At 42.0% G+C, this 288,358-nt stretch overlaps 1 protein-coding gene and 1 non-coding gene across 6 annotated transcripts; one reads left to right on the top strand and one right to left on the bottom strand.

The window, feature by feature from the left end:
* The first annotated feature begins 60,879 nt into the window (after positions 1-60,879).
* On the top strand, positions 60,880-284,753 carry ARPP21 (cAMP regulated phosphoprotein 21). Of its 5 annotated transcripts, none has more exons than XM_035129799.2 (21): positions 60,880-61,073; positions 176,634-176,809; positions 178,581-178,741; positions 179,459-179,500; positions 179,971-180,054; positions 183,590-183,740; positions 186,882-186,960; positions 189,229-189,288; positions 190,226-190,366; positions 205,818-205,926; positions 208,187-208,288; positions 217,168-217,205; positions 218,948-219,001; positions 222,831-223,060; positions 232,964-233,194; positions 234,201-234,364; positions 236,215-236,319; positions 239,330-239,587; positions 250,894-251,020; positions 281,761-281,912; positions 283,989-284,753. In XM_035129799.2, exons 3-21 carry the CDS (start codon positions 178,619-178,621, stop codon positions 284,247-284,249), a joined length of 2,511 nt encoding a protein of 836 aa, XP_034985690.2. In that variant the 5' UTR covers positions 60,880-61,073; positions 176,634-176,809; positions 178,581-178,618; the 3' UTR covers positions 284,250-284,753. The 5 variants fall into 5 exon arrangements, with proteins under 5 accessions (XP_034985690.2, XP_034985685.2, XP_034985692.2 ...); XM_035129794.2 differs by having other exon boundaries at positions 222,831-223,063; XM_035129798.2 differs by lacking the exon at positions 60,880-61,073 and adding an exon at positions 124,631-124,765 and having other exon boundaries at positions 222,831-223,063.
* LOC118092411 (small nucleolar RNA SNORA33) lies at positions 136,695-136,827 on the bottom strand. Its single transcript, XR_004693523.1, has one exon. It is a non-coding gene; the product is annotated as a small nucleolar RNA SNORA33 (small nucleolar RNA).
* Positions 284,754-288,358: the final 3,605 nt, after the last annotated feature.

The raw sequence follows: 288,358 nt of genomic DNA, 5'->3' as shown, positions 1-288,358 counted from the left end.
TGGGGAAGATGGGAATTGTAGTCCAAAACATCTGGAGGGCCGCAAGTTTGACATGCCTGATCTAGATCAAGGAAAGTAATAGTACCACTGTATTCCGCTCTGGTCAGACCTCACCTGGAGTACTGTGTCCAGTTCTGGGCACCACAGTTCAAGAAGGATACTGACAAACTGGAACGTGTCCAGAGGAGGGCAACCAAAATGGTCAAAGGCCTGGAAACGATGCCTTATGAGGAACGGCTTAGGGAGCTGGGTATGTTTAGCCTGGAGAAGAGAAGGTTAAGGGGTGATATGATAGCCATGTTCAAATATATAAAAGGATGTAAGGATAGAGGAGGGAGAAAGGCTGTTTTCTGCTGCTCCTGAGAAGCGGACACGGAGCAATGGATTCAAACTACAAGAAAGAAGATTCCACCTAAACATTAGGAAGAACTTCCTGACAGTAAGAGCTGTTCGACAGTGGAATTTGCTGCCAAGGAGTGTGGTGGAGTCTCCTTCTTTGGAGGTCTTTAAGCGGAGGCTTGACAGGCATATGTCAGGAATGCTTTGATGGTGTTTCCTGCTTGGCAGGGGGTTGGACTGGATGGCCCTTGTGGTCTCTTCCAACTCTATGATTCTATGATTTTAACTGTTGTGATTTTTTTTAAAAAAAAACAATTACAATGTGTGTACAATTACAAATAAAATTATATGCAATCTTTCTTCAAATCTGTGTTCTTTTTCTTCTTCTTCTTTTTGCCCTTTTTCATTTGGTTGCAATTGGCTACCAGGAATGGAAGACCCACTTAACACACATTAACGTATTGCGCAATACCTACAACTTGCCACAGGCATAAACAGTTGAAAAATGTTGCACCTGCCAATTTATCCTTTTGTGCTATCCAGAGGTGTGTGTGTGTTTTTAGCAGGAACTCGGGGGAACTAAATTGCTTTAATTTTAAAAAAAATTAATAATTGTTTGCTTGAGCCAAAAATCCACCTATATCTGTAATCCACAAAGTTGAGGCCATTTCTAATCCAGATTGTTGCCTGCTTGAGTTTATTAATCACATCTTACATTTAGCCACTGCCCGGGGGGGGGGGGGAGGATGTGGCTCAGCAACTGGGCCTGCAACAAACAGACAAACAGACAAACAGACAAACAAACAAACAAACTTAGTGGTGAGTCCCCCCACCTTTCCCCCCAGAAAGTGCTATCTCAAACTGAAAGATAATGCCCCAAAAGGACATGGACTTCTTGATTCTTCACTGGCAGATGAGTAGACATTATTTATTGGGATGGATATTGTAGCTTCATTCCACTGGACGGGAGCTTGTCTCTAGAATTCCTGTACATATGGCTGAAACATATTTATTTTATACAGAGCACTGGCAGGGCCTGTTCCCACAATTTTCTTTCTCCCTCCGGCTTTACTTCTTCACCTTTTGTTCCTCCTTCAAGTTCCCCCACCTGCTATTGCTGGTATAACGCCTGTGCTCCAGCCATATTGTTACAAAATGGGGTTCCTTTCCTCCATTTGCTTCTCTTCTCTCATTTCCGCTTCCATCTTTTGTTTTTGCTGGCACGGACGGTTGTACAAAACAAATCCTGAAAGGCTACGAGTAAGTACCAACTAAATGAAATCACCAACTTCTGCCTCAATGAATGTTTACAACCTTACTTGGTGCTACTTTTCAGATAGTAGCTGTAGCTACACATTACTTTTCAATTTGATTTTAGTATAAATTAACTTATCGTCATGGAAGTGGATTTAAAAAGCTAATAGCCCTAAAAGAATTAAGAGTCCAAAGGAATGGTATCAGCGCCAAAGCACATTAATTGCCTTTTTTTTCACTTCGCGCTGGTGAACTATAGCCAAGATAATTGGCCTAATTGGAATAAATTGTTTCTTTAGCCAGGTATCCTCTTTCGCTTTAGCCTGATTATTCCAAGGCTTCATCTTAGTCAGATAAAAAACAAATGAAACCGCTCTCTCACTCAATCTGGGCTTTTAATATTTTACTTGTATGGCTGAGGTTGGGCCAAGTAAGTGCTGCTACACTGGGGAGGCAGAAATCCAGGCATTCAGTTGCTTAAAAATTGGGCAGGTGCCAGACAATAGGGCCTAACCCTAGGAAAACCTCAAGCATATTCACTACATTTGAACCAAAAATCCAAATGCCATCTTTCAATATCACATTCAGGTCACCAAACACAGGACTTCATTGAGCTGGTATATCCAGTGTTTCCTTTTCCTTTTCGGGGGTTCACAGGGGTACGCATACCCCTAAACATTTTGTGAATCTAAATTTAGTTTCTTCATTAGCATGGTGAATCATCAGTTCCGATGTCGGCCTCATTATCCTTTCCCAGTGTTTTCTGAGCCTCAGATGGAAGCGAGCGTTTAATGTGTGAAGCAGTGTGGAATGTGAATGTGTGGTGTTTTACTGATGAAAGTCTGGCCTCATCGAGGGGAAGTATTTCAATATGGGTAGGAAGGTGTTAGCAGGGGAGTAGGAAGGGAGGGGCGATGGGGGCGCTTCGCCCTGAGCAGTGCGATCCTGAGAACATCACGCCCCCAGAACGCACACCACGCCCCTATGGGCGGTGCGCCACGCCCCCAGAATGCGCACCAGCCCCTCCCCCGTCTGCTCTCCACCCCCGGTCCCGGAGCATGAAGCTCCGCCAGTGGGTGTTAGTGCACACAACCTCATGCCAATGTGGAAGTTGTCGGAATTGGGGGATGAAAAGCCAGCTGACTCGGCCCCAGCTGGAGCGTCTCCCCTCTCAGTCTTGCCGCTGTGGAGATCTATCAGTCATCCTCCCCGACGTGCGTCTGTGACTCAAGCTGCAGAGCAGGCTTCATCACACATTACTTAGCAGTGTAAACTGCACAACAGATGAGGCTTGAGGCGTGGACACAATACTAAGCTACACATTATACATAAATCAGGACAAAGAAAACAGGGCTTCTCTCTTTGCCGTCTTCTGGGAGAGAGAAAAACAAAAACAAGACAGAGCGGAAGTTCCACTCACGCCGGCAATCTGTGCTGGAATGTAAACAGACATGTGACATATAACAATCCACACATCTTCAGCAAAGGGTGGAATAGAATTCTTAACATAAGTTACTGTGAGCTGTCAGCTGTGTAATATGAGGTAATGCATGTTCTTTGTATTTTTGTCCATTTACTGTATTTATTTTCCCCGATCTGAACTATAAAATGGTGATTTTCTTGAGTCAAAATGAGAGTACTCCTAAACTTTTTTTTTTAAAGCACTGGGTATCTCAAACCAGTCACCCATACATAGCACAAAGTTAATTAAATTTGCCCTTCATCCGAAGATCCCAGGGCATTTTATAATATAAAAACCACAAAAATGCATACCATATTAAGAACAAAACAATAACAGTAACTCTCCCAATGGAAACACAGAGTGCCTAACAATCCAGTATTGCATGCATGGCAACACACTACAGTAAAATATCACTAACACTACATCATAACAAGATATGAAGCAGAATAAAGCATCAACAGTAGAAATAACGAAAAATTACAGAATCACCCACAAATACTGATTACATCCCAAAGGCCTGGGCAGATAGAAATAGGTTTTACCTGGTACCTAAATGTGGCTGATGTAAAGGACAGTCAAATTTTATTTTGGAGGCATTTCCAGAATTGGGAAACCACCACTGAGAATGCTGTGTCCTGCATCGCTACCCGCCCTGCAGAATCTAAAGGCAGGGCAACAAGCAGAGCATCCCTAGTGGACCTTGACAGTCATGTAGGACAGTCTTGGGGAAGTTGATTTATCCTGTGCCAAGATCATATATAGATTTATGTACTGCTTGATTTTTTTAAAAGAAATCTAAGCAATTTGAATAAATTGGTATGAAACGTTCATTACAATAGCAGTTGTAAAGGATTAGCCCTAGTATGGAAGATTTATGACACCCTGAATTAGAAAGAGTTAATCCATCTCCAACTTAACGGACAGCGCATATTTTGGAGGCAGGGCGGTTCCCGGTTCAAAAAGAGGAGGGGCTAGCCATTTGGAGAGGGAGAGGGGAGTGTGGGGACAAAGGAGGGAAGGAGAAGGGTGTGAAGTAGTGAGGTTAGTGGTGGTTTAGGTTAGGCTTAGGTTAACTTGGAGTTAAAGTTTGACAAAGTTGGTGTACAACTGTAACTAAGTTTGTAACCTTATGAATCGTTAAGAAGAAAAAGAAAAACTATGTTCTCAAGAAAATATAATTCATCTTTGTTGTGCCAAGGAGAATCGTCTCAGTTGTTCCAGCAGAGGTGGAGACTCAGAAGAGGGCAAAACTTACCTCAGGGAAAACGGGGATAGTTTGTGTCCTAGAGTCACACAAAAGGGGCAATAGGGTGAAAACCTAGACTGCCACAAATTTGCCAAGGTGAAAAGGCAAACTGATACAGTGGGGATCCTAGCTGAGGGGGGGTGGCACCCTTTACTGTAGGCAAGAGGTTGTTCATTTAAGCAGCCCTGAGTTTTTATGAGATCAGGCCAAGAAAGCTGGAATTAGACTCTCATTACTAAGAAGCCCAGAAGTAGTGAGGGGTTTATTTTAAGGCGAAAGGAGTTGAGTGGGGGATTGCTCCACCCCCTGGACCCCTTCGTCTCGTAATTTATTGACAGCATTGGAGTTTCGTTGCAGCAACAAAGACGGTTTTTAAAAACAGTTTTGGTTCGTTTTTCAAAATACAAATAAAACGAAAACATTTTTTTATAAAAAAGTGCACATAATCAATCGGCAGGGAGTTCCAGAGGACAGGCCCCAACTAATTAGGTAGGTTTCAATTAAAGTGCAACCTGAACAAATGCTTGTGTGCACATACTCAACTTTGTTACATTCTTTGCAGCTTTGGTTCAATTAAGGTGGTTTCTCTCTCTCTCTCTCTCTCTCTCTCGCTCAGACAATTTCACAGCCTCTTTTGCAGACATCACTTTGTTTTCAGCATTCTGTCCACCCCTTTGGCTTAATCTCCACAGAATTCATCCTCTGTTACTCTTGTGAAGAGGGCCCTCTCAGTCCTTCCTCTCCAGAGTCTCAGCATCAAGAACTGTCTTATTCTCTTTGTCAGAAGTTGCAGTCAGGCAAGTTTTACTTATCCGCTCGTCTGTGGAATGTTTTAAGATTCTTTCAAGAGTTGGGATGCCAATAGGGGGAAAGGCAAGCTGGGGGAATGGAAGCTGACCCGTACCTCAGCAGGGAGGACTGAGGAGAAGCCTGAAAGAGATCCCCTTTGGGAAAGATGCCTATGCTTCTCTCTTTTCTCATAAGCTCATTTGCAAGATCTTATTTTGCCACCTATAAAGTGGAGCTGGAAAAAGCATCCAACCCATTCTTGGACGGGGTTAGGCAGCAGAAATACTGATGTGATAAACATTTTAGTTAGGGTGATGCAGAAATGTGTCTCCTAAAAACTAACAAGGTTTTAGCTGACTGTAATCCATTTATTATCACCGGTAATGTGTGTGCTTATGTAGTTTATGTTACGTACTGAAATTATAAAGGCTTGTATGCATTACTATGTGTTTAAATTTGATTGGTTAGTAACTGAATTCTAGAATTCTAGAGAGTTCTCTAGCAGTTCTCATGCGATTGGCTCATGTTGGTCACAAGGGAGGTATCTAGTGAAAGAGAGACTCCATTTTATGTGAAGCGAGATGACTGTTTTAGAAACCACTGTGAACACTGCTAAGTTGAATAGAGTGCCAGAGTGCATCTTCTCTGCTTAAAAGAAAGAGAGCAAAGCTGTAGCAGAAGGTAAAAGTGTAAATGTCTCATGGCCTAATTGAGATACAGAAGGCTGAGTGCTGAGCTCTGGAAAGGGAGGGAAATACAGTTGTTTGGAAGTCAGAAGAAGAGACTCAGTCTAAGCCAATGCTTGGAGAAGCATGTGACTGTAAATATTATGTTTTAATTCATCCATAACTATAGGTTCTTAACCTGAGGTGCACTTTTGCAAATGGGGCCTCCCGCTGCCACCGTGCCGCCACCGTGCCACCGCCGTGCGATTTCCGTTCTCATCCTGGGGCAAAGTTCTCAACCCGAGGTACTACTTCCGGATTAGCGGAGTTTGTAACCCAAAGCGTTTGTAACCCGAGGTACCACTGAATATGATTTGAGCTTCTTAGCTGTGATTTCGCTACTCTTAATTCAACAGTTTACTCAGAGGAACTGTGGCTGAGGAGGTGCTGTGACATGGGAAACATCCTCAGGACCAGATCGAGAGCCTAGTGGGCCACATTTGGCCCTCAAGCCTGAGATTCCTCACCCCTGTGCGGGTCCATTGGCTTCTGAATTTGGGATGGAGTGTGCCGTATTGTCTTTGCCTTAGGGACCAAAATGTCTTTGACGTGGTCCTGTAGAGAGGCCCCCTGTGGCCTCAGCAGTACAAAGATACTCCTGTCACCCCACACTGTGCTATCAGCTGCTGGGAAGACAGACTATATCATCCGGTTACCCAGGAAACCCAAAGATTCTCTTGCTTTCCTTGGCATAGTCTGTGAACTTTGTACATATTCATAGCCCACACAAAAGACTCAAGGAAAGGGGGCATTTTAGCATCCTATGACTAAAGCTGTAAAATGAGGGAAAATTCCATGGTTTGCTTGTTTTTTACTGCCTGCCTAGAACTGCAGAAACAGACAAAATGTCAAGGTTGTACTAGCAAGTCATTATATATGTTTGGTGGGCTGTAATAGCGTGGTGGGTTAGAAATGCAGACTTTCATTTGTGAGCAAACCAGCCCTAAGGATGGCCACCCAGGTATGCTTCAAGTATGAAAGTCTAAATGTAATAAAATCTTCCGGTGTTTTCCTAACCATGTCTGTTCAGGGGTTAAGTCCTACTGCAGGCATCCCCAAACTGCGGCCCTCCAGATGTTTTGGCCTACAACTCCCATGATCCCTATCTAACAGGACCAGTGGTCGGGGAAGATGGGACCTGCAGTCCAAAACATCTGGAGGGCTGAAGTTTGGGGATGCCTGTTGTAACGAAATAACCCTAGGATGATATATTTGGTCACAGCCTGGATGTATAAGGGTTAATGCATCTCCTACCCTGAGTTACATCACATGCTTGTGGGGGCGGGGCTACGAACATTCTAGGAGGAGAAAACGGCAGTTAGTGACAGTGGAGAGTTGGGGAGAGAGAGGGAGATGAAGCAGGAGAGTATGAGCGTGGGTGAGGGTGGAATAGGTTTATAGAGTAGTGTTAGGTGAGGAATTAGTGAGGTTTGAAGTTGTGTACATTAAGAATAGTCTCATATTCCCCTCAGAGCTTAAACAGATACCGGGCTACGTTTTGGGCTGGAAGAGCACTTTCATTTTACCTTTAAACTCCAAGCGTTGTGAGGGGGTTTATAAGTAGAATAACTGGGATAGTGGGAGGTGAACTTTACCTCAGGACATCCCCATTAAAGCCTTGCACAATCTGAGAAGTAGGTTGTACAATAAAGACGGAAAGTAGAGGACTTTCATCACACCTGTCCTACTGGATTAAATGAGTCTTACTTCTAGGTAAGTAGGGGTAGAATTGCAGTCTTACATTCTCCTTTTAAACATCTGTTCCTGTGTGTGACATCATCTTCCTTCCACGTGGCAGCACCCATCACCCCAACGGCTCTATCTGCCCCCCCCCTCGCAAACCCCAATTGGTCAAGCGGTTTGGGAGAAGAGTGGATGCCCACCAAAATGGACCTTTTACATTTATATATATATATAGATATTTAAACTTAATGGTTGCATTCAAGGTTCATGTGTACAAACATGTGGTTTCATTGGAACTGTTCTTGTTAAACATATATACACCATCAAATGCTACAAATGGAATAGAGCAGAATGATCTGAGTTTCAAAATGTCTGCTAGAAGCTCACAATGGGGCTTTGTTATCTGTCCCTGATTGGAAGAAGTTATTATTAATACTTTAATTCAGATGAGCTATGTCTAAAGAGGGCCTGGTTTTTATATCTTTTGATTCATTAAAATGATAAGGCTCTATGCTGAACAATTGTCTTGTAATTATTGCAGTTTTGAAGCACAGCTTTGGGTTGCTACTTGTAAAAGGGTATCAGCAAATCAGACTTGATGAGCTATTTCTGAGGAAGGTTTTTTTTCTGATAATTTGACGTGTTTGTAGATTTTGTGAAAGTTGCGTGTGGAGCAGACAAAGATATTACGCTTGTGACAGATGTGAATTAGGGCTCAGTTGATTGGATAGATCCAGCCATTGTTTTATGAAGATGTTTGTTTTGGAATAGTTTTCTTACAGCCATAATTTGCCTAAAGCACAACTGTTGTTTTTCATCAAGACATCAGCTACTTTCCTTCCATCTCACTTAGTTTTCTAGTCTTTTCTGTTTCTAAGGTACTGCTTATACATATATGTGCATGTGCATCCTATATAGAAGTCACATGCACACAACAAGCCCCCCCCCCAATGTCACATGGAACTCAGTGCCTCTGGTTTCTGGGAATCACAAGTGGGGAGAGCGCTCTTGTGCTCAGATGCTTTTTGCAGGCTTCCTACAGGCATCTCCTTGTCCACTGTAAGACCCAGATGTTGGACAACATGGGCCTTTGGTTGAATTGAGCAGGGTGCTTCCTATGTTTCCTGGGCCTAACAGAGATCCAAATCACAGGAGACTGGAAGGCTCAGCCCTGTCCCCGCATACTTTGGGGGTCTGAGCTGTCCTCAGCCCCATAGAGTTGGCACAAATGCCAGCAAATGGTGTTCAGAGGCATCCCGAGTACTTTTGGATACCTGGGGCAGGCATGAATAGCTTCAGTGCCACACAGTAATATGAGCCAAGGTTGCTTGCAAAAATGCACAGGTTGAGCAAAACTGCATTTAAAAATGTATATATTGTATATATGTACAAATTTTCATGGTGTTTTTTAATTGCACATTGATATGGAAATGGGATGAACTTTATTTCAGATTAGAAAAAAGAGACGTGGAAACACACTAAAATTGACAGTGTTGTTCATCCCCGAATGAATGGAGGGGGGGGGCATAGCTCAGTGGTTTCTTTCATCCAGGTGGAGCTGGAAAAGACTCCTTGTATGAAACCCTGAAGAATCAGGCAGTGTAAACAATACTGTGTTAAGCGAACCTTTGGTCTGGCTTAGTATATGGCAGATTCCTATGTTCCTTTCTTCCTTAAATGCCTTAAAGTCATAGAATCTTAGAGTTGTAAGGGACCCCAAGAGTCATCTAGTCCAGCCCGCTGCAATGCAGGAATCTCAGCGAAAGCATCCATGACAGATGACCATCCAACCTCTGCTTGGTTGGATGAGATGGCACCAGATAGATGAAGAAGGAACTGGCACTGTGAGAAAGCAAAGGGGAAATTGTTTAAAGCAAGAAGGAGAGAGGGGATTTGGAAGGGATTTGGAAGGAAGGCAGGAAGGCAGGGAGGGAGGGAGGGAGGGAGGGAGGGGGGCATCTCTGGGTGCTACTGTCTCTTATGTCTTTTCGCTAATAAATTAAAAATATAAACCCCTACCCTCACTGCCTAAGGTGTCCCCAAGATGCATTGGAATGTATCCCACCACCCTTTTCTCTCTTCACCCATTCACCTCCCCAAAACATGACACAAACATTTGTCTGAGAACATTCAGCTCAGCCCTCATTTGTATTAATGAATTCTTTTCCCCATTTGCCATGTCTACAGCGCTCTTCAGCCACGCACACATCTCCTCTCTTCCTGTCTTTGGTCACTCCTAAATCACAGTGTTTGAACTTTACTCCTAATCTGCATCCTCCAAATTAGAATACCGGTAGTCTTCTCAAAGGACATGAAAAAGCATCTCTGAGCTTTGCTTGTGCTATTTTGGGTGTGCACCTGCAGGTTGGAACAACAACAACAACAACAACAACAACAACAACAACTTATTTATACCCCGCCCATCTGGCTGAGTTTCCCCAGCCACTCTGGGCGGCTCCCAATCAAGTGTTAAAACAATATAGCATTAAATATTAAAAACTTCCCTAAACAGGGCTGCCTTCAGATGCCTTTTAAAAATAGGATAGCTGCTTATTTCCTTGACATCTGATGGGAGGGCGATCCACAGGGCGGGCGCCACTACCGAGAAGGCCCTCTGTCTGGTTCCCTGTAACCTCACCTTCTCGCAATGAGGGAACCACCAGAAGGCCCTCGGCGCTGGATCTCAGTGTCCGGGCTGAGCGATGGGGGTGGAGACGCTCCTTCAGGAACACAAAAAGACACTCCCAATTGAAATCAAATGCATATTTTAAACAATGTAACTTGTGTGTTGGGATTGTAGATGTACAAAATCTCACCACTGCAATCCCAGAAGATCCATAGGATTGGGATTCTAACTTTTCACCATCTGTACTAATGGTTCTACAAGTGCTTCTTGTAGAAATACCACTGTTATTTGTAACATGTGCCATGAGACTGCTCCATATTTATGCTATATTACCAGTAGCAATGCTAGGGACCCAGGTGGCACTGTGGGTTAAATCACTGAGCCTAGGGCTTGCTGATCAGAAGGTCGGCGGTTCAAATCCCTGTGACGGGGTGAGCTCCCATTGTTTGGTCCCAGCTCCTGCCAACCTAGCAGTTCGAAAGCATGTCAAAATGCAAGTAGATAAATAGGAACTGCTACAGCGGGAAGGTAAACGGCGTTTCCATGTGCTGCTCTGGTTCACCAGAAGCGGCTTTGTCATGCTGGCCACATGACCTGGAAGCTATACGCCGGCTCCCTCGGCCAATAATGTGAGATGAGCGCCGCAACCCCAGAGTCGGTCACAACTGGACCTAATGGTCAGGGGTCCCTTTACCCTTTTACCAGTAGCATTGCTACATACAAAATGTAGTGAGAGAAATAAAGCTGTAATCCTATTCAAACTTTGTTTGGAGAGCATTCTACTGAACTCAGTGAGATTTGCTTTGAAGTAAACATGAGTAGCATCAAGTTGCACACCACTTTTGAAGATGGTGCTGCTAAGAGTGCACCAGTACTAGGTAAAGGTGAAAGTAAAGGACCCCTGGACGGTTAACTCCAGTCAAAGGCGACTATGGGGTTGCTGCGCTCATTTTTCTTTCAGGCCAAGGAAGCTGGCGTTTGTCCACAGACTGCTTTCCGGGTCATGTGGCCAGCAGGACTAAACCGCTTCACAACAGAACACCGTGAGAGAAACCAGAGTGCACAGAAATTCCGTTTACCTTCCCACCACAGTGGTACCCATTTATCTACTTGCACTGGCATGCTTTTGAACTGCTAGGTTGGCAGGAACTGGGAAAGAGCAACGGGAACTCACCCCATCGCGGGGATTCGAACTGCTGACCTTCCGATCAGCAAGCCCAAGAAGCTCAGTGGTTTAGACTACAGTTAAACACATAATGACTATATCTCTAGACAATAATAGTGCTAATGATTACCAAGACCATGGTCCTAACATATCGATCAGGAAATGTCCCACTGGCTTCATTGGGATTTATGCATAACTAAACATGTTTCAGATTGTTTTACTTGTCTCCTGCAGTAATAGTAGCACAAGTATATTTTGATAGATATCTAGCAGGAAATGTCCCAATAAGTTCATCAGGGTTTATGTACAACTAAAAGTGTTTTGGATAGTTCTGCCCCTCTTCCGATTTGCCTTCCACAGTAATAGTAATGCAGGTTAATTTGGATAGATTTGAAAGAGAAATGAATGTAACTGATTTCTTCAAGATAATGATTTAAGATCCAAACCCTGCTTTTGTGGAAGTTTGGATCCTAGCCTTTGATCTGATATCATCAATTCTCTGCTTCAAAAAGTATGATGAATAAGGTGTGTATTTTAGGACACTACAACTCTGCATGCATAAACATAATGCGTCAAACACTGCGGGCATAACCCAACTAAAGTTAAGTAATTTGAAGTCACACTGATGTCAGTAGGAAAGACTTGATTCCCTCTTGTTCTTAATTGTTTCATTGCTAACTATGGGCCATTGAAAGATGTAACCTTGGCTGGATCATGTCGTATATATCATCCCCCTCCTCTTGCTGCCTCCTCCCACAAAAAATAATAATTGCTGTAATTTCAGTGAGCACAGGATCCAATAATTTCTTACACAGAGGGGTTCCTTGGATTAAGACGAGTTTGTTGTGTGCATTTTTAATTAAGTACCTTGAAAGCAGCCAGTCAGGCTACAATTTTCATAACCTTCAAAGCTGCCCTTTTTGTTTTTGTTAGAAAGAAGGAAATGGAATCTGAAGTTTTATTGTAACTGTATGTCACTGCCCAGTCCCTTCCCCCCCCACCTCTTCTGCATTGTTCATCCATTAACACATAGATAATGAGCTCATTGCATTGCTGCGGAATACACTTATCGCTAGGATTCATTATTCTGTCACCAGCGATGCTATTTTTAGGCCAGACTCCAGCTGGCAGGAGGGGAGAAAGTGAATAAAAAGGAAATTGCCTCAGGTGCTATTAGTGCTACCTAGCTGCATACAGTGTCTAATGTTCAACATGAAGTGCACCAGAGTGCATGACTCCAGAATTAATTTCTTTAGATCGAGAAACAATATTCCAGTTTGACTCGTTCTTGAAATAAATAAGTGCCACCTGGCTTCTGGGAAGCAATTTCCTACTAATGCATGACAAGGTGGAGGCAGGTGGAAGCTGGTGATGGTTGAAATGCTGAGCCAATCTATTCTCATCCTTGGGTGGGATGTAATGGTAGGTGACTTGGGCTGAAGCTGACATTGCCCTCATTGCTCCTCTCAACAATTTGTGTTGGGGAATGCCAGCTTCAACCTCCTTTCTTTGTTGTTTGTCTTCTCTAATGACCACTCTGCCATTTCAGGAAGGGGCGAGCAGATGAACTGCATTCCATTCTTGCTTTTTTTCCTAATCTGCTGTGTCCTGTGTGGTCTTCTGCCCCTGAATTCTGCTTTAGCTTCTAAAACTAATCCTGGAGCTGAAGTATGTACTGCAAGGTTGGGCATACCCATGAGGCAAGGTAAGACAACCGCCTTGGGTGGCAGGATCCACAGGCACAGTAGATCCAACCTCCTAGGTGCAGTGGCAGAGCTTCATGCTCCGCCACCAGGGGCGGAGAGCAGGTGCGCTGCCCCCAGTGATGTGGCGCACGTTCTGGGGGCGTGGCACACATTTTGGGGGCAGGGTGCGCCGTGCGCAATGATGGGGAGCACATTTTGGGGAGGGGCGTGCTGTGCGCAGTGACGTGGTGCCGTCTTGGGGCGGGACGCGCCACGTTTTGGGGTGGGGCGTGCGTTTTGGGGCAGGGCGCACCGTGCGCAGGAGCAGGGTGCGCCTTTGGGGGCGGGGCGGGCAGCAGCGATGGCGCCCCTGGGATCGCGTTGCTCGGGGCAATCCCCCCACCGCCCCTATCTTCCTACACCCCTGGGGCACTGCTTGGAGGCTGGATCTGCCTCCTCCTCACAAGCCACCCCCACCCCGTTCCTGATGCCACCGAATGCCACCGCAACAGCAGCATCTGTGCTGCTGGTCTCCTCCCACCCTTGTTCCTGATGTAGATCTTCACTCACCTCTTCTTTTCTGGTGGCTCAGGGGGCATTGGGCCAACCCTGATGTGCCTTTTGCTGTAGCTTCGAGGTCCCTTCTCACTCTATGATTCTATATCAAGCATGCCGTAGCAGTGATCTTTCTGCAATGGCAAAGAATTAGGCCAGGTGTGCTTGAGAGGGTCCTTCCAACTCTATGATTTTATGACTTGCATTACTTGGCTCAAAATTAAAGCATTGAAAAACTGGGGGTGGGGGGTGGGAGATTCCTAATTAAAAGCATACTGAAAATCTGCCGGCTTCCCTTTTGCTTATGACTAAATGGGGATGCTGGTGGCTACACTGGGGAGAGATTTCTGAGAAACTTTTTTGGGGAAAGGGTGGACTTCCTTAGTTTGGGATGGGGGGGGGGCTTCTAGTAGGCCCAAGCCATCGCAAGGCTCTCTATGTCCTCCCAGCTATGTATCTGGGTCCAGAATGATACTACATTGTATAGTGGGATCGTTTTCATGTACAGTGGTACCTCTACTTACGAATAACTCTACTTACGAATGGAGCTCCGTCCGCCATCTTGGATGCGGTTTAGATAGGATTTTTTCTACTTACGAATTTTTAGATAGGGTTGCTTCTACTTACGAATTTTTCTCCCAATGCATTCCTATGGGATTTGACTTACAATTTTTTTCGACTTACAAATGTGTGTTTGGAACGTATTAAATTCGTAAGTAGAGGTACCACTGTAGATTCCAGGAAATATGGGTAGGAGTCTGTGGAAAGATTTGATGGTTGTGAGGATTTGTGAATTCAGAAGCACCGACAGATATATTTACTTCATCCCAAACTAAGGTAAGCCAATTTGCTTGATACATTGAGAAATCCCACCCTCCTGCTAATATAAAGAAGTCTTTTCATTCCTTCCCACCATGAATTGCTAAAAAAAAACCCACAAAAACCTGAGCTGAAAATTCTAGCCCAGGTTTATTCCTAATGTAACAGTTCCACTTGGGAGACAGAACCAAGTTCTTCAGAACCTAGAGGCACATAAGGCAGCCATCTTGCTGAAGCCAGGCAGGTCCAGCCAGCACCCAGATCAGAAAACACATAGAAGCTCCATATCCACCACCTTCAGTTCCATGATGGAAGAAAGACAAGATATAAATGTAACAAAAGCTCCAAAGTCTGAGGAAGAAATTCCGTTGAAGAGCATTTTGGAAGCATCTTAGTTTTGAAGGGGGCTTTTGATGTGCATCAGGATGAGTTTATTCTTCAATATTCTGCTTCAAAAATGCCTTGAGGTGACATGCCACATAAGGGAGAACAAATATAGCAAAAATATTGGATTTCTAACTTCTTAAGCTGCCTCAGCAGATGTCGTGCTTACTCCCAAGAATAAAGACAGAGAAAATAGATGATCCGTTCTTTTTTTCTTTTCTTTTCTTTTTTATAGAGCTAGCTTATAACCCAGGCTGGTTTGATTCTGTATATCGGTAGATTGTGGCTGCAGTTCCACACACACTTCCCTGGGAATAAATCCTATTGAACTTGGCGAGGCTAAATTCTGAGTAGACATTGCATTTGGGTCTTACAATGAGTAGGGTTGCATTGTAAGTCCATTGGGGGAGAAGACGGTGGGAGCAAACCATCTGAATATCCAGCAGCTGTGAATACATCAAGGGATCAAGGTTTCAAATTCACATATGTCTCAGAGGCAGTCCGCTAATACTGTGAGCACTGTTTCATCAAGTGACAATTTGCATGTGCGAATGAGATCACACTTTAAAAAAAAAAAAACACCGCAGGAGAATTCACCTCAGTTTGCCTCACATGCAAACACTTTTCAATGGAGTCAAATCACACATTTAACAGTATGTCATCACGTTCAGATAATGGCCGGTTATTTCAAGTAGTACAAGGGTGGGGCATCCCAGGCCACTCCTCTCACTGGTTGCTCCCCTAGTGTTTTTGCCTGGCCTGGCCAAAAAAAGTTTCCTTGAATTGCGATGACACCTCTTGCTTGCCTGGGTCATAGAATCATAGAATTGTAGAGTTGGAAGAGACCCCAAGTTCATCTAGTCCAACTGCCTGCAACACAGGTAAAGCATCCATGACAGATGGCCACCCAACCTCTGCTTTAAAAACCTCCAAGGAAGGAGAGTCCAAAACCTCTTTAGGGAGACCATTCTGCTGTCAAACAGCACTTACTGTCAGAAAGTTATTTCTGATGTTCAGTCAGAATCTCCTTTCTTGTAACTTGAAGCCATTGGTTCGAGTCCTACCCTCCAGAGCAGGAGAAAACAAGCTTGCTCCTTCCTCTGTGTGACAGCCCTTGAGATACTTGAAGATGGCTATCATATCTCCTCTCAGTCTCCTCTTTTCCAAGGATGGAGGATGGACAGGTGTCTATTTGTTGGGGTGGGGGTGGGGAATATCGAAGCCTATACTCCCTGTGGCTGGATTGTAGGCTGTTGTACAGAGCTGAGAAGTTCCTCGCCCTGCCCACTTTTTGCCCCTGACATATAGCCTGGGAAGGTTGCCCAAAAAGAAAGGCAGGCCTTGGACTGAACAAGACCCCCCCCCACACACACTTCTGATGTAGTCATGTAAGCATCTCAGGGATGCATTTGTATCCAGGAATGTGATGTCCAACGCAGCACATCCATCGTTGCAATCACCGTTCTCCACAATGCTCCAGCAGAAATTTATATGAGCACAGTGATATGTTTTTGGGGTTTTGAGTGGAGATATAAATTCCTTACGACCAAATTCTCATAGAAAGAGGGGGAAACAGCAATGGAGAAACAGCTGCCAACTCTAAGGCCATCTATGATTTATAGGACAAGCAATGAAAGTGTCACATTTCCGCAAGTTTCCCCCTTGATGCTTAATCTAAGAGGCCACAATAGGTATGTAAATTGCACCTGCATTATTTGCTTATTGATTTCAATGCATGCGTTTTGATTAGGCTGCCAAGGTGACATTAAAATCCTATTTTGCCATGTGGAATATGATTTATTTTGGAAGCTGCGTAGACTGATTGATCAAAGAGCTCTCTAAGTAGCGTAGAAATAAAACTGTAGATAAAGCTCAGCTGAACTGCACAGAGAGAGTTGGACCATAAAGAAGGCTGATCGTCGAAGAATTGATGCTTTTGAATTATGGTGCTGGAGGAGACCCTTGAGAGTCCCATGGACTGGAGGAAGATCAAACCTATCCATTCTGAAGGAAATCAGCCCTGAGTGCTTACTGGAAGGACAGATCCTGAAGCTGAGGCTACAATACTTTGGCCACCTCATGAGAAGAGAAGACTCCCTGGAAAAGACCCTGATGTTGGGAAAGATTGAGGGCACTAGGAGAAGGGGACGACAGAGGATGAGATGGTTGGACAGTGTTCTTGAATCTACGAACATGAGTTTGACCAAACTGCGGGAGGCAGTGGAAGACAGGAGTGCCTGGCGTGCTCTGGTCCATGGGGTCACGAAGAGTCGGACACAACTAAACGACTAAACAACAACAACAAACTGCACAAAACAATTCTAAAACAAATGTGCTTAGAACAGTCATCATTAAAAGGATCCAGTTTCCAGCAGCAACAAAATTTGAAAGAAGTGGCATCACATTTTTTCAACATTTTGTTTCATTAATTTGATCACAAACTAGATTTTCTTCATTATGACTAAAGTACAGGAACCTACCTTTTGTAGAGGGATTCCCCGCCCTCCCAATATTTTATATAATTCAGACTTGGCAAGTGGGACCCAGTGTAAAATAAGAGGAGAAAAATGTGGGTACAAATCATTTCTGAAGCAAACATCATAGGGATGAACTCCTTTTGTGAATGGCTTTTAAAAAAGTAAGTTGATTTGAATTAAATAGCATTCAGTTCTTTGCCTCAGACCTCATTACTTCGAAGCCACTCTAAAAAAAACGAAGACTATAATAACCACCATTATGCCCTTAATTAAGCAGTGCAGGACAAAGAACGAAGAGGCTGTACAAACAAGGAACCTCTTTGTGTATGCTGATGTGAGAGATGGAATTGTTTGGAATGACATTCTGTGTAAGGAATATGAACAAACAAAGCTTCATCAATAATTTCAGCAGATAATTTTAATGAACCGAGCGGATGTGGCACGATCTGGCAGGGATTTGGAAATGGACAGGCCAAGAGTAACAAATGCTGACATTACTGAAACAAAATATACAGGATAACAAAGGCTGTGGTGTAATGAATCAGAACACAAAGTATCGTTCGACTCTCATTATCCCTGGAATCTTCCATATGGCTTTAAATAATAGATATTAAAATAAAATTGAACTAATCCTTTTGCATTCAGGTACTGCCAGCCTCATTATCCAACATTTAGAGGTGCGTTGGTTAGTTAAAATAAGAAAGAAACATGTTAAAATAAAGCATAGAAACTACAGCTGTGGAAGCATGTAGAGAAACCTTCTTACACAGCTGAATTTCTACATAAACACACACCACACACACAAACCTAGCTGCTTTGAGAATGGAGGAGGGACATTATGTGACCCTCAATATGTTTTTCAACTTCAGATCCCACCAGCCCCAGCCAATATAGCCACTGGTAAGAGATGATGGGGATATTTAGTATAACTTGCTTCAAACACAATTGGTGGCTACCGCAGTGGCACAGAACTAGGAAATGTGTTGGTTTTATGACAAACAAACTGAAAGTTCTATTAAATGTTATGGAAGAAGGAAGAAGGAAGAAGGAAGAAGGGGAAAGAGAAGGAGGAGGAGAAGGAGGAGGAGGAGGAGGAGGAGGAGGAGGAGGAGGAGGAGAAGAAGAAGAAGAAGAAGAAGAAGAAGAAGAAGAAGAAGAAGAAGAAGAAGAAGAAGAATTTTATTATTTATACCCCTACCGCGCCCATCTGGCTGCTAAGTACTAGCAATGTGGCTAGTTTGACACTCAACAAAGTCCACAACTAGCAAATGGAAAGTCTATGAATATGTTTTTCAAATCTTATAATTGCTATTTTATAAGAAGCTTATCAAACTTATGCTACATCTGGATGGTATTCAACACATACAAACAAACATAATTTTATTTGTATGCCACCTTTCCATAGTTCAAACCATGCCCAAGGCAGCTTACAACATGAAAAACAATAAATACTGTACATAATTACAAGCATAACCAAATAAATGAGATTCCAGCTAAACATCAGGGAGAACATTCTGGCTGTAAGAGCTCTTTGACAGTAGAACGGACAACCTCAGAAGCTGGTGGACTCTCCTTCACTGAAGATTTTAAAGCAGAGGTTGGATGGTCATCTGTCACAAATGCTTTCATTGAGATTCCTGCATAGCAGCAGGTTGGACTAGATGATCCTTGGGGGTTTCTTTCATTCGGCGGCCTCCACTTTTGTACCTGGAGTCAGTCAAGGTGCTGCCCTCTCAGGCCAGGTTAAAAAAAGCTCACAAGACAGGGAGCAGGTCTTCTAGGACTCACAACCAGCATGAGCCATGCATTTTGGTCCACCAAATGCCTGATAAGTCCCCTATTCTGGCAGCACCCTGTTTTGTAGTATTTAGAGAGATCTCCACTTAATGAAATTGGCTGCTGTGCAGTGAGAGGATCATCCTATTATGGCTTTACGTCACACGGAGGGAAGCTTCATACATTCACTTTTGCGCTTATTTTATCTCTGCGTGGTACTCGCCCGTTATTATTACATCTGAAGGCAGACTTGTATAGGGAAGTTTTTAATGTTCAATGTTTTATTATGCTGTTATATACATTGGAAGGTGCCCAGAGTGCCCAGATGGGTGGGGGGGGGGAAGAAGAAGAAGAAGAAGAAGAAGAAGAAGAAGAAGAAGAAGAAGAAGAAGAAGAAGAAGAAGAAGAAGAAGAAGAAGAGTGGAGTATCTAATGCCTTTTTAATTTTACCAATCCACTTATGTGACAATGCCGGTGATATAGCCATGCTTCTCCAATTTGTTGGAGAGAGAGAGAGAGAGAGAGAGTCTCAGTGGTCAGTCTAAGGGCATCCAGGCATTCATGGAAGGGGTTGTCAATTTCCTTTTCTGAATATAGCCCTTCATGCCACATTAAATCCTACTCTGTAACACACACAACCCCCCCCCCCAATCCTTCATGATAAGCTTGTGAGATATATAAGGAGCTGCAAAAAAGCAGAGCTCTGGAATCCAAGGTGCATGCATAGAACATGGTGTGTATCTATTTGTATCCTGAGCACAATTTCCTGCTTCTAACATGCACTGGGTGGGGACCATCCTGCAGTGTCCAAAGAAAGCAACTGAGTGCAGCTGCATTGACATTCCCCAAGTGCTTTCTGACTGTGATTTTTAGCCTTCCAAACATTTATCAGTTTTGTCATGCAGTCTTCTCTTGCATCGGAGAGTTTTCTGTACACTCCATAAAGTTATGCCAAGGTCTCCGTGACAGACAGCAGAATGAGTCTTTCCTTATGTGGACATCCTCAGAATTAGATGCACCAGAAGACATATGGCTTCCTCCTCTCTCCCTCTGCAACAGTGATTTTTTTAAAAAAGGCGATGAGGCAACATTGCATTGTGATTTCTGCTCCCTCTGCTGGGGGCAGCAGATAAAGCTGATAGGAGGAGGGGAGGGGGTGTAACTGCAATAATTGAGAAGGCTGGGATGAAATGTCTCAGAAAAGAATTTACTGACAAATCTTCGAAATTATTATTGGGGAGGGGGCTCTTTTTTCTGCCCGTGAATAAAATTGTTTGGCTGTTTATCCACTTATAATGATCATTTATTATTTAAATATTATTTGAAGGAAACAATTGGCTTCTTCCAGTTCTTTTCTCTTAGCCCATTTATCACGGTATGCTTCTCACAGGTAAGTTATCAAGTCCCAGCTGTTAAGTAAACTCTGGGTTCCTTGTGTTAAAACAGAATGTGTTAGATCAGGCATCCCTAAACTTCGGCCCTCCAGATGTTTTGGACTACAATTCCCATAATCTCTGACCACTGGTCCTGTTAGCTAGGGATCATGGGAGTTGTAGGCCAAAACATCTGGAGGGCCGCAGTTTGGGGGTGCCTGTGTTAGATTCTCCGTGAAGATCATACACCTGTATTTTCTGGGTATTCCAACACAGGCCTTGGCAGAGCAGCCCAACCCCAACCCCCAACCCCAATAAGCCATGGGGAAAGGAGTTTAGTTGGAGCAGATAGGTATCCCTGTGCCCAGCTTCTGTTAGCAGGGAAGCTCTGTCATTGGTGGGAGAGCTCCACCCATGAGTAACACCTCGTGGCATCTAATGGTAGGTGGAGGAAGCTGTAACTGGTAGTTTTGCCACTGGCGACAGCCAGAAGAAGCTGCCATAATTGGACATTTCAGGGGCAAGGGGGGGCTGGGCTGACACAGGATCCTCTGGGTCCTGAGCCGGTCCTGCTGCCATCATGTGACAACTGCAGGCGCAATGCAGTCTACTGTACTAGCCTGGGAGCTGCCACACCAAAGGGGACATTTTTCCTGCCTCCACCTTCCACCCTGGTCAGTGCAGTGGTAGGGCTGTGGAGGTGGCCCCACCTCTACCGCTCGATCAATCCCAACCGCTGCCAGCTGGGGGTTAGGATTGCTGCCTAAAACATGGATCAGGTTACTTAAAAGAAAGACATTTCTGAAAACAAATTTACTTCAAAATGGCAAATACTGACTTCCGGTCTACTGCCATTGCTGTCTGGTGAGAGAATCTCGAGCTCCGAGATTCTCTGGCGCTATGGGGGAGGGGGAGACTCGAGAGCGCCACAGACCCCCAAAAGAGCCCCAGATTGAGCGTGCTGGGGATGTGGGGACTCAGCTGCACCCTTTTTCGTCTCTTCTGCTCCCCGGTAAGCCCTATTAAGGGAGCCGAGAGCGAGCGGAGTGGAGACGTGGTGCCCTTGTGTGTCAAATCGCTACCCTCGCAGTGCAAAGCTCCATGCCGGCAGATTGTGGAGCGGTGGATTCTTCCAAATTTAAAGGATATGAAGACATTGGATACCGTGAGTAAAGAAAAAGGACTTTTAAAAAATTTTAATCGGAAAGAATTGGCCACGGGAGGAGATTTAAAAACGGAAGTCGATCTCCCCCATTGAGTGAACTGAGACGCAGTTAATTTGCCCGAAGCCGGAAAGATTGACAGGAAGCTTTCAATTTCCAAATATTGGACTGAGGCAGGGTAAAGGGGAGAAGGGTTGAACTCAGTAAAATCCCTGTAATTTTTTTTTATTTTGGACTGGGGAAAGTCCACCTGGAAGCTGGAGTCGGGTCCCTGGAGGGATCAGCGAGCCACCATTATGACATCACAATAGGAAGGATACAATCTCTGTTTTTGAAGTTTAGAAATACGAACTGCGCCATTTCCTGCGTCGTAATCTGTGCTGTTCCCATGAAATTTGAGATGAGCAAGATGCCAGTAGACATAATATCATCTTACTTCTCCAATTTTAAAGAGGAATTCCTGAAATTACTATGGGATTTAAGAAGCAAAGTACATCAGAATACAATACAGATTGGAAAAATAAACCAGAAGTGTGTGGAAATTGAAAAAGGACTAATTTCATCAGAGGGTATAGAGAAGAAAGATGAACATTCATCAGTCCTGGACATTGCAATTGAACCTAAAGAAGAAGAGGAAGGGGCATTGGACATTGGGCCCACAGTGAGAGAGGGGGGAAACAAGACCCATGCTTGACTCAAAGGGTTTTTAAAGAAGAACCAGCATGGAATAATGCCCTCCCAGTGAGAGAGGGAGAGCAGGATCCAGGCTGGGGTCAGAATATAAGGGGAATAAAAATTGTGAAAGGACTGAAAAGTGGAAATATAGATGGATGGTATCGTGAAACAGTTAGAGAATTGGGGAGACAGCAGGGGACGAAGAAGGAAGTATGGTGGATAGGCTGTGACAGAGTGGAAGTGGGGTGAGGAGCAATAATGGGTGTTATTTACTGATTGATTAAAATGGTCCGAAACTGGAATGACCTATGGAACTGGCTGAATCATCTGGGAGACCTCGAGTCCAGGGGAGGGGGGGGGCTGAATTAGATTTAAGTATCTAAATGTTAATAGGATAGATTATATTTGAATTTATGGAAAAAAATTGGGAATAAATTTTAGGCTAAGGAGGAAATAGAAGATAGATGGTTGGTAAAATATTTTTTGATTTGGATTAATTGTTGAATGATAGGTTAAGGATAGTTGATGTTTTTAGAATAGGAATAGTTGAGAGATAATGAAAAAAATGTGTTAAAATGATTTAAGATATAATATGAAAATTGCTTAAGTTGGATTTAAAAATGGACCCAGTTAGGGGGGAATTGAGGAAGTCTAAAATGTCAATTAAAAATGAAAGATTTGTTTTAATTGATATGTTTTTCTTCTTTATGTTTTATTGTTGTTTTTTGTCTTGTTGTTTTTGTGATTTTTTTTGTATTTTGTATTGTTTGAAAATAATAAATATTATTTGAAAAACAAAACAAAACAAAATGGCAAATACTGTGCACGCCGTAACAAGGTATGGTATGAGAGAACAGGACGCAGAGAAGAAGGGCAATACTGGTTGTTGCCATAAGCACAACTTTCTAAGAAGCTTTCTAAGAAGCTAAATTTCCAATGAAGGATCTTACTCAATGATCTCTCTGAGCTGTCCCACTGGAGGAAAGAGAAAGCCAGGAGAAGGTCTCCTGACACAAAGTCAGGGAGACTCCGAGATGGAAGAACTTGCACAATTTTAGTCTGTAATAATAATAATTATAATATATAAATTTATTGTTTATAGCCCGCCCATCTGGCTGGGTTTCCCCAGCCACTCTGGGCGGCTTCCAACAGAAAAATGAAATAAAATAATCTATTAAGCATTAAAAGCCTCCCTAAACAGGGCTGCCTTCATATGTCTTCTAAAAATCTGGTAGCTGTTTTTCTCTTTGACATCTGATGGGAGGGCGGGTGCCACCACCGAGAAGGCCCTCTGCCTGGTTCCCTGCAACTTGGCTTCTCGCAATGAGGGAACCGCCAGAAGGCCCTCGGTGCTGGACCTCAGTGTCCGGGCAGAACGATGGGGGTGGAGACGCTCCTTCAGGTATACTGGACCAAGGCCATTTAGGGCTTTAAAGGTCAGCACCAGCACTTTGGATTGTGCTCGGAAATGTACTGGGAGCCAATGTAGGTCTTTCAAGACCGGTGTTATGTGGTCTCGGCGGCCGCTCCCAGTCACCAATCTAGCTGCCGCATTCTGGATTAGTTGTAGTTTCCGGGTCACCTTCAAAGGTAGCCCCACGTAGAGTGCATTGCAGTAGTCCAAGAGCATGCACCACTCTGGCGAGACAGTCTGCAGGCAGGTAGGGAGCCTGTGTACCAGATGAAGCTGATAGACCGCTGCCCTGGACACAGAATTAACCTGTGGCTCTATGGACAACTGTGAGTTCAGAATGACACACCTGGTCCTTCAGGGGCACAGTTACCCCATTCAGGACCAGGGAGTCCTCCACACCTGCCCGCCTCCTGTCCCCCACAAACAGTACTTCTGTCTTGTCAGTTAGCCACCATCCATCCTCCATCCGCCTCCAGGCACTCACACAGGACCTTCACCGCCTTCACTTAAACTCATGTGCTTTGCTGGCAATAACTAACTTAAAAGGGCCCTTAATAATAGATTAGTTTGTAAGCTCAGTATTAGTTTCATTTTTATGTCTCTTCCCTGGTAATAATATTAATTTAATAATATTAAATTTAGGAACAATCCTTTCTTGTTTCTTGGTTATTCTTAAATAATGAACTGCCTCCATTACATGCCAGCATTTCCTAAAGCTCCAAAGATATTTCCACTATGTACCGTATTCATCATAACATGTTACTCAGTAATATTAATAATACTAGCTTAACCCATCTCTTAAGGTCTTTCTTTACTGATCTGGAGATAGGATTGAAGCAGACGAACCTAGCTACACTGGCAAATAGGGACCACGGGCTTCTCAGTGAAAGGTTAGCTATCTCAAATTTAATATGAGAGTGAGTATAACTAATATTTTTTTCTTTTTCAATATTTCTATGAGATCATAAGAACATACACATACACAATCATGAAGCAAAGATTAATACAGTACCGAGCTATTCATGCAGCAAGAGCTTAAAGGGTTCGTTTCAAACTAAGTGAAATGATGCAGTAGGCACTAGAACGTTGATTTCTAAACTCCATGGCATGTGGCTTCCTCCTTCTACCATGACAATCAAGTTTTTTTAATTTTCTGAGAAACTCCCCCCCCCCAGCCATCCTAAAACTGTTTGAGAATTCTTAGACCCCTCAAAGAATATTTGACAAATTCCCCCCCCCCCAATAAATAGGATGGAGAATTTTGGGGTGTCCGTTCCCCAGACACAACCCAAGAGTTCACATTTTCTAAACTGCAGCAACACTTCATATATTATGTCTACATGAGTGCCCGGCTCTGTTGTTTTCTTTAAAGCCTCTGGAAAATGCTCCACAATGTTTTGCTGCTTCAGAGCAAAGGCCTATCTGGTCTGACATCCTGTTTGACCAATCAGAAGACTCTGGTAAGTCCACAATTCAGACATGAAGGTAGCAGTCCCCTCCTGCTGTTGTTCCTGATTGACAGGCACACTGCTCTTATCCCCGAAGTAGCATGCAGCCATCATGACTAGTGGGTTTTTGTAGTGGCTATTGTTGTAAATGAATTTCTCTAATCCCCTTTAAAAGCCATCCAAGTAGATGGCTCTCCTCAGATCATAGCTGCCAAGTTCCGGCCTGAGAAATAAGGGACTGGACCGGAAGTAGCAGACCGGAAGTAGCGCTGCCGCCATTTTGGAACTGGGCGGAGCATGCTCAGAAGCTACTTTTGATGCTGCTCTGCCCTGTTCCAAAATGGCCGCCACACCAGAAGTTGCGCTGCAGCCATTTTGGAACTGGGCAAAGCAGCATCAAAAGTCGCTTCTGAGCATGCTCCGCCCAGTTCCAAAATGGCCGCCACGCCAGAATAAACCAGGAAAAAACAAAAAAAATCCGTTTTTTCGGCTGAGAACAGCTATGCCTCAGATCCTGGGACAGCAATTTTCATAGCACAACTGTCCTGAATCTCCTGCCATCATCTTCATTGGAAAGACCTCAATGAGTGTCTCTAATGGAAAACATTCCTTTCTCTGATCCCCTTTTTGTGTTACTGCACCTTTTGTGCTTCAGAGATCCATATGCTTTTTAGCCAAGTATTTCCTATGTTTTAGATTATGTAAATGGAACCAGCTTGCACAACAATGGGTTTTTAAAAAAAATCCTGATGAGAACAGGTTTGAAAACTTTGTTTTCTTTCGCTCTGAATATCAGACTGGGAGTGAAGAAGAAAAGCACAAACAAAGGGCATATTTTTTTATTAAAAGAAAGAAAGAAAAGAAGGGGGGGGACACAACTCAGATGTTAAGCCAGAGTGTGTGAAAAATCACTTAGAAACCCTTAGGCATCTTTCTTTGAAAACAAGACTGGGAGATTTGAGGGGCATTGGTGTAGCCCTTAGAGGGAATCCAGGATATTTCAGAGTGATTGAAGATCTAGATAAAGGAAACAGGACAGGCAAAACCAAAAACAAAAAAACCCATGCTAAACAGAAAAGCCACAGGCAGGGTTTTTTTTTTTTGCGTTTAGAGTTTCAAATACATCTGTAAAAACAAGGAGACTAAAAAGTTTTAAAATGCTTCGACATCTAATATACTTAGGCTACACAATCCTATAGCAATTTTGCTGGGAGTGAGTCCTACTGAATGCAGTGGAACATACTTTTGAGTAGACGTGTCTAGGATTGTCTGAATAAGCATTCAGCATCTAGATAATATTGTTAACTGTTTATGGGGGTGGGCTCTCTTCTGAGACTGTGTTTCTCTTCAAGTATTACATCAGAAAGTTTGGATATGATAGAGCTTAGCCTTTAAATGCAAACTGAACCAAATTGTTCCCCTAATGCCTACTGAGAGGTCAGTAGTAGTGCCTGCGAAAGCTACCAGTTTTTGTCCTAGCCATCTCCAAATTGGAATAGGACTTCTGAATGAAATCCTGGCATTCTGCTGCCAATCAGTGTAGTCAAAGCTGAGTCAGGTAGACCAGGGAACCGATTCGGCATAAGGCAGCTTCCTGTGTCCCTATTATTGTCCACATCCTTTCAACAACCCTTTAAAGTTGGCCAACATTTTCATTCCCATATTGCAGACAGGAGAACTAAGGCTGAATCATGTCTTGATTAGGATCATGTACTTCAGAGCTTTCCAAATTGTGTGTCGCAACACGTTAATGTGTTGGCTGCCGTGTGTAGGTGTGTCACACAAACACTCCCCACGCTCCTCCCAGGGCTGGAAAGGGGTTAGTTTAACCTCCTGTTTGCCAGTAAAACTGAATTACTGTGTCGCAAAATGACCCTTGTCCAGAAAGTGTCACCAACATTAAAAGCCCCTTTTTGAAAAAGTTTGGAAAGCTTTGATGTAGTTTACCAACTGCCGATGTAAAATATGAACAAGGGCATTCCTGATCATATTTCACACTAGGAAGGGTCTTACACAATTAAAAACAGAAGGAATATGTCTTCCCTCTCCCTTGCCCAGAGTTAAAGAGGGCAGCTTCTTAAATGTTACGCATTTAGGAACAAAATTCTAACACTGCAGTCCTATGCATGGTTCTTCACTGTGTGCAATAGGGCATATTCCCAGCAAAATCTGAAATTCGGAATTGCAGCCGAAGCATGCAGGGAAGTGTCCAATTGAGCACAGTGGGATTTAACTTTCAAAGAAACATATACTTAGTGTCAGGCTGGAAAGAGAGAGGGACAGGGGTGAAAAGCAGACAAGGAGGTGACTCTGATGTCTTTGGTGACAACCAAAGAGGGAATTCCTGCAAAAGCAGCTTTCCATACCATGGTATTGCATGTTGAGTCAAACAGTAATCATATATGCATGTGTGTGTGTGTGTGTGTGTGTGTGTGTGTGCGCGCACACACACACACAGTTTTCTTTTGTACATTTTTTAAAGCAGCCCAGCACTCTCTCACTTGCCCACAAAGGGGAGCCACTACTGCTTTCATGGTCGTGGATATTACAAAACAAGAACTGGGTGGGGGGAGGGATTGACTATAAAAAGACCTCAGAGATTTATGTTTTCAAATGGCTTGAATGTTAAAGCCTAGCTCGTAATTTTTACCTGGCAGGCTCATAATTTTGCAACTACAAAGCTGACAGTATCAATACAAGAGAGACTGGCCAGATTAACTGTCTTGATCTGCCTGGGCTGAGCAGCTGAATTTCACCTGGAACACAGACAACTTTGTTGTTGTTATTTTTTGTTTCTTGGTCTTTGCACTTTGGTGTACAGCTCCTAGACAAGGGAGGGAAAGATTGGCCCTCCCACCCCACCAGCAGAATAACAGCAATGTAACAGGTAGCTTGCCCTACCAGCCATTTCATTGATTAATGGCAATGGCAGATGACCAGCTCAGAGATCTGGACACCATTATTTCAGGAGATCTGAAGGAAATCCACCAGCCATGTCTGCCACTTTGAAGAAGGCAACATTTGGGGGGCAAGTAGCTACTGTGTGATGATATAGTCTCTCTCCAAATCTTAATTTCTCACCCCTTAATACAGTACCTACTGCAGCTCATTCACCTGTATGCAGGTGTAAAAGAAGGTTGTTCTTCCCCACTAAGATTTCATTAAGACATTACAATAAAAAACCTGATCTAAACAAAAGAAAAACGCAAGCAGAAAAAGCGAAATAGAAGAATGCAAAGTCCTCTCTCATAGGTAGATCTTAAGTTGTGTCACACAGAAAGAGGTGAGCCCTCCCAGCTCCCACACAGGAGCTTTGCTTTCTACTCCCAGCTTTCCCACCCTGGGAGATCTTCCTTGCCTCTCACACAGGGTCCTTCACCAACCATCCATCACCTTCATCTGCACGCAAACCCCTCATTAACCCTGAGCAGAGGACTACAAAATATACAAAAGAACAGAGCAAATCAGAAGCAAAAACAGGGCCAAAAAAAGGAAAAGAAAAGATAACAACGTTAAAGGAATAAGAAAATAATAAAGGAATTTTTAAAAGAAAGAGAAATAAGTAAGTAAAAAGGGGCTTCCAATAGTTTTTCAAAAATATTCAGATGTTCACTCCAGGGTGGCATCTAGCTGTTCCTCCCTCTGCTAGATGATTTTTCCAGTCTTCAAGTCCAGGCATCTCTCTGGGTTCTTTGAAGATTTCTCAGTTCCACGGCAGAAAAGCAGCCCTTCCGCAGCATTGGATATTAACCCCCATTGTCTCTGTACCTCAGAAATAATATGATAGGCAGTAGCCATCGTTAATCACCACCTAATAATCTCTGTTGATTGAGTCTTGACAGGAGATGTCTAAACAGCCATGACTCCTTCCCAGAAGTACTTCAGGTTTAGAAGAGGGTTATGAAGCAGGGTGTGTGTGTGGAGTAAACACAGCTGAAAGGGGTGGGTGGGAATGGGACTAAGAGGATAATGACAGTGAAGCTGAAAGGTAGAACCACAAGAAGTCAAGGAAACAGCAATGAAGGCTTCCCAGCTCCACATTATGAAGATCTAATGGTAGGATGGTAGCGAAATTATATACTGTGCCACTGCATCCAGATTACAAGTGGTTGACACCCCCATTTTTTAAAAAGGCATATCCCCATGTATATAGGAGAGAAAGCTTCAACATAGTCCTCTCTGTAACATATAATATAAAAAAGACATTTTTATATTTGCCACCAGAATCGGTACGGTCAAGAATTCTACCCCCTCTTTCTGAGCAGTGTTCAGAGCTTCTCTGAACAGGCAGAAATTAATAGGACACCAACCTGGAAACTTGGAACTATTGTCTCTTATAGTTCAGATAAGCAAATAAATAAATGGGAATACCAACTTTTAAACTGTGGTGTTAACTTCTGCTTACAGGCTAGCACAGATAACAGACTTCACAAAAGAGAACATCGCACCCATGCCTTGCCTTCGTAAAATTAATTTTTACACAGTTTGGGCCGGGAGTTGGGGTGGGGAGACTAATAAACAATACTTAGGACTGATGAGAGGTTACTTACTGTTGCATGCAAGTATGAGATGAAGAAAGCTGTCATATTGGTGCCTAATGTACTGAGTAATGGCCTTCTGTAACGAGTGCTTTTGCATTGTTCACATAATGACAGATGCAGGGAATTAATTTCTTTTAGCACGAAATGTTCACTGACGATAAGGCCTGAAATAAACGCTGGCATACAACTGTGGAATGCCCTGAAACTGCTCCTTGGTGACAAATGACTGCCAAGGAATCTGGACCCATCCACGCAAGTGACACCTATTGAATTTATTAGGCATCAGGTTATAGAGAGGGAAGAGCAACATTCCCTCCACACAAACCCCACTTTGTTGCAGGCCCGATATTTACTAGTTCGGAGTGGTGGCCTCACATACAAAATGCTGGCAACAAAAGAAAAATATTGAAAGGTCTAATGTTACTCTAGGATGCGGGTGGCACTGTAGTCTAAACCACAGAGCCTAGGGCTTGCCGATCAGAAGGTCGGCGGTTCGAATCCCTGCAATGGGGTGAGCTCCTGTTGTTCAGTCCCTGCTCCTGCCAACCTAGCAGTTCGAAAGCACAAAGTGCAAGTAGATAAATAGGTACCGCTCCGGCAGGAAGGTGAACGGCGTTTCTGTGTGCTGCTCTGGTTCGCCAGAAGCGGTTTTGTCATGCTGGCCACATGACCCAGAAGCTGTACGCCGGCTCCATCGGCCAGTAAAGCGAGATGAGCGCCGCAACCCCAGAGTTGTCCGTGCCTGGACTGAACGGTCAGGGGTCCCTTTACCTTTTTAATGTTATTCTATAGGACAAAACTGAGATACCTATGCATCAGACTTGCTAGTAGTTTTCTCTTTCTACATTTTGAGGTTATGGTGCAAAGGAGGAGGATGCATTAAGGGCTCGTTCATAAGTTGCCGAAGCAGTGCTGAAACTGTTTCTCTACAACTTCATTGCATACCGCTGCAGTTACATGTGGAGGCCTCATACCACATAGACTGAGCATAGCAATATCACAAATTGCCCCGCTCCTCCATGGCTACTAGCCACGAGGTCTAAGGGCTATGCACTGTCTCCACAGTCAGAGACAATAGTTCTTCTGAATACCAGTTTCTGGAAACCGTGGGAAGGGAGAGTGCTGTTGCATTCATGTCCTGTCTGTGGGTTTCCCACAGGAATCTGGTTGGCCACTGTGAGAAGAGGAAGCTGGAGCAGATGGGCCATTGGCCTGATCCAGCAGGAATTTTCGTGCAGGTGTGTGTGTGTGTGTGTGTGTGTGTGTGTGTGTGTGTGTGTAACACAGAAATGAACAGATTTAGGCATGAATACATATATATGTGACATGGACCAGAAGTGGACTGAAGACCACCACCCTAATGGACTGAAGACCACTAACCCAAATGCCTTTCAAATAGGTTTAGGCAAATTCATGAAGGATAAGTCTCTTGGTGGCTAGAAGCTATGATGGCTATATGTCCTGCCTCATTGGAGGCAGTAGGCCTCTGTTTACCCTTTGCTGGGAACTGGAAGTAGGAGAGTAGTGTTGCACTCATGTTCAGCTTGTGTGTGGAAGAGGAAGTAGCAGGGCCTCCTTCTCAAAATGGAGGCCTTCAAAGTCCATTACCCATGATGGAAACCAATGATACTTTCAGAAAATATAATGATATGGCCATGACAGGGCTTGCACATGTGTCTCTATCTTATTTAAGCCCACAAATGTGCTCTTGAATGTCAAAAGTGAGTCTGTGTGCGACTAAATTCTCTTTTATTTCTTTTACTTCAGTTCCCAAGATCCCCCAGTTCGTCTGCATAATATTATGATCCTTGTAGGTATATATTACAACCCCCCCCAACCATTGTATTGGCTTTTGACAATTTCGTCAGCATAATCCTACCTCTCCAATCACTTTTCTAAAAAGAAGAAGAAAGGACCGATTCAATAAGCTTTCATAACAATCCCATTGAATTCAGTTGACTTCTGGGGCAGAACCCCTCTGTGCTTGTCTGAACGAACATTAAGTGTAGACCAAAACCTGACTGTTGTGGATGACAGGAAAGCAGCCCCCCTGCACTGCATTCCTGCCACCATTTTTGTTTTGTTTAATTTGAGTATCCCTCCCTGCCCCCAGTGATCTAAATGAATTTGAATCAGCTCATTAGATTTCAGAGTGGTGTTGGACACAATGACTCATCTGTAAATTAATATTGTCTACCTTCAACTACGCTGCTATCTGAAGCACTTTAATCACAGGGAAGAATCACAATCCCAAGAAAGACTGTCTATATTCAAGTGAATTCTGCAACACTTCATTAAGTAATGGTATAATTTATGTGCCCTGTGTCAGCAAATGTTTTGTGGTCCAATTTAAAATGAACTGACCACCGAAGGGCAGAGGTGGAAGAAGGGCAGCTAAGCAAGTACTTCTGTGTGCATATGACAGCCATTTATACACAAATGGGGGAAAAAAAAGATGACGAGAAGACCTTGGCAGCTGTATAATAAATCGATATTTAGCTCCAAGCTAAGGGAAAGGGTATTTCTTAGCATCACTGAGCATCCTGAAAAATGAAATGGCTTCTTCCTCAACAACAGCAACTAACATTTAAATAGCACGCCTGAGTTTAATTGTCAGGAGTTAGAATAAAGGATTTGCTGGGTGCAGGAATAATTGCACATCATTATGAAGCTCTCAGTCATTCACGTTAGACTGGAATATTGCAAAGAGCACATGCTCTCTGTTAAATGCTGCATCGAGTCCAGGTTCTCTAGAGATGTTTTCTGTTTGCTTCCCCCTTCCTTTCAGAATGATCCACCAATCGTGTAAACCAGACCACAGGAATTCTAGTCTAATTCTTGGGCTGGATGGGAGAAAAGACTTCGGATTCTTCTACTACTTGGAAGAAAGTTGAGCTGGAATCAACTCAACTTGTACTTCTGTTTCACAGAGGGTTGTCTGAAAGAGTACAGGAGGCAGTGTGAGGCAGTCTGCCTCAGGTGGCAGATTTTGACGTGCCATTAAAGAACAGAAAATTTGTCAATTATTTAGGTTTGTATTTTTACCACTGTGAGGGGCTCCATTTGGATTTTCTGCCTCAAGCATTGAAACATTTCGGGCCGTCTCTGGTGTCAAGGTTCAGCCTAGAGATGTGTGTTGTGCCTTTTAAATCCCCAGTGAAGCAAGAGACAAGACGATAAAGTTCTGCATTGCAAACTTAGTTTCAAATACTTTTTTTAAAAAAAGAATTAACATCAAATTTTATCACAGATTATTAAGTTCCAACCACTCATTTTCTTTCTCCCTTTTTTTCTTTCACTACCCAAATGATAAGACACCAGGGATATTTCACAGTTCTACTTATTTCCAAGAAAATATGTTGAGAGTTGCAGAAAACGTTGGCTGAGATGCAGCCATCCTACTTTAAGGCATTTTTAGTGAGTCAAAGGTTACTTCCAACACCACATTTGCCAAAGTAAATTTGCTCCAGCTCCAGCTGATGCAAAAAACACACACACACTACTTTCTGCTATTCTATAAGTGTCTAAATTTGTGGGTCTAACATGGCTGTGTATAATATGGGTACAACTAAAGGAGAAAACTAAAAGAAGTTATTTGTGTCTGAAGACTACCCCAATCAAGTAGAAAAATGGGAGGTACTGTAGGTCCAGTTTTCAAAAACAGAAGGGGAAGTTGAATGAGAAGTGTAGAAATATACACTACACTGAAAACACCATTTTTGACCTGAACATGGTCATACATGGAAACGCCTTACCAGGAAATGGCTTCTTAAATGGTTCTAGTGATTTTTGCCACACCAATTCAAAAAGAGACAGTAACATGATAAGTTAACAGGTTTTGCTCCAATGTGCATCACATAATAGTTACTTTTTTGGATTGCTTTTGCCATTATTATTATTTTAAAAAATTACACCCTGCCCTCACTCTGTCTGAACTTAATTGCAATTAAGTCCAATTGAGAGCAATATTATTTATTTACTGAATTTATACCCTGCTCTTCCTTCCCCGATGAGCCGAGGGCAGCAAACAAATTCACAATTTAAAAACAAAGCAGAAACATTCTAAAAATGTATCAAAATATTCTTTTAAAAATTACCGTTTAAAAGCATCTAAAAGCAGTTACAGTTGAAAACAACAGAAAAACAATTACAATTAAAAACATAGTTCCAATCCATGATCTTGCTGTAGCTGGGAATAATATTCTTCAGCCACCAAATACAGAAAACAGGAATATTTTCAAATATATTTTGAAAGTTACTAGTGATGGAGGGAATGCATTCCACAAATGAGGAGCCACCACTAAAAAGGCCACAGAATAGGACATAAGTTATTAAAAATCAAAGCTCCAAGTAACTTACACAGCTGGAGTCATATATTTTGTGTAATTTTTTTGGATTAAATTCAGTGTTCTACAGAGGTCAAGATGCTCTACATGGGTCAGAGCATAATCTAATATCCAAGAACAATTGCACTGAAGTTGGTGATTTGCAAGAGGTTAAGACTTTGAAATGTGTGCAATGGGGGAATATTTGGGACTATTTTTTTATTATTTAATGCCATCCTGATTCTAGTTTAGCCACTGGCTATTTTTATATGTCACCAACCTTGCTGCTAAATGAGCTTCTTTTCTGTGCACTTTGGTTGACAGGCCTTGGTATTTCACACTGTAGATTTGAATAATCTTAGGTCTTCCTTAGGGGAAAGAAACTGTCACATTTTCTATATAATGAACCGTAGTTTTATGGCACAAGGCACTGCATGCAATATTAAGTTGCAAGAGAGAGAGAGAGAGAAGCCACCTGTTCTAGATTGCAATATGTCAGCCACAGGTTATGGCATCTCCTCTAATGAGCAACTGAGAGTTATATTTTGACATTTCTCGTTTTATTAAATAGTAGCTTTGTCTAATTTTTATACACCTTCAGCTGATTGCTATATTCTTCTATAGAGAAAAAAGGTTTTTCCCACCAAATTTAGGGTTTTGTATTAAGATTGGGCCATCAAGTGATTAAAGACCTTTTAGGTGATTAATAATCTTGGAACTAATTAGTAATCAATTTTAATTCAAAACATTTGCATATTAATATCTCAGTACAGATATTGAAACAATTGGAAAACAATGTACCATTCAATAAGTAAAAGCTACGAAAGAAAAGGCCTCATTTAATCATGGTCTCTTTCCTTTTATAGGATACTGTTAGGACCAGAATAACCATTTAAAAATGTGTGCTTATTTTCAGCCTCACCAACTATCATTTTCCCTCAGTGATTGATCAACTGAAGCAAGTTTATTGATAAGTAAGCCACACTGAGTACTTTCTTTGAATGAAGTCAGATTCAGGTAGGGAACAGAAGGGATTTTGATTCAGTTAATATTTAAAGGCAAACCTAACTAACTGAAACTCTCCAAGACAATATGCAAGCCAAAACCCAGCCAACCTTTGAATTTTGCACTTCTCTGAATTTTGCAATGCAGTTCTCCAGCTAAGTCATATGTACAAAACCACACACACATGAATGAAAATAGCACACAAAATGGTTTGCAAAATGGAAAATTGGTTTGCAAAAATGTGTGTGTATTAGTCAAAATTGCATACATAAATTTGTATGTTGTTGTTGTTTAGTTGTTTAGTCGTGTCTGACTCTTCGTGACCCCATGGACCAGAGCACGCCAGGCATACTCATGTTGGTAGCTTCAAGAACACTGTTCAACCATCTCTTCTTCTGCCATCCCCTTCTCCTTGTGCCCTCAATCTTTCCCAACATCAGGGTCATTTCCAGGGAGCCTTCTCTTCTCATGAGGTGGCCAAAGTATTGGAGCCTCAGCTTCACGATCTGTCTTTCCAGTGAGCACTCAGGGCTGATTTCCTTCAGAATGGATAGGTTTGATCTTCTTGCAGTCCATGGGACTCTCAAGAGTCTCCTCCAGCACCATAATTCAAAAGCATCAATTCTTCGGCGATCAGCCTTCTTGATGGTCCAGCTCTCACTTCCATACATCACTACTGGGAAAATCATAGCTTGAACTACATGGACCTTTGTCGGCAAGGTGATGTCTCTGCTTTTTAAGATGCTGTCTAGGTTTGTCATTGCTTTTCTCCCAAGAAGCAGGCGTCTTTTAATTTCGTGACTGCAGTGATCATGGAGCCCAAGAAAGTAAAATCTCTCACTGCCTCCATTTCTTCCCCTTCTACTTGCCAGGAGGTGATGGGACCAGTGGCCATGATCTTGGGGTTTTTTTGATGTTAAAAGAGGATTAGACAAATGAAAGATAATGCTACCAATGGATACGAGCTATAATGGCTGTGTTCTACCTACAATGTCAACAGTTGCATGAAGGCCGGCTGTGCCAGTCTTTGGGGGCAAAAGAGATGTGCATGTGTTTTAAACCTTGTTCCCATTCCCAAATAAAGTGAGGGTGGTGGGCCTATTTTGGTCTTTAACAAAAAAAAAGAGCATAGAGAGGGGACTGAAACCTGCTCCCACCTTACCTTGCTGTACTGCATAGTTGTAAGCAATTTTTTCTGTCTTGGCTCACTTCTGCTATCTGAGATTCAGTCTGGGCAATAGCTGTAAACAGCAGACTCACAAGCTAAGCCATGGGCTTAGTTTACCCATTGTCACGGAGGTGCTAACTAGATAAGAAAGGCCTCCATGAATGGTCCCCAGGCGCACGCTTTGCAGTGGCATGTGGTAGCACCATAGCGAAGCAATTCCTCCGTCACAGCTGCTGTGCATGAAAAGAGCTATAGGCTTTTAGGTTGCAATCCTATATACCCAGTTTCCTTGGAATAAGCTGACTGCAATGGCACTTGCTTTTGAGTAGATGCTACCCTTTAGTGGTGCAATTGCCTGTTTCTAAGATACTGGGACAACAACATAGCCTATATTATGATAGGCAGACATATGCTGCTAACAAACTCAGCTAATGCAAACCATTTCTAAGCATTCTTTCTGCTGCAATTTTGTCACTGGATATTACACATTAACAAGAAGTAAAGTTGCAGAACAGAGGTCATCCTTCAAAATAATTATTCAGATGCAAAGTGCTGACAACCCACCCCCCTTTTTACTAAGTAAATTTCTTAAAGAACTGCTTAGCTTCCTGATAAACATCAGCATGTACTTCAATTTATTTCCAAGACATTTCCTCAACATTTTCCCCTGGGGCTAAGATATTATTGTATTCTTTCCCCCCACCTCACAGATGGCCAGAGAAATTAAAAACAAAACAAAACATTAGATATGAGAAATGTTCAAGGGAAATTACAACAAATGTGTACGTCTCAGCAAGAGTTGTTTGGGGCTTGGGCTATAAAAGGACTAATGATTTTGTGAACTTTATTCTTCATTCTTAGTAAAGAGTTTAAAAGATGTGTATAATTCTCCTTGCTGCACTACATCAGAATAAACATATTGATCGAAGTTTCCAACCAACAATGACAACAAAACCCCCAAACACATTTATCTGATATATTTAACTTGCCTTTTTACAAAAGCAGTTCTTCAATCATATAATTTTCTCCTTTGGCAGATTTTCAAAGTTTTCATAATATAGATTGATCTGTAATTTCAGCCCCGACAGCTGTGGTTTGGTGTTAATTCTGTCTGCTCATGAAACCAATCTACATAATAGGAATCTGAAACAATACCTTCTTACTATTCTTTCCTCCCCACACTCACCCCAGGCTCATTTTCTGAATAACAAATGTTATGCCTTACATGAGTACTAGCCGCAAAAAGAGAATGATGGCTGTTGCTATGGGGCAAGCAGGATTGTAGGCATTCTGTCCCATCCATAGCTTTTATAACAGTTGGTCAACTATACATACATTCACCTAAGTTTGACATTATAAAATATACTTATTAGGGAGGAAGCCTTATTATAACTGGACTTGCTTCTGAATAAACAGAGGACTGTGCTTAGGGCCAGCTCTATCATTAGGCAGTGGGAGGTCACCTCCGGCAGCTGATTTTGGGTGTCATGTAAGGGCAGCAAATTGCCAGTTATTTAATTGATTATCATCATATTTTTGCTGCCAGGGAGAAATGCTTGTGGGATTTTATGCCTCACTTGCCAAAATAATTTGACTGGCTGTGAGTGTTATCTGCCTATCTTGACTTGGGAAGCAAAAGTTTGGTTCACCATGAATGCACAGTTGAAATAGACAGTACAGTGGTGCCTCGCAAGATGAATTTAATTCGTTCCGCAAGTCAATTCGTTTTGCGAAAAATTCGTCTTGCGAATTGCAGTTTCCCATAGGAATGCATTGAATTTTTTTTTTTGCCTATAGGAACGCATTAATTAAATTTCAATGCATTCCTATGGGAAACCGCAATTCGCAAGATGATTTTTTTGCAAAACGAATACGTCTTGCGAGTCACCATCAGATCGCAAGATGCATTCGTCTTGTGAAAAATTCGTCTTGCAGGGCATTCGTCTTGCGAGGTACCACTGTGGCTTCATGTGATACTTCTCGACTGGTTTGTTTCAGAGTACAGGTGGGACATCATATATTCAGATTCTCTTCTCTCCGTTAAAAGAAGTTTCACCACACATTTAAAAACGACAACAGCCCTGGCAGGTCAGTGAGAAGGTTCCTTTATTTGCTAATTTTGTCTGTGCAAGGAGTTCGTTTATTTTTTAAAAAATGTATACTGCAATTTCATTAAAAAGTATGAAGCTGTTTACAACAATTAAAATACGATCAGAGTAACACATAAATTAAAGCAGATCACCAGCTGATGGTTACAGGGCAAATTTCAATGTGCAAATTGAAAAAGTATGCTCAGCGCTACTGGTAATAACAATATTATAGAGAGGCGCTGGGAAAACTGGACTTTGACATTAGAAAAATGTCTGTAAAAAAGTCAGCTGCAAAAGAACTGTCTAGTTTGCTCAGTCATTCAACCACAACTCATTCAGTGTTGGCAAATCACAGTATGGCAGTAGAATGGAACAACAAGTGGCACATTTCCCTTGGCAGGGTCTAGATTATAGATTAGAGTTGGAGAGCCCATGGCCCTCTAGAATCGGGTGGGGAACCTCTGGCCTGGGGGCCAAACGTGGTTTTCTAGGTTTCTCCATCTGGCCCCCTCAGAACTGTCCTCAAGCCACATGACCTACTGACCCTGCAGAAGCAGGAGAGTGAGATGAGGAAGTCCAAAAGGCAGAGATGCGTCTGGCTGGTGAAGGGGCATGGATACCTCCCCTGCCTGCTGCGACAAGCTCCCCTTCGACCTCCCAGAACCAGGAGAGGCATGAAGCGGGTGGAAGAGGAATTAATGTCATGCAGACAGAGTCTCAGATTGCTTGGGGAAAACCTTGGAGAGGAGGGGACTTAGGCAACATAGCTAACAAGTCCCGATTAGAAAAATATGGAATCAGCAAGCGCCGGCACCAGAAGTCGCCTCTACGTATGTCCAGACATGCGTAGAAGCAACTTCCGGTGCCGGTGCTGCCCGATTTCCAGCGCCCAGACATGGGCAGTGCGTCACCGGAAGAAATCCGGGGGAATTACAGGATATTTCACCATTTGGGATGACAGCGGGAAACGGCTTTAAAAACGGGGGTTTCCCGGGGGAAACGGGAGACTTGGCAGCTATGTTAGGCAACTGTGGGGAGGTGGGGATCTTCAGTCTCAACAACTGCTTCATGGGGACAAGCCCTACCAAAGAAGAGTTATTGTTGTTGAATGGGACGTCCCTGTTTTCATCAGGGAAATGTTGGAGGGTATGCCCTTCACTTGCCTGGCCTGCCTCCTCTTCCTCCTCCTCCAGCTCTGAAGCTTCCCTTGTCTCTGATTCTTGCCTCCTGGCTGATACAGGTCCCCGCAGACCACTGCCCCCCCCCTCTGCTGAGTCAGACTCCAGCCCCTCTTGCTGTATCCTGCCAGTGCCTGACATTGGGTAGATGAGATGAGGCAGGCTCTTCTTATCGAATGCCTAGTTCTCCCTTTGCCCCATGGATTGCTGTTCTTCCAACATTGAATTCTAGATCTGAAGCAACAACAAAAAGGCACCCTGTCCTTTGATTCCAGTAACAGTCACGTACAATTTAATACAGGCATTTCTAAAAAAATGAACAAATAAAGAAATACAATATATAGATTCGTGTTCCTTCCTTCATAACCTAAGAGATGTATATTTTTAATTAAGATGATGGGCCTATGTCTATTACCCTTTCTCTCCCCACTCCAACCCCCCCCCCCAAAAAAACAATAAGCCTTGAATGTGAGCAACTGATTCTTGCTTTCCATTGTGTGGTTTTTATTAGCCTGCAATTTATGGCTCATCCATTTGCTTTGTTTATTCATGTAGTCTAGTTTGGTCTTGATAAAGATGCGCCACCTCCCTTTCAAGTGATTTTCAAGATATTATTTTAATTGCACTAAATAATTGAACTGTTTTGCATATACAAATAACAATTTATTATTTTGCTGCTGTGCAGAGTTTCTTCTCTCCCCACCCCCCTTCACATTTCCATCATAAGCAACATACAACAGAGATTTGATTAATCAGCAATAGTAACAGATGCTAAGAGTCAAGGCTCCATTAACGCTTTCTGAATCAAAGATGGGCTGTGCTACTAAATATTCATTAAATTTCAGATTCCTAGCATAGTTAAATATTGACGGCTGTTATTTTCCCCATGCCCCCTGCTGCTCTGTACCATCCAGCTTCAGACAGAAGCTGTGATGTGCTATACTCTCTTCCCACTGCCTTTCCATTTTTATGTATGCAGCCTCTTTGCCCTGATGAAGCTCTGCAGGTGTCCTTTAAAAGAAACAGGGTGCTTCTTTAACTGTCATGCGCAAGCCTATTGGCAAAGGTCTCTATTGTAAATAGAAATAAATCACTGCTCTAAGGCAGATGTGTTACATCACTAAACTAGGAAGACGATCACAAAATCAGAGGTGTGTGTGTGTGTGTGTGCTGTAGCTAAGTAGATGTGTGAGGACCACATCCTGCTGGCTTTCCCTCAGGCTTGTTTTTCCTTCATTCCTGCTTTCTCCCTCTAGATCCCTTTGGCAGACTTTGTCCCAGCTTCTCTAATTTCTGCACTATCATTCAGTTGTGTTTCTGGACAATAGGTTGGATTCGGACTAAGGCTGCAGTCCTAAGCACACTTAACCGGGAGTAAGCCCACCTGAACAGCGCGGAACTGAATTCGAAGTAGACATGCATAAAGGTAAAGGTAAAGGGGCCCCTGACAATTAAGTCCAGTCACGAACGACTCTGGGGTTGCGGCGCTCATCTTGCTTTAAAGGCCGTGGGAGCCGGCGTTTGTCCGCTTCCACAGACAGTTTTTTTCCAGGTCATGTGGCCAGCATGACTGCTTAAACCGCTTCTGGTGAAACCAGAGCAGCGCACGGAAACGCCATGTACCTTCCCGCCGGAGCGGTACCTATTTATCTACTTGCACTTTGATGTGCTTTCGAACTGCTAGGTGGGCAGGAGCTGGGACCGAGCAACGGGAGCTCACCGCGTCGCGGGGATATGAACCGCCGACCTTTTGATTGGCAAGCCCAAGCGGCACAGTGGTTTAACCCACAGCGCCACCCATTAGTCCCTTTGAGAAACCGATTGAAGCCAACAGGGATGGCTAGGTGCCGTGCTTTTTTTCTTTAAAAAGGTTAAGGGGTACTCTCATTTTGACTCAAGAAAACCACCATTTTATAGTTCAAATCGGGGGAAATAAATACAGTAAACGGACAAAAGTACAAAGAAGTTGCATTACCTCATATTGCACAGCTGACAGCTCACAGTAACTTCCACATTGGCATGAGGTTGTGTGCACTAACATCTTCTCAAAACTGACCAATCACCATGCTAGATTCCAACTCCTACTTCACAGATTAAACACTCGCTTCCATCTGAGACTCAGGAAACACCGTGAAAGGAAATGAGGCCACCATTGGGGGTAGCAATGGAACTGATGGTTCACCATGCTAGAGAAGTGTTATATATATATATATATATATATATATATATATATATATATATATATATATAGTTTATTCTCCCATTCACAAAATGTTTAGGAGTATGTGAATCTGTAACCTAACCCACTGGCTAGGTGAATCTGTAAATTTCAGTTTCTCATTTTTCCATTTTTAAGTTCAGTTCTTCACATTTTCACATAAGTTGGGAGGAGGATTTAAGTATTCATAAAAAATTCAACTGCATTTTAGTGCAAATTTCCTAATACACATTATTTTTTTTGCAAATCAATTTCCCCTAAAATAATATATGGAGAAAATGTTGGAGGGTATGGTAATATGTTCCTATTTTTATTGGAGAAATGTTGGAGGGTATGGAGTTATCCGTCCCCTGAGCTGTCTGAAGGCAATCCTGTATAGGGAAGTTATTTCAATGTTTAATGTTTTATTATGTTTTTATGTATGTTGGAAGCTGCCCAGAGTGGCTGGGGCAACCCAGGAAGCTGTGTGGGGAATAAATAGCAAAATTGTCATTATGGAATGGGGACATCCCTATTTTCATCAGAGAAATGTTGGAGGGTATGACATCAGGGAGTTGTAGTCCAACAAGACTTAGTGAGGAAGGGGCTCTCTCTGCACTCTTAGTACCAGATTCAGCACTTTGTTTGCACCTGTGTAGAATAGCAGGATCCATATAGCCCTGGCTGTATGCTGCTTTTGAGAGTCTATGTTTTGCTTACGGTAAAAGAATAGAATATATGTACTCTGAATTGGAGGCAGTAAGAGATTTTACTTTCTTGGGCTCCATAATCACTGCAGATGGTGACAGTAGTCAAGAAATTAAAAGATGCCTGCTTCTTGGGAGAAAAGCAATGACAAACCTAAACAGCATCTTAAAAAGCAGAGACATCACCTTGCCGGCAAAGGTCCATACAGTTCAAGCTATGGTTTTCCCAGTAGTGATGTATGGAAGTGAGAGCTGGACCATAAAGAAGGCTGATCATCGAAGAATTGATGCTTTTGAATTATGGTGCTGGAGGAGCCTCTTGAGAGTCCCATGGACTACAAAGAGATCAAACCTATCCATTCTGAAGGAAATCAGCCCTGAGTGCTCACTGGAAAGACAGGTCCTGAAGCTGAGGCTCCAATTCTTTGGCCACCTCATGAGAAGAAACGACTCCCTGGAAAAGACCCTGATGTTGGGAAAGATTGAGGGCACAAGGAGAAGGGGACGACAGAGGGCAAGATGGTTGAACAGTGTTCTCGAAGCTACGAACATGGGTTTGACCAAGCTGCGGGAGGCAGTGGGAGACAGGAGTGCCTGGCGTGCTCTGGTCCATGGGGTCACGAAGAGTCGGACATGACTAAACGACTAAACGACAACTCTGAATTTACTTTGTATTTATCCCGACTGTTGATTGTAGCCTCTGTTGCTCGGATAACGTTTTAGTTTTGTGCGATTCTGATTTGTCCATGAAGGCATTTTTGCTGGAAGGTGTAGAAGTGAGAATGTTGATATAAATCTGGGGAATGATGTACAACTGGTGTCTGAGGCAGAGGGGAAAGAATCGTATAGATTGCTTACAGAGTGCTTACTGCATAGTAAGGTGCTGGTAGAACAATATCAATCCTACACAGGCATCACATTTACCACATGGTGGTTGCCGACACAATAGACAAATGAGAGGCCAAGAATAACTACTAAAACCATTTCCCACTGAGACTTAAGAACACAGACTACAGGCATTATCTTGTCTTGGGAAAATGTTCTTCTTCCATCTGTGCCATTCCTTTAAAGCACCAAGGTCAACAGCATCCAGGCAGTGAGATCCACCATGCAGGGAAATTTAATTCGGCTTGTGAACTTGAAACTTTAGAAATAGTCGGTGACAAATAGGCAGGCTTGTGGGGATCTATTCATTTGTGGTGGGGTGGGAGAAGCAGCTAAAGATCAGCACTTAAGGCTAAAATGTCCAAATCACAATGTTCTGGAGGGCAGTCCTAATGGCTGGAACTTGCTTCTAATGAGCTGAGAACCAGACTGGTCGTATCCTCCTTTGTTTGATTGTGTTCACATTGGTTTCTTTCCTCAACATGTCTCAGAAGTTCCTACTGAAGGGGAACCTTAATATTTGCCACAGAATTTCCTTCTGGTGAAATGAAGTGGCAGGCTCAGCTCTTCCAGGAGGCTACCATTTTCATGTGAAAGATGCATAACATGAGCCTCGCCAGTCAGGGCTGAGATGAAGGCTTCAGTTCCGTGGGAGCCAGGGGGTATGTTACTGAGGTGCCCAGCCCCGCAGTCATTTTGAACAGCCTCTTGACTCCAGAAAACTCCTTGTTGCGTGCGGAAGGTGTTCAAATGAAAAGCTTGGGTGGTCAGAGGAAGAAAGATACCGCTGATATGTGCTTTCCTCGACATATATTAATCCACACTGAATTGGTTTTGCTGGTTATGCATAGCAAGGTGAGAATCCCCGAGTATGCCAACGCTTTTCTCTTTCTACCCAACCTCTAACTAGTTAAGTCATCCCAGACACTTCATGATTTGATCATCCTTGAGCCCTGAAAGAGGAAGCTGCATGCTTTGAAGGACTGCTACTATTAGTAGACACATTAGTTTGATTGCTGCTTCCCTGTTATGAGTGTGGTTTAGCTCGTGGCAGCCCAAGACTCTGAGCTGAAGACTCAGAACTAGCAACTACGTTGCCCAGGCAAAATTCTAATATGAACAAGAAATCCCATTGAAGCTGACCAGTAGCACCTGGGAATGCTTTTTACCAAGGAGATCCAGTAACCCTGGTGGCTCACTATACAGGGCTACTGTGCAGAGAGCCATTGATTCCTGAGTACTGTGTCCAGTTCTGGGCACCACAGTTCAAGAAGGATACTGACAAGCTGGAACGTGTCCAGAAGAGGGCAACCAAAATGGTCAAAGGCCTGGAAACGATGCCTTATGAGGAACGGCTTAGGGAGCTGGGCATGTTTAGCCTGGAGAAGAGAAGGTTAAGGGGTGATATGATAGCCATGTTCAAATATATAAAATGATGCCATATAGAGGAGGGAGAAAGGTTGTTTTCTGCTGCTCCAGAGAAGCGGACGCAGAGCAATGGATTCAAATTACAAGAAAGAAGATTCCACCTAAACATTAGGAAGAACTTCCTGACAGTAAGAGCTGTTCAGCAGTGGAATTTGCTACCAAGGAGTGTGGTGGAGTCTCCTTCTTTGGAGGTCTTTAAGCAGAGGCTTGACAGGCATATGTCAAGAATGCTTTGATGGGGTTTCCTGCTTGGCAGGGGGTTGGACTGGATGGCCCTTGTGGTCTCTTCCAACTCTATGATTCTATGACTATAGCCATGCCAGCTTCTGATAGTGTCCATGTGGTTGTGGGGCTAGTAAAATAAGGACTAGTAAAATCACCTCCTATGGGGCTACCATGTACCAATGACCACTTTAGGTCTCTGATTCAGTGATACAATTTAAAAATATAATTCCAAAATAGAAATTTTGGGATGATAAAAAAATGTAATAGGGAGAGAGGGGGGATTGTAATCACAGTTCTGCCTAGTGATTACATCTCACAAATACAAGATGTAATCCGTTCCTGGAGAAATTGATAGGAGCTTTATCACGGCCATCCAAAGAGGATTGGCCTTACAGGATGCTTACTGAGATAAAACTGACTTCACGTAGAGAGTGTACGTGTCCCTTAGAATCTCTTTTTGATGAAGGACTCTCCTTGTAGAAGGTCTAGGAAGTGGTTCTGTAGACTGTTAAGACCAGCTATTGTCAGCTGGGCTCAGTCGTTCAGTGTATAAGACCCAACTAAGCTGTGTATTACAAAATTGGTACCCCCTAGAGATTGTGCTTTATTGCCTCAGTGATCTTAAGGTTATTAGATGTTTAAGCCTTTAAATGGTTTTGAAGTGCAGCCCAGCAGTCCTTGAGAGGAGGCTTTGTCAAAGAAGCCAAACCTGAGAAAAAAGGAACAGTTCGAGACTGAAGATGTGGGTTTTAGGAATATGGTCTGTTAGCAGTTGTTTTCAGCAAGTGAATGACCTGATCTCCTTCTAAGGCTTCCCTGTTTATGGAGGGGCCTCTACAATGCAAACTACAAAGCAAACTGTTATGTGGGCCGACCCTACCATTGGACAGAGTTTGGGGTGTCAGGAAAAAAGAGCAAGCATATAGTTAATTATTTAATTGATTGTTATTCTGTTTTGGCTGTCAAGAAGGTGGGGTGCTTGTAGGATTCTCTGCCTTGGGTACCAAGATAACTTTACTGGCCTCGAGCACTACACAAATCTTGTATAGAGGGAGTCATTCATTGCACCACCTCAGGCACTAAAATGTTCGGCACCATTTCCATTCTTGCTGCTTTACTGGATCGGGCCCTTCTTCCCTCACAGTGGATAGACAAATTAGAACTAATGGTCCTGGGGGCAGGAGAGAAGAAAAAGGAAAAAGTTTGTTTGTTTGCTTGTTTGTTTGGTAAAGGGTGATGGGAATGGTAGCTCCTTGATGGAAAATTACAGTTCCCAGTATTCTTGGGTGAAAATGTGCTTTTAAATATATGGTGTGTAAGCACACAAAGTATGCATTGTGTGGAAGAACAGCATTTGGGCAGAAAGGAAACAATAGAAAGAAGAAAATGCCAATGAGTAAAAAGGTGTGTGTGTTGTTGTTTTAGTTTGCACTCTTTTGTTCCTCAGGACCACTCCGACGTAATAATGATGGAGAGAAATGAAACGGCTGTAAGCTCTCTTGAGCCTCTGTGCAGGGTGGGTGTGGGGGATACAAGAGAGAGAGTGAGAGAGCATTATCAGATCCTGCACAAGAAGTCACAGGACTCCACATTGCATGGGGAGCCTGTTCTTGTGCCCGCATGTGGGCATGCGAGAGGGGCAGGCCCAGCCACTAAGGTGCATGGCTGCTGATCTCGTCTTCTATGGCATTAGCTACCCCTCCCAGTTTGGTGTCATCTGCATATTGGATAAGCATCCCCTCAATTCCTTCATCAAATTCATTTATAAAGACGTTGAACAACAACGGGCCCAGGACAGAACCCTGCGGCACCCCACTTGTCACTTTTTTCCAGGATGATGAGGAACCATTAATGAGTACTCTTTGGGTCCAGTTAGTCAACCAGCTACAAATCCACCTAACAGTTGTTGTAGTTGCAGTTGTTATTTATTAACTTTGTATACCCCCCCCCTATACCCGCAGGTCTCAGTTACCTCGTCCAGCCCACATATTAACAGCTTCTCTGCAAGAATATTATGGGGGACTTTGTCAAAAGCTTTACTGAAATCCTGAAATCTCCTGATCCATTTGTTTGGGATGACTTGTTTTTGAAAAACCCAGGCTGGGTCTTAGTAATTACGGTATCCTTTCCACTCTGCCCCTTTTATAATGCCATATATCTTTGTGTGGGTACAATAATTCTCCCTCTCCCACTGCACTTAAAATATTCATTTATTGCTAAATCACACTTCCACAGAAAAGCAGCTGGCAAAACATATTTTTAAAATCATTGCCACCACCATAATCAGTGAACCTAAAAGCATCACTGCGGTGGCATCAAGACCTGCTATCTCTCCCACCCCATCTAATTCTCCACTGCCTCATGGGCTGCAGAGGAATATTGATCACTCTTGGTCTCTGAAATCCATGGGAATGGCACAGTTACTGGATGAATTTGTTTTCAACCCCAGAAGCTGAAATGGTTGACAGATGTTTGGAGGGTTTCTTGTCTCTGGACCAGTGCTTCATCTGTTCAGAGTCATTCAAAATACAAATACTAGGCTGGCATCCGTGATGTATTCTTGGAACTGGAATGCCAAGTGAGAAATATATTTAGAACGGCAAGTGCTGAGAAAAAAAAGTTTTCACGCAGCCTCTAAAAGAAGTTCATTTAAGCAGAGCTTTAAATCTAAATTTTGCGCAGCTCAATTAAATTGCACAAGATGAGAACATCGCATGAAGACCTTGAGCATGGGGCGAATTCCCCATGGTGGCCAGACAGCGATAAAATGGCCTGACAAATAAATAAGAGTCTCCACTTCTCCCCATGCTTTTTCCCCATTGTGAACTGATTAATTTCACTGCACTTAATGCTATACGGTGCTCCCCGCTCACTAAATTTGTATCCTAGTGTTGTGTGATGACACTGTGCTGTAGTATTAGCATGTCAGCTGCTGACAACCCATGCAAATGCTAATGCTGTCCACAAATGGGTCAGTGCAAATGCATTTCGATATGACAACATATGTTTACACAGGAAAATGCTTTGCCCCTCATTTAAATCAGGCATACAATAAAGCAGGAGCAAGGAACCTGTGGCCCTTCAGACCAGTGTTTCCCAAACTTGGGTCTCCAGCCGTTTTTGGACTACAACTCCCATCATCACTAGCTAGCAGGACCAGTGGTCAGGGATGATGGGAATTGTCAGGGGGACTCCCTACAGGGAGCCTCCCCCAGTCATCCTGACCAGCACTTTGCCCAGTGACAGCACAAGCAGCGATTCGGGAGGAGGGAATGAGGATTGGAGCGGTTTGGAGAGAGGGCTCAGTAAGGTGTCGGAGCCCTGGCAACGCTATGGAGGACAGGAAGGGCTAAGAGACGTGTCAGAGCCCTGGCACTGCTCTGGTCGAGGGTCAGCGGGTGAGGGACTCAGCAAGACGTCAGAGCCCAGGCGCCGCCCCAGCCAGCAAGAGGGGAAACCTCTCCTTTCAGCGCCCAAATTGAGGCGTGCGCCCACACGTAGGGCAAAGGAGTGGCGTTTTGGGATGCCCAGGCTTTTATGCTGGCTGAAAAGCAGGAGGCAGCCATTGCCGGGTTCTGAATCAGACTAGGCGGTCATGTTCTCTGTTACCTCTGCACTGTAAATACTATGCACAATAAAACACTTAAAGACAGTGCGGACTGGAGCATCTTTACTCAAGAGTAGCCGCAACAACCCCCTGACAGGAATTATAGTCCAAAAACAGCTGGAGGGCTGAGTTTGGGAAACACTGCTCCAGACGTTGCTGGATTCCAACTCCAATCAGCCAATAATGATAGCCAATAAAGGGGAATGACGGGACTTGTCTGGACTACAAGTCCCATCATCCCCAACCAATATATGGACAAGGGTCAAGAACCAAGCTTGGAAAGTTCATTTTTAAAAGTAATGAGTTCAAGTTCAACATGTCCAAAAAGGAACAAATCCCAGTTTATGTTTGTCCTGGTTACCAAATTAACTAGTTTGTCTCAAGTTCAGTTCAGAGTTCATCCATATGATCCTTGGCCATTTATTAATAATTATTAATACTATTATTATTATTATTATTATTATTATTTTGCTGCATTCAGTATGTTACAAGCTGCTGTGGCTGAAAGCATGAAATATACTTAAGAAGACTTAAAAAATAATAATAATCAAAACATCAAAGTGCTTTCTTTAAACACACAGCAATATAAATTTTAGCGTTTCCATTTCAGCAAATTAAACTACTATACTGAACACTCCAAACCTTGGTTGCCACCTTCCGTGTTCTTCAAGTTTCCTTTAACTTTACCGAAAGTCTGGAAGGAATTAAAGCGTTATTTATTTGTGCCATCCGCTTGTAGCCACAGCACTAAGGTTCATTAGATAGATTGAAGAGCTGACTCTTGACTTCAGAGGAAGGAAGCAACAATATTTTAAATTAAGCTGTCTACTGGGCTTGCATCCTTCTTGTTTGTATCTCTCCCATCTAAGCATAAATAACCAGGAAATAGAAGGCAGGTAGCATTATAAATTGTCAAACTACACATTTGCCTCATGTTCAGCATTTGTTCTCTTCTTCACATATCATCCATTTTAAATTAAACTTCCATCAGCCTGTAATCTTGCTTCTAGAAGATGCCCGACACTTTTAAACAACAACAGCACCACGCACACAGAAGTGTTTACAAGGATAGCTATAATTGAAATGTTCAGCACCTAAGGACCAGTGTTATTAGCGGAGGTTGCTATCAAGTTTACAAAGGAGGTTTTGGTTTGGTTTTTTGCTGCTTTTCAGAAAATACAAGAAATGTCATCTAATAAGGCCAAGAGGGACTGTGATACACTGCAGACTGACTGAAAGAGGTTTGTTTTTACTCATTATAAGGTTCAGACATAGTTTCTCATATGTGCACCTCATAATAATGCACAATAATGAGATAAACAAAGGTTTAAAATAACCTAGCTTTCTCATGACTAGCAACATTATTCTCCATAGGGCAGTGCTAGGTATATTCTAGGGTGCCCTTTCAGTTTACTAAGGTGGCAGTGCAAAGTAAATACGTGTGTGTTACAGAATACTTCCCAGAATCCTCCAGGATTGCTTGGTTAAAAGCCACAGGGATGAGATGAGATTATGATCTCACCTCCGAATGAAAAGAAATGCTTTTGATGAATAAAGGTAAAGGTAAAGGGGCCCCTGACCATCAGGTCCAGTCGTGTCCGACTCTGGGGTTGCGGCGCTCATCTTGCTCCATAGGCCGAGGGAGCCAGCGTTTGTCCGCAGACAGCTTCTGGGTCATGTGGCCAGCATGACAAAGCTGCTTCTGGCAAACCAGAGCAGCACACAGAAACGCCGTTTACCTTTCCGCTGGAGCGGTCCCTATTTATCTACTTGCACTTTGATGTGCTTTCGAACTGCTAGGTGGGCAGGAGCTGGGACCAAGCAACAGGAGCTCACCCCATTGCAGGGATTCGAACCGCCGACCTTCTGATCAGCAAGTTCTAGACTCTGTGGTTTAACCCACAGCGCCACCTGGGTCCCTTTACTCCATTTCCTCATTTCTAGATTTGTATTCTGGTGACAGGCAGATTCTCAGTTCTGAGGTCAAAGTCACAGGTTAAAACACAGCCTAATCCTGTTTGTTTACTCACAGTTAACCCCCCAATATGGTGACTGGGCATACTTCCCAGTAAGCAATCATAGGATTGTAACTAGTGACGTATTTATAAGTTAAAGAAGCTATAGCTTAGAGCCCCACTCTCTTGGTGGCCCCTCAAAAAAATTAAAGGGAAAAAACCTGGATGTACATTTCCAAAATATAAGATTAAAAACAAATAAATTAAAACCTACATACAGCAACAGTGTTTTGTGTTGTGTAGGCTCCTATGATGTAAGTAATGAGCCCCGCCTGCTAGCCAGCTCCCTAAAATATCACTGGTTTACTCATTTCAATATATAGAGTGCCTACATTCTGCATGGACTGGTTGCATGGCAACATAGCTTTAGATACATATTCGGTCCATAAATTACCATATAGCATATATTCAACACAAAAAACAGTGACAATTTGTTGTTGACAAAGGACAGCTGGACATATAAAGGGCGCCATTACCTTCAGTAGCTGAGGGCCTCATCAAACCTAAATCCGGCCCTGATTGTAACCCCAAAACACTCAAACATGCATAGGGACATTCCACACTCACCTTCCCAACCGACCCTCCTCGAACTCCCATTTTTAGCCCCACCACCACCACCGAACATTTTCTATCAGAATAAGAGCGAGTGCCACCACCATGCCAATGGGACATAGCACACACCCTCCACTGTCCTGAGAAAACCCCTGAATCCAGATTTTATTTAATCTTATTCTTTGGTAGATTTGCAGAAAGAAAAGCACACACCAATAAATAAATTTTAGAAGGGGGAAAGATCAGATGCAGACACGCAAAACATTTTTTAAAATCCAGACTCCTTCGCTCCGCTTGCTCTCTGCTTCGCCGGCTTCATCCTCGTCCTCAAGCTTGGCAAGGGAAATGGGGACATTCTGGGATCACATCAGAAGTCAGGATGGCTTTCATAATTCCTGGAATGTCCCTGTAAAATCAGGACACTTGGAGGGTATCAACACTTAGGCCACATCCACACATTTAAAGCACTATTTACCACTTTAACAGTCATGGCTCCCCCCAAGAGAACCCTGGGAACTGTAGTTTGTTATGGGCGTTGAAAATTGTTAGGGGACTCCTATTCCTTCCATATACAATTCCTAGAGTTCCCAGGGGAGAGGGATTGTTTGTCAAACCACTCTTCTTTCATTTATGTATAACTGTCCTATTTGTAACAAAATAAAAAAAAATCCTTCCAGCAGCACCTTAGAGACCAACTAAGTTTGTCATAGGTATGAGCTTTCATGTGCATGCACACTTCTTCAGATACACTGAAGCAGAAGTCCTCAGATGCTTATACAGTGGTACCTCTACTTACGAATAACTCTACTTACGAATGTTTCTACTTACGAATGGAGCTCCGTCTGCCATCTTGGATGTGGTTTAGATAGGATTTTTTCTACTTACGAATTTTTAGATAGGGTTGCTTCAACTTACGATTTTTTTCTCCCAATGCATTCCTATGGGATTCTACTTACAATTTTTTTCGACTTACGAATGTGCATTCGGAACGCGTTAAATTCGTAAGTAGAGGTACCACTGTATATAGTCAGATGGTGTGTGGGAGGTATTACTCAGAAGGGTGGAGGGAGTGGATAGTTGTCAATCACCCACTCCCTCCACCCTTCTGCGTAATACCTCCCCCCCCACCATCTGACTATATATAAGTGTCTGAGGACTTCTGCTTCAGTGTATCTGAAGAAGTGTGCATGCACACAAAAGCTCATACCTATGACAAACTTAGTTGGTCTCTAAGGTGCTGCTGGAAGGAATTTTTTTATTTTGTTTCGACTACATCAGACCAACATGGCTACCTACCTGTAACAGTCCTATTTGTGTTTGCATGATTTGCCATTGTCTGAATATTTTAGGCTGCAAACATTTACACACTTATTTGTAAGTAAGTCCGTTGAACTTAATGGGGCTTATTTCTGAATCAACTGCATAGAATTGCATTGTCTGTGCATTTTCATATTGCTTCATTTTGTTTTGAACACCATTTGAGAGCTTTGTAAGTGGAATGGCGGCAGAAAGAATGGAAACATACCAGGCTCAAGCTGAATCCCTCCTAGAAAATTCTGCTCGTCATCGAAGCTCCTTTGGCTTCAGACATTTCACATGAGGAGGAACATCTAAATTCACTTTGAACATTGCTTTAGACAAAATTAAGTGATTCAACCCCACATACAATTTTATCCCAGCTAACCTTTCTGATCTTTTGTAACTATTGCATTTTGGCAATTCAAGCCACAAAGCCATTTTACTCATTAATGCCATTATTTTGCCATTAACAATAAATGCCTTTTGTTTGAACCCAAATTGGGACTCAGTAGTTGTCCCTGAACCTGTAATGAATATGCAAGACATGTGGGGTTAAAGGCTACAACTTTATTAAATCATAAAGGGTCTGTCAGAGGATGCAACTATTCAGTGGCGGAGCTAGCCGCTCAGGCACCCGAAGCGGCGCACATGCTGTGCACCCAGGGGTGGGGCGATCCACCCAGGGGGGCAATCAGCACGGCAGCGTGATCCTCCCAGGGGCCAATCGCAGCGTGGTGGCATGATCCTCCCCAGCGGGGGTCCGATTGCGGTGCAGCGGCACAATCCTCCTGGCGGGGGGCCAATGATGGCACAACAGTGCGATCCACCCAGGGGGATTTTGTCACCCCCCTGGGAAGGCCCCATGGGGCAGACCGCCCCCTCCCACCCCCTTCCTACACCCCTGTAACAATTAACTGTGTGGACCAGCTGCCCTCCTGGCTTTTACCTGGGCAGCACCAGCCTAGCCAAGAGCGCTAGATCAGATGGTTAACTGAACAGTGCCCGTCCCCCCCCAGTTGCTTTAAATATCACCTAAGGGGGCATAGACCACACGGGTGGCACTGTGGGTTAAACCACAGAGCCTAGGGCTTGCCGATCAGAAGGTTGGTGGTTCGAATCCCCGCAACGGGGTGAGCTCCCGTTGTTCGGTCCCTGCTCCTGCCAACCTAGCAGTTCAAAAGTGCAAGTAGATAAATAGGTACCGCTACAGTGGGAAGGTAAACGCCATTTTCGTGCACTGCTCTGGTTTGCCAGAAGCAGCTTAGTCCATGACCTGGAAGCTGTACGCCGGCTCCCATGGCCAGTAAAGTGAGATGAGCACCGCAACCCCAGAGCCATCTGCGGCAGGACCTACATAGCTGCCAAGTCTCCCGTTTACCCCGGGAAACCCCCGTTTTTCCAGCTGCCCCCAGCCAAAAAAACGGATTTTATTCTGTTTATTCTGGCGCGGCAGCCATTTTGGAACTGGGCACAGCAGCATCAAAAGTCACTTCTGAGCATGCTCCACCCAGTTCCAAAATGGCCGCCGCGCTACTTCCGGTATGCTACTTTCGGTCCGGTCCCTTATTTTTCAGAGAGGACCTTGGCAGGTATGAGGACCTAATGGTCAGGGGTCCCTTTACCTTTACCTTTTAATAGGGCATAGAAGAGGTCCATTCCTCCTGCTGCCTGGCATTTGGAGGGAATCTGCTTCCTGTGCCCCAAGTTTGTCTCCTCCTCTTCCCTCTGCTCTAGTTTGTCAGTGATAGGGGTTGGTTGAGTTGAGCATGAGTTGACATCCTTGCAGGCTCACACCAATGTGCCCTGCTAAACACCTCCATGTTGCTGCTATTCACAATAGGCAACTCTGCTTTAGATCTGCAGTATGGACTAAATCAATCAATCAATCGATCAGGGAGCATGAGTCAGAAAAGATCCTACTATAAAGGGCAACTGGCTAATCCTACCATGCTGGCCATGAATGAGGAAATGTTCGGAATGGAGCCAGCTCACAAAAGCTGTTTGTGCATCCCCATGTTGACATCCCTTGTGAAGTTGAGGGAAGGTGTGTCTGTAATGGGATACACCCATTAGAATGAGCAGTAGCAGAATTTACTTGCTGATTCCCCAACATAACTGGAGAAACTAATGTTACAATTCAACTTTCCCACAACTTGCCAAGATTCTGTATAAAATATCTCAGGCGATTAAGCCTCTGAAGCCATTCACTCGTCCCATCCTGGCTGCCGGCAATCCACACTACGCCACTGAGGTGGTCTAACTTCTAGATATCCCAGTCCCAAGCCATTAACACCAGCACTTAGCTGCAACTGAACTAGAAACCAGTGTACTTGGTTGTACAAGGCAAGTCCTTTAAAAGAGGCCCTGTGGATACAGAGTACACATGTTGCACGGAGCCTCTTTTAAAAGACTCACCCTGTACAATTGAATACTAGTGAGATTTTCTCAAAATGTGCCCTTCCCTGTTGACAGTGTTGTGTCTGTACTTGAACCACTTGAAGTTTCACAATAAATCTCAAGGGATAGCCCCATGTAGTCAAACCTAGTTGTTACCAGAGTATGGATCACTGTAGCCAGGCTCTCTCGGTCTGCAGGCCTAAGGAAGTGAAAGGCTTAACTGAGGTAATCATGGCTCCCCACTATAAACCATAGGCTTTTGATACCTGTAGCGCATGTGAGTTCTGGTTGAAATAAGGTAATATTGTTGATAGTTTTTTTTTAACAGACAGCCCAATGTTTTGTACCTTTTGACAGAATATTGTTATTTATAATTATTTTAAGCTGCTCCAAACGGTGTATTACACTCAGGGCTTTTTTTCAGCCGGAACTCTCCAGAACTCAGTTCCGGTACCTCTCAGGTGGGTGCCATTGCCATTATAAGAGAGCAAGGGAGGAGTTTATGGTGAGTTCTGGCACCTCTTTTTCTAGAAAAATAGCACTGGTTACACTAAAGGAGTGAAATATGAATGCTCTAAAAAGCAAATAATGGGGGGGGGGGAATAAACATTCTTAACGTGTTACAGGCCCGATGCATGAGCAAATGATCCATTTAAGGGTAAAGGGGAAACTAAAGACTCCTCTAGGAAAACCCATAACTGCTTAAGCCACACAAGGGAAATTTGCATTTTGACACCCCTCATAATACTTTACAATCAGTGCAGGTGGCTATTCCCTGTGTCTAATAATCAACAACATTGTAATGATAAGGATATATCTGTAGCAGGGGCAACCTTCCCCATATAGCCAAACTGCCCCCACACAACAAAATTCACTTCAAATCTCACTTTGGGAGAAATTCCAGTTGTAACTTCGGGAGGGGGCGTAATCTAAAACTACCTTTTTCTAGATAGCTGCTTCTTTGCCTTTCAGTAAGCTGCCAGTGTTTTTGCTTCTACCATACTTACTTTTCTCTCTGTGTGTGTTTATGGATATTTAGCTTTAGCGTTGTAGGAAGAAAAAGGTTCCCGGGGGAACGCGTCTTTATTTCAGGCATGCTCAGATGTTCACACAGCAATTCTGGTTTTTTTGGGGGGGGAAATGCACGTAAAAGCACTCTTCGGGGTGATGTCAGTCTCGTTCCCAAGAGGTATCAGCCTGCGTGATGAGAAAGGCTAAAGGCTGAATGGGTACAGAGTCTAAATTTTGCATACCACACTTCTCACTTTTAAAGGCACTTGCGGGAAACAAGAGTGTGAAGACTTTGTGTGGCAGGAATGAACTTTGCTCAGCTGCCGCTTGTGAATTTATTTCTACTGTCACTAGCCAGAAGATTTGAGCTACAAGGAGCTTTGTTTTATGAGGACAACACTTGTGAATTTTATAAACATAGGCATGTGTGTTTGTGTGCACATGAGGTATGATGATGATGATAATGATAATGATGATGATGATGATAATAATAATAATAATAATAATAATAATAATAATAATAATAATATCATTTCCCCAGCTACTCTGGGCGGCTCCCAACAGCATATTAAAAACACCATAAAACATCTAACGTTAAAAACTTCCCTGAACAGGGCTGCCTTCAGATGTCTTCTAAAAGTTGTATAGTTCTTTATTTCCTTGACATCTGGTGGGAGGGCATTCCACAGGGAGGGCACCACTGCTGAGAAGACCCTCTGCCTGGTTCCCTGTAACTTCGCTTCTCGCAGTGAGGGAGCCTGCAGAAGACCCTCAGAGGACCTGGCTCTTATTATAACTTAAGGACTTAAAACAGGCATCCCCAAACTTCGGCCCTCCAGATGTTTTGGACTACAATTCCAATCATCCCTGACCACTGGTCCTGTTAGCTAGGGATCATGGAAGTTGTAGGCCAAAATATATGGAGGGCCGCAGTTTGGGGATGCCTGACTTAAAAGGTGGTGCTGTGGGTTAAACCACAGAGCCTAGGGCTTGCCGATCAGAAGGTTGGCAGTTCGAATCCCTGCGATGGGGTGAGCTCCCATTGCTCGGTCCCAGCTCCTGCCAACCTAGCAGTTCGAAAGCACGTCAAAGTGCAAGTAGATACATAGGTACCGCTCCAAGCGGGAAGGTAAATGGCGTTTCCATGCGCTGCTCTGGTTTGCCAGAAGCGGCTTTGTCATGCTGGCCACATGACCCAGAAGCTGTACGCTGGCTCCCTTAGCCAGTAAAGTGAGATGAGTGCAGCAACCCCAGAGTTGGTCACGACTGGACCTAATGGTCAGGGGTCCCTTTACCTTTAAGATAGGGGGATTCAAGAAGGATCCCCCTGTGCTGGAGAAGCTACCTTGTGCTGTGGCAAAATGTGGGGTTATTCACCTGGCTTTTAATGCTTCTGAGTTAAATCACCTGAAAATCCACATCAGGTCATTGGTGGTGGTGTTTTAAGCAGGAGGGCACACCTGTAAATTTTACATGAAGTGAAGAAGCAGGGCTTTTTTCAGCCAGAACTCACCAGGATTTCGTTCCGGCACCTCTCAGGTGGGTGCCATTGCCATTATAAGAAAACAGGTCCTGTGGAACCCAGGGAGACTAATACAGGTGAATTCAAGATATGCATAAAGAGAAAGGGACACATGTGCAAATGAATGTGTGATGGGAGGAAGGTTGGAGGACAAAGAAGTGCTAAAAGGGGAATGTTGTTTCATATGATGCTTTAGCTAACATAATACAGAATCAGGATGTACAATTCACATCCATATCTATTGGAGCTCTCTTACACACAATACTGTACAAACATATCCACGAAGAACCACAGAGGTAGCAGGGAAAATGAACTGAAAAGTATAGGGTGGATCCAGCAGGGGTCTCCTTCTGTTCCTGCTGGTGGAAATCTTGAGGGACTGGAAATGGTCATGCTGGCTGGGGTTGACAAGAGTTGGACTCCACCACTGTTTTAATAATAGAGCTGCCTTGTCAAGTCTTCCATCCAGATTCTGCCCTCGCTATGGCCTAATTAGCTGTAGGGATTTTTTAAATGAATGGAGGATTATGATGGGATATTATTTTATATTAATTTATCAGTATTAGCCCAGGAAGAGGTTGACTTGAGTTCATTAGACTGTGAACTTGGTACAGTGTGCCATGCCATTACACTTCTGCAGAGGTATGAAATATTATTTCCCACATCAACAGAAGCAAGAAATGACAAATCCTATGAGAGAGCCGGCGGTCAGAAGATGTGTAGCTCAGAATTGCTGGACTGTGAGATTTGGAAGTACAGGCTGCTGAAGCCAAATGTCTAGAAGTTTTCTAGTGCACAAGGTGATTTTGAGGTCCTGAACTTCAAAGAATGTGTGATACTGGCTAAGTAAGACTCCTCCAATTTTCAGGTCTTTGGTTTCTTTCACTCATGATAAATTGGCTCAGGATCTGATTGGGGACAGCATCTGTTCCTAAGGCCTATTTTATGATACTTGAGGTTCATAAACATGGGGAAGTTAGCTGGATTTGTTGCACTTTTTTTTAAAAAAAAGAAAGAATTCCATTTACTTTTATTTGTTGGCTTTACGTCGGGTGGCCACATGTTCTCCTTGGCAGGCAACAATCCACATTGGAAGAGCTGTGACAGGACAGTCCTCTGTTTGAAAGGACTCCTATATCTGAAGAGCTCTCCAAGTCCAGCTAAAGCCTTGAATCTGCCCATTCTTCTGCCGTTAGACTGTGCAGTTAGCACTTGGACAGCAGACTAAGCAGCAGTTGTGCAGGTCACCAGGTAACAGGCCCCGCAGCTACAGTGAGAGGTATTTCTGTTTAAATTACAGCGATTAATTCTAAATTTACAGCTACATGTGTTAGCCTGTGCAAACTATGCAAAACAGTGTCTTCTTTTGCCACCTTTTTGGGTGATGCATAAAGAGCTACAGTACCGTGTTTCTCCGAAAATAAGACACTGTCTTATATTTATTTTTCCTATAAAAAAAACCACACATGTCCAGCCTAGCCTCTTCCTTGGCACCCTCCAGAACTGCGCCTATCACTATGTCTTATTTTTGGGGTACGCCTTATATTGCACAACTGCTTAGAAATCCTGCTACGGCTTATTTTATGGGTATGTCTTATTTTAGGAGAAACAGGGTATCTTGGTTTTACGTGGCACCAGCAATCCAGCAACATCCAGTTTTGCCCAGCCCACAAGTAGTACTTAATTGATATTTTTTTTTGAATAATTTTTATTAGGTTTTACATGAAGAAAAAAGGAAAAAAAGAAAAAAATTAAAAAAGAAATACAAAAATGTAGAACAATATTATCACATCTTATTTCTTCAAACTTCTTCCCTTCCCCTTCTTCCGTCCTTATTAATAATTAACTCATAACATTTCCAAATCTTAACTAGACATCATATCTAGACGTCTTATCTCCTGCAGATACTATTTTATCAGCAAGGTCATGAGGAGACATCCTGAAGGGTCTGGTCAGACCAGCACAGGGTACAGGGGTGGGCATAGGAGGAGCTGCCTGGTGACTCCTGGAAGAGGCCTTGCGAGTTGGGATGGGGTGTGTCATGTCCTTGCGAAACAGAGAAGTCGCCCTGGGAGGAGATACAGATGAGAAACAAAATACCAGCGAGAGTCCCATTAGCATAGATCCTTGTAGCATCACCCACTTCACCCTTGGTTCCCGTCCCAGCCTTTCTTTCAATCCTGGCACCCCCTCCAGAGATGCCAAAGCCTGCCCATAGTCTATCCTCTCAGTCTGGTTTGGAGCCACTGTTGTTATCACCTAGGTCAGGGACCCACAAACACATAGCTCAGGTTCAGCCCACCAGAAGGAGTTCCCATTTGCTTTTGAAACTGAAGTTGTGCCTGTCCCATACCCATATAAAGGGACTCAAAGGGACTCAATGGGACATGTCACTTGTTGGATCAACAATGTATAGGTATAACATCTATTTGAACCCTATTTTGCCTGTGTAACATACTGATTTGACCATTACTTTTGGGGGCAGAATCCGTACTTCATATCAGAATCAGGCCTTTAGTATGGTGACACCTACCCACTGGAATTTGGTGCTTGCTAAAGACAACCTTCTAAATGGAGAGCTTTAATCTCACCTGATAGGGACCCAGGTGGCGCTGTGGGTTAAACTACTGAGCCTAGGGCTTGCTGACCACAAGGTCGGCGGTTCGAATCCCTGTGAAGGGGTGAGCTCCCGTTGCTTGGTCCCAGCTCCTGCCAACCTATCAGTTCGAAAGCACGTCAAAATGCAAGTAGATAAATAGGGACTGCTACAGCGGGAAGGTAAACGGCGTTTCCGTGCGCTGCTCTGGTTCGCTAGAAGTGGCTTTGTCATGCTGGCCACATGACCTGGAAGCTATACGCTGGCTCCCTCGGCCAATAATGTGAGATGAGCGCGCAACCCCAGAGTCGGTCACGACTGGACCTAATGGTCAGGGGTCCCTTTACCTTTACTAATCTCAACTGATGCATGTACTGGATTTAAAGTAAATTTATGTATGTGTTGTTATAGTAAGGTGTGTGTGTGTGTGTGTGTGTGTGTGTGTGTGTGTGTGTGTGTGTGTGTTATCTGGTTATTTTAAAGACTTGTTTTATACATGTAATATATTTATACATTTATACGTATATGTTTTTATTATATTTTAAATCACTCCATAATATATCAAGGGAAACAATTTGCAAATGAAGTAAGTTAATGTTGTTTCCTAGAGATCCTTTTCAAAAGCCTTTGCATACCTCTGGGTGGGTTGTGATTAGTGTGCAGAAGTTGTGGAGTGATGGGGGCAGGGGAGAAAAACTGCAGTTGAACTGGGAGGTATGGTTGAACTGGGAGGGTGCTCTCCGAAGACAGCTTAACTTTTGATTCCAATTTGAGCTAGCAGAGTTCACCCATTACTAATGTTGCCCATTTTAAATGACCATCTGTAGTTTAAGATAAAGCAGTATGGATGTAAACTTTTTTTTTTGTAAGTGCCTATCTTCATGCATCTATACAAACCTGCTTCTCTGTGCAGAGGCACTGACTTCCCCATTTTTCAAAACAGACATTTCATTGGTTAATATTAGCCGAACAGCTGATTGTCAAATGTGTACGAACGATAACAGGTGCTAGATCAACGCAGCGCCTGGAATCTGGCACGGCCTGATATTGCCGCTGGCACAGGCCTCCACTATTCTATCAAGACGTGCCTTTGCGACTTTCCTGTGGTGCCCTGCCCCTTACATATCTGTCTCGACTGCTGAAGGAACACATGCCATTCATGGTGCTTGCTAAAAGGCGGCCGGTGGGAGAAAGGAAGTCGTAACTCTTTCAAAGATTAGAAACAAGCAACATTTCTTGGTGGAACTCATGCTGTCTTCTCAAAGGGGTAAGGAGGCTCTTGTGAATGGTGGAATGGTGTTGAGGTCATACAAAGAAAGTTTCTGAAAGAGGGGTCGAAGGAGACATACTAAATGTCGGTTGTGCAATTATTTGAGTGCAGATTCCTTTTTAGCGGCACATGAAATTCAGTTCATTCTTTGAAAAGCCACACTGCCTTTTATACCTTTGCATTGAAATTGTGTATTATGCAGCCTCTCATGGTTTGTGAGTTATATGAGGTGTCTCGTTTTAGAATGCAAATTCCCCCTGCTATTCCAATGATGACCAAGTGTTGATCATACATTTAATAACGACGGGCTGTGATATACAAAGATATGAACTAAATGGAAGGGGAGCACCTGTCTTTTCAAGGGCAGATGGCTTGAAAGCTCTCAGTCCCTTAAAGCCTAAGACTTGAAAGCTCTTGGTGGTGAAAGTAAAAATCATACTGGAGGTAGGGGCATTTAGGTTAGATGAAAACTGGGAGAAATGTTGGCATCAGAAGGTGCCATGTGGTTTTCACTACGCAGATGCATTAGATAGATGAGATAGCTTCAGTGTGTTAACTGACACTGCATAGCTGTCATGGTATGATTGCTGCAGTACGCAGGCTTAGTTGATTCAATTTTTATATTTGTGATTGGTTTTTCAAGGCTGCTTTACATGGGAATGTATATTACTGGATTATGCAATCTAAGATGATTGCCTACTTAAACAGTGAACAATCTACCCTTGGTGATGGCAGATGTTGGATTCAGAATGAATCTCTTTAAATCAGATATATTGGGAGGGCATCTGGTATGCATCTTAGATTAAGACGGAGGTATGGTAGAGTCGGGAAGCTGATCTGCATGGAGGTATGGAACCAATATTGGATGGCGTTTCATGGCCCCCGAAAGTCCAGCTTAAGGGTTCTACTGCCCTCAGTGCTATCAGGGCTTCCCTAGCTGTACCCCCATCTAGAGAAAGTGGACCTAGCCACAATCATTCTTGACACCATTACATTCATGCTTGGCTACTGTAATGCACTCTATGTGGGGCTGCCTTTGAAGATAGCTTGGAAGCTTTGGCTTGTGAAGAATGCAGCTGCCTGGTTTCTTGTGGGTTCCAAGTTATTGGAGCAAATAACACAACGTATGTACCAGCTGCATAGGTTGCCAGCGCATTTGCAGGCCCAACTTAAGTTGCTGGTTGTTAGTTAATGGTGGTAGTAATAATCATACTTAAATCATTTGGGGGGGGATGGGGGGCAGTTGTATCAGCAAGTTTAAAAGACTTGAACGGTGTCCAAAAAAGTATCATGAACTTGCAAGAAAATGCATGAATAGGAGAGTTAGTGTAAAAAGACAGGTGGAAGGAGACTTGAGAAGATCCAGAAGCACAGGGGAGGAGCATAGCTGCCAAGTTTTCCCTTTTCTCGCGAGGAAACCTATTAAGCATAAGGGAATTTCCCTTTAAAAAAGGGATAACTTGGCAGCTATGGGGAGGAGATTTCTTTGTTCCAGGTAGTAATGGGCATCCAGGTGGGTCCTGAATGGCAGTTGGAAGCAGGGCTTGAAAGACCTTATCAAAATGAGAGTTTGTAACCTTGATGCACAGCCACACCATGAAACTAAATGCAGAGGGTGTGTAGACAGGGATCTCTTAAAATCTACCTGTCTCCTTTCATTTTTAAGCTAAATTATGGAGGTTACATAATCTTGAGTTTTTAGCCATTTGTTTTTGAGTTCCAGAAACTTAGATTACCTAAATTTTAAAACAATTCATAGACAGCCCATTTTTATCCGAGCCTTTAGCTCAGTTCTAAATTTAAATGGCTGATTACGTTAAGCCAGGCAGTGGGTCGTATTCCAGGTTTAGCTGTAACAGCTGAGTCATCTGATCTGACTAACTAGCCCTAGGATTAAGAGTGTGTCTCACCCCCTAGGCTCAATTATTGTCTGCAGCAGGGGGCAGAATAAGCACACTGTGCAGGAGCTATGGTTATCTATGTAGAGCAGGGTTTCCCAAACTTAGGTCTTCAGCTGTTGTTGGACTACAACTCCCATCATCCCTAGCTAGCAAGACCAGTGGTGAGGGATGATGGGAATTGTAGTCTAGAACAGCCAGAGAAGTTTGGGAAGCCCTAGTGGGAGCCATTGTGGTAGAGCATGGTAAGCTGAGAGCATCAGAGCTTGTTTGCTGGGAGAGTTTAACACGCAATGGAAAATCCATTTCATAAAAAGAGGATAGCACAGAATAATTAATTATTATGTTACTGTTCTTCATACCCCATTTTTCTCCCAAGCTGTTCAAGGTGGCACACGCACACATGGTTTATTTCCCTTATATATTTAGATCAACCCTCTAAAGTAAGTTATAGTTCTATGTTATAGTTCCTGAGCAGGGATTTAAACCTGAGCCAGCCCGGCCCTATCATTAGGAAATTTGAGGCAGCTGCCTCAGGTGGCAAATACTGCACAGCAGCAGCAACACTAGAAATTATAGTTAGGAGGTCCCTGGAAGCTAAATTCAGGTTGGTCAGTCAGTAGAAGACTACTGACACCTTGTTGCAGAGTGAAGTGTCCTGCTTCCGGTGACACCATGGTGAGTGGACGAATATATAAAGGCAGGAATAGTGAAGCAATATTTGTTTGCTATAGCAGGGAGGCAATGCCAGCTGCTCTAATATCATGCATATACCCATATGAGATTTGATATTGCTGTGACTAACCAGGAAGGACAGAGATCTTGTGGGGGAGGGGGAATGGATAGCTCAATGAAAACATCAACTTGGTGTGCAGTGGCAGTAAAAAAGGCAAAGTAAATGTTGGGAATTATTAGGAAATAAAACTGGCAGTATCCTTTTAGTGCTATTTCTCTTGTTCTATTGCTTTTGTGCCGGATTGTCAGTTTGCAGGGTTGGTTTGTTTTTTATTTAGCTCTGTTAAATGTGATTTATTTGAGCATGTTATAATTTGAGACTGTGGTTGGACATCTTACACACACCCTTTAAGGTGGAATGGCTGAATATAAATGTTTCAGATATATGAAATATGATGCAGTCACATTTTGGGATTCAATTCTGGTCCACTCACCACAGGATTGTTTCCTGGGAAAGACAGAAAAGAGCAACTGAAATGATGAGGGATGGTGGATGCCATGGGAAGCTCTTAGAGGACCCTCCCGCCAGGAAGCTGGATGAGACCATTGTGGTCTCTCTTAAACAAGACTGTAATATCACAGGGAACTCCTGACTCTACAAAGGCACAGCTAACTTTAGTGCCACCTGTATAATGATACTATCCACTTTGAGCATCTTAACTACAAGGGAAGGGTAATAAAGTGTTTGCATTTTTTTTTAGTTTGGAGGGGAAGATGATTAAGGAGTACACTATATCAGTTTATAAATTTATCGATAGTATGAAGAGCTTACGGAGGAGAAAGAGATTTCTCTCTCTCTCTCTCTGTGTCTCATTATATTAGTATTTCAGACCACTCATTAAAATTGATAGGCAGAAGGTTCAGAATAGACAAAAAGAAGCACTGTTTCACACAAAGCATCGCTAACTTTAGAAACTGCTGCTGTGGGATGAGGTTCTGTGCAAAAGCTTTGCTGGCTTCCTTTGAAAGGACAAGACCAATTTAGAATGGATTGGGCTTCCACCACGATGCTCAAATCCCTAAATATCTGCCAGTTCAAGATAGCAGAAATGGACAAATGGCCAGATGCAACATTTTTCAGCTTCTTGGGCCTGTGGAAAGTTGTAGGTACTAATGAATGAGTCTTTGAAACTGAACTTGAGGGCCATGAGTTCGGCGGGGCTCCAATCCTGGAGACAGTGGTGACGTACAAAAACAAGAACAAAGAGGAGCAAAAGAAGGCACAGATTTGCATAACTTTGCATATGTTAACTTTTGTGCCTAGATGCAGATATAGAATTAATGGCTAAGTTTTAAAGAGAAATGCCATAGTGTGGAAGGTGAGCTGTGTGTCTGCTCCATTGGCTGTCCAGATGCATAATAATAATAATGATAATAATAATAATAATTAATAATAATAATACATTACTTATATGCTGCACATCTAACTGGGCTGGCCCAGCCACTCTGAGCAGCTCCCAACAAAAATAGTAAAAATGCAATAAAACATCAACCATTAAAAACTTCTCTACACAGGGCTGCCTTTGGATGCCTTCAAAAGGCTGTATAGTTATTTATCTCCTTGACATCTGACTGGAGGGCATTCCACAGGATGGGTGCGACTACTGAAAAGGCCCTCTGCCTGGTTCCCTGTAGCTTGGCTTCTCGTAGCGAGGGAACTGCCAGAAAGCCCTTGGAGCTGGACCTCAGTGTCCGGGCTGAACGATGGGGGTGGAGACGTTCCTTCAGGTATTCTGGACCGAGGCCGTTCAGGGCTTTAAAGGTTAGCACTAACACTTTGATTTGTGCTTGGAAACATACTGGGAGCCAGTGTTGTTCTTTTATGCCAACCATAGACGGACAGGTTCAAGGTCCTGCTCTCTCTTCTTATGCGTCTTCATCTTCAAACAGAGAACTCCTGCAAAAAGAGGATTGTCCTCTGCAAAGTAGGACATGTGGCCATCCTAAGCACTAAAAAGGAACTGGACAGTCCTCGCGTGGATCAGGCATGCTGGTTCGAGCTCACTGTATAGTTTGCTGGGGAATTAACAGTTAATTAAAAACAGCAACTGATGTTTCATGTATGTGAAAGAGAAAGCAGAACTCCGTGAGTGCTTTGGGCTTAGCCCTAATTGTGGTGTACAAAGAATTGGATAATGTAGACAAACGTGAATATTTTGTTTAATTTTGCTTAATACGGAATTTCTGGCGCTCAGAGTTTTCAGGGGAGGAGGAATGTCACCTGTTTTATGTTCAGTGAATTGCTGATTTAGGTCCGAAGCCAGAGGGCATATCAAAACAAAGTTTACATTGCAAACTCTCGACAGCTCTCTTATTTGAGTCTAATGTTTGTTTTCACAGCATTTATTTATAGCTACAGTTTCAGAGAAAATTGATCTTTTAGCCATATAGTTTGTTGCCTTATATAGTACATTACACCCCTAACATGCCCTGCCATCCTCTTTTTTAAAATGTCCTCGGCATTTAGCTTGTAATTATTCTGCAGCCTTTCATGAGAAAAAGCAATTGCATTTCTAAGCAGTGCTGCTATTCTCCCTTTGCTTCTGTAAACACATTAGGTGGCCAGGATAATTCTAATTTGGTGATAAGCAAAGAAGGGAAATATTATTGCTGAATCCTTTGGTAATGCCAACTGCTGATTAACGCTGTGGGGGACTGTATCTTGATGCTACCATCTTGAACAATGTTGGGCAAAATAGGTGCCTGGGAGCCAAAGCAGGCCAACTTATATTAAAAGAAAGCCCAAATTTTGAGACTGGAATTGTTCAAACGAGAAAAATTGTGTACATTTGCTTCCTTTCATTGTTTTGTTTAAGCTGCCTCTTTTTTTTTTTGCACAACTTGTGATATCTTTTTGTGCCCCCCACCCTTTTATATGTGCGTGCGTGTGTGTTTGTATATGAGTGAGAGAAAAGATTTGGGTGCACTGGGTTGTATTAAATGTCTAGAGCAGGGGTCAGCAACCTTTTTCAGCAGGGGGCCAGTCCACTGTACCTCAAACCTTGTGGGGGGGGGCAGACTATATTTGGAAAAAATATAATGAACAAACTCCTATGCCCCACAAATAACCCAGATATGAATTTTAAATAAATGCACACATTCTACTTATGTAAAAACATGTCGATTCCCAGACCGTCCACGGGCCGGATTTAGAAGGTGATTGGGCCGGATCTGGCCCCCGGGCCTTATTTTGCCTTCCCATGGTCTAGGTTGGCAAGGGAGGCAGTGAAAGCCAGAAACCTGCACAGAAAAGTAATTGTTTGAATCCAAGACAGATTCAGATTCATCCACCTTTGGGAGCAGGTGGGAGGTCAGTTTTTAACCAATCCCATTCTGAACGTTGTGCAAAGGGTGCAGACTCTGAAAAGTTTATGGGAAAGCTCCCAAAGATGTCTAGGTCCTCTCTTGCTCCTGATGACGCTATTGGAGCCCCTGGGGCTTAAATGATGTGACTGTGACTGTTTTAAGACAATTTTAGAATGCTTTTTTTAAAAAAGGAAAGGAAGAAAGAAAATGGTTTGTTGTAGTTATGTTTACTATCCTTGGCTCCTTTCTCAAAGAATGGCAGGATAGAAATAATAATAATAATAAATGTCTTTTTAGCTGTGGTGTCTCACCTTTGAAATGCCCTCTCCAGAGAGCCTCACCTAGCACTTACTCTCACATCTTTTCAACAGAATATTTTCCTCAGGCTTTACCAAGCTGGCTGAATTGATTTTCTGCTGGCAAAATGTTATGCTCTTCTTCTGTTGATTTTATTTTCTGTGACATTATTGTTTTCTTGACTGTTAGTTGCCCCAGGAGTTTATTAAAAGGGAGGCCAGGTTATTATTAATAATAATAAAAACCATCATGGGGCAGTTGCACACTCAGCCTGCTATGTGGATGGAAGCAGGCTTTGATCTGTGCGTCTCCATTTCTGGATCGGGGAGCCTGTGGCATTCTTATTATATAATTAAAACTGCATACACTTATGCGAGAACTGAATTATCATTTACAGCTACCATATGGCATGAACTGTGAAGGGGAAATCATCCGGGATGTAAAACACATACATACACAGCTTTCGTGAGCCTTATTCAAACTCTTGTAGCTCCCCTCCTAATTCCTCAGTTCCAGCACTCAATGGCAACCTAGGGATGTGTGAAAGTGGATTTTAGCATTCAGTCAAACCATAAAATTCTATTTCTGTCTTCCGGTCCATTAGAATATGTAGCCTTAAAATGGTGCATAAGTTTCTGCAGTTCTGTGTTGTATTTCCAAGCTCATTATATCTCGAGTCTTTGGAGTCCAATGCATATAATGATCACATAATTGCGTAGAGCAGCTAATTCCAATATGGCTTGCAATTAAGGTTACCAACAGTGTGACATTATTTATCTGGACACCATGGGGGAAATAAAGAATGTGTTGGCATGCCAATAGAGGCTCATAAAGCTTATAATCAGAATACAGGGATGGTTCAACATTTAGGGGAATATGGATAGGAGAGATCAAGATACACACTTGCAGCAGCATAGTTTTAGGTTTAAAAAAAAGAGGGGGAAATTTTGCATTATCTGTGGCCCATGATAATGTTAGTATTGTAATGTCTCATTCTCACATTGCATAATGTTGTGGGTTGCCTTTAATTACTTAATTGATGTATGAATTTGGGAACTATTTAAATGTCTCCTCCCTCTCTCTCTGCTCTCCTCTGCTGAAGAAGATGGACGTGAGAGTCGTCTTGTTGTTTTGTTATTTGCTTTATAAATAAAACCTTTGCTGTTGCTATTCCAGACACAGTTGCTTCTGCTGCATTGTTCTGTAAAGGACTGAGTTTACTATCTGCAAACGGGCGTTTAATTCTCACAGATAATATGTGCAAAGTTTTGCTAAGATGTGAGGCTCCCTTGTAACTTTGCTGTCTGAAGCAGCATTTCTATATATTCTGTCACTCCTGTTTTGTACAATAAACCAAACTTTCTTTATTCCTCTGTGTGAGAATAAAGCTGAAGAGGCAACAGGGTTTAGTGAGCAGAAAGAGGCTGAGGCAGACAGCAGTGCAGAATCAGAGGCAAAAACGGAGGCTGGGGAGGAGGGGAGCCAAGAGGCAGCGATGAAGCAATCTGCTGAAGAAGCCAGGGAGTCTCCCCTTTCTGCTGCAACCAGCTCCCCTCTCCCCTGGTCTCCCAGAACATGGCAGAGAAATGAAGAAGGTGCAGCACTGAGATGAAAGGTGACAGAGCCTTAGGCTGCTGGGGAAGCAACTGGGCAAGGAGCCTTAGAGAGCAGTGGAAAGGTGGGGATCTTCAGTCATTGCAACTGCCTCATTGGGCCAAGACCTACTAGGAAAAGTTGCTGTTATCACTAGGTCAGCACTGTTTTGGTTTCTTTGACTAAAGAGTTGACTTCTCTCGACACTGGTGTTTTTTAACACCTCCTGACATTTTTGGAGCAGAGAGGTGAGAGCTAGCTTAAATATTAATTGCTTTCTCTTCTTCCTGCTTCTTAACTCTGAGTATCGCCCTTCTTCATAAAAACACCAGAGGCCTGTCTGGATCTGACCAAAGGCCTATCTAGTCTAGTGCATTATCCTGTTTCCCAAAGAGACCAACCAGATGCCTCCAGGAAGACCACATGCAGGACAGGAGCACAATGGTCCTATTGAACCCAAAGAAACTCATACACATAAACATGCTGCCTCTGATCCAAAGCAGCTTTTAAAGCAGAAGAAGATTCATTGGGCTACAGTGCGTTTGTGTGTTGGCTGCAATTTGTCCCTGAGAGCAGCATTTCAGCTTTAGCATTTCTCCTTGCTGTCAGAGCAATAACCGGCTGAAAGGCGCACAGTTGCTAGTGTTCTGACTTTGATGCAAATGAATAAGTAAAGTTTATGTGTCAATGACAAGGCGCAGCTTGTATGCTACATCAGCTTTGTAGTTAAGCAAGATGGGGTCTGGTAATAAAAGTGTCACCGAACAAATGCATGGGGGGGGGGAATCAATATTTTAGAAAATGGAAAACTATGATGAGGGTCTTTTTTATATACACATAGTCTTAGGAGGTATAAAGAACAGTCTTTGTTCATATTTGACTAGCAACTCACTTTTAGAACTTGGGAGGTGCCAAGGGGTGCAATCTTGATAGGCTCTCCAAGTTAAGCCAAACCAAAAGAGGGGGAGAAATGGTGTCTGATGTTTTGTTGTGTTTTTAAATTTTCTGTTGGGAGCCGCCTAGAGTGGCTGGGGAAACCCAGCCACATGGGTGGGGTATAAATAATAAATTCTTATTATTATAGCCACCATAATCAGAATCAGATGAAACCCTTGATAGGCATTATTGATGCAACTCAAGTAGCAACACGTGAGAGGACAACAGGGATGACTGTGTTGGCTCCACCCCACCACCACCCCAACACTGTTCTAGTTGTCCTCCCCAAGTTGAAGGGTGAATGTGTAGCACAGGGAGCCTCATGTGCTTTTTAGACCTTTTGGCCTTTCTGATAGAGCAGTGTCTTGGGTCTCCAGCTGTGTTCGGACTACAATTCCCACCATCCCTGACCACTGGTCTTGCTAGTTAGGGATGATTGGAGTTGTACTCCAAAAACAGCCATAGAGCCAAGTTTGGGAAACATAGCAATGAATCCACCATGAGTCTTTTTCTTCTTTGGTGATCACTCGTAGCCGAGTCAGATTGTCTTCCAATGATACAGTTTTAACAGTGAGTCTGTAAGTGACTGTGGAGGCCAATTCTGGATCCACACGTCCTTCCACAGTGGGGACGTAGGTTTCTGGGTGGGTGTTGATCACGGTGAGGCTTTGCCAAAAGTGCCTTCCTCTTAGCACGGTTCCCCCCTTCATCCTGAGCTCGACCGTCTTCAAAGCCCTTGACACCATCGGAAAAGGCTGTTCTCCCATTGGAGTGCTCACAGGCCAGTGTTTCCCAGTTGTCAGTGTTTGTACTACATTTTTAAAGATTTGCCTTGAGAGAGTCTTTAAACCTCTTTTGTTGACAACCAGCATTACACTTTCCATTTTTAAGTATAGAGTAGTTGCTTTGGAAGATGATAATCAGGCATCTGAACAACATGACCAGTCCAACAAAGTTGATGTTGAAGAATAATTTCTTCAACACTGGTGATCTTTGCTTCTTCCAGTATAGGAGACTGTCTGCTTCAAATGTTCACCCTTCAACTTGTGGATGGTGATGATTACTGTGCTGGCTCACTTATTCCCACTGCCTTCCCTTGCATGCTAAGCCACATTTTAAAGGATTCGAGAAGCTTTCAGTGTTAGCTTGATTGAGGCTAGTGACTGAGGGCCAGGTGTATAATTTTTCAGAGTGATGGATATACTAAATTAGATGAATGATCCACCAGACCTAACTGTCTACTGAGTTTCGCAGCAGCAATCTAGGATCAAATATATAGGTTTTCCCCCTTAAGATCCCATGAAGGAAGATGTCAGATATTGAACCTGGGTCCATATATTTGAAAGCACATATTTTGGCAAAAGGTGCCTTTCAATCTTGAGTTATGGCCTTGTGTCCCCACATTTACTTCAGGAGAACAACTGCTGGGCTGCATGACTGGAACTTTTCATTTCTTGATCATCAAAAGAAGGGTAAAGTGGTTTTACTTTATTTTTAAAAGAAAAAAAACTGCAGCTTTACTCAGAAAAAATCTTTGAAACTTAATGAATTATAGGCAAAGCCGACCTCTGCTGAACCCACCAGGAAATTCTGTGCTTGCTTCAATTGATTGTCAGCTACCGAACCCACAGGTGTATTCCAAAGGGAAATAGCAAGGCAAGTATCAATATAATAAACAACTAATCTTAGACACAAAGTTATTGGAGATAGAGAATGTCAGCTGTGCTAACAAAAGTGCTGCTTCTCAATAACAAAAAATAAACAAATGAATGATGTGGATCCAAAGCAGCCTAAACGAAAGCATTTTACTAGTTGCTAGATGTCTCAGAAAAAACATTCAGCAGGGAAAGCTATGGTGCATCTCATAAATGCCAACAGTTTCCATTTCACAAATCCATGTTCCACAGTGATATTGATGCTTAATAATATCAAAAATTAAATCCTTCACTGTATCACATTGCTAAACCATGTTCTATTATAGTTTGAACTTCTTAGGGGTCTGCATTGGATTCAGATGGATCTCAAATCCTGAGCCTGAGTGAGGTGCCTCAGAGATTTTGGGATTGTCAGAGGCAAAACGGGATCTATTTGAGAACCCTTGAAATGTTTCACAAAACCTTAGCAATCCATATGTAAAAAAAAATGTATTGTCTCTAAGCTCACCCACATAAGGCAGTGTTCACCAATATGATGCCCATGGCCATCAGTGTGGTTGCCAGTACATCCTAAGGGACCCACAAAACATCTCAGTAATATCCCTGCAAAAAATCCACAATGCATAGGAGACAGTTTGCTCTTGCTACTCACTTCATATTTGCTCTGGCCTGGCCTCTCCTTCATTGAACACCACCACCCCTTAAACACGACCGTGTTTTATTGCATAAACAGCGATATCAATCCCTGCACCCATTTGTCTGTAAGCTTTAGCCACTCAGAATGGGTTTCGAATCTCACACAGTTCTGTCAAAACAAAAAAGAGTTTTAGCCATCTAAGAAAATTCCCGATAATAGTGTATATGAAGACATGGAGCTGCATTTTTTCCAAAATAAAGTGCTGATTTGGACCTAAGCCAAATTGGACCGCTTTAAGAGTTATCAAACTGGTTCTGAATCAAATCTTTCATTTGGTGTACAGATATTAGTTTGTAATTTGTTGTTGTTGTTGATGATGATGATGATGATGTTGTTGTTGTTGTTTACTGCATTTTTATTCCTGAGGAGAGGCAGTTGGGGTTTTTCTGTCCCATATACCAAAATAACTCGAACCAGCTTTGGGTATGATGTGCCTTGACTCGGGGAGGACTGAGTCTATTTCTGCCTCAGGCAGAATGATGTCTTCTACGGGACCTCCTACCAAGTCTTGAAAGTCCTGAAAATTGCATTTAGTCCATGGATACATAACAGATGAGCTGATTAAGGGGGCCCAAGGTGCAACACATTTTTGTCTGCATCCCCTGGGGTCTTGAAATTCACTCAGTACTTCTGCAAATATAGAAAACAATGTTATGTAATGTATCTTCGAAACCCAAGCCAGGCATTCAAGATGAACGAGAATCAGGCAACTTGACTGCTGTCTTCATTTCTTTTGTGGATATACTGTAGCTGCTCAGCAGTTTTAATATAGGAATAATGTTTTTTCAGCTTCCCATCGGCCCAAAAAACAAGTCAAGTGGTGCCATGATCAAATCTCAGTGCTTGCCGTGAAAATAACCACCAAATGACAGAATTCTAAACTCGTGTTGCTGTTGTTTATGGCTTGCCATTCCTTCCACAGAGCCCAGTACAACAAAGGATAAACAACAACACTGCATCTAGTGCAGAACTAAAATGTTCATAGAGTGAGTAAAACCCTGTAGATTCCTGTTCAGGACAAACATTACCCCATTAGACTTTGGTAAACCGAAGTGTCTTTCGTGGATGACTGCCTGACAACAATGAAGGGGACAGATGCAACTCCAAGGGGACATTGCCCCAAAGTTGAGGCCACACTACAGAAAAGATTATTCTACAAGTCCCTTCATCAATCCTCAGAGCCCTTCCCACCACCCCATGGATCATAAGGATCAAAAATCGCTGGTTTTGGAGGAGGCACTGGAGATACTTGGGCCCTGAGCCATTTAGAGCTTTATAGACATTTACCAACACCTTGAACAGAGCCTGGTAGCTTACCAGCAGCCAATGCAGTCTGGTGTTGCATTCTCTCAGCTTCCTGTCCCAATGAATAACTTATCCTGTCTGTACTACCTGCAGCTTCTGAACCATTTTCAAGAGTAGCCTCCTGCAGATAGCATTGCAATGATCCAAACATGAGGTCACCACAGTATGAATTGCTGATGTCAGTCCACAAATGGCTGTAGCTGGCAAACCTATCAGAGTTGGCAGTCCTTCCCACTGATGTCAACTTCACATCTACTGATGGGAGAAGTGTACTCAAATTCTGAATTCCTCAAATTATTAACCTCTCATTCCATTCCAACGGCCTCTCGAGCAATGTCTAGGAAAGCAAATTTGGGCATGATGCAGCCAATGTTAAGCATTTGGAGAGAAGTCAATAGATCTGCTAAGAAGCAAACCCCACTGAGTTCAAGGGGACTTACTCTCAGGTGTCCCCTTACTTGGGTGATTGCAGCCTCTACAGATAAGCAACCACATACCTTCCTCAGCCATGAGTGTATCTCTATGTTTACAAGCATCTGGAGATCGATTAGTGACCTGGGCAGTTCAGCAGGCAGAGGTTCTATTTCAGCCACAGTGTTTCTGAGTTCCATGTGCTTCTGAGTTCATGCTAGCACATCATCCTGTAGTCACAGGTGCATACCTGGCAGGGAGAGGGCCAGGGCCAGCATGTGTGAACTGAAAAATCCTAAGCATTAAATTTTGTCACAACCATTTCAAAAGGAACAATGTTGTTGTTGTTGTTGTTTAGTCGTGTCCGACCCTTCGTGACCCCATGGACCATAGCACGCCAGGCACTCCTGTCTTGCACTGCCTCCCGCAGTTTGGTCAAACTCATGTTCGTAGCTTCGAGAACACTGTCCAACCATCTCGTCCTCTGTCGTCCCCTTCTCCTAGTGCCCTCAATCTTTCCCAACATCAGGGTCTTTTCCAAGGATTCTTCTCTTCTCATGAGGTGGCCAAAGTATTGGAGCCTCAGCTTCACGATCTGTCCTTCCAGTGAGCACTCAGGGCTGATTTCCTTAAGAATGGATAGGTTTGATCTTCTTGCAGTCCATGGGACTCTCAAGAGTCTCCTCCAGCACCATAATTCAAAAGCATCAATTCTTCGGCGATCAGCCTTCTTTATGGTAAAAGTTCCTTGGAGTTCCAGTTCCAGTTCCTTGGAGAAGGAACTGGCAAGCCACTCCAGTATCCCTGCCAAGAAAACTCCATGGACAAAGACAATAGGCATATAAAAGGAACAATGAGTAGGCTCCAAATCATGGCAACTAATAATTGTTCTCATTCCCCTTTCCACAACCCAATAAAGTAGCGTCCTGTTTCACTTTTCAACAATGTCCCAATTTTGCTTGTTCATACATTGTTCATACAACTTGCTAGAATGCTTCTTGTTTTCTAAATTCCCTCATATGCATAATTTCTCAGTCCACGCTGCTTGGTTGTTTGGCTAAAAATCAAGTGCGTTTTTCGGTACTGATTGCGGCTAATTAAAAAAAACCCCAACCTTTTATTGATTTGAAGTTGCAGGCTATCTGGACTGAATTCTGAAATGCTACTTTTATGAGGAGCAGGGATATGTATTACCGTAGAAGGCATGCAGTGGCATTTAAAATGTACACATTTCCCCCTCTGGGCATCAGTTTCTCTCTTTTTGCAAGTGCCACTGAAAATGCATAGAATCTTTCATTTGTTTTTTTTTTTTTTTAAATAATTATTTATTAAATTTTCCAAAATAAACACATTTAAAACATTATACAAAACAAACAAACAAACAAACAAACATTCATGAATCTTTCATTTGTACCATAATCTGTTAGGAGTTAGTTCCATAACATGCCTCCTTTATTTGTCACAGATTACTGCAAAAGCTCCTGTGCCTGAGGGCATTATAAAGCCCCTGTGGTCATTTGTTTCCTGCCAAGAGATACGGATGTTGATCTGTGATAAAATGCTGTTTTAGTTTTATCTCCCCATTGCATCAGCAGTGCTAATGTCACAAGCGGAGATGGAGGAGGTGATTGAAGAATTGAACTAGAAAATGTTACGGAAGGTATCCAACTTTCTGTGTGTAATGTGCTTGTTGCTCAGATAATTATTGAGATAATTTGGGAAATGCACAGAACAATTTCCTCAAGTCACTCAGAATGATCTATCAGGATTTGGGGATCAAGTCGACTTATCTTGATAAAGGTGTGCATTGCCCAGTCTGCTTAAGACAATATTTCAACGTTGAAGTGTGCATTATCCATCATTCCTTGTGGTGTGAGAGCAGGACTCCAAGCTCTGCAGTTGATGCCTGTCAAGGGCTGGCTGGACAAAGATGGTGTCTGGATCTGATGAGGGGGCACTGAGAGAAGGGAGGTTGGAGACTGGCTTGGAATAAGGGATCAGTAAACAAATCTACATAAAGTGGACCCTAATGTGCAGCAGGTCGTCCTTTGGTATCTAGAATGCATTGTTCGAACAACTGAAGACAGATATATTGAATTCTTCTGTTGGCAGTATTGTATTGATAATGAGTTGAACTACACAATAAGCTCTCTACATGGGAGACTGGCTGCTGAAGAATAGCTCACAGCATCCCTGTAAAGATCAGAATCTTACGTTGGCTGCATAGAGCTCAAAACCACGGTGAATGTGAATTCCGGATATAAATCTCTTGGCTTGTGCTGTTTGATGCAGTTGTCTGCCATCTCAAAAGTAACCACAAAGGAAATGTTTTTTATTTTATTTATTTATTTGACAGTTCATTGTATTACTCTTCTTTCACCGTTTCCAGAAGAAGACAATATAAGTCTTTAATATTGTGAGGATGTTTGGGCTTTTTTCAGATGGGAGATGTCAAAAGCAGATCCTACCTAAAATGAAAGGAACTCGCCTTGGCAAATGGGCTGAAATGGATGTGAGGCTGGGCAGGCTGAACGGCTTGATGGCTCTTCAATGCTTTTAATAGTATAACAAACCATGGGTAATTAAAGCTGCTGTGTCTATATTAAAAGTATGACTTCTCCTAAGCAGTTTTAGAGGGTTTCACCCTCTAAAAGCCACAGTTCAGTGGAATTTCATTCAGATCGCTCTGCTGCATTCTAAACAGATGCTTCAGAAAATATTTAATTAATGAAAACAATTAGCAAGTTACTGCACTTTGTTATTAAAATGGCACATACACCTAATTGTGAAGACTAACACATGGTGGATTCCAGTGCTATTTTTCTAGAAAAAGAGGTGCCAGAACTCACCACGAGCATCTCCCTCATTCTCTTAGAATGGCAATGGTGCCCACCTAAGAGACGCCGGAACTGAGTTCCGGTGAGTTTCGGCTGAAAAGAAAGCCCTGGTGGATTCTTAGATCGGACATTTAGCTCCGTCTTTCCGATGCCATTTAAAGTTTGCTCTGTCCAGCAGGGAAGCACTTTACCATTGTGATTGACTACTGCTGTGGTTCATCTCCTCCTCTCTGGGGCCCTTTAGAAGAGAATCAAAATTGGAAGAGGAATGGAAGGGAAGTGTAGATAGGTATTGGATCAACTGATCATTGGGGCTTGCAAGTCCCTTTTTGGTCCAGCTGAGTCTTTACTTGCCCCACACCTGATGTCATCTATGACATCAGAAGGAGAGCAGGTGGGCTTGTGACTTGGCAAAAATGGCCTCGCAGACCAAATGAAGAGGTCTGCAGGACTTAGTAGGCCTCCTGGCCAGATGTTCCCCACCACTGCTGTACCTCTTCTTAAAAAGGGGGGAAAGGGGAGGACAGAGAGCAATTTTGTCAGGAGCAAAGATCACCAGAGGAAAAGATAAGCACCCCCTCTTCATCCTGTCCCTCCTGCCAGGGTGAATTTAGGTTTCATGAGGCCCTAAGCTACTGAAGGTAATGGGGCCTTTTACATGTCCAGCTTTCCTTTGTCAACAACAAATTGTTGCTGTTTTTTGCTTTGATTATATGCTATATGGTGATTTATGGACCTCAGAGGTATCTAAATCCATTTGCACATGTTGCCATGCAATCAGTCCATGCAGAATGTAGGCACCCTATATATAGAAATGAGCAACCAGTGATATTTTAGGAAGCAGGCTAGCAGGTGGGGCCCATTACTTGCATCATAGGAACCTACACAACACAAAAGACTGTTGCTGTATGTAGGTTTTATTTTATTTTTATCTTATATTTTGGAAATGTACATCCAGTTGTTTTTTCTATTATTATTATTATTATTATTATTATTATTATTATTATTATTATTATTATAGTGGGGCCCTAAGCTATAGCTCGTTTAGCTTATACGTAAATCTGGCACTGCCTGCTGCACTCGTAGATGCAACTTCTGTCAGCTGCTTTTCATGTAAAAACAAAAAGCACCCAAGGAACCACTACACAAAACTCTGCCTAACATGTCATTTGGCCCTAACTCTGTTTCCTTGAAAATTCCTTCAGTAGCACCTTAAAGACCAACTAAGTTTTTATTTTGGTATGAGCTTTCGTGTGCATGCACACTTCTTCAGATACCCTCTGTTTCCTTGAACCAGTCTCTCCCTTGCTGTCTGTCTTCACCTATCAGGGTGGTAATGAACTCCTAGAGGGGAAAGGCAAATGTGACAGGTGAATATTTCCCCTGGCAAAAGTTGACAATTGGTTCCACAGTGGAGTGAAGCCCTGTCAAGGAATGAGGAAGGTTACTATATCACACCCTGGAAAAGCAGTCATTCACATCCTCTCTCATTCACTTTGTAACCCAGCTATCATTCCCTATTGATGCCAAAGATTATACCGGTAGATAAAAACAGGAATAAGCAGAAGGAAGTGGATGCAACTTCATGTGGGCCGAGCATTCATTTTAGCACAAGCCCTGAATTTGAGTCCATGGGAGATCATGTTAGCTCTTCTTGGCTCCATTTTTAAGTAGAATGTGCCCTGTCAAAAGTTTGCGAGTGCTTGCATGTTGAAAACATTGATATTTCAATTGAAAAGGAGGGTGGCTTTCTGAACAGGAGCCTCAAGATTCTGTCAGAAGGTATTTTCCTGAAAGCTAGTCATATATTTGCTAAATTGGGATGTAATTGTCTTTGCTTTAACAAAATATTGATCAAAAGCCACCTACTGATAAGTTCTTTAACAATCTCATATTTGACAGCATGAAAATTGCCAAGCAAGAGATCTTCTTGTCTTAAGATAATATCAGAGACCTCTTTGTTCTCTCGCACTATTACAAAGGAGCAGGGAGAGACTGCTGGAGCTGCCAAACAATTAAATTAACCTCGTATCCAAGTTCGATAGTGAAACAGAGGCCAAATCTGACACCCATGTCGCACAATGGAAGAATCCAGGTGAAGGAACTTATCTGCGACAAGAGGAGAGGGGCACTCCTATTCCTCTAGCAAATGGGCCAGGAAAAACCTGAACGTGCTTCTAGCCAAAACCTCCCTGCAGGTTTAAGAATGGTTTGCTGCTACAGAGGCCACACATCAAATGCCCTCTGAGACAAGGGTGGGAAACCCTTTTCAGCCCAAGGGCAGAGGCAAAAAGTGGGTGGAGCAAAGGCTATGACTCTTATATTTGTATAGTAGACTCCATTCGAGGCAAACTCTCCTGCACCTGTATCCACCACTGCAGCAAGCAAGATGAGGGGCAAATCATTTAAGGAGAGGGCAGAAGAGGGGCAGTCAAAGGGGGAGACCTGAGAAGAGGGGATGTGGTGTGTGGAGTGTCCCAAAACCAGACAGAGGAGCCTGGGGGCCATATTTGGCTCCTGGGTTTGAGGTTCCCAACTCCTGCTTAAAGAAAACAGTCATATTTGCAAGCCAGGAAAATCTTAAGTATCGGGTCTAGCGATACCTGATGCCTTGGCAAGGATTTTGCGGGACATAGAATCATAGAATCATAGAGTTGGAAAGAGACCACAAGGGCGATCCAGTCCAACCCCCTGCCAAGCAGGAAACACCATCAAAGCATTCTTGACATATGCCTGTCAAGCCTCTGCTTAAAGACCTCCAAAGAAGGAGACTCCACCACACTTCTTGGAAGCAGATTCCACTGTCGGACAGCTCTTACTGTCAGGAAGTTCTTCCTAATGTTTAGGTGGAATCTTCTTTCTTGTAGTTTGAATCCATTGCTCCGTGTCCGCTTCTCTGGAGCAGCAGAAAACAATCTTTCTCCCTCCTCTATATGGCATCTTTTAATATATTTGAACATGGCTATCATATCACCCCTTAACCTTCTCTTCTCTAGGCTAAACATACCCAGCTCCCTAAGCCGTTCCTCATAAGGCATTGTTTCCAGGCATTTGACCATTTTGGTTGCCCTCTTCTGGACACGTTCCAGCTTGTCATTATCCTTCTTGAATTGTGGTGCCCAGAACTGGACACAGTACTCCAGGTGAGGTCTGACCAGAGCAGAATACAGTGGTACTATTACTTCCCTTGATCCAGATGCTATACTCCTATTGATGCAGCCCAGAATTGCATTGGCTTTTTTAGCTGCTGACATGTTTCAAGGAAGAAGGCATCTGCAGGTTGTTTGTGGCATGAAATGTTATAATCCCAGTCTTTGGAGGAAAGTACCTACGCTTACGTGGAAAAATGGGAGCACTCACTAAAAATGGGGGAGGAAATGGAGTATGATTGGTACTCTAATGCGATTCAGCCTAATTCATACTTCCCCAAACAATATGGAAAACAAAATGAAGCTATTCTCACTTCTCTGAATTTTCTGGTGAGATTAGCCACCCCCCCCCAAAAAAAAGATGTTTGAAAATGTGTTTAGTAGAGGAAAGTATGCAACTCTAGCACTCGGTTATATGCAGAAGCCTCCTGTTTCATTGACTTGTAAACCAGTTGCACTTTTAAATGTTCAAAAAAAGTCTACTTATGGTACCTTCATTGGTGGGCAGTTTTGCAAAAATTGTGGTGCTCCAGCAAGGAGCCAGGGTTTGGTTGGCCTCTCCCAGGGAGCTGGTCAATCCGTGTTGATGGGGGTGGGGTGGGGTATAAATTGCAACCCTGACCTGGTGGTCAAGTGTCCCCCAGTACACTATGGTCATTCTCCTTTATCTGCTCCAACTCCTGAAATTCCATATTTCCTGCACCTTGACAGGGCTAAACAGCACTATAAGGTTCATATTCTAAGCTATTGGGAACCTTGAGCAGGAGAGCTCCTCTTAGAGGACAGGAATTTTGTTGGAGAGCCCACTTGTTCCTTTCCCCCACTCAGGTATCCCCTCACCAAACACATCATGCTTCCAGCCTCCCACTTAGTTTTAGAATGCCGCATGCTGGTTGGACTGATCTTATGATAATGAAAGGGTTCAGAGGGGATGCCAAATTCGTCATGACACATCCAGTCAGCCTCTGAGTCACTGTGAATTGAAACCAATCTCAACAAATATACCGTTCGTATTTTAGAATATATTTGGGCATGCTCGAAATAAGCACAATGAGAAAAGAGTCAGTGCTCAAACCTTGACTTTCTTTCGCTGTCCCCAAGTATATGCACCACTAAACTAAAACTGCATATTCAGTTCAAGCCCATAGATGTCTGCTCAGAAGTAAGCCCCTTGGAGTTCAATCAGACTTGTTCCCAGGTAAGGTTGCATACGACCAAAGATGTATCTCAGGGATGGGAAGCCTGTGGTCTTCCAGATGTTATTAAACTACAGCTCCCATAATCCTTTACCATTGGTTATGGTGGTTGGAGCTGATGGGAGTTGGGGTCAAATAAAAACTAGAGGAACACAATCGTGATCTATCTAGATTAGGAGTGGGCATACTTCAGGATTGCAAGACCTTCTTTGGTTTTTCCTAGAACCCTGAGGTCCTCTCACCAGTCCAAGAATTATGGAACTGGGGGCCTCTGAGCACATGCTGAGCCCATGAATTTGTGATCGGTGCCTGAACCAAGCTCGCATTTCCTTTCATGCCAATCCCTCATTTTATTCCTCTGGAGCCTTATTTTTCAGCAGCTTAATTTAGCTGTGAAGCTGTTTTATTACTGCTATTGTTAGACAATTAGGAGTCGGGAACTCTTTCCAATCCACAGCAAATCACCCAGAAATCTACCAATAGATCCCAGCCTACCTTCTGCCAACCCATGATCTGCACTAATGGTATATCTAGTTCTAACAGTGACCAGCCTTTTGCTTTTGTGAATCTTACATGCAGCTCCTAAATGCAAAACCCCTCCTCTGTTATTTTGTCCTCAGCAGCTGCTTGTTGTTGTTGTTTAGTCGTTTAGTCGTGTCCGACTCTTCGTGACCCCATGGACCATAGCACGCCAGGCACTCCTGTCTTGCACTGCCTCCCGCAGTTTGGTCAAACTCATGTTCGTAGCTTCGAGAACACTGTCCAACCATCTTGTCCTCTGTCGTCCCCTTCTCCTAGTGCCCTCAATCTTTCCCAACATAGGGGTCTTTTCCAAGGATTCTTCTCTTCTCATGAGGTGGCCAAAGTATTGGAGCCTCAGCTTCACGATCTGTCCTTCCAGGGAGCACTCAGGGCTGATTTCCTCAAGAATGGATAGGTTTGATCTTCTTGCAGTCCATGGGACTCTCAAGAGTCTCCTCCAGCACCATAATTCAAAAGCATCAATTCTTCGGCGGATCAGCCTTCTTGATGGTCCAGCTCTCACTTCCATACATCACTACTGGGAAAACCATAGCTTTAACTATACGGACCTTTGTCGGCAAGGTGATGTCTCTGCTTTTCAATATGCTGTCTAGGTTTGTCATTGCTTTTCTCCCAAGAAGCAGGCGTCTTTTAATTTCGTGACTGCTGTCACCATCTGCAGTGATCAAGGAGCCCAAGAAAGTAAAATCTCTCACTGCCTCCATTTCTTCCCCTTCTATTTGCCAGGAGGTGATGGGACCAGTGGCCATGATCTTGGTTTTTTTGATGTTGAGCTTCAGACCATATTTTGCGCTCTCCTCTTTCACCCTCATTAAAAGGTTCTTTAATTCCTCCTCGCTTTCTGCCATCAAGGTTGTGTCATCTGCATATCTGAGGTTGTTGATATTTCTTCCGGCAATCTTAATTCCGGCTTGGGATTCATCTAGTCCAGCCTTTCGCATGATGAATTCTGCATATAAGTTAAATAAGCAGGGAGACAATATACAACCTTGTCTGCTATTCAGAGGTATATTTTACTGAACATGGAGGTTCCACTTTGCTGCAATTTGTAAGAGCTGACCGATCTAGATTCCAAGAACTCCATTAATAGAATATTGAGAACAACAGACTGAGGAATGTTAAGACTATTCATTTCGAGGTAAATGTTTTCAAGGTGTTGATATGAAAAAGGAAGACGAGACAGAAAGAAATGAATGAAGTAACAGTTTTTTAGGGATAAACTTATGTGTGAACAGTATTGCTGGTTTTCAAGAAAGATCAGCCGGCATTGATAAACCTTGATACCTGGGAAGCCCTGATATGTGTGATTTGAGGCCAGCCAGATATTATCTCAGCATCACATGATTGTTGTGATGATGAAATGTGGGTGGGGTGGGGAGAACCTGATATGCTCTTGAGTCATTTGTGGGAAGAGCAGGATAAATATGTAATAAGGCTGGCAAGGGCTATTGTGGTCAGGAAAAAGACTAGACATGCAGGATTGAAGTCCAATAACTGGCTTGGAAAGGGAGCTAAAGGGAGGTGAAAAAGCAAGCTAGTTCAAGGACACACAGGAATCTGTCAGACTTCACTATGTTCTACTATTTTTGCCCATTTTGTTTCTTAACCGTTACCCTGAATTCCCTCTGGAGCACATAGAAGCTTTAGTTCAGGTATATCTACACTCGGGGGGGGGGGGGAAATCTTTATCTTTTCACCACATGCCTTTGAGCCATGGAGTACTGTGCAGTGACTATAGAAAAATACCCATACAAAATGATTTTCAAGAGTTTTATTTCCATTTAAACCAATTGCAGGTGTGAGTTTAGCTCATATAAAGGTCACACAGATGATTAGCATGGATAAGCAAGTACTCCCCCCCCCCCAGCAGTATTTCAGACGAAATTTCCCAATTCTGCACTCAGATTGTCTGCATAATCTGAAGTCTGGAGAGGGGACTGGCCTATACCCGTCAACTCCCAGATTGAAAAATACGGGATCAGCAGCGGCGTGGCACCGGAAGTCGCTTCTACGCATGTCCAGACATGCGTAGAAGCGACTTCCGGTGCCAGCGCTACCCGGTTTCCGGTGCCCAGACATGGGCAAAGCGGCACCCGAAATTGGTTCTGTGCATGTCCAGACATGCGCAGAAGGAGCCTCCCTGGCCAGCAGGAGCTGCTTTGAAAATCCAGGGGAATTACGGGATATTTTGCTATTCGGGATAACAGCGGGAAACAGCTTTAAAAACGGGAGACTTGGCAGCTATGGACTGGCCATGGTAGTTTTATTCATTTGCAGCATTTGTGTACCACTCTTCAGCTGAAAAATGCCCCCAGAGCAGCTTACATAAGATCAACAGAAGCAAAACAGTTCCTGCCTGCAGACCCAAAAGGAAAGGGGGAGGAGGAGGGAAGAGAAAAATAAGCAAACTCAGGCACAGTGTCTTAAAGTTACATTGTCCTTATAATGAAAAGCTGGAATGGAAATAGTTTAGAAGGAGAAAGAGTCAAAGGGAACTGGACTTAACTTTATTATTGTTGCAATTGTCATAGTTTTTGCAATTATTGGTAGTCTGTGCACCATGTCCACGCTTGGGTATAATCCATATATTTGCTCAAAATATCAGATTGCCCTCTCTTACATGTAAATTATTCTAAGTGTGTGAAGGGAAAGAAGGGGATAGACAAGTAGTAACAGGTTGCCTGTAACATGATTTTACTGTATTATTTAAATCAAGGAGAGTAGCCAGTAATCAATAGTCACTTAATTTCAATCTTTTATTGCATTAGGCATTGATCAGTTTTTTTTAAAAATCCCATCCTAATGCATCTTGTGATACTGCTTAAAGTTTTTTTGTAAAGCAGACACAACGCTTTGATTTTTCATAAATTTAATATTTAGTATCCGGGTTTTACAAAACATTAAACCTGATTTTATTTTACATATTTCGTATGTCTGATTAAAAAATAAATTAAATCAAAGATAGTAGTTAATAAGTTTAATCTCAATCACACATTTTCGTTGTCGTACATATTGATCAGTTCCTCTCACAAGCATTTCTTTGAGCCTTGCAGCAGGTTCCTCACCCTTGTAGTACATTTTCCTGTATCCTGTGTGACTCCATGCATGTTGTGAGCAACTACGGCCATTTTTGAGCTGCACACCTCATTTGCAAAGGATATAAATATTGCCAGTTGAAAACCCCAGTACAATTTTGTACCCACCAGGTTGGCTCTGGGATGTAAGAGCCAGAAAGTGATTCAAAGGGGTACTAGCTGGAATCCCAATATGCGTAGTGTCCCAGACTTGCCAGTCGGAGACATAAGTGAACATGACAAGGTTGCATATTTCATTAGAGCAGTAGTTCTGGCATCGAAAGGCTGATAAGCAATTGCAAACTCCCAGGACTTCAAAGAAACATGTATGCAGAAGCCCCTAAGATTATTGTTTTTATATTGTTGATTTTACTGTTATGTCACTTGGGGAGCATTTTTTTGTGGGGGGGGGGGTTAAGGAAACAACAGAAAAGAATTTTAAAAAGCTAAGCAGCTTCTGTCTGGAGTATCTGGTGGTGTTTGAAAGATTTTGCTTTGCAGACAAGCTCTTGTGGAGCTATTTTTAGCATCCGTTTTAATAATTGAGTTGTAGCAATTGTGTTCAGCAGTCAGAGGAACAGGCAGGAAAATAACATCTGAAAGAAACAGTGCAGAGGGCTAATAATTTAAATCAAAGCATATTATACTGCACCCCCTATTTTTCCCCTCTTTTTTTTGAAAGGTAGAATGCTGCTGCATGCTGAGCACCTGGGGGAAATGAAAAATGAACACGTTTACGGAGTGTGGTGCAGCAAAAATCCATCATGGGGTGCTTGGGTAAAAGAGTGGGAAAGGCTACACTGGGCTAATTCTGATCTGGCAGTGGTAATTTGATGGTTTCTGCTGTGATGACCTTGGTTTCTTCACTCAAGAAGCAGGTTTTGCAAGGAAACGCTCAGCCTGGTGGGAGGGTGGGAGGAAGGAAGAGACATGGAAAACGATCCTGTTGGCACTGGATTTAAAGCACAACCCCCTCCTCCATGGAAATTGCTGGCTCTCTGCTGGCCTCCTGCAGCAGAGAGGCTGTCACTGGTGGTGATGGGCTGGTGGAAAGGTGCTTCCAGCAGTTCTTCCTCCAAGGACGGCAGGACAAAAGTCCTGATAGAGGGGATCTGGGGCTGGCAAACCAGTTGATCCAAAGCCCCACAGATTCCTCAGCCAGCCAGACCAGCCCTCTTTAAAAATCAGAGTTATGGGACTCCACATGATAGCCATGCAAAAGATGGGCCACTGGATTTGCATTTTCTGAGTGTTCTTCAAATGACACTCCACATAGAGTACCCTACAGTAATCCACATGGAGCTGATCAAAGCATAAATCATGTGGCCAAATTATCTCTGCCCAGGAATAGCTCACTAGCTGGAACTGAGCAAAAGTGTTTGACATAAACATAGGAAGTTGTTTTGTGCTGAGACAGGCCATTGGTCCATTTTAGCCCAGTATTGTCCACCGACTCTTCAGGGTCTCAGCCTCTAACCTGAAGATGCCAGGGATTGAACCTGGAAGCATCTGCAAGCAGTGGCATAGCGTGGGAGGGGCCGTGGGGCGGTTGCCCCAGGCGCAAAATAGAGGCGCAAAATTTCAACACCCAGTGCTGCTTCTCAATACAGCTGCATGCTTCCCTCTCTGGGCTGTACTGAAAACAGCTTCTCCATGCGACCTGGGAAACGACTTCTCCAGACAACGGAACAACTTCTTATCTCCACAGCTGCGATCTGCTGGGTGATGCGGATGCCATTAGGCAGTTGAATGTGCATGCGTACTCCATCTGTTTCCCTCCCACTCACCTCCTGTTCCGCACAGCCCCAGGCACTGGCACCCCATGCTACGCCACTATTTGCGCGCACTGCAAATGCTCTACCTACCACTTAGTGACGACCCTCTTCCATTAATAATGCACATTGGGACAAAGTTGTTACTTCAGCCACACACTGATGGAGTCTGAACCAACTAGGAGATAGGTGAGCGAAAGCATGAATTTCATGTGCAGCAGCTGTGAAAATGGGAAATTCTATTACAGGGAGTATTAGGAAAGGGATTGAAAATAAAAAAGCCAGAATCATATTGCCTTCATATAAATCTGTGGTGTAACAGCATTCAAAATGCTTTGTAGAGCTCTATTCTCTCTGTTTCAGAAAGGTATAACTGGGAAAGGTGCAGAAAGGAGCATCCAGAATTGTCAAGATGTTGAAGAACCATCTCTTTGAGTCAAGGCTAAATTGCTAAACTTTTTAAGGATGTTTTGGGGTTTCTCCAATAATGGCAACTAAGAGTGACTATGATAGGGATCTATAGAATTAATACATGATACGGATGAGAGGTATTCCTCCTCGATCATAATACTAGAACAGGCTTCCTCAGGTCCTGCTAGCTAGAGATCATGGGAGTTGTAGTCCAAAAACATCTGGAGGGCCGAGGTTGAGTAAGCCTGTACTAGAACTCGGAATGGGTGACCTGATGAAACCAATTGTATTGAGATTCAAGACAGCTAATTGAATTTATGAAATTATCTGCCATCTGCTGTGGTGATGGCCATCAGCTTATCTGAGGCAAATTCATGGAAGATACAAGTTTTGCTTTCATGGTCTGAAGCACTAAATATTACTTGCTGGTGTTACAGGGCTTGTATTTCCTGCTGGTAGGTTTCCTGAAGACATCTAATTGGCCAATGTGTGAATCAGGTTGTTTGGCTAAATGGACCTTTGACACGGCTGCTCTTGTGAGGGGTGTGTTAGTCAGACCCAGTGAGATAGCACCTACCATTGTCTCTCAAGGGATACACAGCAGATATTACAGGCTTATTTCACCTTGCCTTGTTTTTTCTGCCTGTAAAATGGAGGCAAACTATTTCTGTGTTATCATTTCACAGAGAGCGTACTTAATTGAAAATAAATTAAGTGATGTTTATCACCGGCACTGAAAGTGTCGACAGGCTCTATTTTGGCAAAATGCTGTGACAAAAGTTAATGACGGTGAATATGCAGATGAAATGCATTATTAGCTTTATGAGGCAAATGGAAACTCTAAATGAAGTGTTTGATTTGATTGGTAAAGCAAGACAAATTGATAAACCTTACTCCATCATCTTGTCATAAGTCTCATTAACTTTTCTCAAAATATCCATTCTTTGAAGACTAAAGGAAGCTTTGGAGAAAGTGGAAGTTTCCACGTGGTGGAGCTTGGCCTTGAGCATCAATGATAAGATTGTACATTGAATAGCAATGGACAGATTGGGTTATTTCCATTCTGTTTACCTTTTGTTCCCTGCTCAGTCCATTCTGTCTCATTTCTGCATAAATGTGCGTATTTTCTTAAAAAGAAGTCCAAATCCCCCATATTTTTCCCTACTCACAACTCAACGTGGTGATTAGAGGGCTGCCTTTAACTTATTTTAATTGGAGAAGCTTGAAAACTAGAAAGGGTGCTGTTGCACCAACCATATCTCTTGGAAATGGACCAAAAATGTCCCTTGAACTCTGGCAGATAGGATGACATTCTCTTCCTCCCAGGTATTTTGTATTGGGGGGGGGGGAGTGGCTGCCCGGCCCCAGTTCCAAAATTTCAGGCCTTAATTGTTCTGCCCAACTTCTATGATTTTTTTTCAGACTTTACAGAAGCTTGCTTACTGTTTCTGCGGTAACAGAATTAGCAGTATTAACAGCAATGACAAATGCCAGAGTTGACAAGTACTGGAAGAGAAGTGGTCTGATCAGTCACGTGTATCTTGATAGTGGTGAATTTCACAGTTCTAAACAAAAATCCACAAAAGCACCACCAATTCCTATTTTTTGTATATTCCATATTTTATAATCTTACCTTAAATTCCTCATTGTGAAAAAGAATATGATCAGTATTATATCTTCTGAACATATCTGTTGTGTAACGTTTTCCCTATTGTAGAATAACATTTTTGCTAACTGAGTCATATCATATTTTACCCAGTGTCTCCAATTGTACTACATTAAAGTTTTAAAGGTATTCATAGTCCTGTTGAATTGGAAGCAATTTGGGTAACTCCTCCATTTTGTCCCTAATTGTATTTTAGGAATAACTACGGTAATCAACAACCCTAATTATGCCCATTTTATTTTAGAGAAATGGAGCTACAGGTGGGGTGTTTTTTCAGTTGGTGAAAATCTGCATTTGCATCCTACTTCTGATCACAAGGGAATATGTGCATGAACATGGAGAGATTCCAGCGTATGGTCTGAAGGCAGATGTTCTGCTCCCTTGCTGAGACTAAGAAAGTCAGGGTTTGGTTGGTGTGTTGCTCTTGTAATAGTAACTTTCAGAATCCAAGATGTCCATAAATATAAAGTGAAGTTTATTAACCATTTACAAAATGAAGAATATATTCAAGGAAGCCATAACTTCTCTCTTGCATTTCTGGAGAGAGTAAGGGGTGATGGAGTTCTGAGTTGCTCCATCTTTTTTCTTCTTCTTCCTCTCTCCCTGGTCTTTTGTATTTCCCCCCAGCTTCCATGTTGCTCAGTCCAGTCAATACCTGGATAGGCAACAGCCTTGTAAGGACATACACATCACCTTGGGTTCAATGGAAGGAACACAAGGAAGAAATAATGTAATAAAAGAATAATAGTGAACATTATTTAAGCTGATGACTCAGAGTATGTACCAGAAATTATTTCCATACATTACCTTGCTCATGAAAGGTTTCGGAATACAGGGAAGCCTTCACATGAAGAAGGCAAGACACCAAGGATTCCTTGAAGGGCCGGTTCCAGACTCTTGGCACAGTATCGGCAATGGAAGCCACCATGCTCCGAACGAGGACACAGTATAGCTGATCTTTTCTCCTGATCAAAAGCGACACCATCCCCCACTTCTCACTCCATGGGGAGGGCTGCGAAGGGTGGTACAACTCAGCTGCTGTTAATAATAATGTTAATAATAATAATAAATAATAATAATAATAATACCCTGTCCATCTCACAACTGGCTGGGTTTCCCCAGCCACTCTTCCAGCACATATAAGAACATAAAACGTCAAACATTAAAAAAATCCCAATACAGGGCTGCCTTCAGATGTCTTCTAAAAGTTGCGTAGTTCTTTATCTCGTTGACACCTGATGGGAGGGCATTCCACAGGGAGGGCACCACTGCCGGGAAGACCTTCTCCCTGGTTCCCTGTAACTTCACTTCTCACAGTGAGGGAACCACCAAAAGGCCCTCAGAGCTGGATCCCAGTGTCCAGGCTGAACGATGGGAGTGGAGATGCTCTTTCAGGTATACTGGGCTGAGGCTCCTTCCAAGCCCCTGGGGCCCTCAGCCAATGCCCCACCTGACTAGCTGCTAGTGCTGGGCTTGCTTCTCCACCTTAAGGCAGCTAATGCATGGATGACAAGGGCTGGGTCAGAAGTGCAGCCCCTCGGCCCCTCTCTCCTCCCTCTCCACACATGTGGGCTAGTATTGTCTGCCAGTCTCAATTGGCCAGCATTAAGCTCTCTTTCCACCATCTAATAGGCTAACCAATCAGACTCGGAGCAGAACCTTGCCATTTGTGACTTCCACCACCAGCTAAGGCAACCACAAAAGGAAGTGGAAGAGAGTTTGTAGCCTTTTACATAATTTAATGCCGCACTGTAAATTTGTAGCTCGTATCGCATCACATCAAGTCAGAACTCCTAATTAGAACCTTATTGCGCCATCTGGGAGCTTTGCAAATGACACAGGCTGTTAAAGACATGCTGAAAGGCCTATATTTAGCTAAAGCCTTATTTCTTCTGTTTGTGTAATTGGAGGCTCCCAGAAGTTTTCACTCCGAGGGCTGCCAGAGTCTTCCCAAAAATTACAGGCCCCCCACCTTACAACAGATTGCACAGCTCCAATGTACCTTGCATCTTAATCTGTAAATTGATTCCTATTATAGCTAATTCTTTTTCGACTTGAGGCCTCTTCAGTGTACAAGATACTCTTTGCTCTGTTTTCTCTGCATTATCATTTATTGAAAATCATTGCTTCATGTTGCTTTGCAGGGGAGAAATCCTCAGCCTTGTGTACATTAAGCAATTTCACCGTTACCATCGCTTTAACTGGAATACGTTGCTTCTGCTTTGTAGCTGGCATTATCCACAGCAACCCCCAGCAGTAATAATAAGTTTGAGGGGTAGGGGTGTGGGTGTGCATTTCAGAGTGACTGTGATTGCTGAAGGCTCCATCAGTTCCTTTTCCAGCTTGGTTTTTGAAATGTGGCACTTCCCTTTGAATAAATGCCAATGGCCCAAAGAGTGTTCAATGTTCAGAGCAGCTTCAAAATGTGCTTTCCCACATCTTCAAACTCTGTAGCCTTTCCTGAATGGAAAGATGCTCCAATCCCTTGATCATTTTAGGCTCATTACATAAAACAGCAGCTGCACATTTATCTCTTTCTTCCCAACATTTATGAAATTACCTGTTTTGTGATTAGGGCTGGGTGATATACGTATCAATACATATATCCAAAACCGGTTTGAAGTTCATATCGTGATATCAGTTTCATCATTTTTTACCAGACAATATATCACAAATCATAGTGTGTGTGTGTGTTTGTGTACGTGCTCATGCTACGCAAAAATCACATTGTGGGGAAAATCGTGAAGCACGCCAATGCCTCCACATAGCTCCATCCTTATTTCAGACATCACAATATATTGGTATATCACAATGCTAAGCTGGTGATATATCACTATGTTGAAAACCTGGGCTGGATCTACACAGATATAAAAAAACGCTATGCAAATGCTATGGGAAAAAAACACTATAAAATATATGCAATTTGTCATTAAGCTCTACATCACCATCTGGTGTCACATTTTTATAATACACTTAATAATGTTATAATTGCAGCTGTGTAGCTGAGTCCCAGGGACCACCTGGCCCTACTGTTTGCCTCTGCATAGTTCCATCCTTGTTTCAGACATCGTGATATATAGATAATTAGCTGGTGATATGTCATGGTATGGAAAACCAGATATCACCCAACCCTAGTTGTAATGTCACAATGTTCCATGTATTTCTGCTTTGGTGTTGTTTTTTAATTCATATTTAAAACCTGCTCAGCATTTAGCAATAGGATAATGATGCAAGGCATTAAAACCAAACACGATAAAACAAATAAAAAATATGTATAAAAAATACACTCTGTGTACACCCTATACCTTTAAAGCACATTTGAAGCGCATTTTCCACTCTCCAGATCTGTAGGACTACAACTCCCATCATCTCTGAACAATGGCCCTGCTGGCTGGGATTGGCAGGAGTTGAATTCAAAAACATCTGGGGGGCTATGGATTAACCCTCCCTGCCTTAGGCTGCAATCCTAAATATATATTTTCATTAGAGTCAGTCTCATCAATGGGGCTTACTTCATTGGAGTAGATATATATATAGGATTGCACTGTAACTAGCCCTTTTCTGTCCTGTTTCACATCTGCTATGTCCTTTTTAAAATGAGCTGAGCCAAATTGAACACAATATTCTAAAAACGTTCACACCAGACTTTTTAATAGAGGCATTATGATAGAGGTCTGGTCCTAATAAACCATGCATGAAGCCAGAACCGTTTTGGCCAATAGATGGTCACAAAGTAATGGCTATTCAGTTCTCAGAAATGTTTAAATGGATGTGAGCTGTAAAACATGATATGGAAAGGCTGTTGTGGGCTGCAATATTTTTGTTCATTCTGTTCTCTACATTATTTATTTGGATGCAGACTCCCTGCATTATTCATTGGTACTATGTACCTTATATTAAAGAGCGCCTGCATTAATTGGAATGGCAAGGTTATCATATTACCAGACATCTGGCTTTTGAATTCACTGCAAATGTATAGTGGCGAATGATGTTTTTTAAAAGAAAGCAAAAAGCAGCTCTCAGTTATGATACTGTTCAGCTGTTTAGTAAGGCAGACAGATGCAGAGTATTAATTAACACTTGAGTACATATCATGATTAAATAAGGGGAAAAGGGCAGAGGTAGCAAATCTTGGCGAAAATCCATACTAAATGTACACCTGTACATATACATTGTTGTTGTTGTTTAGTCGTTTAGTTGTGTCCGATTCTTCGTGACCCCATGGACCAGAGCACGCCAGGCATTCCTGTCTTCCACTGCCACCCGCAAACTCATGTTCGTAGCTTCGAGAACACTGTCCAACCATCTCGTCCTCTGTTGTCCCCTTATCCTAGTGCCCTCAATCTTTCCCAACATCAGGGTCTTTTCCAAGGATTCTTCTCTTCTCATGAGGTGGCCAAAGTATTGGAGCCTCAGCTTCACAATCTTCCAGTGAGCACTCAGGGCTGATTTCCTTAAGAATGGATAGGTTTGATCTTCTTGCAGTCCATGAGACTCTCAAGCATATGCAATTGTTATGCAAATTTGTCATCGTCCCCATTTTTTAAGGGACTTGCAGGGCAGTCAGAACTGAAAGCTCTCAGTTCTAGCAGTATGATCATGAACATTGCAGGAGCATTTAGATATGGAAAAAAAGAAAAAGAAAACACTCAGTAACTTCCCCTTCTATGGTTTGCTGTATCTCTGCAGTGTAGCACCATCACTAACCATGGTTTATGCCAGGCGTCCCCAAACTGCAGCCCTCCAGATGTTTTGGCCTACAACTCCCATGATCCCTAGCTAACAGGACCAGTGGTCAGGGATGATTGGAATTGTAGTCCAAAACATCTGGAGGGCCAAAGTTTGGGCATGCCTGGTTTATGCTAACCAAATTCTCTTGAACTGCAGAGGCTATGCTAGTCAAAACCAACTGAGACGGAGGAAGCAGTCACTACACAATGGATGAAGCAATCTATTTAAAGGGGGGGTGTTGTGTGAGAGTGAGAGACTACAGCATGCTACCCTGTTTCTCATATTTTAAGACATACCCATAAAATAAGCCATAGCAGGATTTTTAAGCATTCAAGGAATATAAGCCATACCCCGAAAATAAGACATAGTGATAGGCACAGCAGCAATGCTGGCCACGGCAGGAGGAGGAGGAAAAAAATAAGACATCCCTTGAAAATAAGCCATAGTGTGTGTTTTTGAGGAAAAAATAAATATAAGACATGTCTTATAATATGAGAAACACGGTACTGATTTCCTAGCTATGGTTAGAAGATGAGGTAAAGGCAGTAGTCTGCCTGCACTGCCCCCTTGTATTGAAAGGCATGGGTTTCATCATTAAAACACTAAATCCCAACTTCTCATTGCCCTGCTGACCATGTCCATTAACATATTATATTTTCCTCCCCATGTTTTGCCTATATTGGTGTTGTTCATTGATTGGTCAAGACATGTATACAGCAAACAGCCCGGAACAGAAAGTAATAATAAAAAATCACTAGTTTCCTCAATGGGAATAATCCATAGGTATGAACTTTGCCTAGCAGAACCATCCGATATATCAAAAAACAGATGATGTTTTTAATTAATTGACAAAAGGTGTGGGAAGAAAAAAGAATCAGCAAAGAATCATTCAAGTGGTTCATTTTAAACACCTGGACAAAGGCGGCTTTTCACTTGAAAGAAATAATATGCATAGGCTGTTTCAAAGAGACTTTTATGAGTCATAAAACCTAATGGTGGACATCTAAAATAATAGGAAAATATATTACTGGGTAGAAGTCCTGATATCATTACTAGTTAATTCATTTCTATGCATAGTATGAGTCAATGATTGAAGACAGATGTCATACTTCCAGCGTTTCACAATTAGCCTAATTATAGTTTGGTGTGGTTTTTTTAAAAAAATGTTATTAATTTTGGGAGCAGAGACTAACTATGTAATTCACTGTTTGCTTCACTAAGCACCAAGTTGCCCTTTTATTAGATACAAAACCAATATGTTGTGAGGAGGAGGTCTAAAGGGTGTTTGTGAAGAATTAATGCAGAATAGCGAGACTACAAATAAATAGCTCCTAATGTCTTTAAGTTTCGTAAGTAGCTGTCTGATCTACACTGAACTGGAACTGGGAACAGAAGGATCTGCCAGGTTTGGAACTCCGAGTTTCTCCATTTTCCAGTCTTAAATTCAGTTTTCTACTCTTTGCACCAATTTGTCGACTTTCTTTTCTTTTCTTTTTAATCATAGCTGTCAAGTTTTCCCTTTTCTGGTGAGGAAGCCTATTCAGCAAATGGGAACTTCCCTTTAAAAAAGGGAGAACTTGACAGCTATGTTTTTAATCCCCATTAAGGATGGAAACTAGTGGAGTGGGTCGGGGCGGGGTGAACAGGTGGAAAGGAAAGATCTAATTTGAAGAGAACTATGTTCCTGGGGTCTTAATCAAGAATGCTGAAAAATGTGTTTATGCCTTCATCAGCATCAGAATACGCCATTGGGGATATGAAAATTATCTTCTCTTGCTACCCCTTAGCAGCTTGCCATGATGAATTCAAATGTGGAGGGGCTTAACTCCATGCAACACTCCTAGTGGCCGCAGGAAAATCCTAGTGTTGGTTTGCTCAGCATTGCCAAGGCACATAGCTGTCAACCCTCCCCTTTTTTGCGGGAAACAACCCTTATTCCAAGCCACAGCTGTCAACTTTTCCTTTTTTTGCTGGAAATTCCCTTATTCCAGCGCCATTTCCCACTGCTATCCTGGATTGTTAGATATACCATAGACCAGGCATCCTCAAACTATGGCCCTCCAGATGTTTTGGCCTACAACTCCCATGATCCCTAGCTAAAAGGACCAGTGGTCAGGGATGATGGGAATTGTAGTCCAAAACATCTGGAGGGCCGAGGTTTGGGGATACCTGCCATAGACTGTCCCCGGGACAGGTGAGGCTCCTGATCCCTTATTTTCAAATCCGAAAGTTGGCAGCTATGCCAAGGCAACAGTCACTTCCATAGACACTGACTCTTCTGGGGGCCAAGGAAGTTTTGGCTAAGATTACCAGATTTTTTTTCAATGAGTCCAGGGATACTTTTCAATTTCAGTGGATTTTGTATGGGGACTGATTTGTAAATCTGGGGACTGTCCCCGGGAAGCGGGGACGTCTGGTAACCTTAGTTTTGGTCCCCCATTATTTTTTTTGAGGGGAACAATATTCTGTATTGAAAACTCTCTCTAGATAGATAGATAGATAGATAGATAGATAGATATAGATAGATAGATAGATAGATAGATAGATAGATAGATAGATAGATAGATGATAGATAGATAGATAGATAGATCACAGAGTAAAATAAGATGTGAAAAAGGGGAGGGAAGAAAAAAGTTAAAATTACCCTTATTCAATACAAATAAAGAACCTATAAACATTACAAGATTGTTATTGTTTTTAAGCAATATTTAACCTAATACAGTTTTTATAAATTCCAAATATCGTTAAATTTGTCCATGCCAAGTCTATGTTTATACACAATTTGTAATGTTTATACCTCCTTTGTAATGTTTTGTTTTGAAATGGGTAAGATAATTTAGTTTCCTCTTATGTCGCTTTGAAATTTATAGTTTACTTTCTTCTGTAATGTTTTTGTCTGGATTGTTTTATTTGATGTTTTAATGCAGGTTGCAAACTGCTGAGTTTCCCCCCCCCCCTTAAAAATATACAGCAATGTAGAAGTGAAATGAATAATAATACATGAAAATTTTTCAGCATTTTAGTTTAAAATTGTCTTAAATACATGTTTGTATGCAGTTTTGACTAATGTACAGTGGTGCCTCACTAGACGAATTTAATTTGTTCCACGGGTCAATTCTTATAACAAAAAATTCGTCTAGCGAATCCCATAGGAATGCATTGAATTTTTTATTTTATTTTTTTGCCCATAGGAACGCATTAATTGAATTTCAATGCATTCCTATGGGAAACCGCGATTCACTAGACGAATTTTTCGTAAAATGAATTCGTCTAGCAAGGCAACCTCCACTCGGAAAATCCTTTCGTGAAGCGAAAAATTAGTCTTACAGGGCGTTCGTCTAGCGAGGCACCACTGTATGCATTTTTGCAAGCAATTCATCTTGACACAATTTTGGATGCTATTTTCATGAATATACTTTCAGCCTAATGGCCCCCAAAGCAGTAAGTGACAAAAGAAAGGTACAGGAAAAGTACAAGAAAACCACCAGAACAATACAATAAGCAAAGCCATTCACAAAATACTCACCAATCACAAAATACCAACTATCAATTGTGAGCGGCATTCCAGCCTCCACTGCCAGATAACTTGCATTCCCTTAACTCCCTCAAGTCAATCTGATCAAGGCCACCATCACAACCCAAAGGAGCCACTCAAACATATCTTTTAGTGGCCTTTGGCTTCCCCACCCAAATTTGTTATTCTCTCCCCCCCCAAAAAAAATGTTTTTGATCATCTTTGTAGCCCTCATGTTTGGAAATATGTGTGCTTGTGTTAGCATGTTAGTTTGCTTGCTTGCTTGTTTTGAAATTAGACTTACTGGGCAATATCCAATAATGTTTGCCCTCTCACAACGGAATTCTGCTTGGACAACTGGACTTCCAGTCATAAACGTATGAAATAGTCTTGCTCATTGCCTCCATTCCACTTGAATCTGCACCCATTTGCATGCTTTGATGAGGAACATGATGACCTTTACCAGACTGGAAAAGGGAGTTAGATGCCCACACTTTAGATGAAGTAATTCGTTGTACTGGAGCATGGGTAGGCAAACTAAGGCCCGGGGGCCAGATCTGGCCCAGTCGCCTTCTAAATCCGGCCCATGGACGGTCTGGGAATCAGCGTGTTTTTACATGAGTAGAAAGTGTCCTTTTATTTAAAATGCATCTTTGGGTTATTTGTGGGGCATAGGAATTCGTTCATCCCCCCCAAAAAAATAGTCCGGCCCCCCACAAGGTCTGAGGGACGGTGGACCGACCCCCTGCTGAAAAGGTTTGGTGACCTCTGTACTGGAACATTTTTTGTGTGTGTGAGTGCTAGTTCACCTTATCTACATATATACATATGTACTATGCAGAGAGAATAATCATGTTAGCATATTATAAAATACACAGTTCATTGTGTAGTTATTTGATTACGCCTCCCAGATTTAAACTGTCATGTACCAATAATTAGTTTTCATAAGACAATTTAAAGCTTGCCTAGTTTTCTCAACAGCTCTTTCTCCCCCTAGAGACAGTCAACTGTGTTTATTAGTGTTCCCAGTCTATACACTGGGTTCCCTTTCCTTTAAGAGTTTTTCTTTATTTGCATGAAGGGTCAGGAAATTCAAATGCATTATTAAAAGCCCGCAAAACGAGGAGTGCAGCAGAAACAGTATGAGTAATTTACTGTATACTAGAAGCTTACAGCTAAGGAACAGGGCTGCTGCTTCAAATCAACATGCAAAATTCGGCTCTTGCCAAATCAAATAACTGTGAAGGCTCCCGCCCCCCACCTCCTGTTCTGCCGTGGCAGCAGCTGTTGGTAGTCCTTCCTGTGGCAAAAGAGAAAGTCCAGGCAATATTTGTGGAAAGTAATAGCTGATAAATTCACCTAGCACGGAGACCTGCTTTCCCTCTGTTTCCTTTATTGTCAAAAGTGGGTCTAGAAGTGTAGCCTCAGCTTCCACACCTGAAAAAAAATGCTAAGTCATTCCAATTAGGCTGGGATTTGCACCATTTTTTTTCATGTCACTCCTTCCCTATGGCATTTCGGCTTTTCTTGCCAAGCTCCTCACTTAGGGTTCTTTTACTTACACACGGTGGCATTGGCACATAGATTTGATTTGATACATAGTGCTCTGCTGTCATACGTTCACAGCATGATCCATGCTTGGTTGGGATCATCCATGTAACTAATTCAAGAAGGGGAAAAAATCAGCTTCCTATTGAGCAAAGCAGTTCCAACAGACACCAAACAGTGTGAGATGTGAAACACAGATAGCAGTCAAATACAACATTTCTAGAGTGTACATGAGAAGGGATGTTTGCTCCAGCCAGTAGAAAACTTCCTGTTTCCTCCTCCTGGGCTCGGACAAACTTCTTCTGCATGTAACTAGAGGTGGGTGTGACCTTACCTGTCCAGGTGACAAAAGGACCAGGCACAACGCCCTCCTCCTCTCTCTTTGACTCCATTCCTCACAGAAGCAACGGCTCTTCAGCTAGAGGGACTATCTCCTTATGGGATAGATTCCATATGTATATACTTCTGTAACTAAGTCTGCCTTCAGGGATCCATCTGTGAACTGAATGTGTGAGTATACTTCTTTTATACCTTTTACACAAGATTGTGTTGTGTCTATACTTTTTAAGGGGGAGTAAAGGGGATTATGGGATGTGAGTGGTGCTGTGGTCTAAACCACAAAACCTAGGGCTTGCCAATCAGAAGGTTGGCAGTTCGAAGTGCCACATTAAAGTGCAAGTAGATAAATAGGTACCGCTCTGGCAGGAAGATAAACGGCATTTCCGTGCGCTGCTCTGGTTCACCAGAAGCGGCTTAGTCATGCTGGCCACATGACCCAGAAGCTGTCTGCAGACAAACGCCGGCTCCCTCGGCCTATAGAGCGAGATGAACGCCGCAACCCCAGAGTCTCCCGCAACTGGACCTAACGGTCAGGGGTACCTTTACCTAAAGGGGATTACCAGGAATCCTATCTTGAGAAGCTTAAATGAGCTTGCAACAAGCTAACCACTGTGTATTTAAAAGGGCAATGTTATAACTTGCTAGCACAAGTTTGGAAAGATATTATGAAACAATATATCCTCTCCTGCCTCCTTGAACAAACAGACAGAAATGGGGGGGGGACATACTTTTTTTTTTTAAAGGAGGATGACTGGGGCTTTTTTTACATTTTAGGAATAACATTAAAAATGATGATATTTTTCCTTTTAGTTTATTCATGGTGCTATACAGGGGAATTTCTACTTACGCGGGGGTTCTGTTCCCAGCAGCTGCATGCATCAATCAAATGCACAAGTCCATTCTGGCCCATTCCGCCCCCACCCCACCCTTGCCACCCCCACTCTGTTCTCTCTCAGTGCCAAAAATCACACATGTGTCGGCAGTCATGTGCATGCTGATCACACATGTTTGGGGAGGTGCCTGTAGAGTTTTGTTATCCTCTCCCAGTTCATATTCCATTCTATCTTTCTTCATTTGTTTTCTTTTTCTGCATTGGAAGCAAGTATTTTTGACGTATAATGAGTTTGGCTACATATTGTTACAATATGGTGGTGGTGGTTTTTTTTAATGGAAATAAAAATGAGGATGAGGAATTCTACCCAGAACTTACCTTCCGCAAGAGAATATTCACCATCAGCAGAGAATATTCAGAGCAGCACCGATGGAAATTCTTTTAGCTTCATTTCCATGTGTTTCAGCTGAGTTGAACCATTTGCATTGGCCTTCCCTTCCGCTTTTGGCAGAATTTGATGGATTTACATCCTCACCTAAAACAGATTTGCATCTCCACTTAAAGCAACATGCAATGCAAATACGCAGATTCCTGCTCAAGTCCTGATAAGCAAGGGATTTCAAAGAAAAACGAAGAAGCTCTGATAGGGAATGAGAAATTCCTCGGTTGAGTTCTGCTGCTCCCAACTTTCACCTGAGTTTAAGGGAAGATGCATTCGGAGGTTCCAGATCAAATTAAACATGTCAGGGATTTTTTTGGGGGGGGGAGTAAAAGCGTTTCAGTGCTGGTGACCTTTCAGAACCTCTAAAATGAATTGCTGGCCCAACCTCTTTACAGACTGTGGCTCAAAACTGAATATAAGTTAATTTAAGGAAATTCGGGGAAGTTTCCTTTCTTTTCCTTTCCTCCTCCCTACAGCCACTTACACCCCCTTAAACAATTTAATTTGGGCATCAGGGTTTTCTTTGTGAGGGTAGAATTGCTCAAAATCAGGGTTGGATTCCAAGTTAAGTTAAAGAAGTTCACATAAGCCCCCATTGCCACACTCCATATGGTCTTGGAGAGGCGGGGCACAGCTGGTTGCTGTGGGGAGGGGGGAGAGGGGGATCTTGTTTTCCTTGAGTTTCCTTAAGTTACTTTGTCTTAGGATCCAGGATTCTACAGTAGGTAGAAAGGCAACAGGTGGAGCAGTTATGCAGTCATGGAAAGGACTGTCTGTGTTAAACTTCTGCAAAGCTTCCAACTCCTAGAGAGTCTATAAGGTAAAATGGGAGAGTTGATACTGGCAGTCTAGGTTGAAATGACCATCATATTATGTACAATAATTTCAGTCACCAGTTGCAATAGCAACAGGTTGGGTTTTTTTTTTCTTTTGCAATAGCTATCCACTGTGAACAATGCGCGGTTTTTATGAAAGCTTTATAATAAGCATTTGGTGAGCAATTAAAAACTGCCAGCCAAGCATTAAAGGACAGCTTTGAAACTGACAAGATCAAGTAAGTATAAAGGAGAGTGCAATCCCTAATTAAAAACAGACAGTGTAAAATTTGTATTTGCCCAGAACGGTACGAGAGAATCATTGTAATCTGTTATGGCTGATGCTACAATAAAGGTGACATTTCCTATCTTTACTTTCCCAGAGAATACTGAGTGTTGTAGAGTGCTCAAAGCACAAGGGCGCTATCTCAAATACGGCTATGATGGTAGTTCATTATTTTGGAATTGAGGGAGAATTGATCTAGGAGCAACGGCTCAGCCCAGAGTAAGTAGCTCAAAGCTAATGACATTTATGCTGTGCTTCAGAGTGCTCAAAGCCCTTGGCATTCACTATCTCAGTTGTCCTTACAAGAATGCTCTGATGTAGGCTAGAATTATCATCCTCACATTTGTTTGTTTGTTTGTTGAGTTAAAATTTATATTCCACACCTTCCTCCAAAGGAGCCCAGGGCAGCAGGGCAGTTTGAGAAGGGATGGACACGAGGCAGCGTGGTTGGCCTTATGCCACCTTGTGAATGCATTGTTGAAGCAAACATTCAGCTCAGGACCTCACCTCACATTATTGTCCATTGCACTTCCTGCATCCAGTCATGGCTGGTATGGTTGGTTCTGAATTTCTCAGAGGTTTGATCTTCAGTGCGAAAGGTGCCGTTTCAGAGCGCGAGCGGTTAAAGCGCCGTTTCCTTTCTGCGGCCTAAGCTTCCATTCATCTTTTCAAATCTGTACACAGCCTTGTCTGCTGCTATTTCAGCATGTCTCCTTTAAAGCAAATAAGGAGAGAGAAACCTGAAATGGCTTCTTCACAGTATGTGAAGGAATGCAGCCATACAGGGTCCATAGCTGTCAACTTTCGGATTTGAAAATAAGGGGTCAGGAGCCTTACCTGTCCACTTTCGGATTTGAAATAAGGGATCAGCAGCCTCACCTGTCCTGGGGACAGTCTACGGTATATCTAACAATCCAGGATAGCAGCGGGAAACAGCGCTGGAATAAGGGAATTTCCAGCAAAAAAAGGGAAAGTTGACAGCTGTGGCTTGGAATAAGAGAGTTTCCCGCAAAAAAAGGGACGGTTGGCAGCTATGACAGGGTCATCACCACAAGACCCTCAGTGGTCAGCGGCAGTAATGCTTCTGAATATCAGTTGCTGGAAATGGCAGGAAAAAGGCATCGGGTTGGGCACTGTGAGCACAGGATATTGAACTTGATGGACCTGATCCAGCATGTTCTTAAATTCTAAAGGAATCTGAAGGTGTTTTGAGAAAGAGGCAGATTGTGGAGAAACAGAAGCCTCTTTCTCAGGGAAGGAACGCTTTCTCAGGGCAAGAAATTGGGGGGTGGGTTTGGGCACAACACTAAGCCTCATCGCCACCCTGCCCGAATGGCCTGCCCTGCACTCTTGGCTTGGTGCAATGGAGCATGGGCCCAGCTCCTTCATTTCTGTTTAACACACTTTCCCAAAGGACTGCTATGGGGAGACAAGTGCTTGCCACCCATAAATGTCTTCCTAGCAAGATACTCAGAAGAAAAGGCCTTACATGATGCCAGGATTGTAGCATTTCCTTGCCCCGATGGCAGCCAATGGAGCAGAGTGGTGAGGACATGGTACTGGGATGACATCACCCACACTTTCCCCACTAAATTAGGGTTGCCAGACGTCCCCGTTTCCCAGGGACAGTCCCTGGATTTGCAAATTTGTCCCCGGACAAATTCTGTCCCCCGAATGTCCCTGGGAAACATGGCAGCGGTGATCTCAGCAGCCTGGAGCCAGGCTTCATCGAAAAAAGCCTCTCACCCAATGCCCCACAGGCTTGCCGGAGAAAGGCCGAAAGGGCAGTGTGGCCGGGGGGGGGCGGCAAGCAAGGGCAGAGTGGCTTGGCTGGTGGCAGAAGGGGCAGGGCAAGGTGGGCCGGGTTTCCACGGTGGAAGAAGAGGCAGCTGGCTTGAGCGATGGAGTGGCCGCGATGGCAGTGATCGGTAAAGCCGTTGGCCTGGTGGCCTTGGCCCACTGCCAGGTGAGCTGCCGCCCGTTTCCTTTTGGTTTTTGCCTCAGCGCGGCGCTCACCCGTGAAGGTGGAGGGAGACCAGGCCAAGCCGGGTAGGTCTCGCGCGGGACTAAAACTGCTGCGTATTTATATATGCGGCACATCTTTTTGAGCTCCCGATACATGTAAGGTGAGGAAATGCTGGATTTAATACATTGCATGGTGGGTTTTTTTTTAAAAAAAAAAAACAACCAACCAAAGCTCAGTTTTAAAGCAAACTTTGATCTGTGGTGTTGATTTTTTTCTTAATTTTTTTTCTCTTTTCAAAAAATTAATAAATCTATTATTTATTTATTTATTTTTACGTGTCCCCGGCTTTATTGAAAAAAATATATCTGGTAACCTTACACTAAATGTCACCAGACAACGAATGATGGAAGACATAGGTTTACAGCGCCCACCCTTCTCCCTTCTCCCTGTGTTGCTGTGTAGTTTCAACCTGACATTCCAGGCTTTCATTTGATGGGCTACATCAAATGGATTGGTTGTACACTATTATGGTAACTTCCAGGGCCGACCCTACTGTTTGGCAAAATGGGGTGACCACTTCAGGCAGCAAATGCTGGGGGGAGGGGAGTGATGACAGCCCTCTAGCTGTTCCTTCTAAGTCACGTCCTCCAAACCATTCCACTTTTAAGTGAAAAATATGTGTATTCCATACAGTCTCCTTGGCCCACCCCCCTAAACTTAACCATGCTATCTGAGATTCAGTAGATGGTGCTGTCTCACCACCATTGTTAAAGTAACATGGGAATCCTCTGTATGGGGAGGTTGCCATATGTCCTCTTTTCCCAGGACACGTCCTCTGTTTTGAAATGAGAGTCATCGTGGCGATCCATAGTTAAAAGCAGAAGTCGGCAAATGTGTCCTCTTTTTTTGCTCTTCAAAATATGGCAACAGAGAGGAGTCAGCATCTTGCCCTTTATCTCAGGCAGCAAAATATGTTGGATGAGCCCTGGTAGCTGACAGAAAGGTAAGTACAACAGCACACACAGATAACCCTTAACATCCACAGAGTTTCTGTGCTGAATCAAGAGTCACATCAGAACTTAACTCAGGCAAGGAGAACAGTATCTTCACTTCCTGGGGTAAAAGAGTTAATAAAATATAGGAATACATGCAGATTTGGGCTGAATGTTCTGCTGTACAGAGGATGAGCAATTATTAGTCCTAAACTATTAATTTGCAGCCTTTGGTTAGCTTGTTGTGCACCTGCATAATGTCTCAGCCAAAATGGATTTATCAAGCACCGTTCCATAACTGCAAAATGCTTGGGGTGTGGAAGAGGAAGAAGAAAGAGACCCTAAACAAACTGTTCTTTATGAAGAGGAGTTAACAATCATTGATCAAACAGTTCAAGCCAACTGTTGTAGCTTTGTTCTTTACAAGTTCACAAGAAAACTGAACAATCCTTATTTTTAATATTTCCCTTTGGTTCAATAGTTTTGCTCCTCAATTCCCCGCCCCCATTTGACATTCCAGGGTCACATTATTGAGACCTCACATGGGCTGGTTTGTTTTCTCAGCAGGTCCATTTTAATGACTTGTCATTCATCAGGAAATCCTTTCAAATAGCATGATTGATCCTAGCTTGCCTTGATTAAATTATTAATTTTTTTCCCTTACCCCAGAAGAGTTGGGTTAAGATGCTTTTGAAAGGATGGTATTTTCCTATCTTTATCTTACTTAGTTCAGCTAAGGACAGATTGGTAGTTTTGCTAAAGGTCAGGTATTGTTAGTCGGTTAGGAAGAAAAAATGTGTGGCCCTGTTACAAGAGTCAGGATATGTTACAAGCTGTAATGATCTACCCTGCATTGTTGTTGTTTGGTCGTTTAGTCGTGTCCGACTCTTCGTGACCCCATGGACCATAGCACGCCAGGCACTCCTGTCTTCCACTGCCTCCCGCAGTTTGGTCAAACTCACGTTCGTAGCTTCGAGAACACTGTCCAACCATCTCGTCCTCTGTTGTCCCCTTCTCCTAGTGCCCTCAATCTTTCCCAACATCAGGGTCTTTTCCAGGGAGTCTTCTCTTCTCATGAGGTGGCCAAAGTATTGGAGCCTCAGCTTCAGGCTCTGTCCTTCCAGTGAGCACTCAGGGCTGATTTCCTTCAGAATGGATAGGTTTGATCTTCTTGCAGTCCATGGGACTCTCAAGAGTCTCCTCCAGCACCATAATTCAAAAGCATCAATTCTTCGGCGATCAGCCTTCTTTATGGTCCAGCTCTCACTTCCATACATCACTACTGGGGAAACCATAGCTTTAACTATACGGACCTTTGTCGGCAAGGTGATGTCTCTGCTTTTCAATATGCTGTCTAGGTTTGTCATTGCTTTTCTCCCGAGCAGCAGGCGTCTTTTAATTTCGTGACTGCTGTCAGCATCTGCAGTGATCATGGAACCCAAGAAAGTAAAATCTCTCACTGCCTCCATTTCTTCCCCTTCTATTTGCCAGGAGGTGATGGGACCAGTGGCCATGATCTTGGTTTTTTTGATGTTGAGCTTCAGACCATATTTTGCGCTCTCCTCTTTCACCCTCATTAAAAGGTTCTTTAATTCCTCCTCACTTTCTGCCAACAAGGTTGTGTCATCTGCATATCTACCCTGCATACACACACCCAAAGATGGTAGATACAAGTCATTTCCAAGAGGAAAGTGAGGGTGGGTGATTGGAATCAGCCATCCAACAGTGACCAAAACTATGTATACTACCCTAGGTGCTGTATAAAATACTGGATGGGGATCTGGCTACAGGAAATAGACACGTTTGCAACTTTTTGCAAAGTGAGTCGGAGCCAAAGGAATCCATGTGTAACAACAACCACACACAAAACCAGGGCTGTTAATTTGCAATTTGCCTTTTTCAATGTGCAGACTACAACTGAGTATTAATTTTGAATCAACTGGATTTTTAAATGTTGTATTTATTGCATAAATTGGAATCTATTTATACAATATTTTGGACAATAAATTGGACAATATCTATACAATATATTGGAATTTATTGTATAAATTGGAATCTATCTCTGGAAAGGATTCTGACACACTTGACAAGATAAATCTAAGTCAGGCAGCCACTGTTGTGATGAAGGCTGAAGTAGGATCCCAGAGATATGGTACCTAGCAACAAGTCCTGTGAATTATTCCCAAAATGTGGCTTGCCAAAGTTGGGCAGATGCATCTTACTTAAGTACCTAAACATGCTTATTGAACCCAATGGTCTTGACTCAACTTTGGCTAACTTAGGGTACTGGTCTGCTTATTTTCTGTTTACTTTCAGGAATGAACATGCACTTTGGAACATCTTTTTGGAAACAGTACAACCAATATGAATTTGTCAAGGAAAATTAATTGATTATGAAACTTTGGAGAGTAGAACGAGGAACTGAACAGCACATGTCTTATGAGCCAGAAGTAGCTCACCATTCTTATAAGCATAAAGCTTGTTCACTCTTTGCACTGAATGCAGGCACAAGCTGTTGTCTACACAAATACAAGTGCTTGTGTGAAAGGGTGTATGTTTGTTGTGTTGTATATCTCAACTGTTGTGTACATACCTACATAAACTATACACTTGTTGAGTGCTACATGTGGACAATTGTACAAGAGTACAGCTCAACTCTTGTTGAACATAACAGCTGATCACCCCTTCTTATGCACAAAGTTTTATTTTCCTTTCCCCAATACCTACATGTGTGCAAATAATGTATTCATTTGTAAATCCCTCATTCTTCACTCTTTTCTTTCCACCCACTTCTTTTCTTTCTCGATCTCTTAAGCAGGCCAGCAGTAGCATCTGTTAGCATTAAGATATACTACAGCAGTTTCCTTAGTCTAAGGCCCTGTAGCGTATTTATTAGTAGCAAGGAGACAGGATTTTCCGTCTGCATGATCTATAATGCTCTTCTCTTAATTTAAGATGAAAGGACTATTTTTGGACACTACCAATGACTCAGAATATAGAAGAAGCAATTGTGTAACAGATGCATAACTGAAACCAAGCAATTGAAAACAGTAAGGCATCTTGTTTAGCTTGCCGAACACCTTGAGTAAAATGAGCAGAGCTTCTGTTCAGCTGGTAGAAGATTTCTCCATTAGCTCCTCTGAAATCAATTCAGATTGTGTACTTGCGCAACTTTTCTTTCGAAGGTAAGTGGTATGTATGACTTTTATCAGGAAAAGAGTTACTGCAATGTGATGTGTAGTCTGCATTATTTCCAGAGAGGAGAGTTTTTTCTTGGAATTGCATGAGCATGTGATGTTGTTGGCTTAATCTACAAAACCAAACAACACTAGCACCTCTGCCCTGAACGCCCAGTCATTGTGGCAGAGAAACCACATTGGCAAAAGGATTTGTATTACATGCCACTTTCTGGTTACAGTATACTGACATATTTACCAGCCCCTCCAGGTTGAGAATCCATTTGTCTGTGTATTGGGGACAATTTTATTGTGCATTTTCATTGAGGAGTGTGCCCTTTTGTACTTGTTAATTGATCTCCTAGTTTTATGTATTGGAAGAAGAAAGAAAGCTTTCATTGCTATTACAGCTATGAAGCCTACTAGCAATTTCAAAATGACACATCTGGCCAAGTTAGCCTGAAGGTCTAAAACCATTTATTTGGGATGAATCCCCTTTGAATACAATGTGGCTTATTTCTGAGTAGACATGATGCCACAGTTAGTCATTCGCCACAAAGCTACTGCGACTGGCTTGTATGTGTGCATATGCAAATCTGGTACATATGTTTTACCTCTTTGATGCACAGGTTCAGAATTTTCAGTTTGATAAACATCAAGCTTCCTAGAAAACCTGCTTGCTTGCAATATTTCACTGCATTGTTCTATTTTACGATAGTGCTGATTTCTACCCCCATTCCTTATTGTTTTATTCTTTTAACCATCTTGGAGTCTTAGAACAAAGGCAGGATATAAGGAGTTTTAAAGTAAACAAATAAAATAAAATAGTTGATAAATAAAATATATTTAGATTTTGATAGGGAACACATCAAAATTTGAATGCATGCAATAGATGTAATGGGTTTCAATCCTGATAGGAGATAAGCATTCTTGTTTGGATGTTCTGATGATCTCAGATCAGTTGTTCAGCCTGTTCTGGATGGAGTTGCAAATGTTTCGGCAATTTGGGAATTCTCCTGGACTCAATTCTACAGCCAGATGCTCAGTTAAAAGCATGTTTCATCAGCTCTATCTTACACCAATTGTGCCCTCCTCAAAAGAAATGAAACCTGGTCCCAGCAATTCATGCTTTTCCTACCTCCAGGGTAAATAGCTGCGATGTCCTTTATGTGTGGCTGGCCTTGAAGACAGTAATGCAGCTGCTGTTTGTCCCAGGATGTGGTTGATGGTAGTTATCCACTTGGATCATATTATACCCATGTTTAGTAAGTTTTCCTGGCTAGACTCCTGCCAGTCGAAATAAACATCTAAGAATAGATGTAATAGGGTTTCTTCCCTTTATCTATACAATCTCATGGGTTTCTGCAAAGAAATCATAATATTAATGCTAAGGTTTTTAGTCATCCTTTGAGGATTAAGAAGCTTTCTGCAGCAATTTTCTTTTCCCCCAGGTACTCTGCAAACAATCTATGTCCTTCGAAATGTGTTTGTAGGAAGGGAGTTATTGGTTTGTTTTTGTTTTCTTGGTTTTCTCATGTATTTTGGGTTCTCCTCATTTTGTATTTTTATGTTGTGAACCACCCTGTGATCATCAGAGTAAGGGTGGTATACTGAATGTCAGAAACGGCATTTGCCCATCACTGGCTGTGAGCCTAATACACAACACTCCCCCCCCCAAACTGGTTTCAGCAACCCCTTACAAAATAGGTCAGGTTTCCTGAGAACAGCTTTCCCCCTTACATTTTTCTTCTTACCCAGGTCACCCCATTATTCATTTTCTTCATTACATGTTGCCACAGATCTCAATTATTACTGAACGAAGGCACATTTGGGGACATACCTGAGAGGACAAATACTTTGTGCTAAAGAGCTCCCATAGCACAGCGTAAATAATGCAATCTAATGAAATGTTATTGAAGACCATGCAAGATGCGTAGTGAAGCTTGCAATTCTGCATGCACAGATCTGTGCTTCTAGATGCTCACAGAAGCAACTCTTCCCCCAAATGCAACTCTGGGGAGCCACCAGAGCTCCTGTAGCAAAACATCCCATGCCATGTTCAGTTTATTTTACAGTGTACCTCTACTTACGAATAACTCTACTTACGAATGTTTCTACATACGAACGGAGCTCTGTCCGCCATCTTGGATGCGGTTTAGATAGGATTTTTTTCTACTTACGAATTTTTAGATAGGGTTGCTTCTACTTATGAATTTTTTCTCCCAATGCATTCCTATGGGATTCGACTTACAATTTTTTTTTTACTTACGAATGTGTGTTCGGAACGCATTAAATTCGTAAGTAGTGGCACCACTGTACTCTGTGCTTGACGGCCGGTCTCTGTTGTGGGTAGGTGACTAGGTGCAGGAGCTGATGGGGGTTCTTCACCTTTAAGAGTTATATATAGTAAAAGGCAAGATTTATTGGGTCCTCCCTAAACAGAGGTCACGTGTTGCAGTGGGACCCAGCAATCAGGCCTGGTGTTGGGTTGGGATCATTGGAGCAGCCACAACGCCCTATTGGTGGTCCCTCGAACAAGGGAGCAATTGGGCTATCGGGATGCCAATCAAAGTAGTTAGAGGGACCACTACTTAACCATTGCACATGGCCCTGAGCTTCTCTTTCGGGTTTCATAGCACCGGAACACCCACCCACCTCTCCCTATATTTAGGGCTTGCACCTTGCTATGCCATCGTGTGTCGCCTGTCGTTGGGACAGGGGCACAGCAGGAATTTCCCCCACTTGGCTGATTGGCTGGTGCCATTTGGGTTTTGCCTGCCGCGCAGCAAATTGTCACAACTTGTAATGTTGCGGATAGGCTCTGGTTCTTGCAGGATGCGTAGTCATACCTATGCGTTGGGTATTCCTGTAAGAAGGAATCCAAGGACTCATGGTTCATCTTCCCCATGCGGGGTTGTTGTGCCCTGAGCCTGAGTTCAGGGCTCATCTGGGTGGAGGCGTGGCAGACACCGCTGCCTGCCTCTGTCCCAGGTGTTCACCTGAGGCTGCCTATGCAACCACTCATTTGATTTGTAATCAATAAAGTTGTGGCCTAAATTCTGCCACAAAAAAGCACCAAAATTTGAGTCCAGTGTGAATTTATTTCTGGGACAGGTTAAAGGGTCTCCACACACAAATATGATCTGAGGAGAAGCCAGAGTATGGAACCTTGGAACATATTTTCATGCTTGGTGGGAACGCAAAATTGTTTATATGTTTTGGACCAGGGCCTTCTATATCTCATCCAAAATGGTTAAAACAACCTCTCTCACCAAACCCAGCCTTAGCCCGGCTTTCACTAAACCCAAATTCCAACCCTACTATCCAGCAGAAAGATTTGATCCCCCCCCTTTCTACTGGTAGCCATATGTCTAATGATAGCATTTCACTGGAAATCCCAGGGGGAGCTACCTCTTGAGATCTGCTTGCATAAGAGTTGGGATATAGCTAACTGGGCTTAGAAGAGTTGCAAATTGGCTTATAAAGGAAAATACCTTGATGATACCTGGTCTCCCTCTTTTCATGCATAAGGGGTGGGGAATAAAGCTCTCCCACCAGCCCCACATCCCTGTCTGTGGAGAACCTATATGGACTGCTAATGTTTTTGTTGTTGTTTAGTCGTTTAGTCGTGTCCGACTCTTCGTGACCCCATGGACCAGAGCACACGAGGCACTCCTGTCTTCCACTCCCTCCTGCAGCTTTGTCAAACTCATGTTTGTAGCTTCGAGAACACTGTCCATCCATCTCATCCTCTGTCGTCCCCTTCTCCTTGTGCCCTCAATCTTTCCCAACATCAGGGTCTTTTCCAGGGAGTCTTCTCTTCTCATGAGGTGGCCAAAGTATTGGAGCCTCAGCTTCACGATCTGTCCTTCCAGTGAGCACTCAGGGCTGATTTCCTTCAGAATGGATAGGTTTAATCTTCTTGCAGTCCATGGGACTCTCAAGAGTCTCCTCCAGCACCATAATTCAAGAGCATCAATTCTTTGGCGATCAGCCTTCTTTAAGACCATGTAAAATGACACAATAAACTTAATGCTATGTTCTTTTCTCTGTGGAGAGACTGTATTGTATAAAATTATAAAATTTGGGGGGAAAGAGTTACGTAGAAGAGGGAGTTTCAGCAAGTGTAGTTGTGTGACAAGATTGAAATTTTCTCATTGGCCCAGTTATCAAAGGTGCATGAGCCAAGTCCACTTTTCCCAGTTATGATGTAAGCTTCATGCAAGTCCATGTAATTTCGAGTTTCAGGGCTTTTTGAAGAAGCTTTGCGCAGTGCAAATTTGAGATTTTAGGGTTTCCTGAAGTATCTTAATCTCTCTCCCTTCTATTCTCTTCTACTACTAATCAATATCTTTTATATGTGCTTCCATTTCCAGCTTTTTGACTGACTTGGAGGTATCTTAACCATTGCAGAGTGCTCAGTGCTTACGAGCTCCCTATTTTGGGGAGAAGTATATACGGTACTTCTGCAAATGTTCTGTTTCAAAGACTTTTATAGAAATCAATGTCTGCAAGACTTCAGCTTTCCTGGAAGCTGCAAACCTTGTAGCTGTTTTTGCAGTGCAATTGGAATCCCCCATCTCCATGTCCATGTCAGATTTTTCTAGTGATGCTGCGCCAAATTCTAGGGCTTATCGAGACATGGATTTTGACAACTTTAGTATTCATGCAGTAGGCTAGCTCTACCTGGGAAATTAGGGTGTTCTGCCAGCTCTGATATGTGCCACAGCATTGTAAATGTGATTGAGTTCCTAAGGCAGAGTAAAACATGGGACAGGTGGCATTCTCTAACATATAAATCTGTTTAACTGCCTAACCACAATGGCTTTGTTCTACCTCCACTGTTGAAGGCAGAAGGCTCCTGAATACCAGTTGTTGGAAACCACAGGAGGTGAGAGTGTTGTTGTGCACAAGAGGCGAGATTGTGGGTTGCATTCATCCCAGGGGCATCTGGTTGGCTACTGTGAGAACAGGATGCTGGACCAGAGGGACCAAGTGGCCTGAACCAGCAGGCTATTCTTATGCTCTTAATTGTTTTGCTACAATGCACAGCAAAAATACTTCCGGATCAGTTTTATACTTTTACTAGCTTGTTATTATGACTGTTGAGGTGAGCGCAAATGGGAGCCTTGTATAAGACAATGCCTGCCATATCCAAACTGACATGCAAAGGGTTTTTACATGGGTATAACCATGTCCCCAAGTGCCACCTTTGCTTTTCTCCCCATCCAAGTGAATGGCAGCCATTCTTAACTAAAAGGAAACCTGTCAGGCAAAATTAAACGTGTTAAGAATAGGCATTATTGCTTTGTGTGCTACTAATTTAGAGAAATTTCCATTTCTCCTGGGAAGCCATTTGATATATATTTGTTTTCAATTAAATTTGCATATATACTGCTTTAAAGAGATTTGGTATATCTCTGTGTTTGGTGGTTTTCCTGAGGAGAAACGTACCCACTTCTTCTTCTTCCTTTATTTAATTTATAACTATGCGAGGGGCTCAGATTGTGGGCACATTACGAAGAGGTATTAATGTAGGCTAAATCATCACGAGCTTCCGTGCGTCAGAAAGCTAAAATCCATCTGCCTTATATCTGGGGTAGTGGAGAGAGAGCGAGAGAAAGAGAATGTTATGAGTGAGATGCAAAACCTTATAATTAAAGAAGCATGTAAATAATAATGGAAGTCATTAGTGCTATGAATTGAAAGAATGTTACAGATGCAATTGGAACATTAAAATGAAAATCCATTATGACAAAACATTCATGATACAAGGGAGTGAAAATGTGTGACTTTTATTTTAATACATGTCAGTTCTCCCCATCTCTAAGGCACCACTAGTGAAAAGTAAAAAAAAAAAAATGAAATGAAATTTAAAAATGCCCTAAACAGCTTCATCTTACGTTTTTAATACTTTTTGTTGCATGCTCCTTGGGAATTTCATTGATACACTTGAAAGAGTTTTGCACTTGTGAACCTACGATGACTTGCGGATCCAGAAAGTTTAAGATTTATTGAATGGAAGAGCAGATATGAAAAGTTTGCAAACAGAAGAGATATTGTTTTATGGCTCTGTGATTCAGTGGCATAGTGCAACATGAGGCGAAGCAGTCTTAGCTTTATTAAATCTCCTGCCTCTTTTAGATGTGCCTCCTTGGATGCTTCCTTCTTCGTCTTTAAAAAAAAAAACAAGAAATAAAAAGGAAAGGGTGGCAGGAGAGGAAGAAAATGATTTAGCAATTATGGAGGAAATTATGTGATGCTAAAATTATACCGTGTTCAGATATTTGAATGGAGGGACTTGCGCCTTGAAAGGGCTGTAATTTTAGGGTGCGAAAAAAATGTAGATAACAAAACAAAGGGAAAATTTAAATGTGTCTAATGGATAAGGCAAAGTTGGGGGGGAGCAGCAGCTGGAGGAAATTTTGAGGCAATTAGGGATAAAGGAAATGCGTTGTTGTTGAGGGCACTGAGTGATAAATAAGGCTGTTTGGCAATCAGGTTTGAGGGCCCAATGGCAGTAGAAGCTAAATATCCTTCCTTCTGTGAACTGTGTTGTGCTTTTATGCCAGTGTCCTTTGGTGCTAAGCAGATCAAAACTCGAGATTAGCAACAGTTAACTCTCTACGGAAACTCCCTTATAACAGATGAGCATGAATATGAGTCTCATGCCAAATTTAATAAGCAAAAAAGTATGAACTGACGGACAGATACCAGTCAAGTCCATCTTTGTGTTGAACTCTTTGGAATGAAGGTAGCAGGAGAAGTCAGGCGTTCTGAATGTCCTCTATGGCTACAGAATGACTAGGACAACTTAATTTGCTTGTTAGAGAAATGGGGGAAATTCTGGGAAGAATGGAAAATATTATACAACCCTAGCAAAAGGGGGAATATCTGAAATAGTAATTATCTACGGCTGGTTGACCCATGCTTACACATCATCTGATCTCTGTATATTCAGTTTCTATATACTTGGTGTTAGGTAGCCAATGCTGTGATGTAACCAGGTTTGAAAAGTTTTGTGCTCAAAGCAATGAATCATAGAATCATAGAGCTGGAAGAGACCACAAGGGCCATCCAGTCCAACCCCCTGCCAAGCAGGAAACACCATCAAAGCATCCTTGACATATGCCTGTCAAGCCTCTGCTTAAAGACCTCCAAAGAAGGAGACTCCACCACACTCCTTGGTAGCAAATTCCACTGCTGAACAGCTCTTACTGTCAGGAAGTTCTTCCTAATGTTTAGGTGGAATCTTCTTTCTTGTAGTTTGAATCCATTGCTCCGTGTCCGCTTCTCAGGAGCAGCAGAAAACAGCCTTTCTCCCTCCTCTATCCTTACATCCTTTTATATATTTGAACATGGCTATCATATCACCCCTTAACCTTTTCTTCTCCAGGCTAAACATACCCAGCTCCCTAAGCCGTTCCTCATAAGGCATCGTTTCCCGGCCTTTGACCATTTGGGTTGCCCTCTTCTGGACAATGGAAGGGGATATCTGTGATGACCCTTTCACACATTCAATATATTGTGGTTAACAATATTAAGTGATGACTATGCAAGTGTGAAGTAACAGTCTGAACAAGATTTAAAGGGCTCAGGAAAGCAATTCAAGTCACAAGGCAGGCAGGATCACCTATGTACTGGCACGTCCATAAATCAACACATATAATCCAGGCCAGAATTTGTCAGCATTGCAAAGTACATTTTCTGTTGGGTGATCCCAGTAGAATAGTCAAATAGCTCTGTATGTTTCAAGTAACCAAAGCAAGCCAGATGCTCCAAAGCCCTAGGGACATCAGAGAGTCGAAACTAGTTAAATGATTTACTGTGTTTCAGTTATATAGTAACTTAAGTTTTTAAAAAGAGGAAAGAAAGGCCTATTTTTGCAGGCAGGAATTCAAAGGAAGCCCTTTATTTGGGTTCCAGGAAGAGCTGAGAGACAAATGCAGGATGCAATGGGTGGCATCTAGAAGAATCCAGATGAAGGTGAAAAGTGGAAAAATAAAGGTGAAATATAAACAGCACTTGGGGGCAAGCAAGAATAAAAGGCAACATATGTTCAAAATTGTTTATGGGCCATATCCCCAAATGTCCACAAACAGCTTCAGAACTAAAGAAGAGACAAGTTCAAAGCAAGAAATCTCCTCTTCTCAAGAAAATAAATAAAAGGCAAATGAACAAAACTCTATAGGAAGAACACGGAGCTCACCAAAAACAAAAATGAAGCAAAGAAATGGAAGAAGTGAGCTCTTCCATGGAGTACAGTCTCTCTTTTTATCTTCTTTGACACTCTAAAGTTTCTGAAATTTTATTGGTCCTTTTCTCTCACCCCACTAAAAATCTGGTCATGGGACAGACTTGTGCAGAAACAGTTTTGTGTTGTTTTAGGGACAGACAGGAAGAGTCATGAAAGTCGCCAGTGCTGCTAGCTGCATAGAGAAACAAACCTTGTACTTTCTTCACACAAGTGTATTGTCTAAACTCATCTAAGGCCTTGTCAGCCAGCAAGAAAAACGCTTCTGCCTCTCAAGAGAGGCATCCAGGAATATTTCCATCATGAGCCAAAGTCTCTTGACCAAAGTTTTCTTCCATTCCATTCTGGGGTGATCACCTTCACCATGCACACAGGTGTATCCCCCATCCCAATTTTGCTGATTAACACCTCTTATAGCACAACCTTAACTATTTGTACTGAACTCATAAGTAAGGCCCAGTGACTTCAACTGGCCTTAATTCCGGGTAATAAAGTTTTGATAATGCAGCCCTAGTTTCCCTGGAGAAAGAAGGTGGCTTTTGGTATGACGAAGCACAGAAGCATATTCACTGGGAAGGTTCATGTTCTCACCCTAAATCCTGACTATGCATGGAGAAGAAATTCAGAGGACCCACATTCCAAAGTGGAAGCACATAATCTCCCCAAGAGTGGGAGCACATCACCATGTCCCATCATCCCCTGGGGATTTGTGCAGGATCCTCACTTTCCAGCGAAGAAGAAGAAGAAGAAGAAGAAGAAGAAGAAGAAGAAGAAGAAGAAGAAGAAGAAGAAGAAGAAGAAGAAGAAGAAACACATCTTATACAATTATAAACATGAAAATTTTAAGGGTTTTTAAAGGATTGTTCCCTTAACATTTGTGCAGCAATGGAACAAACCAAACCCACTGAGGAACATTTATGAAAGGTTCACAAGCCATCTTAAGTCTGTTTCACCCAGTTACATATTTATATATCCCAGCTTCAGACAAGTTATGAAACTTTGATGTGGGGAAGCATCACAACCAGAGAAGGCTACAAAGCAAGCAAGCAAACACATACTTATCATGTCATAAATTGCAATGACATTTTAATGACATTTTCAAGTTGGCAAGTTGCTGAGCTGAGTCATGGAAAGGCGGTAATACTACAAGATCAGACCAGGAGTTTTTCCTCATCACACTTCTGCAGAATAGTATCACCTAAGATTATCACTGAGTTAAGGACAAATATTTGGGTCCAAATCCCCAAATCTGGTTTTTCAGCATCTGTATCAGTAACAATAACACAGGGAACTGTTAGCTGCAAACACTTTTCTTGCACAGTGCATAAATATCCCATTCTTATGGTGTCTTATAAATTGATGGTTTCAGAAAACCTAAGTACAGTTTTCATTCCAATACTTTACAGTTCTTTGGGCAGAATTCAACACCCTTTTGCAACAATAGTTAATAATACCTTGAGGAACAAACAAGAATGTTACTTCTCTAGGACCAGGGCAGAAAATAATATACTTGGTTTTCTTTCATATCAGTTCTCATTGAAGACTGATTTTATCCAGAGTTACAGTGATGACCACTATTTGAACTGCTTTGTGTTCTGCTAAGCAAACAAACAAACCAGAAGCCTTTTTGTTTCCTAGGACTAAGAGGGTAATGTTTAATATAATGCTCTAGATTAATTTTTTTATTATTGTTAAAGCCAATTATTGTTAGAGGTTCCTTGTAATCATATTGGTCTCTGGTGTGAAATACTATTGAGCAATGCTTTTTTCTTAAAAAAAAATGTTTAGTGGTACTCTCATTTTCCTATTCATATTGAAATACTGCCCCTCAATGAGGCCAAGCTTAGATTCACAAAATATTTAGGGGTATGCGTACCCCTGGGTACCCCCAGGAAAAAAAGCACTGCTATTGAGCCATTATACGGTAATTGTATGGTAGCAATGTTACATTTGTAAGCTTTTTTACCTAATAGTTTGTGTTTTAGCTAATATTATTTTTAATTAACATTTAGCTAATATCATTAACATTTAGCTAATATTATTAATAATTAACATTAAAGTATTTGTTTCTTAACTGCGTTGATCTTCCCTACAAAAATAATTCTACAAAAATTATTCAAAAAGTATGACACAGGTATTTTAAGTGCTCTCTTTTTATTGTTTTTTAAAGATGTGGCTAATGTAACAGACTTCAACTTCAAGAATTTATCTGTAGCTTGGATAAATGTTTTCTCTAGAAGTATGAATCATTCTCCCCCCCCCCCCCCCCCGCCCCCAATATGTGGCAAATGCTTCATGGGCAAGTGTCAAATCCATGATAATGTTTATTGGAAATGGGGAATAAAATGTTTTCTGGCAAATTACCTGTGGCTAATGTAGCATGTGAATATTCCTTGATAGACACCCACAAATAAATGCCTCCATAACAAGACCTTCTTCATGTGACATTTTGCTATGCATTCACAAGGTGCAGATCATCATCATCCTTGTGGGAAGTTGTAATGCCCACAGGAACTTACATCTAGCTATGGCGACACCCTCACGAATTTGGTTCTTTCAACATACATTTATCATTTGCAGGCATGGCAGATGTTACTGCAGTCTCTATTTTATTTTATTTTTTAAAAAAGAGAGGATTCCATACTGATAAATACCATCTCGCATCACCTGGCTAACAAATTTTATTTTCAATTTCCCAATCTCAAATTCAACAATAACAAAGTTGCAAACTGACACCAGTACTTCAATGGTTGTTTCTTCTTCTGTACTTTATTACAGCACAATCACATTTGTTGAAGGAGGGAAAATACCGCGCGCGCCCCCCTATGTAACACACTCGTGTTTTGCTTTCCTAAGCTTATCTGATTTTGTTCCAATGCAAAATTTATTGTCATTTCACCAAATAGGAAAGCAAAACTACAAATACAATAAACCATAGCTGTCAACCCTCCTTTTTTTTGCAGGAAACTCCCTTATTCCAAGCCACAGCTGTCAGCCTCCCCCCCCTTTTTTTTTGCTGGAAATTCCCTTATTCCAGCGCCGTTTCCCATGTTGCTATCCTGGATTGTTAGATATACCATAGACCAGGCATCCCCAAACTTCGGCCCTCCAGATGTTTTGGACTACAATTCCCATCTTCCCCGACGACTGGTCCTCTTAGCTAGGGATCATGGGAGTTGTAGGCCAAAACATCTGGAGGGCTGCAATTTGGGGGTGCCTGCCGTAGACTGTCCCCGGGACAAGTGAGGCTGCTGCTGATCCCTTATTTTCAAATCCGAAAGTTGACAGCTATGCAATAAACAGTCATTAACCCATTATGTATTTTATTAGAGAACTCTTTAACTGAACTTTAGAAGAAGAAGAAGAAACTTAAGAGAGAATCAGAGTCATCTTGCATAGCACACTTGGGGGCTGGATCTAAACACATCAAAAAAGTGTTTCAGGAAAATGCATTGTAAACCTGAAAGTGGGACATCACATTGGCGAAAGATGGAACTCCACAGCGCCATCTGGTGCCACAGCATTTTAACGCATATAAAACACTTTTTATTTACTAATGTAGCTGAGTCCTGGGTTGTTTTATTCATCTGTAAAGTGACATTTTGAAACTTTGAGAAATTATCTTTAAAATTATATAGACCATGTTAACTATATATGAAACTGAAAAATGAGACTGTAGGTTGTCGTTTTCATGGAATTACCACATATACTATATATATATATATATGGGGTCACGAAGAGTCGGACACGACTAAACGACTAAACAACAACAACATATATATATATATATGTGTGTGTGTGTGTGTGTGTGTGTGTGTGTTCAAAGAGCTTTGAATACATTATTTTGGTCAATTCTTACAATTGTAAAGTAATTTTTTATAATCCTTTAGAGAAGATAATTATTAATTGTCACTGTAATGTCGCTGTGCTATCGATGTTGCAAGACAGTGCTTTTACCTAAATCTAGCTAGTGAAATAATGGATGAGACAAGATTTTAATTATATTTTTTTAATTGCATTTTGGTCTTCAAGTTGACTACATAGCATTTGACAACATCAGTCCCTCATTAATGTTAGGCTTCTCTGCCTTGCATGTCATCCTCCTTTAGAATAGCTTTGTGTGTGTGTGCTTATGTATGCTTTGAAGCATAAAAATAGCCAGCAGAAAAAGAGTTATGCAGCTCCTTGCACTCACTACTGTTCTGCTAAAAATTGTAGGTACTGGATTCATTAAATGCATTTTTGTGTGATGTGTAGTTTGCCTCCAAATTTTCCTAGTGGTGATGTTTTATTATGATCCGACAGAGCAATAAAAAATAAGTTTGTAAGCTTTTTATTGATTAATTAAAAATTAGGGCAACAGAGTGCAATCAGTTTGGGCAATCAATCACTGAAAGTGTGAATGGCAATTAGATTTGCCCTGTGAAGTTATAATTGAAGCGGACCTTAATAAAAGACTCTTGGACTACAGAAGCATCCCTGATAGGTGCCCACCCAGACTCTGATTAAAGGCTTCTGACAAAGGAGAACCCACCACCACCTTTGGCAGTCTGTTCCACTGCTCCTTGTACTGTCAGGAAGATCATCTAGATGTTTAGTATACATTTTCTATACATATAATTTTGAACCAATTCATTCATCCTACCCTCGTGAGCAACAGAAAACAAATCTGCTCATTGACCTAAGTGACATCGCTTCAAATCTTTGAAGATGATCTTCATAATCCATGCGCACCCCCCTCCCCATCCAGTTCCTTCTGCCTTTTCTCATAGGACTTCGTATCCAAGTATCTCACCATATTCCAAGTTGTCAGCTGTGGTGCCCAGAACTGGACACATTACTCCAGGTAAGATCTGGCCAAAGCAGAATGGATTAGTACAGTACCATTACTTCTTGTTATAAGGGATACTATTATTCCTCTACACTGTTGATGCAGTCGAGAATTGCATTAGCCCTTTCAGCTACTGCAGGCACCCCCAAACTTCGGCCCTCCAGATGTTTTGGCCTACAATTCCCATCACCCCTGACCACTGGTCCTGTTAGCTAGGGATCATGGGAGTTGTAGGCCAAAACATCTGGAGGGCCGCAGTTTGGGGATGCCTGAGTTACTGTGTTGTAGTGCTGACTCATGTTTAGCTTGTAGTCTATTGAAACCCCTAGATCCTTTTCCACATCTACTGCTGTCAAAACTCATCTTGTATTTGTACATCTGATTCTTCCTACCTAAATACAGATCTTTAATTTATCTCTTTCAAATTCATGCAATTAGTTTTTGACCCAGTGCTGCATTCTGTCCAAACCACCTTGAACCTTGTTCCTATATTCCAAGACAGGGGTTCCCAAACTGTGGTCCATAGATCAGTAGGAGTTCATGAATTTCATTCAGGTGGTCCACAGTGTGTATGTGGATTTGCGTTCGAATATGAGAGATGGCATGTCCACCACATTAAATATTCACTGCTTCTTTTATTTATTATGTTGCCTTTTAAAGGTAAAGGGAAAGGGAAAGGGACCCCTGACCATTAGGTCCAGTCGCGGACGACTCTGGGGTTGCGGTGCTCATCTCGCTTTACTATTGCACTGCAATTTTAATTCTATAGAATACAATAAAATAGAAAAGAAATAAAATGAGCAATAAAAGTGCATTTTAAATCATTGCTACAATTGGCAAAAAAAATCTCTACATGGTCCAAGACTCACAGCAATTTTCAAGTGGTCTCTTGCGGGGGAAGTTTGGGAACCACTGTTCTAAGATATTGGATACCCCAATCCAGTTTGGTGTCCTCTGCACAGTCCATCTCAGTTCTGCTCTCTCACACCCAACCACCTTTTCCTGCTGCTGCTTCCCATAAGAACACAAAAGATCCAGTATGGAGAAAGAAATGTCAGTGGCATTATCAGGGCAAGAGTTTGAGTGCGGAGGTCCAGAATCCCATTCAGCAGAAGTTTTTATTATAATCATTTATTACTTTATATACCACTTATACACCAAAATGGCTTCTAAGTTGTTTGCAACAATAACATAAAACCATAATTAAACTACACAGTAACAACACACCCTCAACTAAAATATACAATAAAACAATTAAAAAGCATATGAATTACAACTGTTGAAAAACAGTTAAAACCATCAAATCACAAGTTCAATGGAATGCCGGTGGAATGCCAATACTGATGTGGCCTCTCTTATTTCAGCAGGGTGTCAGCAGTGAAAAAGGCCAGCTCCATGTTATCACAAGCATAATCAGGCTGTGGCAAAACTAACCAGGTTCCATTATTAGCCAATTGCCATGCCCTTACTGGACATGGAAGAAGACTACTTGTTTTGGATAACCTGGTCCAGAGTTATTTAGGGCTTTGCATGCAAGTAGCCAAACCTTTAAATTGTCTCGTGGTGAAGAAGAAGCCAGTGCAGATCCCTTAGGAAGGTGCACAAAATAAGCAATCATTTTAAAAGAAGTGAAAATATCGTCCAAAGGGCTCTCCGGTGATGCCATGAAGTCCATAGTCTAAAATTACTACTACTAGGGGGAGTAGGTAGCAGGTGAAGAATGATACCCTTAAACTGGGAAATTATGTTATTATGTGAATGTATTTTCCCACAGTGATGCTTGTAGCCTCAGGGACAGGAGGGGGTAGCAGGCTGAGGAGGGCTACTCACAACATTGTTTATGGCCACTTCTTTGCTGCCGTTTACCCACAGGAACAAGCCTCCTCAGGAGGTACATTAGTATAGGTCACTTTTGGTGTAGTTGGCTGAAAGCCTCCAATCACTTGAGGTGTATACCAATAGTTTGCTAATCCACACTCTGTTGGGGTCATTCTTGTACAAGACTGTTTGAAAGACAGGTGTTGACTTCCAAGAATCCCACAGGGAGATTCCAGGGATTTAGAAAAAGAAAAAAGAAAAACCTTCATAAAGGATGTAATTGCAACCTCCTACTGCATTTATGTAGTTTTATTTTCATTTGTGGGTCTGGATCTCCTGCAGTTTTTCTCAGCTTTGAAAAGCTGTGATCCTTCCCAAAACACACAATTGTAATATGCAAATGTGTACATGCGCATACACACACTTACATTTTACCTATTTATTTTTTAGCAAACTTAAGAGCTATCAGAAACATACATTTCCTTCTGATTCATCTGGGCAGAATAGGGTGAAAGCATTTCCTTACCTTAGTGTATGCAATATGCCTGTTTCCTCTTTCTCATTGATGTGATGGGTTTAATAACTGCAGCTAGTGGCATTAAACGTTTCTGCCTCCTTTCCGATTATTCTAGTGGGGTGTGTTGGTGTGACAAGGCACTCACTAAAACATGCCGTTTCCCAGCAGCTGGCTCTCTGGGACTGCTGGAAATGATCTATAGCAATTAGATCTGGGTCTGCAAAAGCTATAATTTTGTTACATATTAATATCCACCTAGCAAAAAAAGAGGTGAATGCCCTTCCTTGGCTGGGCAAAGAACGAGAGCTCTGGATTTATTCAGCTGGGCAAATAAGTGGTGCATCAGCAAGATGAGCGCCAATTATCACATTTTCATATCGTGTGTCAGGTTTGCGCCACAGCAACATGCTTAAAAGAAACAGGACTGAAGCCAGGTACTGAGACAATGGAGGGATGGAAGGACTGACGATGAGACTGCCAGTCGAAAACTTCAGAAATAAGGGAACACCGAGGAACTGCCCTATTTGTTGCCTCTTCAGGATCTGTGGATTTGGAATATTTCAAAACAAGGCATGCTCATTCCATCCTGCTCAGATTCTCTGCCTTCTATCTGTGTTGTTAAGGGCTCAGCCCTTCACACACAGAGAGATTCATGCAAACATGTGCAACCACCCACATCTTGCATCTCTAGGGTGGCCAGGTGGTTTTCGCCGCCCTCCCCAAGCCATCAGCAGCCCTGTGGGACTCTAGTGCTTGGATCTGTGGGCTGCTATGCAAGGGCTGCCAAAATAAAGAGCATCCGTTTTAAAACAGGGCACACAGAGAAATGTAAATTATTCCCCAAATGAATCTTTTTTTTCGGGGGGGGGGCGGACTTCATACAGCATCTCCCCCACAACCCTGCTTAAAACTTAACTGCTGAGGTAAAGCAAAACCCTGTAGTGGTGTTGTGGTCGTTTTTTAAAAAACCGCAATACATAACAACAACTCTAGATTTGAATTGTTGGGGGCATATTTGGGGGATGGAAAAAAAATTGCCAGAGATTAATGAAGCTTCCCCTTATTAGCGTTGTTCGTGTGCTTTTGTGTCTCACAGCTACAGGCTGAGGATGGGCGGGAGCGAGCGCTGGGGGGGACGGGGGGCGCATGGCGAATGGATGACACAACGTGCCGGCAAAAAAAAAAACCACACACACACACACACACACCCCACACACATTTATGAGGCAGCCAGGAGCCCGCCGTGCCGTAAGCGCGCCTCTGCTCGTGGAGTTAGGGAGCAGGAGGGGAGAGGCCAGCAGGCAGCCGCTGCCGCCCCGTGATAAAGGCGGCGGCAGAGTCAGCAGCTCTCCCGCTGCTGTTGCCGCTGCCGCCGCCGGCGGGGCTGTGCGAGCAGAATGAGCGGGAGCTGCGCGAGAGGCGCTAAGAGCCGAGCCGGCGAGGAGGGCGAGCGCCTGGCACGTTGTCTCCGGTGGGCCGCGTGGGCGGGGAGAGGCGAGGCTGAGGGGGAAGAAGAAGAAGAAGGGGAGGCAGCAGCAGCAGCAGCCAGTGCTAGTTGAACGGAGGGGACGACGGGGCGGCGGCAGCAGCAGCAGCAGGGCGGAGGAGGACGCAGAGCCCGCCAGCCGCCGAAGGGTTGGGCCACAGGCTGAGGCAGCAGCGCGCGAGGGGAGGGGTGGGAGACGGGCAGAAATAGAGGCGGCCGACACGGCGTGAGGAGGAAACCGACCGGAGGCGGCGGCAGCGGCAGAAGGGCAGGATTCGTGAGGGGAAGGAAAGGGAAGGCGGGCGGCTCAGTCTGAGGGGAAGGGGAACGGGGGCAGAGCGGGAGAAGGCGGGCTGCGCGGCGGGGCGTGAGGGAGCCCAGCGGCCGAGACAATAAAGGCGAAGTTCCGAGGGGAGGCGGAAGGGGCGCGGGGCGTGGAGGAGCCATGCAGCCGGGGAAGTGAGTGAGAGAGAGGCGAGAGAGCGAGGAAGAGGAGGAGGAAGAGGAAGGAGGAGGAGGAGGAGGAGGAGGAGGAGTAGACCATGCCTTCCAGGAAAGCAGGCGTTGCGCTGTAGCAGCGCCCTGCTCTGCAGAGCCCGAGCAGCCCCAAACTCCGCCAAGAAGCCGGAGCTCCCCGCAGCCGGTGTCGTGTCCATTGCAGGTAAACGCGAAGCGACCTTCCCCTCCCCGCTAACCCCCCTCCCCACCCGCCTACGCGTGGGCGTGTGCGCGTGTTTTCGTTGCCTTCGCATCCGCCTCTTGTCTTGCTTGTCCCGTCGCCGAAGCCTCTCGCGCGTCTGCGATCGATCAGCGCAGGGAAGCAGCAGGCAGGGTGGGTCTAGCGCGGCCAGATGGTTGTGTGGAGCGAGTCAGGGGCTGATGCGTGGCTTGTGTGCTTGCTTTCGGAGGGATCTGAGGTGGTAGCGAATGGTGGTTGGGCTGAGCATTTGCTCGCAGGGAGTTCTTCTGCCCAGGTCTACACGAGGTTCCGGAAGATGCCTTTTCCACTCAGTGGGCTTGTGGGTGGTGGGGTGTCAACATCAACCTTGTATCTGTTGTGTTTTGTTGTTTTTTTAAAAGGTGGGCTGGGTTTCCTAGGGAAAATAAATACAGGCAGGCGCTGAGAAAGTTTCCCCACTGAGCCACGATCCTCTCTGCCAAATATACATGCCACACAGACACGCGTCTCGCATGTTGTTATTAACGTGCTGCTTCATTTCTCCCTTTCCACTTGCGCAGTAAATAACAGATGGCGGATAATTTAGGAGTAAGGTTGGAAGGGGCTGGCAGAATTGCTAGTGATGGGGAAATGGTACAGGTTTGGGTAGGTGGCTTGAAATCTGTTGAAAGCATTGCTTGCCTGATAAGATTCAGAACGCGTTGGCAACATGGGAGCATTCTCAAAATGACAGTTCAAGATATCCCACCCTCACGCCAGAGATTAGATCCCAGATGATAGGACAATGGAGTTGGAGAAGCATGGTAATTTCAGCTGTCTTTTGCCATTATGATTATCTGAATACAGTATTTACTTAGCAGCAGTGGTTTCCAGATAGTGTGTAAAAGAAGGGGGGGGGGAGATAAAGCATAAAACTTTCTTAAAATTGTCAGAAAGACAGTAAAGCATCTTGTATTGTTTTCAGGTATTCCTAAGGCTTAGCTGCTGTGTTTTGATTTGGTAGAAAGTAGTAGCCTACATTTGGGTTAGCATCCATATGATGCCATGGAAGAAACAGCTTTGCAGCTTCTGTATCTCATTTAAGTACTGTATCTGAAATTAAAAGTGAGCTGTCTGAACTCTGCAGTGTTCATTGCTTGCAGTTACTTCATTGCTATTATGTTGCACTTTTATCTGAACATTTGTATCCTCCAGATGCTTTGTTTTCTTGGGGATAAACAAAGCATGGGTTCATTTCACTATTCTGTTGTACAACCAGGTTTATGTTGAGAACAACAACTTCTTCTTCTTCTTCTTCTTCTTCTTCTTCTTCTTCTTCTTCTTCTTCTTCTTCTTCTTCTTCTTCTTTGTGAAAAGTACCATTTCGTCCAGACCTCTGTGAGCCAGAAGCATTTTTCTGAACTGCACGCTTTCTCATTTTCTGCTGCTGTGTTTAAATCCATCAGTGTTACAACTGTCCATATTGTGTAAGGCAACAAGAGAAGAGACTTATATTGTTTTATGACTAACTGGATTGGCTTGTCTGATGTGCTGTACATTTTTTAAAAAAAAGAGTTTAAAATTATATGTTGCTTTAAGTATAAGAATGGTAAAATTTGTGTTTTGTGTTTGTTTTTTTTGCTTTTTTTATCTGCATTGCTTAAAAAATTAACTGAATACTGTTCTTCTGAAGAGAGTTCATCATGGATTGAGGCAAGCTGCAATGTGCAATTAAGGCTTGCAAATACGTAACTAATCTTACATTGACTTTGCTCTCAGTTTCCAACTGAGCCTGGTTACCTTGAGAACTGTAGCACTAGCGTCGTTAGAGCATGCTCCACTTGGGAGTTCGGGTGTGTTCTATTTGTAACACTACTTAATGAAGAAGCATCTCAGTCTGCTATAAAGAAGCATAATGGAAGAGGAGAGCAATGATTGGCTATGGCTACTGGGGGGAAAAAAGAAAAAGATTGCAAAGGTAAAAGCGGTCTGCGGGTTGTGGTGAATCATCATTCCCAATTCCATTTATGTTAATATGCTAGGCAGTATTAAGGCAGTATATATTTAACAAATATTTTCAGTGGTTGGGGAAAGTGTGTGGGATAACTTAAATGAAAGATATTTTGAAGTTGTAATGGAAAGTTGTTGCTCCATCTGGGTTATTTTATTTTGTACAAACATATATTAACACTGTTTATTTCCCCCAAATTTTGCTAACAAATATTTTCTGGAATAGCATGTTAAATAATTTTGTTAATAAAGGCAATTCTATATGTCTTAATTGCACTATCATGCACTATTGTGCTATCATGCTATGGTTGTGCAAGACTTTGAAGTTTATTCAATTTCTGTCGTTCATAATCATTGCTTCTGGTATTCGCAGAAGGTAACAGCGGCAAACCATTGGTGGTATTGATGGATTAAACAAAATGCAAATTGTAAATTTGCATGGAGGGTCAACATAATGACATGTGTGCACATTGCTAGAGTATCATTTCATAAATCTGATGCATGCATCTGAAGTATTTTCAGAAGTTCTGTCTGTTGTATAAATAGGCTAGTCTGTTTCATGTAAAAACGTTTTTGTTCTGTACCTAAAGTATTATAACTGTTTATTCTACATAATGTTTAACATTTCAGTACTGTGGACCAGTGAGCTAATGTGCATCTTAAGTTGTGTGAGTAAATCCTTGTTGACTAAATCTGGATTAAGTGACATAAATAAGCATTACCTGTCTAAGTCAAGTTTGGAAGTGTGATGGGTGCTTACTTGAAATAAAGTGTTAGCTAATTAAATGGGGCTTACTCCCTATTTGTGATAGTAACTCACTCTTCTGCAATATGAAGCGTGTGTGTGCTCACAAGACTATTAGTGTTTGTACATTACAGGGCAGTCCTAAACCTTGGGTATCTGCAGATACGATTCAGGTGAAAAGATATAAAACAGATAAGAAAATTGCATATGGAAGAGACATTGGGATTTGACTGGGTAATTCCAGAGTAGCCAAATGGGACAAATAATTACTTGTCTCAAATCACCAAATACATTGTTTTCAGATAACACATTAACACATTTCCATTTGCCCAGGCATAAGGATGTATCCATTTTTGGAGGACTGGCTAGTTTATACAGTATTTACTACAAATTGTGTAGAGAATGAGTTTTAGATCTTTTAAACTATTGTCGGTGATTGTCAAGGAGAAAGAAGCTACCATATGTTATTCTTACCCATCCCTTCCAAAATGGGCAATTACGCTAAAAGGAAGGAGACACGTCCTTGTGTTAACTGGGAACAATGAGAACAGCTTAGTTACAGAAGGGTGTCTGTCATTGTTCTAGAATGTGACCTGAACAGCCCAGGTTTGGAAATTTGCTATGGGCACCAATGTGCCAGAAAATGCCATAAAGTCTAGGAGCTATTAATGTGTGACAAGGTTATCTGACTTTGCAATAGGTTAGTTGTGTCATATTTTATGCACACCTAGGTCAACAGCAATGGACAAAAAAAATCTACTTAAACAATGTGAAATGTAATTTTGGCAGTTCTTTTCATTGGATCAAGAACTGAACTTTCTGGGAGTTTGCTAAATGAGTAGCAGTAAGTCTAGATAGGTAACACAATTTGATGCCCCCCCTTTCTTACTAATGCAAAGAGACCAACTAAGTTTGTCATAGGTATGAGCTTTCGTGTGCATGCACAATTCTTCAGACCAACACAGCTACCTACCTGTAATGCAAAGAATGAGAGGACAGAAGCAAAATAACTACATAATATTCAGACATATTTTTCATTGTTTTAGATTGGAACTATAGGTTTAAGAGGAATCCTGCTTAGACTTATTTTTCAGAGAAAGTGCACAATTCAAAAAATTTTTGCCTGACATTATGCCCAAAGAGTAGGTGATCTGGACTATAAATGGTTTCTGCACCATGTAAGAACAGATGAGTGGTCTTGCAGGATCAAATCAAAACCCTTCTAGTCCAATATTCTCTTTCTAATAGTGGCCAGCCAGATATTTCAGGAACCAAAGCAGGGTATGAAAGTGATAGCCATGTCCTTTAGTGTTCTTCCACATTTATGTGTGCAAAATTACACTGCTTCTGAACATGGAGATGCAATTTAACTATCATGGCTTATATAGATGATATTAGTGTGAAATATTGTAAGATGCAATGAGCTTGGAAATCTATGAGCCACTTCACTGAAAGCAGGAGATTAGTCAGTCTGTCTCCTTGGTGTTTGTACTTTTTTTTTAGTAGGCAAATACTAATTTTCATATTTTCATATAAAATATTAAATACAAAACTGTAAAGATGTGATATGGGAAATGCATGCTCTAGGAAGCTGAGATTGGCCAGTTCTTTACCATACAGCACAGCAAATGGTAAACCTCAGAACCAACAGATCTGTTCCACTGTTTATAATTACTTGGGCTCTGTCGATCCACATCTGTCTTGGGCCAAGTGATATTGTTTACACTGTTCATAGTGCAAGACATAGTGAAGTGAGAATAAGAGTGACATAATATAAGCAAGACTGCTTTCTGAAGGGATAACCAGAGCTTATTGGAGTGGGAACATTTCTAGCCAAATATGTTTTTTGAATGATAATTTTGATTACTTTTTAGGATAATATTCTGAATGATTAGAAAGAACTGCATTGCCAAAAATATTCTCTTACAAAGGATTGCATTCATGTAAAGCAGGTTTCTTTTTTGGGAGGAGGAATCACTAAAAGTTAACTACAGTGATTAGAATACTATGCACTTAATTTTTTTCCCGCTCTTGTTGATTAGTTGAGCATAGTGTTTCATGCAAAACATTCTGTGATAGAATCATTTCAACTGTCGTAGTCATCTAAAGAATGCGTACGAAATGATAACTGCAAAAGAAACCTTAATGTTTTAGAAGCATTTACATTATTTCCACATTAGACAATTTTTATTTCCCCTAAGCTACTAAGATGTCTTCAGTGTAGAATCATTGCCATGGTGTAAGTACAGTTTTCCAGTACTGTGCAAGAGATGCCTGAGTATTATGGTTTTGCATATGGATGGTTGAAATTGTATTTTGAGTATATCAGCACCCAATAGGATGTAAACACAAATATGGTCTCTTCCAATAAGACTTGATTTACATTGGATCACACCCTGGTTTTTATTATTTAAAAAACAATGGTCTCTTAAGAAAGCAAATAAAGCTATAAACAGTTTGTCCAAATGTGAGATATTCTATTTTAAATAGCTGACCTCGAGACAGTTAATTTGACACAATCCATAAGCAGTATTTAGTGGAGATATTGCATTAATATTTGGACTCATCTTTTCTCTCTCTTTTTTGGCATTTTGGCAATTCCCTCTTTAAATATAAACCCCATGTGAATCCAGATGAAAATAAGGCACCAGGAATCCTTCTTCTTTTTCTTTAGTTTATTCATAGTTCTTGATCGTGTATTCTTTAAAATCTGTGGATAAAGATTAGATTTTTTTCTTCTCATCAGTATAACTCAGTATATCTTGTGCTTCAAGCAAAATACACTTCTTTTCTCATATGATTTTCATATTTTGCTTGGAGCACAAGCGAATTATGCCAACACAATGAAGGACAATGCAGCTAAGCACTATACCAGAACTGCATTGACTAAGAATGTTCCCATCTTTGGCATGGTAAAAGGAATATGTTGTCAATGAATTGGACACAGTTACCTGCAGAGGAGCACATCCCTTCACTTCATCTCCTTTTTCAAAAATGAGTCACAGGTGTTTTTATTTTATTTTTAGAGAAGGCAATAGAAAAACTTTTGCCTTTTTGCTTGTTAACATGCTTCCACTTTAGCCTGTTGCCCACAAATCAGCTGCAGAAACATTATAACAATTTCATAAATATTGCATCTGCAGTAGAATGGAAAGTCTTATTAGGCCACTCTGCCTTTTTCTAAACTAAGGCTTTTGGACCTTGGGAGCCTAATGAGCAAACTTAAATGGCCATTTGGGAAAGCTTCCAAAACACGAAAAGATCATTTGGGAGGTTTTTTGTTTGTTTGTTTTTGTTTGGTCTCTGTCCCGATTCTCCTCATTGCAAAGAAATGAGTACAACAAAATTGTGCACAAGATGCATCTGGTGTTTGTGCCAAACATTAGCCCCCCAAAGCCAGATAACTTCTTCTAGTCTCAGCTAATATTGGAGGCATGACTACATAAGGAAAAATGTAACCTACAAAATGCCGTCATTTTAAAGAAAAGTTCTTAGGATCGTAGAAGGTGACCTTATATCAAGTCAGATCAGGAGACGGCAGGGACTGAATTTGGGACCCTTTTCATGCAAAACATATGACTTACTCTTGAGTTACAGCCTGTTCCTTTCCTAGAAAGGACCGATTACCATGCCTCTAGTGCAGGCACCCCTCAACTTGGCCCTCCAGATGTTTTGGGACTACAACTCCCATCATCCCTAGCTAACAAGACCAGTGATCAGGGATGATGGGAACTGTAGTTCCAAAATTCTAGAGAGCTGAGTTTGGGGATGCCTGCTCTAGTGCTTGGCCCTTTTTCGCTCCTCTTCAGTTTGCCTTCTTCTATTTCTGTTGATCTTCTACTTTTCTTTCCTTTTTTTCCTCTGGTTCCCAGGTGCTTTTATAACTGGATTGGGGTAACAAAGAGGTAGTACCCATATGCAGAACAGGTTTCCTTGCACCTGGCAACTTAATCAGAATCCTGGCTCTGTAGCGTGCACCCTGATTCCTTTGAGAGGTTCCAGCATGTGGTTCGGTATGCTGAGTCTATACTTCCTACCTAGTCTTATTGTACCTGCAATCTTTCTCATATGAAGATGTATTTGTCTTTAAAATATGTCTATGGATTGCTTCCAATTGTGTCCATCCACTAATGGAGAACTCTTTGATCCAGTGGAGAATTTGATGAGCTAAAAGGCTGGGTGTGTCATTTATGGAAATTCCATAATTCCCACCTACCACACTGTACTGAAGGGTCTCCCAATCCCCTTGAACATATTTGGGGTGGGCATAGGGAGCTGCAGAGGGAAGGGGGATTCAGGGAAAATAGCCCCCTTTCCATTAACTCTGCTGGATCAAAGAACCTTTAGAGGAATACAACTTTAATAAAATCCTTTAAATCTATTTCTCACCTAAAAAAAATATCTATCACTAGTCATAATTATTAATGTTTTGGAGTTAGCAAATGAAACTTTAGTTAAAGTTGACCTTTAACTTGGCTTCTAGCAAAACCTACATTAAATTTTCTCATAATCTAATTCTTAAATGAGTTCAGCAAAAAAATGGGCGGTGGAGAATGAGGTGCTTGTTTGGAGAAATCTACATTTTACCTGCCAGCAGGTGCTATGGCCTTTACACTTTTAAAAATAAGTGGTTGAGATCAGCTACCTCATTTAGACCACCTCAGTCTTAATGCCTTCTGATAATGGGTTGACCTGCAGATTGGACACATGTTGGATCAATCATTCTGAGGACTGAGGTGTCTGCAGCTCAGGAATGTAGCCAAAGGTGTAATTTCAATCACAAAAAGTTATTTGATCCATCAAAGGCTTCTGTGAATGAAAGGAGGGAGGCATTCCCCCTTTCCCATTCAGCCCCTCCCCCTGTTCTACTATACCAGAGGAACCCCCAACTTCCCAGGGCAGATTTTGGGAAAGGGCAAAGGGAAGGGAAATTGGTGAAAATCACCTCCCTTCTTCTGTGCACAGAATCCACTATTGGCTATAACCCTTAGTCATATGGTGACTGCCACTCAGATGCTACCACTCTATGGGAGGTGGGGGGAATTGAAATTTGAAATTTTCAGGATACATTTTTTATGAGGTTATCAGTCTGTTAGGTTTTAAGAGGAGTGATTTTTTTTTTGGCAATTTCCCCTGGAAGAAAAATATACTTGCCTCACTCATTGAAACATAATGTTTGATCCACTAGATGTAATATGTGTTTTTATGCAACATTTAAGGGAAACAATCGAAAGCCTGAAATTCAGGCAACTTCCCACTTAGGTGCTTTCTACTTAATGCATGACCAGAAATATGTGAAAGACCAGCTATTAAGAAATGCTGGGAGCCTGGTTTGTAGGAACAGAATGTCTCCCTTCTCTGCCCCAACTTCAGCCACTTGGGAAGGGGGAGCAGGTATGCCAATCTGCCTTGGCAGACATCTTCCTGTGGAGGCATGTTTCAGTGGAGGCTGGGAAGGGCTCTGATCAGCTGTGGAAGGAGACAGAACTAAAGGCGGCAGCGACGGAACAGGAGCCTGAACAGAAGGGTGTTGTCTTCTCACCGAGAACCAGCCATCCTACTCACCCTGATAGTGTGTGCATTTTATGACTAGGGACTAGTTCATGCTTAGTTGTTCATCGCTTCAAGTCTGCAGCATCAAGCAGTGAAATGCATGTGTGACCCAGTCTGCAATCCTGTTCTCACTTTCCTGGGAGCAAGTTCATGTAAACCAAGCATCCCCAAACTGCGGCCCTCCAGATGTTTTGGCCTGCAACTCCCATGATCCCTAGCTAACAGGACCAGTTGTTGGGGAAGATGGGAATTGTAGTCCAAAACATCTGGAGGGCCGAAGTTTGGGGATGCCTGATGTAAACCGATCATCAAATGCCACAGACAGATATTTCATTCATACATCGAACTTTAAACGTCTCGTTTCCACCAAATACAGCCTTCAATGTGTGGCATACAACAATAATAAAGTCATATTGTAAAACAATATAATACAGTCAGTTGATAACAATAAAATACAATTAAAAACATATTTTTTTGTTTTAAAAATGGAAACTGTTAAGAGCAACAAAGAGCTGGAATGCAACACACTCCAAGAACATACATAAACTTTCTTGAGAGCTTTTCCCATGAGGATATCAGAGAAATAATTGAAAATACTCTGTGTCGAGGAGAACTTCACTTCTGACACTAGACACACCTGAAAGAATTGTTCTCCAGAACACATCCCAAGGGGATATGTTATATGGGAGAACATTTTCCTATGATATTCTTGTCATGGGCTTTTTAATGTGGAATCCAGTATCTTGGACCTAGTAGGGAAAAACCATGAATACAATGCAGTGCTCTTTAGTTGACTTGGTATACTTGTTCAGCTTTAAACCCTCAATTTAGCACTGAAATGATGTGAAATAAAGCTATGTATGTATATATATGTGCATGTGCACCAGCAGGGGCACAATTAGGGAGGGGAGACATATTGGAGCACATGTGATTATTTGTGAGGCATGCCTATTTTTCTGGCCAATGTACTAATTGCTTAGTGACTTTCATTATAAATGATGAAACAGATATATTCAGTAGGTATGAACATTGACCCTTGTTGATAACATTGCTGTAGTTATAGGATATAAAGAAGTAAGTACAACAGTTCCCCCCCCCCTTTAATATTGATTGTCTCTAAAACTAGGACTTTTCTGCACTGCAGGAGGTGGGATTAAATGACCCTTGGAAACCCCCGACTACAATTATACAATCCCATGATTCTAGATTTTGCAGAGAATCTTACTACTCTTAAAAAACATTTTTTTCTCCTGGAATATGAAATGATACCCATGATTACAGGCAAGAGGAAGCATATAGAAGAGAATGGATTATGCAATGTTGTAACATGTTTATATGCACATTGGTTTACTGCAGCAACAGTTCCCAACAGGGATGGCTCCCAAAGAGAAATGAGACTGAAACCTTTTCTTCAGGGAGCTGGTTAGAAGAGAGGGCGAGCACAACTTATCAAGATGTGCTTATTTATGACTCACAAATAAAAAGTATTATATTTAATTCAACTTTATAATGCAATTTAATCAAAATATTGATGCTATGGCTGTAACCTATGCTGTTTGCATATCTTTGGCCCATAATGTCTGAACCATGACTAGCTCTGCTGAAGTAAAAATTGGAATCTAACAAATCTGCTAACTTCCAAAGCATCAGTTCTGAGCATAAACATCTTATGAACTCATTCTGACACAATGAATTTTAGATTTTCTAATTTCTAGTTCATTGGTCTGATTTTGTAATTTTTTTTGAAAATATCACTTCAAAATTACAAATCTGCATCTGATTATATAAATTCATTTCAGTTCTACAATCTATCCTGCAAAACAGGAGGGATAGTATGTTGCAGTCTTATATCTCTTTCAGTTTCAGATTTCTTGATATGTTTGTTATCTCCTGTTCATTTTAATGCAGAAATGAATGCAAACAACAAAAAACACATGGCACACTTGTTCATTTATTTCAGGATGAAAGGCAAATGCATTTACTTTTACATGGCCTTGATCTAACATATGTAATTTCCTGAACACAATCTGAATTTTCTTCAACAATTTCTAAGTGTTTTTTTCTTTTTTTTTAACTCTTAGTAGGATACAGCAAGATCATACAGAACTAGCCGTCTCTAATTACAATTCATATTGACAGATATTTTAATAGCCCGGGAGGAGTGCTGCAGAATGATTGACTTCCATTGACACAGGATTTTTAACAAGGGCGAATTGAAAATGAATGCTAACATTTAATTTCTGGTGTAGATTAATAGGAGATATTTTCTAATGCGAATTGTAACTTATAGCATCAGGGGTGCTTAAGTGCCTCCAAGATCTAAGAAAGTTCTTGCTATATTTGGAGCTATAGGAAATATGGACATGGAAGGATTTATGTTCAAATGAATATGTAGTGTAAGACAGGATAGGAAACAGGAAAGATACCCTCCTTCTTAACATAAGGAAGGAAGGAAGCATCAAAATTGTGAAAACTGAAACAAGATTCTTTGCATTTAGGTGATTTTGTATTTTTTGACATAATGAGCTGCCCCAGCCCCCTTAATAGCTAGGCTGTAACTTTAAATGTCCTCAGACATGGAGAATTAGAGACCTATATTAAATTTATCTTCTCTGTATATGTGTCCGAAATTATATGTAGATCATATGGGTGACTTCTGGCTTAGAGGCATTGCCAAATATTAGTGATAAAGGCATGTGGGAATCAGCAGGGTGTATGAAGAAGCATACAGGTGGATCAATTTGCCACACTGTGGCAAGCAGGTGTTCAGAATTAGTAGGATAGGCTAAGAGGGTTCAAGCAGAAGCAGGTGTGCAAGGGGTGAGAGTAGAGATCTTGTAGGAGAAACAAAGGTGGTACAAGAAAGTACGGTAGTTTTCTACCAAAGCTGAAAGAAGATAAACTGCTGGTAGAGACGATGCAGCTGCAAATAGAAAAGGTGAGTGAAAAGGCAAGGCTAAATTGCAGCAATTTGGAGGCATGATGTTTCCCACATACATGGAGCAAGCATTCAGACATAAAACCAAGTCACAAACTGTGGTTTGTTTAGGCATGCAACTCAGAGCACTCCTGCCTTCCTCTTCCTTCAGTCAAACAGGGAAACAAGGTGCAGAGCAGCTAGCTTAGCATTATATCTGAACCAGCACTCGTAGTCTGTTTCTCCCAGACAAACCATGGTCAGTAAATCAAAAACAAAACTTGGATTCAGACTGTGGTTTGGAAAGAAACAAATGGGCTGTCAATTAAGATGTAACACTAAGCCAGCCATTCCTAGGTTTGTTTCTGTGCTTGGCTAAAGGAAATGTGAAGTTTGAGAGCTTGAACATCATCCCCTAGCATCCAGCTTGTGCACAGTATCATTAAGCAAACCAAACATTTTGGCTTAGCATGACATTTGATCACTGCCAAACCTCAAGCTGGCATGAGGTTTGTCTAGAACTTGGGTCAAAAGATGGAGATACAGAAAGCCTACTGGAGAAAGGCCATCAGTGTGGGTCTGCAGGAGAAATGCCTGCTTTAAAGCTGCAAAAGATATTCTCCTTTCCCTTCACTTCTAGGAGGACCATCCAGCACAAAGGCACATAGTTAATAGCTGGTCTTGACCCTTAAAAACCAACAAACCCAAAATGTAGATGTTTATTGGGACCTCAATGACTACCTAGTCTTCAAGGCTCGTACCCTGGTTTTATTATTGCCAGCAATAGTTTACATTTCTGCAGAACACTTGAAAGTTATGCGGATTTTATCCAGCTGGCAGTGGTCTTGACCCATTAACAGGACATTTCCCCAGCATTCCTGTTTCTGCCACCAATACATTAATCTTATCATTATCCTTCTGCCCCTCTCCCCATTTTAAAATGTTTGTTATTGTAGAATCCAAGAAGTCCTTGTCAGATAAGGCTCCCACTCCTACATAGGGATCCAACTCCTACATAAGAACCCTTAAGGGAAGCTGATATTAAAATTCCATTGTGCGCGCGCATTTTCAGATGCACCTGAATTTCCCGTTTGTGTGCCCTATTGTAAGAGGAAGTGAAGTAAAACAACTCTAAAGCCATTTCCCCCTCCAGTGTCTCATTACTAGGTGGCAGCTAGATCATGGCCGATATGCAAAGTGTGCAGAACTCCAATAGTTTTTTGTAAAGCAAAGTTCTATTTCAAAAGCTTACGAAGTCTGAATGATGGATCTACTAACATGTACAGTTCAGTGAGAAAAGGAGGACATAATCTAAAGCTAAGGATGTGTTGTTAAGTGCCATAGACATGTGGTGTTTAATAAGCTGAAGTCAATTTGAAGCAGGATTTTAAAAATGTGTCAACTCATGCAGTCAATAGAATATTAAAGAGAGTGTCTGGCCACTTAATTGACATAATGATCTTGACAAGTGTTAACTGCAGCACTCCTTGTCAGCTTACTGAGTCTGTTAACTTGCTGCAAAGGCTTGTGTGCCTTACCATCCATTTGTTTGTTCTTAAATAAAATATAATAGCTGTCTGCAGGAGCCATTATTCATAAAGTTCTTGCCTGTCTCTTATTCTGTATGATTTAGAATACTCTAGAAGTGGCAGAATGCAACAACAGTTTGTATGTGGGAATGATAAAGGGCTTTCTGCTGGAATTAGTTCAAGAAACCACCATGTACTGGCACTCCTTGTACAAGGTATAAATATATTTCATTTTACTTAAAGAAGGATGGGTGGGGTTAAAGGAAAGTATTTTCAAATAAAAATGCTCCCCAGGGCTTTTAGAAATTTTATGATTAAGAATGCCCCGCTCTGTGGGAAGTCTGTCTTTAGAGGGGACAATACTAGTGACGAGAAAGGTTATCCATGAATGCCTGCAAGAAGACAGACCTTGAGCTATATGAATACCTTAAAAGCTATGGGCATAGCTATGTTGTAGCCCCTTAATGCCTTCAAAGGGTATGTGTTTCTTTAAAGGTCAGGGGTTCAGCAACTGAGAACATCTTCACTAAGGGTCAATCTCTCAAGCAAGGCACCCCACCAAATAGTTAAAAAGACAGAAGTCTTAAATGGAGAAGAGCCCAAGATAAAAGAGATCTCAACAATTCAGTCTTCTTCCCATCATAAAGAACACCTCCCCCTCCCCAAATTCCATGCTCCCCATGAGAACCTTCTGGGGGTTTGGTCATAGACAAGCAATTAGAGTAGCAATATTTCCACTTTTTTTTTTTTTTTGCAGCATGGAGTGTCTTGACAAGAAGTGAATATAGCAATAACACCCCAATTTCAAAACAGAAATGCCTCATTGGTATCATCAGTACCTCACAGACAAAAAAATTGAGTTGTTTCTGTAAAATATAAGCATTTTCTACAACAGCAGACTTGAAGAACAAAATCAAGTCTAAAGGTGGTAATTTCCCCTGATATTTGGGAATGAAATCCTCTCTGAGTGCTGAGAGGGTGAAATGACATTTACCATCATTTCTCTTCCTAGTTCAGTAGATATCATGCTGAGATGGAATTGAAACTTTGCATCCTATTGCATTGCAGGAGAAACATGATAACGCACACGACACGATTCCCAGGGAAATATTTTATGGCTGAAGTCCAAGGATTTATGACTGCAACAAAGCTTTGATTATGTCATGCTTTCAGTTGGTACATAGAAAGAAGAGAAATTAAACATATAAATACTGCATCCCACAATATCTTGCCACTTGGCATAGGTGAACTATGCTTCCAAATAAAATTATGTAACAACATGACGTTTATGTGACATCTGTGGTGTATGAGCAAGCAAGGGAACAACTGATCAAACCCTTACTAGCAAATTTGCCGGGAAAATCTGATGCCTCCCATATTAAATACCTTCTGGAGGATAGGTCAAATGGTAGTATTACACTGACCGTGGCAAAGTTTCTTTCGGAGGTCGCAAGAAACAAAGACCATCATGCTCTAGACATAACAAAATGACTACCTTAGTCTCTTTCGCCTGCTGTTTGGTTGTGTTAACTGTATCTTGTTTTGAAACTGTATTGTGGGTCTGTGGACCAATCTGTATACCCCATATATGTATTTGTTTTCATGATAACATGATTTTAAAAATACATAGGGTTCCCCCTTCCTTTTCTTGTCTTGTGCATCAGAAGTTGGCATTATCTTATTTGTCATTAGATTGCAATTCCAAGCAGCTGCTATACAACTGCTGCTCTCCTTTCAAATAATGGATCTGATAATTTAAAAGACAATCAGGAATGCAAAGCTTATTTACTTTTTAAAAATAGATTGATTTTTTGAAACCTTTAGTAGCTTCAGATACCAATTATTATTTTTGAAACCAAAGTATATATCTGAGACAACTGCCTCGTTGTTAAATGCATTTGTGGAATATATTCTGGGATTCTTTGTAGCATTTATGAATAAAGCTAGGGTATTGGCACAGATGCGTTTTCTTACTTTGATTTCTAGGTTACGCAGCATGTGTTTATTTGGAAGTTCCACTGAGATGCATTCCCAAGTAAGTAAGCAGAGGACTGCAGCCTTAACACCCTCGTCTTAAACATTTATGATACTGCATTGGCTGCAACCCTGAGAAGTACTTGCATAATAGCATAGTTCTACTCCACGCTATTGCAGGCAAACTTAGGCAAGTAGTAGACATTATAGCAGGGGTCAACAAACTTTTTCAGCAGGGGGCCGGTTCACTGTCTCTCAGACCTTGTGGGGGCTGGACTATATATTTTTTTGGGGGGGGTGAACGAATCCTTATGCCCCACAAATAACCCAGAGATGCATTTTAAATAAAAACACACATTCTATTCATGTAAAAACATGCTGGTTCCCGGACCATGCGCGGGCTGGATTGAGAATGTGATTGGGCCGGATCCAGCCCCTGGGCCTTAGTTTGCCTACCCATGCATTATCGGGTAGACATGGTTTTTTTTCTGCTAAAGGTCCTCAGAGATGAGCTCTTGGGAGTTGCATGCCGGCGGTGGGTGGAGCTAGAACCGAAAGTGGGAAGAGTTTGCAGCATTGCATAGGACTCTCTGACACACACACTCTCTGTGTGTGTGTGTGTGTGAGAGAGAGAGAGAGAGAGAGAGAGGGGGGGAGAGAGAGAGGGAGAGAGAGGGAGAGAGAGGGAGAGGGAGGGAGAGGGAGAGCTGGGTCACATACACAAACACACAATGTGGGGTAGGAAGAGCTTCCCAGTAGAGTGGTGCGGAGAGCAAGAGTGGGTCCAAAGTATCTAGAGAGCTGCATTGAGTGAGGCCATGTCAGAAAGCTGTAGCACATGACTTCTCTGCATGATACAACACCGCTGTGTCGCAGGCTAGGGAGAACCTCGTCTTACACATTTTAAACTGTTGATGTTGTCGGGCTACTAAAATGATATATTTCTTTCATAGGAGCCATTTCTTTCACATGCCCTTCTCCAGGGCTCCCCCCCGGGGGTACTCAGGGACACGCAGTACCGGCATCTCTTTTGTTGTTGTTGAAAAGTGGGTCACTTACTGTAACAAATTCATGGTGAATTCTGGCATCCATTTTTCTAGAAAAAAAAAAGCACTGCCCTCCTCCGTGCATTTTCCTCGTAGCTTCTCGGCTTTGGGCTAAGATCAAGTGTAGGAACCATCTCTGAGCCCTTTGGATCAGAACAGCTATTGGCCAGGTGTCAATAACCCCCTTTGGGGAGAAGGTGGTATACATGGCCATGGTGGGCAGTTGCAGGCACTTTTGGAGGAAACAGATTATTTAGATCCATTCCAGTGTGGGTTCAGGACACACTGACGGATGACTTCTGCAGAGAGCGGGACTGACGGACTGTGAATTTTCTCCTACTTCTTGATCTCTTATTGGCATTTGATACCATTGACCATGGTATCCCTCTGGACTGGCTCTGGGATATGGGAATTGGGGCATTGTATTATAGAGATGCCAATCCTACCTTCAGGACCAAGTCCACAGAGTAGCATTGGGAGAGTGACCCTGGTGGCTAATCTAGGGAGTGCTGCAGGAAACTATGCTATCTCTGGTGCTATTTGATAACTAAGCCGCTGAAAGTGGTCATTAGGAGTTTTTGGATGAGGTGCCATCTGCATTTGGAATCTAATTCCCATTGAAAACAACATACTGAAATCAAGGGTTGATATAATTATTATTACTATTATTATAATAATAATAATTATAATTATATTTTTATTTTTATAATTATATTTGTAGAGGGCTGATGGTCCACACTTTGCTTCTTAGCAGCCAGTTTTGGTATTATTATTTTAATAATATTATTTAAATAATGATGATGATGATGATGATGATACTGCCTACTGCCCTTCATCCAAAGATCACAGGGTGGTTCACAACATAAAAAAAACCAAAATGAGAATTTAAATTCATAATAAAATAAGAAGACAATAAGCCCTCCTTCCACAAACACATTTAAAAGGCCACAGGATGCTCAATCAACCCAAGGCCTGGTTATAGAGCTACATTTTTGCCTGCTGTCTAAAGATAGGTCACAAACGTGCCAGACGAGCATCCCTGGGGTGCGTATTCTGCAAGTGAGGAGCTGCCACAGAAAATGCCTGTTTTCATATTGCTGTCCTCCAGGCCATTGGTGGAGAGGGCACATGGAGAAGGGCCTCAGATGATGACCACAGGGTCTGGATCAGCTCATATGGGGAGAGGCAGTCCTTGAGGCATTGGTATTGATAATCTAAATTAAGTACGTTGCGGGTAAGATATTAAAAATGGCTTGTCCACATTAATTAACTGAGGACATAAGAAGAGCCAGTTAGATCAGGCCATTGTCTCATCTAGACCAGCATCTTTGTCTCACAGTGAGCCAACCAAATGCCCCACAGGATGTCTTCATCAGCAGTTGTTTACCCAAAGCTTTAATTTGGGTTTCCTTCCATTGACACTGCATTTGCACCAAGCTAAATTTGATTTGGAAGTTTATTCAAAATTATAGCCCACCCTTCGAGAAACAACTTAAATACTAAACATCAGCAACATAAAAATCACAAATTAAAAAGAACGCAAAGGAGAACAGCAACAGCGAACAAAAATGAAATAAAACTAATGAAGGCAGGCTAATGATGCAAAAAGCTGGCCCTTTGAGCCCCCAGCCCCCAGCCTCTTTATGTAAGGATCAACACTCTGAATTTTGCCTAAAACCAGTCTGACCATTAGTATATAGAGCACTGCTGTATTCTTTACTAATAGAGGTTTCAGAGAAGTCGGCCCCACATTCAATGCATTATGGTTGTCTAACCTGGAGATTGCAAATACATTCAGGGCCCATGCATTAATTTTGCTTCTTATGCTGTAGAGAGCTTCCTACGCACGTACTATGGGGTTATCCCACGCATGTGATATCAAGGCTTATGAAATAAAAAGTTTGTACATTCTGAAATTGCATCCTGGTCCACAAAGGAGCTTTTCTGCCATTCTTGTGTAGTGATAAAATTTGAGATGTGGAAACGGAGTAACCATCACACAATATTTAAAGAAATGAAGGTTTGTAAAGATTCCTGTGGCTCTTACAGCATTTGATATAAAATAGTGATTGGCATCAATTTTTGAAGAACTTAGCAAGCCTACTACTCATATAAAACTGAGTGTGCTGTCAAAAAACAGGGATGCACTTTGTATGAAACATTAATTCTTAAAGCCTATGCTCTGTGTGAGTAAACCCTAAGGGATGAGGAAAAAAAACAAGTGTGCATCAGTGAAAATATACGCTGTAATAAAAGCAATTAACTTCTTTTTAGATTGATTTTGAGTAGCTTGATCTGGGTCCTTCCGAATCAAAGTAACTGAAAATTAACCAAGGCTGTGGCTGTAAACTTATTTTGTTTTTGTTTTTTTAAAATATATTTATTGAATTTTATAACAGAGAAACAAAAAACACATACAAACAAACCACATGGGAAACACCCCATGTGGGGTACAATAGATGCACAAAATACAAACATACAAAAAGAATAACATACAGAATCAAAAATAACATTTAAAAAAGCTCTAACATTGTTGACTTCCTCATGTCCCTCCTAACTGCGTTTCATTGTATATCATCTTTAGTAATTTCTAAATCATAATTCAAATCTTATTTTACATACTTAACCTATTTTACTTTTATTTCACATTTCATGATCTATTCAAAACTTAATTAACATTTACATCTAAATCTTACTATAATAAAAAACGAAAAGAAAAAAATATCAACAAATCCTTTTCTACAACCCCTCTGTGCTTCCAAATCTTAAACATTTTCAATATTGCAATTAATTTTCAAATAATTTTTAAATTTCTTCCAATCTTCTTCCACCGACTCTTCCCTCTGGTCACGGAGTCTCCCGGTCAATTTGGCCAGTTCCATAAATTTGATCATCTTCGACTGCCACTCATCCACTGTAGGTAAATCTTCATTCTTCCAATTCCCAGCCAATAAAATTCTCGCTGCTGTTGTGGCATACAGAAAAAATGTAACATCTTTCTTGGGTATTAATGTAACATCTTTCTTGTAGTTAAGTTTCTAAGGTATCCTCTCAAGTCCTGATGTATACCCATAACCCAAGGGGCCTTCAGTTACAAAGAAGCCCACTTCTGCACATACCTATAAATCCCCCATGGCTCCTGAGCCACATGACTTGCTATCCCTAATGGTATGGCCCACTGTCCTTCAGAAATTTAAAAGGAGTATGTGGCATGAATGCAATAGCACTCTCCTGTTGTTGTTCCCTGGCAACTGGTATCCTGGAGATTGCACAGATCCATTGATTGATTGATTGATTGATTGACTGACTGACTGACTGATTTCATGTACACTGGAACCTCGGGTTACATACCGTCCTCCTTACAAACGCTTTGGGTAACGAGCTCCGCTAACCCGAAAGTAGATGCTCCTGGTAGCGAACTTTGCCCCAGGATGCCATCGGAAGTCGTGCGCCAGCGGCAGGCCCCATTAGTGAAAGTGCGCCTCATGTTAAGAAGGGTTTTGGCTTAAGAGCGGACCTCCGGAATGTATTAAGTTCGTAATCGGAGGTACCACTGTATAAGCCACCTTCCTACAACAAGCTGTGCCTAAAGTAGCTTGCAGCGAACATTCAAAACATCAAAATAGAGAACATTGGAAATACAATATACAAAAGCACATTAGTAAGTTCAAAATAGCAAAAACTGACAATTTACAAGTGCAGTGCAGAATAAATTTAATACTACACACAAACCCCCATCTCCAATCTTAAATACATAAATACAAAGGAAAAATGAAAATTAACCAACAACAGTACCACTCTTGCTACACTCCAAGGAGCCTGGCTTAAATACAGTTCGGATGGGAGGGGTAGATGAGATACACCAGGGGTCAGCAACCTTTTTCAGCCCTGGGCCGGCCCACCGTCCCTCAGACCATGTGGTGCGCCGGACTATATTTTTTTGGGGGGGGGGGATGAACGAATTCCTTTGCCCCACAAATAACCTAGAGATGCATTTTAAATAAAAGGACACATTCTACTCATGTAAAAATATGCTGATTCCCAGACCGTCCGTGGGCCGGATTCAGAAGATGATTGGGCCGCATCCGGCTCACGGGCCTTAGGTTGCCTACCCCTGAGATACACCTTTCATGGCTCCATGGCTCCCACATCTTTCCTCGAGAGGAGGCTGACAGCACAAAAAGGCAAATGTTGGGGAGAGCAGTGATTGTAAGTCTCTTCCTCAGCCTCCTGGAAGTACCAACTGCTAGTATCTTATTGTACCATTGTGATCAGTAGCTATTAAATGTAAATATGTTAATTTATCAGTGTGAAATAAATGCTATATCTGAGCCTGCATCAGCCCAAGCAGCAAATGCTCATTAAAAATAGAGAGTAAAAAAGGAGAGTAGATGAGAGATATCTTCTGTATTTATTTTTTACATTGTAGTTCTTTGCAGTTTAAACTAGTAGATTGGAATGGTAGGATGGAGTGATTACCAAAAATTTGCAGACTACAACAATGAAACTTCGCACTTCCCAAGTCTTGGTTTTAAGCTGCAATCCCTGTTTGCTTTGATAAGACTTGCATAGGTAAGGTAACTGAACAAGCCTTCTCCTATACAGTGGTACCTCTGGTTACAGACGCTTCAGGTTACAGACTCCGCTAACCCAGAAATAGTGCCTTGGGTTAAGAACTTTGCTTCAGGATGAGAACAGAAACCGTGCAGCGGTGGTGCAGCGGCAGCGGGAGGCCCCATTACCTAAAGTGGTACCTCAGGTTAAGAACAGTTTCAGGTTAAGAACGGACCTCCAAAATGAATTAAGTTCTTAACCCGAGGTGCCACTGTATTCAAAAGTACTATTCCTTACCTGTAGGCTGAAGTCCATTCTAGTTCCTCAGGATTCTTCATCATTACCACCATATTTTGTAGCAAGTGTACACCAGGACACTCAACTGAGACCAGTGTTTCGCAGTGATCTGCACTGTATCAGTGCACCAATCCTTTCCAGATCACATGCTTGGGTGAATCAATACTGTGTGGCAATTGTTACTACGAACACAGAGTAATACTGTATAATGAGCATAGGCAGCACTGCAACTGTTGAATAAAAACAGAGAGAGAGCTGCTAAGCCCTTGAAACAGAAGGTAACATTTTCTGAGGTGCTTCCATTTGTGCTTTTGCATTAGTGCCTTCACAGCTAAGAGCAGAGTTGAAGCCATCCTGGGAGATTCATTGTATGCACCTCATTCTTTTAGAGTCATCTGAAACCAGCACCCAGGGCCCCGCCCTCACAGCAGGCAGCATGGCTTCCACGCAGCTTTGCCGCGCAGCGCCCCCCCTGCCAGTCCAGCACCCTGGTGCCCCGCACCACCGGGACTGCACCTAGAGCCGGGCCTGCCAGCACCACCACTGTGGTAAACAACACTATATTAGTAAATTGTTGATCTTCGTGTCTACAGTGCTGTTCTGGTATAAAAAGTGCAGAGTTTGAACTCTTCATGATGAAAGCTGTTCCATGACACTGATGCTAGCTAGTAATCTTTTTTAGCCCATTTCGTTGTGTTTCTAAGGCTATTTCTCAGCAATTTTATCTTTTCCGAAAGTTCTTCTATTAGTCTCTTGGAGATTCAGTGTTCTTTTCTGGGCTTCCACAACTCCTAGAGGTATGGCACTCGGTTTAACAAATGTTGTGCAAACATCTCCCTAAGGTTTTAAGTAAATGCGATAGAAGAGAACAGCTTCTGACTGCAGAGGCACTATTTAAGCCTGCAAGGCACTACTTGAGTATATTGATTGCCTGTAAAGTAAAAACACAAATTAATTTCAGCAGAATGGAGAATAAGTAGTTGTTTGGGCATTCTAAGTTGGTAAGCTCATTTCGTGTAAGGAAAAACGTGAACTGCATATTGTAACCTCTGTGACTGAGATTATTTCTAGGCTGCCTTGTTACTATGAAGGGCAAGTGTTTCCAAAAATATATCAAAATAGCTTATCTTGGCTGAATATTCTGTATGCCCATTTTATTTTGTCTCATTCACACAGTGTCTGTAACCCTTGTCAGTAGGAAGTTCTGATAGAATTTCTTGTTGCAACTATTGGCTGCTGTCATATTTGGGCTAGGAAATCTGCAAAGGTGGATTCTCATTGCAAATGAAACATGCAAGCAGGGCAAGTGTGTATTTGGATTGTTGCATTGACCCAGCAACGGAGATCCTCTACTTATGTAGATATGATGGGTTAGCTGCAAAGTAGAGCAGAAGGTTCGTGTTTTGTTATGATAGCAAGGGACTCTATAATTAATGTTGTTTAGAACAATATGGTTGAATGGCATATAAAGTACACATAGTCCAACCCTTTGGCAGGGATCCTCTGCATTGCACTTCCACAACTTCGAACCAATTAAGATGAATGCAGCCTGTTTGCTCTGCCAGGTGTTTGACTGCCCTTGTGCTGTAGATTGAAACAGGCAGCAAAACAAAAGGACATTTACTGAGCACCACTAAGCCAACAAATTTGGCTGGTTGGATATATACCTCCTGGTAGGTCACTAATTGCCCTACACATTTTATTTATGTGTTTGTCCATTTTTTAAAGTCATTCTTTGTTGATTGGTTTCAGGGCAGTTTACAATTACATAATATAGAATCAAACTTCCGCAACTACACCAAAACAGCAGAATAGAGTCCAGTTGAGATTAGTCAACATAACTGAAACACTTGTCGAATGAAAAAGTCTTTACTTGTGCCTAAGCAACAACTTAGTGGGGCTACCCTTTAGGTTGGTATAGAGACTGCTGCTAGTGCAGAATGTGGTGGCTAAATTGCTGGTGTTTGTAACACCTTGTTTTCAGGATTTGCACTGGCTACTTAGCCAAGTTCAAGGTGTTGGTATCAACACATAAGGCCCTAGACAGCTCAGGTCTGGGATACTTGATAAATTGCCTTATCCCTTATATACCTAGTAGCTCACAGAATGCTGTGGGAGAATTATCAGAAACCTGCTCCAATGTAACTCTAAGCAGAGCTTTCTTTGTGGTTGCCCCATTTTGTGGAGCAGCATTCCTATCTGTACTTTCCAGAAACAATTGAATAAAATTGATTTTTTTTTCATTTGACAGGCTTTTTCTGGCTGGATGAAAATATGCCTTTCATTTTTAAACCTATCTTCAGCTATTTTTTCCCTCTTTGTAATCCATTTTTTAGTTGTTATATGTTTGTAAATCGGTTGATAAACATGTAAATAAATCAGTAATGAAGACGATACTCAAAACTCACTGGAAAGAGGATATTGCAGATGGGGTGATAGCTGCAAATGCCCTTTTATTCAATGCAACCCATCTCACTGCTCATAGTGGGAACACTCTGTGAAAGGTATAGGTAGATATGCTCAGTTTACTGGCCAGTTGTTAGGGGAACAGGCATTCCTTAGGTACCCAGGTCCCAGACCACTGAGGACTTTTTTCTAGGCAAGGCAGCAGTTTCAATTAATCCCAGAAATGGACTGGTAGACTGTGAAGCTCTTATTACTGGTTCCAATGTGTGATTCATATGAGCAATCTGGTGCCACTTTTTGTACTAACTGCAATTTCTGAACAGTCTTCAAAGGCAGCACCATGAGTAACACTTGGTAGTAGTTCAGATAGGTTCACATGGGAAGTTGTCAGAGCCTGGATGCCATAGGCAGCCAGAAGACATAGCAGCTGAAGCTGGTACAAGATGCTCTATGCTACCAAGGTCATTGGCCTCTTGTGATAAAGCTGGATTTTGGAGCAGGCACTGGCTGCACAGCTAATCTTTTGGAGAGATGAGACCCTGTGCAGGCACACTGAAAACTGTCCCCCTAAACTAGGAAACTTTCCACTCACAGAAGCATAATCTTCCCAGGGTTGAGTTCCACTCCACTGGCCCCCATCTTTCCCATTTTTGAGTCTTAATTACTTGTTGAGCACTTCACTTACTGCCTCACCTAATTTAGATGAAAACAGATCATAGAGCCGGGTGTTCATTTGACATTTCACTCCATCTGCCATAGAAAAAAAACAAAGGAGGCAAGATGGGAGAAGATGCCAAGGGACTGTGGGGCTGAGAAGAAGACCCCAAGCAGTAGATGGAGAAATAGCATACTTTACAGAGGACTGTTCTCCATTTGAAGGCACCTTTCTGTTTGAAGTGCTATTTGATGCAAGTCTACTTTAAAGATAAAGAACCACACAAAGAGAGAGTTGTTGTTCTGAAGTTGCATATGAACAGTTAGTATTTGGACAATGGACTTAGCTGGCACAGAGGTCATTTCATCACAGCTTTCCCACTACCGTGGAAAAGATGTCCTACTCCTTACGAATGCTTTGGGTAACGAGCTCCACTAACCTGGAAGTAGGTGCCCCTAGCTGCGAACTTTGCCCCAGGATGCGAGCGAAAGTCTTGTGCCGGCGGCGTGGCAGCAGCGGGAGGCCCCATTAGCAAAAGCACACCTCATGTTAAGAATGGTTTAAGAATGGATCTCTGGAACAAATTGCCATATTTTCCGGTCTATAAGATGCCCCCCCCCATGTATAAGATGTATCCGTGTATAAAGGTAAAGGTAAAGGGACCCCTGACCATTAGGTCCAGTCGTGACCGACTCTGGGATTGCGCGCTCATGTCGCATTATTGGCCGAGGGAGCCGGCGTATAGCTTCCAGGTCATGTGGCCAACATGACAAAGCCACTTCTGGCAAACCAGAGCAGCACATGGAAACGCCATTTACCTTCCTGCTGTAGCGGTTCCTATTTATCTACTTGCATTTTGACGTGCTTTCGAACTGCTAGGTTGGCAGGAGCTGGGACCAAGCAACGGGAGCTCACCCCGTCACAGGGATTTGAACCGCTGACCTTCTGATCAGCAAGCCCTAGGCTCAGTGGTTTAACCACAGTGCCACCTGGGTCCTCCGTGTATAAGATGGCCCTAAATTTTCATATTATTTTAAAGGAAAAAACCTAGTATTTTACATGGGAAAATACGGCAAGTTCGTAACTGGAGGTACTACTGTATAATGTGATGCATTCTGTTTTTTATTCACATTATGTTTAGAAATAATTACTACAAATCAACTTATTGAAATCCATGGGTCTGTGTTGCATTTCCTTCTTTTTGAAGATGTGCAATTGATCACCTGTTTGAAAGTGACCCATGCAAGTAGGACCACGACCATGATGCCTCCCAACTTCTAGCTCACACAAATCAATTCACATTAAAGTGTATCCACATTACATCCCCTTCCCCTTTCCAACACACATGTACACATTATCCTATTATAGGGTATCAAAAGCTGAGCAGGGAGGAAGTACCGGTACATGATGCTCTATGCAAAGAGATATTCAGGTCATTGAGGAGTCACTTAGGGCCACAACTAAACTAAGTTCATACAACTAAGCAGCACTTATTTTGCCATGTGATCATAGACTTGGGTACACAACAGCAGAAAATTATTTAATATAAACTGGTTACTGTAGCTACAACAATTTTGTGGGTGTGGAAGCTACACAAAGAAAATTGTTGCCCTAATGAACAGATATTTCAGACAAAAGCTTTTTCATGTAAGAATATATGTGAATACATGATGGAGAGGAGGAAACAGATAATGCTGTTGTGATTTTGTTTTTGACAAATGTGCATAATTTTTTTAATAAATAAATAAATGGTGCCCGTGATCCAAGTTGCTTATTTACAGGAGAGAAAATAAATAAACTGAATAATTAAGTGGCAAATATTTTCCAGTGCAAAATGTATTCCCTGCCAATTATAGGCAGATATGGGAGCTGTTTCTGAACTATAAAATGAAATTGAATAGCAACTTTGTTTTCTGCTTTAATTAACTGCTAACCTGCTTGCACAAATCGGTTGATCTAACATCCTTGTCCCAAGTCTTAGGAATCTGCGCCCTAGAGGATGATAGATGAAAGCGAGATCATTTGGGAGGGAATTTCAGTGTAAAGGTAATAAAAATAGGCTTTATTTTTTCATTGATCTATACTGTTCAATCTTGCAGTGATAGAAACGGGGATGATTAAAGGAAAAAGAGAAAAATTGAACAAGAGCTTGTGCCTCCTACTCAACCTTAATGTTTTCTCTACAGCTTCATTCATATGCTGGCAGCACACACCCTCGCAATGAGTGTATCCCTATGATACACAGACTTGAAAGCATGCATTTATAAAATTCATGTGTTACATTTTTAGATACATGTGTGCTGTTATATGTGCAGGTAGTTCTTTAGGTGTACAGTATAGTGCAATCTTTGGTTACACTGTCTGTGTGTATGAACAACATTGCCCTAATCTTGCTAAGAGGAACCAAATCAGCCAGACATGGAGGGAGAGTTGCTTTTAATTAAAAAGTTCACTTTATGTAAATAACGCAGGTGAAAAATTTGGTACGATTTTTATATCTTCACTCAAGTGATTCTTCATGCAAGGATTATCCATTTTTCCAGACCCCCAAGTTAAAAATTAGCTCCTTAGACGTGTCCATCTAAGACATTTATCACAAGACCTGAATTGCTTTACCAGCCTCCAATACTACCGGTATTAATCTCTCTTCATCTCTGCACCCCTTATCACTTCATCACTGCTCAAGGTTTGCATCGGTTTCCACTTTAGAGCACTAGTTCCTCTCCTGATCTGAGTTCATCTTTTGCTGCTGATCATTGATGGATAAGAACTCTCTGAACACATCCAGTAGTAACATCTGTATTGCACTCACTTTTATCTCCTGAAATCTAGAAGGATTGCTGCCATCATGTAACCATAGTTAAGAATTTAAAGGACCGGAATGAAGAAGAAACTGGCTCAATGTATCCCAGCTTCTTTCCTGGTTCTTTTGCAGTAGCAGGCAACTACAAGGATGTTCTACAATTCGCCTTTACTAGCCAGAGCAAATTAGCATTTTAGACGTGGGGACTTGTTCTCTGCCATTCCTTCTGTTGCAGAAGCTTGTGCTGCAACAGCTAAATCAGTACCATGTCCAGCTCCTTGTCCTGTTGCTTCTAAAGAGAAGCTGCAATCTCCTTATGAGAGATTTCACTTCGCTGGGCTGGTGCTAGGAGGACGAGGCCTCTCTTACAGTTTTTGGGATGCAGTGAAAAAAATCTCATGCCCTCCCCATTCTCCATCTTATCCTCACTTCAAAAAGTTACCTACATGACCCCACCCAGCCATACTGTAACTTTGCCAGAGCGCTTGTGCTGCAGGGTGCAGGGCTAGAGTGTAAGTCAAATAGCATTCATATCTGGTGACTTCAGATGATGAGTTTCTACTGAAAAGACCTATGTCACATTCTCAGAGGCCCAACCACTCAGGACATCTTATTGTCAGACAAAGGTAGTCATCATGGAGGGAGGCAACAGATCAGTGGTGTGCAGTGAAATTTTTTGTAGGGGAACAGTTAGGGTCAGAGGCACCAGTTTGTGAGGGCGATTGGGGGGACGGACACACACACAACATGACAAGACAGTCTATGACTTATTAGAGCTGCATGAGGGAAAGAAACCATGTGGGGGTCTGTACTGCAATATTCAGAATTAAACCATGATTTATGACAAAGTGTGGTTTATTCTGATGAACAAAACAGGCCAGTATGTTTTACTTTATGTGAGCTGCTTAGAGAGACCCTGGACTATAATCAAAGCATACTTCAATTTCTGTAGTTTGACTCACCACAGCTTTTGAAAATCAGGCGTGATGTGAGCAAGATGTGAGAGAGTAGGAATGACTGGTTACCTGCTTTCCTAGGTGGGCAGTGGTTGGGGCCCGGCAGCTGGGACAAGCAGGCTTGGCCGGCCATTGAGAATCTTTCTGCCCTGCCCTGCGGCAAGTCAGGACTGCCTGCAAAATATCTTTAATTTAAAAAGGCCAATCAGTGGGCTGAGCCTCGCTGGAGACTGTGAGTTGGCTGCTCGCACTCTGGGCTGCCAGCCTGAGCCAAAATCCACCTACATCTGGAATCAATAAAGTTGTGGCCACTCCTATCACGGATCATTGTCTGCTTGAGTCTGTTCATCACACCTTAGCTATAGCCACTGCATGGGGAGGGTGGCACTGCGACAGGGACCGCAATCTACACCAAGCATTACAAACTTATTTAGTGTGAAAATGCTTCCATTTCACTGCAATGTTCTCCTTAACATCACAAAAGATCCAACATTTTAATGTGGTTCTGTATTTTGAATAGCGTAGCTGCTTTAAAATGTTATAAACATTTTCAGCTTATTGCTTGCTAATGCAAAATAATAATAATTTTTTTTAAAAAAAATCTCACTGAAAGTGTCAGTTTTGCTTTATGAAGGTGCAGTGTAATAATTCTCCACTGTCAGCCTTATCACTCATTCCTAGGGCTTTTAAAGAGAAATCTGTTAAAATTAGATAAGGATTCAATGACAAATTCAAATGTTCCTTCAATCAAGAGGTGTCATTTCAATGTCATGCATTATTAAAGCCCAACAAGTCTCTGAGTTGTAAGTGTATGATTACTTTTGTGCATTCTTTGCTGAATTAGAATACATGTGAGATTGTTTGTATTTAGTAGATGCAATAATTAGTAAATTCCAAGGTATAGCCTTATAATTTTTTTTTGGGGGGGGGAAGCTCCATTAATTATTTTATTCCCCCTAACGTATGAGCACTAAATATGCAAAACAGTTTCATTGGGTTTGTCTTTTAGCATAGCTGCCAAGTTCTCCCTTTTTAAAATGGAAATTCCATTATGCTGAATAGGCTTCCTCGCGAGAAAAGGGTAAACTTGGCAGCTATGCTTTTAGTCTTTATAGAGATGTTAAATCCTTCATAACAATCCACACATACTGCCATTTGCAACCTGCTGTACAATGAAAGCAGTGAGTTATACATTAAACCACTTTCATATATTGTGTTTTGGAAGGGGGTGGTAGCAAAGGTATAAATCAGGCCTTGATATTTCTGAACCACTAAGTTGAAAGCAGTAGCAGACAACATTGAGGAGTTATAGCTGTCAAGTTCTCCCCTTTTTAAAGGGAAATTCCCTTATGCTGAATAGGCTTCCTTGCGAGAAAAGGGAAAACATGACAGCTACGTGAGGAGTGCAGTGCAGCTCACCTGACTTCTGGTTGATTGCACCACTGCTGTTTACCTGGAAGCAGAAGTGGACCTAGCATGTGCGTTACAAGACAATGATCCGTACAGGACCCTATTGGTTGCAAGGTTTTTTGTCTCAGTCCTCGCGTACAAGAAACGAGCCGGAATGCTCCATGATTATTGACACCCTAATATAGTTTCCAATATGTCTTATGTAAATACAAAATGATTCATCCAAGGTTCTTCCCCCCCAAATGCTGTAGTGTAACCCCACAGATCTACTCTATTTATATGTTGGAAATTTGTATCTCTGTTTTTTACGTCTGATTTATTTTTGTGGTGTGGGCTTATAGACGAATAAAGATCTATCTATCTATCTATCTATCTATCTATCTATCTATCTAAGCAGAGGTGGCATCAAAGTCAGTGCAGTATACATACCCGTGGGCATTCCCACAAGTGCATTTGCACTGTACCAAACTCCCCACTTCCTCACACCTTTCCTTTTCCCTTCCAGTAAGCAGCAGTGACACAACTGCCTGGAGTTCAATGCCATATCATCTGCCATTGGTCAAAAGTACTAGCCATATATGGTAGCCCCAGGGCCGTCTTAAGCAGGTCAGGCGCCCTGGCGCCGTGGTGCGCAGATCGCTCCGGTGCCCCCGCCCCGCCCCGTTTCTTCCTGTGGCTGGTGGGCGGGCGCAGTGTGCTGTGTGGTTTCCACGCGGCTCTGCCACGCAGAGCCCCCCTGCCAACCCGGCACCCTGGCGCCCCGTGCCACCCAGCCTACCCCTAGAGCCGGCCCTGGGTAGCCCACTAGAGAGAGCGCTAGACATTTGGGTGTCTGAGGCAGGAAAACCAACTGTTTACACACCCTGAAACCCCAGTGGTGATACAATATATTAATACTATTACAGTGGAACCTCGGTTTATGAACACCTCGGTTTATGAATTTTCAGTTTATGAACGCCGCGGACCCATCTGGAACGGATTAATTCACTTTCCATTACTTTTAATGGGAAAGTTCGCTTCAGTTTATGAACGCTTCAGTTTATGAACAGACTTCCGGAACCAATTACACCCATGTTTCAGTTTATGAACGCTTCAGTTTAAGTACTTCGCGGACCCGTCTGGAACAGATTAATCCACTTTCCATTACTTTCAATGGAAAAGTTCGCTTCAGTTTATGAACAGTTACTCCGCGGACCGTCTGGAACGGATTAATCCACTTTCCATTACTTTCAATGGGAAAGTTCGCTTCAGTTTATGAATGCTTCAGTTTATGAACAGACTTCCGGAACCAATTGTGTTCATAAACCGAGGTACCACTGTATTATAATATATTATTATAATATATTATTATTATTATTATTATTATTATTATTATTATTATTATTATTATTACCCTCCCTCAAAAGAAAGACAATCTGCTATCCTTTGAATGACAATCCAAAATCTACTCCCTGAGCCAGGTCATTTCACTCTCTCTGTCAGTTTGTGTAGCCAACTCAGTCACCCACTAAATTAGTTTTGTTGCCTGCTTGGGATTGCCATATCCAAGGGAAGAATTTCTCAAACACCTGGTAGTCCTCTGTACATGGCTGGTGATCTCTGCTCACTTGGGCGAGCGGCAGGTTCTGTGTACCCTAAATAGACGTAGAAGATCTCAACTGAATGGCTCAGAAAAAAATTATCCTGCCAGTTATTGCAGGCCCCAAACATACTGTAGTTTTCTGTATGTAAGATGAGGGTTTTTTTTTATTAAAATATTATTTTTAAAATGTGGGGTTGTCTTATCCATGGATAGTGAATAGGGGGGGGGGGGACGTGGAATTGGTTGCTGTCATGTGGGTGAGCGATTTTTGGCAATTTCCCCTTAAAATAGCTCAACAACTCTGGACAATCTCCCCCCATGTTTTTAATTTTCTGAATCCCCAAAAATAAGGGGCGTCTATTTTATACATGGGGGCATGTTATACACAAAAAAATACGGTATTACCTTCTTCCCTTTTCTTGCCTTTCCTTATTCTCTGTCATTCTGATATACCAATTAGCAGTATGTCAGGGTGCAAAAGCCTGGGTAACTACAGCAGATGTCATTAATCCATTGTTCCACGGGTTTTTGCACCCTATATGCTGCTAATAAGCACATGACGATGAAGAACAATAGGGGCGAGCACCCTCACTTTTCTCTCCTTGTGTAATATCATTGCTGCTACTCCCATCGCTGCTACATGGCTAGTAAGTAAAGGGAAGGGGATGTATTTGGGGTCTGAGGTGTGGAGGGGTTGTGGTGGGGATGGGTAGTGTTCTTTTCATGGCTCAGATCCTCACCCTCGTTGTAGAAGAATTTTGGTATTTGTAACAGCCTCGTCTCATTTGAGGTGAGCTTTAACGGGCACTTAAAGTTCACTTCTGAGCCTGTTTTCAGAGACCTTCATTAGCCGCAAGGCTGCAAGTACAGATGATAATCCCTACAATATCAAAGTCCTCTGTGCTTCAAGACAGTAAATTGGCCGAGTACACAAACAGCTGTATGAAAGGGAAAGAGGTCAATAAAGTATTAACAGGGGGAAATTGTGTAAGGAGGTTTGATGGACATAACATAAATGGCAGGTAAGCATCTGACATAATATTCTTTCATTTACTCTGATAGACAGATGCTCTGAGTTTTAGTTCTAGAAATCTGAGCCAGCTATTGTAGGGTTAAGACTGACTTTGGGAAATTGTAAACAAGAGCACCCTACATGACGATCTGTGATTGGGTCTCCCTAAATTTTAATTATTTAATAGTAGCTATGGGGGCAAACTGGACTGGAGGAGGAGGAGGAGGAGGAGGGTTAACTATTCTCCTGCATTGGTTTCTATCTTCAGGACTGCAATCCAATGCATATTTATCTGAGGATACGCATTTCTGTCTAAATATGCATCAGCTGCATGCTCTACCTAAATAGCTGCTGTTTATCTTGCCTGGAGCAGTGTTAGGAAGCATAACTCTGTATGTGATGGGGGAAAGAGAAATGTCCACTTTCCCCTAGCGTCCAATTCAAAGTCCACCACATCAGTTTTCAGTTGGTTATGCTGCTTTAGTATTCCTCACTTGCACATGCAGAATATGATTGTTTTCCAGTGTGGTTGCTTTTCCTCCCATTCAAAGGATAAACGATGTTGCTTGGCCTAGTTCCCATTAAGGTCTCTAGCAGACAGGGAATAATGGGAATTTGAAATGCCCTCTGGACTGCTGCTGCTGCCTGCATTTGTTATGTTCAGATCCACAAGTTGCTGGGTTTGGATGGCATTCACCTGAAAATATTCAAATTAACTCAAATGTGAAATTGCTGATTCCCTAAAAGAAAATGTAACATCTCCGTAATACCATCCTCCATACATGAGAACTGGAAAGTAGCCAATGTAATTAATAATAATAATAATAATAATAATTTAAATGGGGATTGGGTGAGGGAGGGGTCCTGGAAATTACAGGCTGGTTACCTTAATATCTGTCCTGGAGAAACTAGTCAAATATATTGTTAAAGAAAAAAAAACACCAAATAATATAGAAGAACAAGCCATGTTGAAGCAGAACCAGCATGGCTTCTGCAAGAGTAAGTCCTGTCTCACTGGCCTATTAGAGTTCTCTGAGAATGTTGGCAAGTAGATTGATAGAGGTGATCAAGTTGACATAGTATACTTAGGGCTTTTTCCACTACTCCTCGTGTCCCACAGCTTTCCCCTAGGACAGGCATGTCCAACTCCCAAGAGACTGCGATGTACTCCCAATATTAAAAAAAAAAACTGGCAGTGATCTACCCATTGTCATTGGAGGGAGGGAGAAGGAGCGTGCATGGGGTGGGTGGATTGCCCAGAGTTGTTGAGCTTTTTTTAGGAGGGAAGTGCCCAGAATTGTTGAACTTTAAAGCTTTCCCCCCCATATGTAGGTCGCGATCTACTGGTTGGTTGTTCCGATTTAAAGCTAAATAGCAGGTTTTCCCTGGGAAAGGATTGGAGCAAGGGGGAACTGCTCAGACTTGCGCTTTCTATGCATGGACCAAGCAGAAGTATAGAAACGCCCTTAGACTTTCAAAAAGCTTTGAAAATAAGAGGCAGAGTCTTCTAGTGGCTCAGAAACTGGTCAAGTTACAAAAGCATAAAGTAGGAATATATGGACATTTCTCCAAATAGATGTAGAAAGTGAAGTCTTCCCCAAGGATTGGGACCTATGCTTTTAAACATTTTCTACAAATAATCTAGAGTTAGGGTTTAGCAGTGAGGTGTCCACGTTTGCTGATGATACTAAGTTGTTCAGGGTCATTAAAATGAAAAGGGATTGCGAATAACTCCCAAAGATCCTCTCCATACTGAATGAATGGTAAAATGACAAAACTAACTCAGTGTTGTAACAAAGTACAAAGTGATGCATGTCAGGCAAAAGAATCTTCACATCTACGGTACATCCACGCAGTCTGAATTGGCAGTTGGATGAAGATGTCGGTCCAGCGTGTGGCAGCTGTGAAAAAGGCAAATTCCATGCTAGGGATCACTTGGAAAGGAACTGAAAATAAAACTGCCAATATCATAATGCCATTATACAAATCTATGGTGTGATCACACTTGGAACACTCTGTACCGTTCTGGTCACCTCACCTTTGAAAGGATGTCGTGGAACTGGAAAATGCTCAGAAAAGGACAAACAAAATTATCAAGAAGATAGAGCAACTCCCCTCTGAGGAAAATTGACAGCACCAGAGGCTGTTTAGTTAAGAGAAAATGAGAGTAAGATAGAAGGGGCTACCTTTGAAGATGACCCAGAAACGACAATTAATCCAGAATGCAGCAGGTAGACTGGTGACTGGGAACAGCCACCGAGACCACATAACACCAGTCCTGAAAGACCTACATTGGCCCCCAGTATGTTTCTGAGCACAATTCAAAGTGTTGGGGCTGGCCTTTAAAGCCTAAATGGTCTCGTCCCTGTATACCTGACCCCCATCATTCAGCCCGCACCCTGAGGATCTTCTGGTAATTCCCACCCTGCAAGAAGTGAAGCTACAGGGAACCAGGCAGAGGGCCTTCTTGGTAGTGGTGCCCGCCTTGTGGAACACTCTCCCATCAGATGTCAAGGAGATAAATAACTATACAGCCTTTGGAAGACACCTGTCAAGGAGATAAATAACTATACAGCCTTTTGAAGTAGCCCTGTATAGGTAAGCGTTTTAAGGATTAAGGTTTTGTTGTGATATGCTGTAACCCACCCAGAATGGCTGGGACAACCCAGTCAGATGGGTGGGGTACAAATAATAAATTAGTCAGGACAGACAAAGCAGTGTATAGTTTAACTATGGAATTGGCTCCCTCAGAAGGCAGTGATGGTCACCAGCTTGAATGGTTTTTTTTTATTAAAAAAAAGGATTAGACAAATCCATAGAGGACAATGGCTACTAGCCACAATGGCCATGTTCTCCCTTCCCTGTAAGAGGCATCAGTTGGTGGGAATCGCAGATTGCCAAAGTGCTGCTGCGCTCATGTCTAGCTTGCAGGCTTCCCACAGGGATCTTGCTGGGCGGCATAGTGAGAACAAGATGCTGGATGAGATGGGCCATTGGCCTGATTCAGTAGGATCTTCTTACATTCTGAAAAGTACAAAACACGTGCAAATTGCGCCAGTAATGTATGGTACATGCACGCATACGTCACTGGTTTTTCTTTTTTTAAATGCTTGTGAATGGGGGGCCTGCCCTTTCCCATTACTACTTGTGCATATTTTAAGGGAGATTCATATTTGCAATGCTTATACTTGTGTTTCATTCTTGTATCTTTGCCCTCAGAGTATATCATCGTATGTTACAATTTATTGAATTTGGCTTGAAAATTAAATTTTTACTGCAATTCAAACAGTAGCCAATTGTAGCTGTGCATTACAGGTGTCTCTTTTTGCAACCTAAATGTACTTTACTTGACCATGTTAAGTATTGGGTGGCAATACTTTTTCCTGGCTGCCTCTCAATAACTTTGTTAAAGGACTTTTTGCAGACTGCACTTTGCAGTTGGACTGATGCTTGATCTGATATACTTAGAAGAGCGACACATAGTTAGTGATGATAGGGGCTATTTCACATAGAAATGGAATGTTGTGGGTTACCTAAGTTTCTTTCTGTGTGTTTCTTACACTTTAAATCTCAGCATTATAGATGCTTTGATGCAGTTAGCTTGTTTAATACGAGACAGATTGTTTCACAGAAAGTAAACAAAGTTTTGATAATTTAATTCCCTTATTTTGACACCATAGCTGAAGCTTTAGAGGTTTCTGTTCAGGTAATAAGATTTAAAATATTTTTAAAAATGTTTTTCTTTCTCCCCTTTAAACTAGATGGATATTTTTATGTGTTAAATTTTCAGTGGCTTAGATAGATTTAATCCCTTTGGGGGTGTTGATTGGATTTCCGTTTCCCAATTTTCTGCAGTATATCCAAGTTCCCAGAGGTGCTTTGAGTAGCCATTTGACCAAATTTGTTAAGCTTTCTTTTTAAACCTGTTAAGACTTCCAGTATAATATTATGTTCGTCAAAGTTTTATTTGGATTAGGTTTGGGAAACTGCAACACTGTTTAACAACTCGGGTAGTTTTGCACCATGGACTAGAGCTAAATCTCAATAATATAAAGTGCCTTCATTCAGAGTACCACAGTCCTCTTCTTATACGGGACATATTGATATGAGTGTTTGTTATTAGCAGCAAAGACCTAAAAACATGTAACATTGGAAGGGGTTGGACTAGATGGCCCTTGGGTCCCTTCCAACTCTTAAGGTTTTATTATTCTATGAACATTACTCACACCCGTCTATGAAATATTATACGTTTACCCATTTTCCCTTGGTGGTGTAAGCATGCTTCATTGTATTTGATCATTATGAATCATTTTAGCAATGCCAAACTTTATTCTTCTGCAGTGACCTATTCTCAAGACCTCTTTGCATAGAACCATTAATTCAGTCAGGTTAATGTCACTTGAACTCACACCAACTTTGGCTTTGTTTATGAGAAAAGCTGGCTAGACAGTGGGCTGTGCAGGCTCGCGTCACTCCTTCCTGATCCTTTTTGATGCCACGCCACAGCATGGAACAAAGGGCTTATCCACACTTACCTTTCTTCTGCTCTTTCCAAGCATGGTCTGCCATTTAAAGCTCTGTGTCTGAGCACCCTTTTCTTTTTGGTTCTGGAGATTTTCCTGCAAAAACCCACTCTTTAAAGCTCAGTCGGAACAAACATCAATCCATGGAAAACCCAAACTGATTGAGTTTTTAAGAGTGGTTCTTCATGGGGGAACGCTCGGGGCAGGGGGGAACCACTCAGACATACAGTATTAAAGCTCTGCCTGGAAAAAGGTAAGTGTAGAAAAACCCTAAGCCTAGTTTTGGTTTTGTGTGTCATCCAAATTGGAACTCGTGGTGAGGAGAGAACTTTGGGCTGTAAATGGGGGTGAAAGCTCAGGCATTGGGCTGCAGCTTTGACATTGCTGTCAGTAACTTCCCCATTCACCCTCCATATCTTACTATTGTCATTGCTATGGTCAGAAATTAGCTAACAGTTGCTGGGGCCAGGAAGGAATTTTACACACAAATGCAATTGTGAGGGTCCTGCTATCCCTATAGCAATTTCGGGATTTGGACCTGATGGAGCTCTATATCAGAACTTTCACTGCAAGTAGGGTAGGTGAGATTTGGCAGGATCCATAGTTGGGGTAAGGAGGGAGGAGGAATCTGTTTTCTACCGGAGAGATCCCCATAAGGTCTGGGGGTGTCACACTATGGCCTCAGTCCCAGCTTAGGGGGCTGGTATGGTTGCTACACTCCTATGTTGCTTCGAGAGCCCATGGTGGCTCCCTGAATATTGATCCAGCACTCTTAACTGGGAGGGTGCCACTGTTCAGCAACCAAGCTGCCTGATAATGGGACAGTTGCCCTATGCCATGCCAAACTCTGGTAAGCTGTAAACAATAAAGCGGCCAATTTTAAACCCATGCCAGCCTTATTGAATTCATTTGCTTCACTGTGTGTGGGTGCAGAATTGGATTGTGAACATTCTGACAGCTTTGTTCACTAGCACTTGGCATGTTTGTGGACATTCCAAAGCCTTCGCAGCAGCTGAGCCAGTTGGTGCCAGAGCCTTCCTCATTACAAGTGCAACACGGTCATCAGCTGGGTAGCTCCATTGGTTAGAGCGTGGTGCTGATAAAGAGTCTTTGCATTAATTTGCTCAATATTTGAGGGCTTTCCTTAGTTAAGGAAACCTTGAGTCACTGTAACATTTTATATGCAACCTTTAGAATAATACCTTGCAGAAGGATTAAATACTATGGGATGAATACTGTTGTGTGCTCAAGGCCTGAAGCTGGCTTTATGAAGGAATTCTGCCATGAAGCTTCTTCCCATTATGTGCATACACTTGATCCCCAGCAGAGTTCATTTGCCGCTAGATGTGTCAAGGATGAGATCTAGTTCCTCCCTATTGACTGCTTTAGTGGCAACCCTTCTTTTTTTAATATTAAAAGGCCCCTAAACACTAGCAGTGGAAAATCAGCTGATTAGTGTTGTAACTAAGGGGGAAATAAGAGATCATTTCAGGGACATCTTTTTCTGAATTTAGTTATGCTGCTATGATTGGCTTCCATCAGAGGAAGGTATCTGCCATGCAGCAGGTCCACAACTGAAAATTTACATCTACAAATTTTATATTTTGTATGACTTATGCGCCTTATGTGTTTTTCTCTTATCCTTGTCTATCATAATTGAGAGAATGTGTATATGTTCCCCCTATTTTGACAGTTGCCTTGTCACCTATTGAGCATGCTCCATTTATGTATGTAGATGCTTTTACCATATGCTGACCTATGACTCCAACTTGACTAGTTGGAGGAATGTATACGAGGAAGAGTATAAAATAGTGGTGAAACTAGTCAACGTCATTCAGGCAGTTGCTGAGAACCCTCTTAGAATTTAAAGTGACGCAAGGGTATTCAACACAACAAGCTCCAACTGCTTCTGAATCATGCCTATAATTGCTGCTATATTTCATCAATGAGTTAGCATTATCGTCACTTGTCTATGCTTTTTCATTCTATTGTGATTTTTCGGTTGTGTGGGTGTGCAGTGAAGGCTTCTGTTTGTAATTGGTGATATTTATCACTTGTTGCATTTAGTGTGAGCAAAAGGCAGCAGAGGGAGTGTATGTTCAGTATTCTTTCCTCCAATCTGCCCAATGCAGCTGTGTTTTTTTTTAAAAAAATATTTTGCAAATTCAATGAGAGACAAATGAGTCTCTTTTGTTATTAGTTATTTTGTTCATTAGTACTGTTATATTTTAGTACTATCACTTGAGTAGTGAAAGCCTTAGTATACAGACCAAGCCATTCGTCACTTGTAAGTAGTGAACAGAAATATGGATATGCTCAATTCAGTTTTTTGAATTGTCTGGATCTATTTTTTCTGGCACACTTATTCTCGTATTGTGGTACATACTGGTCTGGACTGCATGAATTGATTTCTTGGGTGCTGGTGGGTGATCAGCACTTCCTGTGTTAGCCAGCTTGATGGTTTCGTAAACTCCAAGGGCTGGTTCATATCGTTGGCAGCACTGTCACCTGAAGAATATGTGGATCTCCAGATGTGGGTGCCTGGAAGAAATCTGTCTTCCCTTCCCCATACACACACTTGGAAAAAAGTGCTTTCACCATTGCAAATACTAGCAACAGCAAACTGTTCTCTTCCAGGTAATTGGGGAATGCTCGGCTGATGATGTGGGATGCATCATATGCAAGGTCCTTGGAAATTGTGGCATGTGGTCAGTAAACCACTTCCTACTTCTCACCTATTTCCAAAAGAGTGATTAAGCTCCACTTCTGTTGTATTCATTGATTGGTGTTCCGTTCCGTTCAAGGTTATTAATCATGCATAACCTTCAAATTCCAAATTTTTATATATATGAAAGGGAGGGGAAAAAACAAAAAAGCTTATTGACATTTCCTAATCATCTTTAAATTAGGTTAGAACAAAAGTAAAATAAGCACGAACCCTTAAGTGTTTTGTAAAAGTTGCTTGCAAATCAGAGTGGAATGGTAACTTAGCAAATTTGTTACATATTGTGTACCCATGAACTAGAAGGCAATGTATGACCTGTTTCCTTATTACTGTGTTTGAGTGGTATGAGAACAATCCTATAATAGTGGGAAAATATTTTTGGATTTTTCAATATCTCCAGGTGACACCTCCAGGGATGTGAATTTTTAAAACCTTTTTTAAAAAAAATTAGTATTATTAACTATCAAAATATCTTTATAAAAAATAGAAGTTACGAAACATCACTCTGGAAAGCTATTTCCATACACGTTGCCCCAAATGGAAGAAGTCTGCTGAGAACCTGAAATCTATTTATCTTACTATTCTTATTTGATTTTTCAATATAGCACTGCAGCAATCATCTGAATATAGTCTAAAATAAGGGAAAACCCTATTGAATTAACTGACCTTGCAGGATTTGCATTGCGTTAAATTGGAAATTTTATGTTATGCAAACTGAAGAAAGGTATATCTAACAATTACTAACTCAGTAATTTTGTTGCAAATATTTTTTTGTTTAACAATCCTCTGAAACCTTCAAACATTGTGTATAAATTGACAGTTCTTAACATACTCAGATGTACTATATGACCCCCTCCCCCAGCTTAATATAATATGTCAATAATCATTTGAGCTATGATCTCAAACACACGCATTGGGGGCAGAAACATACAGACTTTGGTGTAGTAAATGCACATCTGAATTTTCTATAATTTTTGGCACATCTCTTTTTTTTTCTTCAGTACCTCATGCCCACCTGCATGCATGTCAAATATTGATAAGAACATAACCAGAGCCTGCTGGATCAAGCTCATGCCCATCTATTCCAACATCATGTTTTCACAATGGCCAACCAGACAGGTGCTTGTGGGAAGCCTGCAAGCAGGTGCTCTGCTCACCTGCCATTCCCAGCTAGTATTCAGTGAAGGTAGAACATACTCCTTGTTCCTGGCTAGTAGCCATTGACACCTTTTAAAGCCCCCTCAGTCCTGTAACATATTGTGATGAGTGTGTTATCACAGAATAAACCCATCTTGCAAAGTCAAAGATGTGTCATCACATCTCTGGTATCACGATTCTCTGGCTCTCCTTGTGTTACTACTTATTTGTTGTGAAGAATTTTAAAAAAACTCACTCTGATTTTGAAATATGACTAATGAACAAGTTTTTAAAACATTCTTAGTCATGCAGTCTTTCAGGCCGAGGTTATTTAAATAAATAGGTTTATCTGATATCTAGATACAGCCAAGAGAGTGTGAAGATTCTTTTTTTTTTGAAGCAGCAACATTAAAATGATCTCCAGCCCACACCTGAAGCTTGACCCAACTCTCAGACACTTCCGAAATGATATGCCGGTTTGGAATCCTGCCGAGGGTTCAGGGAGAAATTCTATACCTTGCAATGTAGTGAGAACTTGGCAAAATTGGTTGGTTTTGGCAATTGCAATGGGACACAAGAGGGAGGCGGGATTAGGGCTTCTCTTTTCCCAGCTGGAATTTGCTGGAACTCAATTCTGGCAGCTCTCAGGTGGGTGCCATTGCCATTCCAAGAGAATGAGTGTTCATAGTTAATTCCAGCACCTCCTTTTCTAGAAAAAAACAGCACTGGGTAGGATCCATATGTGCCCTTGAAACAGCAGGGTGGCAGTCTGTGTGCTGGAGCAGTAATGTACTGTACGTTTGCGGTATCTTCTCCCATTGTGTCCTACAAAACTTGATTACAGGTAGGTAGCCGTGTTGGTCTGGGTCGAAGTAAAATAAAAAAAATTCCTTCAGTAGTACCTTAAAGACCAACTAAGTTTTTATTTTGGTATGAGCTTTCGTGTGCATGCACACTTCTTCAGATACAGTGAAATAGAAGTCCCCAGGCACTTATGTAGAGAAGGGGTGGGGAGGGGTGGGGATGGGGAGGGGAGGGGGGATCACTCAGAAGGGTGGTGGAAGTGGGTGATTGACTGACTGATAGCTGTTGATGACCGAAAACGACTGCAAATGGTTTTGCATGAAAAAGCAAGGGTTGAGATGGCTGAAGATCGCTTATCATGTATAATGAGATAAGAATCCGATATCTCTGTTCAAACCAGGTCCCTCCATGGTTTTGAGCTTGGTGATAAGTTGTAATTCAGCAACTTCTCTTTCCAGTCTATTTCTGAAATTCTTTTGTAGTAAGACAGCTCTTCATTTTATTTAATTGCTCATCTTCTAACATTGTGTATGCCATCAAATGCCAACAGTGCCCTTCAGCTCTCTATATTGGACAAACAGGCCAAACCCTACGCCAAAGGATAAATGGACATAAATCTGACATCAGGAACCAGAAGACAGAAAAACCAGTAGGAGAACACTTCAATCTCCCAGGACATTCTATACAAGATCTCAAAGTAGCTGTCTTACTCACAGGGTGTCTGTTGTCGGGGAGGAGGGGAAAGGAGATTGTTAGCCGCTTTGAGACTCCTTCGGGTAGTGATAAAGCGGGATATCAAATCCAAACTCTTCTTCTTCTTCTTAGTTGTGTCCGACTCTTCGTAACCCCATGGACCAGAACACGCCAGGCACTCCTGTCTTCCACTGCCTCCCACAGTTTGGGCAGCTGTTGGTAGCTTCGAGAACACTGTCCAACCATCTCGTCCTCTGTCGTCCCCTTCTCCTTGTGCCCTCAATCTTTCCCAACATCAGGGTCTTTTCCAGGGAGTCTTCTCTTCTCATGAGGTGGCCAAAGTATTGGAGCCTCAGCTTCAGGATCTGCCCCTCCAGTGAGCACTCAGGGCTGATTTCTTTCATAATAGATAGGTTTGATCTTCTTGCAGTCCATGGGACTCTCAAGAGTCTCCTCTAGCACCATAATTCAAAACCATCAATTCTTCAGCGATCAGCCTTCTTCATGGTCCAGCTCTCACTTCCATATATCACTACTGGGAAAACCATAGTTTTAACTATTCGGTGATGTCTCTGCTTTTTAAGATGCTGTCTAGGTTTGTCATTGCTTTTCTCCCAAGAAGCAGGCGTCTTTTAATTTCGTTGTCACCATCTGCAATGATCATGGAACCCAAGAAAGTAAAATCTCTCACTGCCTCCATTTCTTCCCCTTCTATTTGCCAGGAGGTGATGGGACCAGTGGCCATGATCTTGGTTTTTTTGATATTGAGCTTCAGACCATATTTTGCGCTCTCCTCTTTCACCCTCATTAAAAGGTTCTTTAATTCCTCCTCACTTTCTGCCATCAAGGTTGTGTCATCAGCATATCTGAGGTTGTTGATATTTCTTCCAGCAATCTTAATTCCGGTTTGGGATTAATCCAGTCCAGCCTTTCGCATGATGAATTCTGCATATAAGTTAAGTAAGCAGGGAGACAATATACAGCCTTGTCGTACTCCTTCCCCAATTTTGAACCAATCAGTTATTCCAGATCCACTTCTAACTGTAGCTTCTTGTCCCACATAGAGATTTCTCAGGAGACAGATGAGGTGATCAGGCACTCCCATTTCTTTCAGAACTTGCCATAGTTTGCTATGGTTGACACAGTCAAATGCTTTTGTGTAGTCAATGAAGGAGAAGTAGATGTTTTTCTGGAACTCTCTTGCTTTCTCCATAATCCAACACATGTTTGCAATTTGGTCTCTGGTTCCTCTGCCCCTTCGAAATCCAGCTTGCACTTCTGGGAGTTCTCGGTCCACATACTGCTTAAGCCTGCCTTGTAGAATGTTAAGCATAACCTTGCTAGCGTTTGAAATGAGCGCAATTGTGCGGTAGTTGGAGCATTCTTTGGCACTGCCCTTCTTTGGGATTGGGATGTAGAAGACTGGTCTTCTCCAATCCTTTGGCCACTGGTTAGTTTCCAAACTTGCTGGCATCTTGAGTGTAGCACCTTAACAGCATCATCTTTAAAGATTTTAAATAGTTCAGCTGGAATATCATCACTTCCACTGGCCTTGTTATTAGCAATGCTTTCTAAAGCCAATTTGACTTCACTCTTCAAGATGTTTGGCTCAAGGTCAGCAACCACACTACTGGGGTGTACGAGACCTCCATATCTTTCTGGTATAACTCCTGTGTATTCTTGCCACCTTTTTTTGATGTCTTCTGCTTCTGTTAGGTCCTTTCCACTTTTGTCCTTTATTATGGTAATCATTGAATATTTACTGTTCAGTGGATGAGTTGACAGTGCAGACTAATTCGCATTGCACCAAATTGTATGGATTAAGAACAGAGCTGAATTACTGTGCGCTATGAGTTTTAAATTCAACTTCTTTAAATGTATTTGGTGTGAATAATTTTTATACACACAAACACATTTTTATTTTAGGCCATTTTTTGTGTGGCGCTGTGGTTAAACCACTGAGCCTAGGGCTTGCTGATCAGAAGGTCGGCGGTTCGAATCCCTGTGACGGGGTGAGCTCCCGTTGCTTGGTCCCAGCTCCTGCCAACCTAGCAGTTCGAAAGCACGTCAAAATGCAAGTAGATAAATAGGAACCGCTACAGCGGGAAGGTAAACGGCGTTTCCGTGTGCCGCTCTGGTTCGCCAGAAGCAGCTTTGTCATGCTGGCCACATGACCTGGAAGCTATACGCCGGCTCCCTCGGCCAATAATGCGAGATGAGCGCGCAACCCCAGAGTCGGTCACGACTGGACCTAATGGTCAGGGGTCCCTTTACCTTTTTATCTGCCCAGAACAGCTTACAAATGAACAAAAGATTTTAAAAGGTATACAACAGTCCAAAATTCAAAACTTTAGAATACTACAAATCAACTTTTGACTAATAAATAAATAAATAAATACAGAACCAATAGGAATATAATTGAGGCAGGCTGTCACCCAACTAACAACCATGCCTGGAAGGAAAGATGACAAATTAGCCTTAGGGTCTTCTGAAAGCCTGCAGCACAGAGCTTTGGTTTAAGCCCAGCAGAAGGAAATTCTAATGCAATAGGGCCATCATAGAGAAGGATCTCTCTCTCTTGTGGCCACCCCCTGCACCAACCTAGGCGGTGAACACACCATGGGATTCTCTGAAGAAGATCTTAAAGTGCAGGCTGGATAATATGGGTATGAGTGGTCCAATGAATCGCTTGGGCCTGGCTGGTTAGAGTTTTAAAGGTCAAAACCAGCACTTTGAATTGGGTTTAGAAATACACTGGTATCCAGTCCAGCTGATATAGTAATATAATTTGGTGAAATGAGTGATTTTGCCACATTTTTAATATTTGTATAAATTAATTCCAGCAAAATAATGCAAAGGGAAGGGATGTAAACTTATCAAAGCAAAGTTCAAGCAGGAAGTTCAAATGAGGAAAGTGAGTGGAGATTTTCAAGCAGTTGCCTTTGATTCTTTCCCCTCTTGTCTCTTTGAGTATGTATTGGGCTTGGTTGTTCAGTTGGCTGAGGAACCATCTGCGAACCACTGCTGAACTAGTAGAAAGAGTATCTCTTTACTTGCAGTGGCTATGTTATAGTTCCACACCATACCAACTGAACCTTGAGCTGTGTTGTGCTTCATATCAAAGGGTAGTCCCAAGCAGTAAATAAATAGCATAAAATCATTTCCCCTGATAAAGCATCTACTCAAACTTGTTGGGAGCCACGCCAACTTGTGCAGCTGTCTTTTTTGACAAAAGCCATCTTCTTTCACTGTGTTGGATTAGACATACCTAACAAATATTAGTTCTATTTGGGCATGGAAGCAAGCAGAATGAATGGAGGTGAGCTTGCTAAGTGTTGGGTTTCTATATCTCTCACTGTGCAGTCACAATACTGTGTTTACACATTCCAGCAAAGATTGTTGGAATCATGGGAGCGGATGTGATGCTGTATCCCGTTTCCGTTTGTTTTCTTCTTCTTCTTCTTCTTCTTCTTCTTCTTCTTCTTCTTCTTCTTCTTCTTCTTCTTCTTCTTCTTCGGACTTCTCTTAGTGAGAGGAGACATGCTTTCTTTTGTTCTGCTTAATTCTTAGCAATAAAGTAGCTTAGTGCACACACCTCTGCCTCAGTCTGTCTGTGTTTACTCTGCAAGATTTATGGAACATGTGTCTGGTGTTGAAAGCAAGGCACGGGTCATGAATGAGTTGGGGAGAAGGCTGTTTTCTTTCCTGTGTTATGTCTGGGGGAATCGTTCCTTCCCCACGCCAGTTCCCGACACTAAGCTCTGCACCCTTCCTTCACAACATCACTATGCTTTTCACGCCCCACAAGTCATTGTTCGAAGTCTGAAGTGGGGAGCTGCTTCTTATTCCTAGAGGCTCCCTGCATGTTATAGAGCCCCACTTTCCCAGGATTCTGAATCATTCAAGAGAGTCTGTATGAACAGAGGAGTCTCCCTGCTTTAGTCTTTGCTCTCTAAGCCATGGCAAACAGTTGAAACGGGTGGGGCTGGAGCATAGCTTGCTCAGCCTTTATATGCAAGCAACATGTCCAAAATAAGGCTATCGTGCTATATCTGAACATACTGACTGTGTTCCAAGGCTGAAATTGTATATAACTACTACTACTACTACTACTACTAATTTATATCCTGCCCATCTGGCTGAGTTTTCCCAGCCACTCTGGGCGGCTCCCAATCGAATATTAAAAACACAATACAGCATTAAACATTAAAAACTTCCCTGAACAGGGCTGCCTTCAGTTATAAAAATCAATGACAGGAGAATTTGCTAATAGGATTGGCAGATTAAATATTTAAAGGACAATGGTTGGGAGGAGTTTTGTGTGCTATAAAGAATATCTATTAGGTTGTATGTCATAATGTACTAAAATACGGATAATACTTTATGTTGTATTGTGATGTAATATAGCCTGTATATGTATAAAGTTCAAAGTACTGAAATTTAGGAATAACAGGTTCCCTTCCGCGACTCATGTACGATTAGCAGAATATAGATACATCTCAAACTTGTAGAGTGAATGGCATATACCGTAAACCTGAAGCTTGCACAGATTTAACTTGTGCACATTCAGCTTTACACTCTTGGTTGTTGTTGTTGTTTTTAAAAGAAATAAATTAAAAAGGGGACGGAGAAGGGATGGGTATCTGGGGGAAAGGGTTTCACAATCTCACACACCAGTGAACTCACTGTGTTTTGACTATATGTGATTTTGGGTTTAGACGCAATGCCTGGAATGTAACCCCTGCATAAGTTGCAGGCTTTCTGTATAATGAAACTTCATATCTAACCAGAACCGTTTCCCCAAATACTACCAACTGAGACAAAGTAGTGCTGATAACACTAAACTGTGGTTTAGCACTAAATTGTGCACTTTCCTCTCCCCCTTTCTTTGGTCCAGCTGTGAGGAGACTGGAAATTTTTGGTTTGGTTTTAAATTAAATGTCATTCATCATTATGTCTGAATCCTAAGATGTGTTTAATTTCAAATAAAGTTTAGAGGAACAAAGCAACTTTTTGGGTCATGCTTTAAAGCTGTCTTGTTTCAGTACAAAGCCAAGACTGAAAAACAGTTTGTCCAGGTTCAGAATGAAGGATAAGCTGCTGGCTGGCCGTCCTGGAGGAGAAGTGAGCTGGTTGCTGATGAGCCTGAGGTTAATTTGTGTAATGGCAAATCATAGTGTAGCTTTACATCCAAATGAGGCCACTGTTTGGGTGATTCTTTCAGGCGAATTAGGTGTATGGGTTTTCTTTGATCTATGTAGGTGACATACGTGGAATCATACCCCCATGATATACTGGTGTCCCTGAGGTGTCTTTATGTTTTCTTCTGTTGGGCTCACATGTTTGAGTCACCTTTTGAGCAAGAACTACTTTAGGCATATCATTTCTGCTGCCTGGGCATGGCACCATTTCAGTCTGGATTAACAGCTGGAAGATCACTGATGGAGAGGCAGGATTCAAATTCAATCAATTGAATTTGAAGGAGGTTTTCTATTTAATCGTTTGCCATTTCATTGCCCCAGCAGCCATATTACGCAACCCAGAACAGCAGCAAACAACCAGATGTTGGGATGCAATCAGGCCCAAAACTTTATTGACTGCAGTAGGCAGGGGTTAGAGTTGGCATGGCAGCATGGCCTGGATCATTTTATCAATCCACCCACCCCTTGCTGGAGAAATGTGCTCCACTGTGGCTGGACCACATCATACACATTTCATGGGAGACACCCGGTTCTAAACCCTGTCATGGTGCAAGCCAAGCTTCCAAAGTTTCACTGGGCAACCAGGGTGAGGAGTCCAGCCAGCCAGAGACCCCGGCCTGAGCTTGGGACATGCCGTGGCTAATCCCTGCCTTTGACCCCTTATGGGCTTCCTGCTTCACTGTGTTAATCTTTCCCAGTGCACTTATACATAGACAACATTATTCCACCTAAGGAAGCCATAAATGTTGCTTGGAGGGGGGAAGGCAAAACAACAACAACAACAACAACAACCCAACCAAGGTTTGAGAGAGAAAATTCCTTTCCAGCCCTGTCAACTAGTGATTTGCATTGCTCAGGGAAGGATCTAACATGAGGGTGGGTAGCTCACAGGGCAAAACCGCCCCAAATCCAAAATAGCCTACAGGAGAACTTTCTCATTTTCTGCTTGTCAGGCCCTGCACCACTGGGTACAGCTGCCCTGCACACATTGCACCTGGAAGGAAGCTAAGTGCAACTGTCTTTCCTGGACATTTGCTTCAACATGTAAATTTCCCCCCGGATGGGCATGTTGCACAATACAGTGGAACCTCAGAAGCCGAACGCCTGTAAACTCAAACATTTTGGCTCCTGGACGATCGGAGAGCGGAAGTGATTGTTCTGGTTTTTGAATGATCTTTGGAAGCCGAACATCTGGTGCAGCTTCCACGGCTTCCAGTTGGCTGCAGGACTAGTTAATTTGTTCAGTTTATTTTGTTTTTATATATGTTGTAAGCCACCCAGAGTGGCTAGGGAAACCCAGCCATGTGGGCTGGGTATAAATAATTAAATTATTATTATTATTTGGTTATGGGGGCAAGTCCCTATAGCTGTCACCCTGAACTACTTGAACCTAGACAACACAGTTTTCCATCTCATGGAGATAAGTAGTCTTCTCATTAATGTCTAGTAACCCTAGTTGAGATAATTTACCTGTTTTTTGAGGTAAGGCAAGACAGGGCAGTTGTATGACAAAAACATTATTTAATAAAAATTCAATTATTATTTTTTGCTTTATACATGGCATGAATATGGGTAATTCTAATGGAGCTTGACATGATCATTAGCATTACTAACGCAATTCTATGCATGTCTACTCAAACGTAAGCCCCACTGAACTCAATGAGACATACTCCCAGGAAAGAGGGTAAAGGATTGTGGCACATCCCCAATTTGTGGATGATTTACCACTTCTCAAGTTTGCTGTGGCCAGGACAGAAGATGGTGGGCGTTATCAAGGAAATTTTGGATTCAAGGCCACCCCAGATAGATCGATCCATTGAAATGTTGTGGTCCATGTCACCTGTAGGAAAACCACTAGAAGTAGACCTGTGCCTATCAAGCTTTCTGTGGGTCTACCAGTGGCCATTGGGATGAATGGGTTGTACTGTTGGCAGAGTACTTCCCCACCAATGGAGGTGCAGATGTGCCTCATTCTAGCTCCCCTCAGCAAGCCTTCAGCAGGAGTTTGAAGGATTGGTTTAAAACTAAGCAGTATTTTGTATATATTTATTTCAAAATTAGTAAACATAATGATAAGTATTTAGCAAATTTGTAGTGTACTTTCTGAAGCTGTATAAATGTTCTTTTAAGCTTTAAATAAATGTGCTTTAGGTTTATAGCAAGCACTTAGTCTGCACTTTTATTTAGTAAGAATCTAAATAATAAATGGATTTTTATTTATTTAAATCAATTATTTAAATTGGCCTTATTGCTTGGTGATTTAAATCAGTGTTACATACCCTAATGAGCTTAGTGCTGGGAAAAACAGGATTGTTAAAATAAATGTGGAGATTATTTATATTATTTTAACAGATATGAATATTTCATTTTTATATTGTTGTAACTCATCCTGGTGCACTATGGTGAAGGGGGATCCAAGAAGAAGCAACAACGAATTGATGATGATGATGATGAGTTGTGACCCATTGAAACTCTATTCAGTGAGGTACAAAGGCAGATGGATGTAATGGTGTGGTTTTGGAAGATAGATTAGTTCTGAGTTTTAAAGGGGGGGGAGTTGGTAGGCTGCTGATAAATGATCATTAATCCAGATTCACAAAACCAAATCACTATGGCAAAATTCTCTGAAAAGTAAGCTATAAATAACTTTACCACATTTTTAAAAATGCTTGTGTGAATTGCCTTCAAAGTTATATCTACTCCAGACCAACAGAATTCAATGGCACTTAAACTGATTTTTGGGCAGGCATGCCTGCTTACGTCATTTTTAAAATCGCAACTTAATATACTAATCTTAAATTCGTTATTTAAAAGCAAGCCCTATTGATTTTGATAGAGTTTAGTTCCAACTAGGGTACAATCTGATCACAGTGGGACTTACTCCCAGGTAAATATGGATTTGATCATTCTACATGGTTGGTTGTGATTGAAAGTACCAAAACCCATGAGAAGTTTGATCCCATCCCACCTATAACTCCTGAGGCACAAGTGGAAGCAAATTGTTAGCCAGAGAAAGTGACACACTACAGCAGTGTGAGCGCTAGGGATAGGATGTCATGCAAATAGAAGTGTTGAAGGATGGCATATTGATCCTTACAAAATGGGGAATAACTCTGTACTTGCTGCTTGATAACCTAACTATTTGGAAAGGCCATAAGATGAAGTTTTGAGTTTCTGGGTGGTCAAAGAAGCTAGTTCACTTAAAACAGATTTTAAATGCAATTTCTGAATGTTTCATATGTGATTCTTATACATGATACTCACTTTATGTTTTCTCTCCATTGAGAATTGGGGAAAGATAGCCACAGTGGAAAGAACACATTATTTTCATGTGAAACAGTGTATATTTTGAAAACTCATTGAGGAATCTGTTTCTTGCATAATCAAAGCATTTAAATGCAGGTTGAAATGCAGTTCATATCAGCAGTGCATGTTTCCCCAGAATGAAATACATGTGTATCATTGTTTTAGGTAACAGGATTCATTGAAAACTGGGCCCTGAAAATCTTAATAAAGCCTTATCTTAAAAAAACAAAAACAAAAAAAACATGTACAGGTATCCAGACTTAGTAATATTTTTACCTGACGCACCACCCCCATGTGTTTCCACTGACATGGATCTGTGGAATGCCAAAATAGAATGTTTGCTTCTTCTCCAATATTTTATATGCTTTTGAACAAGTCAAGGTGTCTTTCTGGGTGTACAAGGCAGTGTACTCTGGGTTTGTAGTCCAATGAATGGCTCGACACTCATTCAGTCCTAACGTTTTATTATACTTCTTTCAAGCAAAACAGGATTGTTTTATTTGGCGCCATGAGCAGCAAACAATCAACAGCTTGTAATGTCTTTGTGAGTTTATAAGGAGGCACTTTTACAAAGACCTTTGAATCTTGGATTGGTTTATTAAACGGCTCTTGAACAAACACTCCTTATTCTGGTCCAGCATGGAAATCTTTTGATGGATTGTGCTTTTCGCAATTATTTTTCTCTGCCTCTTGCCATAAAATCAGGGAAGCACAATGCGGATTTTATTTTTGTTTTCTTTGGCGCTTAGAATGTTTCCAGTTCGTTTTCTTACTATTTGGTAGGGTTGGGGGTTTTTTTTAGCAAGAAAGGATAAGCAGTGATGAGTTAATCTGTAATTAGTTTGTTCTCAAGGTGCTACAGCCACTCCCATTGCTTCATCCGCAACTGCATTAAGGTTTTTCCCTCTCCAAGGACAATTACTGCGTTGCTACTAATAAGTTTCAGCCGAGGAGGGAGCAGATAACATTTATACTGTTGTTGCATATAAAACAGAAGAGGTGATAGATACGCAGAAGCTCTCAGCATAATAAGAGATTAAAATATGGATGGGGGAATAAAAACTCTTCTTTGTAATAGTTATTGAAATAATTTTTTGTGCTTTCTTTGGACAACAGAACTGGTGCATCTTACAGTTGTTGCCACTGTTAACAATTTAATCTCGCTCTAGAAACTGCTGTGCATTAATATTACCTGGCTCGTGACATCTCCTTTCCTAAAGATTTAATGAAGGTTTAAGTGGTTGGGTTGTCAGATTTTCAGCCAGTTGCCAAATCCAGCTCTTGAAAAGGCAGCCATGACATTTAAGTACTTTGTAAATGTTTCTATTTTCCTGTTAACCTCTCACTTTTCTTTTTAACCAAATGCCCATCTGGTAGCAACATTCGGTATAAACATAGCGTAATGCATTTTTGAAGCAACTGTGCCTTCTGTCTTACTCCCTAAGCAATCTCTCTCCCCTCCTTTCACATCCCACTTATTCTGACTTTCCCCTGATTTCCATTGCTCAGAATTGTTAACTCTCTCTTAGCCATTTTTAATGGCTCTATCTTATTACAATCAGCTCATTTATACCTGCTGCTGAGGTCACTTTAGGAAAGGGAAAGCAAAGGAATAGTATTAATTCTGAAAATTGAAGCTTTAGTTACAGCAAAGACATTATTATTTTTTCTTTAGTGACAATATTGGGTTCCATTGAGGCGAAGATGAGCCTTTTTTTAAATGCAAAGTGCTAGAATTCACCAAAAAGGTTAAAACTGAAGTGAGTAATCTTCGGCACATAATATGCAATTGTTAATTTTAGCTCCGTGCGTAGGAGCTGTTATGACTTGAACAGCCGGCTCTAGCCTTCATTAGAGGAGAAGCACACAGTTTTTTGAGACAGGTGGAGCTGGATCAAGCTGTGAAACTGATTTGCTTGAAGCCGGTCATTAGTGTTAGAAATCTGGTCTCTATTTTAATCTTTTAACCCTACCATGATTATATCTATTATTATTGGTATTTACTTTTTGTCTTCCCTCCCCCTCCCCACCAGGTTGATGACGATGATCTGTCAAACTCTTTAGAGGAAGAGCATGGAGATTGGCACTCTGAACTGTTAAATGGGGTCATGGGACTCACATTGTCATTGATCACTTGTGTGGATTTAACCAGTGAGGAGCAGCATCAGCAACTGGTAGAAAAGCATCAAGAATTAACACAGCACTGAAGGTAAACAGCTTCTTTTTCTTACCTACCCATTGGCAGAAGGAGGTATAATTTCTGTGGATTTGAGCCATGCCCATAAATCCACATCAGGTCTTTGAGCATGTACCAAGCAACAGGGATAATGGTTAAGGTAACATGTGGTGTTATATTTGAATTTATGAGAAAGAATGGCTTAATTTCAGATATGAATGCTCTGCAAATAAACGGATCAGCTGTAGGGGAAAGTGTGTGTGTGTGTTCTGAGAAAAGAAAATGTAATAACATGACAGTATAACACAATAGCGTAGATAAAGAATGAATTTGTTTGATTGTTACCAACCTCCTCTCTAAATCATGCAACTTTTGCCCCAGTGTTCACATATAAAGAAACAAAATATCTTGTAAGTTTTGGTGTTTGGTTGGTTGGGTTTTTTTAAAAGAAAAGAAAAGAAAAGAAAGCAACATTCATTGTTCAAAGCCCCAATTCTTTTCACAAATCATGCTCCCCTTGAAAATTTAATTATGGAACTAGACCCTTTGTGATTTTTCTGTTAAACCTGACAAAGTAAATGCAGCCAGGATAAATGTATACCCATTTTTCTGATTTTCTTTATATATTAAAAAAACCCCTCAGTTGCACATTGTATTTTCCTTTTGAAATAAACAAAGAAAGGCGGCTTTACAAAGATCTATTCAGTGTTAATTGCAACCTGTGAAAGAAACAATATGAAGACTCGATTTATCTAATAACTGTTATTAAATTGTGAGAAGGGCAAATACTGAAACCTGTTTTGAAATAGCTCCTCTTCTCTACCACACTTAATTTTCTTCTTAAGATTTCTCTTTCCCCAAAGTAAAATAAAAAGGCAAATTGGGGAGGGGGTTCAAGAGAAGAACAAAAAGTGCTAAATTATTCATGAGATACATCTGACAACTGATCAGTAGCGGAGGTGTTCGGAGCTGAGGGGTATTTCATGGGGAGGAAGAGGGAAAATAATAATAGGCTTTGACTTTGAAAAACCGTATTGAGCTCCTTTGCAGCACACTAATATGAGCTGAGACCAATGCAGCTAAAAGATCTTCATCAGAGCTTCCCTGCCAAGGGCTTCTAGGAGGATTTTTACTGTGCTGGGAGAGTGACATGGGGTTTGGAGGAGGCTCGTGATTTTTTATAATGGAGCTGTCAATTTGATGGCTTGAAATGGTGACAATGAGAGTTTTATTGCCAATTTAAGAATTAATGTTTATGTTGAATTTCATCCAGGGCTTAATTTCTCCCTTTCTTGTATGGAGTGCTTATAACCTTGTTGTGTGTACAACGGGGTGGGGGGGTGGGGGGGATGACTGACTGGTAGAGGTGTGGATTAGGTTTTTTTATTTTCCAAAAAGCGATTGATAGTCTAGCGGAAGGTCTGGTCTGCTTGACGCCTCCCCAACAGAAAAGCACGAATAGGTTATCGTTTATTTGGTCCATCACCTCTGTGGTAAAAGAATTCATTTCCATCCCACATCCCTAGCTGTGGGACAAAAAGGATAGGGGGAGTAATTTCACGTCCGTATTTTCTGCCACAATGAGTACTTGAAAGCAAGCTGTTCTACTTCTTAGCTTTTACACAATTAAATGTTCACCTAGAATACTTCAGTCCATCGCCGTCTGCTGAATTGCATTGCCCTAATTCTTGAGTTCCTTGCTGTGCTTTGTTGGTTTATCATGGAGGAAATAAAAATATCTCTCATGGGAATCAGATGGCAAATATCACCTACTATTTTGTTTTTTAATGTCTTGACCTTTCAGGTCATCAAATCTTGTTCTATTAATTTCTACCTGGGAGAATGTCTGAGCAAGATAAAACAGAAGAAGCTGGAAACGAGCAAGACTCAGCCATCTCCCAACAAGAGAATTGCATCCTTAACTCCGAGGTAGATGAAAAAGATGAAAATGGCAAATCAGACCAGGTAAGAACAAAAAGTGACTTTTCTGTTAAACTGCTGGACTTTTTAAAAACATTTTTGTCGTTCTTTAATTTTTAAAGACCTTCTCCACACCCATTTTGAGTAGGTATTGCATATCTTAGATTTTCCCTTTCAATTCTGGAAGATCTGTATTTCTGTTAACTGCATTCATCATTAAAATTGTTGCGTTGTATGAACACAAATGCATATCAGATCAGTTCCTAGCTATGCAAAAAAAGAGGAAACTGCTTATATTGTAAGAAACCTATTGGGAAACATTTATGAAAGTGGAAAGGAGGAGGAAGAAAATAGTTATCAGCACCACTGTGTATAGATAGAACTTTTGCAGTGCCTATTGTCTCTGCTATGAAAAGAAATATTATCTTTTAAAATAATAATAATAATATAATGCCACACTGCTTTGAATTCTCAAGGAGTGATGAAAACACAGGGGCTTCAGAGGGTTTCTTTAGTCTTGCATTGTAAAAATAATGTTTTTATGTGCATATAAAAATGGAAATGATTGTGGCTAGTTACCACCAGTGATATTTATGCTAAGGCTCCTTATGGAGTCATTCTAAGGTCCACAAGTTACCAAGTTATCTGACAGTCACCACATGAAACTGGTACTTCATGAATGATTAAATGAACTTGCTGCTATTCCTGTTATGCATATTTTCCACCCATAGACACGCATAATTTGTCACTTGCTGTTTGCAGAAACGAGGTGCTAACCAGAACCAGCAGAAAAAGAGACTCAAGGTAGAGATTTTGACTACTTTCTCAGAGTCACGATAAACTAGCTGGGGGTTGAAAGGTGCTTGTATATATTATGAAAGCGTATTCCTATTTTATTCATTCGTGGAATAGTTAGTTACAATAAGGTTAGTGGACTTCCTTGAGTTATTAGCTATTTACTTAATACAGTGTAAATACTTAAGATCCATTTTCATTTGAATACCTGGTGGGAACTTCCATTTTATATTAAATTCTGCATAGGGATTACATTATTTGCAACCTTCACTATATCTGTGTTCTACCTCGTGCCATCCCAACAACACAGAATGCCATGTCAGTGAAACAATATTTTTCCCTACTTTGAGGTCTATCTCTTTACTTTTTATTTTTTGAAACACAGTGAGGAAGGCGAACACACACACACACACACACACACACACACACACACACACACTGGTATTCAAAAGTGATTTCCTTATCCTTCTATATTTCAGTCAGGAGGGAAGGGTAAACTGGTCCGAAGTCTCGCTGTCTGCGAAGAATCATGCCCTCGTCTGGAAACAGAGAATGACAACCAGGTATCTAAGACCAAGCCATTAACTGCATGGTTAACTTTTCTTGTGCATGATGGCATATTTGGGCTTTAACTGCATTTATTGATTTTGGGAAACCAAAATCACCTTTCACAAGAGCATACTTTATAATTATTATTTTAGAGGTTGTCTGGTTTTAAGCGTGTACTTATTTTGAAATAAATGAGTAGCTCTACAGTATGTCACAGGGTGTTATTTGCTCTCTCTTTTTTCCAGACCCCCTGAAAATTTCAACAAATGGAAAAGAATTCAAAAGAATTCAGATTAATTATTTTTAAAAATAAAATTAAAAAAAGATAGAATTGTTATTTTCTCTAAGGCTATCTCTTGTAAGACTACACCAGACATAGTACTGAGTTCACTCTGGCATCTAAATCATGCAAGGTCCTTGTATCAGTTCCCCGGAACCTATTTCATAGTAACATTCAAATTCTTGACACTTTTAAGTCAGAATGTATTCCATATGGTTCATTCTTCTGATTCTTGGTGCCAATTTTCCAACTGCAAAGCATGTGTTTGATTTAGTCTGTATTGGTGTTGTATACCATTTATTCCAAAGAAATAAATCTATGGATCAAATCAGGAAAAATTTGATCTAAGAGACTTTAGAATTTTGCAAAACCTTTCTTCTACACTTACTGCAAAAAAGAAACAAAAAAGAAAGAAAAGCTTACATTGTCTGCTTATAAAAGCAAATTTATCAAGAACATAAACCAAAAAAGTAAGCTTCTTGCCAGTATTTCTTACTTGAAGACTCAGACATTATTTGAAGAATGAGATCAGCCATAGAGAGGGAGAGGAAGCAGAAAATGAAAGATGAACTTTTGTTAGCACAAATAATTCTCACATTTAAGTGTACTTTCTAAGACTTTCCGCTACTAACTTGAAATGAAACAAATCAAACTCTCCTCTTTGGACTCTTTGCTATGGAGAGTTTTATTTTTTTGAAAGACCAAAAAACCCACCACCCCATATCTTACTGCGCTGTGGGGTTTTTGTACTTTCTCGCTGCTCTACAATGACAGTTTATGCAGTAGGACACTAGATAGATTATTTTATGAGTTGTGGGTAAATATTTTGAGAGGGGAAAAATAAGACTATGACAGTGACTCAACTTGCATATAAGAAATGTATGGCTTTTGTTCTGCATTTTATTTGTGTTTTCTATCATTTTAAATGGAAACGGAAAGGAGGAGAATATAAATATATCACAGTATATTCAATGTTGCATGGAAGTTACTGATGTACTCTGCAAAAAAAAAAGGGAAAGGAATTTTATACACTTCAGAGGCCAGCAGGTTTGGAGGTAAAGACTAGATACCTCTTCTAATGGTGCGACACTATGCATGCCTACTCAAAACTAAATCCCATTGAGTTCGATGTCACTTCTAGATTAAGTGTATATTTAGGATTTCAGCCTAAACTGCCCACAATGCAAGGCAGAACAAGGCTGGGATTCACATTTCATCAGGTTCCTGCCACTGTTTCGTCCAGTACTAGGGAGAATGATTTGAGTATAATGTAAAGAATGCAGGGATTAAAATACTTTCTGCCACCAAAGTCTCCTCTTTAAGGATTATTGGCTTTTTATAATTAGATGGGAAGTATACTTGACTTAAAACTTTATAATGGTTACCTTTGCACTAGGAAAGCTAGAGCTGTGCTCTCCTTTTTGAGCTGACTGAAGGATACTGGAAAGGTTGGGCCAATGGAAATTGTTTCTTTCTTTCTCTTTTTCCATAAGTTAATTTAGATTTATTTTTTCTTTGTTCGTTTATTTTAGCTGTTTACAAAGCACAGGGTCTAAATTATCAGAGAATGTATGGTACATTGCCAGTACTACAGATTGTACTACAAACCTAATGTTTGTATTATATTTAAAAAATTGCCTTGATTTTCCTGTGTAGGAAAAAAATCTTGTTACCTGTATTACTTGATCATGAAAGCTTATTTGATCGCATACTTTGTCCTTACTTTAAAGGAATGTTGCCTCTAATGTTATAATATTGGTTTATCAGTGTATTATTGCAAACTGAACATCTCCTGTTGTTCGCTAAACTTTTCCTGTATGAATGTACTTATCAACGTTGTAATTTTACTATTGAGTAAAAATATCAATAAAAAGTGAATATAAGAAACAAACAATAGATTGCTTTCACGACTCTGCAGCACTTCTGTGTGTGTTTATTTCAAATGCAATGAATATGTAGAAATGGTATGTTATATGTATGGCACAAAGTATATTTGCTGTATGCTTACATGTCTGTTTTAGACTATATGTAAAGTCTGTCTTCCTTTCCATCCCCTGTAAAAATGCAAGTGCACTATAATCATTTTGACTTCAGGATAATAGAGTGTACATAACAGAAGCAATTCTAATTGTTTCCCTTAATTGAACACACAACTGCACTTTTATCAGCTTGCCAGATTACTTGCAGGGAGTTTACTGCAAATTCAGACAGAGCTGCTAACTATAAACCATGCATTTTCACTGTGTATTTCTCCCCAATAATCTTCAGTTCAATTCACTATACCTTCAGAGTCACGGACCATAGGTTAACATAAAGTTACGTCCACTTAAGCTCCAGTGATTTCAATGACAATTATGTACATAATTTGTCTACTGTATTGAGTTCATAAACAGTTAACTTCCCCCCTCCGTTCACATTTTATAACATATACCCTAAGACCTACACTTTGGGTTATACTGAATGCTGGTCCTACTTAAAGTAGACCCATTGAAATTAATGAACATGACTAACCTAGGTCCATTTCAATGGGTCTACTCTAAGTAGGACTGGCATTGGATAGAACTCATTCAGATATTTTTTTTAATGTGCTAGTTGATGGATCTAGCAATGTGAGATTAATGTTAACATTATTGGGACCCCATCAGTAATACATATATTCATAGAAGGTGTGGACATTTGAGTTATTTGTAATCTAATATGCAGACTTAACTGCTGCATTTGACCAGTAGCAAGTTCTAACTTAATTCTAAGTAGGCATGACCAATTTCCTTATTTCAATTTTAAAAATAAATAAATAAAGTGTGCTTAGGTTTTAGGTGCCTCAGTCCATTTACTTTGAAAGACATTACCTTGATTCCAGTGGAACGTATTTTATACCTAAGCTTTTGATCCTGAAGATTTTAGTTGTAACCCCCTCATTCTAGAATACTTTTTCTTAGGCACTTTTACTTAAAAGTGCTTCCCACTGAGTCCAGTGGGATCTGCTTCAAGGGAATTATAATTAATCTGAAGCAAATAAGTTAGGATATATTCAGAATTAAATCTTAATCCTCTGAGGTATATAAACGACATAAACTATATAAGTAGCAGGAAGCAAAATAAATATCAGGAAGCAAAATTTCTCCCTAAGAGTACAATATTTTTTCCCCCTAATATTAAGTTCACAGAAGACAGTTTGGCTTCAGCTTTTCTAAGCATGCACTTCATAATGCATTTTGGAAGCCAAGTTTCCTGAATCTGGCCCTAAATTATTATATTTTTTTCAACAGGAATCAATACAACTGCAGCTTTCAAGTTTCCCCAGCCTACAAGAAGAGGATAAATCTAGTAAAGATGACTCTGAGAAAGAAAAAGAAAAGAATAAAAACAAAGAGAAAGATAGAAACAGTGAAAAACCCAAGATAAGAATGTTATCAAAAGGTGAACAAAAATATTTAAGTCGTTATTCAGTCATCTATCATAGTCACGTATGAAGACGTTTTTGAATGCAAGAATGTATTTGCTTCTTTTTGTTGCTTATATATTTGATATTCTGTATACGTCTGTGGGATTGTAGTGTATGTATTTGTTTATACATTGTTTGTAGAATATATGCAGTATGTCTATACTATCTAACCAGCCTGCACAGTTTCTGACCCACAAACTCAAAGGCAAAGCCAATCCATGTATGTTAGATTTCCAGGGGGGCTTCATTAAACACTCTGGTTTGACTTGCTGCCTGGAGCTGCAAAAGCAAGGGAACTGTGAAGAACTCTGCTGGTCCTAATATGTGGCCAGTGGTCTCTGTTCAGACCGGAGGGTCACACATACTGCTAACCTGGAAATACTCAAATTTGAATAATAATAATAATAATAATAATAATAATAATAATATATTATTATTATTATTATTTATACCCCGCCCATCTGGCCGGGTTCCCCCAGCCACTCTGGGCGGCTTCCAACAAAACATTAAAATACAGAAATCCATCAAACATTAAAAGCTTCCCTAAACAGGGCTGCCTTAAGATGCCTTCTAAAGGTCTGGTAATTGTTGTTCTCTTTGACCTCTGGTGGGAGGGCATTCCACAGGGTGGGTGCCACTACCGAGAAGGCCCTCTGCCTGGTTCCCTGTAACTTGGCTTCTTGTAGCGAGGGAACCGCCAGAAGGCCCTCGGCACTGGACCTCAGTGTCTGGGCAGAACAATGGGGGTGGAGACGCTCCTTCAGGTATACTGGACCGAGGCCGTTTAGGGCTTTAAAGGTCAGCACCAACACTTTGAATTGTGCTCGGAAACGTACTGGGAGCCAATGTAGGTCTGTCAGGACCGGTGTTATGTGGTCTCGGCGGCCGCTCCCAGTCACCAGTCTAGCTGCCGCATTCTGGGTTAGCTGTAGTTTCCGGGTCACCTTCAAAGGTAGCCCCACGTAGAGCGCATTGCAGTAGTCCAAGCGGGAGATAACTAGCGCATGCACCACTCTGGCGAGACAGTCTGCAGACAGGTAGGGTCTCAGCCTGCATACCAGATGGAGCTGATAAACAGCTGCCCTGGACACAGAATTGACCTGCGCCTCCATGGACAGCTGTGAGTCCAAATTGACTCCCAGGCTGCGCACCTGGTCCTTCAGGGGCACAGTTACCCCATTCAGGACCAGGGAGTCCTCCATACCTGCCCGCCTCCTGTCCCCCACAAACAGTACTTCTGTTTTGTTGGGATTCAATCTCAATCTGTTAGCCGCCATCCATCCTCCAACTGCCTCCAAGCACTCACACAGGACCTTCACCGAATAAGTGACTGCATTAAGAGGGACGATTAATTATTCTGCTTTGGGGAGCACAGTACACTTGCTCACTCATCTCTTCACCCCCACCCCAAGTCCCTGGAATGAGATCAGTGTTGGACCTCAGTTTTGGGCAATCGCTCCCTCCCATACTTCACTGTAGAGAAAAAGTAACCACCACCAAACCAGCTTTCATGCAGTGTATGTTTGCATGTGGTGCATGTACACAATTATTGTATGTGATTGCAAGGAGCCCACTTAAAATACTGCATGAAAATGGATGTAAGAATAGCTACCCAATTTTGCTAACACACACCATGCCATGTAATTTGTTGTTAGCGGCGCACTATACTCTAAGGCCAGTGTCCATATTTTCATGCTTACTCGGATCCATGATCATTATCAGCAGTTGGGTGGAAGGGGAGGTGCCTACAATGAGTTCTTCCCAATAAGTAGAAAGGGGAAGAGCGGGACCTTTTGCAACTGCAGATATTTATATCTCTGCAAATAACCAGAGTTGCTCTTTGGAGGGGAGTTATCACTGCTCTTGCAGAGTCTTCCATATGTGTTGAAGCACAGAAACTTGTTGCTAACAGAGCCATTGTCTTTTTATATTTTGTTCGGAAATGGACTTAAGTCTTAAATATGAGTTAATATACAATTAAATTGCCTGCCGCATTTTAAATGCCACGCATGAAATGTGCAAGATTATCAACAGATGGCTGGTTTATTTGTTGTTATCCAATCTTGCCCAGCTTACTTACAATAGGTTTTTTTGAATGAGGTTTTCTTCTCATCACTAGGGACAATGTTAGAAATCCGTTGTGAATATTTAAAAAGTGCACTTCATAGCTATCTACACACTCACACGCGTCACTGCTTCCCAGTGTTGCACGATGCATATTCTTATTCATAGCCAATATCATTCTATTGATACCATGCAACAAGTGGATTGGAATGCAACCTGCAAGGCACTTTGCCAGTGTAATTATGTTTAACTGTATCATGTGATGTTATAATAGGTGCTTTATGTCAAAAGGGGTGTATACTTCATTGGTGAATGGAGTAAAATGAATCAGTCTGACTGAAGCTGGACAGAATATTAAAAAAACACCCTGCTGTCTTTGGGTATTTGGGGATGTGCAATATCCCTCAGAGAAATGTAATAGTCTTCTAAAAAGACTTCTGTTTTCTTCAAAATTCAGTTCCTTGAGTAGAGGCCTCCATATTCAAACTGAAATTTTGATCTAAGTGAAATTTAGTACAGTTCTAGATCAGCAGATCTACATGAACCCATTTATAAGATGGTCAGGGGGAAAATCCCACATTGTGTCCAATCAAATTCCCAAAGTGGTTCTGATTTGCCATTTTGTCTTTCGCGTCTGTTTTGATTTTCTACCTCACTCATGGTTGCCCAAACAAAACTAATTATGCCCAAAACTTGCCTGGTATTTCTCTCTCTCTCTCTCTCTCACACACACACACGTACAATATTAACAGCTCAAATAGTTGGAAAGGCTTTAGGTGGATCTATACATCCCTTGTATTATTCTAAAGCACAGCACTTTAAATTCATATCCACTTGTACTTGGTGCTTGTAGCTGTTGGTACAGTGAAGATAAAGAACGGGTACCCTCCCACAGTTCTGTGGGGTATTTTTGCTGATGCAAGTCACAGCCTGCATGTGTTAGGTATTCTTTCAGACAGCTGGAGAAGGAGAAAACTCTCCTCCACACAATGGCTTTAATTTTTTTTTAACCTTAAAAAAAATGAAACTATTAGCAATGTATGTTTTTTCAGACTGCAGCCAAGAATACACAGACTCAACAGGCATAGATTTGCACGAATTTCTGGTTAACACATTAAAGAATAATCCCAGGTAAGTATGCCTTTTTTGTGTGTGGCTTGAGATCTTAGCAATTGGGAGCAATGTGGTGTTAGTTCTAGAGTGGTCATGGTGTGGGAAATAATAGCTATGCTGCTCTGAAAGCGTATTGATTTTTAGCACAAACCCCTATAAGTCCTCCATAAGCTTACCCTTTCCCCATAGTTTAATTTCTTTCTCAGGGACTTAGCCACATCCATGCACACACCTCTCTTCTGAGACATGCAACACAGCATCTAAAAACCCGCAGCCATTTATGTCAATGTTTCTCAAATATAGCCATACTGCAAGATGTGATGTGGGCACTGTCATGGCAGCTCCTCAATGCTTTCACATTAGTTAGCCAAGATCAACATCTATCACAACCATCTGTGATCTTGTAATCACACATTTTTGACAATGTAAGGCTAATGCCCAGTGAACATAAATGGCTAGTGATATGGGGAGCCAAGTAAAAAACAAACACAGAATTATACAAGGCTTGTGTGTTTGATGGAGTTAGGATTCAGAGACCTGATGGGGACAGGCAGGGAGGTTTAGAATACAGATACCCAATAAGGAGGAGCCCATCATAAATATTTGTTTCAGATCCCAGGATAAGCAGAAACACTGACTAAGCTTATGCTGTCTGTATTTTGTCATAAAACTAAACTATGATTTAGTGCTACAGGAACGAGTCTTGGGCACATGTACCATACTCCCCACCCTCAGTGCAGCATTTGTTTCCTGTTTGGTCAAATCATAGGTAAAACTAACAGCAGCAACAAATTATACCCAACATTTCCTATTTTGGACATGATGACAAACTGTTGAAAATAGAAGTAAATGCTTTCCGTCTCCTTGTGGTCACACAAGATGATAAGGATTTTGGAGGTGGGGGAAGTGAATAACAAGTTCAAGTACTGAACTTCGGCTTAGCATAGCATATGTTTTCTGCCATTGAAATGGTTAATCATGTTTCAGCCTGGTACCAGCTCTTGAAATAGAAGGTAATAATCTGTTCACTTGGTGGGGCTGCAATGCAGACTAAGTCCTGTGAACTGCTACATCTTTGACACTCTTACACATCAGTTTTATGGAGAACCACATAGGCAATCAGGTATCCCTGCATTTAAAACTCCCCTTTTTGTTTGGAAGAGTCTAATGTCCTGGCCCCGCCCCCCTGATATCACAGTCCTGTAGAACTCCAGTGAGTTTGAAAATCTTATATCATATGACTCTACATTCAAATAAAAGACCAATCTGCCTTACTTTTATATATGATCAAAGTTGAAACAACAACAATTCTGTAACCACTATTTACTCTATTAATAGTACTATACATTTTTATAGTACAGTGGTACCTCGCTAGACGAATGCCCTGCTAGATGAATTTTTCGCTAGACGAATGGGTTTTGCGATCGGAGGTTGCCTCGCAAGATGAATTCGTTTTGTGAAAAATTCATCTAGCGAATCGCGGTTTCCCATAGGAATGCATTGAAATTCAATTAATGTGTTCCTATGGGGGAAAAAATTCAATGCATTCCTATGGGATTCGCAAGACGAATTTTTCGCAAAACGAATTGACTCACAGAATGAATTCAATTCGTCTTGCGAGGCATCACTGTATATCATAATGCACAATGATGAATAAATACTTTTGATGGCTTCTAATTTGATGCAGATTAGCATTTCTAATCCAAGAAAGATTTGAAAACAATATCTAGCTCTCATTTTCTGACAATTATCTAAACCTCACTGTTATTATCATTAGCAATTTTCCATGGATAATCCCTCTAGCTGTTGCTGAACTATAATTCCTATCGGTGTCAGCATGGGCCATGGTCAGTGATTATGTGAGTAGTGATTTTGGAGGGCCATAGACTAGTCCCCACCCCACCCCCAGGTGTAATACATTATTTCAGAATCAAAATAATGAGGGCTTGGGTGCAAAGGACTATGCACATAAGGATAAAATGTATTAGCATTATTCTATGGACTCCTGCAGAAGAGGTACTGGGAAACTATGATATGTCAGGGGTTACATTACAACATGGTTGGATTCCCAACCCATCAGTCACCACCACCATAGCCAATGGTCAGAGATAATTGGGTTGTACTCCAAAAGCTCCTGTAATATCTTTACATGAGTCATAAGCAAGTATTTGGGTTTGTTGTAAAGGGACAGAGCAAAGAGACATCAAAATTATTTCAGTAGTTATAGTCCTCCCCCCCCCCAAAAAAAAACCCTGAGTAGTGATTTTCTTATTGTTTTCTTAACAGGGATAGAATGATACTGTTAAAACTGGAGCAGGAAATTATTGATTTTATCAGTGACAACAGGTAAGTTAATTTTCAGTATTGATTTCTTGTTTGCTGACTCTTGTCTATACCAAGCACTCATAGACTTTCATTTTGAGCAATATTATTGCAATATGAAAATACCAAGCTTTTAACAAAATGAATGTCTTCAGTAATTATTCATCCCTAAGGAATGAGATAAATGTCTTTAGTATGGATCCTTAATTGTGTTGTGCTGGTTTCATTGGCAAATGCCCCCAGACAGTCCTATGTTTTCAGAGCTAAGGATGGAGGCAGCAATTGCTCCAGACCTACAGACTTTTCGGAGACTAAGGTTCAAAATGCTCCTCTGTTCTAGTGAGTGCAATGTTTGTGCATTCTCACCCCACAGGGCTGAAATTAAGACAAAGGAGATAACTTCACATATACCCACCAGAACCCTTTGAAGGAAGAACAGGGTACAACTAAATAATTACTGCTAAATATTTATTTCTGAGCTCTACTGCTCAAATTATTTCTCATGTACAGTTACCGTTAATTTCAAAGGAGTTTGCATAAGCTACTTGAAATAAAAAGAGATTGTTTGTTTGATGCTAGTCAGAATATATCTACCTGCCTGTTAGGGCAAAGCACGATCCAGTATCACACTAAGCAATTCAATTTCTTCCCTTCAACAATTTTAATAAAGCTATAAGATAATGCAGGTTGTTTTTCTCATAAAAAGCAATAACTTAAAACATTTTGCATATTTATATTTTAAACACAGACTTGACACATGCAGAATATTGGGATGGATGACTGGGAGAGTTATTGTTAAAGAAACTAATGAAAATAACAGACTTGGCATACCAGATTTGACAGCTGCTCATTAACTAATGTTTTAAAAGATCGTGGGTTGTTGTTGTTGTTGTTGTTGTTGTTTTAAAAAGTGGACTGCTATTGTTCCATCATGTCAGAGCCCTTTGACGTTTTGTTCCAGTAATCATTATAAAAAGTTCCCCCAGATGTCGTCATATCAGCGAATGCTAGTGCACAGAGTGGCAGCTTACTTTGGCATGGATCACAACGTGGATCAGACTGGGAAATCTGTAATTATCAACAAGACCAGCAATATGAGAATGTAAGTGCCCCCTCTATTCCCCTTTGCTAAGAATCGGTTGAAGTGCATTCCCTTTATCGCATCCCAGGTGTTTTCTTCCTTTGTTCTTTCGTTCTATTTGAGTAATACATTTTTTTAAAAAATATTTATTTTACCATTCATTCTCATGTGGAGTCTCATTATGCCTGTCCTTGGAAGAACAGTGAGGACATGAAATATGTTGAAGCAAATCGATCTAACTGTTGTTTGTTGATAAGAAAGCTGTGCCGTGCCTCTGGAATGGAATGTTATATTTCCTAGCCCCTCATTCCCGCTGTAATGTTGGAGGATAGAAAAAGTAAATGGTTGACTATTCTTCTACTCAGAGGAGTGGAAACTATTACGTGTAATGCTTCTCGAAAGGTTAAATGTATTGTGTGGCATTCCCCTCCCTATTTTCTTTTTACAGGACTCTCCTTTTGAACAATTGAGTTCCTTATCTGGTTTCCACTTTTGTTCTTCCAATGCAACGTTTTTCCATATATATCATTACCCTTTCACAGTTGAGAAACTGTCTCTGAATTAATTCACTTTGCATAATAAATGAGCTAAGAGCATCTGTTGTGCAGAAAATGGGCATCAGAAAATCCAAAGAGTTGCTTCTTATATCACTGGGTAGGCAGGAATGCATTCATTTATTTCTTTTTCTTTAAAAAAATGTATCTCCAGTTCCACCTCAATAGGTACCCAAGGCAACTCACAACAAGAAGGCACAGACAACCTTTTTCAAATGACAATACCACAATGCACACTAATGTCTGATGCCTAATGGTACAATCTTAGAGTGCATTCCTTTTATAACAGACACGTCACCCTGATCAAGCTGCTTTGCAATCACTCTGTTGTCTGTGCTGAACTCTGGTGGATGCAGGTTCTGTTAATTTCAGCAGAGGCAACTGAAATCTGCTGTTTGATTTGCTACTAGGATTAAAATAAATTAGGCACCCCATGAAGATGAAGGAATTCTGGGTGATTTGATGTCCCTGCTTCTCTAAGCACTGGATGAAGCAAATGGAAACTTGTTTTGTCCTGCACGAAATTTCAAGTCTGTATCCAAAGAATGGGATGCTTGGTTCAGATCAGTGTCTGAAATTTAGCCCCTATACACCCTTCGCTTATAGCCCTTTTTTGCCTTAGTCCATTAGTTCCTGTTTCTTAGTTCCTATTTCTTACCTTTTCTGCTCCTTCCTTCTTTCTGTTTGCCTCCGGCTCCCTATTCCTATTTTCTCTGCTTCTTCAAAGTTTTCAGACTGATCTACTAAGCTCTCCTGTCCCTAGCTCTGTGAGTTTCTAATGCAACCTAAACTGACAACTTTCTTTGTAGGACATAAGAGAAACTGGACTGCAGACATTCTGACAACTTGGTTCCCTGACCTTTGAAATGTGCATGAACATTCTGTAACCATGAACATTCTGCTGCTATGTCACTGGCTCAGCTAATCAAAGTCAGGATAACTGAGGAATTCAATATTTGCACATTTCTATATGAAATGCCCTAGTTTCTCACTTCTCTGAATGTTTCCTTGCAATTATTGGCAGTTCTTGCCTTGCGCACACATGGAAATATGTATTTAAGAGAAAACACACACATTTAAATTACTTTGAGAGAGAAAACACACATAAAGGCTTATTCAAAAAAGTTTGTAAATCTGCAAGCATTGCACAGGCATATGCAATAAACTCCTGATAGTTGCTTCTAGGTTGCAGATACGACAATTAACAGTGCATAAGGAGCAGGAGAATACGTATGCTCTGGGCCCAGCAATCATACACAACAGCTCTTCTTTCCCTTCACCTCCATAGGGAGGTGGATTATCTGGGGGAGGTAGCAGCAGAAAAGTGTCGGACAGGGGAAGAGTTAAGTGTTCCCCAAGTACTTTTCTGTTACAAATTGCCTCCTCCGGAAGTTGCTTGGCAAAGAAGAAGAAGAAGCCTTCAGGCTTTTATCTGCGTCTAACATGTAGTCTTGCTCTAAGAAAGTCAGTTTCAGAAATGGTTCTTAGCAGAAGGTAAACGTAAAGGGACCCTGACCATTAGGTCCAGTCGTGACCGACTCTGGGGTTGTGGCGCTTATCTCGCGTTATTGGCCAAGGGAGCCGGCATACAGCTTCCAGGAATGTGGCCAGCATGACAAAGCCGCTTCTGGCGAGCACACGGAAATTACCTTACCTCCCCTATTTATCTACTTGCACTTTGACGTGCTTTCGAACTGCTAGGTTGGCAGGAGCAGGGACCGAGCAATGGGAGCTCACCCCATCGCGGGGATTCGAACTGCCGACCTTCTGATTGACAAGCCCTAGGCTCTGTGGTTTAACCCACAGTGCCACCCGCGTCCCGGTTCTTAGCATACATCCAGTATATTCAATAGCACATATTGTAGCCATAAAATTTAGATGGATTGCTTCCAAAACAGCACCATTTTCTTTAGCTTTAAGGTGACAGTAATGTTTTTGGCTAACTGTTGCACAGACTCAGGCAGCCCAGGTTTCTTTAACCTTGAAACCTGTTCCCAAAGAACTGCTTGTTTAATTCAAAATTAATTATGTGATATTATCACCTACCCACAATCCCTTGACCTAACAAGTAGTTGTCTTTTGCCTCCCTCCCACTCTGTTCCCCTTCTGTGTTAGTTTCACAATTTTCATGTGACGCTTGGAACAGGAAATGATACACAGATTCCATGGACTCTCCATTAATGAGGGTCAACTTGCTATTATAAGAATGCTACCAAAACTCTTTTCAGACTTTTCGCACATTTATATTCACTCAACCTATAGGGAGAAGAGAGGGACCTGCTGGTTAGCCCATCTGCCACATACACATATTTGGCTAAATGTGTGAACTATATGCACTTATGGGCTCCCTTTGGCTGTGCATGTATAAGCTGTGGATATAACAACAACACTATTTTATGTGCATTCAATCAACATATATATGAAGGTTTGATAGAGGCTGTAGTGAATGAGGAGTTCACCTATTCTTTAAGCATAATGGTTTTTAGCCTTTGGCAGACATGCCCCCATTCAACTGACCTGTGTACATTGGAGCTGATCCAAAACAGAGACTGTAGCTTTGACTTCATGCCAAAGGTTTATTGGAGTTTAAATGGGCGCTCAAATATAGGAAGTGGATGGGGGGGGGAGGGATGAGCAAATCTTACATGCCCATAGGCTGAAGGTCACTCTTCTTGAAGCCTTTTTTGTTTTGTTTTGCTTCCGTGTGTGTGTGCTGGCAATATCAAGAATACTACAATATCCACACCAAGCTCTCAAATTTCTTCCCATTATTCTCTCCCTGGAACATTGCCCTCCTTAAAATGATTCATGAAAATAAACCATATAAAAATAAGTAACCTTCCTGTTTTGCCATGCCTGAATGGGGTGGAAAATTTGATCATCATTCATTAATAACTTAGTATATCTGGATTTATTTATTTATTTACTAGTGTGTTCTCCCATACATATCATGGAGCAGTGTTTCCCAACCTTGTGCCTCCAGATGTTTTGGGACTACAACTCCCATCATCCCTAGCTAGCAAGACCAGTGGTCAGGAATGATGGGAATTGTAGTCCGAAAACAGCTGGAGGCACAAGGTTGGGAAACACTGTCATGGAGAATTCTGGTTAAATATAATCCTTCTTTGAAATAAATAAGAAGCCAGTCTCAGAGGGTGGGTGAGGTGTCAAGTGCAGCACCTTATAGATTTCAGAGCCCTAGTGTCTTAGAACATATTTGTATTATGCTCAGTTTGACTAGAAGTCATTGGGCTGTGGATCCCATATCCCCCCCCCCCAAGTCAACAAAACATTAAGGAAAGGTCTATGGTGGTAGCATGCCATAAAGTACAACAGCCAAGGGTTGTGCTTGCATGGAAATCCTTTATGCTTGTTCACAGGTCTCTCTTGCATCCCTGACTTTGGTGTGACTGTATGTTGCATTATCACACAGGTTCTGGGCATCTTTGATGTTCCTCCAGCATCCTAAGGCAAAATTATAATGCAGAAGAATTATGTCAGCAGAATGTTACATATTCCGTTGTGCCAAATATGTCATAACTGAAATATAATGTGGGTAGCACCGCCCACACTGAATCTGTTATCCCTTGTGTCAGCAACATAGGGGCTTGATTCACTGCTAACATCTTGTACCAGTTACATGGGTGCAGAAGCCATCCGTTATAGCTATACAGATATATCTATTTAAATTATTATTTAAGTAATTCAGCACCAAGCACAGTGGGCCAGTTCAGGTGTATTGATTCCACTCTGGTAAATCTGTGGCATCTTCATCTCTTCCCTTCTCTCCTCCCACCATCACAATCATTCGAGCCACAGTTTCCTGTGCCATCCAAAACAGGAAACTTTGGTTTAAGGACACCCTCCAAACCAGACTCAGATCCTTCTTCCTTATTCTGGTTCATTGGGGCCCTTAAACTACAGCTTCCTGGTTCGGACATCAGAGGAAATTATGGCTTAAGAAATGAAGATTGCAATCCTTCGCCCAGTTATTTGGCCGTAAATCTGACATTGAACTCAGTGGGGCTTACTTTTGAGCAGTCATGTAAGATAAATTTTCTGAAGCTGGTTACGAAAAGAAAAGAGGGAGGGAGGGAGAGAGGAAGTTTCTGGCCTTATGCTAATTTTATTTTTTACATTTTCCACAAGTGCTATTTGCCATTCTTTGTTGTACCAATTTGTCCAAGCAGCACCTTCTAAGTTGTCCCAGCATCTTGTTGTTATGAGTCTTATTAAAGGTTTAAGTTAATATTATCTCCCGTGAAAAGATTGAGGAGAGCTAGCTCTGGACATTTAGATACGTTTTGTAAGGTAATTGCTTTTATTTGGACAAATACTTCTTCCCATGACTTACTGAACTCTGATTGTTACATCTGGACAAGTACTAAGTTGGTTTCCAAACAAATAACAATGTCCAATTCCTTTATCTTTTCTCTATATATACCTAGATTAGTATCTCCCAATCTACCATAAAGCAACCCAGCCTTGATAACTTGATGTCTTTAAAACCAACTACGGTAAATTTGCCAAAAGTTTTCCACTAGAACAGAATAAAGTTATTCTAGAAAATCTCTTAATTTCACATTAACACAGCTTGCATTCTCTTAAAGCTCTGGTCATTAATAGAATGGTTTCTTTAAAGTGCAAAATAAAACTATAATTTTGTGGAAGCTGTGGGCTACAAGGTATCTCCCATTAGTTGTTGATTGAAAACCTCAGAGAGCAATTACTAATGCTATTGTGTCAGTCAGGTAGGTTGTAATATGTGGGATCCTCTAGTTCTTTTTCTCATGGGGCTTGCACATTTTTCTTAATGATTTGGAAGAAAAAATGGTTTCCAGATCTACAGATAAAACATAACTGGGAGGCAAAGGACAAAGTAAGGTTGAAAATGATCTTAGCAAACAGCAGGAATTGAAAAACAGCAACGTGAAAATTCCCAAAGACAATATATTATATTTACAGTTCAGTTTTGAATGTTTGCTCTGAAATAAGTCTCAGAAGTAAATTTGCATTGGATTGCAGGTTTAATTTGTTAAGAAGTGCAATATGCAATCATGGGAAATTAGGTAATACGTAGCAAAAAAAAACCCTAGGTTTGTGCTAGTTCATACCTAGAGAATTTAGCCTTAAGGATCTCATTTGCTAATCAAAGCAAATATATATATTGGGTTTCATTTGGAGCATAAGTTCAGGTGGTCTGTTGTGGCATGTAATGCCCTATTGGTCAGGTTTGTAACATAAAAGTATGAATGCACATGGGGTAGTCCCAATAAAATCATGGCTGTTTTGGTCCTTCCCTGGTTCTCCTTGGGCTACCTGGAGCTAAACTAGTTTGGTTTGCATTCATGTCCAAACCTCGGCATGTAGTTTCTCTCCAGACAACCCACTGCCTATAACTAAGGATGAGACCAGTGATGGGTCCAGGGGTTAAATAGGCAGTTTCTGCACATGCTGTAGAGAGAGGTGAGGGGCAGGTAGGGCTCATCAACCTATGAAAGTAGCCCATCTAAAAGGAAAACTCTGATCCTAATCCACCACTACCTTGTGGTGTATCTTCAGGAGAAGAAAAGGCTAAGCAGTAAACCCTACACAAATCTGGAATGGTGTCCCTAAGACGGTTGGATGGCATCTTGTGCGCCTCCTTCTGGCAACCCCTGCAGTCAAGCTGCTGCTAAATTTATTGCTTTCCTTTCCTTTGTTCCACAGCAGCAAGGCAAGGAGAGGGGTCTTGTTGTCTAGGAAAGCCCAGGACCTCCATACACACTCCCTTTGTGCCCCAGGGGAGGTCACTTTGGTGCCGCTAACACAATGGTTTGACTTCACCCCCAGAGGCGCACTCCGTTGTCTCTCAAGACAGTTGGATGCCAACAAAAACAAGGAAGCAAGAAACCATGATCCCTGCTTCAGATATAACAGGAAGCTGTTTGTGTTGCTTGTGCTAGAGGCGGAACAACGGGGGAGCAATTGGGCAGTGTACACCAGCATGCTGCTTGTTTACAGTAAATCACGATAAGCTTGAAAGTCTGAGTTATTGTGCTAAGCTAAGGGAACACAGCCAGAGTTGCCAAGCCAATGTGAAGCCTTAAAAGGGATACACTGGAAGAAAATGAGAGGGGCTGGTGGAGGTTCCACATGCCTAAATCCGTTTGAGTAAGTAGTGTTTTACCCCATAAATGTTACCCATAAATAATATCCCCATTTGCCTAAGAGGGAATGAATCATTAGGCTCATTTATATATGAGAAAGAAGGCGCTCAGAAAAGTGTGTGCCCTTCTCATTTCTAAAATCCCACAGAGTAGTCAGTTTATTAATTAACTTGGTAGCGATTCCAACAGTATGGCCGCAGGGGAGTTGGTGCTCAAAACTAAGCTGGCCGTAAATGTGTTGGTGAGCCACCCGAACATTCTGAACTCACAGGAGTAGGTGCCATATGGAACTCTGCTGTAACATGAATGCACAAAGTCACCTTCTGGCATTAAATGTGCCTGTGCGAATCTGTCCTAAGTTATGAGGAGTAGGTGTTCATTTTTTTTTCCTTTTACAAAATGTAATCTATTGATCCAATAGCTAATGTGATTCTGTGGATTTGCTCAGCACTGATATTTGCTCTGGGTGATTAAGATTATGATCTGTTCCAGAACAGCACTCCAGAATATCTTAAGCAGGGTGAGGAAAGATTTGTTGTGGATACAAAGTGTTGAAAAGGCATTTAAAAGAGAAAAATAGAGGGACTGCCTTTTTATTCACCTTTGTACAGAATTGTAACCATTTTGACTCTGCAGCTATTATGGTTATATGAAAGATTTTGCTGCTCTCTGGGGTTTCTTGTTTCCTCAACTTAGCCCTGATGTCTAGAGCTCCCTCACACTCCAGAAAGTTATTCTGCATGTATCCAAGAACAGAACTTGGGAGTAATGAACCATCTCTAATGTCCCCGATATTAATTTTTCAGTATAATGTAACATCTAAACTAATTTGTTTGGAATTAGGGTGGCCATGTACTTTATAACTATTACACTGTTATAAAATGTTAGTTAAATATTAGTCAACCATTGCAGCCTTTGTTAAACACTGCAGTCTGACAACTCAAGGGTATAATCCTGCCATAAATAAAATTAAAATAATTAGTCTTTAGTCTGACCTTGGAAAACGGAAAACTACCAAAGGAAATGTAATGTACTGTAACATAATAGTGCAAACTTCCCTAGATTGCATTATGTTATGAGTCAATATTAAACTAGTCCATGGCATACTTCCAAGGACACTTCTTTGGGAGTGCAAGCTTCCACATCATTGGAACTGCCATTCATTGTCCCAGTTTGCACATAATGCTAAGCCAAACAATGGCTTATCGCAGACAAGCAAACATACAGGTATCTAGAGTGAAGACTGCAGCTGCTGTGCTGTTCCTTGTGCTACCTTGGGCTAAACTACTGTTTGACTCATCTTCATCATTATGTCCAAACCTAGGATTGTCGTTTGTCTCACTAGAGACAATCCACATTTGACAAACCAAGAGCAAACCTTCAATTGCACCTTGTGATATGTCTGGACTGTGAGAAACCATCATGACGATGATGATGATGATGATGATGATGATGATGATTTATTAATACCCCACCCATCTGCTGGGTTTCCCCAGCCATGAGCTCAATCTCAAATGCAACCCTAAGCCAAACAAAGACTTAGCACTGAGTCGTGTGGAAGCAGCTAGACCAAGGGAGGAGTGCGGCAGCTGCAATTGCAGCATTCACTTTGGGAACCCTCACATTGGCTAGTTCTTTCTAAGCTTAGCATTCTATGGAAACTGGGTCATTGTGAGTGCTTTTTTAAATTACTGTCCTGTGGATTTCCACCTGTGGTGTGGAATAGGCACACCACATCTATTCATAAAATGGTTTCTATTGTCGCCAGTTGAGAAGAAAAGTTATTCATGGGTTATGAGAGAGATATTATACAATACAATATTATATATACAGTAATACTATATTACTGGAGAAGTGTTGGTTTCTAAAATTACCAGTTTTGGAATAAAGTATATACAGTCTTTAAAAGAGCATTGGCTAACCCTAAAACTTTCTTTGACTTGCCCATGGCCTCCCAAATTTGTAATAGTAGTTGTAGTAATAATAATAATAATAATAATAATAATAATAATAATAATAATAATAAATAGCTTCCATGGATCTTGCACTTCAATGCCATCATTACACTTTTGTGTGTGTGGGTCAGTTGTTCTCCATTTGATCTTTTAAAGAAAAGAAACATAAACATTTTTTTACAACTGCTCCCATGGGTTTCCTGCTGTGATACTGTGAGGTCAAAAAGGCTTTAGTGCCGTCCCATCCCTCTTTCAAATTCATTTATTTAAATTTTTTGAAAATAATTTAACAATGTTTTTCCCCCCAGTTCTCACTCAATACATGTGCATTAGAAAGGTAGAGGGCTGATGCAAATGAACAGAAGAAAATAAGAAAAGCAGTAAAGTGTTGTTCATAACCATGCATATGGTAATTGAGAACTCTGGGTTACACTATGATGGGTATTTGGGGGAGCATTTCAACTCATCCGTGATTGCTGCGGTGGTCCTCATCTGTTACAGTTGCATCTCAGCTGCTCCTGGGAAGACACAAGCTAGATTCAAGATTATCTTGACAGGGTAGAGAACTTGCCCCAAACTTACAAAATGAATTTCAACAGAGATAAATATAAAGTTCTCCTTTAGATAGGAAATATCAAGGACTCAAATACAGGATGTGTGACACTTGGCTTGGCAGCAGTACGCATGAAAATGATCTAGGAGTTTTAGAAATCACAAAGTGAACACGAGTAGTGCAGAGGCTTTAAAAAACCACGTTTTTTAAAAAGCTACAAACAGAAGTATCATGTTGAGAGATTCATATGTGTGGGTGCTAAGGAAACAGCTGTAGCCCAGAACTCTTCTCCTCTCCTGACTTAATTGCAACCCATAAACTGGATATACCAACAAAAAACGTTCTCAAAATATCCACTCAGGCAAGACATGCAACAAGGCACACCGACTAGTAAAAAAATAAATCTCACTACATACTTTAAGCAGTAGTAAAGTGGGGAATCGGATGGGCAGCATAACTGAAGCCTCTCAGATGACAGCTAAGAATAAATATGTGGGTAATGGAGATACGGCAACCCCTATTTCTGACTCACTTGAGATGGTTTCCAGCCAAGTTGCTAACCTGAATGTTGAACTTATTAAAAAGTGGCAATATGAGTTCACCACATAAAATCAAGAAATTAAGAGGTCAGCTATTAGACATAGAAAAAACAGTGGGCTAGGTTAGGCAAACTCGGCCCGCCAGATGTTTTGGAACTACAACTCCCATCATCCCTAGCTAACAGGACCAGTGGTCAGGGATGATGGGAATTGTAGTCCCAAAACATCTGAAGGGCCAAGTTTGCCTATGCCTGGGCGAGGTTTTAGTGACCGGAATGAGCCAGATTAAATAATTAAAACCCAGAGAGAACTAATTTTAAAGCTTGCTGATGAGGAGGATTGGGCGAGAAGACTGACGGTTAGGACCTGCAGCTAGATAACTACGATTTCCACCTACCTGGTGGAAAGATTTGGCGCCAAATTTGAATCTCTTCAGACTGGATATAGAGGTAGCTCACTGAAACCTCAGCTTGAAGCCAAAGAACCTGAAGAGGTAAAGCGATTGTTTATAGTCTCTAGCTATATGATAAGTAAGGATTGCCCCGCTAGGAAAGTGGGGACCATGATGGATATTGCCAGCAGCTCTTCACATGGTTAGAAGTATCACATGGAAGAGCAACACAATTCCTTCTAGACAAGAGTAAATGCAAAAATTGACTGAATATGCTGAATTAGATAGTCTATCTGAAAAAATAAAAAACAAACAGAATTGAATTTGTATGAAAATGGGAGGCCTTCAGAACATATATTAAACAAAATTATACCATGTTAAATTCTGTAGCAGCTTTTGAGTGATCCCAGCAGTTTTGATTAATTGCTTATATAATATAAACATTTATAAAGTGTGAAAATATTAATATAAAAATAATACTTTGATATGGCAGTAAATCTATGAAAAAGAATTAAGGAATAAATGGGAGGATATAAAAATAATAAGATTTTAATTTTTATTGCAACATCAAATTGCAATCACAAATTTTTGTCACAATTTCTATCTTATTATCAGATTGTGTAAATTTTATTTTATTTTATTTTCCCTCCCCTCTTAAGTTGCACCCCATTTCAGTTTTGTTTTTCTTGTATGTAATAAGCATGGAAATAAGCATGAAAAAAAATATTTTGAAGAAAGTATCACATGTCACCACATGGCTAATGGTTATTGGCTTCCAGTGCACTGCTGTACATTCTAGCCTGTGAGATACATAGCACTCGGAACTCTTGTGCTGATCTCAGAAGAGGTGAACATCAAATGTACAACACTCTGGGATTTTCTTTTATTTTTTACTTGCAAGGTTATTTATATTGAGCCCTTTCCCTAGGGAATTTAGCTCAAGTAGTTGGCCGTGTGACCAATTCCTCCCCTTTCCTTGTGAACTGCTTATTTAATAATGACCTGGAATTGTTTTCAGGGTGAATTCATTCAGGGTTCCCCCTCCCCAATATCATGATCATTATTACCATTATCATTACTATTAATAATAATGATTATACCACACCTCTCCTCTTTTAAGAACCCAAGTAATTGGGCAAAAATGAGGTCTGCAGTGACACAATTATCTACATGAAATAGTTTGTATATGAAGAGAAGATGATTTGCATGTAGTTTGAATTTCTTAACATATGGGTGCACAGTGGGAAGCAGCTCTCTCTCACAAGCAGGTGTGTTGCTACATATATAAAATGTAGCGCTAGAAAATGTATAGTTGAATCAGTATACTAAAAATTGTGCACATGTGCTTTAAGATAGAGAAATATTTCACACGGTAATTTATTCCACCAGTGTTGCATCAACTTCAAAATTTTAATTCAACTATATACTTAAATGGAAGGCCAAGCTTTTACTGCTGCATTCTAGCATCTACTTTCCAGTCACTGCACTACCGTATTGCAAAAAAAGTTTTTTTTCCTTTTCCTTTTATGCTTAGACTTACCTATCTCTTAGAGTGGAAATGATGTTTTTGTTTACATGCTGTAATAGATAGATAGTTGAAGGTCAAGTAGCTAAAAATAAAAACAAACTCCTGTGCAACAGAGAGAATCATTGCTGCTTTGTTAGCCAACAGGAATTGAGTGAGAATTTTAGAGTCAGACTACACATAATTCAGATTGAGATGGTTGACTGAGGTAATCAAATTGGGAATTGTGCCACTCAGTCTGCAGATATGGTGTTATATTTTAAAATGCCCCCCACATAAAAGTTGGGAGAAACCCTCACTTTACGTTGCAAAACAGGAACTTCAGGAGGGAGTTTTCATGCATCCCTTTCCATCGTGAACTAGTTTAGTACATGCACAGAACTTTTCATGGGAGAAATGTTCAGATATAAGACACACACCCCAATGCAGTTTGAAGTGGTAAAGTTCAATATCTGAAGGAACATCTCCACCCTCACTAATGTCCAGTTCCAAGGTCCTTCTGGCATTTCGCTCATTGCGAGAAGTGAACTTACAGGGAACCAGGCAGAGGGCCTCCCATCAGATGTCAAAGAGATAAACAATTATACAAGTTTCTGCAGACATCTGAAGGCAGCCCCGTATCAATACGTTTTAAATCAGGCATAGGCAAACTCAACCCTCCAGATGTTTTGGGATTACAACACCCATCATCCCTGACCACTGGTCCTGTTAGCTAGGGATGATGGGAGTTGTAGTCCCAAAACATCTGGAGGGCCAAGTTTGCCTATGCCTGTTTTAAATGTTTGATGTTTAACTATGCTTTTTGCATTCTGTTGGAAGCCACCCAGAGTGGCTGGGGCAACCCAAACAGATGTATGTGGTATAAGTAATAAATTATTATTATTATTATTATTATTATTATTATTATTATTATTATTTCCAACTACTAACTCCTGCTGGATCAGACCAAAGGACCAATTATGGTTCCCCCCCCCAAATCTTTATTTATTTATTTTCACTAATTAGAATCATAGAATCATAGAGTTGGAAGAGACCACAAGGGCCATCCAGTCCAACTCCCTGCCAAGCAGGAAGCACCATCAAAGCATTCCTGACATATGCCTGTCAAGCCTCCGCTTAAAGACCTCCAAAGAAGGAGACTCCTCCACACTCCTTGGTGGCAAATTCCACTGCCGAACAGCTCTTACTGTCAGGAAGTTCTTCCTAATGTTGAGGTGGAATCTTCTTTCTTGTAGTTTGAATCCATTGCTCCGTGTCCGCTTCTCTGGAGCAGCAGAAAACAACCTTTCTCCCTCCTCTATATGACATCCTTTTATATATTTGAACATGGCTATCATATCACCCCTTGACCTTCTCTTCTCCAGGCTAAACATACCCAGCTCCCTAAGCCATTCCTCATAAGGCATCGTTTCCAGGCCTTTGACCATTTTGGTTGCTCTCTTCTGGACACGTTCCAGCTTGTCAGTATCCTTCTTGAACTGTGGTGCCCAGAACTGGACACAGTATTCCAGGTGAGGTCTGACCAGAGCAGAATACAGTGGTACTAATTAAAACATATTAAAACAAATTTAAGGACCAAATTTAAGGACCATCTAGTCCAGCATCCTGTTCTCACAGTGACCAATGAGATGCTTCTGGGAAGCACTGAAGGAGGACGGAAGTACAACAGCACTTTCCCCACTTATAAATCCCTTAAGCCAGGCCTAAATGATTGTGTATTAATGCACTCTCCTGGAGCTTTTTATAACTAAGACCTTGGTATTCCAGGAAACATGTTATTAATTTTTTATCAGCAGGCTTTGCTGGAAGTGAATACTCACAGCTCCCATGAAGTGGATGGAGTTACTGGGATTTGAAATGCAATGCACTTTAACATTATTTTAAAAGTGGGTGGGCATGGGCAAAGAATGTGATGTGGATGAATACCCTCCGAATGAGTAAAAATGAATGGCAGAAACATTATTAATTTTTGAGTGTTGTATCAAGTGCCCTTCATGTAAATGGATTTAATGTAATCAACTGTAATCGGCAGCATGTGGGCTTGGATGTGTGTTACATTTATGTTAGGATGTGGCTGCAGCACTATGAAGTGGGCTTATGAATTGCAGCCAAAATGGTCACAGGTTGGCATGCATGCATTAACATATTGCCTTTACATTTATTATAAGCCCCGTATTGAGGTTAAGGAAGATTATTTATATATGCCTCAAGTGTGCATGGTAACCTTCCAATCAGCAAGCCCAAGAGGCTCAGTGGTGTAGACCAGTGCTTCCCAACCTTGTGCCTCCAGCTGTTTTCGGACTACAATTCCCATCATTCCTGACCACTGTTCTTGCTAGCTAGGGATGATGGGAGTTGTAGTTCCAAAACATCTGGAGGCACAAGGTTGGGAAACACTGGTTTAGACCACAACACCTAACCGTTGACATGGCGACGTACATCTTTATCAGCAAAATAAAAATTAAAAATTGTCAGGTCCATATCCCAAGAAGCTTACACTCTAAAGTGGGGGGGGGGAGAGGGGGACTACAGAGGGGAGGGAGAGAAAAGTAACAGTAAGAAGGGATGTTCTCCTTCAATGCTGGGTGTTAACAATGTATTTACTTTGGAATCCCTGTTCATCTTTATCTTTGTAAAGGGGGAACGAGGAAAACATGTTTTTGAAAGGTGTTCAAATCTGAATTTTCATCTCCTTTTTTTTGGCAAGCAAGCTATTTCTAACGAGACTCCTCCAACCTCCCACTCACCCACAATGTTTGTCATGCTGTTCGTGTTGAGAGGAGATCTGTGCACAGATTGGATCCATTACTGCGCTGTTTATGATATACTCAGGTTCTCAGTTCTTCCTTGACAGTCCTGTCTGTCTCCTGTGAATGCTTGTGGAAGTAACACATGTGCACTGAGCAGAGAAAGAATCCTTCTGTTCACACTTTTCCTTCCATTCTATAAATGCTCCTGAATTAACAGCGCACACATTATGTGACAACATGCGATTCTGTACTTTTCAAACTCAACTTGCTGCTCTGGCAGAAAAAATGCAAAGTCTGGGGTGCTATTAACAGACTAAGATGCACAGTGTCCTGGACATTAAAATGTTCCCTAAGTCTGCAATTATGTCAATTGTTAGCTCAATGTAAAGAGACACGTTTTACCATATCCTTTTTAAACAAAGTCATAGCAGAGCACAGAGCAATTTATTTCAGTCTCTGAACCTAGAAATGTGAAGTCGTCAGCTGGTAATGTCTGGCCATTTAATAACCATCTGGATGGATTTTAAATCAATTGGCAAATCAATACAATGTGACAACTTTGATCTCCCCTCCCCAATTTCCCAACTGTTGGATAATTGTTTGTTTAAAGAAAATACTACTGGACCCTTCTCCTGCCACAGTTCACCAATTCAATGTATTATGAGAAGTTCTGTAAAAGACCCCCCCCCCATCAAATTTGTCTTTCCCTTTCAATCTGTATAAGCCTTTATTAACTTGCAGCATTGCTGGAGGTCATGATAACTGGAAAAGCCAATTAATATATTGTTTGCTGGCTTGCTATCTTCAGTCGCTCCAAACAGACTGCACAGGCTGATCAATCAAATTCACCTTGCCATGCACACAACAGCAAAAAAAAATATTTATAGCAATAACAGCAGCATTTGAACAGATGCTACAAATTGTTACCAACATCAGCAGCCTCAACTGTGGTCTAATTTTGCATTAAATGCCTCCATTTAAAAAAAAAAAGAGTGCTGACAAATTCAAAGCAAAACAAAATAGATTTTTTATTGATATGTTTTACTTTGCTGGCAGACCAGAGCAAAGGTTTTCTGAACATTTAAAAGATGAAAAAGGTGAAGATTCCCAGAAGCGATTTATCTTGAAGCGAGATAACTCTAGTATTGATAAAGAAGACAATCAGGTTGGTTCTCGGTTCGAGAGTTGCTGAAATTCTTTTTTTTTTAATTTCCTTTTTTCTTTTTGGAAGTGGGCTGACTGGTGTTCTTGATGTTCCTTTGTTGTTGTTTATGCTGCTGCTCCTGCTGCTGCTTCTCCTTCCTGCTCATCTTCCTCTCCTGCTCCCCTGTTTTTGGCACACAGTGGAATAGCATCGGCCATAAGTGTGTTTGCTTCAGCAGTGGCAGTTTGCATGGGCAGTTTTGCTTGGCACATGCACTTGCATGCTGAGGAGTGATTTGGAATGTTCAAAAGGCCCCCCGAATCCCATTTGGGGAAACTTTTGTCAGCTGCGCTTTGGCAAATCTCTTTGTGTCTCTGTGGGACTCCTTCCAATCTTCTAGAGTCATGCCAAGCTGGTTAGAGACTAATATACGGACTAATAACAGGCATCAACGGGCAAAATGTTACGACGAGACCAGATTGACTTTGCAACCATCAATACATGATTTTTCACTTGCGGGGGGTGGGAAGGTGGAGTTCTCTTTGTAAACCGCTTTGAGGTCCCCACCCCAATCAATCAGTGTATAAATGTCATGAAATGCCAAACAAACAAATGATTTAAAAATTCAGGACCGCCCCCCCTTATCATAAATGAAACTTGTTTGCTTGTTTTTTGCATGTATGTGGCGGAAATCTCCCCTTTTGTGTGCTGCTTGTTGTGTCTTCCTGCACCACTAAAGGTACCCTTATGAAACATGCCAATATATGAATGTGTCCAGAGCTAGGTAGTTTAACAGCCTTTTTTGGGGGGGGGGGTTACCTGTGATGGAAGTGAAAGTTTTAATTCAAAAGAACATTTTTAAAAAGGAGGAACTGAAAAAGGTTTTTTTTGATTCTGAAGGAGTTTTTAAAGGAAAATTCATGAAGGTAAGCCAATGTGTATGTTCTCATTTAATTTTGGGTAAATCCAGCCGCTTGACACCAGAAAACATCTCTCTGCCTCCTACAAAAGATACTGCTTCCTTTCCCATTTTTCTTCTGCAGTTTGTTGCTGCACATGATAACACAGCTGGTTTTCAGAAATGGAGAAGAAGGGTTTAGGGAACACAGATTGCAAGCAAGGAAGGTAAAGGAGCGGAGGGAAGATACAGCGTAGTTAAAGGAGGAGGCGAGAGAATTGCAGCTACAGGCTAACAGTAGATATGAAGCTTTGTACAGGGCAATATCTTCCCCATTAAGCACTTTAACATGTTTTATTGCTTTCTGGACTTCGTTGCAATGAAAGTCTGCATTTTCCTCTCCAGTTGACGGTAACAGCCTAAGGATTGCTACAGAAATGATTAGAACTCTTGTGCACAATATTCTCAAAATCATTTCTCCTCATCTGTGAGGCTTTTTTCAGCCTTTGATATCACTCGCCTTTCCACGCTCTTTTCCTTCACTTGATTTGATAGCTGCTGCTCCAATAAATTAACAAGGGAAGTCTGACAAATGGGCTTTCCCCCCTGACTAGTTGGGGGCATTGTGAGTGGAAGGAGCCAACACACCTCTACTCTAGATTGCAGATTGATTTCCAAATCAATCATGCTACCTCATCTCTTCTTATACAGAAGAGCTCAGTGGCAGAATGCATACTTTGCAAACAGAAGTTCCTGGGTTCAATACCTGGAAATTCCAGTTGACAAGGTCTCAGAAAGCAAGAGGGGGCTAAAACATCATTTAAACCAGTGTTTTCCAACTGTTTTTGGACTGCAGTTCCCATCATCCCTGACCACTGGTCTGACTAGCTAGGGATGATGGGTGTTGTAGTCCAAATACAGCTGGGAGACCCAAGGTTGGGAAACACTAATTTAAATTATTATCCTGTACACCTTTAGTACACACATGTCCCCAGTGTAGCTAACTGTGAAAAACAAAAGCAATGCAATGAATCAAGGAGTACCAAAGACCTTGGAGTGCTGTCCGATAGAGCAGATAGGACTGATCTATTCTAGATGGACCAGCAGCATGGCTGAGTATGAGGCAACTTCGTATCATCAAAGAGAAGAACCCAAAAAGCCCAATGCAAAGCAGAAACATCCCAGTAGCATCTAGATTGATGCTGTAAGGTACATAGCATAACATCATGAATCGCATGCCACTTTAGGAATGAGACAACACAATCATCCTCATGCCTCATTTGTTTAAGTGAACATTTATTATTCTCAGCTGACAGTTACTTAACTGCAGTTTTTAGCAGCTCAACTTATATAATCCTCCTGGTTTGTTTTTTTTATGCTCAGCAAAACAGAATTCATCCATTTAGAGATGACAGACGAAGTAAATCAATTGAAGAGAGAGAAGAGGAGTATCAGAGGGTGAGGGAGAGAATATTTGCACAAGATGTGAGTAGTTGTTTTTAATTGCCTCTTTAGTGCCATATCTTTATCAGTAGTCAGCCAGTATCCTCCCACTCTGACACTGTGGCAAGATTGCACTTTGTGGCAGGAGACAGTGGAGGGATGTGAATTGAGCAAGGGGGGGGGAGTTTGATTATGGGTTATTTTTTTTAAAAAAAGAGGACAGAAACTAAAATGATAAAAGAGTTATTGGATAAGATTAGCTCCAATAGGGCAGGCGTGCTGAGCTTGGTTTCCTTTAATTTTCAAATCTTGGCGCATAGGAGTCATTCTGTAACACCCAGATGCAGAACATGGTTTTAAATAGACACCTTTGTCCACCATCTTGTTTCATTAATCCAGGAATGTTTTTTTTTTTAAAAAAAAGTTGTTGTAACTATTCAAATGGGAGTGTGGAATAGTAAACGTGTGATCTAGCAGCCATTTTGGGGGACTATATAAATCCATCATCTTACAACAGTATTAGGATAAATGCCCATAGCTGCCAGGTTTTCCCTTTTCTCACGAGGAAGCCTATTCAGCATAAGGGAATTTCCCTTTAAAAAAGGGAGAACTTGGCAGCTATGTAAATGCCATGAGGTACTTCACTTACCATGTTTCTGCCAGATAGGGCTGACATTGAGACAGCAGTTCTGTAAGTTGGAAGCAGAGGCCAACTCTCCTATGCTCATTGGCTGAGATGTTTGGTTTGATGATCCTCGGCTCACCCTTTGAACAGTTTTGCAACTTAAAGGAAATGAAAATGCTTTATGAACTTTTAATTTAATGAATGTGTAAGTTGTACTTAAACTAAAAGAAAGAAAGCAAAACTGACAGACTATCTGAAAGTGGAAGAAGGGCAGTTTTGGTGGAAGGGTGGCTTCAGAAATATTTTGGGAGCTGCTGTTGGACTGAATCTAGTTTCTAAGGCTACGTTCCCGTTGAATATTAGCCTACAATAGATCCACCACATAAGCGATTTATTCCTGGTCCAAGTGGAGCTTCCAAAGACTCTCCAGAAGGACACCCACCCATCCCCATTGCAGTAATCCAACCTTGATGCAACTAAGGCATGCATTACTGTAAACAAGTCTGATTCCTCAGGAATGGGTGCAGCTCACACTGCAGCCAAATTTCATCAAAGGCACCCCAGGAACACCTGCTCCCTGAACATTCGTAAGTGTTCCTAAGCTGTGAATCTAATTTTTTGGGGGGAGTAAAACCCCATCCAGAAAAGGCTAAAACCCTCTTCCAGAGTCTTCCTCCTGATCAGGAGCAGATACGTCTTGTCTGGATTGAACTGCAGATTTGTTTTTTTAGCTCCCATCCAACCCACTGCCTCCCCTTCAGGTACCAGTTCAGAAATGCAACAACTTCATTGATATTAGATGAAAAAGAGAAAAGGGGCTGTATATCATTCATATTTCAGTGAAAATGCAGCCCAGACTTTCAGATTACCATTCCCAGTGGGGGACAGAATCAATTCCTGGCTGACACCATATAGTACACCAGTGACCAAGTTACCAAACAGAAAAACTCCACCACCATCTTCTGGAACCAACCCCTGGGAAAGAACTGGAACCACTGCAAAGTAGTGACCTTCAAGCCCATCTCTGTCAGATAGTTCAGAAGGATGCCATGGCCAATGGTACTGAATGCCACTAATATATTCAGCAGGGGCCACAGAGAAATGTCCTACCTGTTTGGTTCCCAGTGTAGATTCTGTACCAAGCAACCAAAGGTATTTCAGTCCCCAAACCAGACATGAACCCAGATTGAAATAGGTCTAGATCAGAGCGGTCCAACTTCTCATGCCAAATGGGCCACATGAGTACTTCAACGTGGAACCGATGGGCCGCGGGCCCACTGCTTTGTCACATGGGGGGAGCAAGGCAAACATTTGATGCCCCCCCCAAGCCCTCACCCCCAAGCCTTCCCAGTCATAGTTTGAAATACTAGACTAGATAGACAAATAGTTTGGTTTTGGTATGAGGCTGCCTCCTATGTACTTAAGAGTTTGGTTGTGTCATATAATTTCAGCTTGAGACCCAAGCTTATTGTTACTCAGGTGAAAACTTATAGTATCCCAAATGTTCATTATTTTAATGAAAATGAAAAGCAGAAGAAGTTGGTTTTTGAGCAGAGGAAAGCTGAGCTGAGTGGAAGGCTGCTTAACGCTTTCCTCCCAATTGTCTTCTCAAAAATCACCCTCTCCAGTCCAGACTTCTCCAGACTTCTGACCAACTCAGTTGCTTAGAGCATGGTGTTGATCATTCTGATGCCCATGCACTACTTCTTATAAGAGTCCTTTTCTTTTGTACCTATGTGCTTTCAAATGATAGTACATGCTAAAAGGGCACAATCAGAAAAGTTAAAACCCTAATTAAATCTGTTTCTTGCAGTTATATTTTGCTGCAATGTGTTTTCCTAGATGGGTAATTTTGGTCCACATTTATCCTAAAACTTCATTGAATTATTTTTTAGTCCAGATTTATTCTGGTTGTTTTTTGAACTATTTATTGAATCCAATTTGAACTGCTGATTTGGTGTCTTAGTCCAGTTTTCGATTTTTAAATGAGAGGCAGGCACTGAGTTTTTCAGTTACTATGATTGGGAGTAGAAGATAATACTAGGCATTTAAGGGGCATTTGGGATTTTCCGTTCAGTAGAATCAAGAGAGCAGTTTGGTCTATTTTAGCCTGTATGAAAATGATGAAATTGTGAATAGATATTTTTCAAGATTAGCATTACAGATACTTCTCCTCCAGTCTCTTAAACATTTAGTTGATTATGAAATCAAACTAATCCCATTTCAACAACACATCAATAACTATCAGGATAGCTTTGGGGGCTCTTTGTTCAAAGTGTATAGTAAAGTAAGCCAATCCCACCATCATTGAACAAATATTTATTCATTTAGATATAAACTAAAGCAAAAACATTTTTCAGCCTACCAGGTAAGACCACAAACATTTTAATCTTAGGCAGCCCAAACGTATAGCTATGGTAAGCAATTACACCTTTGTAAAAATTCAATATAAAAGTATTGTCAAAGCAATCATTTTTACTACCCTTCTGTGAGGGATAAATGAATATTGTAGTAGGCTTAGAAAAGGTATTTAATAAAGTATATTGTAGCTGTGGCATTCCCTTTCCTTTTGTGAAATTTGGGCTGCCATGCTGATTTGAATCTAATATGCTACATTAGAAACATGTTTACAAATACAAATTGCCCCCTCCAATGTAATGAATGATCACATGATGTCATGCTATGCAAACTAGAGGTGAATTAAATCTTATAACTAGGGCTGCCATTTTTGAATCTCCCAAAACAGCGCATTGTATATTATGCAAATCAAATATGCACTTGAGCAAATTAGATTAATTATGCTACTGTTGCTACTGATTTCAGCTGGTGCGTCATCTCTTCTCATGCTATATGCAGCAGAGGCAGTGAGGAAAGGGATGTGGAAGTCCAATCAAATTTCATCGCCTGAGAAGTAGCATTTTTCATACATCATGGAGGGGGTAGCTGCCTCCATCCTCAATTAATAGGAACATAAAACTGAAGACTAACAAAATAAAAAAAGGGAAATCACAATGCTGTTGAGGCGCGCTGTCAGATATCTGTGTTCTCTAATACCTGTCTCAGGTGTACCAGCTAGTCATATTTTGATAACTCAGTGGTAGGGCACATGCTCTGCATGCAGGCAGTCCAAAGTCCAGCCCACATTTCCAGATAAATGTTCAGGAGTGAACCAAACTAAGAATTTGCATGAGCAGAATGACTTCCGCTTGCACAACAGAATTTCCCCTTACCTGCTCTGGATGGTTAGGGTGAGGGGAACCAGAGCAGATTTGAAGTTGGGGGGGGGATTCAAGGGAAGAAGAGGGAATGGAAGTTCCATTGAACAAGCAGAAGTTTTTCCATTCATGCAATCACTCACTTCAAAACAACCCAAAAGCATCAAGTGCTGGAGAGAAAACAATATTGGGCTATTTGAATTAATGGTCCTACTCTGTAAAATTTGCTGCTATGTATGACCACATGACATTCATGGCCTTCCCAAGTCATCCATGTGCTGTCTCTCTACTGCCATTTCTCCTGCTTCGGAGAAGAAACTTTTTGTTTGGTGTTAAGCATGGGGCAACTTCCACCCATTTCAGGTACCTGTTGGTGGGTCAGTTCCCCTCCCTCCAGTTCTATATGAAATCTCTTTTGCTGTGGAGTACAGAGTAGATATTTTAATAGGTCCTTCCACATAGGGTAGTATCTCTGGATTTCTCAACTTTCTAGATTTTTAAAAATTAATAATTACTGCATCCGTTAGGTATTCTCCAAAGCAAACTTCTACAAACTGTGGTATAATTGCAGCTATGGGGTTCACATGTCTGAATGTCTGAATGTTTTAACCCACAACAATAACTTTTAAAAACCACCAAGAACAAAATCTGGTCTAGGTGTGGTGTTGAGAGAGGGGGTGCCTGCAACCTGGGACATCTCCAGGCAATCTGGATATACCAGTTGCAAAAGTTCACACTTCATGGGTGCAAATATACCCATGCTCCAACTCACACCAGCTCCAACTCACCACGGGGATGATGAAAGGAGTCAATAACCATTAGAGAACTAAAGTGTCCATGTTTGCTAAATATATATGACCCTGTATCCGTGCTATTTTTCTAGAAAAAGAGGTGCGGTAGCTCACCATGAACAACTCCCTTGTGCTGGGACTGAGTTCCAGCGAGTTCCGGCTGAAAGAAAAGTCCTGCCCTGTATTTATATTACATTTTTCAATATAGTCCCTGAAACTGGCAGTCAGATATCTCGATTAAGGGCAGAAGAGCAGAAATTACATACAGCAGCTTTTTCATTTCATTTTAATTGGAAATTTGCAATGAATAAATTATGAACATGAATAATACCACCGTAGCAACTTCCCTTGTTTTTTAAATTATAAATTGTGTTTAATTTATGCTGTCCCCACCCTTCTGATACGCCTCGAATATCTGCTTTGGCATCAATACAAGCAGATGCTGTTAGGAGAAAATTGAACAGATTGGCAGCTGTGTAAACAGAGAGGCTTGGGTTGCTAAACAGAAGATACAGGAGTGGGTGATGAAGAACTGCAGAAGAAGCATACAAAGGACACTCTTTTGCAAGGAAGGAAGTAGGCAAGAGTAGCAGTCTGGTTGCTCAGAAGAGGTTGTGTGACACAAAACCCTCTGTTATGAAATGTGTGCGCACACGTTTCTCATGAATGTCCTATCATGGAATGTGTAAATTTATTTTATGAATATGTAACGCCTCAATACCTCTTAAGGGAAGCCTTTACTACTCTGCTATTATTACTTAAATTTACAGCCATGGCAAATCATCACAGCGCTATTAGAAGGCAACATTAATAAGATATATTCCCATTGTTTCCATAAGAATCTTGCTGTACTGGCCAGTCTTGGTTGTGTTAGCCAATAGTCACATTTGAGGGAAGCATCCAGACATGGCCTTCTTTCAGAAGGATGCTACATTTGATCACCATACTTCTCATGCAGCACCCATTGACACACCAATCCCCCATGAAATTATAAATTTATTTTGTTTAATCAAACATGTAACGAATTCGATGTTGTTTAGGATTTTTTGTGAATAAATACATAGCTTGAGCAGAGTAATGAAGCAGTCACATGAACGATTTAAAACACAGTTCATTTAAGTAATATGAGTGAATGTGGTCTCCGGAAGAAGGAAGGTTCAAGAGAGAGAGAGAGAGAGAGAGAGAGAGAGAGAGAGAGAGAGAGAACACGCACAAAGGGAAAACAAGAACAAGCAAAGGCCAATGAAGTGTGGGGGAGGGTCAGGCTACTTATTTGTGAGGTTGGAGCAGAGATGTACATACCATTCTGGCAATAGATAGACAGACAGACAGACAGACAGACAGACAGACAGACAGACAGACAGACAGACAGACAGACACATACACAAACTATATACCATAATAAACATATTAGAGGGTTGCGCTTAAGTCTCACTGAAATCAATGGAGTTTAAGCCATGGCCAACTTGATTCATTGATTTTGGCTGGAGCCAGCTAAGCTAATTTTTTAAAAATTATTATCTCTAGATTTGTGATAGCTGCAAGTTCAGAATCTTGATTTTACAATACATATAAGCACTTTTCTGTTGTTTCCCCCCCATGTGGCTACTACTGCACAAGTCGGAGGGGGCCAGCATGCCACCATCACCCATGCCTCCATTGCCAAAGTATTGGGGGCTGACCTTCTATGGTGGGTAGTAACAGATAGACTCCCTATGTAAGGTAGGATCCTACAAGATCAGGGTTCTAAGTCCCACTTGGGAACCTACTCAAGTATAGCAGGTTTCCTGCAACTCATGGGGTCTTGTGGCCCAAAGGATAGTAACTGGGACATAAAGGAAGACGCTAATAAGCTTGCCCCTATCCTCTCCTTCATACAGTGGTAATTATATGGGCTGAAGGGTGGGAGAGAATGACTAACTGAACAGGGAATTGCTTACTTAAGCTACAGTTGAAGGCCATTTGAACCCCAGGTCCAAATTGAGTTCTTTGTCCACACTGCTTTCTACATAGCCCCTGGTTATTCTCCCCACCCCCCACCCCCAAAGCTCTTCTTAAGCCATTCAAATAGCTTACACGTCTTCCAGAAATATCAACACTATGGACTGGGAGGGAAATTAGTGTCAGAAGAAAAGACTTCTCATGGGAGATTGTAAGATGTTTTCAGCATGTAGAGCTAGTACAGTGGGACTTTAAGCAAATGCATTTATGCATTTGCATACTGAGGTTTTTTGTCCTTCATTCATTTAAATTTCTGATTGGCAGGCAAGCGAAACATTTAAAGGGTAGTGTTAGCAATCGCTATGCTATGATAGCACAAGCATTAAGCAAATGGAGCATTGCATATAAAAGAGCTAAGTGAAACTCAACATGATAATAGCTAACTTGCTTCCCCCTAAAGGTTGTCAGCTCTTTCTTTCTTAAAGACAACAACAACAAGGGTAATGTAATAAACTGTGTCTGTCTTTTGTGCCACGGAGACCCACATCAGCACTGATAAATGCATATTCCAGGAGATGGCATGGCCTTGTGCCAGCTTCTGCAGCATGGAAGATGAATGGATCTATTATTGAGAGTTTATCCATAAGACTGTAATGCTGATTACACCGATACCCTTCAAGATACTGAAGAGGTAACAGTCATCTTACACTTTTCAATAACTATTTAGTGCTATTTACCCTTATTCCTGACATGAGCAACAGCAATTTTCATAAGCTATGTTCCCTCCGCAAACCTGACCTCATATGCACACCTGAGCTCTTCCAGTCTTCTCTGACACAGATTTCTGAGCCGATGTTCACTTCATAATTCCCACATCCATCATGTAGTGCAGAAACACAGACAACACACTAATACATTTACACAACTGACAACAAAGCTATGGCCTCTCTGAAAATGAATGCCATCAAGGGTGGAGAACTATATTGCCCGTTTTTTTTTCATCTTAGGAAATACAAATTAGTTAATTAAATAAAATGGGGAGCTTAGGATGAGTAAAGCAGCAAAATGGGGGAAAGTATTGTTGTTTTTTCCCACATGAACATATTTGTTATTCTCTCCATGCTGTAAACTATGTGTCCTTACAGCATTTTTTTTTCTTGTGATGAAATTTGTGCGATCAACGCTGAACAACAAACGAAAGTTTGAATGAGTCAGGCCCATCTCATATACTCCATGAGAGACCCTGTATTATTACATTGGGATCATCGTCACTATTACAGCTTGTAAATGAAATATCTATTATTGTAAATTGACACAGCCTCCTTGACTTCAGCAAAATGCAAAATGCTTCAGCCATATGTATTTCACAAAAGAAAACTAGAAATGAACATGGATGTCTGTGATTTATCAGAACAGTTTTCGGAAGCCCCTTTCTGACCATCCTGTAAAAAAAATTGAAAATGAAAATGTACACAGTATCTGGACTTTCATAGCACTAGAATTTGATGTGGCTTATGATGTAATTTGAATCATCTGCAGTTTCCTAGTTGTGGAAGCAACGGACCTGATCTATTCTTTGTTTGTTTCTCTCTCTCTCTCTGTCTCTCATTCATTTCCACTTCTTTTGTTTAAATTCACTGCAAGTATGGCTGAGGGTTTTTTCTTTCCAAAAACATCTATTGTACTTGTTATGAACAAAAAGCAAATGGGAAATGCAGAGTCAAAGGCAATGAGAATAATTCATGGATTCAACCAACAGTAAAATGATAGATTCTTGGCAATGAAATTTATTTTTTGTCAAATTATTTTCCATCCAAGTACCGTTAGCTTTCTTAAATTTGTTTCTTATAATTGAACCATGCAGGATTTAAAGCTTTTCTACCTGCTTCAGCTTCACTCACTCTTTGTTTTATTAGCTCAGCATGTTTTCCTTCCATTTGCCTCTCATTGACTTCTTGGCTCCAGTCAAGAAGTTAGCTGTTCTTATGCCCCACTGAAACTGATAAATAAGTTGCAACATACCTGTTCCTCTGATTTCAGCTGCTTTTAAGCACTTCTAGATATCTTTGTTTTGGGATTGTTGCTTAAGCACTTCCTATTCTTTTCAAAATAAAAATTGACACCTGTACTCCTCTGAACTCTTCTGAGATAAGAAATAGATATATGGTTACCCCCACAAAAACAACCCGTTATGAATTCCTTGTTAACAATCGTTTGAGCATTCATTGTATCCATGATGCATGAATGTGGACTGTAATTCTGGTTTCAACCTGGAAAACTCGGGTGTGAGGGTTACCTTGTTTACCAACCAAAATGCTTTTTTATTTGTTTGTTTGTTTTGTCTTCCAGTCAGTTTGCTCCCAAGAAAACGTTTTTCTGGATAACAGGTAAATATGTGCATATGCATTGTATATATTTTGGGTTATTTACTTATTTGGCATATTTTAGACAGGCCTTCAACTTGAGTTCTCGAGGTAGTGTGCAAATATTGCAGTGAAAAAACAGCATAAACCATAAAATGATCTAATTCACAGGTCAGCCACAAAATAGCAGCAACACCAAAGTCACAATAAAGGGGAACTGTCCAACTAACTCTTACATTCCCCCAAAGCCAGATGAAACAGAGACGTCAAAAAGATGTCAACATGAGATACAAATGTATCTCTAATGGAAGGGATTTCCATGACCCAAAAAGGCCATTCTACATGTCGCCATGAAATGTGCTGTGGTTATAGATGAAATTATCAGCAGAATTTAAGGCATGCATTGGTAGGGACCTGGGTCTCAAGCAACAGTTGTGGAGTTCAGCTCAGAATGAAGAGATTAGGGAGTGGTCATAGAGTCCCCTCCTCATGGAAGGGAAACAAATAAAAATTACTTCTTCGCCCTTTTCTCACAGTAGGATTTCTCCAATAGATCAGGAGCCTTCCACAGATAGAAGCATTCCTTCTATTCATGGGAGGCGAAATCTGGACCCAAGTCAGTGTGTTTTAATAGCCGCAATCTGTATTCGAATGCTACTTTGGCTGAGGGATCAGCTGATTTGTCCCAACTTAAAGTAGCTAGCATGGAGTATATCAGGCATAGGCAAACTCAGCCCTCCAGATGTTTTGAGACTACAATTCCCATCATCCCTGACCACTGGTCCTGTTAGCTAGGGATGATTGGAGTTGTAGTCCCAAAACATCTGGAGGGCCAAGTTTGCCTGTGCCTGGAGTATATGCAAACATTAGAGCAGAGGAATACATAGCATTTGGGAGAGGTTTTCAGTTTAAATATAAGCAAAGGGGTATTCAAATGATATATCATTAAATTGATGGGATGCACTTAAGTCACTAATTTCTTAGGTGTGCTACATATTATATTAGTGATTAAAAACAAACAAACGCATGCACAAACACAAACACACACACACTGGGGAAATGTGTGTATCCAAGGTTGTCCCAAGACATCGTAGTGACTGAATTAGACAATCCAAATGGCTCTTCTCTCATTCCACTAATTAATGTGAGGAAGAATTAACAAGGAAGGTCTCGAGTCCAAGGAAACATCACTGAAATAAATGGGAACTTCACAAATGGACAGCCTCAAGGGTTTCATCTGGATCTTTCCCACCCTTAAGGCGAAATCTGCCACCAATGGTGGCCATTTCACCTTAGAACGACGTATTGTATGTGAATATCCTGAGTTTCAGAGGAGAGATCATGCTCTCTTTCTCAGATATATAAATGTTCTTGACTTGTGGGAAATGGAATTATTCTGGCTGCAATTACATTACTGAAAAATAATGAGTGTCTTAATGTTATCAGAGCCTACTCTAGTGTCACATTACGGAGTGATGCGCTACCATAAATATTTTTTTATAGCAAACATGTTGCAACCAATGCAAAAATAATTTATAGAAAAGAGACTGCCATTCAGTGTCCACAAATCAGTATCAAAGAAGAGGGCCCAAAATCCTCATGGCTACTGCACTAAAGCTGTTGTGCCTTTGACAGCAGTCTTATTTAAAAATAAGGAGCGTGATTAAAAAAAAATATGGCTATAACAGCTGAAGCATCAACCTGAATCCAAGTTTTGAAACTGCCCTGTTTTTAAAATGTGTTTCCTTCCTTTTCATTTTCATCAGACTCTTGGAGGATAGCATATGCAATGAAACCCTTAAGAAAAGGCAGCTCTTCAGGTATGCACAATGCGGATCATTAAAGATATATTTGTAATTTTGCATTGTTTAAATGTTTATCTTTGACCTCAGAGTGGGCTATGGCATTAACAAAACCTAAATGAAACCATTGAAAATATTCAGACAATCTTCAGAAGATCCCAAATTGATCCTCCACACCACACCGCACCCCGCTCCTCTCCTGGAAACGTCATATCCAGCAAAGCTTTCAGAAGCATCTCAAGAGTGAGTCTTAAATGAGTATCCAAAGGGACAGAGTTACACATATATATACGGGACGCAGGTGGCACTGTGGGTTAAACCACAGAGCCTAGAGCTTGCCGATCAGAAGGTCGGCGGTTCGAATCCCTGCCACGGGATGAGCTCCCGTTGCTTGGTCCCAGCTCCTGCCAACCTAGCAGTTCAAAAGCACGTCAAAGTGCAAGTAGATAAATAGGTACTGCTACAGCGGGGAGGTAAACGGCGTTTCCGTGTGCTGCTCTGGTTCGCCAGAAGCGGCTTTGTCATGCTGGCCACATGACCTGGAAACTATACGCCGGCTCCCTCGGCCAATAATGCGAGATGAGCGCGCAACCCCAGAGTCAGTCACGACTGGACCTAATGGTCAGGGGTCCCTTTACCTTTACCTTTAGTACATAGATAGTATACCCAGTTGTGGTTGAGACTGTCAGTTGACTTTAGGGATCATGACAGGACAATGGGGAAGAGAAGGCTTTAGTTTTATATGTAACTAGGGAGTCATTTCCCATAGTGACATGAAATTTTGGCATGTGTTATTGAAATCTCTAAATGTGTCAGTGAAATCAGAGAAACAGCCCAGGATTTGGGTTATTTCATCTCTGCATCCCCTTCTACCCCTGTTTTTATTTTTTTTAGTATTTTTAATATTTAGAAAACACTTTCTACACAGGTAGCTCATGGAAGCAGTGGGTTTGCTCTTCAACCCTCACATCTGCTGGAACACTGAGATGCATAGAGCAGTTTGCAGTAGTGGTGGGGAAGCACTTGCGCATACTAGGGTTGGTTTTTAACATCATGATATATCGCCAGCTAAACTGGCGCTGTGGTTAAACCACTGAGCCTAGGGCTTGCTGATCAGAAGTTCGGCGGTTCGAATCCCTGTGACGGGGTGAGCTCCCGTTGCTTGGTCCCAGCTCCTGCCAACCTAGCAGTTCGAAAGCACGTCAAAGTGCAAGTAGATAAAGAGGTACCACTACAGCGGGGAGGTAAACGGTGTTTCCATGTGCTGCTCTGGTTTGCCAGAAGCGGCTTTGTCATGCTGGCCACATGACCTGGAAGCTATACGCCGGCTCCCTCGGCCAATAATGCGAGATGAGCACGCAACCCCAGAGTCGGTCACGACTGGACCTAATGGTCAGGGGTCCCTTTACCTTAAGCATCACAATATACCGATATATCACAATGTATGAAATAAAGATGGAGCTATGTAGAATCACGGGGTGGCAAATTATAGCCAGGCTTCCCTGAGTATTTAAAAGGCAATTACATTGCAATGCTGAATTTAAAAATAATAATAATCTGCTCTCCTCTGATTTGAGATACACCTTCTGCAGCTAGCATGTGGCAGCAACAAATATGAGACCCTTAGGAAGAAAATAGTTTCAATTATTATGTTTTAGAGGTAAAGGGTCCTATTTTAATTTGAGTGAGTTGAATGTACTTGGTGCGTATGATATTCAGTCTCCTCCTCTGTGCCTCAAATTGAAAAACAGCAAACACTATACAGAAATGTAAGCCTCAGCTACATGTGGTGAACTGTAACGTTTACTGGATATGCCTATTAGAAGGTAAGGGTGTAGTTTTGTTTTCTAACGTGTAAGTGTGAAGTTCCGGGTAACAATTTGAGAAATGACACACTCCCTATTTTGTGGAGGGTTTGGTATCGGATACAATACCGTATATTTAGTTACCGTTTGCATTCAACGAGCATTTCCCATATTTTGCTGATTTCTTCACAAACTATTCAAGAAACAACTTCAATATTAAGGAGCTCAGAAAAATACTATGGTAATAGATGCTTGAGTTCCAGGAGCATTGTCAGAAGTGTCACACTAGGAAGTATGAATAGATGAGGAAAATGTTCGTAGAAGTTGTACGGAGCACATGAGGCCTGATCGAAGGCGGCAGCGAGGCAGTTATGTGAGGAGTGGATAAATAGGCAGGTTACTGAAGAGGGTAAGAGCAAAGGGCAACTCAAAGTTTAATAAGAAAGGATAATTATAGCAAAGCAGAATTAAGAGGTTTAAGATTACAGCAAGAATCTATTTGATGGGCTATAGAAGAAGAGAGAGCCACTGAAGGGCTCAGTACAAGTGCGTGGGGAAAAACCCTGAAAGGCCAACTTGGATTTTTAAAAATATAACTTCTTTCATTTTTAAAAATCCAAGTTGGCCCAGGACAAACATGCAAGTATGTAAAATGTGTGAATATATTTAATGTGTCTGTATTGAGGGACCTAGCAGGACTGCAGCGGACAAGGAAAGGCATTTAACTTTGACCTCCCATGCAATGTTCCCGGTGAAAGTCCCTCCACTCAGAGCTGTGTTTCCAACCAAAGTGGGGCAAATAGTAGCTTCAGGCGAAATGTTTTATTTGAATTACTGCACCTAGAAAGTGGTTAAATACCCTTCCCCCACCCAATATGCCACATTACCTTCCCCTACCAGTTACTATTTTTAAACAACAAGAACAAGAACAAGAACAAGAACAAAGCACGTTAAATGCATTCACACATTTAATGGTTCAACTAGTTTGGCCCTCAGAATGGCAGTTTTTGACAGCAAAGATGAAGGGTGGAAGGAAGGTTTTAAGGGTGTGTAGTAGTGACATGTAACACTCAGATACAGAGATGGATACTTACCACTGCTATGTGTATTATTATTTTTCAAGTGCTTTTCACTGTATGTGGAACTTAGAATCATAGAATAGAGTTCAAAGAGACCCCCAAGGGCCATCCAGTCCAACCCCCTGCCAAGCAGGAAACACCATCAAAGCATTCCTGACAGATGGCTGTCAAGCCTCTGCTTAAAGACCTCCAAAGAAGGAGACTCCACCACACTCCTTGGCAGCAAATTCCACTGTCGAACAGCTCTTACTGTCAGGAAGTTCTTCCTTGAATTAATTGAAACTGAAATGAAAGCAGGTTTCGTGGGAGAAGTGTCAAACTACAGGAAGTGTAAAGTACACCTGTAAAAAAAGAGGCCAGCCTCTCTGATTGCATGGGTGTGTTGTTAGCTGTTAACATGGTGGATCTGAAATGCAGAACACAGTGTTAATTCTATAGGCTTCTAAATTGTGCAAAGAGAGTGAAGATGCAACTATGATTTAAATACCTATCAGAGGAATGTGGTGCTCTCCAGATGCTGTGGACCACAACTCCCACCCTCCCAAATCACTGGGCATGTTGACTGGGAGCTGTCGTTCAAAACATCTGGCTACATCTCATCCTGCTGTTCTTTCAGCATAAATGGTTTTGTGCCCTCAGATTTGCTCTTGCATTTCAAACTCGGCAAAGAAGTTTGTTGGGCTTCTTGCTAAAGCACGCACAGCAACAAGGGCAAAGATTACTTTTTGACCTACTTTTCCTCTTGCACATCTTGTTATCCCTCAGCTGAACGCAGCCCAACGGCCCTTTGCAGCAGCCCACCAATCGCTCGATAAATATCTTGACTTTTCTGCTCATGTCTACTCTCACGTGTCTACCAGCCTCAGCAGGTTCTCATTCAGATTTTGCAGCAACTTGAGCAAGAATGGATTCTGGCCTGATACATTTGTTTTTGTATCTCCCCTCCCCACTTTTGCATGGTAGGGGTAACAGGGATAGTACGGGGAAGACATCTGGCAGCCGGCAAAGCAGTACTGATAATGAGCTAAAATGGGCAGACCACCAGAGGCCCTGGAGCAGCACAGACTCGGACAGCTCCAATCGCAATTTGAAGCCAGCCATAACGAAGACAGCAAGTTTCGGTGGAATAACTGTCCTGACAAGAGGAGATAGCTCATCAAGCAACAGGAGTACCGGCAAACTGTCTAAAACAGGTAGCTAGTACTGTATTGGGTTTGTCAGAAGGTTTCTCTGCTAAGAGGATGGATGTTCTGCATGATTGTTCTGCATCTCAGCTGGCTGCAGTAAATATGCTAGTGCTGTGTCTTTCACCTTCATTCGTGGGTGCCATGCCAACTTCTCCAGGGTTTTTATAATGAGTTGGTAAAATGGATTTAAGAAACCTGGCCAAAAAGGACACAAAACATACAGGTTCCGTTAGTCTCTTTCCATGTGAAATGGGATGTGCACTCGGAGTTCGCATGTTGTTTTAATTTCTCATTCTGGAAGCCCAAATAAAAAGAAAGCATAGTTTTGATTTTAACTATGGCAGTGATTTGGAGATTGATCTACTAATTTTGTACACAGGAAGCAAGGACGCTTCTTTAGCTGCAAATGTTACATGTGGTTTTAAATATATGATCTTAAAGGAAATACATATTAAATCAGAATTAAATCTGTTCTTAGTTTACATTGTATACAAAGAATACACCACAGCTTTACCTCTTTAGCCTCAGCTGCCCAAAGCCAGATATAATAGATACATCTTAATACTTTTCTAGAAGATGCTTAAGTTCAGGATTCAGTGACCCTCAGATCAAACAAAATCTGCAGTTGTGGGATGGAAGGGCATGTATAGGTTCAAGGTTTGTGCTTATAAGAATACTCTGTAATTTATAGGATGTAATCCTTAATAATGCCATGCCTACAAATTGATTTTAGAATTTACTGCTTTTCACTTTCTGAGGGCTGTACAGACACAAACTTAAACTCAGCTTACCAAACCTTTGTCAGCAATGGCTCACTAAACTCCGACATATTGCAGTATGTTCCTTACTGTGCTTCAGATTTTGTTATTTGTTCAGTGGGAGAACTATCAGTAAATTGAGTGGAAGAAGAGTGTCCCCTGAGAGATGTAGATCATATTATGATACAAGGGAGCAATCAGTTGAACTCCCACCAGTTCAAATGCAACACAGGAGAATCTAAAAATGAATTTTTGCTCGTAGCTCCATAAGTTCCCCCACCTGCCTCTTTTTCAACCAAATGTTCTGGGTCATACGTGGAATACAGAGGCTCTCGTTCCTTTGTGGGGGGGAACCTAGGAAAGTTAATTAAGCTTCATGAATATGCAGTTTTATCTCCGGAATCGCTGCCTCTTCTCGTCTTATGCTGTGTCCATGCTTTGCAACCATCAGGGCTGATGCCAGTGCCTTAACCTAATGACCTTCGCAAGCAGGCTTGGTGCAGGGTTTTACGGGCCCTGGAGCACAGGGTGTTTTCTGGCTCCTTTATAATGCCGCTCTACTTCATCCTTTCACACATACACCCCACAATTGTCGTGCAGACAATTTTTAGCCCTAGCAGTGCTGGTGGGGGTAAAACAAGCATGAAAGAATCACTGCCCTGCTTTCTCCCGCACACATTTCAGCAGGAGATCATCCTTGAGCCCCTTGCAATGAAACAGGTGTCCTTTAAGTCCCTGAATAATTTTAGAGTCAGAAGTGCTGCCTCCGCTTATACCTGGAGTCATCTTCGGAGGCCCTTTTCCAGGGGTCCCCATCAAATGATGAACAGATGAGCTTCCCACTCTCCCTGGTGCACTACTCCCCCCCCCCCCAGGAAATGAGTGGTGATCACAGAGGCTCCTGCAAAAATCACAGCTACTTCTAGGGTGATCTTCCTTTCCCCACGTCATTTCAACAGTTGCCAGTTACTTTTCCCATTAAGAAATGAGAGATCTTCTCAGTTGGCAGTGGGCTGTTGGCAAAGCCACTGGCCAGCCCATGCCATATCCAAAGCTGAAGCCTGCCCTGGCCATAACCTCTGCTTCTTACAAGAGCTTGAAGGGGAAAATAAATACTCCCTCTTTGACCTCGCACGGCATAAGGCCCAAAAATTCCAACCTTAGGCTGGCAGCGCAGGCAACAGAAAAGATTAACCAGACTCCCAAATGCATGTGCAGTTTTCTGAAAGTTGGGGAGCCTTGTGTTCCCCTTGCCCCAGAGCCTTAAAACTTGTAGCAATCAGCTGCTCCTGGATGTAGTATGGTGTGATAGAATAAAACGCCATTGTCTTTCATCCAGATATGAACTGCTGGTGTGCGAAGTCTAAATTTTCTTCTTTTTCTTTTTCACTTTGCACATGCAGGAAAAGTTGAGGTGAACGTTCCTAAAAAACCCTCTGATCATTCAGTTAACTTCCCCTGTGATGACTGAATCACTAACATTTGGAGTGGAAGAGCAGGTTGCACTTTTTGAATGAACTTTGCATAGTCATTCATGATCCAGGTTATTAGCTTGGTATAAAAGCTATGCCAACCAGCCACTTAAACATGATGCATTTATAATAAATTACATCCTCTTAAAAAATATATTGTTATAATAATAAAAGTAACATTCTTCAGTTTTAGGAAGCTAACTAAAATTAAATTTCTGAAAATGTTGACTACCTTATGCAAGTTCTGATATTGCTTTGTGATTTAGGTGCAGCAGCACAGTGAATTCTAACAAGTTATCGATCTGCAGGTTCACACTTAGAATTACTTTACTTTCAAAAGACATTATTAATAGTAGTGATATGGCATCATCCATCACTGACATTCATTCACATTCCCTACTTCCAGGATTGACAGGAAGTTCCAAGGACAGCATTTTACAGCATTTCTCTCCTTGTTTCTTAAGAAACAAGTAAACACTTTTTGTTGTTTCTCCAAGAGCTTGGTTGAAGAATTTCCTTCCTTCCTTCCTTCCTTCCTTCCTTCCTTCCTTCCTTCCTTCCTTCCTTCCTTCCTTCCTTCCTTCCTTCCTTTTGTATGCCACCTTGGGCTTGATGTTCAAGGAAAGGTGGAATGGAAGTCTAGCAAATAATGCATACATACTGGAAATTTTGGCACCCTTTTAGTATGTGTTTATTCCTGCCCTTTTGTCCAGAAGGCAGTCTGTGACATCAAGGAATGGGGGTCCCTGCCTTATGGGTCGAAGTTTAGCTTGTTAGGCTCGAGGTCTACTCCAAAATTCCAATCTAGGTTCCAAAGGGATCCAAGCTGGAGTGACTTCCATATCTGCATAGTTTGGGATAGTATCAGTGGAAAGCCCTCATCACAGGGAGTTTCTGCTCACTGTGTAAGGGAAGCTGCAGGAGGTTATCTCTGGAAGTGATTTGTAGGACTGCATCATGAGCTTTGGTCCACACAGAATCATAGAATGATCATTAATCATTAAAAGGAGGATTTAATGATGTGACTTTTGAATACAGAATTCTGCAGTAAGTTTCTGATACTTTTAAGATGTGTCCTGTTTTTACCAGTCCTGTGAAATGAATATGCTTTTTTGCATCCCAGAGTTAGGGACTGCTCTCTAGAGATAGGGAAGGGAAAATAAACTTCCCACTTTTCCATGTGCCCTGAGGGCTGCCTGTGCATACAACTTTGCCTTGTCCAGGTCTGTACTTAGCCACATGTGGATGAGGTAGGGGTTTTCTTTTTTTTGCTTTCTCAGCTTCCATCTTGATACCAAAATTTTTCTTGTATTTAGGTATAGTTCATGGGCTTCTGCAGTCCGTTCTAATCTCTGAAGCCAGGTGCTGCTCTTTTTCTCCATCCCGAAAGAGGAACTCTTCTAGTGCTGGAGACTTCCCTCTTGACACATTGAAGAATATAAATTTATAAGATGTCCCTTTTTGCAAGTTGAACAAAGGAAAGCAGGCAAGCACCCATATCACTACATTTCCCTCCAAAATAGCAGCATATCCTCGGAGCCCCTAACCACAAGGTTCTTCTTGAAATCTAGCTGCATCTATTCCATTTTAACTTCCAAATGATTTCCTTCCAGCTCTCACTCCGGCAGATAGGGTATATCATCAAGGACCAGTTAGCTAGCAGGCACCCAAAGCCATCCATGCTCATTGAAGCAAGCATCTTCTAGCCATTAATATGCTCTGAAGAAACATCTTTAGTTATTAACTATGCAAAAGGCTAAAGAAAATCCTCAATATCATTTTTAATTTGATTTATACATTTATATCCTACCTAAGCAACAGTATTCCAGGTAGCTTATATAAAATATGGGAAATTGTGGCCGAAGTGCCTATTAGGCTAGCCCAACATTTAACCAACTAGTACCTAAGATGCAGGGATGCAGATTAATGTTGAACCACCCACAGGATCTTTCAGATTCAACAGCTCAATATCTTCCTCCCCTCTGATCCTTCTAAACACAATGATCCTTTCTCTCTGCACAGGGATGGGCATGGCGCATGGGTTTTCATGTGTAGAAGATGGGTAGAAGCAGGATGAAGGGTGGAGTGAGCAGGTGTGGATCTAAAAATAGGTCTTAGTTCACATACATGCTCAAGGAAAAAGCATTCCATTCAGCTGCAGTGACTTAATGGCAAAAGAGGGAGGATTGGGAGTTGGAAATAAGCCGGGCCGACCACTCCATTCCTCCCAGCCCTTTCACTCCCCTGGCTTCCTTGCATCCAGACTTCACACATTAAAGGATCTTAAAACTTGCATAACATTTTTGTTGCTAAAATTATACATCAACCCTCCCAAGAAGGAGAAAAAAATACATGAGGAGCTCCAATATTTCAAGTTTATCCACCCCAGATATTCGCCTAACCTCCAAATGAAATCTCTTATGACACATTTAAAACCACTTCAGTGATAATATCCTCTCCATTGCAGGGTGATTAGAAATGTTGAGTGCTCCCCTCCCTTTAAATTTTGAAAGCTTGTCAAGACCCAGAATGGGGGGGGGGAGAGAGAGAGAGAGGAGAGAGAGAGAGAGAGAGAGAGAGAGAGAGAGAGAGAGAGAGAGAGAGAGAGAGAGAGAGACTGCAGTAACTCAATGAAAGGGTGCAGAAGGGGGGGGGGAGAGCAAGACTGGTTGTCAAAACAAGCTTGTAGTTTCCAACGCCAGAACATAAAGTGAAGCTGTCAGTCAGCCTGGGGAAGCCAGGAGAAATAAGGCTGTGGGGAATGGATTCAGAAGGGATTGCTGAACCAGGAGGAGGATTATTCAAAGTAATAATAATAATAATAGTAGTAAAGATAAATACACAGTCTCCCCCAAATTCTACTTCATGCTTCTCTGCAGTAATTGAAGCCTGTAGGTGTAGGCACATGTCTTTCATGTTATATGGGTACTGTTCAGGTGTTTAAATTCTTAAAAAAATACTGGTGCCATTGAAAGGGATTGGTCCAGGGATGGAAAAATCTGTGGCATTGCAGATGTCATTGGACTTTAACTCCATCCAGCATGTGCCAGAGTCAGGGATGGTGGAAGTTGTAGCCCAACGGGATATGGAGGTTCTCCAGGTTCCCCATCCCTGGATTACACATATGCACATAAAATTAGGTCCATGGCAGCTGAATGGAACCTTCCTATTTAGAGGTTGAAAACTGCTGCATATCAAATGCTGGGAACAAACAACAGGGTATGGTTGTAGATTGTTGGCTTCATCCCTTCCCTGCAAACTTGCAAGAGGCATTCTGTCATAAACAGAATGCTCAGCTAGGACCTTTGGTCTGAACGATCAAAGATCAATTCTTGATAGTGTAGCTGGTGAAGAGCAAGCTGCAGGCGTCCGGGACGCCCGGGGTAGGAAGAGGGGTAGTCTTTTACGGTGAGTATATACCAAACTCTATATTTTAAATGGAAAAGTTGGGGTCATCTTATCATAGCTGTCATAGTTCTCCCTTTCTTAAAGGGAAATTCCCTTATGCTGAATAGGCTTCCTCGCGAGAAATGGGAAAACTTGACAGCTATGCATCTTATACGCCCAGTCGTCTTGTACGCTGGAACATGCGGTACTTCAAAATATAGTTACATAGGTATAAATCACACTACTTCAGGAAAATAACAGGGAAAAGTTATCATGAGTTGACTCTTTCCTGTTAAAAGAGACTGCATAGACTTAGCACTTTTCCTTTATGATGTCTAGAGTGTTTGTTTTATGAGGAGTCTTATAAATATATATTATAAGTAAATTAATTAGTCTCCTTAAAATGATTTGATCTATAAGAAATAGAACACATGAAGTATACAAGTGTCTATAGGTGATGCTTCGGCAGGGAACTGATGTAATCAGCAGTTGAATTATTCTACCCTTCTAAATCATCCATAATCAGTAGACTCTTGTGACGAATCAGTTACAGACTTGCACTTCTTTAGAGTGCAGGCGAGGAATTGGTTGTTTGAATATTCTTCCGCATCAGTAACTCTCTGCACGTACCTAGGTAACCTATCACACTGGAATGGGAACTCTTTTTATATGGGGAAGCATTTTTCATTCAATCCTTCCCTCACCTACAGCCTGAAGTGATACAATCTTGCAACAGATAATTTATGCTTGTCTACAGAAAACCTTGAGGCTCTTTGTCAGTGACCACAAATACCGGTAGATGCTTTTACTGGAAGCGACTTAGCCTTTCACTACTAGAGCCAAGCAATCTCAAAAGCAGCAAGTACCGTAACTATAATCCTCTGCATGAGTACCATAAGCTCTACTGAATTCAGTGGGATTTACTCCCAGGTAAATGTGTATTGGACTGCAGCCTATGTTTCGCTTCTGTGGCTGCGCAGACTCCATTTCTGGCGCCGTTTGGCGAGTCCCAGCGTATAAGACGACACCCGGCATATAAGACAACCCCCAACTTTTGAGAAGGTTTTCCTGGGTTTAAAAGTCGTCTTATACGCCGGAAAATACGTTAACTGATTTTTTTCTATGATATTTCCTGCAAAAGAATATAGTTGCTGGTCATGATTTCCCCTTGTCTCTTACTGATGTTTCCTGAGGCTACCAGATGAAGTTACATTTGAAACCTTGTATCTTTAAAATAGGTATAGAGTGATAGAATTGTAGAGTTGGAAGGGACCCAAGGGTCATCTAGCCCAACCCCTTGCAATTCAGGAATCTCAGCTGTTAGAATGGAACACAGCTGATACCCGTGTTAAATTGCATATGTCAGTAGCAGCTGCACATGAATATTTTCTTTAGCTAGATCACTTCCAAGAATAACAGTTGGCTGAAGATTATGATAATTTACAGGCATTGACAGTTGACTGAATTATTTCATCGCAAGCAAATACATTAAGATTTCGCTCTTGCAAGCTCTTTTTAAAAATATTAATAATAATGTGTAAATTATACAACAGGGTGTGGTGAACCTGCTGCCCATGGGCCATATCCAGCTTGCCAGATGCACATGAAGTAGCTCTCCAATGCTCAGCAAAATCCTCCTTCTTGTATGCCGTCATGGCTAGAAGATTGGATTGTTCCAGAGAGATGAAAGAGTGAGCGTGCTTCCACTAGCAGAATGCATGAGATGAAAGGCGCTTTTTCAAAATAATCAGAGGCTAGGGGGAGAATAACCTCTCTGCCAAGCTCAGTACTGTGATGGGAAGGATGTTTCGCACCCCACTCCTCTACTGGTGGGCACAGAGTGACAACGCAGCTGGGGGGTCTGTATGGCCCAGTATATCTGCCAGCCTGCCTGTTTGTTTGCATCTCTCGCTCCCTGTGTATGCCTTCCTACATGTGTGCATGTTTCTGTGCTCAAACCTGGGTTATGTTCACTTTCATGTTGGCCATCCGGCCCTCAGAAAGTTGGCCAACAGTAGTTATGGCCCTTGGGTCCTCCTATATGGCATTCATCATCCTGAATGTTCTGCATTAGTCCACCATGTTCATTTACTGAAATGTTGGTCCCCACAAAGCAAAAGACAAAGAACTCTAGTGATATGACAGTACTCAGTCACCACAATTAGCTGAGCATCTCTAAACATTATTACTAACCTCCCTTTACACTTTAATCACATGTTGTTGTGCTGACCCCCCCTCAAAAAAAATCCATTTTAATTTAAAAGCATATATAGTTTATCCCTTGCCAATAATATACTACCTTGTTGCTCGCATATTATGAGCTATAATGGATATGGAAGGATGCATTATTAAAGCTATAAATCAATACCAAGGCTGGGAAAGTTAATAATTTAACAAATCACTTGGGCTGCACTTCTGCAATGTATGACATCATCAAAATATTCAGTTAAAACGATGTAAATGTAATGCAGCTATACAACTGCAATGTTTGCATCACTGGGGGTGGGGGCATTAATGAGAGCTAAAATTTTGTTGGTTCCTCCCCCTCCTCTTCGTAAACAATAGCACACCATGTCAAAGCAACTATGGGCACAACTTTAGTGCAGTTATATGAATAACAGCTTGATTTTGGCCACAATGTACCATACAGTGACCATTGCTAGTGTTGTAGTCTGTAATTTTAATCTGCCCCAGAGGCATCTTAAAACCCGGAGATTTAAAATAAGGAATGGTAGAAATGTTGAGTTCCAGCTACAGTGTGGATTTGCTAAGGCTTTCAACCAGAGTGCCGTGGCACCTTGAGGTGCCTTGAATGATGGTCAGAGGTGCCGCAAGACACCTGGCCTCTGTCCCTCTTTCCTTCCCTCCCTCCTCTGATGCCCCGTTGCACCTCTGCCCCCCCCAAGGCTTGCACAGCTATTTGTTGCAGGCAAATGGTGCCTCTGGGGCTGGCCAGGGAGTGCTGGTTGCCAGGAGCAGAGGCAGCTCAGAGTCTAGGGGTGGCTGCGGCAGCTGCCTGGAGGACTCCCAAGGAGAGGGGAGCAGAGAGAAGGTTGAGGGAACACTCCACAAGGGAGGATGTTCAAAAAGGGGTGAGAGGCTGCTGGCTCTACAGGCAAGGGGTGACGTAACAGGGGTCCTGAGCCCCACAAAGAATGTAGTTGGTCAAGGGAGCCATGGACTCAAAAAGGTTGAAAACCTCTGTGCTAAGGAATAGTGCTGAACTGTAAGCTCATTTAACAGCTGTTGATGAGCTGCGTCTACACTGAAAACACCCACAAACTGGTGAAGGTGCCTAGTAGTGCCGGCTATCAGGAGTTTTCTTCCTCCCCTCAGTGCTTTTCTATTGGATTCTGTATTATGGGTGTTTGCTTTACTGAATGCAGAGTCTTTTGGAGCTGGAAAATCGAAAGACCTTGTTTCCCATTGACCCGGCAATATGATTTGCTAGGCAGTGCCACAAGATGCTTCACAATCTTGCCACTCTTTGCCACCAGGTTTGCTCACTGACCATGTACTTTGGATATCACAAGGTGTTTTTTGTGGGGTGGGGCTGCTTTGACTCTGGGTGCCCTGTCCAGACCCTGCTTCATGTTGAACAAGCCCAGAATCCCACCATGGCACTGACCTTGGCTTGTAATTAGGAAGTCAGCTAGAGCTGCTGCATTCTACTAGAAATGTTATGACTAGTTTAGATCCAGCCCCATGGGGGCTCTGCAAACAGACTTCCACCAGCACAATGAGACTTCCCCTTCCTCTCCTCCACCCTGTAGCCCCCTGCACTTTGAATCTGCTCCAGAGGGTCTCCCAGCCTTCTAGAGCTGATTTTTCGGTGGTTAGCAGGGACTGCGGGAAGGGAGAGAGAATAGGAAAGTTGGTTGCATGAGCATAAGCCCGTTCTACAAACTAGCTGACTGGATGTCATCAAATGCATTTTTTAATATCCACCTGGTAGAGCATAGCCATATTATATCTGGTCAATGATCATGAGTCGGCTCTCATTTGTAACATGAAATTTTCGTCGGCAATATATGCCACCCACAGGTTTCTATATTCCATGTTGGAGGAGGTGCTTCCACTGTTGTATGTTACAACCACTGTCCCCAAGTGATACTAGCAGGCTTTGCAAACTCATCCATGATTGCATTGGGGGGGAATGCTTTGGATGAAGTTACAGATAAATAATTTGCTTTGTAGAAGTTACTTAGTAATGTAGCTGTTGCTCAGTCCATAAGCCCAATCTACCCTGTAGATGTAGTGTTTATTACAGCAAACCTGGCCTTTTTTTCTAGGTTCAGAGTCTTCCAGTAGTGCTGGGTCCTCAGGATCTCTGTCACGAACACATCAACCTCTCCAAAGTGCATCAGTTGTCCCTGGAGTTACAGCCACCTCTTCGAGCAATGTTTCCTATACAGACAATGGAATAAGTGGCCAAGTAGTAGCAAACAACACCAGCTACATCATACTTCCACTTGAAGCTGCAGGGATCCCACCAGGAAGTATCCTGCTCAATCCACACACAGGTCAGTCGGTTTCATGTTTCCTATTATTTTAGCAAACCACAGCCCATAGAAAAATCTGGGTGTTGATCATTACTAAAACAGAAATTACAGTTTACAAGAGACAGATATCTTGCAGTGAGAGACCACATCTTTCCTTGGGGATCTACAGGTGAGGTTACAATCACATGAAGGCCAATGTCCAAATAGGGTCCCTGCTTTTGGGCAAAGAAATGACCTCATCAGTAAACTATGCACTGAATAGGTCTTTCTTGAGCAGTGAACAGCGCCATTAATAATGTACCAAAAGAAAAATGTGGAGACCTAATACATAGCATGTCAGCACAGAGGGAGTGAATGGATACCTGGAGTTAAATTTTTCATTAAGAACCATTAATGCATTAAGAGCTTACTGGAATGCAGTTATTATTTGAAAGAAGATCAGCACGGGACATAAGCTCTCAAAAGGAAGAAAGCATCTATCTGTGCTGAACTAATATCTGATGGCTTCAGCTAAAGATCAGTTAAAGTTCCACATTAGGCTACAATCCTATATACACTTTTCTGACTGTAAGTCCCTTTGAATTTGGTCTTACTGCTAAGAAGGCGTGTAGGATTGCACTCTTAATCAGTCAGTTGAACTAACTGATATGGTCATTCCTTTATAGAATTACAGAATGAAGGAGGCATTCTTAACTACTGGTAATTGTGCACTTAATTCGTTTCTCTTTGAGAAGAACAAGCATAGTGAATTTAGCAATTTATTCAGATTCTATAATTTCTGATTTAGTGCACTTTAAGAGAAAACATTGGCTAATGGCTGACAAACTCTCAACAGCAAAACAAACAAAAATCTAACCTTGTTGCTTTGAACTTGGAACATTTCCATTAATCAGAACTTAAGGGTTTGGGGAAGATACCCACAAATTTGTAAGAGAGTTAAATGTGTTGCTCTGTTTCTTTGTTTGGTGGTTGCTCTATTTTTGCAAAGTTGTTCTTGAAAAGTACATTAAAGATTTATTTGTTCCAGGCCAACCATTTGTAAACCCAGATGGTACACCTGCAATATACAACCCACCCAGCAGTCAACAGCCCATTAGAAGCCAGATAGTTGGACAGTCTCAGCAGCCGCCTTCATCCCAGCAACCTGTGCAGCAGCCACAGCAACAAATTACAAGTCACCTTGTCACGCAGGTAAGGGGGAAATGTCTGCCTATATGCTAGCAGCTATGGATCCAGTGTGAGTCTACTAGAGCAGTATTGTTTGGTGCTGCTGCCTTATTCGTAGGCCTAGCCAGAAAAGGAGCAGTTAAGCCATTGGAGTAGCACATCAGGGCCGGCCCTACGGCCAGGCTGGGTGGCGCAGGGCACCATGGCGCCAGCCCGCCAGGAGGGCGCCGCGAGCTGTGCCCGCCCGCTGGCCAGCCGGTCCGCCGGTTCCGCCCACTACGCTGGGAAACGGGGCAGGGGGGGTGCTTAAGGCAGCCCTGTAGCACATCATGCAAGATTTGCATCCAGCGGCACCTTGAAACACTGATGACTCTAAGGCACAACTTTTACAGATTACACACAAATAGTTGTTTCCCTCAGCAGCTTTGCAAGGGATCATCCAATGCACCCCTCTGAGCCTATAAAATATAATGGATTCCTCCTGCCCACCAGCCCCAAACGGATATAATTTAGGAGGTTTGTTTGCATTACCATGGCAGCCTTCCAAGCTGTGCATTGCACCTCCTCCATAGGTAAACAGCACTTCTGTATATAATGTCTCCCATCCACAAGGCCAATTCAGCGGTGGCTATGCATGTCCTTGACATCCTTTTGCAATAGGTTCTGACTATTGTGAGCCATCCGTTTGTTTGAGACATTGGCGCTCTCTGCTTCCCCTGCCTCCCACCCCACCCCACCATCATCTGCATCCACTCAAAGTGATTTACATTAAAACCTATTTAAAGCAACAATAAAAACCTAAAAGCAGATCAATTCAAATAAAAAACTTTAAAAATGCACAGTTAATGAAAACACAGTGCACCAGGAGAGGCCAAAAGCCCAGGAAAAAAAGTATTTGCATGGCACTTAAATCTATGGTGCCAGGTTTGCCTCCCCAGAGAAAACATTCCACAAATCGTGGTCTATCACTGAAATGACCCATTCTCTTGTTGCCAGCCTCCCTCCCCTACCCCAATGGAGGAGGCCATATGATGAAGGGCCCTAGCTAGAGAGCTCCTGTGAAACTGGAAGGGAGGGGGAGTGATCTCCATGCTAGGAAAAGATTTGCCTGCTCTGCCAAACAAAAGAAAAGGGGGAGGAACAACCCTATCTGAGATACAAATTTGCTTTGGAATTTAATTGTCACTGAATTTGGCATGATGTAGCTAACATCCTTTCTGATGCTAATAATGCCTAGGAGACATGCAAATTATTCTCACGCATATCTCCTGATACAGAGGCAGATGGTGGGGGGGAACTAAACTTGCAGAAATGCATAGTATATGCAGAAGCTTTATTTAAGTGACCCAGCTTTTTCTCCTAATGGGCATGATGGTGATTGCATCCTGGCTGTTATTGCTAGGTTGTCCACAGTAAAACTAAGTGTTAACAGGATCCTCCCTAGTTCCCCCCAGTTATATAAGAGACCAATAAAGGACGCACAGTGCTACCAGTAGGTACATGTTTTCAAAGGACCATTTCTGCTGGCTTGTTCCTCAGCAGTAAATGCCACACCAGTCAGCACAGTTGTAAAAGGCCCTCACATCATCCAAGTAAGAGCATTACATCAGCATTGCATTAGAAAGTCTTGTGTTTCTTAGTGCTAAATCAAACAGGCTTTTCGCCACTGAGTTAGTATTGCAGGCATGCAGGAGTGGAGAATGCAGTCTTAAAACAATGATATCTGACCTATTGCGCCCTGTGCTAGATGAGCTGGAAGATGTCATCTTTATTTACAGGCCTTGGCTCAAATTAAGAAATGTCTGTCTTTGTCTAAGGACAATAATTGAATCTTTCCCTTCCCCTGCTTCTGTTCTGTTTCCTTTCTGCCTCAGCCAGTTCAGGCTCTGCAGCCTTCTTCTCAGTCAGTACAGTATCCAGCCGTTTCCTATCCTCCTCAGCATCTTCTGGCAGTGTCTCCAACACAGCAGTTTCCTGTGGTACTACAGATTTTATTACTTTTTATGTGGATTGATTACATTGTCTGAGCTTGCTTTCTGTTTGGGGGCATTGCTATCTGGAGAACGGGAGAGAAACAGAAGATAATTGCTGTAAATCTCTTGCCTTACTCAGTGATGCTGGAACTGCTTGTCACTTAGGCCTGCACAGCCAAAAAATATATATCTAGAAAATGGTGCAAGATTACCGGAAGCATGTGTTTGTCTGCCTTCCCAAATTAACGATTGATAAATTATTATTCTAAGGTGGTTGCCTTTTGAACCTCCTGGTTCAATTTGTTCTATTTTCATGTGCATTTACAGCGCTAAAGACACGGCATCACCAGCATGACTAATTCCCCCTTTTTAGCATTTATGGTTACACCTGATTTTATTTTATTTTTAAGCTACTTGTGTTTTGAGTGCATAGACTTTGGCTAGGAAGTAGTTCAGGGTTTGTTTTGTAACAGCTTGGACTGAATTTCAGGATTCAGTAAGGCTTCCACAAGAGTCGTGGATGGTGCAAAGGATATTTGCATGAACTTTGTATTTTTCTTTTTAAAAAGGAAACATGGGGTATCTTGCAGCCATGTGAAAGCGAAACATACTTTGTAGTAGGACATGAATGCCCATACATACTTCGGTCCAGCCCCTACAGTTCAGTATCAAGGGTTGCAATACCTTGGGGTTTACACTGCTGGTCTGGAAGGATCCCAACATCCCAGTTGCACAGGCAGGACCTTCCTCAGTCAGAAAAGGAGAGGGGGGTAGGCAAAGAAGCTGGAAAGGTCAGTTGACAAAGGAGGAGAAGTCATCATCATCATCATTGCAGGAACTTCAGAGGGGAGTTAGGAACCAGGTAGCAGAGAACCAACCCTTCCACATTTCCCCCCAGCCCTCTGTAGGGGATCTGACTTTGGTTGGTGAAGGTTACTGTGGAACGGGTATATCAAGCCAAGGAACTGGCACCAACTGCGGTGGGGTGAGTCCGATTCATCTCAGTAAATAGGGGCTTGGGGCACTTGATTGCTTCTGTTAGACTTCTGGCTGTCTCCTTTGGAGCTGTCAATGGTCGCAGGCAGAGATAGCACCACAAACTACAAAGTGCTTCCCGACCAAGAGCTGTGTGTGAATGCATGTTGTTGTACATGCAAGAGTAGCGAAAATCTTGTGTGGGCAAAACCATAACAAAACAAGGCGGTAGGGAGTTAGTGCCCTTTGTATCTCTTTGAAGACGCATCAGATTCCCCACAAAGAATTTTAAAAAGATACCTATCTCAGAGACAGGATTTCGGAAGAGGGACAAAGAGCACCAGCTCTCTTTGTGGTATGTTCTGTGACATACTCCACGAAAAACAGCTGCTGCAAATGCATCACTGGTTAATAGCAGAGAAATATGGTGAGGCTTACTGTATCATGGCAAAGCAAGAACAAACTTGATTTATTAGTAGAATTCAAAATAACTAAGCATACTTGAGGAGACCTTGCTTATAGCGGGAAGAGCTGGTGAATGCCTGAAAGGGCTTACAGACTCGTACAAGGTGACCTTGACCATTTGCTGCTGGAAGAGGTTACTTCTTTATCGTTCCCCGGTACAGGCGTATGTGCTTTTGCTCTTGTCAAGTTCAGTAACTTCCCCAACTCTTGTCTGATTTGCCTAGACAGCCAAATAGACTTCGGCATTTTCTTACTCTCAGTCTAGGTACGCTAGCCAAGCGATTGCTCAAGGTAAAAACTTGAGAGGATACAAAGATTAACTAAGGGAATGAGCTATGGAAACATTGAGGCAGTTAGGGCTCTGCAGTGGTTAGAGGCTTGTGACATAGGGCACCCCAAATGTAAAAGTTAAACTGCCCATGTGAAGCTAACTTTGACATGCAGTTTAAGGATTGCAATTAAGTTACTGTTGATTACAGTTGACATTTTGATAGGTTAGGTAGGCTGGCATGTGTGTTTAGACCTTCATCCCAGCTGTTTCTTTCCCTTCATTTTCTAGGTCATTCTAATCCAAAACAACACAATTTCGTCAGTCATTTAATGAGACTAAAGCAACAATGAATAGGGTTTTAAATCAAAGAGAAAACCAGTACTAATTTTTTTAAAAAAAGAGTTATTTATTTTTACTGACAGTGCCCAATAAATGATTTTCTCAGCAATGTGAGATACCATTAACTGGTTTTGAAGGCTGCATTTGTAGCCTTCTTGAGAGAATTGTTTGGAAATACTCTTGATAAGATGAATGTTTGGTAGATTGTCATTTTTTTAAATAAACCTGCATTCATTAAATGGTTTTCCCTGCAGTCAGCTACAATAGGGAGCTACAGACCTTAACTTTCATTGCTCTGCTTATGAAATAGTTTTTCCTGAGGCATTCTCATTGACACTGAATTGATGAGGAAGCACATATGTTTCCATAGCCAGATGACCACTGCAGGGAACTTCTATGGATCAGCTGGGTTCCTTAAAGGAGTTGGTGGTGTTAGTGGCCCAAGTATTTGTGTATTAGCAGTGGAACATCCAGCCCCCTTAAAACCCTTAGACTGCAGTCCTATACACACTTGCCTGGGCGTAAGTCTCATTGAATTCTGGGACTTGCTTCTGAGTAGAAACAATTAGGATCTGCTGGAGTCTTTTTTTTAAAAAAATGTTTGTAAACCATTCATCTTCCTTTTAGGGTGGCAGGGAAACTGTTCTAATTAACTTTTGCCATCAAAAGTTATGAGGTCAGATCAATACCAGGAGAGGAGAACCTTTTCAAGGTGTCATCAAGACTAATGTAGAATTCCCCATTTAGATTCAGGAAGGGGAGTGGTTTAATGGGGGGGGTGATGGAGATGTTTTTACTTGCTTTTAGGATTAGGGTTGTTTGTTTTTCACTTAATTCTGTGTCTGTGTGCTTAAATGTGCTTTTCCCTGCTTCTTGTGCATGCTTGTTTGAACCCGTTTTTTTGTTTTCTAAATATCCACTGCAGAGATCTCTGTTGATCATTTTCAACTGACTTTTGCCTCACAGCGAGATGACATGACAACACAGTTTAGCCAGATGAGTTTAAGTCGTCAGTCATCAGGAGACAACCCTGATTCGCCTTCTGGTCCTGTCTACCCATCACCTATTATACAGCAGTCTTCCCCACAGACTGGTTACGTCATGGCATCCAGCCAACAGCTCCCTCCCGGAGGTTATGCAGGTTCAGGTCCACCAGTATCCCAGCAAGTACTGCAAGCTGCACCTCCACCACAGGGTTATGTACAGCCGCCACCACCTGCTCAGGTAAGCATAGATTTGTGGTTTCTTATCCCTCCCACCCCACCCTCGAGCATCAATTTTACATTATTTCAGTAGCACAGTCTTGAAGGAAGTGAGGACAGCGAAGGAACATTTTCAGAGGTACGTCGCCACTAAATGCATAAAATCTGAGGCAGTGAAATTTTCATAAGGTCAATTTACATAGCAGGATAGGACAGAGTTTTCTATCCCATGGTTGGTTTGGTTTTTGGACATTACATTATCACATGTCATCAGCCTTCTTGTTGCTTAACAAGGGGGCGGGGGGGGGGTTCATGTGGACAAGCAAATGTCTTAACTAGCCATGTGGATTGAGCTCAATTTAAATAAAATAATAATAATATCTTGGGTTTACAAAAGAAGGTATATTGTCTCTTTTTCCAGGTTGTAGAGTCTTTTTTACATTTGATGTGAGACATTAGTGTTGTCTACAAAATAACGTTGAGCTTGAAGATGATGGGGGAGAGAGGAGGAGGGGTTTGGGCTGCTAATACTTAGCGTGTATGTAGGGTTTTATGTCACTTGGGTAGGTTCTCTTTCTATTCATTTCACTTTTTATGTATTTCCTAATGTTTATGCACTGCTTGATTGTGAAGAACAGGCATCCCCAAACTTCGGCCCTCCAGATGTTTTGGACTACAATTCCCATCTTCCCCGACCACTGGTCCTGTTAGCTAGGGATCATGGGAGTTGTAGGCCAAAACATCTGGAGGGCCGCAGTTTGGGGATGCCTGGTGAAGAAGAACCCCCTCAAAGTGGTTCCTTCATTTCAGCAACTCTTCTGGAATAGCTCTGTTGGTAGAGCATGAGACCAGGGTCGTGGGTTCAACCCCCACATTGGGCAAAAGAATCCTGCATTGCAGAGAGTTGGACTAAGATGACCCGCGTGGTCCTTCCAACTCCGCAATTCTATGATTATGGTCAGGTTCACACCTATGCCACAGCTCATCGACCATGCATCATGTAACATCTTCCATGCATGAAGATGGGAATACAGAGAGCCAGTGTGGTGTAGTGGTTAAGAGTGGTAGACTCCTAATCTGGGGAACCAGGTTTGTGTCTCCGCTCCTCCACATGCAGCTGCTGGGTGACCTTGGGCTAGTCACACTTCTTTGAAGTCTCTCAGCCCCACTCACCTCACAGAGTGTTTGTTGTGGGGGAGGAAGGGAAAGGAGAATGTTAGCCGCTTTGAGACTCCTTCGGGTAGTGATAAAGCAGGATATCAAATCCAAACTCTTCTCTTCAAACTCTACAGTTATGCTAATGGAAGGTCCCACACATTCATCTGAGAGCCATCATTGCTGAATCTTACAGTGATGAGCATGGGTGCCGACTCCCTTCGGTCCCCCCCCAATAAAATATTTGAGAGGGCAGCCCCACCCAAGTTGATTGGCATTGCCATTCAAATGGTGCGCATGTGCTGCATCTGATGATCAGTTATGAAGGGCAGGGCTTACCTGGACTCCCCCAATATTTTAGTCAAGTTGGCACTCCTAGTGATGAGAGCTCCAGTGATGTATGTGCATGTACCAATCAGTCTTTTCGGTCCAGGGCTTTGGACACATGCTCTCTTTCATGATATTTCTGCATATTATTATTATTAATAAAGATAGTACATCCATGGTTCCCCTTCTTTCCTGTGTATGAGCTTCTGCATAGCGTCTAGTGGAAGCACCAGCCATGAATCATATTTAATTGACTTGAACATGTGAGGCACTGCAGATCTCTAATGTGTTCCGTCTTCTTGATTTGGCTTGATTGTTTGCCACCAAAGTCCCCTGTCTGCATCCTGAGAATCCTCACAGAATAAGGAAAGTGATTCTTGACAAGGAGCAAAATGTCCAGGGAATTTTCTAGCCAACTCTTACCATATGCATTTTTTATTAGAAAGCTAGATTTCAAAGCTTAATTACAGCAAACTGCTGCGAAAGAGCACCTCTGCGTGCTGAAATCTAATAACATCTCTCTTTCATTCTCTCAGTTTAATGTCCAAAAATGATTTTTTTAAAAAAGAAAAAATAAAGAAATATGCCAGTTCTCCCCCTTGTTTTATTTTTGTTAACTATTTCCTTTGACCAGGACAGGTACAGTTCTCAGCTGTGTTGCTGTTTTTATCCCTAGGTGTTACTTCCAAGAATTCATGCTTGCACTAAAGGCAGTATTCTCTCCATACCTCCAGTAATTGTGTTATTTTTTTTCTCGGTGCCTGCTGCTCACAAATTAATTTTAGGGGGCCCATTCTGAAATAAGAAGCCTAGTTATTAGAAGACAGCAACAAAGTAGTTTGTAGGCTTGAGTTTTTTGGTTTTTTTAAAGTGGTATCACAAACCCATGTCATTAGGACAAATGGAGCATGCTAATTGTGTGTGGGGAGCAGGAGCAGAGAATTTTGTTGGGTTCACTTTTTTAGCAAACTGACCTCTTGGACTAATACACAGATAAGAATCTATTTACCTTATGAATTTTATAGTTCTCTCGACTTTGCAATTTAGGCATACCAGAACGCATTAAAACTGGATGTTTTTGGATAAAATGTGCTTAGAAATACGTGCATTGAAATAAAATATTATTTTAATATATATCAAAGTTCATATTTAAATACAGGTTTATGTACTTTATACAGATTTATGTACTGAGAGCCAGTGTGGTGTAGTGGTTAAGAGTGGTAGACTCGTAATCTGGGGAACCAGGTTCGCGTCTCCGCTCCTCCACATGCAGCTGCTGGGTGACCTTGGGCTAGTCACACTTCTCTGAAGTCTCTCAGCCCCACCTACCTCACAGGGTGTCTGTTGTGGGGGAGGAGGGGAAAGGAGATTGTTAGCCGCTTTGAGACTCCTTTGGGTAGTGATAAAGCGGGATATCAAATCCAAACTCTTCTCTTCTCTTCTACTTTAAAAAACATGCAAATTAATGCTGCAGTCAGGCAGAATGGACTTGATGAAAAATCACATGTGAATTTGACTTGAACCAGAAATAGACAGATTTGTCCATCACAGAAGAGGTTTATATATTGCAAGTGTTGTACTGCTTTCAATAAGGCCCAGGCAACACAGTGTTAGGGTAGTGAGGCGTATATTTTGTGTAAACTAGCTATACTTCGATTCTTTTATACAAAGGGAGGTCATTATGTTCCATCAGCCATTAAGGTATTTAATGCAAAATCTGTGTCTCAACTCCTCTACGCTCCAAACGTCTGGTTCGATGGCTCATTCTCCAGGTTCGATGGCTTCCAGGCAAAGTTTCTCCGGTCCCTCCTACAAGTCCCAAATTGTGTTCCAAATGCAATACTATTTTTAGAAACAGGTGAATGTCCTTTATCAACTAAAGCATGGCAGGCTGCCCTGAGATACTGGCTCAAGATCTCAGTCTTTGGCCTAAGGAAGGGGTTACCAAAACAACGAGGAGTTTACCAGCTCATGGATGAAAATTATGCTTAGAAAAGCCACTTCGATTGGTATGCCACCTTCTCTCCTGTACCATCTGGGCTATGATACCGCTGAGGCTAAGGCTCTGGGACATATCACATAGTGATCTCTGATCTCAATCTCATGTTATCTGTGGCCCATTAGCAGTAAGAATCCACTATGGGTTCGATTTTCAGACACCTGCCAAATTCTAGGGCTGCTGACTAGAAGAAATGTTTTTAAATTCTGGACATTATAGATTTGTCCTGGTTTGGTGCATGTAATGTCTTTCATTTTGTACTTGTGTGATTTGTAATCATACTGTATTGGCTATAAACAATAACATCTACCAAGTGACTAATGTTTAGCACACATTTTGAGGCAGGCAATGAGTGCTTATTTTCTCTTTCAGCCTCAATCTGGTGGAAAGTAGAAGCAGCCTAAAAATGATAAGATACTTGATTTAAGGCTGTATGTAGGATCTGTAAGCCCTTTTTGCCAACAGTCCTGAACTGATCAATCTTCACTGTATCTGTCCCAAGGCCAATAATGTTTCTCTACCATTATGAAAAGTTAAAAAACATCACAGATGCATTTCGCAGGCATGTCAAACATGCGGCCCTCCAGATGTTTTGGCCTACAACTCCCATGATCCCTAGCTAGCAGGACCAGTGGTTGGGGAAGATGGGAATTGTAGTCCAAAACATCTGGAGGGCCGCAAGTTTGACATGCCTGCATTTCAGTATTCCACAGTGACTGAATTGTGACAAATCCGATAGGGGGAAGGGAGAAAAAGAACCAAAACAGCATTTTAAAAATTATTTTAAAAATCACTTTTGCTTGGATGTTAGACTTCAAGTTCTAATAGCCATAGTTGGTGAAGAAATTATGAAGAAGTTTGCTTGGAATCCCATTATGTTTATGATGCATTTTATGGTGTTCCAGGCAAAGCCCAGCACACACCATACTTTGGTGGAAGATCCCATTTTGGAGCCTGGCTGTAGGTGTGGCATAAGTGGAAGGCAGGATTTATGCACATCCAATTTTCGCTTTGAATTTTTCACACCAGACTACATTTTGAGCATAGGTCTGAGGTACTTTTCTCAAAAGTACTGCTGCTTTTTATAGGGTCAGCCATGATAATCTTTGGTTGGAACTGTGGAGCATGCAGGTTGGCAGACAATTATTTACACTTACATATTTACATTGATCAATATGAATAATAATAATTTTATTTTATAAATTTATGTAAAATTATACTCCGCTCATCTGGCTGGGTTTCCCCAGCCACTCTGGGCGGCTTCCAACAAGAGATTAAAAGTACATTAAAACATCAGTCATTAAAAACTTCCCTAAACAGGGCTGCCTTCAGATGTCTTCTAAATGTCAGTTGTTTATCTCCTTGGCATCTGATGGGAGGGCGTTCCACAGGGCGGGTGCCACTACCAAGAAGGCCCTCTGCCTGGTTCCCTGTGGCTTCACTTCTCACAGTGAGGGAACCACCACAAGACCCTCGGAGCTGGACCTCAGTGTCTGGGCTGAACGATGGGGGTGGAGACGCTCCTTCAGGTATATAAATACTAGATCAAAAATCTTTCCAATCTGTATGTTAATGAACTGATCCCAGAGCAGTAGCAGCATTGCTCACCTGACTTCCCAAAACGGGTCGCTGCCAGTAACAGATAGGAAGAGGGGAGAGGCGTCAAGGAAGTTGACACAGTGTGGATGCAGCATCAAGGACATCAAATTGGCTCCACTGTTGTTCCTGCAGCACATTCTCCTCCTTTCCCTCTTGGTCACTGGCAACAATCTCCTGCTGGGAAGCCAGCTGAGCAATGCCTCCCAACACCACTGGCTGCTGCTCTCCCAGAGATATAAAATACTGCTGGCTTCCCCGTTTCACATTTGGTCTTATTTTTGTGAACCTATTGGTACCAGGCATGTCCAACAGGTAGATCACGATCTACCAGTAGATCACTGGACATCTGTGGTAGATCATTGGTAGATGACTGGCTCCCCTCAAAGAAGCTCAACAACTTTGGCTCCCCTAAAAAATGCTCAACATTTTAGCCCTTCAACCCCCAAAAAACAAGGCTTTCCTCCCACCTCAGAAAAGCTCAAAAACTCTGACCTGAACCCCTAAAAATGGGCCTTTCTCCTTCCTAAAAAAAGCTTAACAACTTTGACCTGAACCCCCCAAAAGGGGGTAGATCACTGCCAGTTTTTAACTCTGTGAGTAGATCGCAGTCTCTTCGGAGTTGGCCACCCCTATATATGCTGATGACATGGTGCTGTTGTCATTAGCGCAGACAGAGATAAGTTGGTCGCTGAGAGACTAAATAGAAATCTGCTAGGCAGAACAGCTGAGTTTCAGTTACGCCAAAACTCAGTAGTGGCTTTGAAGATCACCCTGCACAACACAAATGGTCTCGTGATAGCCATTCTGTTAAATTAGTTTGCAACCTTTTAAAGGTTTGGGAACGGTGCTTTTCTGAAAGCGTTGAGATCTTCACATGCTATTTTTGGCTTTGCAAATTACCAGGCTAAGGGAGCCCAGTTCTAAGTGCTGTTGTTTAAAATCTGCTTGTTGCACCATCTTTTCCTGCATCAGTTATGCTAACCACAAAGGCCATCATCGGAGGCTCTCCTCTGGCTCCCCCCACCTTCTGAGGCAAGTAGAGAAGGGGCATTTTCAGTTAGAGTGTCTTGCATGTGGAACACCTTACCTAGGGAGACTCACCTGCACCTATGTTGCTTTCAGGGCTGGCTCTAGGTAGAGTCCTGGTGGTGTGGGGCGCCAGGGCGCCAGGCTGGTAGGCAGGGCGCCATGCGACAAAGCCATGTGGAAGCCATGCTGCGCCCTGCGAGGGCAGGGCGCCGGAGCGATCTCCACCCCTCAGCACCAGGGCGCGCGACCTGCTCGAGACTGCCCTGGTTGCTTTTATTCTTTTGGGCTTTCTAACTCCCCCCCCCCCATGCTCTTTATTGGTTTCATTAGATATTACAACTTGTCATCAAAAGCAAAATAGGATACAAAAAAGATAAATAATCATGAAAAAACACCCATACATAATAATAAAAAAATCTCCTTAACTGATTTATGGAATAGAAGTGTGGAGAACTGGAAATACCCCAAAGCAAATATTAAAATACATTCTGCCTTGTACCTAATAATCCTACTCCTTCTCCCCTTGCCCCTTCTGTAACCATTTCCTGATCTTGTCATCTTCCCTGAATCTATCCAGTTTCATTTTCTTCTTATCTGACTTGGTTTCTCCTGGTTGTTATCCTACTCAAACATACTCCTCATACCTCTATGATCCAACTTTTACTTCCTATGTCCTAATACCTAACACATGGCAGATTCTGTGAGCATCCAGAAAAGTATGGTGTAACTTGAATTATGGAGCTGAATTATGGAGCTACATGATAATGTGTAGTGATTAGTAAATATGTATTTGCATTATCTGCTCCATTTCTTCCCTTTTGCCACTTGGAAATATGCAGACTTACTGAGGTTATAGCTCCTTCACCACATCCCACCCCAAGTTTTGTTTGAATCATGTTGCTTTTCATGTGGCAACTTTCCATGTAGCCTATAAACAGAGTGGTCAGCATGAGCCCATGTGCCTCAGAACTTCCTACATATTGGAAACAAAGAGGTTCTGAACTATGAGGGCAGATATGATACTGCCTTGGTAATTTGAGAATCGGGTAGCATTTTATTCTGTGTTATGTTTTTCACTGCTGTTTTCAACTGGTGGAGCGATTCAAGTAGCTTAAAATACAGTAGATCTGAATAATCTTTAGGATTCCTCAAGCTGTTTTTTGTTAACATGGGCGGGGGGGACAGACAGGGAGATTTCAATGTACTTACTCTACTTAGCCTTGTTGTGATGCAACCATCCGCAGAATATAATCAATGTGAAATCATTTTTATTTTATCTATTTGCTCCGTGGTGTCCTGCTGTCAGAGTTGGTGTCATAATGGGGCGGCTTGTGTGTAAATGTCTAATTAGTTTCTGTAATTGTAGCAGCCCAAGAGGCTTTTCTTCTGTCGGATCCCATAGCCTTGAATGCAGCTGGCAGTAGGCAATTTGTGAGCATGTCCAGTCAGTGTGGGATTATCTTTGAAGGAAAAAGACGGAAGTTAGCTGAGCCTGGGAGTCTAAAGATATCACACATTCATATATTAAAGTTTAATTAAAGCTGCCTTTGCCGCTGCCTTCTAAAGCTCAGTTTCCCATTTTTGCATCAAAGAAGGAGCGGATAGATTTTAAAAGTGGCACATCTAAGAGGAGTGGAAAGCATTTGTTCTTCGCTTGCTTTTTTCTCCTGCCCTGCATTGTCTCGCTCTGGCTGAGACATCCTTTTAGAAGCTTAACAGGAGTTCTCTTTTGCTGGCCAGCTTCTTATCTGATTGTTCTGTGACAGTTCTCTGTGGCAAGCTGATGACTAGAAAATGCCTAGAGCAGCCTGGTTTTTATTTTTAGTGGGAGAATATTCCCACTTTACTCTCCCCACTTCAAAAAAAAAAGTGCTACACATCCTCTGATCTGCACTTCTTTCTTCACATGTTCCTTAGTAATCATGGCCAAGAACATTATGTCAATAACCAGCATCACTTTTCAATCAGAGTTATCTTGACCAGCAGCCAAACTGACCTTAATGCTGCTGCTGCTGCTGATGATGATGATAATTTTAAATCACCCTTCAAAAATAAAATCCAGGGTAGTTTACAAAATAGAATCAATACCATAAGAATTCAATGAAACACCTGAAATATAAACGCAATAACATTTAAAGAAATTACTTCAATCCATCACTAAAGCACAGCATTAAAAAGTCACAGACCTTGAACTTCTCAATCTGTCCCCTAGGCCTAGGTGAAGAAACGTTTCTTCAGGCTGCACCAAAAACTCCATACTGGAAGGTGACAACCAGACCTCTCAGACAGTGGTCCCTATTCTGCATGCATCACCACGCAAAGGGCTACCCCACTAAAAGGACCACAAGGTGTTTGAGACAGCAGATACTGAGAAAAGTGCTCCTTCAAGTATTTGAGACCTAAATCATTCAGGGCTTGGACTATGATAACGTCCAAACCTTGAATTGATCTCAGAGCCATATTGGCAGTGCAGTTCACACAGGCTAAAAAGGTAAAGGTAAAGGGGCCCCTGACCATCAGGTCCAGTCGTGTCCGACTCTGGGGTTGCGGCGCTCATCTCGCTCTATAGGCCGAGGGAGCCGGCATTTGTCCGCAGACAGCTTCTGGGTCATGTGGCCAGCATGACAAAGCTGCTCCTGGCGAACCAGAGCAGCGCACGGAAACGCCGTTTACCTTCCCGCCGGAGCGGTCCCTATTTATCTACTTGCACTTTGATGTGCTTTCGAACTGCTAGGTGGGCAGGAGCTGGGACCGAGCAACGGGAGCTCACCCCGTTGCAGGGATTCGAACCGCCGACCTTCTGATCAGCAAGCCCTAGACTCTGTGGTTTATCCCACAGCGCCACCTGGGTCCCTTTCACACAGGCTAGGCACTGTCTAATTAAATATGCTGCTTACCAGTCTTATGTCCACATTTTGCCCTAGATGTGACTTCCAGAGGTAGCCTTACATAATGCGTATTACTGTATTCTGACTGCAAGGTTACCAGAACATACAAGGTTACTGTGGCAAGCTATCCTGATCCATAAACAGGGAGAACCAGCTGGAGCTAGAAATATGCCCCCCTTGTCCTGATGCCACCTTGGGCTTCCAGTTACGGTGCTGAATCAAGCTATGAAGCTGCTTCTTGGGGTGGGGTGGGGTGGGGTGGGGGGGACAGGATTTATCTCTAGTTCCCAGACACAAGAACCACTGACCAACAGCATCTCCATCTTACAACACCAGTTTATTGGCCTTCGTTCAGCCAGTTATAGCCCCCAGACTCCAATCCAGCAACTGCACAGCCTCATCTTGTTCAGATAGTATAGAGGTCATTTGCATAATGTAAAAAGTTACTCCATCAATCATTCCAAATGACATGTTTTCCCCCACCTAATATTATATCCAGCAAATGGCATTCTTTTGAAAGATCAATGGCAGCTCCAGTGTCACTAAATGGAGTCTGTAACAAATGCTTTCTCTTGCAGTCAATTTTTAAAAAATAATTTCCCTGTGGCTAGCTCCAGATAAGAGTATCTAAATTCTACAGAGATAAATTGATTTATGTCTCTATAATACTTTGTAAATATAAATTGCTAAATGCAAGCTACCAATTTATGATTATCCAAGAATGTGTGTTGTGGTTTGCAGGATGTAGCCTTGCCACCAAGCTCTCCTTTCAATATCAAAGGTGCTATAATTTGTTAATAATGATTACAAGGTGGGGAAAAGTCATCTTTTCTAACTCGTCCATTTCTCTCTTCATTTTTCATTACTCTTGGCTCTATCTTCCTGGCCTGAGGAGACTCTGAATACCAGAATACCTAAAGCAGCAATGGGGAACCTGTGGCCTTTCAGAATCCTATGAGACTCCAGTTTCCATCAGCCCCAAATGACAAAGCCAATGGTCAGAGATCATGGGGACTGTAGTCAAAATGGAAGCGGGTCAGCGTGCGCAAGTCTACACTTTTTTTAGAACAATGGCTCTACCTAGCTCCTGGCTGCTCCTGGCTCCTCCTAGCTATGAGTGGTCAAGCTATGGGGCGGAGCCAATTCAGATTTCCTTTTCTTCAATCCATCTCCCATGTAGTGGCGGCAGGTTTTAAGCTTTCCTCCTAGTCTCTAGATGCTGCAGTCTTCTGCAAAGGATTCCCACACAGCAGGGGTGACGTTGCCAGCCTTCAGGTCAGGTTTGCAGACATCTTTGTAACGATAATCAAGGCATTCATTTTGTGCTATCACCCTGATGAATTAAATGCTGAGCTTTGTGGTCCTAAACTCCGCAAAGGCGAGGAAAGATGTGCTAGGGCTCAATTGCCACGCTCATTGCCAGGGCTGTAAAGGAAGCTGCGAGCACACTTCCTGTACAAAAAGAATCAGCAGCAAATCTCTATGCCCCTTTCTGTATCCATGCCCTGACACACCTTGATCCGGGTGTGTGCTGAATGTGTGGTAGGACTTGTACACCACTTACCCGTTCCTCAGTGTCCACCCCACTACTGCACCAAAAAGCGGCATGCATATTGAAATAAACAGAGGCTCCCACTGGACTCCAAAAAAAAAAAACAGCACAAATGGCTTTGAAAAAGAAAGAGCAGGCAGCATTTGTTCATAAACTTTTAGAGGATTTGTCAAATTGATGAACTTGCTCTTCCACCAACTACCTCTTCCTGTTTTAATTTTCCTGGTCCTGGAGATTTTTGTTTCCTTTCCCCATTTCTGCAGTGAGTCATCTCAGGGGTTGCATTCCCTCCTCTCACCTGATTCCAATGGTCTCTCCTGTTCCTTCTCCCCACCTTTGTAATCATCCCTGTTACATGAAGTAGTTTGTGCCTTGCAGTTTTCTCAGTGATGTTATATTCTTTTGATATAACTGTATCTAATAGCGTTGGTGATTTGAGGGGATGTCATTCTGAACTTGTGACGAATCCAGAGAACAACAAGTTCCTTGCTTTTTTTGGATGGTTTTTAATATCTATCTATCTATCTATCTATCTATCTATCTATCTATCTATGGATTAGCCAATATTCCACTTGGTAGAATATTTGCTGTGCTTTAAAAAAAAATTACAATTTTGCAGCTTTTCCTAATCAGGAGACTTTTAAGCTCGAAAATCCTACATTTCATGAATAATTCTGTACATGATCGAATTGATATGCTTGAGCTGTGTATTGAATAAATTAGAGAGTTTAGTTTGTATGGCTTTATAATACATTTTCCCTCTTTCCTATTTTCCACAGATGCCTGTGTACTATTACTCCTCTGGTCAATACCCTACCTCAGCAACTCAGCAGTACAGACCCATGGCCTCTGTTCAATACAATACACAGCGGAGCCCACAAATACCACAGACTGCACAGCAAGCAGGTATTTTCATCTACTACTTGATTCTTCATCGAGATCTTCCAAGTTATGTGTCTGGATGAATTCCTAAGTGTCACAGTCTAGTCAGTATGCCTGTGTATGGAGAGAGGAAGCAGTCTTGGCTCCCAAAATTACATCCCCGGCCCCACTTATATCCTTAACTCTTTACCCAGCTGAAGACCTGACCCAAAATTTGTTTCTGAAAACAATATTCCACAACAATGTATTTACCAGTCAAATCTTTTCACACAGACCCTTCTGTCAGAGCTCAGCTGGACTCTCTTCAGTTTAAACATGCACAAATACTGCATGGTTCAGGGAGAAAAGTGTGGCAGTAAAAATCAGAGCTAAATGGTGGCCCATTGAGGAAAGAATACCCCCCCCCAAAAAAAAACACTACATTGGGGATAAGATGGGGAAAGCATATTCCCTTTCTGCCTTGACAGGCTTATTGCATCTTATTTATTCCTTGACTTATGGAGTAGTTTTCTAAATCTGTACCGTTCCTTCCCTTTGCAAGGGTCTCAAATATTTAAAAAATGCTTCATTCTAAATAACTAAATATCCAAAGGATATTCATACTTTTTTGCTCTGTCGCTGCAAGTCTGTATGTCCTCAAAGCATCAATTCTTAAAATGCTGTATCAAAGCTAGGGCATGAAGTATATTACTAGAATTGTTAATATTTCAGGAATAACTTGAGTAGCATCATTATAATGAGGTGCCTGGATCTTTTTAAAGTGGTAGAGAAAGCAATGAAGGGTGATTGCAATGTGTACAGGCCTGAAACTCTGGAATAGGGAGACAGCCACCTGAAATGTTCCACTTGTCTTCGTAATGCTATGCTGTTTTCCAGTTCTCCATCTTGAGTTAGTCGTGATGAGCACAGCAGGTAACAAGGGTCTCTAGAGTCTATGTGGGGCCCCATTGGTGTAGATCCCTGCAGAGATGAGCAGTTGGAAGGGGGGCCGTTACACTGTAAGAGAGTGAGTAGCAGGTCTCACAGTGAACCGGTCTCTTTTCCTACTGTGTCACGTCGCGCCTAATAATGGCAATTGACACGGAAAGAAAGAAAGCTGCTGATGTGTGTTTGCACTGGTTGGTGAGATGCTCACTGTGTTGCTGTTAAACAGAACTTGGGAACGTGAGAGTAAGAAGAATCATTGGGTTCTATAAGTTTCCTGCCCTGTTCAAGTTATTCACTGTTAGCTCAGTTATAAAAAGATGTGTGCTGCCTACCAAACTGCTACTACTTTTATCAGAAGTTCTCATGAATTCACAAATAAATTAAAACCAGCTTCAAGAGGTTGTGATAACATAGCGCTTATAAATTATAAAGGTATTACATACTAAATGTTCTGAGATGAGAAGGGCCTCCGAGGTGATGGATCATCGTCCCCATTCATCTCCATGTCTCTCTAATTTAATGGAGATAGAATTGTCATCCTTCCACTATTATTCATGTTACTCTAGTCCAGCAAACCTTTATAACTGATTTGTATGATTTATCGTGAACAAATAATGATTTGCTGTTTACCACCAGCATATACATTTTGTACTATTGTCTTGTTTCAGTAACTTCCAAGCTCTGCCATACTAGTTTGGATGAGCATTCTCAATATCAGTGACACTCTTTTCCTCATTTTGTACCTTTTAGCAAATGCAGTCACTGAAAGGGAGAGACATATAATTCATTTACGCAAAAACAATGGCTCGTTTTGCTTCACTTGTCCCAACAGCATTGCTCCGTATTTATTACTGATTTACATTAAGGCTTCCAACCAAATGCAAAATATATTGTATGAAATTATCTTCTTCTGCTCTGTGATTCTTAATCCATATTTAACCTATTAGTTAAATTGTGCGTCGGTAATGTGGAAATCGCTTTAAAGAAACCATATATGGAATATTCTGAACTATGCCAGCTATGTTCTGAGAAGTTATTTGATCATAAGGCAACATTTCTAATTTTTACCCATTTTATTTTAGTTTTACTTACATTTTGTTTTGTTTGTTTAAACAAAAATTATATACCACTTGATGGTGGGGAAACCTCTTAACACTGGCAGTTCCACAGTTAATATACTATATGTTCAAAAGACAATTTTCAGGCCAGAATGTTGAATATCCTGAATTCTGTTGTGTATATTCTGAGTATTCTTTGCTGTGCTAGTTGACCGATTCATTAGAGCAAGAGAAACACTGTCATTAATTTGTTACAATAATATGTAGCTACATTGTAGTATTTCTTCCATGTAAAATTACCACTTTGATCTCTAAATTATGTGGCTCACAATTAATTTCTTTTCAGGGTATCTGTATCTTTGCAGAGGGCATACGATGGCATCATTTATTGGGTGAACCTTACTGAAATGCTCATAGCACTGAGGCATGTAATATGTGATGAATAGGTGTCCCATATAATGCCTTGATGTTTGCATTGATCTTCCCTGGGAGCTCTGGATACCAAGAGCTGCTGTATCTTCTTTCAGGCTGTAGTTTCTTTAAAGCATCCCTTTAAAAAAAAAACAACCAAGCATAGGACTTCCACAATTTAGTAGAGGGAAGGTAGTTTAGAGGTTCAAACAAGTCTTGCAAGTCATCCTTCCCACCTATCAGGCTGTGGATACGGTGGACCAACTCTCAGTGGCTGAAGTTAAAATGGAGTTTAGAACTACAGAACTGGAATCAGGGCTGGGGAATCTAGTAACTATGCTAAATCAATATGGTATGGTTGAGGAAAGCTACAAATCCCACTAGCAAAGAGGGAAAATGTTTGCTCAGTCCAAGAATTTGCACAAGGTGTGAGATGTTCTGTGTGTGCATGTGTGTGCGTGCATGAGCCTGTTCACATGCTTGCATGCAAAGTCTGAGCAAAGCAGAAGCTGAAACCATTTAGTCGACATGAATGGCTTTGTGGATAGTAAGAGGCATACCAAGTAGTAAGACTTCAAATATATATATCACATAAGAGGTGGTGGTGGAGCTGTGTGTAGATGGATGACTGTTTCTGAAGCAGCTTCCCTAAAGATTTAGTAGCACTCTTTGTTGCTGAAGCAGTATGGCAAAACCCATGGGAATGTTAGCAGTGCCTACCAGCAGAATAGCAAATGCAATGAGTGAGAATTTCTGAGCCTTAGGAGCTTACACACTGTATAACAAAAAGAAAGTTCACCTGCCTATTGGGGTCTTGGAAGCTTTCATCTCTCTTGCAAGCTTGTAAAAGCATATAGTTTTCCCACTGTGGGATATAGAGGTCAAGGCAAGCTCTGATACAAGCAATTTGTTTTTGTTGTGCTCAGAAAAGGTCTGCTTAGGAGTAGAGCAATATTGATGATTTCTAGAGCAATTGGCTGAAGCAAAATGTCAGGATAGCATCCTTAATGCACGAGGGAGTGTGTATCTTTTTTTCTTCCTCATGGCTATGGTAAGGCAGCAATATGAAGTTAAAATGGCTCTGGGGGGGGAGATAAGCTCACCTAAAATTAGATTACAATCTGACAGCAATAAATCATTTTGCAAGAAGGATGATAACTCGTGTGTATGTGCTTTTGGAGAATACAGCTTGGCTGTTAAAAAAGTGAGACACATTTCCAGAATACTCTGCTTCACAAAATATTCATCATAGGAGCACCTTGTTTAAATTATTACTCAATGAAAAGATTTGTTACACAACTTCATTCAGTTTTTTAAGACTCTGATTTAGTTCATTTCATCAGCAGCATTGTAATTAAAACAATCTGTCTACGGCAAATCTGCATTATCTATAGTCAATGGAAGATGTGTTTATTTTTAATCTGCTCACTGCTCACTTTATCAGGCTTGCAGTTAGTATGCAGCACAGTTGTTTTCGCATTATTGCTCAGACTTCGACTCTAGCAAAAACTAAATGGATGTAGCTACAGAGGAAGAGTCTCCAAGTATTCTCCCCATTCAAATCGAGTCCCGGCATGAGTAGGAAGTTGAATGGTGTTGACCATATCAGAGGTGAAAAACATTTCCTTTCCAAGAACCTTTCCCTTCCATGTGCTTAATATGCTGAGTGGGGCAGAAGCAAAAGTGTACAGTGCAATAAAATGTGGGTTTTACCTGTGTACTAGAGGCCAATTTCTAATTGTACACATGCCTCTCTAGCCTCCATCCAAGCAGGTGAGGCATTATCAGAGTTCCAGGGCACATTAAACTGAGTTAACTCCAGTTGACTTACATAGAAGAATTCTGCATATGCTTATGTCTTAAACCCACTGGCATTTAAAGGATCTATATTTGGCCAACCCATGCTCTGCATTTTTCATCATTAGCTCAGTTAATGTGCCTGTCTATTAACATGTGAAGTATTAATAACATATCAGGTTCCCGGCTAACATTTCTATTTCAAAATTCATAACTAAAAATGTGTCTGGCCTTAGATCAACTTTTTGGTTAGGGTGCTTTCCCCCGCAGATGAGGCCTTGCTCTGTGTCTGGCCATTTATTTATTCTCTTTATTTCTGAAATGTGAACCCTGCACCTTCAATGCCAGCTGCCATTCGCTGGGCAACCTACAAACAAAATACAAAAGTTTGTTCTGTATTACAACTGCAACATTCTCCCAAAGCTCCTGCTTCCACACACATACCCGTGCGCTCACGTGGTAAGGCATTTTGGTGTTGAGCAGCCATTTTAAGCAGCTTAATTTTTAACTTTGAGAAATTTTAATTGTGTGGCCACGCTGCTCTGATTTTATGTTTGTCATAAGTCATTCATGTTTTTCTCATACATTGCTTTATAATCCTTTGTTAGTTAAATCCATTTAATAAGAAACGTAACTTTAACATTCATATGTAAACAAAAATTAAGGACAGGCAAGAATATTCAATACATATTTTTTAACTAAAGGATTATGGCAATAGAAAATGCTCTTATATAATTTTACATTAATGTGAGGCTACGTGGAAGATAAGTGATGAAGCTTCTGATCTCCCTGATTTAAATAACTCGATTCCTACGATGAATTTATTGTGACAATTGCATGTGGTGTTGACTTTCTGTAATATTTACCAGTAATCTCTTGAACTGTGGCACTCATCTTGGTTTCCCTGCATGTTGGTTACAGTATTTTATTTGAACACATCTCCCCAACATATTCTGTTTAAGGAATAGCATCTAGTTAAGCAAATAAATCTGTCAAGCAATGCCAGGTTTCTTGACCAGAAAAGATAAAAACAATCTTGCATTCTTGTCAGGCTGCACTGTACAAATTGCATTTCTGCCACTATCAGTATTTTATTTTTTGAACTTTGACTTTTCCTTGTGAGTAGTTCAAAACCATCAGAGTCTGGCTTTTCTGGCTGCATGATAAAAATGAGTATCTCTCCCCCCCCCAGCCCCCTCCAACTTCGCAAATAGATGAAATCAGCCCTGGGACATGATTTAGCAGCACTTGTCTTCAAAAGGTTTTCCGAATCTAAACTTTGAAGCCCTTCAGTATACCCCTTTGTAGCAGGCAATTGGTCTTGTGTTCACCTTCCCAGATGAAGAAACCAGAGACGGATGAGTCATTTAACTTCTCTGGTACAAATAGCTTCACAGTGTGATAGAATTGTATGTTTACACCTTATGTTGAAAGGTGGGGGAGATAAGTGGCTGGCTGGGATAGTTTTGTTTGCATGCCTTAGTGGGGAAGTCTATGAACAGTCAGAATTACACAGGGTGGGCCCAAGCCCTAGAGTGATTGCTGAAAGGATAGACTGGGGTTGTAGGCAAGTTACTGCAGAGTAAAATTAAGTTACCTGGTGCAGTGGAAAACTCTGGCCCAGCTGGGGCTTATTGCCTAGATTAGGAGCCCTAATTGGCACAGGTGGCAGCTGTGGAGACATCCAGCTGCACCTGGTTGAGACCGGTAGAAATGGTGCAGGGCAACATAGCCAAGTAAGAAGATGGACCAAATGCTGCTGAGGGTTCCTATGGCTCGATCTGGTGCTGTATGTGGATGAAGGTGGTCTGGTAGGTAAATTGTTTCTTTGGAATTGTTCCTTTGGGGCTATTTCTCAGTGCAAGAGGGGTTTTCTATTGCTGTTTAAGGAGGTTTGAGGGGTGTTTTGTGGCTATTTGGGGAGGTTTTCCTATTCTTTTCAAGTAGACAAAGCAAAATAAATAAAAACAATCCTTCCAGTAGTCTCTAAGGTGCTACTGGAAGGAATTTTTTTTTTTTGACTACGTCAGACCAACACGGCTACCTACCTGTTCAAGTAGAAATATCTTTTTCCTGCTATGTTGTTGTTGTTGTTGTTGTTTAGTTGTGTTCGTTTCTTCGTGACCCCATGGACCAGAGCACGCCAGGCACTCCTGTCTATATTGACTATATTGACTTTTCCTGCTATATTGACTACCAAAGATCATTTAAAGAACCTGCAGTGTTAATTGGGAAAACACCTGGTAGAGCTGGCATTTGCTTGTTGTGACTTTGCCATAACTATGGCTAATCTTGCCATTTCTGTAGATGCAAACATAGCCCTTTTTTTGTCTAGGCATTGAGGTCTAGGGGTGTAGTAGAGCCATGCACGTGGAAGAGGCAAACAGCCCTTGGGGCCTTATACTTGTGCTGCCAGAATCCACAACCATTCCTTGGGGGTCAGCTTGCTCTTAGAATTCTTTCTCCAATGCGGTTATACGTATAGTGTACATGTTCCTATCAGTGTTTCCTAGGATGAATTGTAGCGGCGTGAACCAGAACCAGCCTATGTGTGTAGATTACTGCTACTCAGAGAGTCACAAGCTCAGGGCAGAACCAGGCTGCTGTAAAGGAAGGTGGGGCAGGAAGCAACTTTGATTCACTAGGGCAGTGTTTTTCAACCTTTTTTGGGCAAAGGCACACTTGTTCCATGGAAAAAATCACGAGGCACACCACCATTAAAAAAGTTTAAAAATTTAACTCTGTGCCTATATTGACTATATATAAAGTAAGGGCTACTACAAATGTGGCATTCATCATATATTGGTAATACCTCTGTACAAAGTGCCAGAGAGGGAGGTGACCTGTCAGATAAATTTTAAGTGAGACTTTTCTATTGCCACTTGATAAACAAGAAGGGAAGGTGGTGAGGATGAGTTCAAGGACTTGTGTGGTTTGCAGAGTTGGCGGGAGGCAATCTAGACCACATCATGCTCCTGAATGTTTTTGTTTAGAATATAGCTTGCTTTGACCAAGCCCAATTTGATATCAAACCATGGAGAATTTGTTAGTCCTAAATTGATCCAAAGTTCTCCAGGGGTAAAGTGACAGCCACTGGCAGCCTTTCAGAATGGGGACCTCATTACTGTGATCCCACAGGACACAGTAAGTGTGTTCTTGAGGATACAGTACCATATTACTAATCGGCTGAAGCTGAGAGTGAATTGCTTGGCAATAATTAGCATCCCAAAATCTACTATACCGATACTAAAACAGAAAATTTAATTAAGTTGTAAGGACTAGAGAGCCTCAAAGTTAGACCCATTGTGAGTTAGATGTTAGTGATTCTCTGTGAAACATAATATGATGTTTATTTTAAAAATATCCATTGGAACAGGCGCCTCACCTTCTGCAGGGCGCGCATGTGCTCCTCGCCGAAGAGGCCGCTCACTCCCTCGTAGACGCCGCTGGCTGCCCTCCGGAGGCTGTTCTGCTTGTCGGCCCGCGGCCTCGCGCCGACCAAGCCCCGGGCGCCGCCAGCAAGAGGAGTGAGAGCGAGACAAACAGCAGCAGCAGCACCCACCGGCCGCCTCTCACGTCCGAGGCCGTGGTGGTGGCTGTTGAGAGCTGCGTTCGCCCCGCGTCGTGACCCGGCCGGCTTCGTTTCCGGCGGGTTAGTGATGTTCATTGGCGGCCGCCAGGCATGTGACAAGGCAGCAAATCGCCCTTCTCGTTGCCGCATGTCGTGGCACACCAGCCAGCGTCTCGCGGCACACTAGTGTGCTGTGGAACAGCGGTTGAGAAACGCTGCACTAGGGGAATGAGAGGAGGTGGAAGGAGCGAGGTTGACCATCCATCTATTAGTTCCTGCAAGCTGTCACCTCAACCAGAATAGCTGTTGGGTGCCAGTCTATTCAGAAGTTCCTTGCTGAGGCCCCTAGTGAGACCTGTGACACTCTCCTTACACTGGCTTACCCTGTCAGCCCACAATGATGCAAAGGCCAGCAGTTTGTCGCTCCTGCTTGTAATGGTTGGATTGTGTCCAAAATAACTAAATCTTAGAGAATCTGTTTTAGATCATTATTGAAAACAATCTACTGAACAAAGAAAGACTCAACAGCATTATACTCTATTGGTTGAACCACAGCCTAGAAGAGTTACGGTGTTCAGGAAGATTAGCACAGAAATTTAGGAGCAGAAAATTCTTTCATTATAATTCAATGCAGTGTTCCTATGACCTAAAGTAGGTTATTCTTATTCAAATGTGCCTGTGTTACTCAAACACATTATCTTTCTCCTTTTAAAATAATCGCTGCTTTTTCCCTGAGAACAGAGAACAATTGACTGCATACAATAGCATCTCTGTCAATAGGCGGCAATTACCTGAGGCAGATACATATTTAAAATGTACATAGTTCCTTCCATGACAGGCACTTGCGGTTATTCTACAAACGCCAAACATTTTTCCTCAAATGAAGGGCAATACATCTATCTTCATAATGTGCAGTTAGCATTTATAGCCACTGCTCAGGGGGTGGAAGATTATTGCCTTGATACTCTTATTCATAAACAAGCTTTCAAAGAGGCAAAAGATGTATCTTAATGAATGGGCTTAACTAAAATGACAGGAACAAAGTGACAACAAGATCCTTAGTTTAAGAATTTGCACGTCTGTATAACTGAAGTGCTTATAGCCTGATTCTTCTAAGCTTTAAAAATGTGTATGCGTGTCTCTACATGCTGATCACCAGTGCTTAATTACTGCAGTGAGGCAGGCCTTATCTAATCCCAGATATAGAAACCTGGATTTGCTTATTCAGTGGTGAAAGGAAGACACTTCAAATACTTTCCCAAACCATTCTCTAATTTTACAATTAAACTACTATGGCAAAAAGATGACACTTGCATTATTGTTTCAGACCCCGAAGAGGAAAGAATAGGCACCAGTGTGTGTTTGGCACTATGACATTACTTCCAAGAATAAATTCTAGATATGTCACCCCCCCAAAAAAAAAAAATAGGTATTTTTCACCATTCCCCTGAGCTTGTGGATTTCTGTTTCTGAAACTCAGACGTGTGTTGTTGTTGTTATGTTGTTGTTCATTACACTTTTATGTTCTGTAGCTTATTCCATTACTGCACAGGCAGTACAAGCTTTGGACAAAAAGTGAAGAAGTTGCTCATATATTCATTCCTGATACATAATGCAAAGGTACTGCGGAGTTGGAACTGCATCTAGCTTCTCATTTGCAGCATAATGTGGCCCACTGGGTAAATATAGACTACTATGATTTATTGAGGAAACAGGTGTGAGCATGTTAAAAGAATGGCTTGCCTCAGAGAGATGCTTGTAATTGACTCGCAAAATGGCATATGTTGCTGTTTCGAGACAAGTAGCTATTAATCAGCCAGCATTTGCTTCGTTTTCAGGGAGAAAGTAAGGAACAGACTTGGTATCCAGCCAATGGCATTTGAATAGATATTTTTTTAAAAAGGGGGAAAAAAGAATTAACCACTCCCCAATAAATTCTCCCTAGGGTGGAAACTTACGCATTGCCCCCACCCCAAAAAAGGACAGAGATGTGCATGAATTTCGCATATGCTAATTTATGTGTATAGATGCAAATTTAGAAATAACTAGCATAATTTAGAGCCAGTGTGGTGTAGTGGTTAAGAGCGGTAGACTCCTAATCTGGGGAACCGGGTTCGTGTCTTCGCTCCTCCACATGCAGCTGCTGGGTGACCTTGGGCTAGTCACACTTCTCTGAAGTCTCTCAGCCCCACTCACCTTACAGAGTGTTTGTTGTGGAGGAGGAAGGGAAAGGAGAATGTTAGCCGCTTTGAGACTCCTTCGGGTAGTGATAAAGCAGGATATAAAATCTAAACTCTTCTTCTTCTAAATGGAAATCCAGTACATCTTACCATAGTGGTGACCTGTATTCCTGCTAGTGAGAACCTTATGCATCATGAAAATGTACCACACTAAGGCTTCAATCCTAAACTAAGGAATAAGCAATATTTTTTAGTGTGACTTCTGAGGACTGTACTTTAAACATAGATTTCAAGCAATCAACAAAATCTCAACCCAGTATTAAATTAAGATGCATTTTAACAAGTAATGTAGGTGCCATGAGTAATGTAACCCAGCATGCAGTTAACCAGATGGCAAGCCACTTTGCCACATTGCCAATGTGAGGTGAATTTCTGCATATGGTTGGATTACCACATATACAGCATGCCATATAGTTATATTACAACTTGGCAAATTTCTGCTTTACACACCTATAGTTATAGAGATCAAAAATCCTATGCTAAAAAGAGAGGGAAATTATCTGACAGAAGTGTAATGCTGATGAAATAATATCTATATGAAAATGTAGTATGGAACAATAGCTTGCAACATGTAGTTTTGTCAATATGTGGATATATATATATATATATATATATATATATATATATATATAGGCCATATTTGTGCAAATATATCGATCCTGGGGGGGAAGCATTTACCTTTGTATTGCAACATAAATTGAGGGGGGGAAGTACTGTAAAGGGAAATGTATTTCTTTCTCATAAAACAGTTCATCTGTGAAAATCAGTTAACTTTATTCCATCGGGATTGCTTAGGGATGTGTAGGGGTGTGGCTTTTATTTATTTATTTTCGTGTTTAGATACTTCCTTTTTATGTGAAACCTTACCCTTTCTAAGGATTTGTTGCTTTATTCAAACCATACTCTACAGTTCGGGGGAGAGCAATATACAATCACTGCCACCACAATATACTCAGAAATCCCACCAAAATAAATTCCACTTACTCGCAGGTAAGTACGTATAGGATTTCAGGTCAAGTCTTGCCATTTTGCAACTGTTTACTTACATGCCCCAAAGACAAGTAGACCCTAAGAAAAGCTTTTTCTCTACTTTGGCTCTGTGCACTGGGCAAGAGCCTAAAAATATTCTGTATGTTTATGGAGCCAGGAAGTATCCCCTGGAATTGACTCTTAGCATTATGAGAACAATTTGCTCCTAGTTTGTCACTTTGGTGTGATTTCTAGTTTTGGAAAACCTTAATGGAAACCCATTGGAACGAGGGGCAAATGCTGTGAGCTTTATTGTGCTTAGACTGTCCTGCATTAAGTATTGTCTCTGTATCCTTCAGCATGTGGGTTCGCTTCCACTGTTGTGTATGAGAGGAGGAGCTGGGCTCATAACTTTTCAGCCATCAGATGCAAGAGTGCTGTCTAAAACCCAGCAACTTAGATTTCAGCCAAGTTTATAACCCTGATTAGAGATGTATTGAACTCTGAAATGCTTTGGGACCCTGGAGTCCAGACTGTCCAAGCGCCAGTTTGATTTAAAATGGATCTAAATTCACCATAGAATCCAATGGTGCTGAGAACCATGGAAAATGGAGTTTGAAAGTGGATCTGGGTGGGTCCACTTGTTATTCCCTCTAAAACGTGATTCCTAACAACTCTTCAATAAAGGAGTACATTTTTGCAACAGTAGTATTAGAGTATCGGTTTTAGCATACATTGAGCTGAAAGGGGAAGTATGAAGGTTGTTACATGAAGCTCAACAATGACTGATGAACAGTCCTATAAGACTCAGTTTAGGCTATGCTCCTCAAAAGATTTGGAGCAAATCCCCCAAAGTGATGACATATATATATATATATATATATATATATATATATATATATATATATAACAGTAAAATAGTATAATAAAACAGTATAAATAAGAGGTGGTTCAGCACTGTTTTGATGCATCTATAGGAAACATGCCCCATGTTTTGTAATTACGGATTTTTAAAAACCTGAAGAGTTAAATCATTGCTGCCATCTGTTCATAAATTCACAGATCTGAAGGGTGTGTGCATGTTTCAACTGTGTTTGATAGAACTGAGGTCTCATTTGTGATTATTTTGAAAGAAAAATATGAATTTAAAACACACACACACACACACACACACACCCCTTTAATACCTGTTACAATGCCTGTGCATTTCAGATGCTGGCATCTGTACTTGGGTACAAAAAGTGGCCCTACATTTTGTCCTGGGAAACCAGAACATGCATGTCCATTTGCATGCTGTACTACTGTATTTTCTTTTCTAAAAGCTGTTGCAAAGTTCATCACAATAATGGTATATTAAAGTAATTCTTTTTACGCTGCACCAAGCTTAAAATAATGCTGAATGCATCCAGTTTTCATTAGCTGGCAATAAAAAGTCTGTTAAAATTACACTTTACATGTACTCAGTTAAATTCCTGCAAATGCATCTAAAACCTAAAAGATGCTTTGCGGCATGAAATAAATGCAGCTTGATAGCAAGCAATGTCATTGCGTAATAGGTTCCTATTTACCTAATCATTAAATTAGATCCATAATAATTTGACAATGGAACTGAATTGATATGAAAGTATAGTTGCAATTCTGGGCATGCTTTTGTTGAGCTTAGTTGTATTTAACTATGTATACTTCCACATAATCCTATGTAATATTGAGGTGTAAGTCTGGCTCAGTTCTTCTCAGGATACTGTAGATCAGGCATAGGCAACCTTGGCTCTCCAGATGTTTTGGAACTACAACTCCCATGATCCCTAACCACTTGCCCTGTTAGCTAGGGATCATAGGAGTTGTAGTTCCAAAACATCTGGAGAGCCAAGGTTGCCTATGCCTGCTGTAGATGATCAGTTCCAAAATTGGCAAATGAATTATTTTGTGATCTTATACCCACTTGCCTTGTTCTTGAGTATATTAATTGGGATTTTACTATTACAGCACAATCCTATACATGTCCCATTCCATGGGATTTACATACAGAGAAGTGGGTACAGGATTGCAACCCTAGTCTTTTTTTTAAAAAAAACTATGGCACATCACAGTTACCTTCATTTTCACACTGGTATCTACATAAAGCTCAATTTGTTCATTCTCCTGAATGGCACATCAGGGCAGATTTTCCTCTGGTAGCATTCTGTATCCTTATGCTTTTAAGATCTGATTATTGTAGTGCTTTCTTCTTTTTGTTTCAAAGACAGGGCACAGTCTGTGACCTCAGAGGTCATGGTTAATTCCAGATGCCATTTGCAAGCCATTGTAAATGTGAAAATGTGACTATAGAGGTACAGTCGCTGTCATAATGTTACCTTCCTTTCCCGCCTTCAAAGCACATCAAAGATTATTCTTCACTTATTCTGGATGCCACCACATGTGAGGCATTATCATGGAAACCACATTATCGCAGTAATTTGGGGCCTTTGGGCATCTGATGTGCCAATTGCCTTCACTGGGTCCTGGTACGTCATTTATCATTGGAGTGGTCTACCCTGCTGAAATGTGCCCTTTGTGGGCAGAGGCAAAGCTAATATACTTTCAAAGTGTATTTGAATTGCCTCAATAAATCACAGCTGTCAATGTCAGCATTTTGATCATTTGCCGGGACAATATGTTATCTTCCTGCTTTTGCGTGCCTGTCGGGACTTTTATTTGTGCAAATTGTAATGCATCATAACATGAAATTATGCAAAGCACATTCTGATGACTTCTTTTATTATTTCATTTTAAAATGGAAAGTTTGCTTCAGAATAAAAAAAGGCACATTTGTGGGGTTTGTTTTATAGTCGTAATTAGGGTTTTTATTTTTATCAGTTGACTATAAAAGTGGTTGAAGCCTGTTTTTAATGTGTTCATTTTCATCCTCTTAAATAGTTTATGTTGCAGACTGTATTTTCATTTAGAATCTGAGGCTTATATGCATGATTCTTTGCTGGTGAAAGAGATGCCAAGAAACATTACCCATCTTCCTACTAACTAACCCCTAACAACTCCTATGCTGTAAATTGCTACACAAACAACATTAGTTAGAAACCATACAGGGGATAAAAGTGTCTTCCTCTTTCAATAAGCAGGGCATGGTCTGAGAGTCTATAACACAGCCACTTTGCTAAAGATGAGCAGGTCTGGGACTGGACAATGCAGGCATCCCCAAACTCGGCCCTCCAGATGTTTTGGGACTACAACTCCCATAATCCCTGACCACTGGTCCTGTTAGCTAGGGATTATGGGAGTTGTAGTCTCAAAACATCTGGAGGGCCGAGTTTGGGGGTGCCTGCCTTAATGGCAGACCAAATGGGAACCTCGTGGAAGTTGCCTTTCATTCTGTGGTGGAAGAAAAATGAGGTATAAATGTGCAGGGGTAGCCAGCCTGATTTAGTGCAGTTGTTGCTCTACTCCAAGTCCCATCAGCCCTAAACAACATGGTCAAGGATGATGATTGTAGCTCAGCAACATCTCACACTTGGTTACCCTGTCAACAAACAAACAGTGCTTAACTGTGGTTAAAGAAAGAAAGCCATGCTTAAGTCAAGGCATGCGGACAAAGAGCAAATGAGCTCTTTGGGGTACTAAGCATCCATTCATTATGAATATTATTGGTATCCAATTCAAGATCTTTGCTACATCTAGACATTTCCAATGACTGAACATTAGATTTATCTTTCCCCCCTTTAAACATTACCGTTGCTATTTGCGTGTTCAGACCCAGAGACCTCCCCCCTAAATTAATTCACACTTGACTCAAATTTTAGTTTGGTTTATGGCAGAATTAAAGCCACAACTTTATTGATTACAGAAAGTCAGGGCCGTCTCAAGGAGGTCGGGTGCCCTGGCGCTGTGGTGCGGAGATCGCTCCGGCGCCCCGCCCTGGTGGGCGGGCGCAGCGTACAGCACCCCCCTGCCGGCCCAGCACCCTGGCGCCCCGCGCCACCGGGACTACCCCTAGAGCTGGGCCTGCAGAAAGTGAGTGGTTGCATAGGCTCTGGTTTGACTAGCTCCCTGCACCCTTGCAGGTAGAGCTGACCCAGGGCACCAGCCTAGGTCAGCACCTGGATAGGGGGGAAGCTGAGAATAGACTATGTCCACCCCCTGGACTCAGGCACAGGCACAACCCCCTCTCGGGTTTACCAAACCATTTGACTCCCTGGATTCCTTTATTCACATAGGGATGGCGAGAGCATTCTCCGATCTCTATCACCTGAAGTTGTGTAGATTTGCTATGCAGCAGGCGAAACCCAAATGGCAACAGCCAATCAGCCAAGTGGGGAAAATTCCTGCTGTGCCCCTATTCCAACGACAGACTACACACGGTGGCATAGCAAGGTCAAGCCCAAAAGCCGTAAAAGTAGGGAGAGGTGGGCAGGTGCTCTGAATGCATGTGCTGAAAGAGGAAGCTCTGGGTCACGTGCATATATAGGTCCCTCTGTCCGTTTGGACTGCACCCCATTGGCCAGATTGAACCCAACATCAAGAGAGCTACCAATCGGGTGTTGTGGCTGACCAATCTTACCCACCCAGGAGATCGGTCTCCAGGTCTCACCGCAACACGTGCCCTCTTTTAGGGAGGACACAATATACAAAACAAAAGCCTTGCTAAAATTCTTGTGGAATTTTTATTTGTTCATTACTTGCAGCCTAATTTGCTTACACTTCTGCAGAAGTTTTTGTTGTAATATAGAGTGAGATATTGAAGAAACAAGCTCTATAAAAGACAGCTTTTGAAGTTAGGAATGATATATTTGCTAGGAATATATATCTTAACTTGAGGATTAAATTGTTATGGCCTTTTGTTTTAATAAGTCACATTAATCACCAAAATAGGACAATAACTGAAACAATAAGGAACATTTTATTCTGCATTTTACATTTCCTTGTCATTAGGAAAAACATTTGTTACTTTTAATTACATATTGCAGTGGTGATTATTTGTTTGATGGATCTTGGTTGGAGCTGATCTTTCTGCAAATGCTGTCCAAGGTTTGGATGAATTAATATAAACATATACCACCACCCTCCTAAAAAACAGTGAGCTATTTTAAGTGCTTTTAATATTAGTTTTTGCAGAGGAATAAATTCATTTACTTTGTCTATAATAGATCATCATATCTCAATAAGCCAAAATATGGACAACCCTTTTAGCCATTCACTCAGCCTCTTTGCTTCCTCCCAGGAGGTCTCCCATTAAATATAGTTTCTCATTCCATCTGATACTGATAAACTATGGCTAACAGCTTTAGAGCAAACCCAGAATATTAAACCATGGTTTTAAGTTGGTTTAATATCATGCAGCTATTAACCACACTTTTCCAATTCAGATGAAACAAAAAAAACTATTGTTAATTGGAGACTTAATGGTATTCCTGCTTGCATAAACGGAGTTGTGAAGGATCTGTATGTGTGGCCAGAAGCCAAGAGATAAATGACTGGACTCTCCCATTGCTTAGTTCCACAAATGGTTTTACTAAAGCCAAGCAGGTCCTTGTAAGTCCACTCCTTTGGGTCAACAACATGGTGTCCATGAGTGGCCTTGAGCACATTTGAGAGCACCCATTGTTGTCCCCTTTGTGGTGTTATTAGGGTGGTTACCTTTGAAAGGGATGTGGGTGGCACTGTGGTCTAAACCAGAGCCTAGGGTTTGCCAATCAGAAGGTCGGCGGTTCGAATCCCCATGACGGGGTGAGCTCCCGTTGCTTGGTCCCAGCTCCTGCCAACCTAACAGTTCGAAAGCATGTCAAAGTGCAAGTAGATAAATAGGTACCGCCCAGACAGGAAGGTAAATGGTGTTTCCGTGTGCTGCTCGGATTCACCAGAAGTGGCTTAGTCATCCTGGTCACATGACCCAGAAGCTGTACGCTGGCTCTCTCGTCCAGTAAAGTGGGATGAGAGTTGTTTGCGACTGGACCCAACAGTCAGGGGTCCCTTTACCTTTTTTACCTTTACCTACTTTTCAAAGGTATGAGAAGGGAGAAGTTGGAAGAGCTCATTCCCACTTCCTCTTGCAGCTCCAATGTGCTTTTCAATGTTCAGACTGGTCCCCAAGCACCTGAACAGAAAGTTGAATGACAGGAGGTAAGGAAAAGTGAGGTGCTGCAGGAATCAGAGGGGGGAAGAGAGAAAGCCTGTGCATACAAACAAGTCAGTTCTGGTAAAATAAATATCATTAAAACGGCAAAAAAATGTACAGTTTCCCCATCACCACCAATGCCAAGCATATCTGCCCCCATTGGCTCAATTGTAAAAATAACCAATCCAGGGCTTCCCGGGTGTAGAAACATGGAGTCTAGTGCGGAGGAGGGACAAGGTACTTGAAACCATTGCCCACCACTGTTATCCAGATTCAGACTGGTAGGGTTGCCAGACTCAATAGAGGACAGGACTTCTGTGCCTTTAATTGCCCTGCTCTCTTTTGAGTCTGGAAACCTTAAAGAGAAACCAGCAGACCCTTTGTTTAATTTCCAAGCAAAGGGTCTGCTGGTTTCTCTTTAAGGTTTCCAGACTCAAAAGAGAGCAGGGCAATTAAAGGCACAGAAGTCCTGTCCTCTATTGAGTCTGGCAACCCTACAGGCTGGGGGTCCTGTGCATAGAGGATGGAAACCTCCCATTGAGGCAAATGGGAGACTTCATCGCAATGTAAATTGCAGGTGTGTCCTCCCCGCCCCCCCCCCCCGGTCAGAAGCAAGACCACCGCGGGAGGCAAAGTGCTAAAGCCCCCAACCCAGGATCCCAATCCAGATAAGGAGAACCATACTGGCAATTGAGTATCTTGTATTTAAATGTCCTCATTTAATGTGTGTTCTAATAAATTCTGGACACCCTCATGTGGTGAGTAGATTAATTTTAAGAGAAAAGCATGCTGCTGCCTCTTCCCTGCCTACCATGGGGTGGTTCACAGCATAAAAACACAAAATACACAATAAAAACACAAACAAGAACAAAACAAATCCATAACCTGCCCCCTCATAAATGTATTCTTCAAATGTTGTTGTAAAGACCTCTCTCTCTCTCGCCATAGCTGCCAAGTTATCCCTTTTTAAAGGGATTTTCCCTTATGCTGAATAGGCTTCCTCGCGAGAAAAGGGAAAACTTGGCAGCTATGTCTCTCGCCCCCAAATGCATAGGCACTTGCCCACTGACAAGTCTTCTTCTGATGATAAGCTTGAGTTAAATACAAGTTTAAAATCAGACATCATATTTTGGGAACATAGCTTATAGAGACTGCATTTGCAAACAATGCAAAATTGTTTTTTGTTTCACACCATGCTGGCTTTGGTTGAAACATCTTTATTACCCTCATCTCCACAAAGCCGCAGACTGTCCTTTGGCGTTAGTGAGCTCAGCAGTATGAAACATTTCTTGCTTGTGTCATTTATTGGCTGGGTGACACCTTTGTCTCATAAAATCCAAGGATTTCAGAATATTGAAAACAGCTGCCTAGGCAGTGTTCAAGGGCTGTGGCTCAGTGCTAGGTCTGTATGCAAACATTCTGAGGTTCAGTTCCTTGCATCTCCTGGTGGAGCTGGCAATGTTTCCTGCCTCAGACTCTGGAGAGCTGCTGCCAGTCTGTGTAGACAATACTGAGCTAGATGGAACCAGTGCTCTCACTAGCTTTCATTGTTCCCATGTAGATGTTTGCTTTGAAGTCAGTTCCTCTGAGCTTCATTGTGCTTACTCCTAAGTAAGTACACATTGACCTGGAATGTTGTACTCATTTAGTTCTGATATTCATGCATGGATTGCACTGTTAATGCATTTGTGCCAGGTTTAGGGCTACAGATAGTTTCCAGGATTCTAGACAAGCCGATTTGCCTAAATTATACTGCTATAATTGAAGCCCCTGATTTAGAATGTTGCAAGCGAAAATAATTGCAGTTGCTTCGCCTTACGGTCACAGCCCCAGAAAGGCTCAATTTTAAATAAAATAAAAACAAAAATGAATGTTTCTTTTCAGAATTCTGTGGCTGCCTTGAGTTTCATGTTATATAAAAGGTACCCTTAATATTTAACTTAATAAAAAAGTCTATTTTGAAGCATAGAAACAGAAGGGTACCTGAAGGAGCATAAAGCCCAGAAACAGCAGGCGCAAGGTTGGATTTCAATAGGAAACCATTTTCCAATATCAAGACATTCTCAAAGCTGCAGTGCGTTTTGGAAGTGCTTTTTTTTTTGTATGAGAAAAAGAACAGAAAAGGTGCTTTCTTGCACTGGGGAAGTGGTTCCCTAGCTTGCTTGAATCCATATTTCTCCATTCATTTCTTTCCCATTTAAATACCTACTCAGATATAATTGTGTCAAATGAAAGCTCTCTCGCGTTCCCTACTCTGATGGCAAAAAAATACAAACCAACCCAAGTGTGATCATTTATCTTCAAATTGTTCAACTGTGCCCTGTTTCATGTTCTTGTTAATAATGCCACATCTCCTAGGAGCCATCTCTCATTGAATTTCCTCACATAAGCCACAGGGTTGATCTTACCTACTGTTCCCTTGGAGAGAGAAAAGAAAATAAGCTGAAATGCCAACCTACCTTAAGAAAATTTGTTTCAAATAAAAATCTGTGATACTGTTATATATGTTTTTATTACGCAAATCATGGACACATACCACAAGCGCTTTTGTTTTGGCTTTTTCCGTTGGTAGAAATTAAGAGTGGAATTAAGAATAATTAAAACTACTGTAGTTTACCATACAGCAGTGTATGTTTTTGTTTGAATGATAGTTTAATGAGTTAGCATGACCAAAATATTTTTGCGCAGCCAGGCGGAGTCCCCCCCCCCCCCGGTCCCCAGGGCAGCCCCGAGCGGAATAATGACACAGGACCACGTTTTATGGGATTAAAATTGACCACAACTTTATTAAAATTCAGATGTAGGAAGACATTGGGCATTGGGCGTATATCCCTCCCAGCCCCCAGCCGGGGGTGGGGTGATCTTCAGGGTTGTCCAACATGAGAGGGGGTTGGGCTAGCTCTGGGGGAACATATGTTCAAGCAGATAGCCTGGCCCCCTTGATCGCCGCCGCTGGAAGGGGAGGGCAATAACAGCCAATTGGCATCGCCAAATGCCCCCCCCTTTAGGCCCGATTACGGGAACCCTGTTAACACCGCCGCAATAGGGCGGGGGGTCACCTCCCCCACGCCCCTCCCCTTTATGTAAATGACTAAAGGATTCCGCCCAAAGTATTTTTTTCATGCCCTGCTGAAGAGACTAGGTGGAGCAATTAAGGTTACCAGACTTTTTGATTTATGGTTACTGTATATTAATAAATAGCAGACCAGTAGCGGCTGGTGGGGGGACATGGATAATTGAGGAAAGACACACTGCAATATTACCATTTTTTTTTCTCTAGTAGGAAGAAAGCATAATTTGTTTCAAAGGACTTACTGCCTACTGAAGCAAAGCCAGCCAGTTGCGTCTAATTCTGTACAGGCACCCCACTGCAGATTGAATGAAATAATGTGGACATAAGGAAAGTACATAAACAAGCCAACTCCACTATCCTCCTATGTCCATCTTCTGCTGCTTTTTCTGCTGCTCTGGCCTCCTAAGTCCCAGGTGGGGATGTTCAAAATCCCTTCCTCTTCTTGCTTAGCAACAGGGAAAGTGGTTACCTCTACTGTACTTAGCAATGCTGCTGCCTGCCAAGTGCCAAAGCCTCAGAATTGCTTTGTTTTGTTTTATAACTTTCTTTAGAAGTGTCTGGTTGACGTACCTAAAAAAAATTAAATAAAGCTAAGAGTCTGGGGCCCCTGTTAGTGGTCCTGGTTTAAATTGCGAAAGAGACAATATTTCACTAGGGGGGAGGAGGCCAGGATTATAAAGGCCTTCTTTTGCAAACATTTGAGATTACATGGCCAAAATATGCAGTATGTTTTAAGATGACTATACTTGATTTTGATATCGCCACTTTAGTGTATTGTTGTGGTTAGTAGAAAGGAGTTTGCTCAGTTGGAAGCAAGCTAACAGAAAGATGCTCTAGTTTTGCCGTATTCATCGCACTGCAGCACTACACAGCTAAGCTTACATCCCCCTAGAATGATGTAGTTTGATGTTGGGTTCAGGAAGTTCAGGTGAACGGAGCCCTTTTAGTGACAGTGTTGCTATAAATATACTGCTGCTTAGCTGAAAACAAGTTTTGGGAGGTTGGGATTTCTATACCAGAACTAAAGGGCATTTTAAAATCAATAGCATTAGGAGATAATATGCTAACCATAATTTTCTACAGAGGATACTAGTTCAAAGCTCTGCTCTTGTGCAGCTCTAGCGAATAGATGAGTCTTTGACATAAGAATTATATTTGCCACACTTGCTATGTTCAGTGAAACTAAGAAGGGTGCCACCAGCTTAAAAGTGTTTTGATCTTCCACAATTTGAGAGAATACTGATATCATTAGCACCAGAGAAAATTAGCCAAATCCTGCATTAAGGGCAAGCTTCACTGCAGGGGTGTGGTATATTTTACGATAAAGGGAATTTTCCCATTGAAGTAAACAAAGGCCTTCCCAGGCTTTGTATTTTGATTGAGCAGCTCAGGAAATTGCATGCTGCATATAAATGTATGTAGCAGTCATGGCAGCAGGTGTTTACTTTTAAAGAAGAACTTTTGAGTAGAAAAGAAGTAGTTGTGCCTGATCCTTTCCATGCTGATCATTTCCCCTATTCTATATCTCCCTGGCCTGTGTTGGGTTTCCCCTGCCAGGGCTGCAAACACATGTTTCTCTTTGTAAATATGCATCTGGAACCTTGCAGAAACAACTAGCTGGAGAGGAGTTTTACAAATCCAAACAAAACGGAACCAAGGTATAGGTTCCAAAATAGATCCTGATACAGTCTGTGTTCCTGGAGTAGGGAGTATTTTTTGTATCTTTGGTAATACGTAACAAACTGGAACCATCTACAGTAATTAAATACTGTGCATCTTATTTATATATCCCAAAGCTTCTGCCTCTTTTACCAGTAGCAGTAGTTTAATAATAATCTTTATATCTTGTGAGCCAGTGTGGTGTAGTGGTTAAGAGCGGTAGACTCCTAATCTGGGGAACCGGGTTCGTGTCTTCGCTCCTCCACATGCAGCTGCTGGGTGACCTTGGGCTAGTCACACTTCTTTGAAGTCTCTCAGCCCCACTCACCTCACAGAGTGTTTGTTGTGGGGGAGGATGGGAAAGGAGATTGTTAGCTGCTTTGAGACTCCTTCGGGTAGTGATAAAGTGGGATATCAAATCCAAACTCTTCTTCTTCTTCTTTTGTAGAATTATGCTTAATATGAATGTAGCAGGAAGAATAATTGAATTTCCTTTATACTCCCTTCAAATAATCCCCTCTATCCAAAATAACTATATGTAGCTCCTTCTTTGTCTGCTGGCTTAATCACAATATTGGAATTAGTTTTCAGTGCTTCCAGTGCCAATGTTGCTTTTAACATACAATTCTAACAACCTGCCAGATGCAATATTTCTTCAAACCTCCTTTTCAAAAATATGAATATTTGGATATGGTAATGACAGTAGTACATACCAGGAGGTTCCTGAATCTTGGGAAATGCCAAAGACCTTTTTCAATTTTAGAAATCATGCTAATTCTAAAACATCTCTCCTAGTGTGGTGTGTATTGCTGTTAATGTCACATTGTACATATTATCTCTTTGGGACTATCAGGACTGAAGTTCTTTGGCATTTGAGGGTGTGAAAAATGAATTCAAGATCTCTTAGTGCTGTTGCTACTCTCTACTGTAAATCTACTCTGATGGTGAATGTACAGTATATAATGTTAATGTACTAGTTTTTAAAATCTGTGCTAGGTGTTTCACAAGCCTTGTTTAATCGCGCAGTCATGACACTATTAATTGGCTCATTATTCTTGCTTTACCACTGAACGACTGAAACTGAAAAGTAGCGAGTATCTCCAAGCAGGAATCTCAAATATGGCATCCACTAACACACACTGCCCTTTGCACTATGACTGAACACATTAAGGCTGCAATCCTGCACCACTTCCTTGGGAGTAGGCACAATTAATTAGTTATGTACAGGGCTGTCTCAAGCACGTCGGGCGCCCGGGCGCCGTGGTGCGGAGATCGCTCCAGCGCCCCCGCTCCGTTTCTTGCCGCGGTTTCTAGAGCCAGCCCTGGTTATGTAATTGAAGAAAGTTTATTTTAATCCTGTTCTTCATCCCCAAAAAAGAAAAGGCTCCCAGAGCAGCTTACAAATCACAAAAGAAAGTCCCTGTCCTCTATCTTACAATAAAATAAGACATTACACAGAAAGAATCCACATTGAAGTGGGTATGTATAAGATTGCACTATACAGTCGTACCTCGGGTTGCGAACAACTCGGGTTACGAACTGCGCAAACCCGGAAGTGTTTTTGCCCCGCGCACGTGCGCGAAAATAGTGAAAATAGTGCTTTGCGCATGCGCAAAACGGCGGTTCGGGCCTTTTTCGGGTTACGAACTTTTCGGGTTACGAACTGCGACCCGGAACGGATCGCGTTCGTAACCCGAGGTACCACTGTACGTGGATAAATCAGACAATTAGCTGGTTAAATGTGTTTATTCAACTGTGTATATGTAGGTTATGCTTAGAGATGTCTTAAGAACAGTGCTGGTGGACATTTATTTGTTGGAGGACCACATTCTGGGCAACAGGGTCTTAATGGTGGGTGAGACCAGAGGCAAGAGTGGGCAGGACAATGAATGTAAATACTACCTTTGTACAGTTAGGCTAGTTTCTTCATCATCCTCCCCAGTCAAACAAGAAACATCGTCAGTTCAAGGACACATTTCAACAGGCAAAAACACTCAGAATTGGAAAAACTACAGAATAAAATTCAATAGTACTGCACAATTAAAATGGTGCTCCCGCCAAAACAAGATGGCACTCCCGCCAAAAATGCCAATAGCGACGTCCCCTGAAAGAAGGTACAGAAATGGCGGATGCGTAGGCGCGAATAAGGAGGGGGGTGGGTTCCCAAGCCTGGTGAAATTCCCCACAGCCCCCAGACACTAATTCCAAGCGGCCGCTAGGAGACGGGACTCTCTGCAATGTCTTACTCGGCGTCAAGCAAATTCGAACCCCTGATGCTAAAGCTGCAGGTCAGGAAAAAAGGAGCAAGCCACCACACACAGCCATCTGGCCAGCGAGACGGTGGTGAGCTCTGGCTCGAGGGGCCAAAGCCCCTTAGGGGAAAAGGGGAGAAACAGGGAAAGGCAAGGTGGGGAATTAACTGGGGGGGGGGATATTGACTAAGGGAGAAAACAGGGAAAATAAAGGGAATAAAGGAAACAGATCACCATAAACACCGAAGGTAGATCGCTCTCTCTTTTGGCTCACAGTGGACACGTTGCTGGTGTTCCGATGCACTGACCAAAATAGGAAGCTCTGAGTCACGTGTGTGGGCATATATAGGTCCCTTGATCAGTTTGGCTAGCATCCCATTGGCCTGATTCAACCCAGCATCAGGGGACCTAACCAATAGGCTATCCAATCATACCCACCCACAACACAGGGTTCAGTTCCAGGTCGCCACCACAACTCTTTGAGGGAGGACATGATCAATATAATTGGGGGGAGAAGGTTAGGCAAGACTGCCCATGCGTGTTTTTAGAGCGCCTGGCAGCCCATTTACAAAGAGACCCGGTAGCACATTTGTATAGAATGACTTACACGAGGCTTGTGTGGTGGGCACTTGTAAGTGAAAGAAACCAGAGGCCCTGCAATGCTTTGGTACTTGTGGAGTGTTTCTGAAGGCCATGGTGACAGCGTGGTACTAAAATCTGTAAATCACTCTTGACAATGGGTTATCTTTTCCTAAGCCACTTAGACTTGGGTAGGGGGGGATTTTACTGTTTTGTGGCATGGACGTTTATATGAATAGATTAAAAAGCCTCAGAATCTGCCCCAGGGCTAAAGTCAAAGCTAAATCTGCTAGTCTGCAAAGGCCAGTAAAATCCTTTATCTTAAAAGAAAGCAGAATTCAGGCCTGGGATTTTGGGCTCACATTTGCCTCCAAGTCTAAATCTAGAAGAGGAAGGGGGGGCTGGCCCTTCCAAAATAGACTTGTTATTTGCAAAAGGATTAGATTGAGATACTGAAAGCACCAAACCTGTTTTAATTACATGGCTGGCAGAGGTGTGCAACTGCTGTGCTTTGTCTATTAAGCACCATAGGCTCATTAAGAAATTAAAACAGTGTTGAGCCTTTCATACAGCAACTCTCCCTCTGGGGATGCTTTAAATTTTCTGACTGTCTGCATAGTGATACGGATCATAAAAGCTCAGAAAATTACCTCAATAAGATGACAACCTCGTCCATTTACACAGGAAATCCAATGCTCCCTTTTTTCCTCGGAGGCACTCATTGAAAATCCATGCACGGCTCATTTCTCTGGCCATTTAACAATGTGTCTCATGTTTGCCCTGATTAAGGGGGGGGGAACACCCTGTCTTTGTAGCAGATATAACATGGAGGATGATATAATTGCAGTAAAGAGGCCCCGGAGCTTGCAGTAATAGGGTGGTTCATCTGATGTGTACTGCTGTTGGAAAATAAGCCCTGTATGTATGTTCTCGGGGGATAGTAAAGAGGCTTTCAAGGAGTACACTAGATGTAGTATGAAAGCTAATGAGGAAGAGCAAAAGCATGGAGGAAAAACTGTTTCATACTTCTACTTCTTCCACCATACACTGCCACGTATAAGTACTTTGAATAAGTTTCATCCTCCCTTTATTTTGCCCCTGTCCTTTCCTTACCATACTGATATCTAGGCTACCTAAAAATACGAAGCCACAACGGCATGCAGAGTTGAGCATGCCGAACAGGGGCTGGCAACCTAAGGTCCATAGGGCACAAGCGGCCCATGGGGGTTGTTTAACCGGCCCATGAGCCGCCCACTCAGCGAGTCCCCGTGCGCAACCAGCACAGCGCGGGGACTCACTTCCGTGGTGCCGGAAATCGCGTCTGTGCAGACACTGGAAATCACAGGCCCGCACGCTTGCTCTCACACACACGATCCAGCCCATGGAGAAATCTCTGCTGGAGTGAACCGGCCCAGGTGAGGTCAACCTTGCCGACCCCTGATGCAGAAGAACCGGTGTGGTTCAAATGCAGTTCCGCATCCCGCCTCCTAAATGACATCCTATATAATAATGTGCAAGTGTCTCTGCGTCCAGTCCCTGTGTCTCCGCTACTGCGTATGTGCCCCACGGACACAGGGACTGGACGAAGAGACTGCACACACTCTCTCCCCCCCCTGCCTCCTCCAACCGCCGCTCCTGGCCGGACACCGCCTCACTGCAGGGCACATCGGGGAAGCGAGGGTGGAGGCCGGCGGAGGTGAATGGGGGGAGGAAGGGCGCATTTGAGGAGCCCGGTCCGGCTCCCGCAGCCACCGCCACTGCCGTGGCCCCGGAGCCCGATGCCGCCATCTTGGTCCTCCTCACAACCCTCCCTGGCCCGTGAGAGGAGCGGCGGGGCCGTGGCGGCAGCGAGGTAGGCGTCTGTGTCCCATGGAGAAACGGGGCTTCCCGCCTTGCCAACGCAGGGCTCACGGCCGGCCCCGGTGCCGCCTCCAGCCAAGCCAGGCCAGGGCGGGGAAGGAGCCTCTCCTCCCCGGCCTAGGTCCCGGGGTCCAGAGAAGCGCTGCGCAAGCATTTCTCCGAACACCGGGATGTTCTAGCGCCCGTTTACTCAACGGGCTGAATTACACTAGTCAGTAATATACTTTGTAGCAAGCAAAGAATGTTCTTAAAGCTGTAAATGGTGGAGGACTGTCCTCGTTCCAACTTCATTTTTCTTCTATACTCAGCCCATAGCTGTCAAGTTCTCCCTTTTTTTTAAGGGAAATTCCCTTATGCTGAATAGGCTTCCTCACGAGAAAAGGGAAAACTTGACAGCTATGACTCAGCCCATTGGTGAACCTTGGGGTCTCACACTTTAGCAGCACCCTTTGCAGTGCCAAAATTCAGGGCCCTTCGCTTCCATTCTACATCATAGTTGCAGCATAGTTAGTTTGGTTGTCTTACATCCCAACGTGGGCATAGGGACACTGGAACAAATTATGTGCACAGATGTTTATAATGAATATTTACCAAGCTGGAATGTATCTAAAGGCCAGTGGCATGCAGTCAGAGGACTAGTCCCCTAAATATCCCTAGTAAATTAGCATATTAAAGCTTGGCACCTCCAAAGCCCAGGAAGCTTCTGCCTGGCTTAGGGAGGGAGGCATGATGCTCATGTGTGTGTGCCCCCCCCCTAATTGCCCTCACAAGCTGGGGCCTCTGGCCCTAACTATTCCCCTATGAAAAACTTCACTGCAGAAGACCATCTTATTATTTTTTTAAAATATTTTTTATTGGTTTTACAACAACAAAAAGCACAAAAAGAGGGGGGGAAACAACACACTAATACAATAAAGTACAGTAACATAACAATAAAAAGAAACACAAATAGTCAATCTTTTTCTTTTAACATTATATAAGGGGACTTCGAGTTCCCACCACCTGTGGTTTAAAGTCTTTCCACTCTTCCTCAATCGCTTCTTCTTAAATCAGTATTTTCTATACACCATTCTACACACGCTCTCATATACAGTCATATCTCTGTTTAAGTACGCTTTGGTTTGAGTATTTTCAGTTTAAGTACTCCGCAGACCCATCTGGAACGGATTAACCCACTTCCCATTACTTTCAATGGGAAAGTACGCTTCAGGTTAAGTACGGACTTCCGGAACCAATTGTGTACTTAAACCGAGGTACTGTACCACTGTAATCCAATCACACATTACCCTCCATACAAAAGAAAACACCAACACCCATGTTACCATGCGTCACAAGTGAAACATTTTGATGACATTAAACAATTACAATTGAGTTAAATAGATACATTCCCCCAAAATATGGTGCAGGGACATGGCTCAGTTCCAAGAAAGGTATCCCACTATATTGTTTAAATACAGGAGCGCTGTGGAAGTATGCACATGAATGAGAGGTGGGAAGATTTAAATCTGGATACTGCCATCTTCTAAAATAGGTAGCCAGAGAACCAAGGACAGCTTGAAATCTGAGCATATTTTCACATAAGCACTGCTCATCATTTAATATGTGATGGTCTCTCTCCCTCTCTCTCTCTGAGCCTCTCTTTGTTTTCAATTACTGTATGCATAGTGCCATTCTATCAACTTTGTGGTGGCACTCAGAGAATAAGCTCACTTCAGGCAAATAAGAGTTTCTTCAGCAAGCAAATAGTGTGCTATTGCAATGTGAAAGTATATGAGTGTCATGGCGGCCCAATTTCTATTCATGAGTAGTTTGTTGTTCAATATACCTCACGACTCGGCGATCATCTGCTAGGCATCTCTCCATTGTGCAAGGAAATAGAAAGCAAACAAAATCATGGCAAATGTCACTCCACCAAGAGCTAATAACTTTTCTTTGAAGACTTGTGTATGTACAGCACATTTGGCTGGGTGTACTGGATTGCCTCACATTAAAAAATATATCTGATTGATATTGTAAGGTCACTTCCCGCCACCCCAAAATAATGTCACCCTGATTGACAATTCTGTTGAAAAGTCTGCATATAGAACAGAAGTGTCACTTCAACTGTTGTTTTTGTGCCTAATCATTTTCTTTCTTATCTGCCTCAGTCTTTCTCTTGGTGATTTTCGGTTTTATAAAATCCACATCTCAAACAAGAAATATTCAAGAAAATGCAAAATCCGCTACACATAATAATACAGTGGTGCCCTGCTAGACGAAAATTTCGCTTAACGAAAGGATTTTCTGATCGGAGGTTGCCTCGCTATACGATGAGGTTTTCTGTGGCCACCGCTTCATCTTGCGAAGCGTGGCCATAAAAACCTCCGATCAGAAAATCAGGGCATTCATCTAGCAAAAGAGGAACCAGCTGTAGGGTGGAAAGAAGGCAAAGGAAGATGAGCTGTCAGCGCCTGTCAGCTGATCTTCCTCTGCCTTCTTCCCGCGCTGCAGTTGGTTCCCCTTTGTGTTCCGCTGGTCTCTGCTGGCAACCGGCAGAGACCAGCGGAACACAAAGGATAACTAGCGTGGGAAGAAGGGGGGAGAAGCAGAGGAACAGATCCATTCCTCCGCTTTCCCCCACCATCACCTTGCCCGACAGAGCCTGCATTTGATGGGGCTTCCGAACCCCTGTCAGATGCCAGCTCTGTCAGGCGGGGGGGGGAGGCAAAGGAATGAGCCTGCACCTTTTCCCCACCCCACCTGTCCCCCGGAGCCAAAGTGCGGCGCTGCGCGGGCTTTTCACAGTTTGCCTTCCCCGAGCCAATGGGGAGGCATACGGCGAAAAGCTCCCGTAGCACCGCAATTCGGCTCCGTCCCCTGGAGTGCAGCACTGCGGGGGCTTTTCATCGGCTGCCTTCCCCAAGCCAAGGGGAAGGCAGCCAGCGAAACACCCCCGCACCGGCGCACTTCGGCCCCATCACCCGGAGCCGAAGCATGCAGTGCAGGGACTTTTCGCCGGTTGCCTTCCCCTTGGCTTGAAGCCCTGCTTTCTACTGCTCGCCTCGGCGGTGGCGCTAAGACAGCCGATCCCAGGTCAGCCTAAGGGCGAGTCCAGCGCGCTTTCTCGTTAGCCCCACGCGCTGCGCTTGCCCCGTCCTATGCCGGGCAAGGAAGCGCCCGATACGCTACAGCTCGGGGAAGCAGGCAGGCAGTTCTCCCAGCCTGCTTTCCCGAGCCTTAGTGCATCAGGCGCTTCTTCGCCTGACAGAGCCGGCATAGGACGGGGCTTCTGAACCCACGTCCTATGCTGGCTCTGTCAGGCAGGGGGGGAAGCGGACTCCGCTTTCCCCTCACCCCACCCGACACAGCGCGGATCGGACAAGGCTTCTCATCCGATCCGCGCTGTGGCGGGCAAGCTGTCAGTGGCAGGGGGAGAGGAATGAAATCGTTCCTCTCCCCCTGCTGCTGAGCGTGCACAGATCCCGGGGTTCGGAGAAGCGCTTGCAGTGCTTCTCCGAACCCCGGGATCTGTCCTTGCTGTCGGCGGCAGGGGGAGAGGAAGGAAGAGAAAGGGCTGCTTTCTCTTCCTTTGTTCCTCTACCCCCCCGCCCAACAGAGACCGCATCTGACGGGGTTCAGAAGCCCCGTCAAATGCCGGCTCTGTCGGGCGAGGCGGGGGGGAGAACCTCCGCTTCTCTCCCCCCCCCTGGCCTGGCACACACCTCTCTTGGCTCGGGGAAGGCAGGCAGGCAAGAGCCTGCCTGCCTTCCCCGAGCCAAGAGAGGAAGGATAGCTAGCTGCCGCCAGGCCCCCAGAGCCTATAGGAACATATTAATTGACTTTTAATGCATTCCTATGGGAAACGGTGCCTCGCTAGACTAAATTTTCATAGGACGAATTGAGTCCTGGAACGAATTAATTTCGTCTAGCGAGGCACCACTGTACCACAATATAATGCACAAAGATGAAATCCAAAGTCAAAGATACATTTTTCTAAGTGAGTAACTACACCTCCTGTCCTGAAGGAATCCCTGCTTCCACTTAATATGCCTAGGAGACATTTTATCAGTCTTCCTCAAGAAAGGAAGGAAGCGCAAAGAGCAAAGACTCTACACTTGCTGCTGAGTTATCTTTTGCTGATGGCTGGTTTCTCCCCCTTTAATAGGTTTCTTTCCCCCCGATATTGCAGAACCTGGGAAAGAAGTATATGAGCCTATATGGCAAACTAGGTTTGCCTTTTCTGAAGTGCAACTCTCATCTGATGTTATGTATTGTCATTTCAGGTTACCAGTCTGTCCTACCTAATCAACAACAAGGGTTCCAAGGACTAATGGGAATGCAACAGCCTCCCCAAAGTCAGAACCTAATGAATAATCAACAGGGAAATCAGGTGCAAGGCATGATGGTCCAATACCCCACCATGTCGTCGTATCAGGTACAAAGCATCTATATCGAATGTCTTCATTTTGGGCATGTGGATTGCTAAAATAAAGGCTAATACCATTCCATAAGAAGTCCATGTGTCCCTACATCAAATTATTTGAAGCTGAAAATCTGGGAGTAAAAAATCACCACCACCGTACAGTTCCTTCAAGTAATAAATTGGAAATCCAATTGGTCTGTATATATTTTTTCCTGTTACAAGAGGTAATAACAGCAAAATACAAAACATACACATAAAAACATGCTATTACAAATATTGAAATATGCTTAATAAAATCAAGAACTGTGTTTCTAAATAGTTTCACATTTGCCACTCAACTTAGTTCAAGAACTATCTTTTCTGAAAGTGGGAAAGCAGAAAAATACCTGCCCTTTACCCCTTGTTTAAAACTCTGGTTTAGAGCCCAATGAATCTAATTGTAATTTTCAAATGATGTGTAAAAAGTATTTGTTATTTGACTAGTGGCTTTAATACCAACATTTGAGGGCCATTTATCTTATCAGCCCCATTTTGAGCCATTCTGTCAACGACATATTTCCATTCTGCATTTTGACTGGGAGCTACAAAATTCATTCAATCAGATAAAACACCTTTCTTGCCCTTGTGCCACATTTGAGATACAGAACCACCAGCACTTCCTCCTTTCATTTTTCATTGTATGGTGGGGAAAAACAGCCCTGCTGTTAATAATGTCAATCTACACAAGCAGTAAAAAGACAAGGGCATCGGGTAATAGAGGTTAGGCATCCTCCATTTAGGATCTGATATTTTTAATCATTTAAAAGTCAGAACATGATTTAATTCTCTGAGCTCCACATGTTTCCTGGACCCCTCTCAAGTTCAGAATAACAGAGATTGAGGTATTGAAAAGTAATTTGTTGATTCTGCATTTGAGAACTGCACTAAAACATAAAAGGTAAAGGTACCCCTGACCTTTAGGTCCAGTCGCGGATGTCTCTAGGGTTGCGCGCTCATCTCGCTCTATAGGCCGAGGGAGCCGGTGTTTGTCCACAGACAGCTTCCGGGTCATGTGGCCAGCATGACTAAGCCGCTTCTGGCGAACCAGAGCAGCACACGAAAACGGTGTTTACCTTCCTACCAGAGCAGTACCTATTTATCTACTTGCGCTTGACGTGCTTTCAAACTGCTAGGTTGGCAGGAGCAGGGACCAAGCAACGGGAGCTCACCCTGTCGCGGGGATTCAAACCACCGACCTTCTGATCGGCAAGCCCTAGGCTCTGTGGTTTAACCCACAGTGCCACCTGTGTCCCTAAAACATAGCTCTGTGCTATTCTGCTTCTACAGCTTTGCTTTTGTGTCACACTGCCAACAAAATAGCATCTCCTGGTCAAGCAACATGCCACCTCCCCAGATACTTGTTTCGGAAGTCAGAGGTGGAAAATATTACACAATCTGAAAAGTAGAGCTTCAATGGTTCATGTATGTCTATGCTAACACTCAGTAGGGGGAGAATCTTGTTTCCTGATCTCATGAACAATAAATTTCAAGACAAATCCATAAGTCTAGAACCATCACCTGTGTGACTCTCTCTCATCCAGTGAGAGAATTGCACCAATTCCATTTAGAACACTCTACCAGTTCACTAAACTGATGTCTAGTCCAGTATTCTGGTTTTAAAGCCATATCCTAAGTCTTTGCCACTTCAGTGGGCCTATAAGAGGGGCTATTCCAGAACTAATTATTTCTGGAAGAAACTCGTATGCAAAGAGAACTGAGTTGTTATAACTATACATACTGGACTACATTTTAATCTCCTCAGCTCAGCACTATATATGAATGCACATTCAGTTTCCCGTCTCTTCTGCCTCCCTCTCCCTACCTGTCAGCCCAAGCATACAGGAAACAATATGTTCACTCCTTAAATTCTTCAGCTACTGGTGAACTAGCATGCACCCCAGTCTAAAGACCGGACATTTCATACTCAGACATGAGTCAAAGGCGGAGACCAATTATGAAAGAAAGCAAGACGGAAGGAAAGAAAACTTGTTAGGAATTTTAGAGATGAGCTACAGTATGAAGACCCTAAATTTGCTTCTTGTCTTTTAGGTGCCAATGACCCAGGGTTCTCAAGGACTGCCACAACAGTCGTATCAACAGCCACTCATGCTACCTAATCAATCAGGTCAAGGAACACTTTCAGCCACTGGAATGCCTGTTTACTGTAATGTCATACCTCCTTCCCCACAGAATAATCTCCGATTGATTGCACAACACTGTCCTTCTAATAATGTTCCACCAGTTATCTCTGCCAACTGCAGGACAAACTGTGCAAATATTAACAATGCTGGATGGCAGGTCAAGTACTGAAACTGTGAATCCTTAGTACCAATATATAAAAGGTAGCTGGGTTTTTTTGTTTTTTTTAATGACAACTATCTCATGGCCTTCAAACGAAATGAGGAACACAACAAGAGTTATCAGCTGAGGGCATAGAATCAGTGCTGCTGGAAATATGTAAAAACAACAACAAAATGTAATAAGTTGTTCTCGCTGGTTAATGGTGCATATTTTTGTCATGTCTGCTAGGTCTGCCTTTATAGCTTAGCTAGTGACATGAAATCATTGAGGTAAGATTTTTTTCCTACCACTGAACACCACTGTGTAGATTATAATATCCCTAATTCAGATTAGTTTTGTACTTTGTGTTGAGTTTGTGAAGCGAAAAGTATTTAAAAAATATATAACAAAACCACATTGTACCAAAGTTGTAATGGACATTTTAAAAAAAGCTGAATGGAAGGAATAATTTATATACACTATAGAGTTTTTTATGGATATCTACTGTATTGTAGTGTTAAATCACAATAAAGCTACTTGACCTCATGAAGAAAGGTCAGCTTTCTACTATCTGCTTGACTATTTCTTTCACGCCTTTTCACTTAGCTATATTTCATATTTCTAGTTAATCAAGAAGCCTATCAGTAAAACACCTTGCTATTCTTTTGCTGATAAAACTACATTGATATGAGATTCAAAGGCAAATACAAATTCCTTTGTATTTTGAAACAAATGCACAGATGTTGCCAGTACTGCTTCTCATGTTGATTTTGAAAGAGACACACTTTGGGGATTTTGGGGGGAGATGCCTTTACCTGAAGAACTGATTAAATCTCATTCGCAGGAGAAAAGTTGCTCAGTATTCTGCTTCCACTTCCCTTCCAGTCATGTCTAACAGTTCTGAGATATATTGATATGTTAGAAACCTCGTCGCCACACAAAACAGATTAGGTGGTAAAAGCTGTGCCTGAATTTTATGCTGCAGGTAGGAGGGGTTCACGTGAATGAATTCCCTCTATTTTAAAAGTGGGTGGGTAAGAGAAGGCAAGGTTATAAAATCATACCCTGAAGTCACAGTGGAGAATTGGGCGTTCTCCATTCACGCAGAGCAACCATGAGGTCTAGTATCCCTGCCTGACATTCCACAAGAACAGGCCAGATACCCAGAACCTGCTCCATACATGGATTCCTTGGCAAACTGTACGTTCAGGGTCCTCTGGAAGTAGAAAGTCTGCAAACCACAGCGCTGTCTGATATAAAACCTAATCCTACTATGAGTGATGCTCGTTTCTATCGATGGGGCTGTGGGGAGTGAGACACCTGCCATGTCACAATGACAATTCAAGTGCCAAATGTAATGCAGAGCAAGAACTGTACTCCTGGCAAAGTAAACACCGGGGGGGTTGCAAGTACACATATTCCTTCTGCAAAGTCACATGGTCTGCCTCAACTCTCAAGCAAAGAGGTACAATACTTTGAAAGAAAAAGAGCTACAGTGGTACCTCGACTTACGAACGACTCGACAACCAAATTTTTCGACTTACAAATGGGGCAAATGGCCGCACGCTTACAAATTTCTCGACATCCGAACGGCAACCGCAGCGGTTTTAGATAGGGTTTTTTCAACTTACGAATTTTTAGATAGGGTTGCTTCAACTTACGAATTTTTCCGTTTCCAATGCATTCCTATGGGAAATCGCGTTTCCAATGGCGCTTTTCGACTTACGAATTTTTCGACCTACGAAGGTGCCTTCGGAACGGATTAAATTCGTAAGTCTAGGCACCACTGTATTGAGATTCCTTCACAAACACACATGTTTTTAAAGGATATGTGATTGGGGAGGGGTTCGTTAAAGCTAAAGTAGGAAGCTTGGGGTTTGGATAGGGGCAAGTCCCAATTAGTTCTCTGCTCAGCCATGAAACTGCGACTTGGCCTTTGGCATAGGGTTTCCATGAAGGTGAGAATGTATATATGCCTACTCTGAAGTCTGCCCCACTGACTTTATTGTAGGTTATTCCCAGGTATACCCAGGGGGGTATACAGGGCCAGCCCGATACGTTCTGCTGCTTGAGACAGAATTACAAATGGCACTTTCCTCCCCAAATAAAGGTGCACAGTACTCAAAGCTGACTAGTTTGGCACCTCATAAAATCTCATGGTTCATCTGCCCCAGCAGTAACAAACATGTTTCTCCCATATTGGTCTCTATAGCTACAGAGCTCTATAGCTACAGCTACCAAACTGTCCAACAGTTTGACTTCACCCCCCATAAGCACACTCCTGCATTGCCTCTTGAGACAGATGAATGCCAACAACAACCACCACCACCACCACCACAACAACAACAACGCCTTCAACTTTCCTCAGATGAAAATAGGTGTCATGGGCCAGGAATCAGCTTCACCTGCTGAACAGCAGCCTGAAGGAGCAGAAGGCAAAGAGACTCCCCCCTGCTGCTGACCAGCCTTCTTGCTCCTGATGTGAACCAGCTGGTTCCAAGTTTTCTTAAGCAGAGTTTCCAGCCTCAGTCAGTTGCTGGAAACAACATTTGTCGTTCCTGGCCAGACCTTGCTGCTCGTGACCTTGGACTCTCTGCTTTCTTGACCCCCGGACTGTCTGACTACATGAACTCAGATATTCCTCACCTTAGGACGGAACTGAACCTTGCATACAGAGTGCCTCCAGGCAAGAAACACCCCCCCCCCCCAAGACTTGGCTGGTTGCGCATCCATGAGGGTGATGAATTGAAGACAGTGTCTTGGACACAATATGGCACTACCATAATGCCTTTCAGCTTGACCAACATGCTCATGTTGCGGTAGGGGTGGTGCTACTGCAGGCTGACCCAAAGGCTCTTCCCCTGTGGGTACTACTCCTGAACACTTCAACCAGCAGAGCAGAATTATGGTATTTGGGACAAGAAACTATTGGCTATCAAAGTGGCCTTTGAGACATGGTGTCATTTGTTGGCGGAGACCCATTATCCAGTTCAGGTGGACCATGGGAACCTAGACCATCTCTAGTCAGCCAAGAACTTGAGTCAGCACAAGATCCACTAGTCCCAGTTCTTCCTCTTTGATTTCAATGCCACCTATGTTTCCAGCAGCCAGAACTAGCAAAGCTGGAGTGTGAGTGGTATGACAATGCATTATGTACAGCCACGATCTTGCCTCCTGCCATCTTTGCTATGGGCCGGGTTCATGGGAACTTTCTCTGGGAGCTGTGGGAGGAGCAACAGCAGGACGCCTATGTGCAGCACCAGCGGCAAGAATTGTCTGACCGGACTGGACACACTCCTCGCTATTGGATGGTGCACCAGGACCTGCTGCAGTTTTGGAGCCATTATTATGTGCCTCCTGGTCCACTGTGGTGAACTGTTCTGCAGATATGTCATGACAATTCCAGCAGGGTATTTCAGATGCTTCAAAACTCTTCATTTGGTGGCCTCATCTTTGGGTTGAGATGGAGCAATATGTGAACTCCTGCTCTGTCTGTTGTCGGACTAAAGGCACCCCTGGCAAGCCAGCAGGACACCTTCTACCTTTACCAATACCTAAACGGCCCTGGTAGACCATTTCCCTGGACTTTATCATGGACCTGCCTCAATCCCAAGGCACGGCTACCATTTTGGTAGTGGTGGATACCTTGACCAAGATGGTGCATTTTGTCCCTAGCACTGGCCTCTCCTTGGCCCAAGAAACTGCCAACCTCTTCTTGAGGGAGGTGTTCCACTTGCACGGCCTGCTGTAGTGGCGGCTGTCCGATAGAGGACCATAAGTAACTGTGCACTTTTGGTGGGTCTTTCTGAAGGGTTTGGGGGTGCAGCTCCATCTCTCCTCTGCTGACCACCCTCAATCGGATGGGCAAACAGAGTGCATAAACGGGATCCTGGAACAGTATCTTTGGTGCTTTGCCAATTTCCATCAGGACAACTGGATCTCACTCCTGGCAGCTGAATTCTCTTGTAACAATGCTCGACATTCCTGTCCCAGTGTTTTGGCAACTATGGGTTCCACCCCATCTTCTTCTCCCTGCTGTCATCTCCTTCCACACTTCGGTGGCAGATCAGTTTTTGCAGGAGCTGCGGGCCATCCACCAGATTCTATGTGAGCAGCTCCAATGGGCAATGGATGATTAC

The sequence above is a fragment of the Zootoca vivipara genome, chromosome 12 (assembly GCF_963506605.1).
Source record: "Zootoca vivipara chromosome 12, rZooViv1.1, whole genome shotgun sequence".
In the NCBI taxonomy this organism is placed as follows: domain Eukaryota; kingdom Metazoa; phylum Chordata; class Lepidosauria; order Squamata; family Lacertidae; genus Zootoca; species Zootoca vivipara.
The sequence above is the reverse complement of the archived record's forward strand: the minus strand, read 5'-3'. Positions and strand labels throughout refer to the sequence as shown.

Coding starts and splice junctions, on each gene's coding strand:
- ARPP21 (XM_035129794.2), top strand. CDS start 178,619: ATGTCTGAGCAAGATAAAACAGAAGAAGCTGGAAACGAGCAAGACTCA. Junction 217,206..218,947: donor AACGTTTTTCTGGATAACAG/GTAAATATGTGC, acceptor CATTTTCATCAG/ACTCTTGGAGGATAGCATAT. Junction 234,365..236,214: donor CAAGTCACCTTGTCACGCAG/GTAAGGGGGAAA, acceptor TTTCTGCCTCAG/CCAGTTCAGGCTCTGCAGCC.